The sequence below is a fragment of the Dasypus novemcinctus genome, chromosome 9 (assembly GCF_030445035.2).
Source record: "Dasypus novemcinctus isolate mDasNov1 chromosome 9, mDasNov1.1.hap2, whole genome shotgun sequence".
NCBI lineage: Eukaryota > Metazoa > Chordata > Mammalia > Cingulata > Dasypodidae > Dasypus > Dasypus novemcinctus.
The window spans coordinates 26,236,794-26,525,151 of NC_080681.1; the positions used below are offsets into that span (position 1 = coordinate 26,236,794).

The 288,358-nt window shown below is 37.8% G+C and overlaps 1 protein-coding gene and 1 pseudogene across 4 annotated transcripts; both read left to right on the top strand.

Annotated features, from left to right (window-relative positions):
* Positions 1-62,957: 62,957 nt before the first annotated feature.
* PLPPR5 (phospholipid phosphatase related 5) lies at positions 62,958-194,588 on the top strand. Of its 4 annotated transcripts, none has more exons than XM_071217222.1 (7): positions 62,958-63,450; positions 63,928-64,116; positions 122,863-122,995; positions 126,163-126,413; positions 157,572-157,748; positions 166,386-166,505; positions 191,754-194,588. In XM_071217222.1, the coding sequence occupies exons 2-7, from the start codon at positions 63,928-63,930 to the stop codon at positions 191,784-191,786; spliced, it is 903 nt and encodes a 300-aa protein (XP_071073323.1). In that variant the 5' UTR covers positions 62,958-63,450; the 3' UTR covers positions 191,787-194,588. The 4 variants fall into 4 exon arrangements, with proteins under 4 accessions (XP_071073323.1, XP_071073322.1, XP_023438336.2 ...); XM_071217221.1 differs by having other exon boundaries at positions 63,164-63,450; positions 166,386-166,520; XM_023582568.2 differs by lacking the exon at positions 62,958-63,450 and having other exon boundaries at positions 63,738-64,116; positions 166,386-166,520.
* A 75,806-nt stretch (positions 194,589-270,394) lies between these two features.
* LOC111758688 (26S proteasome non-ATPase regulatory subunit 3 pseudogene) lies at positions 270,395-287,634 on the top strand (annotated as a pseudogene).
* The last annotated feature ends 724 nt before the right edge of the window (positions 287,635-288,358 follow it).

The following is a 288,358-nucleotide window of genomic DNA, read 5'->3' on the forward strand; positions in this document are numbered from 1 at the left end:
CATTTTAAAGTCATGGTATTTTATGTAGACATGGATATTCTGCTGATCCGCATTGAACCTTCCATATAAGGTCATTTTCCAGTTGCATCATCAGTTGGTAGTTGATAGTGGTCCCTCGTTGCCAGGGAGGCTCATCCCCGGGTTGGAGGACTAGGCTTTATGTATCCCCTGGCATCAGTAGGCTATGCCAGGAGCCTGAGCTCCCATCCCTCCTGTCTCCCACCATGAAGCTGAGGAAATGGGGATGACATCAGCTGGAGGGAGGGTGAAACCCACCAGTTTTCTCACAACTTACCAGCCTTTTCCTCCCACTACTCCCTGCAGTGTTCCCCTAGACTTTGGAGTTTCAAAATAGTTGATTCAGACAGTTCCTACCAATTCAAGAGTTGTTTGGGTCCAGGGATTGATTACTGGAAATTCCTATTCTTTCATTTCCTCACGATCCTCTCACATGGGAGGATTTTGGATTCCTTCAAGAGGACATAGTCCCAATTTTCCCAGATTCCTCACCTAACCAGAAAAAACAAAATAGAATAAGCAAAGCAAAAAAAGCCACATAAAAACAAGCATGCATAGGAAGGTTCTGAAAGGTGGTACAGAGAAGGCAGACTGCCTAGTGACCTCACTTGAGGTATGATATCTGAGTCCCTTAGGTTTCCATATTGCCTCCCATATAACCTGTAGGGGAAAGCTTCCAACCCAGGATTGTCAATAGGTACAGGGAAAACCTTTTTTACTTATTTGTTTTTCATTTGGTAATACCCACCTGTAGCAGTTTGGTATTATTTACAAATTCCAAAAATAGATATTGTACTGTTTGTCAACTGGTCTGTTGAGGTTTTGCTTTTACTTGATTAAATTATGATTAGGGCTTTGATTGGGCCAGGTCAGTTAAAATGACAAGGCACAGGAGTTAGTTGGCGTTTCGAGCTGGAGCCCAGGAAGTAAGCATACAGAGAGGCAGAGCAGCTGAGCCTGGAAAGAATCGAGCACTGGGGAGAGAGACAGAGCTGGTTGCTGATAGTCTAAATCTGGCCTTGTGGAGAGAGCAGGGCAGCTGAGCCTGGAAAGAAACAAGCTCTAGGAGAAGAGGAACTCAGGAAGCCTGAATTCTTGGAAAACGTCAGCAGCCAACTTGCTCCAACACATGGCAACAGACTAGAGTAAGGAAAATAACTTATGCTTTATTGCCTGGTAACTATAAGCTTTTACCCCAAATAAATACCCTTTATAAAAACCAATGGATTTCTGGTATTTTGTGTCAGGACCACTTTGGCTGACTAATATACCACTTTACTCTAGCCAAACAGTAATGGAAAATCTTCACCCTGAACCAACCACTTAGTGTGTCAGGCCCCCATTTCCCCTTTACCTGGGGCAGTGGAACTTTGAGGGAAGTTGACCCTACACAAATTCTGTTTGGCAACAATCCAAATTAGAACACAGACAAAAGACATCAAGAGACATTTCACAAAAGAGAATATACAGATGACAAATAAGCACATGAAAAGATATTAATACCATCAGACATTAGGAAAATGCAAATTAAAACCACAACAAGATATCACTATACACCTATAGGAATGGATAAAATAAAATTAAAATAACAACACCAGATGCTGATGAGGATGTTGAGAAATTGAATTACTCACTCATTGCTGGTCAGAATTAAACGGTATAGTCACTCTGGAAAAATGTTTTGCAGTTTGTTATAAAATTAAAGATGCAAACACCATTTGACCCAGCCATTGTACTCATGAGCATTTATTTCTGAGAAATGAAACTTATGTTTACACAAAAATCTGATAATGGACATTGTCCTGGTTTGTCTTTTGTGGACCCCAGAAAATTATGTTCTTACGCTAACCCATTCTTATGCTTGTAAATACAGTGTAGGTAGGACCTTTTGATTAGATTCAGTTAAGGGACCTTTGAGTAGATCACTTGATTAGATCACTTTAGGGCATTTGATTGGATGAAGTCAGTGAGGCATGACCCAGGATGGGTGTCTGTCCTCTTGCTGGGGTCTTACGTAAGTGGACAAATGAAAGGAGAAACACACAAAGAAGAGGAAGGGACACAGAGGAAGGGAGCTCTGCCATTTTGACCCTGCCATGTGAGAGAGAGGCCTCCAGGTTCACCTACAACTGCAGAAAGACAGAGAAGCCCCAAAAGACTCAAGGAGATGAGGCCCAGGAGAAAGATGCCTGATTGCTCACAACTGAGCTTGAGGAGAAAGGAGAGAGAGACCAGCAGACTCACCAGCTTGCCCTACCACATGGCAGGACTCCAGGATCTGCCAGCAAATGGCTTTTCATGAAAAAACATCTTTGATTGTACCTTGATTTGGACATTTCATGGCCTCAGAACTGTAAGATATTCCCCTGATAAAATTTCCCTCTGGTTTTAGACTGTGAAACTTATAAAACAAGTTATCTGCTTCTGAGAGACAAAGGAGGGACAGACACAGGACAAACATTTATATTACCATTGGGAGAACTGGGAAGGAAAACAGGCATCATGGGTCCCAAAGAGTTCCAAAAACCTGCAGGGCATATTCCATTAGATTTCACGGTATGATCATCATCTATAGCATGGGTTTTCGACCTTTTTTGTTCCACAGACCCCTTTGCCAGTCAGGTGAAAACCATGGACCCCTTACTAAGTCCACACTATACTGTGTATTGTTTAATAAATATATCACACCTGCACCAACATGTTCCCACAAGAATAACATTTTTTTAAATTTTTAAGTCAAGCTCATAGACCCCCTGAAATCTTTCCAAAGGAGTCTGTGGACCCCTGGTTTAGAACCCCTGGTCTATAGGATGATGGTTTCTTCTCTTCTGGGCCTCATGGGGCCCAGCCCTTCCACGGGCTTACCCAACAGCCATCTTCTCCATTCTACCCTCATCGAACATCTGGGTGGTGGCCGAGCTCAAAGACTTACCTTCCAATAACACTGGGGTGATGTCCACAATTTCCCCACTCTCTGGGTCACAGTCTCAACTCCCCAATCACAGTGAGGTGGTGGCCACATTCTAATCTCTGTCACAGAGGTCCAACTCCCTCTGAACAGTGGGGTGGCAAACTAACTCTCTCTAATCTCTGAGGAATGTGCCCCACCCTCTCTGCATCCTTTGGCTACTGAACTCTTCCAGAACAACAGGCTGGAAGGCCCACCCTCCTTAAATGCCAGGTTAGTCCTGTGGCAAAACTAACACAGATGTTTATAACAACTTTGACATAGCCAAAACCTGGAAACAACCCAGGTGTTCAACAGGCAAATGGTTACATAAAATCTGGTACATCCTTACCAAGGAATGCTACACAGCAAAAAGGGAGAAGATACATGTGTCAGCTCAGATGAATCTAAGCAATTGTGCTGAGCAAAGAAAGTCACCCCATTAGGTCATATACTGTATTATTTCATTTCTATTACATTCTTGAGAAGACAAAATTGTAGAAGTGGAGGACAATTAGTGGTTGCCAGGGTCAGAGATGGAATCTGGAGGAGGGAAATGGAGTAATATAAAAGAGAAATAGCAGGGATTTGTGTGGTGATGAAATTATTCTGCATCTTGACTGTTCAAATGTCAATATCCTGGTTGTGATATGTACTTGAGTTTTGTTACCATTGGATGTTACCATTGGAGAAAACTGGATAAAGGATACACAACATCTCTCTGCATTATTTCTTATAACTGCATGTGAATATGAAATATGCAAAATAAGTTTAATTTCAAAAAGATAAAGCATTAGATAAAGAATATTTCTTCCAAGGACTTTTCTGGAGTTCTTAAACCAAAGAGAGAACTACTTAAGGGAACAGGGCTCCTGAGAGCATACCAGAAAAAGGTCAAGTGAGAGTTGGCAACATTTAAGGGGTAGAAGATTACATAAGTTATGGTTAAAAATTACATATGTGTTATAAATGAATTGGATATGAGAGGAAACAAAAAATTGTGGTGCCTTCTGAAAAAGAAAAATGCTGAAATATGTAGACACAAAAAGAAAATGACAAAGCAACTTACTGAAATAGAAACTGAAGAAGAAAGAAGAGGAAAGAATGAAGAATGTTTATTACTTTGATTATATGAAATGCATTAGCTTAGGCTTAAAGACAAGGAGAAGTTAGCAAGATTGATAATAAGACATGAATAGAGAGAGGGCATTTCTAGTGAGAGGTACAAATAGTATATGCAAAAGTTCAGGGCTGTGATTGTAGAGTGTAGTTGAGGAACTGCTACTTACTGGACATGATGAAAACTGAACATGAGGTGCTTTTATAAAGGATACAGAGGTTTTCTAGGCCAGGAAAGAATTGCCTTGTAACTCAGGCTAAGGAGGTGGAAGTCTGTCCTGAAAGTGGCTGGGGACTATTGGAGCAATATAAGCCTGCTTTCTCTCCCCTCCCCTCTCTCTTCCTGATTTTTTCTTCATCACTTCTACCTCTACTTCCCTACCTTCCCCTCCCCACTCCCTTCCTCCCTCTCTCCCTTCCTTTCTTCCTTTCAGCCCTTCTCCATTCACCTTATACTCTTCCCTGTTATTCAGCAATACGCTGTACTAAGCATGAAGAATACAGAAATATATAAGATACGGTGTCTGCTCTTAAAGGCTTATAGTCTAATAGAAAAAAATGTACATGAGATTAGCTTACTATATTTAGAGATTCTTTTTTGTTCCATTAGATAAGTAGTGGAAGTAAAATGTATTAAATCACATTCCAGACTTTGTGCCGAACATTCTGCATGTCTTATTTCATTTTATCCTTGCTATTGTCCCACAAAATAAGAAAACCATGTAAAATATATCAGCATTTTATATAAATGCTTTTCATAACTGAAACTCTTTATTAACTCAAATATTTAGAATGCAAAATTATGATTCTTAACTATTATCTTAGTGTCATATATGTTCATAGCAAGTTCAAAAACTAACAGATAAACATGTTTTAGAAGTAGTCTGATGGTTTATAAGTGTTCTCTTAAAATACCATCTAATATTGCCACCAAAATTTAGGAAGGAATAAAAAAATTAAATTATTTAAATAAAAGAAAAGAAAATATGTAAAAAAACAAACCCTCTGTCCCTGAGTCTAGACAACCATCTGTTATGAGAGCTCAAGTGAAGCCCGAAGGGACCCTGAAGTCCCTGGCTCAATGAAATCTTCAGCTTCTGTCTATTTCAAAAATTCTGGAATTCTGTAATCAGATGAAAGTAATTTCTTGCACTATTTTCAAAGGATTAAAATATAATTTTTTGTAAGAATAAATCAGTGTTTTACTCTACATTCTCATTAAAGAAGTTGTGCTCTTCTCCCTGGGGTAATGGTGGCTATGTTTATTTCAGGACCAGTTTCCAACAGAGTAATTTCATTTGTCTTGCCTAAGTTCCCTTAGACTTGAGCTGCTTAAGACATTCTTTCATTCAGTATTTGCATAGTTGGATTGGTCGGTCATATTTACACTGAAGTTTAAACAGTGGGGTAACATGCTCATGTGTGTTCATATACACATATATGTATAAAAATTGAAATGTATTTCTCATATTCACTAATACAGAGCACTAATACTGAGTAGTGGAAATAATTTTGGAATGGGTGGTTCAGATCCCTACGGTCTAGCATAACCTTTGCCTCCAGGCAGCTATTTGGCCCAAAGCAAGTAGCTTCACCTCTGTGGGTCTCTATTTCCTTCTCTAAAACATGATGGAGTTGAAAATAGTAGGTTTCAAATGTGTTCCAAGGTGTCCCGGGAATCATCAGAAGCAGAAAGGGGACACTGTGCTCAATTGACCCCTTACCGAGGTCGGGGTCACTACAGGCTCCTCAGTCCAGAGTCCACTCTTGGCGGATCCCACACAGTGGCTAACAATCCTGTTCAGGCTATTGGCTGTGTCACGGGGGGAGTGGGGTTTTTGCCAGAAAAAAATTTCTAATTTATGAAGAAGACCGTGATAAACTCACACAGAGGATGGACTTCTTCATAAATTAGAAAAAATTAAATCAGTCATGTGTGACTCCTTTTGAGTTAAGCAAATGACTATCAAAGTGATGCTCATGCCAAGTGATGAGGAAAGCAGAATATTTTATACATTTTATGAACTACCAAATTTTGGGGGATTTATTCAGAAACCATTTTGCTATGTATGAAAGGATGAGAAGCCAGATCCTTTACACATTTGTGAGTGTTCCCATGACCTACTTTGGAGACAGGTTTTGGCCAGGGTTGGCTGGTTTCTCAGAAAACCAAATATCATGCAAGTCAGAATGTTTTGTTCAGAAACTCTGAAAGGAGAACCTACTCAAGCTACATTCTAAAAGTTCTAATATAGAATTAAAAAGTCAGCTTTTAATCCTAGCTTCTTTATTTATTTGCAAGCAAAGAAACTGTTTTCATTAACTGAACAAATATTTACAGAGCACCTACCATACACAGGACTGTAAGCTCAGGAAAGCAGGAACCAAGCCTGGCCCCTTCAACCTTGTATCTCTTGCATTTAGAACAGTGTCAGATACAGAGAAAGCTGTATGTAGTCAACTGAATGGGGAATAAATAAATGAATGCATACCTGCTTGTATGATACAAGGCAATTTGATAAGCACTTGTGATGTGGTCTCTGTCCACACTGTCTTTTAGAACAGGTAGGGGCAAGTCCATTGTTGGCTGTTGCCAATAACAAGGACAGGGATTAGATAGTGTGTGTTCTTGTGTGTAGAGGGGAATTAGGTAGGTGCTGAGGTGTGGGGGTGGATACTCATGTCCAGGGTCAAATGTGGAGTACAGATTCTTTAGGAGACATAACAGACACAGGAATGCAATACCGTGAGTTAAGGAAGGCCAGTTATAGGTCAAAATATCCAAAGGAGATGGCTGAGATGAAGAGTAGAGGTCTTCCTATATTCAGGGCAGTTGAATTTTCTTAACGTTACATATCGGGAAAACCTGTATTGTTTCCCTAGATGTGGGTAGTCATTGTCTAATGGTGCCAAAAGGGAAAAATGTACCTGAATTAGTGCAAGTGACCAGAAAGCTGTGAGATTCTGCTTGAAAAGTAGTTACATCTATATGACAGACTCTCAGGAAGTGGGTATAAATGATGTCAAATTCCTTTTTAGCAATATAAGTCTATAGTTCCACTTTTAACAACTTATTTGCTTATGTTTCAGCTTTCAGATTTTGTATAATTATGTTTCCAATTTTAAAAATTTTGAAAACCACTAGGCTATAATCTATTAATCAGCTTCAATATATATTCCAACTCTAATAGAAATTAGAATAGATTCTACTTTCTTTCATTGTTAGTTGTCTATTCCCTATTCAATTTCCAGTCTCAAATTATGCTCAGCAACATTAATAAACTTAATGGAGAGTACATAAAATATCCAAATAATAGGAAAAATATTTCCAATAATACGATGAACTTCATAATGAATCCTAAATTTTAACAACACAAAATTCCTCTTATTATTACATTCTCAGGGAGAAATTAAATATCAAAAGCAAAATTTGATGAAAGTTAATATTTCCTATAATTTTTTTTTTCTGTCTAGTTTAAGCAAGAAGGACATCACTCACATGGAAACTCAGCCCTTTCAGGAGCAGGTTGGTCTTTTCCTATGGGAATAGGTGTTGTCCCTTCAGCCACTTCAAAATTTAATCCAATTTCAATTCACTCAATGCCAACTCACACTGTTGTGGGACATGTCATCAAAGAATCCAAAGAGTCAATAAGATGCATTAGGTGATCTCAGCCACAGCCCTTATATGGACAATTTAGAACAGACATAGACAAACTAATTTCAATCCCCCTGCAGCAATTATCCTCATATGTAATAAAACACAGAGGCACATTGCAATTGCCAGCATTGAACCGTGGCAGGAAAAACAAATAGCTCTGACTTCAGCTTTGCCAGAATGCCTGATAGTCCAGGCTGTTTATTTTGAGTCCTTAAACTATGAACGTAAATTCAATTATCCCATTATGGGGTTAACTGTGACACTGCTTCCCACATGTGAGACATTCTGACATTTTGCAACAATTATAAATTTGTGGTGTGATGGCCTCTCCAGCCTCCAGGTCTTATTTGAAGCTCTCCTCTTTCTCTTTAAGATCATTTCACATAGTTTTATCTATGTATCTCCTTTGAGTCAAATGTTTCTGGCATGCAGATGCGGAGTGAAATGAGAACTCAGCTAGGAGTCCAGCCTCCACTCATCCTTGCGTGCTGGATGCCTTACTTTTTAAAGAGACAACTCTTTAAGCAGAGATTATTGCATTGCATTCTCTACAATGCCAACTTCTATTCTTTTGCTGGATTTCTCCAACCCCAGATATTTTAGCATGCATGCCATTTGTTTGTTTCTTCTTCTGGAATTCTTTGGGCCTACAGAATCCTGTGTCTTGGGAGGATCTTTACTTTGTCTCCACATTTGCCTCAGCTGGAGATTTTCCTTTAAGATTCCTGAACTGAAGTTCTCATTGATTTTTCCAGTGCTTGTGCCATTAGTGGGTTGAGAGAGGATAAATATATCCTTAACATGTGCACTTTGTCCAGTGCCACCTTTCCAGAGCTTTAGAATTGGTAGAACTTGAGTCCCTCACATTCCTTCAATGGCTTCCCAAACATTGCTCATTGTCATCTCTTTTCCTTCATTCCTCCATTTGCCTCCAGTGTTCTATTTCTCTTTGTTGTTTCCCTATTCCTTTCAGCTAGGCCCAGCAGAGCTTTAAAAATTTTAGCCATTTCTTACATTATTCTCTTTGCTTTTCTAAAGCAACAACAAAAATTTTGATTATAACAATTAAAGTTTTTGAGCATTTATGAGGTGCCAAATCTTATGGTAAGAGATTTAGAGGTAAGCATATTTATTTCCCAGTTACAGATAAATATATTTTCTGAGGTTTACAAAGTTCAGATTAAACCAAACGAGAGAAAAAGGGAGAGGAAAGTGACGAATGACTGTCCACACATCAATAGAGCATTTTTATGCTTACTAAATATGCCCAAAGTTCCTTCTCATTTCACCAGTCAATTGAATCTCTCATCCTCCAGTGGAAAAGAGCAAGTGAGTGGGTGGAGATGGTTTTAGGAAGTATTTACTCCAGGATTGGAAAAGGGTAGTGCTTCCTTGTGGTCAGGGGCCCAAACTCCCTAACTGGGTTGACATGGAGATTAAATGATTCAATAGAATTTAGCACTCATTACTAGAATAAATAATTACTGATCCTTCTTCAGGAGTGTTACAAAGTCATCCTCCCCTCTATAGACAATTTAGTTTCCTGGGTGATAAAGCAAACGCGACAAAGATTTATGACCTTTTCATGGGGTGACTTCATGTCTCATGTCCTTGAGGCCAGGAGAAGACCAAAATCAAGGTGTCATCAAGGTGATGCTTTCTCCCAGAAGACTGTGATATTTGTCGTATTTGAGCACTGTCTGCCAGTGATCCTTGATCCTTCATTTTTATGCCACAAGTCAATGGACATGGCAGCCTCTCCTAGCTTCTCTTCTTTGATTCGTTGACTTCCAGCTTCTGACTACTTCCCCTGTGGCTTTCTCTCCATGTGCCTGAATTTCTTTCATTATACTTATATAGGACTAAGATCCATCCTGATTCACCTTAACTGAAGTAACCTCATGAAAAGGCCTACTTGCAATGAATGGATTCACCCCACAGGAAGTTTAAAAACATATTTTTCTGGGGTTCATAGCTCCAAGTCATCACAATAACATTTGAGGAAAGAGGAATAATTGTGTTCTCTAGTACTAGCCAAAATCAAGATTTTCAGCCAAAGATGTGACTACTCACAATTACATTGAAAAGAAAATGTTGATTAATCCACAACTTACTCCTCATACAGTGTGAAATAAAGCACTATGTGTTGATTACTATTTAACTTTGGTGACTATGCTCCTTTTATGCCTTATGATAATGATGCCCAATTATTTATTCACAGTATTGTAGATAAACCTTAAGGATTTCCATTCTAAATTTTTTTTATTGTTTTCTGATTATAAATATAAGGCATGTCACTACAAAAATTCTATACAGTGGAGAAAAAAAAATGAAAATCTCTGGTGATTCCACTTGCTACCAATGATTCTTGTTAGCATTTTGATGAAATACTTTCAGGGGATGTTCTATTCATATAACCACAAATACACGAAAAAGTTAAGGGAGGATTTATTCTACAAGTATGCAGTAATTCATAAGAATGTTTTCCCCCTTAATATATCATTAGCAATAATCAATTTTAGCACACATACACATACACATGAACATTTTTAGTACTTTGAAATAGTCCGTTTTATGACAATACCTTCAACTATATACCCATTGCCTTGTTTGTAGTCATTTAGGTTGATTTCAGTGTTTTGTTATTAGAATATGTGCTAAGATTAATATACTTGTACATAAATTTTTGTGCATGCACATTTGTCCCATTATAATCTAAAAGAACTACAAATATAACCTTTTGTTAGCCTTTTGCAGAAGACATGTGAGATAGAGGGCATATGTTGGGAATCTATTCTTTTTGTGAAGGCAAAGCAAGTCTATGTGAGTTCAATTTCACTGACCTTATAATTAGCAGAAATTCTTGCAAGGGTTTGGAAATAACTTGACCTTTAAAATTAGTTTCCAGTGTCATTAAAAAGTTTTGTATCAGTCTATTCTTTCATAACCATTTCACTTTTTTTTCCATGAAAACTGTGTCTTTAAATACAGAGAATTACAAATAGGATACCATGTATCACGGTTTTTGAAATGCTATTACTCTAATTTCCAAGAACCTTCTGTTGTTTTTCTACATTTTCCTATTACATTGGAAACTCTGTTTATCCTTAGGTTTTCAAATCCCTGTTTAAAACAATGAGGTCAAAGACAGAAATTCTGTCCTGGATTATGTAACAATGAAAAAGATCCTTGTACTTTTTTAAGTGTAGAAATTTCTGCTCCAGGGATAAGGAAGAAGTCTTTAGCTGTGGGACAATGACGTAGAGTCTCAGAGCCCTGCATAAACTCACTGCACCTGACCTTGACTATCTTTTGTAATGGAATCTTTTGAGACTGCCAATTAGAGCCAGAAGGAAAATCTGTAAACCAAGCTAATTTCCCAGCAGAAATAAGTGGAAGAAAAAGAGGTCCAAGTCACCAAACTTTCAATCCTTCTTCACTTCACTGCAAGGTGATGATTTCCCTAACAGTGTTTAATATGACTGGCCTATGAGCCTGAATTATAGTTTTTCCCTTCATTTCTTGATTTTGATCTCATGATTCTAACCTCAACATCCATAATTCAGACTTCTTTCATTTAATAAATATTTATTGAGCATTTATAGTATTCCAGGCTCTCTTGCAGGTTGTGAAGATACATAACTGGACAAAACAGAAAGAAATTGCTGCCCGGCTAATTAATGAATGCATAATTTTTTATTTAGTAAGCCTGATAGGTTGAATTATGTATCCTCCAAAAAGAAATGTTCTTAGGCTTAACTCATTCTTGTGGGTCTGAGCCATTGTAAATAGGACTTTTTGAAGTTGTTGTTTTTTGTTAAGGTGTAGCCCAAATGAATCAAACTGGACCTTAATCCTATTACTGGAGGTTTATGGAGACAAACTCTCATGGAACAGGAAAAGTTGGAAGTCAACAGAACCTGGAAGAGAAAGGAGAGAACATCACCGCATACTTTGCCATGTGAAGAAAAGCAAGGACCCAAGGATCACTGACAGCCAGCCCCAAGACATCACTGTCTTCTAGGAGAAACCATCACCTTGTTGACTCCAAAATTTCAAACTTCTCCTAGCCTCAAAACCATGAGCCATTAAATTCATGGGGTTTAAGCCAACTCATTGTAGGGTATTTTTCTTAGCAGCTGGGAAACTAAGACAATAGGGTATCCTGACCCCTTCTCATAATTGACAGTTTGATTTTTATGTTTGACTCAACATTGACCATCATCACCATGGTCATTGTTAACAAAGAATGACAACCGTTACTTAATTGTGGACTAAATCAGTGTATGTGTTTGTAAAGGAGTCCAAATTCACACAGATGTCCACAGAAAATATAGCTGATTTACAATAACTGAGATGTGTATTTTAAGACAACTTTCCTACCCTCCTCACCAACAATGCTGGGTAACAAGGAAAAATATAACTTGGTTTAATCCAGGAGCTTATTCTGATCTATAATTTAAACTTTTTCTTTAGATGACAGTCATTCAGATACATTCTCCATCTTTCAAATTTCATTTCCTTCTTCCTGCTCCTTTCCAATATAGTCTTTAGTTGCAAGATGGGGAAGTGTGCAGAATCCATGGGCATTAAGAGAAAGGAAGCATCAGATCTAAATACAAGCCCTTGTATCTCCTGGAGTACCATGCTAACATTTTTAGGTGGGGAATTTGTTGCATCATCTTTGGTCTGATTGGGACTTGGAGATTCTCCCTTCCTGACTCAATCTTCATTTACTAGTGCTAAGAGGCGACATCTGTGATTACAAGACCACTTATCCCTGCCAGAGCTCTTTGGAACCTCTGTCAGGTACCACAGCCAAACTCCCCATTCCTCTACATTGCACATCAACCCCATTCTTTAGACATGTGGCACATAGGTGTTAAAAGTACCTTAGGATACTATGTAAAGCTCTCTTTCTGCCTAAAAATCCTAAGAAAAGTATGAGAGGGACCTTCTCTGAGGCTATGTCCTCCTCAAAGTAGACTTGTTGAAACACTTTTTATCCTGGACTCAACATCAGCTGACATGGCTCCCTATTTTATTATTAATGTGTTCTGTTTAGTATAGTATATATGCCAGGCATGGGACACACCCTATGTTTCTAGTTTGCATCATAAATGTCTTTGATTTTCCTTGAGATTTTTTCCTTTTAAGAATTGACCTAGCTTAGTGAGGGACATAGGATCATATGAGCCTAAGTCACAGTTCATAAAACTGAACTTCCTCTATCAAGTAGTCAAAACTTTTTGACTGAGGCTGAGCAACTGATATCCTTTGGCAAGTGAAAAGGAGTCTATATCAGCATTACAGTGTAAGTTTGTGCTCATTCTCTTTATCTTCTGAAGTCATTTAAGATTTTAGAGATGCCCAGTTTACAGTAAGGCATAATAAGCCCCATGAGATTTTAACTTTGCCAGCAAAGTTTCAAAATGTGGTTAACTGACTTGTTATTGCAGTGTAATTTCCTAGGACTGAATCAAGCTTATCAGTCTAATTAGGTTGCATGCCTACTGGGCATGGACTACGAATGCTTTACAAAGTTTTTCTTTAAGATTTAGTACATTGCATGTCTCAATAAATGTCTTTACACTAAATCTCACAAATTGGTACCATACCACTTAAATATTAAAAATATAAAAGCACATGACTTTTGCAACTAATACTTTCCCTTAAATTGAAAATTAGCCTCTGACTTTATGAAAGAGTTTTGGGTCTATTACATAATTTTTTCCCCAAAACAGTGAGAGTGGCTCATGTCTACAGGTAACTTATTCTTTAGATAGATGTTAGGCTATTGAACCCCTATCAGATTCTATAATTCTAGATGTATATAGGTGTGGTGGCTTGGAGTTAGGTATATCAGGAAAACATGTTTTTGAATTTTAACCCATTCCTATGTGTATGAACCCAATTTAAATAGGTCCTTTTGATGCAGTTACTTCAGTTAAGGTGCATGGCCCAATTGAATCAGGATGGATTTGTATTCCTGGAAGGTGAATAGAGAAAACCACAAAGAGAGAAGCTATGGGGAGCAGCCAGAAGCTGGAAGTCAAAGAACCCAGAAAAGAAAGAAGATGCCACATGTGCAATGCTGTGTGGCAGAAAAGCCAAGGACCAAGGATCACCAGCAGGCAGCCCAGAACACCAAAGTCCTCAGGGAGAAAGCATGACCTTGATGACACCTCAAGTCTGGACTTTAAATTACGAGCCAGTAAATTCCCGTTGTTTAAGCCAACACATTTTATCATGTCTGAGCAACTAGGAAACGAAACATTAGGAAGAAATTTTTAAATTATACTATTTACACTCAAACAACAATATCTTTTGAGAACTAAAAGCCAGAAAGACTGATTTATTAGTTTTTTCCACCGTTAACCAGTAGTTCAATACACCATTGTGTTTCTTCACTTGTTCATGAGGCTGACCTGATGTTAACACTGGTCCATGTGAACAAAATGTTTGCGTTTCACTGATAGTTTTTAAGACTTTATCAGATACAGGCCATTATATACCTTGTCATAACTTACAAAATTGTGTGGGAGAGAGTGTAAACTACAACATAAACTATAATCCACGCTTAGTGGCAATGCCTCAAAATGTGTTCACCAATTATAACAAATGTACCACACTAATGAAAGATGTTATTAATGTGGGAAAATGTGGGAGGACTAGAGAGCAGGGGTAATGGGCATCCCCTATATATTTTATGTAACATTTATGTAATCAATGTATCTTTTAAAAAAAACTATAGTAAATATAAAACTTTATCTAAATTAATCTTGCTCTATTGCCCATACCAATTTGTGTAAATAAATATACATTTATATAGGCTTATGAGTTTCCCTTCTCCTAACCAGGGGTTGGGATCTGAACATGATTTTTATGGTATATATGATTCAGTCCTCAACACTATGTAGTCAGAGCTTAAATATATTTCAAGAGAAACTGTCTAATTATATGCCAATGTAATGATACCTTGACTATAAGATTCATGAGGGCACCTCCAAGTCTTTTCCATCTTTGCTTACCACAGGACAACTGGCACTCAGTAGTGTCAAATTTGAATAAAAATACCTGGTTGAAATCTTCTAGTGATCAGGGATATCCTATAATGTGCCCATGAGACACCACTTTGGGAATGGAGAATGATAGCAACTCCAAGAGGCTCTGACCTATGAAGCTTCAAGGGACTCGTAAGCACTTCACTGCAGAGGAAATCCATTTGAGATGAATTTATCAGTGTAAAAGAAAACTTCCCTGCAAATAATACACCTGTATCTCAGTTTAGTCCCTGCAACTTTAGCTACACTGAGAATACTCTATTGGTTTCACAGAACCCAAAAGATCCATAAGTGCCAAACAAGAAAAGCATGAGAGAAAAGCTCAACATCTTACAAAAATTTCATAACATCAGAGAATTGTAGAGTTGAGAAAAACTTAGAAGTCATCCAATCCAAGCTTTTACGAAAAATTGGAAACCTCTCCCCACCCACACATATCATCCAGCCTGAACCCTTCCATTGACAGCAATCATGTACTTTTAATTACATACTTGTGTGATTGTCATCTAAACTATACAGGTCCAGATCTTAGAGAAATGAGTGGACCTGAAGAAAAGAACTGTACACATGGGACATAAGAAATAATTCCAGACATAATGTAATAAAATTTACCTAACAAGGAATAAGACCTAGATCAAAGAGAACATCATGTTTCAAGAGCCAAAATTAATGAAAGAGACAAAACAAGCATACATTGGGGAAATTCAAATTTCAAAAATAATGCATCTTTCAAGCTATATGGGAGACTGCTAATTGATCTCTTGATATCTCTTTTCACCGTCTTTCATGGTAATAGAACATAATAACAGAGCTACCTAAAATAAGGATCCCCCTCTTCATTGTGGTAGACCGAAATATGTATTCCAATTTAAACCTGTATTAACCCTAATCCACATTCCTATGGGTGTGAACCCACTGTAAATAGGGCCTTTTGAACCTGTTATTTAAAATTAAATTGTAACACGACTGAAAGAGGTTGGGTCTTAATCTGGATTACTGGAGACCCTTACAAACAGAAAAAATTCAGATACAGAAAGAGAAAGCCACAAGAAAGGGCAGGAAGCCAGAAATCAGCAGATCCTGGGAGAAAAAGGAGAGTGACACAAGGCAGGGGCACAAGCTACAGAACCCAACGGATCACTAAAATCTAGCGCCAGAATATTATAGACTTTGGGAATAAAGCATAATCTTGCTGACATCTCTATTTAGGACTTCTAGTCCGAAACTGTGAGGCCATAAAGTCCTGTTATTAAAACTAACCCATTGTGTGGCATTTGTCACAGCAGATGGGGAAACTAAGATACCCAGCCTTCCTTGCTTCTCAATGTGGTCTTGTATCCAAGTAGTAGTCTAAGGAAGAACACAGAATTTGTGTAATTTCTGGGTCATGCTCTTAATAAGAAGAGGCATATCTTCCCCCTTGCCCTCTTTTCCCTTCCAAATGGCTGAGATTTGGGCATGATGGTGAGCTTTCTTAACTGTGTATGAGAGCAACATCCTAGAAATAGCCAAGCAACATCCTAGAATTGACCAAGCAACACAATGAAAGGACTTTTCATGATGGATTTCTTATGCTTTGGGGTATTACAAAGGAGACAGACTTCTAATATATTTAAGCTCCTGTTATTTTCAGGTCTTACTTAATACACAGCTTTCTGTGTTGACAAAAATAAATAAATTGGCACATCGCAATTCTCTTCAGGAGTTCCAAGTGACAAGAAAGAGCAGAAGAAAATGTACAAGGTTTTAAAGGGAAAACATTGTGACCAAAGAAGGGTATGTCTAGCTAAGTTATTCATGTGTGGAGCAACAGAAAGATATTCTCAGACATACAGAATGGTAGAAAGTAGGACACTCACAAACCTTCCCTTCAAAAATTTCTCCATACCCTAAAATATCTAAGAAAGAATTCAAATTCTCTGAAGAATGAGAATGTTATTGATTTTTAAAAATATGTATTTTTATTTATTTTTAAAAGATACATAGATCACACAAAATGTTACATTAAAAATATAGGAGGTTCCCAAATACCCCACTCCCCACCCCTCCCCCCCACTTTTCCCACATCAATGACATCTTTCATTGGTGTAGTACATTCATTGCATTTGATGAATACATTTTGGAGCTCTGCTACACAGCATGGATTATAGTTTACACTGTAGTTTACACCCTCTCCAAGTCCATTTGTTATGGATTTTAAAAAGAAATAATAAACATCAAAAGTGAAGTGTATGGGACTCCCTTCTACTTTTGATGTAAATTTTCTGTAATCTAAAATCCTTTAAACCTAAAGTTTATGATATTTTAAAAAAGCAATCATAGAGTTCAGGTTAAGTAATCATTGCAATATGACTATAAAACATAATATGAATGTTGTTATTTAATAAGAATAACATTATAAATATGTTAATTAAAAATAATGTGGGTGCAAATATCTCAGGTTTATGCATAAACTAGGCTGGCAGAAAATAAACAGATGCATAGTTTTGCACTCTAATAGGATGGAGACAGTAGATAGGATGATATTAATAATAATTCTAAAAATATACAATCAAGTATAACCTCTAGTAGAATTATGTCCTTCAAATCCCTCCAAAAATAGAAAAAGCAATGCAAAACAAAGCAAATAATCCATAGACTAAAAGATGGAAAAGGGAAATATTAAAATCATTTAAAATTTGATAGAAATTAGTATATGTATATGTACAATAGGAGGGGGGAGAATAATCATATAAATGGTTCCAACTTATCTTTTAAAAAAAGTAGTATCTGTCAGATTGTTAAAGGAATCCATCTATACGGCACAAAGGTTAGAAGCAAATATTTGGGAAATTATTGTAGGAATTACAAATATAAAAGGAAACATTTCACAATGTTGTAATATCACTGAAAGTAAAGTAACATATAAAACAGATTTAAAAGACCAAAAATTAATTAATTCTAGAAAAGGCAACAATCCACAATGAAGAAATAATAATGAATATTTATATGCCAAAAGAAAAATATTAAAATTTGGAAAATAAATATGTTAAAAATACAAGCTAATTTTGACCAAAACAAAACAAATAGTTGTGAAATAATTGAACAAACATTTCTCAATTCAATAAAATATGCAATTAACAAGAATCAGGATCTGAATACCATTGTTGTAAGTATATTTACATCATATATTACACACTTAAAAATCCCATGACAAATACAATACTCTCATCTCAAAAGCTGATGAAATATTTTCAAAAATTAATGTTAGGTCACAAAGAATATTATTATATCTTTGCCATAATCTAAACAAGTGGAAAATAATAGCAAAAAGGAAAAAATAGGCAATTAAAAAACACTCATTATTTGGAAATTTTTTAAATGTAGGAGAGGAAATGAAAACTATAGTTACAGACTATTCAGAATATAACAAGAAATTCCTATTAAAATTTATGAGATATGACCTAAGCACTGTGACTCCAATCCTAAATGTCATTTTCTACTAAAAGGAAACAGGACTTACTGAAGAAAGCTGATCTGAAGGTTGGATTAGGAAATGTACCATATGTGTTTGGAATATCATCAAAACAAAAAGTAAGAAACTATCAAAATGTATTCGTTCATGTCAAAATGACTTAAGAACCAACACAAAAAAGCTTATATTGACAAAAGATGGATACTTTCAGCAATAATAACAATAGATGAGTTAGACTGAGACACATCAAATATGTTTAAATCTGAGTTCACCAGAATAAGTCTCCCTGCCAAATTCTTTGGACACTTACGAGGGTACCAATTCAATATTTTGAAGAAGTGTAAATAAAGAATATAATCAATCATGTATCTTGCCTTTCCCATAAGAACTATAGCTTAGAATAGCCAAATAATTGATGAGGAAAAGGTTCTTTTTATGGAACCTTTCCATAAATGAAGAAGGAAGGATAAAATCACAATACTACCATCATCCTGCAGTCTATAATGTAAACCAGTTAGGTAACAATCTTCCAAAGATCCTAATATCAAAAAAAGACAATTAACATTGTGTCTCAATGGAAGTACACAACTTCACTTATGACTGAAATTAAATCTGATCAAGTTTCTACCTGACCCTGGAAGGGGAGTATGAATTTATATAGTACCTTCCTAGGTGAGGAAATGATAGTAGATGGGAGGGAGTCAAGGGTCCAGGTGAGGTGCAGGGGTCAATAGAAAACCCTAGAGGTGAAAATGTTTCCTTGTATGGCTAGAGGGTAGTGGGTTAGGGAGATACATTTTCTTGGAATGCTGGAGGAGTGGATGTGCTTTGATCTGGAGGGGGTGGTGCCCTCTATCTCACTTACTCCCATTTCAACCTTTAGGAGAAGTGCAGTGATTTTAGGCACATAGGCTTATGGGGTGGTGGGGCTTATCTTTCCTCAATGCATGTGAGGGGGAACTACTGAGTCACAGCTTGTTAATTATTGCAAACCTAGTGAGGGGGAATCTAACTCTTTGATTATATATGTATATGTTGGGAGACCTGGGTATTGGAGTATATGAGTGGATTCAGGGCATCAGCTTGATCTGGCTACTTCCTGCTGACAAGAGGTGAAGAAAAGTTCCCTTCCGTCATGTCCAGTGGACTGTGGAGATCCCATAGGGGTTGATATTGATTGTCACGTATCAGGAATATGCCATCCACATATTCCCAGATTGTAGATTGTACAGCTTGGTATCGGAATTGAGAGAGGAGCTGTAAGAGACAAGGATCAAAAAGAAGCAGCAGCAATACTATCAGTAATGATGTTCTAATAGATAAAAGAATTGGTTTTAATGGTGAAGAACATAAGAGAGGAATGGATAGCCATGATTGATTCCCATAGTTATTATCTCGGGCTCTTTGAATGATTTCTATGTTTTCTTTCAAGACTTTAAGAATTTTTTTCCAACTGTCCCGTTCTGTTAGTACAAAAATAACAATAGAGATTAAGGAAGTAGAGAAAGGTCCTGAATGTTTTAGGACTCAATATGTGGCCCCCATGTCAATTAAAAAGGTGACTGGCTTACCTCCAACCTTGATGATAACCCTCAGTTTGAACATACTGATGGAGATGTGGGGGACGGGGGGAGGGGCATTCTAACCCAGGACCAATCAGTTCTCTTTTGTCAGTCCAAGAAGATCTAGAAAGGAAGATTTTGGCTCCAGATCTGCAGGGTATGTTGGAGAAACTTTCCTGGAAACAGTGTTTTCAGGAAAGTCTGACTTCCAGTGGCTTTTGGAAGGCCCTGGTGGGGGCCTTGGAACAGGGCAGGAACATGCCCAATGCCCTACCTTTCTGCATTTGAAACAGGGTCCCGGTGGTGGTGGAAGGGATGAAGAGGGATTGAGTTTTCAAGAATCTACCCTAAAGGCAGCAGCAAGGAGGGAGGCTTTAATCTGATCTGCCTTACGCTTTTCCAATTTGGTTTCCTCTTCTCTATTGTTAAAAATCTTGAAGGCCTCTGTAATCACAGATTTCTGAGGGGTTTGAGGGATGTTCTCTAACTTCTGTAGTTTCTTTCTAATATTGGGATAAGATTGAGTGATGAAGTGGGTGTGTAAGTACAGTTGACCAGAATCTGAGTCAGGATCTAAATTAGTATATTTAAGGAGAGACTCAGTTAATCTATTCATGAAGGCAGCTGGATTTTCATCAGGTTTCTGTGAGACTTCTTTAATTTTATCATAATTAACTGCCTTAAAGGCAGCCTTTTTCATGTCTTCTATTATGCATGCTAAGAAATGGGCCATACAAGCAAGTCCGTGGACCATGGCTGGTAATTCCAGGGTGGGTTAGTGGTTGGAACTACAGTGGGGCCTGCTGGATGTCTTTTGGGGTCTTGGGTATGCATGGAATTTGCAAAAGCAGTAGCTGCAGCCCAAATGCATTTTTTTCCTCTGGGGTTGTAGAGGAGGTAATGATACAGTATGTGTCCTGATAGGTGAGGTCATATGAGTGAGTGAGGTGTTGAAATTCTTTAATGTATGTAACAGGCTTTTCAGAGAAAGATCCTAACTGGTCCTCTATCTGGCTTATATCTGAGAGTGAGAAAGGAACATGTACTCTTGACTATTCTTTCACCTCCTGCTATTTACCAGAGGGGTAAGAGAGGAGCTGGCATCTGTGTGGAGTTAGGAACCTGTGTGCTGGCAGAGGTGGAGGGCTGCAATGCAGAAGGAGAGGGAGGTAGTCCCCGTGAATGAGTATGAGGAGGGGAGAAGGGAGGGATAGAGGGCAGCAGTGATGTGAAGGGGGATGGAAGAAGGGATGGAGGGGAAGTACAGAGATAACCCCAGAGGATTATATGGAAGAGGATAAGGGGGGCATGATCTGAGGGATCAAAGTCAGAGTGTTCAGAAGTTTTGGAGGGTAGCAGTGATGAGGAGGAAGATTTCTGAGGATGTCTTGGTGTAAAAGAAGAATTTGGTAAGAAGAGCAGGACTGGCAAAAGGAGGGATGATTGTGAAGATAGATAAAGTCCTAAAGGTAAGGGATCTCTGGCCATCTGCCGTTGCACTGGGTAAAGTTCTCTAAGTCTCAGGGAACTTGGAAATTGAAAGTGCTGTTTTCTGGCCATCAACTTTCACTTTTCCAATTTATATTGCAGCCACACAGAAATCAAATAGAAAATGAGCTTTTTAGGTTCTGGATACAGAATTTTAAAGTTATGAAGGAGACAGCCCAGAGGCATGGGTTTTGGGGAAGCCAAAATTGAATTCCCTACTTTAGATGGCTTGAGCAAGACTAAGGATCTCTACAACAGGGGAGATTCTAAGTGAGACAGTTGTCCCTGAATCAGTCAGAAATCTCCAAGGAAACAGGAAACAGGAAACTGCACTGGCAGCCACATGTCTCTAGATTCAAGGGTTTCTTCCCATGAGGACACAGGCCTTCCATCCACCATGGCCCTCAGGGACAGTGAGGGTCACTGACTTAGTGCTAGGATTTTTTTGGTATGTTGTCCTGGACAATGAAAAAAGGAGAGAGAGAGCAGGATCTTCTGGTGAAGAAATCCTTAACTTACCCAGCTGAGATTCGATGTCTGGTGCTGGATGGGTGTTTGGCTGCAGCAGGGGGAGATTCCTCACCAAACAATCACTCTCAACATGACCCCAGTCCTGGGTTTTCAGCCCCAAATGTTAGAGAAAAGGTCTCACTGGGACGTGGAGACTGATGATTGCAGGCAGAAAGTTGATTGGGAAGTTCTCCCCATGAAGGGGTCTGAAGATTAGACTTTAGCCCATCCCTCAGAAGGGGATTTGAATTTATACAGTACCTTCCTTGCTGGGGAAATGATAGTCAGTGGGAGGGGGTTGAGGGTCCGAGTGAGGTGCAGGAGCCAATAGGAAGCTCTAGAGGTGAAAATTTTCCTTTGTATAGCTAAAGGGTAGTGTGTTAGGGAGTTATGTTTTCTTGGAATGCTGGAGGAGCAGGTGGTGCTTTGATCTGAAGGGGGTGAAGGTCTCTATCTCACTTTACTCCCGTTTCTTTGTTTAACCTTTGGGGGAAGTGCCCTGCTTTCAGGCACATAGGCTTATGGGGAAGGGGGCTTATCTTTCCTCAATGCACGTTGTCACTGTACTGAGTCAGGGAGTACTGAGTCACAACTTGTTAATCACAGCAAACCTAGTGATGGGGAACCTCTAACAGCCTCCTTCCCTGATGCCACCCTTTTATTACCTCCATACAGAACACAAATATCTGGGAGGTAAGATTTTATATGATTTTTTACCATTCTATCAAATTAGATTCCCAAATCAAAATCACCACACAAATAAGCAATAGGAATGATAGACTTTATAATATAAGGAACAAGGAACCTTGAAGTTCAGCTATTTAAACCATAATGTGGAAATCCCTTTATAATAAACTCCATAAGCAACTAGGAAACTATCTAGCCAACTTATGGATATTTACTCAAGACATGGAATCATTTATTTTTCTTTAAATATTCTCCCTAAATTTTAAATTGTCAATAGCTCATGTACCATTATTGGTTAATTTGTTTAAGGATACAGTTTTCATGAAATTTTGAGAAAAATAGTGTCCCTGAGGCTCAATTTCCTCATTGATAATATGAGATAGCAAAACTTACCTCATATTGCTTCTGTGTGGATTAAATAGGATAACAGTGCAAATTTTCAGCATAGTGTTTGATTCATGGAATGTAAACTGCATGTCATAGATTACTCTTAACAAATAAAAAAGGATAAAAAATAATCATTAAACACACATTTCTTTTATGAGTTGTATAGTACCATCCTATTACAGTGGCAATATTGACATTTTAGCAATAATTCTTGTGTGCATTAGCCATGACATTCTTTACAATAATTGCTACTCTTGTGAAGAAATAGTTTAAGTATTTTTTCTCACAGCCTAATGACAAATGAAATAGTGTACTATGCATCTAATAAAAAGAAATGTCAAAGAAATGAAGTTATTAATGATGGTTTATTCATGAATTATTGATTATACTGATTTAGTCATACACTTATAGAATGTGAGGATTTTAAAAATAGAGGGTATCAAGAGCAATCCTGGTCATTTCTTCTTATTCTGTACTAAAGAATATTATTCATTTTTTAAAAGTAGAGTATAAATGTCAATAACCAAAAATAAGTATGTCAAAAAACAACCAAAAAGATGGCAGCAGAGGAAGGAGCTCCTAAGTCAGCTCATGCTACAGGGCAGTTAGTAATCACCCAGAGCTATCTAAAGCCCCTGTTTGAGGGTTTGAGACACCAAAAGACACCACAGAGGCCAGGGCTCAACCTGCTCTGGCAGCAAAAGCCACCTCAGGAGCTTATTCTGTGGCTAGAGTTGGGAGCTCTACTTCCCAAAAACAGGGGAGAAAGAGACCATTGGTCACTGACTTCAGATGTTGATTAGTAAATTCAGCTGGCTAAAATATAACCCTAAGATCAGCTAAAATTTAAACCTGTCCAAGTCAGAAAGAAGCCAGTAGCTGTCATTTTGACGCCACCCTGGCATGAAGGGAAGAGGACTGATTGAAAATCACAGTACTGGTAGGGACTGGCTTCTTTACGTCCAGATCTGAATGCAGCCCTAGCTGAGCTTTAGCGCCACCTCTAGCAGAGAAGAAGCTTGTGGGACCTGCACCGGTCTCTCCAGGTAACTGCAAGTACCTTTGCCCTGGCACACACTGAATGGTCAGAAGTCTAGCAGGGCAACTGTGGTCATTTTGGACCCACACAAGATAGATGACTATGCACACCAGCAGCTCCATCCCCACCCCAGGCAGGGGAGGAAGGGGAGTGAATCTTCATCAATCTCTTCCAGCAACTATAATCTAGACCTGCACAGTTTGGATTATTCCACACAGCTGTGGCTCTGTCCCTATCCCTGGCAGAGGAGAAATGTCAGAGAAGCATCATCACTCCCTGCAGCAATGAGGGAAGCTTGAGTTTTCACAGCTTATAGCACCAACTACATCCTTGGCTCCTACTACACAACCAGCAAGGTAGAAAGGGCAGGAAACCCTAAAGAGAAAAACTGCTCCCAGAATAAATACTCTAGTAAGCCAGATGCCAAGACACCAACGAAAAATTACAATCCACACCAAGAAACAGGAAGCTATGGCCCAGTTAAAGGAACAAGATAAGCCTCTAGATAACATAAAGGAGTTGAGACAACTAATCATAGATGTTCAAACAAATCTCCTTAATAAACTCAATGAGATGGCTAAAGAGATTAAGGATATTAAAAAGATATTGGATGAGCATAAAGAAGAAGCATACATAGAAAATAGCAGATATTGCAGGAATGAAAGATTCAGTAAATGAAATAAAAAATATACCAGTGTCATATAACAAAAAAATATCTGGAGTAGCTATTATTATATCAGATGAAATAGATTTAAGAAGACACCAGTAATGCACAATCTGAGGAAGAAGTCAGAAAACAAATTCCATTTACAATAGTGAATGAAAGAATCAAGTATTTAGGAATAAACTTAACCAAGGATGTAAAGTACTTGTATTCAGAAAACTACAAAGCATTGTTAAAAGAAATTTTTTAAAAATTCTGAATAATTGGATGAACATTCCATGCTCATGGATTGGAAGACTAAATATCATTAAGATGTCAATTCTACCAAAACTGATACACAGATTCCAATAAAAATTCCACTAGCATTTTAAAAATAAATGGAAAACACAATTATCGAACTTATTTGGAAGAGTAAGGGGTCTCAAATAGAAACATCTTAAAAAGGAAAGGAGAAGTCGGAGGACTCTCACTTTTGGACTTTAAATCATGTTACTTAACTACAGTAGTAAAAAAAAAAAAAAAAAAAAAAAAAAAAAGCATGGTACTGGCATAAAGACTGACACATAGAATAGGAAACCAAACTGATGGTTGAGAAACAGACCCTTCCATCTATGGTCAAGTGATTTTTGACAAGTCTGTCAAACCCACCCAGCTCAGGTGGAACAGTCTATTCAACAAATGGTGCTGGGAGAACTAGATATCCATGGCCAAAAGAAAGAGTGGACCCCTATCTCACGCTTTATGCAAAAATGAACTCAAAATGTATCAAAGACCTAAATATAAAAACAAGAACCATAAAACTTCTAGAAGAAAATATAGGAAAACATCTTCAACACCTGGCAGTAGGTGGTAGATTCATAAAGGAGATAAAGAGGACTGAGATGGACTACTGATATTTAATGTACATAGAAGTTTTAATTAACTTTACTATAAAAGTGTGGAAATGTATAGAGTTGATGGTAACACATATAGTCAGTAATAGAAGTGTACACTATGGACCATGGTTGGTGATAATACTCTGATGATATTATCTCATAATCTGTAACAAGTATACCACGGTGTGGTGTGTTGATGGCAGGTGTCGTATGGGAATTCTGCACATGTGCATGAATGTTTTGTAAGGCCACAACTTCTGTAATAAAAGTATATTTTAGAAAAATAATAATAGATAAGTTGGGGGAAAAATACACCAAATGTAAGATATGGACTATAGTTAGTAGTAAGATTTTGATGATATTCTTTCATAAGTTGTAACAAATGTATCACAGCAATGCAAGGTGTTGGTGGTGGGTTGATATATGCGACCCCTGTATGATGTTATGCATGTTTGCTTTGTAAGTTCACAATTTTTACTATACAGTTATTGCTTATGTATGTTCATGTATGAATGATATAACAATAATAATAATAGGATGGGTTGGGGGGAAAATATACCAAATGTAAGATACTTTGGCTAGTAGTAATATTTTGAGGATGCTCTTTCATCACTTGTTAGAAATGTTTCACAACAATGGAAGGATGAGGTATGAGAGCTCTGTATGATGTCATGCATGTTTGTTTTGTAAGTTCACAATTTTCACTATATAGTTATTGTTTATGTATGTTTATGTGTGAGTGATATACTTCAATAAATTTTTAAATGGAAAAAAATAAGTCCTTCCTCTATTAAATCACTTAGGAATATAAATTTTCCAGAAGTTTTGAGTATTTAAGAGGAAAAATCAATTGCCTTTTATATTCTATAATTCCTCTATGAAATGTTGTGAGAGTAGTAGAGTGGGGCAAGGAAAGCTGAACATGGAGATAACATTTGGCTTATGGTAAGAAATTGTATTTTTTCTGTCCTCCAAAATGTCAAATAAAGTATAGGAAACACTTATTTCCAAAAAAGAAGTTAAAAAAAAGTAAAACTTACTGGAATCCATCTTTGGTCACATAGTTGCCTAACCAATCTCATTTTCTCCTGATTCATTTTTTTTAATCTTACGGGAAACTCTAAAAATTGAAGCCTAACCCAGTGAATAAAGATGTTTCTACTTTTGTCAATCTTGGTTAAGTTCTTAAATTTGGTGCAGAATTTTCAAGCCCAGAAAGATGTTTGAATTGTATGTGTATAAGGGATGCATTCAATATGTTATTTTATCAAATCAAAAGTTCAAGGTTTTTTTTCATGTGTTCCATAAGACAACAGACAGTGGGTACCAAAATCTGGCCCCTTCTAATTGGTAGAGCTTTCTTTCCTTTCCTTCCTTTTCACCATCATCCATTCCTGCTGTATTAGTCAGCCAAAGGGGTGCTGTTGCAAAATACCAAAAATGTGTTTGCTTTTATAAAGGGTATTTATTTGGGATAGAAGCTTACAGTCAAAAGGCCATAAAGATTAAGTTACTCCCCTCACCAAAATCTGTTGCCATGTGTTAGAGCAAGGCTGCCAGTTTCTGCGAGCTTTCAGCCTTCCTCTTCCTCCTCAGGCTCTGTGGTCCCAGCTGCTTCAGATCTCAGCTGTAGGCTCACGTAAGACTCATCTCTCTCCCCAGGGCCCGCTTCTTGCTGGACTTTCTCAGATACTCAGGGCTCTGGTCTCTTCAGCTGCAAACTATCAGGCAAACGGTTCAGCTCTCTCCCCAGCACTCCAGTGTCCAAAACTAAGCTCTCTGTGTTCTCCTTCTCCCTGTACTACTTCCCTCTCTTTGAGTGAGCATCTGCTTATTTAGCCCACAAGGGGGGTGGGGGGGGGGGGAAGGGTGGGACTCAAACCGAGTTGCCTAATGATGTGGTCAAATAAAAGCCCCAAACTTGATTTAATAGTGTAAAAGTGAAAACTCTGAATCTTATACAATCTACTATGCCCAGAGGAACAGAGCAGTTTACAAACACAATCCATTACCTATTTTTGGAATTCATAAACAGTACCAAACTGCCACACCTGCCCACTCCATTAAAAATATCCCATATAATTTAATTAGACCTCTCTATTTGACAGTCTGTGATTCCTTACCTCAGAGAAGGCAAGGAGAAAGGGCATATTTATTTAATAAAACAACTTTCCCTTAAAATCTTCCTTTTATTTGGAGAGACCATCTAACATTTTGACCATTCAAGGTCCACCCAAACTCAGGATCCATCTCAAATCCTTCTTTTATCAAGAAACCATCTCAGGGAGCAGATGTAGCTTAAGCGGCTGAGTGCCTGCTTCCCATGTATGATGTCCTGGGTTCAATCTCTGGTACCTCTTAAAAATAAATTCATATTTCTCCACTTGGAATTTTATCTCTGCCTTGTTATCATTTGGGAAAACTCCAATCCTGGTTAGAGTCAATTTTCTGTCTTCATCTCTCCTGTCTCAAGCAACCAAACATGATTAAAGGAAAATGGATAGCCATGGTGACCAATATAATTAAGTTATCAAGCAATTCTACCACATTTCCTCAGTCAATTTGTTAAAGTCTCCTAGGTAAAGATTTCATTCACATTTTACTCCTCTTTTTGGCAGTTCCAATACACCCTCCTACATCCTCACTTTTATTTGATAGTTTTGCTTCTTATTTCATTGAGATAATATGGGCAACCAGAAGAAAGTTCCCACATGCTCTTATTACCAAAGTTCCAGCTTACCTTTTTCGGTATTCATGTAACCAGCCGTCCCTCCTATTCCAATGATGAACTGATGGTGGATCTAGGAACAAACTCTCCCTTTGCACATGAGATCCCATTCATCTCACTTACATGTGAAGGTATGACTCAAGCAATTTCTGTCCTGAATCATTGTTTTTCACTCTCTTATAGGATAATTCTTAACAGTATAAAGCATACTATATTATCTCCCACCTTAAATTAAAGTCTCCCCTCATCCCATAGACCTTGCTAGACTATAAGCTAAATGAGGAAGAAGAACTTTATTTTGTTCATGGCTCTATTCTCAGCATCCAGAGTGATTTCTGTCATGCGACTGCTTTTGATAAATATTTGTAGGATGAATAATAATATGACATCTTTACTTCCATTATGTGATTTGTTATCACTTGTCTGCAGTAAGTATATAGTACACATGTACACTTTTATTCCGTATTCATAATGTATTTTCTTCAGAGCACGCAGTGATGCCTAACACTAAACCTGCATTTTACATGCATTGTCTGTTTTAGTTCTTACAGCAGCTTTGGGGTATGGGTTATATTATCACCATTTTATAGATGCAGATAAAAATCCAAGATGAAGATTACTGATCGTGGTTGCCATTCACAAGCCTCATTCCTGGCTGCCAAACCAGACTCTTCCTATTATTTTGCATGTGAATGTTCTTTTCTAACATCAAGGCCAAATTGTGCTGTTTGCTTAATTAAATTCAGTAGCAGGTTAATTAAATGTATCACATATACACCTTTGAAACTTGGATCTATAGAAATTGCATTTGAATTAACTACTTGACAAGAACTATTTTCCCATTTGCCTTTATTTTCCCCTTCATTCATTAATAAAAACACACAAGTTCCATGAAATAAGGGAGCTGCCTGAAACATCGGTCATGAAACACTGGAAAAATGTTCTGTTTCAGCTCATAAAGACATTGAAATGTCTAAATATTTTTGGAGAGAGTAAGGCTTGATGAAGTATATGAAAACTTGAACTTAAATATTTTATTCATCAATCTAATTTTTTTAAATAACCCAAGCTTTAAAGATTTTTTTCAGATTTAATTTTTTATGCCATTGATTTTCTATTATTTTTTTTAAAGATTTATTTTATTTATGCCCCGCCCCAGTTGTCTGTTCTCTGTGTCCATTTGGTGTGTGTTTTTTTTGTCTGCTTCTGCTGTTGTCAGTGGCATGGGAATCTGTGTCTCTTTTTGTTGCGTGATCTTGCTGCGTCAGCTCTCCGTGTGGGCGGCTCCATTCCTGGGCAGGCTGCACTTTCTTTCCTGCTGGGCGGCTCTCCTTACGGGTGCACTCCTGGCGTGTGGGGCTCTCCTAGCGGGGGACACCCCTGCGTGGCAGGGCACTCCTTGCGCGCATCAGCACTGCGCATGGGCCAGCTCCACACAGGTCAAGGAGGCCCGGGGTTTGAACCACGAACCTCCCATGTGGTAGACCGACGCCCTAACCACTGCACCAAGTTGACTTCCCAATTTTCTATTATCTTCTACCCACACTTTACATCCCTCCCCAGGCCTTTATATTTCTAACTCTTACAGATGTAATATAGGCTAGAACAAAGGAATGAAATTAAAATTAGAAATTTGCCTTACCATATTATTTCTGAAATTTTCTAGTCTTGCCTGCCTTCCTCACTCCTACTTTAGCCACGGTTCAGGATATGATGCTACTAAAGTGCTAGAATGAGTGTGCAAAGACCCAGCCACTGGAAAGTAGCTGGACTTTACAGAGAATCTTGCCTTCGTTGCTGTCCTTCTCTTTGTCTTGCATGTCGTTGTGACCAGTTATACCACCCACCCAGGGCCACAATGCCAGTTTCTCTGGAAACAACCTGGATATCTCTTTTCCCTTGCCCCTCTTCTGCCCAAGATCAAATCTGTCACTGAATCTTTAGATTCTAGCTTCTAAATAACACTCCAATCTATGAACTTCTCTCATATGTCACAACTCTGCTCTGAACATCTGAGTTATGGCAAAAGCTTTCAGACATGTCCTCCTGCTTCTAAAGTGGTACAATTTATTTTAAACATAGATCAGTTCATATTTGCCTCCTATGCAAAACCCCTCACGTGTTTCCATTGCATTTAGAAAAAAAACTCAGTTTCTTCCCTTAAGCTACAAGGGATGATTTAACCTGACTTGTGCCACTCTCTCCCTTACTACCCGTACGTGAAACTTCACTGGATCAATTGAAGACCTTCTCCCATTTGCCTGGAAGACTCTTTTCCACACCCTGCAGGGCTGGCTTCTTTTCACTTTTAGGTTGTTTAGGTAAATGACTCTTTCCCAGAAAGTTCCTCCCTCACAACCCAAAGTAAAATATTTGTTCGCCTTTTATTGTCTTTCATATAGTCCGACTCCTTTTTCTTCGGAGTACATTTTGCATTCAGAATTACGTATTTACGTCTTTATTGTTGGTATCTCTCGTTGGACTGTAAATTTCAAGGGGGCAGAGACAATATCAATGTTGTTCTTTAGTATGCACCCAGGGTCTACTGCAATGCCTGGCATGTGCTAGTTTCTCAATAACTAATGGGTGAATGAATGAATTGTTTGATAAACTTGGCAAGGGTTGAACATTATGTTTTGCTGACATAATGCACTTTCAACTTCAAAATTATTTGGTTCCAGCTATTTTACAAGATGTTTAAGCCTAATAAGCTTAATTATAGAATGCATAAAATATGTTTAGTCCTATTTTTACAATAGAGTTTTACATTTTTTATATTAAGTGTTCACGAAAACATCAATTTTATGAGCAAAGCATTAATTATCAGACTGTCCATAAATGTTGGGCTTCCTTAATTAAAAGTGGCAGCATAACTGACTCAGCACAGCTGGTGCCCTCCTTCTCCCAATGTCTCTCATGAAAGAATCTCCTTCAGTTTATGCCTCTTGTTCCTGTCTCCACAGGGCTAAGATTTATGTACGTTATAGTACTGCTCCAGGAAAAGGACACTGCACCCTGCCCACCTCCACTGCCCTCGAACTCTGGTTAGTCAAATCTGCTCATGCAAACAAGTGATTGAGAGCAACTGGCTCTACCAACTCAGCAGATACATGTGTATCTTTGTTCAGGGCCAAGCAAGTCCCAGATCATCTATACATTTACAGGGCACAACAAATTAAAATTGTGAGGTTTTTTTTTATTTTTAAGGGGAAATCCTTAATATAAAACCTTAAGCTAAAAGCAAAGTTAAAAAATAATCATGAAAAAGAAATAATAGGAAATTTGACAGCACACATGTATATGTAAAGTTATGTTATAATCCACAAAATTCATTAAAGCAGAGATGAGAATATTTAGTTTTCATAAAACATTGAAAACATATAGTCTTACTGCACATTCATTTTTCCAATAGGCTGCTCATTTCTGTGTGAAACATGCAGAAAATAATGAAAGAGTAATGAGTTAAATCTTTTCTGAACTCTTGGTTTATAACATACTTGTCCTAAGCATTTTACATGCATTAAATTATTTAAGCTCCAGAAAATTTCTTTGAGGTAAGTCCTAATATTCACCCTGTTTTACAGATGAAGAAATGGAGACATAGAGATATTAAGTAATTTGTAAAAGGTCACACAGCTAGGAAGTGGCAAAGATGATAGTCTTATCCAGAACCCACACTTTAGAATACTGGTCTATACCACCTCACATAAACAAATCATATTCCAATCCATTCTTAAAGAATCCACAGTTTAGTAAAATGGGAAGACTTGTGCAGAAACAATGTATCCCTTCCTACAATCAATAATATTTATAGTTTCCAAAGCACTTTCACTATATTATGACACTAGGTCACATATATAGTATTTAGCACAGTACCTGGTATATAGTATATTGTCAAAAAATGCTACTCTTCATTGGATCCTCACCTCGATTTTGTGAAGTAGGAAAATATAGGCATCAGGGTAAGGCAAGCCATTTGTGATAATAAATTAGCACTGAAATATTATAATTCAACAAAAATGTATGCCTCACTTTTGCAAAGGGCCATGAGGGCCAACAGGAACTTTCCATCAAGCATGACTCAGAGGGAATAAAATCCTTTACCCTAAGTAGCATTCATAAACCTCAGACTTGTGGTACCCCCATCTCAACACCTGGTGACGGGGAGACGGCTGGAGTGCACTGGCAGAGGCACACCAACTGGGAACCGCCTCAGCTTCATTCCGTGCAAGGCATTTCTGCTCACCTTTTCTTGATCAGAACCAGTTGTATGACCTGAATGCAAATCCAGGGAAAGCGGAAAATGTTGTAACAGTGTAATAACCAGAAAACACTATTTCTGCTAAATTGACACAAGTACTAGTACTGCCATTTGTCAGATCAAAATAACAAGGTAAATTAAAGTGACCTGCTCTGAACCATTCAGATGTAGAATGGGAACTTTAAACAGGCTCTCCATATTTGAAATTTTGGTCATTATGGCAAACACAATTGACAAATAGCTATATTTCTTGAAGAAGAGATTACTTTCATTTGGAGATTTATGGAAAGTCTTCATGGAAGAAGTGATACTTAAATTGGTAGTAAAGCATAAGTGGGATTGTGCATAGACAGATGGAGGAGGGAATATTGGACAATGCTATATAAGCACACTAGTTTAGAACATATACTGAAAACAGAAAATAGCACATTCGGACCAAATCAGGATAATTACTTTAATGGGCGTAAGATTATCATATCTAAGTAAAAAAAAAATCATCTTTGGTTTGAATGATGTAAAATCTTGCTAAATTTGTGGAGACATGAAGACGATTTGTTGTTTCATGGGTTGATCACTTTTTCATCTTTTTTTTTTAACCTAGACATAACCTTGAGTTTTGAAATGTGTTTATGATACCTGAAAAAAGCTCACATAATTTAAAGTTTACTGGTGTTGAAATGCTTCATTTCCTCACTTTCCATTAATGATGAAGTGTTGACATATACTTAAAAAGATATTTTTTAAAAAGACCCTCAATATAGAAAGGCTAAATTGAAAGACAAGAGCTTGCAATAATTTATTTATTCATTCATCTGGCATTTATCTTTTAAGGGTTTGTCCAGGCAAGGTACTAGCTGCAGGTTAGACATGATTGACACAAGTCACTCCCATTCTTTTAACAAGTACAGGTTAGTGCATTCAGAATAGAATTAGAATGAACAGGGATTGCAATAATAAAGCTAAGGTTTAAAGTACTTGTATTGTTCCCCTTTAAAAAATAACTGGAATGTTAAACTAGCAATACAAAAGAAACTGGGTATCTATGTCATTAGACTGGAATAAAAAAAAGGTTTTTTTTTTACTCATACCTGGAAGTATTTAGACTAAGCAAAGCTGAGGATCAGCTTTTTTTTCTCTTTGCTATCTATATTATCCAGAATGAAAGGGAGACTGAAGCAATGGCTGTAGAGTTGGAAAAGAACATAGCAAAATCTCCCTAGGCAAAGTCCTAACAAGATTTAAAATGTTTATTTCTATGAAATATGCTACAAGTGAAATTTTTGAGATGAAGTAGCCAGGAGCTCAGAACACAGTAAAAAATAAGCCTCTTTTCCCTACGTGTGCCTCTTGAAAATTAGGCAAGAGGATTCATTCAAGGACAGATTAGCTAAATAAAACATGACTTGTACCCAGTTAGAGGGCACTTTCACATTTAAATTCTTTGTTCTCCTTGGATACAGAAAGCTGAATCTAACAAAGATTGACTTGCCTTTTCCTTTCTCATTAAGTGAAGGGTGAGATGCAGATCTTTACCATGTCTGGAGGTATTAAGAATGAGTAGACTATGATGATGAAAGGATGACAATATATTATCACAATTTTCCATACAAAGGTGAAAAAACAAACTTATATTAGGATTAAACTTTAAACTTTTTTCTATAGCGTGATACTTGGTGTATTTTTGTATGAACTACAATTTTTATAATTTAAAGCCAACTATACATAGTAGAATGCACTCTAGGATTAAAGAAAGTGCCACTAGTGAATAAGAGTAAATAATCTAAATAATGATAATGTTTTCTGGGGTTTCATTTTTGTGATTTCATTATAGAGGGCAAACCTGTGACATGGGAAAACAAATTATTTCCTGGAGGTAGATTGTGATATAAGGAACCGAGAAGAAGCTGAATAGTTCAAGTAAACCTTGAAGGTTTAATTGGAAGAAGGAGATTAGCAATTTATAAACCAACAAGGGTGTTGGACCTGAGGGACATTTAAAAGAACATTAGAAACTTTGTGCCTACTCTCAGGAAGGGGACCAGGATACAAATCTACCACATGAAGAGCACTGCTATATATTGACTCTAACTTAGAGTCTTAAGAGCTTTCAATATTCATATTATAGAAGTGGGGAGGAGACTCTCATTACTAGGTTAGACAGAAAAGCTTTGGAGAAAAGTGAGACTTGAGTTGAAACTTAAGTGAATGGAAGCAAGAAATTGAAAAGAAGTGAGGAGAGAATTCTAAGGTGGGGGAAAATATGAGCTAAGGTGTGGAAGGAAGAATGGCTTATAAGATGATAAAACTTGGGAGTTGGCATTAGGGAGTAGTGGGGAATCATTTGAAATAATGTGGGAGATGACCAGATAATGACAAAGAATTTTCAGAGTTTATTTGTTTAGAACAGACTCCATTGGGAATTATTTTACTAAAGGTATGATGTGATAAGCTCAGTCTCTTCTGAAGAACAGTCTGGAAGAATTTTAAAGGATGAATAAATGGTGAGATGTGGAATTAGGGAGACCACACATTGCAGTAATTCAAGCATGAGATGATAAAAGATCAGACATACTCTATATTCTGTAACAAACAAAGAATGTCCTTGTTTGACTACTAAAATTAACCTACCCACACAGACACTCCCTAATTCCTTGCATGTGTTGCTTTTCATACTTTCCTCACCCCTTACTTATTTAATTTATAGTCTATCTCTCCCCTCTAATATGTAAACTATTTTGTTTTTGTCTTTTGATTTTTGTTGTTGCTGTTTCCAGAGCCTAGAACCGTGCCTGCCACATAGTAGGTGTTCAGTAACAATGTACTGATGAATGAAACACTAAATATTAAGAGCATTTTAAAGAAGTAATATTATACTTAGTAGCAGATTGAGTGTGAAGAATGGGAAGGAAAAAAACAACGGAAATAATTTTTCCAGGGAACACAGCCTGGAAGATTTTTAAAATAGTGAGAATATTGAGGGAGTTCTTTTTTATCAAACGGTGTGTGTGTGTGGTGGGGAGGGTGGTGTTGGTTTTAGGTTGGAACCATAATAATCTTGAGAAAGCATTTTTTGTCTAGCACTAGGATTCTTGTACCTAGCTGAGTACCTAGTACAAAGTCAGTGCTCCATAAATAATTTGTAAAGAAAACATGGCATGTTGGGTTTGAGGATGAATAGACATATCCTGCTGGGAGTTGGAAATGCAGAGTTGGCTCCCAGGGAAAGAAGAACAGGGAAAGGCCAAAACAGTAAATGTAGATTTGAAAAGCGTCAATTTTGAAGTTGGATTACCTGATGTGGCAGAGCAGTTTTCAGAAGCAGGAAATTAAAAAATGGTTTAATATGTTTGTCCAACTAATTTTGACTAAAAACATTAATTTAGAAGTTAATTTGAAGCAAATTTGCAAATTGGAGATAGAGCATACAAACCCCAAGCCATCAAAGTTAATTTTTTGCATATGTGTCTTTTATTCATTAGGTAAATTTCTAAAAAGTTATGTGCAAATCAAATAAAGGCAAATCCAATTGCACTGACTTACATCAGAAGAGCATGTTTTCTGCATTTCTGATTGATTTTCAATTGACAGTCCTTCATAACACCTCTGCCATTTCTCTGTCCTTCAGATTCTCTGTCAGTTGCTTGATATACTGTCAGCATTTACAATCACCAGGAACTTACTATTTAAAGGATGCTTAATGAATGCTTTCACTATATGAGAAAAATCTTAGTTGGTCATATTGAGTTTCTAAAGTGCACGGAACATGTAACAATAAGTCTCAGAAAAGGTCTAGTGTCAAAAATTTATAATATTTTTTTAACGGAATGTGAAATAATAATTGTTTTAAAACAGAACAAATGCTAATATTCATTAAGGTATAAAAATAAGGTATATCATGTTTTTTTAATCAGTTTGAGAATCTGACTGGCCATTAAAGCTTCTGAATTCAAATTTTCCAGAAGTTGAGACTTGATAGGAAAACCTGGAAATGACATTCATTTTCCTCTGCTTCATTCTCTTCTATCTTAAAACAAACAATATTTTTACTATAGTAATATTTTAGTTGTATGTGCATAGGTATGTCTCCAGCTATTTTATATTATATATATATAAGTGTTTATTATATATATAATAATTATTCAATTTATTATTTTTTCTTAGAAAACCTGTAGTAAATAGTTTGAGGCTACTTGGGCTAACTAAAGAAAATTCTTTTACTCCATCTGCATGCAACCATTAGGGAAACATATAAACTTTGAAAACATTTTGATCCTGACTCACTTAGTTTGAAATTAGTGATCCAAAAATCCAAACTAAGAAGGCAGGGCCTGGAGAATAGGACACCCTGCCTTGTCTTCCCTTTTCGACCCATACAGTATTAATTAAAGCTGTGTAGTCAGCTGTCAATATAGTGTTTCCTCTGCTCTGAAAGCAGTCCAATGTATTGGATTGTTTGGTTGATGTAATTATTTCTCTTTCTTCCTATCTTCTGAGAAAGATAAACTAAAGTATCAGAAACACCGGCTTTGGGATCCAAGTCTTTTCAGGTTAATCTTCTTCAAGGCCAAATGCCCTCACCATCTTCTTCCTCACCCTTCCTAGCTATTGCCTTTCTCACCAGAATTCAAGTTTTATGCCAATGGTCTAAATTTCTTTCCCTGCTAAAAACATAAAGACATAGGCAGAACCAGCGTGATCATCAAACTATGTTTCTATTTGCAACTTTGATCTTTCCTTGGATTAAATAATGATCAGAGACCCTACCCAATTTACAAAAACACCATTGTATAAGACGAACGTACCCTGAGTATTATTGACGACAGAGCTGGTTCCTGACCTCAGGGCAGTCCCTGCCTTTGCTTACGCAGTGACCTCTGCCTGGAATAACCGCACCCCCCTCCTTGTTCCAGGGCTCAGCGCTCCCCACCTTCCTTCAGGGGCCTCTCCTGGTGCCCCCAGGTAGAGCTGCCCCTTCTCCTTTGTACCTCTCGGGGCGCATCCCACGTGGCACCACAACACCAATCTATTCATTTGTGTCTGTTTTGAGGAGAGGAGATGCATCTCACTCATCGCCATCCTCAGCTTGGTGTGGGGAACACAGTGTGCACCCCACGAGTTTTCACAAAAAGAAGGGGCACCTGAGTTCAAAATGCAGCGCACTGGCAGAGCCAGTGGCCCGCGTTGCAAGGTAGGTTTCCAGTTGTGTGGCGGTAACAAAAATCCCTAAAAACCTCCATGCCTTGAAGCAGAAAACGGGTTTATTTTGCTTGCATTGGATTTGTTTGTCATTTTTTAACTTCCCACATCAGTCATGAGCTGTGTTGCTTGTCATCTTTACTCAGGAACTCGGGCTGACATCATTCATCCATGTGGAGGAGAATCCCCACTGTTTCCTTAACAGTTCCACCTGAGCCTGGCACGCTCCACTTCTCCTCAGTTAAACTGGCCAAACCATATCACACATCCATGACTAACCTCAAGGGGACGGGGACATGCAGTCCCATCAGGTACCTGGAAGGAGGAAAATGACAAATCAGAAGAACTCCTACGATTACCTCATCATAAACAGACAAGTGTTAGGCACGTACAACTTATTTGTAATATGCAGTTTCAGTTTATTCTAGTGCAAAAGCATTTTGAAAGAATAAAGCACTATACAAATAACAAGCACTATACATATTCTAGCATATATTTGCTTATTAAAATGGATACTTTGCTAATTATAATGTGGACCATTATTAAAATATCCCTTGATTTTTGTCCCAATACAGAAAGAATTAGTAAGAGCCTCCTGTTTCCTATGCACTAGGTGCATATAAATAAACCGGGCACATAGCCTTTGATCAAGGAAATTACAGCCCAGTAGAAGAGAGTCACTGGTAAATCATTATAACAGATTGCATTAAATATGAGGACAGAAACGAATGCAGTTGCATAGAGCACACCAAAGAGAAATCTCACAAAGCCAGGTAGGGATGGCTTTGCTTTTTCAGAACAAATTGTCCAGAGTAGGTGATCTTGAGATGAGTCTTAAAGACTAAATCAAAGTTACTAGTAGTGAGGGTATCCTGAACACTTGCAACATCATCTTCCAAGGCAAGAGTCCACATGATGGGGAGAAAGTATATGTTCTGTGTGACTGGAGGGCTGGACGTATGGGGGTAGGGGATTTCATACAGCAAAGATAAGTTTAGACAGGTAGGCAGAAGTATGTGTGTCATGCAAAAGAATTTCATCTTTCCCAGCAAATGATGGAACACAGGAAGTTCCCTATTTTAGAAAGAGCCTTCTGTTGGCTAGATGGGGATAGATCTTCATTGCTTCATGTAGTACCTGGCATATAATAGGCACTCAATGAACAATATTAAATGAATGAGAGAGTCAATTGGCATGAAGAGCAAAGGAGAGATTGCCTCACTATCCAGCACATGAAGAAAATTTTCTAAAAATTTGGAATATCATACATTCAAAATATAGGCAATGTTATGGTGAATGCGTCTAAATAAATAATGTCTCAGAAATGAACTATTCATATATTCCATCATTCATTGATTTTTCAAATTCATTAATTCATTTGACATATAATTTTTCTTTGTGAAGTACTATATCGAGTGTCATGAGAAGCAAAGATAACTATCATATAGATTTTTTTTCCTGTAGAACTTTAGAGGCTAAGAGAGACCGATACCCAAATAATTAACACAATGTGGGATGTGGCGAGAAAAACAGACAAACAAAACAGTGCTTACTTTAGGCTTAGGGTTATAAATGATTTCTGGAACAGGTAACATGCAGGCTGGCCCTTGACAGGTGGATTTGCTTTAGACTTTTGGAGATGGGCAAAGTAGAATTAAGTGAGGTGGACAGCAATACCCATTCCATACAAATTGCTAAATTTAGGGTTTTTTTTATTGTTGTTTATTTTAATATGTCAAAATTATGAGTTGGACTAATTTTTAACTAAGCAGCTGATTCAGGCAAAACACTCAATCTGGCAACCATAAACTGATTTTACATATAAATGTGCTACTATTGTACTAATTATTCATGTTTTATTACCTTTTCTGACTTGTGGAACAAATACCGATGTTCTTTTTTATCATGAGTATTTTTATAAAATTAAAATGTAATAATATACCAAATGAGTTTTCAAATGTATCTTCCAGTAAAGTAGTGGTAATAGAAAATGACTAATTTTTAAACTTTTCAGAAAGTTTTACATCTTACAACCCAATCGTGGATAAAATGCTTTCATTTACATTATCTTATTTCGTTAATATATTAACCATTTATTGATTAAATATTATGTTCTGAACAATGTACCGAATTATTAATAATAATATCAGATTGACTAGGTTTTTCATTTGCCAGGTACTGAACTTTACAGGCCTTATCTCATTTAATACTTTACAGGCCTTATCTCATTTAATACTTAAAAATATAATATGAGATGTGTCATTATTCCCATTTCACAAAGGAAGAAATATAAATGTAGACAGCTTAGGTAATTTACCCAATGTCCCTTTAACAATATGTAGGAGTAAAAGAGTCACACCCAGATCTGATTTGTCTTTTCCAAAAGATATGTTAAAAAAATGATACTCTTGATTGCTATTCATACCACTAAGGAAATAGTGAAAAATATAGCTCATCCTTACAGTCAACCCAGGATAACAAACATATTGGGGAAAAAAACCCCACATTATAACATAAGCACTAAGGTAAGGATTGGAAATTCTGAGAGGCAGAACTTCTGTTTTTCACTTATGAAATCCCAATGACTTACCTTGTGTTTGAATGCATAGTGGGTGCTTAGGAAATACTTCTTGAATGAATGAATGAATGAATGAATGAATGAATACAAATAGATGCAAAGAGTGATTATAGCATCAGGAGACATTTTTGCATAAGGAAAAGTTGATAAATTAACTGTCTTTCTCAAGCCAAACATTGAATCAAAATGTTTGAAATGTTTAAGCCAGGCCATCCACTTCTAACTCCCCTCTTTTCCATGGTGCCGCAGTCATCTGCTTTTGCCACTGTTCCTGAAAACTGCCACATCGGCACAAAGACGATACCTGTCATTTACTAGGATGATGATATAACTGAATTGAGGGTTTTGTTTCACAATTGCTGTAAAATTACTACAGCTCCCTATTATATGTACCAGGGAGGCAGTGTGTAGTGATTAAAAATAGGAACTTTTGGGTCAGGTAGAGTAGAATAAAATTTAGGCTATGCCCTTTACTAGCTGTTTGATAACAGGCAAGTTGCTTAATTTCACTAAACTTCAGACTTATAATTTATAAAATGGACATAGTGCCTAGTCCATAGAACTGTGAAGACTGAATGTGAAAAAACAGTGATAAGCACTTTGCACAGCGCTAATGTACATTAGATAGACCAGTAGCACTGGCCATTATTTTATATCACCAGGCATCTGCTTTTAATACTGCTTCTTAAAGGAGCCATGCCCCTTCAACTCCCCCAATTCAGAAGAGTTCTGTTCAAAGCACTTTTCTGAGACTATCCCTTGTGTGCCCTACTTTTCTTTAGCTAGCTTTTTAGCCAGTTCCTGCTAGCCTCAATTGAGAATTGCCTCTTGGGTATGGTTTGGCTGTCACTCCTGGTCTAATTAGGGGAGCCACTTGCTGACCTGCAGCTTCTGTCCCCAGTAGGCCCCCAATTGTGCTTTTCCTGTATCAGTACCTGCCACTGGTGATATAACTGGCCCCCTAGAGGCCAACCTTGTCCTCATTTTACCTTTACTAATTCTCTCTTGATGCTGATGATGAGAGTAATGGGTCATAGTTATCGAGAGTTCTCAATGTCAGTATATCTTGATCTATCTTCTACTTCATAATCATTGTCTCATTTAAACCTCACAACAGGTTTATAAGATAGCTTGGCCATTCTACAGATTAGGAAACTGAGGTTTAGAGAGGCTAAATTGCTCAAAATTGCACAGCCAGGAAAAAAAAACAAAATAAAACTAGAATGTAAAGCTAAGTTTGTTTAATTCAAAAGCTTAGTCTCTGCTCTAGTAGCGCTTACTATGTAGTGGGGGAATTAAGAGGGATAATTGCAGAAAGTAAAATGAGTGACAAGAAAGAGTAAACATAAAAATTATCTGAACACCAAGGAAGGGCCCCAATTCCCACTGGGGTTATCAGGAAAAGGCTTCCAAAAGATATATAATTTCATATGATTAAATATATGAAGGAAGAGAGGGTTTCCAAATATAAGGAGCATTTGTCAAAGTGCAATTTTGGGATCAAGCCTAACGGCTGTGGAAATGTGTGTCTTGTGGGCAGACTGGTAAAAGAAAGCTGAAATCTGAAAGATGACAGTGGTATGGAGAGTATACCCTGAGAAGATAGCATTGCAGTTTCTTATTTAAGCAAGAAAATGGCATAATCTGTTCACATGTTGTGGAATTCATTCTGAAAGCAAGGTGGAGAAAGGATTAGAGAGATACAAATTTTGAGGCACAGCATGTATCAGAGTCCACTGCATGAATACAGGCCAGAAATAATGAGGCTTGAGCTAAGGTGGTGGCAGAAGGCATGGTGAGGATAGAGAGGATTTCTGAGGAAGGAGTTTCAGCCCATTGCATTGGGACCAATTTAAAATGGGCATGAATGAGAGGGATAAAATGAAATAACTTGCATGCCCCCATTCTGGTGTTCAGATGCAAAGCGGTGCTATTAACTGAATTAGAAAATAAGAAGTTAAATTAGATTTGGTGAAGGCAGGGACAACCATGGCTTTAATTTTGAATATGTTGTATTTGAGGTCCCTGTAGGTCATGTAAGGTAAGACACATATCAGGCCATTGGATGTGTGAGCCTGGAAGTCAGGGAATCACTACATTTGCTTCCAAACTGGTTTTCCTGCTTCTGCTTCTGCCCCTTCCCCAACTCTCTGCAGTCCATTCTTGGTAAATTAGATCACGTCACTCCACTGTTTCCCAACAATGGTCTTCCCATCTCACTCAAAGTAAAAACCCAGTTTGGTTGATATGGCCTGGATTGGGGGGGGGGGGGGGCGGGACTTGATATCAGTTACATTGCAAGAGATAGAAAATATTAAGGTGGATTTGTGAAAAGACAGTATATTCCTTAATCAGGTACTGTTTTAATGTCTAGGATAATTTTATATGAAAATAACAGGTAACCATTATTGCTTTTCAGTATTTGCATTTTATGTTCGAAACCTTGCCAATTATGATTCAGTTACTTATAAATCTGGTTAGGCAATAAGCAAATGTATTTTGTACTTGATTTTGTCACTCTTTAACAAAACTATATTGGGGAAGCGGCTGTGTCTCAAGTAGTTGGGTACCCACCTACCACATGGGACGTCCTGGGTTCCCAGTGACCCCTAAAGAAGACAGCAAGCTGATCTAGTGGGCTGGTGCGGCAAGCTGATGCAAGAAGATGATACAGCAAGATGAGGCAGTGAGGTGACACGGTGAAGAGACACAGTGAGGAAACACAATGAGAGACACAACAAGCAGGGAATGGAGGTGGCTCAAGTGATTGGGTGCCTCCCTTCCACATGGAAGTTCCTGCGTTCGGTACACAGTGCCTCCTAAGAAGAAGAGGAACAGAGAGCAGACAGCAAGCATAAACCATGGGGCGGGGGGAGGCAGGGTAGAAATAAATAATAAAATAAACCTTAAAAAATCAACAAAGTAAAAACCCACATCTGGTGCCCTGTTAACTTCTGATTTTACCCCCTACACTCTCACCCTGGTGCAGTCCACTTTAGCCACAAAGACCCCCTTGCTCTTTTACAAACAAGCCAAGCATGCTCTCTTTAGGTTTGCTCTATCTTCGGTCCAGAATGTTCTCCCCCAGCTGTATCTATGGCTGGCTCTCTCACTTCCTACAGATCGTTAGGGGGCCTTCCTTAACATTGTATTTAAAGTATCAACCCCACACAGCAATTCACATCCCCTTTCTCAGCTTTATTTTTTCTTGCTTATACTTATCACTATTTAACATAGTATTTCAGTTTGCCTTGCTGCTGAAAGCAAATACCATAAAATGAGTTGGCTTTTAACAGTGGGGATTTGTTAGCTTACAAGCTTACAGTTTGAAAGCCAGGAAAATGTCTAAATCAAGGCATCATCAGGACAGCGCGTTCTTCCTGAAGACTGGCTGCCAGTGACCCTGGACTCTTCTGTCACATGGCAAGGCACATGGCGGCATCTGCAAGGCTCTCCCTTGTTTCCCGGTTTCCTTGCTTTCCTCTTCTTACTTCCTTGACTTTCTTCTCTCTCTCCATATTTATCTCCACTTATTAAGGACTCCAGTAAGAATATTAAGACCCATACTGGGCCTCGCCTTAAATAAAGTAACGTAACCAAATGTCCTCCTTACAATAGGTTTATACCAATAGGAATGGATTAGCTTTAAAAACATGATTGTCTGGGGGTAAATACAGTATCAAACAACCAAATATATGATATATTTTACTTATATATCTTGTTTATCTGCTAGAATGTAAGGTCCATGAGGGCACAGATTTTGTCTGCTTTGTTCAATACCAGCAAATACTAGATGAGTGTCTGGCATGCAGTAGGTATGAAATTATTATTTGTGAATAAGTGAATGAAAGAAAACACCTGCTCATAGATGCAGAATCCATTCATTCATTCAAAAGTTATTTTCAGAAATTATGCTAACATATACTAAATGCATTGTATAAGTATTGTTCTAAGTTCTGGGAAATAAAAGAGATAATATGTCTGCCAGCAGGGAGCTTACTTCCTATGATAATGAGAGAGATAATTAAATGTATCGGGTTCCCAATGGTGAAAAGCACAGTAGAGAAAATTCAAGTGAGGTAATGGGGATGGATTTAAGCCTAATGGGGATAAGATGTTGGAGCCCCACATGCAAATTAAGGATCATACTAGGTTATGATATAAGAAAACATCAACATTTACGGCATCAGTGTACAAAGAGAAATCCATGAAGATGTCTAAGGAAGAAATCTAAGACAAATAGGGGAAAAGCCAGGAGAATGGTGTCATGGAAGTTAAGGGACCAGAGAATCTCAAGAAGGAAAGAATTATGTCAAATATCTACTTCACAGAGGTCAAGTAATATAAGGGCAAAAATTTGTTTATTAGAATTTGGTATTTAGGTGAATTTACAAAGGTCTATTTCCATGTAGTAGTGAGATTAGAAAAAAGAAGACTGTGAGCTAAAAAGAGAACAGGATATGTAATTGTCAATACAATGGATATGATACATTCTTTTCAAGCTCTGCTTTTTAAAAAAGAAAAGAAAAAAGAATGAAGAAGATGGCTAGAGGTACCCATTAAACACTCTATTAGAACAATTTTGGATACAACCAGTGGCTTGAATACAAGTCTTTCTCTTTCTTATTCTCATTCTCTTCTGTTTCTTGCTCTAGCTCTAGCTCTACCACACACATGCATGCACACACAAAAATGCATGTTAATTTTCATTAATACTGTTAATTTTCAAAGAAAAATGAAGTTCCTAGATGCTTACATATTTATTAATATTTGGGACAGGATTAGTAGTAGGCAAACTGCATTTCAATTTTACTCATAGGTTTAATGGAAACAATAGTAGTAGCTAACATTTATTGAGTACCTACAAAAATATTTTGTAGATATTTTACATAAGTATCCAAGAAAATTGGAAAGACATGCCATGTACTTTAAATTTTTATTTCCTCATTTTTTTTTCCAGATGTAGAAACTTAATCTCAGAGATACTATGTAACTTAATCAAGGTTGTGGGACTTGTAATAGCAGAGCTGAATTCAAACCCTTATCTGTCTAATATCCAGCTTTATAAATCTGCTATACCAGGCGACCTAACCTATACAATGTATTCAGTATATGTTAGTATAATTTGTGGGAAAAAATCCAAATGAACTAATGAATGAAATACAAAAAGAAAGGAAATAATATAAGAGCTAGAATATATGAATGATAACCTGTGAGAAGGAAAAGCTTTCTTGCGACCAAAATTGAAAAAAAAAAGGAAAAAAGATTTCAAAATATGAGTACATAAAAACAAAATAAATTTTAAACAAAGGAAATACTTATAAATTAAGTTACAGACCAAGAGCTAATACCCCACTTTATAAAGAGCTTCTAAAAATAGGGAAGAAAATGCCTCTTATAGCAAACTAGGCTAGAGATATTAAAAAGAAGAGAAATGCATTGTATTAGTAACCTACTGCCAAGTAACAAAATACTCCCAAACTTAGCAGCTTGAAACAATGAACATGTATTATCACATGGGTTCTATAGATCACACATTCTGGTGTGCTTAGCTTGATCCTAGGCTCAGGGTTTCTCACAAGGCAGTTACAAAGGTGTTAAGATTTTATGGGACTGCAGTCATATCAAGGTGTGACAGAAAAGAGTTCTGCTTCTAATTTATTTTGCAACTATTTTATATAAGTATAAAGCAAATTATAAAAAAGTAATATCTGAAACTCAAAAGCAAAGTGAAACAAACAAAGCTAACTGTATTAAGTAGGTAACACAGAATTATTACCCTATAATGTAACCCCAAGGTATATCAAAACATAGGAATTTGACTTTACATCTCTACTGGTAAATACCCTAAAAAGAAACAAGCAGGGGGAGTGGGTGTAGCTCAGTGGTTGAACGCCTGCTTCCCATGTACAAGGTCCTGGGTTCAATCCCCAGTACCTCCTAAAAAAAAAAAGAAACAAACAAGCAAACAAAACTACCCACCCTGAGGGGAGGGGGGGAAACACAAAGAGAAAAACCTTTAAATGTTGCCAGTAATCATATTGATTGAGGAAGTATTGATGTTGTTTTTCTGTTGTTTATATATTGTGTGATAAAGCGGATACATAATGATGTTGGTGTCCTTCTGAAGCAGAAAGTTCCGCGTGGGAGAAAGTAGGTACAGATGTAAGACCAAAGGGGTTAAATACATGCCCTGTATGCCTGACTTTGGAATGGACTGTCATATGAGCTCATGGTGTATTTTCTCTAAAAGAAAAAAAGAAAAATTTTTAGCTCTATTTGCTGAAAAGACCTAGAAACAATGACCAACCTGGTAGGAAAAAAATCAATCCTACTGACCAGATTTTGGTCTTTAAATACCATTTCCCTCCAAAAGGGGCCAAAGTACTTTGCTACATTAGTTGGTTCTAGATGTGGAACAAAACAAAAAAGGAAGATAACAGAACATCTTTGTATACCAGAAGAAAGGAAGCTAACCATGATAATGAAAGTCACATCCAAAGGCTCCAAGGACCAAATATATTTAAATCCAGAAGTTAATAATCACTTTCATATATTAAAATCTCACTGGTCACTTTGTGAGGATCCTAGGAAAACAATTCATTTTTTTTAAAACTAGAAAACAAAGGGGAATAATCTAGCCTCCTCCTCCTGTATAAACTATACTATAGAATGACTGAAGAGGTGATTAGAAGTTTTTCTTTATAGAGGTATTACAACTAATAAAAAAGAAGGGGTGATAAAATTAAAATATCAACATTTTTAAATTCTTAAAGAATGAATAGCTCAAGATAGTAATCATCAATGGTTAATAATATCACTAAATAAAATATCAGAAAACAAAATAAAACAGTTTTTGTATATCTCCTAATGGAAGTGCACACTGACACCCATGAAGAAATCTTGCCAAAAACAAAAATAAAAAAATTAAAAAAAACCCAGAAACAAAAAATAAAGCAAAACAAGATCTACCTTTCAATACATAGAAATACAGGGAATGAAGAAACATGTTAATTGACCCTAAAGGGATGCAATGATCAAAATCTAGGCTAACAGAAACTCTATGGATTAAATGACTTGTTCCTTTAATAAATTGCAAGATTAAAAACTTATACAGAATGAAATTATAAAATATTTAAGCAACATGACAACCAATTGTAAAATTTCAACTGTATTTGGATCATTCTTCTAGAAACTATAAGAAACAAAAATGAAACTATAGGGAAATTTTGAACACTGAGTTGATGTTAAATAATTAATATATTAAATTTGATTATTCTATTTTTATGTTATTTTATAAAGAGTGCTTTTCATTTAGAGGTATATACTTAATTATTTGTGGATGACATGACATGCTAAGAATTTTAAAATGATCTGTGGGATTGAATAGGGAGAGTAAAGAGAAAGCAAGGTTGATTATGAGGTGATAATTATTAAAGATAAGAAATAAGGACAGGAGTATTCATTACACTATTCTCTTTATTTTTGTATATTCTTAAAAATTTCCATAATCTGGTTTTATATCTGGGTTGGGGGTACACAGGTGTTTTTAAAATATTATTTTTGTACTTTTCTGAATGCTTGAAATATTTCATAATTATAATGTAATTAGTACAAGGCCTATGTGCAAAAAACAAACAGTTAGTGGTGACTTTTTTTTGTCAACACATATTGCCAATAACTAACACCCCTCTCTAACTCAACTTATTCTTGCTTTCATGCTAAGAATTTCATCTTCAATTGATACTAACTTGCTGATTCAGGGGTAGGGAGATTGTTGAAATATCTTATTTCTTTTGTTCCTCCATTTCCTATTTTGTAAATGGGAACAAATGAAAACTGATAATGAATAAACTCTTTTTCTGCGCTTCAAGCTCTTTGAAGAAAATCGAAATTGAAATGTACTTATTTTATTTCTCATCAATCTTGCCAAAGACTACATTGCTGTTTGCTTTTTGTTTTGAATATAAAACTCTTATTCCACATTTTGAAATGGTTTCATCTTTCTTATAAAGAAAAGGACCATGGCACATTTCTGATTTTCACTGACAAGTGCTAGACCATGTAAAAAATCTTGTGGGGTTAATTTTGCCTTTTTTCCCATGCTCTGCTGATTCAATGTGCCCCATGACTTAGTTTAGCCTCAAAACATGGCACTGGATCAATCAGAGGGTTTGGCACAACTTTAGTTGTTCTGATATAGGTCTTTAAAGGGGAACCATATTCATAAGATGTTTTAGCTGCTAAAAGGGAAAAATAAAAGTGTTTGAGCCTTTGCTATTTTTTTCCCAAAAGAAAAGGAAGAAAAGAGGTGGCAGCAGAGTTGGAAAGACTCAAGGGACTGCAGGGCATGTGTCCTGGAGGCAGGAATCTTAGTCTGCCTTTCAACTTCTAGATCAAGTCTTGTTCTCATGGGCGATGCAGTCTCCAGCTAGGAAGGCCCAGGTCCCTTCCTGCTGCATACCCTTCTTAAACTCTGCTTTTCAATTGGGTTAGTGTGTTCTATTTTAGTACTCTTCTCACTCACTCCACAATCTAAAAGAGAGACTTTAATGCCAGAGCTAAATTAAAGAAGAAACACTGCTTGTTTTCAGATAAAGTGAGAGTCATCAGTCTTCTTGAGAAAATTATATTTTTATCGATCTACTTTCTCGCTGACTCTTTTCTCTGAACTTCACTTGGTAGAGCATCTCACCAACATCTCCTCTCAGTTCTTACCGGTTGCTATGTCTACATTCACCCTCCAGTCTTAGCGAAGGAAAGATGTCTCTACAAAGGCACACCCCCTTGCCCTTCTCACCTGGACAGCCTCGTCTGTTTCTCCCCAAATCTATCCCCACAAACTGGCTCTTCCTGCTCCTGTCTGTTCCTTTGCTCGTACGTCTATGTGTCCATAAGGATTAACTCAGCAAAGAGGGCAGGGAGAGACACACCAGCAGCACTCCGCATGAGCAAATGCCTCGTGATGGGAAGTGGCATGGTGAGTAGAGTTTTCCCAAAGGCCCATATGGTTAAGGGCAGAGTTAGTGGGAACCTGGTACAGAGTCAGGAAGCTGGAAAGGTAGGTAGGGGGTCCTGCCATGGAGGGCCTTTGGCACCATGTTAAGGAATGTTGTCTTTACTTCGAGACCAAAGGAGCCCACTGAAGTCAACTACAGGGTGCCACAATAGCACTGAAGTTTGAAAAGATCACTTGTACTGTGGGATCATGACCTTTGCCTCCCAAATGCTTGCATACCTCTAGTCCTCCACTTTGTGAACTATTTTACAAACTAATGCCAAATAATTCTCATAATACACTGCTGAAAGCTTGTCAGAAGATCAGATAGAGAAGAGTTAATTAGTTTTAGGATAAATTCCAAACTATTAGATCTATGTGCTAAGGCTTGCTACCATTGGGTCCAGTCTACCTGTCCACAGTAAATTACCCACTTCTCCCCAGTGTCAGCTCTCTCCTCTAACTAAGACAATCTTTCACCTGTCTCCCAAACAATCCAGCCTAACTCTTACCCTATATTTCTTTGCTCAAAACTGGGGTTTTGAAACTCCTGCCCAAAGTTTCCTTTTACTGAAATCCAAACATCTTCAAGGTTCTGCTCAAATCCTACCTTCTCTGTGAAACCTCCACTATTCCAGACAACGGTGTGAGCTCACTTGCCCAAATCCAGTAGTACTTGTGTAATTTTGACAGAACTGAGCGAGAACAGGTCTTACTCAGGCAAATTTCCTTTGTGGGGTACAATTTATTTCTTATTTTAGGCACCAGCATCTTGGCTTAATGTGCCAATTTAGACCTAAATTATGGCCTTCTTAGCAAGATGGATTTTGTTTTGATGCTTCTGCTTTTCCATTATGAATGTGACATTTTTTTCTAAAGAAACTTTTGAAAAATAGAGAAAAGAGAAAGGATAATAAGAGTCTAAGGTAATTATCATTATAATAAAAGTTTCCAGTGTTCATACAAACTCTTTGGTAATACCATTTTTATTTTCTGTGCAAGACATTATCGAGCTACTATTCCATTATTTGTCCACCCTACCCTGTTCCTGGACATTTAGATTTTTCTATTTCTTCATAATGTAAAGAATGTGCTTAAACCCAATTTCTTTTCTTAATTTTCAATTATTTTCTTAGGGTAGATTTAAAAATATGCAGTTACTGTGTCAGGTAGCTAGTTCTTGTTTCACAGCACCTACCAGTTTCCAGTGAGGCTGTAGCACGGCAATGTATACAACTGCTCAGCTCAGCACATTCTCACTAACGTGAATTTTATCACTGCATACGTCTTAGTTTGCTAGGGCTGTTGTAACAAAATACTACAGACCGGGTGGCTTAAAACAAAGAAATGTATTGTTTCACAATTCTGTCGGCCAGAAGTCTGAATCAAGGGCTCATAGGGCCAGTGCATCATCTAAGGTCTGTAGGGTGCTGGCTGTGGCTTGCCAGCCATCGTGGCTTTCCTGTTCTTGCAGCATAACTCCGTCTCTGCCTCTGCCACATGACTGCCTTCTCTGTCTGTCTATGTCCAAATTTCCTCTCCCTGTAAGGATACCAGTGATATTGGCCTAGGTCCCACCCTAATCCAGTTTGACCTCATATTAAGTTAAAACATTTTCAAAAATCCTAATTCCAAATAAGATCACACTCATCAGACTCAGGGTTAGGACTTGAACATATCTTTTTGGAGGACACGATTCAATCCATAACAGCATATGACTCTGGGCATTTCATAGTTGAAAAATAAACAGTATGGTATTGGTGTTTTGATTTGAATATCAATAACTAATGAGGTTTTACATCTGTCCAAATATTGTTTGAGGGAGTAAGTGCTGGGGAAATCACTGAAAAATATGGTACAATAAGCACCAGTAGCTAGAAAGCTTTCTGATCTAAGACTACATTCTTTCATTTACACTACAAATATATACACAGTGTCAGCCATGTGTCAGTCATTATGCTCTACGTCCATTTGGCCATAGAACAGTGGGTCCTAAATTTTGCTGCGTATTGATATTGTCTGGGGATTATTAAAAAATACTAATGCCTGGATCTCACCCCCACCCTACCCCTCATGCCCTGACATCCTTATTTAATTGCTGTGGAGTATAACCAAGTCAGTGATATTTTTTTCAGCCTCCCAGGAATTTCACGGTACAGCAAAGTTTGGGGACTGGCATCAAAGTAAAGGCCTGAGTCCCGGAATCTGGTCAGGGGTGCAGGTGCTCAGGGCTGTATCAAAAAGGCTTTAAAAAAAAACCAAAACAACACAAAACAGTGTTTTGAGAGTCTGACAGACTCTCTGCACTATGTTACTTTAGACAGCGGCTTTGAACAGTTCCGCTTGGGTGACTTCTAAAGGATAAGACTCAGCATTTGGCAGAACAAGGCACTGATGATTAACCAAATAGTTATTTAATATCTCAGTCTGAATCTAAGTTTCCATGTGAGAAGCCTGCAGCCACAGATGCATCAAATGTGACATCCTCAGTATCACTTGTGAATTAGTTGGAGAGAGAGGCGCTCTGCCTGGGAAAACCACTGTTAAAAAAGAACTCAAGCCTTTGGCCCATATGCTGGTAAATTATATATTTATATAGATAGAGCTGTATATGGATGTATATGGAATGTTGTAAATTATACTTAATATTTTGAATATGTGCAATATGCTATTTTAAAAATTGGATAGTGCTTATTTCCCCTCTGAATTGCTCCTTTTCGAGTATCTCTTTCCTAGCAAATATATGTAAAGCGTGTACACAAAGAATTTCATCCATCTCCTTTTGATTTAGTTATCAAAACACACAACATCTGCTAAAACTGAAGCCCATAGTCTTAGAAATTTTTCTTTCACTCTGCTCTCAGCCTGAACATCATTATAACAATTCAAATGGAAATCCTATAGAGATGCAATATTGCCAACAGATTGTACTTCCCCACAAAATTTGAACCCCCAAATTTGATTTATCTGACATATTTGCATTTTAATGGATTTTTCTGAGAGGGTAATCTTTCCATCAAGATGGGCTGCTGTGGTTTTATTTAGTAATTTTGATTTTCTGCCCATTTATGTACTTATTAATGTGCAGTATGAATATTTGCACTATATGCAGGCACATAAGGATTATATTTACTTGTAGTACATGTTTAAGACTTTGAAAGCCTGAGCATTGGGTGACCTTACAGATGTTAATCCTCTAGTTCAATATAGCCCTTTGAGCTAGTCCCCCAGTTTCAAGGTTAATAATAACTAATGCTTGCATGGCACCTGATAGTTTATTGTTCTCTTTTTATATACCTTAAATCATTTTATAACATGCCCTGCAATCTTAAGGAAATCTTCATAAACTTTTGCAGCTACAAGGAAACCACGTGAAGGAGCAGTTCTCCCGCCCCTAGGCTCTGTCGTGTGACACTCTGACGTTCTTTTATGAATTCCCAAAAGAAAAAGATTGTTTTTTAACTAATCCATGCCTGTGGGTATAAGACTCTTTTGATTGGACTAGGTCAGGGAGGTGTGACTCAGGTTAAGTCTCTGCACTCTTGCTGGGCCTGCTATGAATGGAGACAGAGAGAGAGAGACATGTAGGAGAAGGGAGCACTGCCATTTCTTATCCTGCCATTTTTCATCCTGCCATGTGAGGGAGGACAAGAGGATCACTAGCAGCCAAAGCTTAAGCACAAAATCCCCAAGAGGCTGGGCTCATGGAGCAGCTCAAGGCCGAAGAGACAAGCCTTATGCCTGGTTGCCCACAGCTGAGCTCCAGGAGATGGTAGATTCTGAAAGGGAAGGCGGGGCCTGGGCGAGATCAACGGCCATCTTGCTTTGCCACATGGCCGGTCCCCAGGCTCACCAGTAACTGACTTTGGTGAGAAAGCATCTCTGTTGATTTGGACATTTCATTACCTCAGAGCTGTAAGCTTTTACCCTAAATAAAGTTCCCATTATAAAAGCCAATTTGTTTTTGGTGCTTTGCATTGGCAACCCTTTGGCAAACTAAGACAGACAGTAACCTTCAACGAGGCAAGTACGTAAGCCAATGCTGACTAAGACGTTGGTTGTAGGAATGGTGAGTGGCCAGTGAAGGTGGCCAGAGGGTGATCAACTATCTGGTATGATTGGATTGAATTGTAGAACTCTCTCTCTCAACCAGCCCAGCCTCTTTCCAAACTCCATTCACTAGGCTCAATTGCAACAAAGGCATTTTTGCTAATGCCTTTCTTAGTCTTCTAGTTTTCCATGGGGATTGGTACGCTCCTCCTAAATTGGGACAGAGTGCCTATTCCTGCCACCAGGTAGACCAAAATCTTATTAGTATATTGAAGTATTTTCTAAAAATTTTTCATGTTTCAAATTTGTTCTCTTTTTAAATTGACATTTTTGGTATACAGTTTTGTATGTGTATTACATGTTATACATGTAAGATTTGAATAATTGTAACAATTAGAATGCGGAACGATTCCATCACCCTAAAGAACTCCCTTGTGCTGTTCCTTTATAGCCATACCTCCCACCTCTAAATCCCTTGCACACACTGATCTGTCCCGTATTGCATAGATTTGTCTTTTCAACAAAGAAATATAAATGGAATCATATAGTATGTAACCATTTGAAACCAGCTTCTTTCACTCAACATACTTTAGAGGTCCATTCAAGTTATGGAAGGTATTAGTAGTTCATTCCTTTTTATTGCTAAGTAAACCACAGTTTATTTATCTATTCAAATATATCTTTTAATACACAAAATGGTAGTTGTAGAATCAGTACAATGTATTAACAATTGTCAACATTAATGCAATAGAAATGTTTGGGAAGCAGCCAGAATTAGAATCAAACACCAGCTCTGCTATTTAATAATTGTGGACAAGTGAAAAAATTTCTATGAGCCTCAGATTTGGCAAACTGTTGAATAATGATACTTCACATGGTTTTGGTAAGAAGTAAATAAGATTAAAGCATGTAAAGTGTCTGACACATAGTAAGTAGTCAAATGTGTCTGTCTTCCCTTCCGGCTGCCACAAAGTTATAGTAGCTTGGTATGTATTTTTAGAAATTCTTGACCTTCTGATTTTTAGGAGTAGAAACTTATATAATTGACTAATTTTTATAATCGGTTTTGTTAGCATGTGGGAGCTAATCTATTTCACTTTCCTGGTATAGATCTTGGCACAGAGTAAATTCTTAGTAAATATGTTTCTAAACAAATGTAAAAACACTATTTTCATGCTTTCCTAATACCAAGTTATCTTATGGGGTGAGTTCCTAGAGGACAGAAATTTGATAAATTTGCCTTGAACTGTACCAGCAAAGCTGGGAGTTCCATGTAATCTGATGATGATATAAAATGGATGCATATTTTATCTTCTCTCTGTTATGTGGTCAAATCTAGCTGTAGAGAAGGAAGCAACACTTAACCATAAAGGAGGCTTGGGTAGCTGAGACAGTATTGGTAAAGGCTCTGAGGAAACTGATTTCTAAGCACCCTTATCTCACTGGATGCTGGACTCCATTACTTGTCAGTTATTGATTTGTTGCAATTCCTAGAGTGTAACATAGGGCTCCCTTATCAGTATGAGCAAGAAGAAGCAATTAAATTTTGGACTGCAAGATAAAAATACGTGTGTGCTTTGCCCAAACGCCCATATTTTATTCATTTTATACTTGTAACGGAGCAAGTGAGTATGACTGCCCTTCAGATATCAACATTTATAGTATAAAAATCATATTAAGGAAGGTTTTAGTGCAGTTGTACTTCCAAGAAAATCATTAAAGTTATGTGCCATTGATTCAGTTTTAACTCAAGCTTTCTGACTTTTACAATTAAGTAATAAAAATTCACTTGCTCTCAAACTTAAATTTGAAGAGTTCAACTGAAAATCTGTCAGATTGGGAGGCTGTCTCAACATCATAAAAAAACAAGTAAATATAATATATTATTTTTCCAATGTTATAATTTATGAGATTAACACCTGGATATTTCAGCTATAAAATGTATTCCAGAAATGACCCTGTATAGGTTGATACATTTGAAATTGCCAATAATCTACTAAAAATGGCAAATTTCATAAACCTAAAAAACAACAACAAAAACAAAAAACCTCTACTATGCTGACTTGGGAGAGCAATGGGTGGGTATCTTCGATTCTCTCCTAATCTTCCTCTCTGATTCAGTAGCCAAGGCCAAGTGTCAAATGTTAAAGGAATGTGGAGGCACCTACCTCTCAAATTTATCTACAGGATCACTCAGCAATCTTCCATTAACTGGTACTGTAGAATGACAGGTTAGGCTTACATCTGCAGACCCAAGTTCCAATTGAGGCCTCTGTACTGTATGATGTAATGGCACACAAAAGTCTAGTGGTTATCATGTATTTTGCCCATTTCACCCCAAAATCACTTTGCCACATGCCTGAATATGCCATCACCGGCAATTTGTTTCTTTGAGTTATGCAGACTTATATGTGGAATTTATATGTGCAAATAAGCTTGTGGTAGATCCCTTGTAATACAAGTTACCCTGCATAGTTGTGTATGCTATCTCCTTTAAGTCTCTTAATCAATAGCACATACTATTAGGCCTATTATGCAAATGGTGAACAGCCCCACATCTTAGTCCTTGACATTTACCTTTGTATTACTCAAGTAGACATGTAAATAAGCAATTATTTACAATGGAAGAACAACTTGACTAAGAATCAGGAACCTAGATTTAGGACATGCCTGAAATCCTTTCTCATACAAAGTCATGAAGATGTTGTTAAAGATAGAGATATAGATATTCTCAGTATAAAACAACTAAACCACTTGATAGAAACATGACTCTTTTTTGATACAAAATAGAAAAAATGTGATTGGGAATTAGGATATTGGAATTCTCTCCTTATAGAGTAGCTCTGTGACCTCAGAGAGTGAATCATTTTGGGACTTGATTTCTTTCTCTAAGATGAATGGGATTCAACTAGTAGATCACCCCAAGGTAGCTTCCAGCTCTACCTACCACTAGGTGTCTAATAATGGATTTAGGAACAATATTCTTCCTTCATGCTCTGTCCAGTTTCCTGATCATCTGCTTTGAAGGAGGCACTGTGCCATGAATAATGCAAAGATGGGTAAATTACAGTGGTCTCAAGGGTATTATTCCATTAAAATCGACAATTTTCAGAATGCAATTTTTGTGAGGGCATAAAAGCTTCTGGCTTGATTTCCCTACCCAAATTTCATCACACTAGAACGGATTATTTAGCTACTGGGTTTCCCTTCACTACCAATTTACAAATATAAGCAAGGAAAATAATTTTAGTCAATGAAAGAAAATATTGTCTTAATTGCTAAATTGGAAGCTACTAAACAGTGAAAATGTTTACCCTTAAAATATAGTATTCATATAGTGGGTTGCTATCAAATTAAACAAAATCGTTTCAAAGAATGATGAGACAAGAATTTGGAAGAAAAACAGGTCACTGCGCATATTATTTTTGTTTACTCTTCTGATTATCACTCTTTGTTATTAAATTGGGTATTGTTAATTGTATTTCCATTATTACAATCAATGCTTCAGTGTATAACAATGTCTTCAATTTAAAGTAATGATTAAGAATAAAATATTTTAGTTTGTTTTTCAACTCACTGATGCTGACTTGCTTTAACACTTCTTTTGACTCACAAAATTTCCAATAAAAACAGAGGAAACAGGAAAAATAAAACCTTAATTAACTACATAAAACCTCATAAAATGGGGTGTCCTGGGGAACCACAGCTTTTGTTTACAAAAGCTCTCCCCATTTTTGTCAGAACCCTTAAATTAGCAATCAGAGTGTGCTGAATATACTATATTTTTCTTTGAGGATTCGACATAATGGTCATTATTTTGAAGCTCAGTTTTCACTGTTCATTACTGTAGTAGTACAAGATGAAAGAGATTGATTTTTTTAAAGTGCTGATGGAAGGATAAACTCTGGATGATGTTGTAAAACAATGTCTGAAACATGTCTGTTTTCTTGTAACAACAACACTATTTATTTAATGACTACTATATGCCAGGGCAGGCGGAGGTTTTTTATGTACATATCTATGATCCTCACAACTCCCCCCAGGTTAGTGAGGATACTGTCAGTTTAACAATTATCTCCAGTCCACTAAAGGGATATAACAGCATCAGTCTTGGTTTGCCTCTTTTCCAAAAAAAGTGATGTGCAGGATCCTTCACCTAAGACCACTGCACTTAATGAGGCTCGCACTGTGGGTACTGACTGGTTATGAGAAAAACCAGATTTTTATTAATCGAGATTATGAATCTTGATTTGTTTTTGATCCCAATATTTACAGATTCTAAATTAAAAGTTATATATGACAAAAGGGACCATTTCAATTGTCTGATACCTGCCATATATATGGAAAGGGGGTGCTCAACTGCCTGCCTGAGCCACATCTGCTATATTCTTGCTATATTTTTTATTTCAATCATTTACCTACTTTACTGAAGGCCAACCAAAGAAATGCTGATTAACATTCACAATCTGTATCTTTGACAAAGGACCTGCAGCTGTAGTCAGCCTAATTTGCCCCACGTGTTCCAGATCATTGCTAAAGAACCTTCATTCCCCAAATTATTAGCAGGATTTGTGATTTAGTTTAGGACTGTCCTCATTTTTCATAGCACAAACAGTGACTTTTAGGTGTCTCAAGTTGATTTATCAATTAAAAATATAGTTCAGCAGGATTTGATGCAGGCATGTTTCCAAATGGATCAATGAGAGTTTTGCTGATCCAGCAATGGCAGGATGGTTTCTACCGGTGTTGTGAAGAGCAACAGCTACCGTGATCTCTTACTGTCATGAACGGCCTAGGCTCTGTACTACTTGCTGGTCAAGGAGGCAGGGGTATCCTTATTTCAGATACTGTAGAAGCTGAGAAATTAAAATGATTGGCTGAGGTCTCACAATTATGAATCTACAGAGCTAAGACAGGACTCAGGTGTTTAGAGTCCCCAATCCTTGGGCCTAACCATCATACTTCACCGACACACCTCTACACCAATTTCCTAAAATACTGCTTCATGTTATTTTCAGGGAACTTCAGTCTTTGGGAACGTTCCATGATGTTATGGATTCAGGAATACACACTGAACAAAATAACATGTCTTTTCATGTTTAAAACCTGTATACACCCGATATGCATAGATATAGGAACAGCCCTGACAGTGACAGACTTGAGTCTAACCTGAGCTGGAGTTCAGTGCTGAGAAGAAAATCCAGGATCCACTTAGATTACCCATTCCTTCCTCTTGATGATGGCAGTATAAATATGCCTTTCAACATTTCTGTGTATGAAGGTGCATTAACCCAACTCTACAGATGAGCAAACTGAGATTCAGAGAAGCTAAATAATTGCCTGGGGTCACAGAGCATATTCCAATTAATTTATACAAACTTAATATCTTAAAAATTTTACTTTAACATAGGAGTGGTCAATTGATACATTAAAATTTTCTATTCTTTTCCCAACCTTAATATTTTATAAATCATTCTTGTATATGGTCCATCAATTTCCTATCTATACATTAAGTGAACTATAATTATGTTCTCCAATAATATATGAGCTCGGCTTGTGATATCTGTTTTGAAAGTGAAACTTAAAATATTGGAAATGTAAAAGAACAATAAGCTATAATACAGTCACAGAGTAAGGCACTTTTAGATATCTCAGTGGGCCCAGCTAAAGATAAGTACCACTTGTCCAGGTCATAAGCATCTGGCCTTTAAGATAAACAACCCACTCCAGCTGGAACCTCAAAGACAGACACTTAAATTACTACACTAGCCATTTTTCTTCCTGTTTTCTTGAGAAAGCAGACACATCCTAAATTGAGAACTGAAGATCATTCTGTGGGGATGCAGTACTCTGCTGCCAACAGTGAGAAAGAGGTGAAAGGCATAATACCACATGTTTCCATCTCTCTTTAATTTGCCTTTGAGGATGGTATATTTTTGAATTTCTCTGAACATCTTTAACCACAGCATTGCTTAACTAGTTATGCAATTTATTTCTTATTAAAGTTTCAGGGGTGTTCCCTGTATCAAATATTCCAGGAGTTACTAAACTAGCATATTTTCATTCTCCAGATCCAGTCCAATATTGAGCTGCCAAGATAGTGCCTTTTGTTGGACACATTCAATAATTATGAGAAAGAATTACCAGATGTCCTTGTTCTGAAAGTAGCTTCATAGCTTATTCAAAAAACTCTTCCAAATCTAATCTTTCACTAATATATAAATTAATATTTAAAGTTCCTCATTAACAGGAAGTCATCTAACTTTTCACACCCCTGAATCTCTTTAAAGCTCTTCAGTTCAGGTTTAGCATTATGAATACAAGGTTTTTCTTTTTTAAAAAAGAAACTATTGGGAGTGGATGTGGCTCAAGCAGTTGAGCTCCCACCTCCCACCTGGTTGGTCCTGGGTTCAGTTCCCGGTACTCTTGAAAACACAAGAACAAACAAGCAAAACAAATGAAAAAACCAATGCAGGGAAGCCAATGTGGCTCAGTGGTTGAGAGCTGGCTTCCCACACAACCTGTACCTCAAAAAAAAAATCTCTTTTGGAGAGGCTTCCCTAGTTTTTGTCTTATGTGACACCTTCAGAATCTTTCATACCCCTCAAACCCAGATATGCATTTAAGCAATGTTATTTTTCTCTGTTTTTGTACCTGGAATGAGAAAATTTCAGGGAAATGACTAGACTTAACATCTTAGTCAAAACACATGGAAATCAACATTAAATATTCTGTATCTTCTTTGGTCCTTGGAATACTTGGGCATCTCTTTGCCAAAATATTCTGTCCACAAACCAATGAGGGCTATATCCTTCATCCTTAGTAGAAAATCTCAGTCTTGCACTCCGAATAGTCAGGATTTGTTGTGTGGAACCCAATTGTTAACAATCTTGAGGAGCCAAGACCTCCTTTTCCCTTCGGGCAAGTACCACAGATTTTCAAAGTTAAATAGGAAGAATACATTCCTGAATCTAGCCATGCACAAATATTGATTGTTTGGCTGTCCAAGGATTATTTAGGTGATTTTTACCCTTGCTAACAACATAAAAGTCTCCACCCAACTTTTGTACTTTTCTTTTCTGTCTGGGAGAAAAAAGGCTATAAACCATGTAGACAAAGCTCATAACATCCCATGCTGGTCTAGCACTAGTTCTTACTAGAAGACTAGTATTGGGGGCATTAAGTATTGGAATTGGTCAGTGCATCCCTCAAGATTTATCATGGCTTTTGTTTTCAGGTGGAGAAACATGGTAGGGGTAGGAGTGGTTGTAAGTTATGTATAAATATATGTCATAAATATAATAGGAAAGACTGGACCTTTGAAAATAGGATAAGAGAGTTAAAAATTCCACATGTGACCTTGAATTCCACACTTGACACTTGGACCTTGATAAGAGCCAAGATGGGGAGAGTTTGAAGGACAGGACGATGTTTTGTTAAGAAAGACTGATGGCTCTAATACCTTTGAAAGCCCAATAATGTGCTTAAGAATTAAATTAAGAATTTAGGCATGATTCTCAAGGATTAAATATCAGAAGCCCGTTTTTAATCTAGAAACACTCAGAAAGTTGAATTAAGAATTGAGGCATGATTCTTTGCAGTTGAAAAGATTATTTTGGGGGGAAGGGAGGAATTAGCGTAAATGCTTTATAAGTAAATAAAGTGAAGAAACACTAAATAAGCACCTTCTGTGGACTTTACATGTTATCATTTAATCTTGAAAAATAAGTGCAGAGGTAGGAAAAATTAGCTCATTTTGCACCTCAAAAAGCTCAGGCTCAGGAAGGAAAAGTAACCAGCCCAAGGGCACATAAGCTCATGCTCTTTCATCCATTCTGCACCATTTGTATGAATAACCAATCTGCTCAAACATTCATGGAAGGTGAATTTAATGTTAGTTTCCTTATAGTAGGAGTTAAGATTCAGTATTGATTTCACATTCCCACATTGGATGGTTAGGTCAACTATGACTAAGTCAACAATGCTATTTGACTATCAGGACAAGCAATGGGTAAGTGGAGAATTTTGAAGGAAAATAGTATCTTATTTTGTGAGATGGGTAGCATTTGAATAAGATAGGATGTGCACAAATCTACAGAAAAATGTGTAGACCTACAGAAATTTGGGTATGCCTAGAAGCATTTTTGTAAGCAATAAAATGAGGAGGAAATGACTAATGATGGGTGTTGGAATGACCTGGGTTACTGAAGGTAGGTTAGATAAGTTTATATCAAGAAGTTATATATTATAGAATTTAAACACTATTTGGGTGAATTGAGTATAACTGAATCCTCATTTCAACCCTGCAAAGTAGGTTCTACTGCTATCCCACTTTCACTGGTGATGAAACTAAGGCCAGAGTCGCTGTTCTTTCCCTAATATTACACCTTCTGTCAGTGTGTCCATGTAAATTTGCAGGCTATGTTAATCCAGGGGAATAAAGATTGTGATCCCTAGCCCTTGAGTAAATTTTATGTGAAGACACTTTTCCATTGTTCTTAGAGGGGGAAGTTCATTAACTTATTCAACAAATATTTATCAAATGCCCCCAATGTACCAAACATTGCTCATGCTGGGGACAGGGCAGTGCACAGGACAGACAAGACCCCTGCCTTGTTATATATGCAGTACTAGGCACTCGGTACACATTAACAATCCATTACAATGCATGTTAATTTTTAAAATAATGCACATTTTCATTAATTTGCATAAATGGCTTACATTAGGCTCACCTTAATGCAAAATTATTCTTGAAAGTTACCCGTAAAAATTAATATCCCTGCTCACAAATACGAGGTAGGAGAGTTTGGAAGATTTCTATTTAGAACCAAAGGGTGAGTTTAAACACCCTTACAGTTTTACAATAATTTTCTGAATGAAACTTCAAACTATGTATCTTTGCCATATGGTAAAGTCATCCTTGTCCATCTAGGAACAGTGTACTCTCACTGTCCAAAATCGTTTGTTCTATGTATTGTTCAGTCTATTCAGTAAACTGTCTATTCAGCAAGCTCTAAGTAATTAGTAATTATTGACGAACGTTTGCAATAACCAGGAAGATGAAGACTATACAATGCCCATTCTACATTCAAGAAAATCACACTGCCATTATTATCCCATCTCTAAACTACCAATTATTTGCCAAATTTAAATGGTCTTTGTAGCCTAGCAATGTTGTTTTTTCCTGATGTTAAAACTCCCCCGTCTAAAAGTGATCAGGCTACCACCTTTGAATATGAATTAACACTCTAGAAACCTGCTAAGGTAATCCTACATCTTAAGGAGAAGGGCAGGACTCTAGGAATATTTTCAACCCATTGCTTTGTACACAGGCTTCCTTTCTGCTCCCTGAAGTGGCGAGTGTGAGCAGTGTCGGTCTCCGCAAAGGGCCCCCTGAAAGCCTGCTGCCTAAGCTTGCAAGGAAAGATCACTACACGGGATCTTTACATACACATGCGGATCCAAAGCCAGACACACGCCTGTGTACCAGTGTCTGGGTGTATTTTGTACGCATGTGTCTGATCTGGCATGGGTCTCCCTCTCCTTTTCCCTGACCCTTGGGGGAATCCCCGCAGTTCACTGGAACTCAGGAAATAGCTGGATGAGGCAAATCGCATTTTTTTTTCTTCCCGGGAGGCTGGGTCTACGGAATCTGCGATGCCTACTCTCACAAGCAGCTAATGAAGGGAGACTGAGAAGATGAGCAAGAGAATACATGACCAAGGAAGGGACCGATATATAATATGAGGACCCGGAAGCTACAGAGCTATGATTTCTGTGTTTTTACATGCAGAATGCTAGGAAGCCGGCGGGGGGGTGGCTAAGAAAACCCGAATCTAAAATCCTCTGAGATTATTTTGCAAACTGTGCGGGGTTCAGGAGTCCAAGAGCGCGCCGACCCAACGCACCGGCTGAAACTCGCGGCGCTCCATCCAGCACTTTGCGCTCTGCTGGGGCTGGCACTCGGAAGACCCGTCCACGCAACCATTTTCCTAAGCCGAGTGCGCGTTTCTTAAGCCGCCCAGCTGCTGCCTCGCAAGGGACTTTCTAGAAGCTCCATCTCTACCGCCTCGCCTCCTTTTTTTTTTTTTTTTTTTCGGGTTTTACTCCCGCAAGGCGCTCCTCCAGCTGCACGGCATCCGCCCCGCCTACCGAGGGGCACAGGTGCTGCTGTCCAGGCTGCTGCCGCGGCCGGGCCACCGACGCCACCTCCCTCCCGCGGGCCTGGGGGCTTGACCCCGCGCCGCTGCACGGCGGATGGTCTCGTGCCGGGGCGCCGCGGCTGCTGCCCGTCGCCCGGGTCTCCCCGCCCTGCTGCGCGACCCTGCGCCCGGGCGGGCGGCGCTTGCGGCGGGCAGGGGGCGGGGAGGGGAGCAGGGGCTCGTCCGGGGGTAGCCGCCTCCTCCGCAGCCTGCCGGAGCCGCGAAACCCAGACCTGCCGCCGCCTCTTCCACCAGCAGCCTCAGCCCTCCTCCCGCGCCTCGTCTTGCCGCCGCCCCCACCGCCGCGCCCCCGGGGGCCGCCTCGGCCGACCGGGGAGGGGGCCCGCGGCGTCCGCCTCCCGCACGGCTCGGCCGGGCCCGGGAGGCGTGCATGCCCCTGCTGCCGGCCGCGCTCACCAGCAGCATGCTCTATTTCCAGATGGTGATCATGGCAGGGACGGTGATGCTGGCGTACTACTTCGAATACACCGACACATTCACGGTGAATGTGCAGGGCTTCTTCTGCCACGACAGCGCCTACCGCAAGCCCTACCCGGGCCCGGAGGACAGCAGCGCCGTGCCCCCGCTGCTCCTCTACTCGCTGGCCGCCGGGGTGCCCGTGCTCGTGGTAAGCCCGGGGCGCCTGCCCTCGCCTCCGCTCCTCTCTCCTGGAGCCCTCGCCTTCGGGTTTGGGGCCGCGTTTAGGATCCGGGCGCGGCAGCCTTTGCCTTCTAAGTTCCTCCAAGTTGTCGGCAACCTTTTTCCCCAGAGGACATCTTCTAGGGCGCGTGAGGGGTGAACGGAAGGGAAGCCCCCCATCTCTCCCCTCGAGCCACCCCCGCACCCCCTGCGGTGGCTGCAGTGTTGGATGATGGGGAGGGGAGCAGGGAAGAGGGGCTATTAGGAGGTGACGGGCGGCGGGGGAGGGGGGTCGAGGCCGGGGAGGAGGTAAGACATTGGGCTGAATTTTTATTTCATCCCCTCTGTGGCCTGGATCGCTGGCCACCTCCTCTCAGATTGTGACTGGAAGATAAGCAGCAGCCGGCCAGGCAGAGAGGGGGCTCAGTTTCCGGGGTGGGGAAGGGAGTCGCGCTTCCCGAGTTGGGGCGCATGTTCCTATGTTACCACCACCTTCTAAGACTTATAGGACTAAGCTGATGAGGGAACGAATATCCAAAAAAGAAGATGAGATTTTCCAGATGAAGAGGCCCCAACAGTGCTTTGCTGAAAAGCAGGGGCCAGTGCCTAAATTGCAAGAGTGCTTCAGATTTATTTAAAGGAAGCTCTACTGCCTGGGCAGCTTAAATCCTTTTTTTCGTAGAGCCTCGCCGAAAATGTCTGTAGCGATTATGGACTTGTGTGTATGCACAAGTGCATGTGTCCGTGTGAAACTATACACACTCATATTTACACATATACATATATAGGTAGTGGGATAATAATCACATAGTAATTTACACATTGCCAATATGGTGCAAAGTTGTTTGAAGAGAATTGGTGGCGGTTCTTTAGAAAACCTGCTACATTATGATTTCTTAGACATTAGGTTCCTTTCTGTAGTGCTGCCTTCCTCTCTCCTCTCTCTTTCTTTTCCTCTCTCTCTCTCCATCTATATCTGTAAACGATAACAAATAAGAAATTAAAAAATAAAGAGAAAAGGGAACATGCAGTCTTTTCAGTGCCTGAATGTGCAAATTGTAATAATGAATGTTGAAAACATCTTTTGTATCCATTAGATTTAGGTTTTCATCTTTTCTTTAATTTTAGGGAAAATGATTTAATAAAATGAAAAATAATGAAAAATTCCTAACACACACACACACACACACATTGCAATTCCTCAGACTAAAGAACTTCTTGAGAACTTCAAAGTAACTTTGTTTATTACAAGTACTGTGTCTGTAGCATCACAGCTGCAGCACAATGGTTTGAAATGTGTTAGAACTTGCACAAGAAAAAATTAATATTGTGACTTGCTAAAATGTGTCTTAATTCTCAAATCCAGCTTCATATTTGTGTACTTTCCCTTCCATTTGAAAGGCTAAAAGAAAAAAAAATGGCCAGTTTCTTGGGACCTTTTTATTTCTGCAAATGCTCAAGTTTCCAGGCACGTGTTTTCCAGTAGATAAATAGTTCAGAAATTTTTTTCTAAGATTTTTTTAAGAAGGAAAAAAAAAGTCTGTCACGTTCAGGTCACTAGTTTGGTTGCAACCATAATAATGTCTGGAACTCATCATTTGGTAATTATTGTTCTGTGTCTTTTTAAAATGAAATAACACCTCTCAGACCCTAGCCATCCATCCATGATGGCAGGTGCCAGTAAGAGGAGTGAACACATTGGCCCAAAGCTTTCCATTTTTCTCCATTTAGGGGTTGGGATACCTAGGAAGGGAAAAGGAAAGTAGTCTTTGTTGAGCGCTTATTGTTTTATCAGCACTGAATAGTCACAGTCTCATATATTTCTTGGAGAAGTTCTTCTAGGAGATATTATATCAAGTGAACAATTGAGGAAACTAGACTCAGATAAAAATTTAAAAACACCTCAAAACAATAATGTTGGGTGTGATATGTCTGCACATGGAACTGATACCCCAAGGCCATACTACTTCCACTGTTTCCAAGAGCATGTCCTCTGAAGGGAGATGGGAGATAAATGATAGAACAGGGATGGACAATATAAGAGGGTAGATTTTAAAACGGAGCATCCAGCTTGATTTCTGTGTTTTGATTTCCAGTTCCTTACGTACAAGAGAAAGGAATTGGGAGGCAGTCTGAAGAGAGAAGTGTTGGGTTTTGGATAGTCAGTCCCTTTGGAATAAAAGTAAAAATATTAATGATGATAATAATGTTAATACTACCGATCACTAGTTACTACTTTTTTACTAGGCTTTCTGCATACTTTGTACTTATCCAATATCCACATTATCTCTGAAGATAATTATGATTATACTTATCTAACATAGGGTAAACTGAGGCTTAAAGAGATAAAGTAACTTGCCCAAACCTAGGGCTAAAAAATGTTATAACCATAATTTTAACTTAATTCTGTCAAACTCCCAGGCCTATATACTTTTTCTATTATAATAAGCAAGTCCAATTTACTCAGAAATCATTCTCCTGTTAAATGATTCAAGTCTCTTTCTTCATGACTTACATTTCCCAGACAGTAGTGATAAAGATTCTTCATATATTTCTATTAATTTTCTAAACTTGTTTATAATCCTTTACAGTACCTTTGAAAAATAGCTTTCACTACCACAATCTGTGGATTTGTTTCATACTTGCTACTTTTATATATCTGATAATTAAAAGCAATATATCCTTTGAATTTTATCACTTTTATGTGTTGTTGGTTTCAAGCCCAGGTTTGGGTCTGAAAATTTTGGATTCAGATCCAAAATGCACTCTGCTGGCATGTTAAGAGTTGGGAACTCTACTTACTCTGTAACCTCAAACAACTTATTTAAACTTGTTAAGCCTCAATTTCCTAAGTCCCAGGATTTTGAATATTAAATTAGATAAAGTATGAAATGTCATCTTTGGCCCATAGAACTCCATAAGAAGTCACTATGCTGTTATCATTATTATTAAAATAATAATTTAGTAAATGTTTATTGAATTCCTACTGTGTTCCAAGCATCCTGTCAAGCAGAGCAGAGGTTATAAAGGCAACCTCAGAGGTAATTCATATATATATATATTTGGAATAGAGTACATATATGTATGTATTTATTTATAGGTATGTCTTTTGGTGATTCAGGATTCAGAAGAAAACGAGCTCATTTTTGTTTGGAGGGATGGGGAAGGGTTTCCTGGAGGAGATGGTGACATTCGAGCTATGTCTTGAAGGAGAGTCTGAAATGGAGTTTGGGTCAGGGCATCCCAGAAGCATCTGCATGAGCAACTCCATGGAGGAAGAGAATGCAGTTTGCATTGAAAGAGTGCCTGGTTTGGCTTGTTCCTAATAGTGATGTGCAGGGAATACCTGAAGAAGGCTGAGGTTGCGCTGATGAGATCTGAATGCCAGGATGAGGGAATATTCTCAATTCGTTAGCAATTGAGTGAAGCGTCGCATGATTGGTGGTGTTTCTACACATTATTCCAGCGATAGAGTGTAGGACTCCTTTATTATTAAAATATCTATATAAAATCATTTTAATCTCTTTATCCCCAAGTCCATTTTGTGTTGTATGATATTGTTTTAATTGTGGTTCCAGAAAACACCATCAATTTGGCCTTACTTACATAGATAATAGGGTTTATAACTCCAAAAACAGGCACTGTTCGGCCAAAGCAATGCATCCAGCATGGATGGGTAGAAATTTAATTAGTGATAATTGGTTTTGATTGAGGCAAAGAACTGGTGGCGACAATGGTTTCTGTTCCCCAAAGTTGGATGTAATGGGCACTATGAGGTGTTGTTCCTGAGATCTCTGGGCATCACAGATGATGTGAAGGAGATGCAGCTGTATTATCCATCTCCACATAGCCAGAACGAAGACAAAGGAAACCCAAACAAGGTGGCCCCTGACACTAGCAGGCAAGTTGGAGGGTTAAGCAACAGCCCTGTTTCTGTATGTCTGCTTCCTCGAGAAACCCCTTTTAGACCCTCAGATTAAGATTCTAGAGTTGCTTCTGTGACTGCTATGCCAAGGGTGCCAGCATCACTGAATGTGGCTGAGGCGATGAGAATAAGTGACCTCGTATCCAGAGCTCCACGGCATAGAATCAGAGTACCTGAACATATCCCAGAGGCTTCTTCTCCCCTGGACCTGGCCTTGGTACCCACGGTCCTGGAACACTGTCCTGGGAGTGATGCAAGGGATAAGCACCAATATTAGTGTCAAATAAGTCTTATCCTGGCTTCTGGCACTGACTAGCTAGATGACCTTGGGCAAAATTTTCTAATTCATAAACTTTAGATAAAAATGCCTACCTCTTGAAAGGCTTTATGTGTGGAGGTTAAAATCACAGTCTAGAGTCAGAATGCTTGGGTTTGAAGTCCACTTCTGCCATTTTACAGCTGTGTGAACTTGAGCCAGTCATTTCTCTGTGCCTCAGTTTCTTTGACTGTAAAGTGAGGATAATATGAGTACTGCCCTCATAGGATTGAAGGCATGCAAACATCAGAGCGGGAGCCAGCTACCTATGTGTTAGCTATTATTATTCTTCCCAAGGTTGTGGAGACTAATCAAGAAACCCTATTTAAATCATCTAGCAATATACCTTTGTTTATTAGTGAACTCCAAGGCTGACAAAATATTAGAGGTGGGCAGTACCATAGGGACCACCTAGTTTAATCCACTTATCCACAAAAATCAGGGAGTGTAAAGGGTAAAAAAGGTAAACGGTAGCCAGAAACTGGGTCTTAGAATCAAGTCAGTGATCCTACCTTTGACTGCTTCTCCATTTCGTCCAGTAGGCCAGCACAAGCTATTATTTGTCATGTGTATCCTGTGAGCCAGGCACTGAGTTCAGAACACTGAATGCATTACTTCATTTAATCTTCACCGAATGCATTACTTCATTTAATCTTCACCATGAGTACTTTCTTTCTTTAAATGTAGGTGGTATCCTTCGACTCATTTGGCAAATTAGAAATATGAAGTTGAGTGAGATGATGTCCGACACATTAAATTATATAAATTCATTACTATAATTAATTTTCACAATAAACCTGTGAAAGCGATTCAGCCATAAAGAGGCTAGATTCCAATCCAGAGTCACACAGTCATAGCGCCAGTGTTGCCAAGGCCTGCCCTTGTAGTCCTTTTGCTCTCTACTTTCATCCCAACATGTTAGTCTTTAAAGATTTTTAGTCCTAATGATTTAATATCAGTAGAGTCAAAATTCCCTCAAACTTTTATCCTCAATTTCAGGGTTTTTTGTTTGATAGGAAGCTTTGTGTTCCGCTGTAGATAATGGTCTCAATGTGTGGTGTAGGAAATTGTTTTGTTTCCTGTTAAACTTGGAAATGTTATGGGGAGGTGGGTGGCAGCAGAAGGGATTCAGAGATATTTCCGTTGTTCTAGTTTGAAGGCATGTCTCTCGATCTCAGTAGCAAACACTGATGAAGTGCTGCAGTCACCCACATTTATGTGGAACCATCTTCTGGTCTAGGTCTGCAAACCACCACGCGTGGAGAAGTGAAGGTTCCTATGGTTCTAAGGCAGCCTTCTTAAAACGGGACCTCGCATTTGGGTGGTTTGGTGAACCTACCATAAACTGTGTGTAAAGTATTGTATATATTCATTTTTCTAGTAATGGCTTTATCAGGTTGTCAGAGGTGTCCAACATCCCTTAAAAGTAAAGAACTGCTCTTTTGGGGTGTACAGGTCTGTTTAAACTCCTCCTTATGTTTCTGAAGTCCTTGCTTGACTCAGATATTCTCATTGATGTACATTATTTCATATTTCCCCTCCCTCTCTCTATTCTTCGTTGTCTCTCTTCTTCCAGTTATTCCATCTCCTGTGCATACTCATAAGGAGATAGTGATGCTGAGGGAAAAGCAGCTGTCCAGGAATAGGCTTTCTTTCTCCTACCGTCTCCCCTCTGCTCCACTTCCCACTCCTCCTTTCTGCTTGCCCCATCGCTCGCTATCCATGGCTTCTCTGAGCCAGTTACCTTACCTAAAAGTTGTTGATTTATGCATTTCTACATTTCAGAACAGTTGTGAAAATCAAATGGATGAGAATGTACTTTTGAGACAATAAATTAAGCTTCATCCGTATAAGGGAAGCCTAATGCGAGCAGGTTGCGTGGGTTATGCAGGCACTTGGTCCCTGAAAATGGTCAGGGCTATGGCAGCGCTAAAGTTCACACCTTGGCCAGCAAAACACACTTACTCTGTGCTCTGAAAACTAACCAAATAAATAACAGGCCATTTATGTTTCTTTTCTGATTTTTCTGTAGAAAAAAATTGGAATAACCAACAGTATGAAATGGTCTTCTAACTAATTATTACGGAATGTTACTCCAATATTTGATGCTGTTTTTCAAAATATTTCAATAAGCTCTGAGCATTAAGAATCATCCCATTCATTTCTCTAATTCAAAATCAGTAATGTTTCCAGAGATCCCTGTTGATATTGTCTAATATGCATTCATTGTATCTTATGAATTTTTTAAATTTGCACTGTGCCAAAAGATATTATGTGTCAAAGTTTCAAAAGATGACTAATGCATCACTATGTATTAATACTAGGTACAGTGCTAGTAGGCATTTTCTGCCCTTCATGAGTTCAGACAATATATACAAAGGATATCTCCAAGCCTCAGTATTCTTATCTGTAAAATTGAGATAATGATTCTTAATATCTTATAAGAATTAAATTTATCCACACAGTAGGTGCTTAGTAAGTGACAACTGCTCTGATAGCATCAATGCAAATGATTTTTATTGAAAATGCACAATAAAATGATATCATTTTGTTGAATTAATAATGTAAACATTACTTCACATCACCATCACCATCACATTAACCCTGTCAGTGGTATCATATCTGGGAACATTATGCAATTTGCTCCTGTTAGCAAGTAACCACCTGGATATGGTACTCAAGTCCACTGCTCTGTTGGCTACATGTAGTTGCCCACTGATTTGAATTGCAGCATAAATGATAGCATTTCTAGAAGGCAGGGGAGGGATAAAGCATATTGATTATATGTCTAGTGCTCTTTACAGGATATATATACTTGTTAATGCATGGCCTCCAGAACAGCAAAACCTGAAAAGGCGAATTTATGATTTCTGTTCCAAGATAAAACCTCTTTGATTTTTAAAACCAGCGGAGTAGCCAATAGAATACTGTTTTCCCTGCTCAACTTTCCCATTCATGCAGATTGTAAAATCAAATTTCTAATGTCAGAGTTATTATTTTAACCTGTAGTTAGGAAGATCTTTTAACAGAATTTAGAAAAGCATAAGGGATATCATTTTGATGGCAAGAATTTTAAAAATATGTGAAATGGAATTCTGTATTTGGTATTATTTAAACCATTTCTGAGAATGCCAGTTTTCACTCTGCAGGCTGCTTACTTTTTCAGTCTTATTATGACAGATGTAGCTTGCAATCACTGTCAATAAAATCACCATTTTACTGGTAAAAACCAAATTCTAGATTTTTTTCAGATCAGGTATACTTCAAACTCTGAAAGACAGTTTTCGTTTTTTTAGTGGCTATTTCTCTTTTGGAGAACATGGTATTTTAATCCAAATGGGAGTGAAATTGTGTGTGGATATGTGTGTGTGTATGTTTGTGCATATTTATACATATATGTGTGTGTATAGTGTCTGTATATATATCTGTGTGTAACAATTTTCTAATTTGCTATATGAATGCATTTAATTATCCTGTTTCTCACCCCTACAAACTCCTGCCCCCTGCAAAAAAAAAAAATGTATCTTGGTTCATTCTGATATATCCTTCGAGACCTAGTGCCAACTTCTTTGTTCATTAGGTTCTTGGGCTCAGTGGCTGAATTTTTCTGTGATCTCTTAGCCTCTTATACAAATTATGGCATTAAAACAACTTTGTCTTATACTTCATATTGTATTTATTTATTTACTTTTATTCATGTTTCCATTACCAGACTTGAACATCTCAAAGTCAAAGTGTTGAAATCTGAGTCAAGCCAGACAAGTTTGTGATATGAGGTTATAATGAATTCAAGTGGCAGACCAAATTCTACTGAGCACACATTTAATTAATAACCTTTCATTAAATTGGGCAAAACAGTCCATCCAAACTGTCCTGTAAGTTCAGTGAACTCCCAGCTCTCTGTCCTTTTAGGCATTTTAGGAAAATGAAACCGTGCACGGAAGGCTCAATGGAGACAGATCCGGCACAGTCAAGGTGGACTTCTGAGTCCTCAGATTGATGTGATCCATGCAACAAATCCTCCAGACTCATGCCTGGACCCTGGACTCACTGAGAGCAAGCCATGGGTTACTGATACAGGCCTCACCAAATTCTTATGCCTTGTTTATTCAAGAGTGGAAACTGTCTTCCAACTATTTGTCATTCCACAAACCTGAAAATCTTTATTTCACCAGTAAGAGACCATTTTTAACATTCATCATGCTAATTAAAACTCTATCCTTTCATAAATCAGAAAAACAAGTTTTATATCCACAGTACTAATTAAGTTAGTTGTTAATTAAGATACTGGTAGCAGAAAAACTTGTAGCAGTCATTTTCGAGTGGGGTCTTACTGAAAAAATACTAGTGACTCCCCCAAACTATGCATTCTTGATATCATTTTAGCTGACCATTCCTACGATTCGATCTTAAAACTGATACATACGTGATATTACACACAGGCTATACTCAAGTGTTTTAAAGTAAATTTCAGACTTCAGGATTTAGGACCTGGATTTTCTTTCAATATGCTTAAACAGATACTGAAAAATATATCAGCTACTGGATGGATTAATAGTAATAGATAATCATGCAATTGATTACATTTCATTTGTTGCATTGCCATTATCATATGTTATAATCTATTCAAATTTTTATTTCTTGACGGCCTACTTTGTACCTGGCATGCTATGGGATATCTGGATGTTAAGTCACTTGCTCCAAGCCCAAAACCAGGATTAAAGCTCCCCTCTCCCCTTCTCCAAATATTTGAAAGCAGTATCATAAAATAAAAGACTTATGAAAGCACAGGGCAGTTAAGTACAAATGTAGTACTGACATAGCTATGTATTACCAAAATAAGTTGTGCCATATCTTCTCTAAGGCTTTGTGTTGAAATAACTAGAACCTCTATACTGAGTAAATTGTCTTTCTAGTATGATGATCTTTTATTTAGGGTGCTTTCAGTAGAGTCAACAGAAACTGTATTTTTCTATCTCTGTTTCAAATTTAACTTTTACTCACACGGGGTTGCACAGAAGCACTTTTCAAACTGAGAAGCATCTTGTATTTCCGTAGAGCACATCAAAGCAGAATTCTATATTCTCACAGACACCAAAATTGAACAGTCTTGGATTGAGGTAGTGCACCTGGGGTCACATCTTGTAATTTAAAATGTTCTCGTGACATTTCCAGTTGAGAAAATAAAAAAAAACCTACAACAGTATCTTTTGGTTGATGATGTGCCTTTGCATTGTTGGGTTTGCTGAGTTACTGAAATGAATGAGGAGACTTACTCAAAAGTACATGACAACCATGTTGGCTCTTAACAAAGGGGAGCCTTGTTTCCTCCTCTCTTTGACTCATCACATGATTACTTGGGGGGCCCTTTATGTTTGTCCTGGGGCTAAGAGTGGAATACAGATATGGGAATCCAGTAGACACTTTATTCAAGCCACATTATCAGGCTCTTTCTGCTGTTTCATTTTTGGAAAAGATTATGACTCCAATGTGAAAGAGAACCTGCTTCTTTATAGCGGGAACTTTTTAGTCATGAAGGGAATTTAGAGATTATGTAGTTTCATCTCTTAATTTTCAAAGGAAAGCCCAGAGAGATTAAATGGCTAGTCCAAGGCCAAGCAACTACATGAGAAATTATACAAAGAGCTGACATTTATCAGGCACTTGGGAATATATCAGACATTGTTTTAAGTACTTTATACGTACTAACTAATCTTCGCAGGACGGTTATGAGATAGACACCATTATCTCAACTGATAGATGAGGACACCGAGGCACAGAAAGATTAAGCAACTAGCCCATGACCCCACAGCAAAGAGGTGGCAGACCTCAGCAAAATGGCTCCATGTGTGCTCTCAACATGGGTTCTTCTTTGCCATCTCCTGGAGGGGTTATGATCACCTACAATGAATCTCTCTGCATAGCAGTATTAATTGGGAGAGAGAGTAAAGAGTATGTGATTGTTATGATAGTTTTTTTCCTTGTGCTTTGATGTTTTTGACCTAGAAGAATTTACTGAATACTGTATTTATAGTTAACACAATCTGTGATAGTGAAGAAATAGCCACAGCCATGGAAAAAAGAGCATTTAATGGGAAATCATTTGTCTTTATGATGCCTTCTTTTATGTTTCTAACATACCATTTCAGACAAAAAGTAAAACTACATTTGAAACTTACTACACGTAGATAAAATGAAAATCTATTCATTTTTCATGCACAGATTTCAACTTCTTCTAGTGTGATTTTAACATTATAATATTATATATAACTAACATATAGCATATCTGCTTCACCCAAGACATAGTCATATTTAAGCCTTGTCGACTAGTTAGAGCCATGCGACAAACATTCAGTGGTATAAATGTATTTAAAGGAAATATATAGACATTTATATATTTATATTTTGAACTTTTTTTTGGAAGGGACACAGTCTGTTCTTAGGGATACTCTTAAAATGATAGTAAAAAATATTGGTCAAATCCTGTGGTGCCTTTCCTGGGAAGCTGTATTGCCTTGAGAAAGTTGTTCTCTGCTTTGCTGTGCTTTGTATTATTCTGCCTTCTCTTCATTTCCTTCTCTTTGAATATTAGTTTAGACAGCTCCAATCCTACCCATTCTGTAACTCTTTCCATGAAGTTTCTAGTCAGTACCGATCTATCTTTCCTATAAACTCCTTTTTCAATAATAGTCTTTCCCCCTTATCTTATATAATCTCCATAAAAGAGAATAGTAGTCTTGGCTGCCATGTGGGGAGCTGGAAGGGTAGCCTTCCAAAATAAAAGGGACAATGATTCACTGGCTTGACAAGAAGGTGACCTTCCTCTGCTACTTATTAGCTTAAGACCTTGAGAAACTCAAGTAGGTTTTTGTTTTTTTGTTTTTTTTGTTTTGTTGTTGTTTTGGGGTTTTTTGCAGCAATTAGATCTCTGGTTTGGAAGGAGTTGAACTCCAACTGGGACAGGAGACTGACTCACTGCTTTTCCAGGCAGAATTTCCACATATAAAACAATTCTATTGAGGTACTCTAGCTTACAATGAAGTAAGTGTATCTCTCTGAATCTTCTGCTTATTCTCCTGTTCTCTCATCCTTTTGAAGCCATATAGAACAATCTAGATAGTCTCAAAACATTATTCAAAAATGTTTGAAATTATTTTTCAATTCTCTAACTTCTTTTCTTGAGACTTACAATCCTCGTCTTCAGATAGTGTGGATTTGAGGCCCGTTTACCTTGTGACTGCTCACATCTACCTGTACTCCAGGTTTCCTATGTTCTTAAGGTGTGGCAACAGAACTCAATGCTATATTCTAGGTGTGTTCTCACCCCTGGCAAACAGAGCAGGAATTTTACCTATTTTTACATACTATCTGTTCCTTAATGTGTTAGCCTAGGGGTAGATTTAAAGCCACCTTGTAGTCAGTGATCTCATCTGGAAAGGGAGTAGGTTAAACATTTTTTTCAAGCATGCAGAACACACTCTGAGGACATACATTCTCTCCCTCCCATGGTTGCAGCACGTATCACTAAGAGTTATGACATTTTCTTTCCAAATGAGACTGAACTGGGCTTCTCAGTTCTTGAGAAAGAACTCCAGGCAACCTCTTCTAATTGGAGTTGCTGTCTTGGAGGCAGATGATTATTAAGATGCTTCCAATTGTATGTGGCATATGCAAAGTTGGATATCATGTGATTCTGTATTATCGTTAATTACAAACAAATATTTTAGTTCCCAAAAGATTATAAGTTCCATAAACTAGCAGCAACCATGCCTTGTATATCTTTGCCTCATACTGCTTAATATAATGCTTTTCAATTTATAGATATAAGTAATTATATGTGTAATTTTAAAAAATTTAATCAAAATAGAAATGATTAAAATCACTGTATGCATTCTTATTTTTTAAAAACTATTATTGATCTCCTAGGCCTTCCTAGGTAAATGTTATTTATATGATAAAATATATTCAGGTGCATTACTTTTATACAGATATTTAGATTATGAAGTTGAAATTATAGTTCCTAAACTCAGGTCTTTTATGTTTTACTTTATTTCTCAGTCGTCACTGGGATGGCACAATTTTACATTCCCACCAACAATGAATGAGTGTCCCTCTTTCTCCACATCCTCTGCAACACTTGCAATTTTCCTTTTTTTTTTTTTTTAATAATTAGTAGTCATTCTAGTGGGTGTGAAATCATATCTCATTGTGGACTTGATTTGCATTTCCTAATAGCTAATGATGTTGAGCATCTTTCTGTGTGCTTTATGGCTATTTGTATATCTTCTTTGGAGAAATGTTTATTCAATTTTTTTCTCATTTTTAAATTGAGTTGTTTGTCTCTTTATTGTTGAATTGTAGGATTCCTTTATATATTCTGATTATACCCTTGTCAGATATGCAGCTTCCAAATATTTTCTTCCTTTGAGTAAATTGTCCTTCTACTTTGAGGTAAAGTCTTTTGATGTGTGAAAGTTTTTAATTTTGATGAAGTCCCATTTATCCAGATTTTCATTTTTGCTGGTACTTTGGGTGTAAAGTCTAAGAAACCATTACCTAACAAAAGGTCCTGAAGATTCCTTCCTACATTTTCTTCTAGGAGTTTGGTAGTTCTGGCCCTGATATTTAGGTCTTTGATTAATTTTCAGTTCATTTTTGTGTAAGGTGCAAGGTAGAGTTCCTTCTTTTTTTCCAAATGGATTCAGTTTTGCCAGCATTATTTGTTGAAGAGGTTTTCATTTCCTAGTTAAGTGGACTTGGCACCCTTGTCAAAAATCACTTGGCCATAAATGTAAGGGTTGACTCCTGGACTCTAAATTCAATTCCATTTGTCTATATGTCTGTCCTTGAGTCAGTGCCATGCTGGTTTTTTGTTTGTTTTTTGTTTTACGATACTTAGATTACATAAATGTTACATAAAAAGTGTAGAGGATTGATTCCCATATGCTCCACTCCCTACCTCTCCCATACTTTTCCACATTAACAACATCCTTCATTAGTGTCATACATTTGTTATAAATGATGAACACATATTGGAGCATTGCCACTAAATGTGGATAATAGTTTACAATATAGATTAAACTCTCTCCGACATATTTTTGTAAGTTTTGACAAGATATATAATGGCCTGTATCCATCATTCAAGAGAATTCCAATGTCCCCAAAACGCCACCATATTACAACTATTTTTTTAAAGATACTTAAGTTCCCTAAATGTTACATAAAAAATAATGCCCCTCTCCCCACACCTCCCACATTTTCCTACATTAACAACATCTTTGTTATTGCGGTACAGTCATTGTAATTGATTAACAAATTTTGAATCATTGCCACTAAGCATGGATTAAAATTTACATTGTAATTTATACTCTCACCCACCCAATTCTGTAGGTTATGGCAAGATATATAATGACCTGTATCTGTCATTGCAATGTCATTCAGGACAATTCCCAAGTCCTGAAAATGCTCCTGCATTACACCTCTTTTTCCCTCTCCTTGCCCTCAGGGCCAGCAGTGGCCCTTGCCTCCACATCAGTGATATAATTTCTCCCATTGCTAGAATCACAATAAGTCTATAGTGGAATACTAGTAAGTCTACTTTAGTCCTTAACGCATTCTCCAATCCTGAGGATTCTGGGATGGTAATGCCCATTCCACCTCTAATTGAGAGAGGGCTGCGATCCATTCGGGCTGATGCATGGGACTCTCTTGCTTGCAGTTATCGACTCCCTCGGTTCCTTGATAAGGTAGTTGTCCATCATTACCTGTTTTTGGTTTTCCTGAGTGAGACCAATGAACTGGAGAGTAGGCTTTGCAACTCCCTTGAGATCTGGGGCACAGCTGGCACAAGGACAGCCCAAAGATTTAAGTCTCTTGGATGTACACCTAACAACTCTAGTACTAATTATAGGTTCAAATAGAAGAACAGAAGAGTCATGTGTAGGGAAACCACCATAGAGTCCAACTCTGTCACCCTGGAAAGTGTAAATTCCCAAAGTAGCATCCGCTGGCAAGACACCAAACTCCTGAGCTATCTGACCTGACTATAGTGTCTGGATGTCTCCAGAGCCCTCAGGTGCCCTGCTATTTACGGTAGTATCTACTTTGGCAGTCAATGAGGTCCTGCTGAAATGTGCGTAAGTATAACCTCTGGAATGACCTCCTGATTCACTTTAAATTCTCTTAGCCATATAAACTCATTTTTCCCCTTTTGGTCAAGGTCTTTTACCAGTTGCATTGCTAGTTGATGCTTGGTAGTAATCCCTCAGTTCCAGGGAGGTTCATACCTGGGGTTTTAAAATGTAAACCATTGACCATGGTTAGTAACTGTGTTTCAATATTTGTACATGAGCAGTAACAAACTTAGCATCCACACATAAAATGTTATTAATAGGAGAAGGGGGAAAGGGGGGGGATGTTGGGTATATGGGGGTCACCTGTATTCTGTATGTAACTTTTCTGTAACCTAAAACTTCTTTGAAGACAAAATGAAAAAAGTAAGACACTGGGGAAAAAAATGTCACTGTACATATAGGACAACAGATCTTACAGTGATGAAAGGCAAAATATCAAAAAAATTATTTTTTCATTAGTTTCTATTCCAATTTTTTATTACTTAAAAAAATTTTGTATTGTATTTCTTATTTTTAAATCTATCATTATTATTTCATTTTCTCATTAATTGTATTTGGCTATTTTATTGGCTTCATTTTTGAAGATGTTTTGGATCACAGAAGGGTTACAACTGTGGCAGGGGAGGACATTGGTGTGGGATGTCCACGATGGGAGGAACATGGGAGGAAGCTCACCTGGGCATACAAATAAGGCATATAAATGTGTTCAGATGTTCATGGGACATTATCACGGTGGGTGGAGATTCACTCAATAACTGAAGGAATATCAAATTCCTGTCCTGGGGAGCTCTGCCACATTCTCTAATGGAATACCAAGAATCCCCCCAGGCACAGGGACAATAACTAGTGAAGGAGGATGGCCTGTTGACAGGCCCTTGATATTTGTGACTGTGCTTATGCGCCTTTACTCTTGAAGTGGAAACTTAGCCTAGTATTATAGGGTACCTACAAACTTCCTCCTGGGAGCCTCCTTGTTGCTCAAATGTGGCCTCCTCTAAGCAAATTCAGCATATAAATACATTATCTTCCTCCCAGTACCATGCTGTTTTGATTACAGTGGCTTTGTAATAAGTTTAAAGATCAGGAAGTGTGAGTCCAATTATTTCATTTTTTTTCAAGGCGCCTTTGGCTATTTGGTGTACCATACCATTCTGTATAAATTTGATAATTGACCTTCCCATTTCTGCAAAGAAGGCTGTTGGAATTTTGATAAGGATTTCATTGACTCTATAAATTGCTTTGGGTAGAAATAACATTGTAATAATATTTAGTCTTCCAATCCATGAACATAAATGTCCTCCCATTTATTTAGGTCTTCTTTAATTCCTTTTAGCAATGTCTTGTAGTTTTCTATATACAAGTCCTTTACGTCCCTGTTTAGATTTATTCCTTGATATTTGATTATTTTATTTGCTATAAATGGATTTTTAAAATATTTCTTCCTCAGACTGTTCATTACTAGTGTATAGAAACTCTACCAATTTTTGCATATTTTTTGTACCCTTCCACATTGCTGAGTTCATTTATTAGTACCATAGCTTTGTTGTGGATTTTTTCAGGATTTTTTGTACAGGATTGTATCATTTGCAAATAGAGAAAGTTTCTGTTCTTCTTTTCCAATTGGAATGTCTTTTATTTCTTTTTCTTGCCTAATTGCTCTTACTAGAAATTCTAGTACAATGTTGAATAACAGTGGTGACAGTGGCATCCTTGTCTTGTTTCTGATCTTAAAGGGAAAGCTTTCAGTCTTTCACCATCGAGTATGATGTTTAGCTACAGGCTTTTCATATATGCCCTTAATCATGTTAAGGATGTTTCCTTCAATTCCTAGCTTTCTAAGTGCTTTTACCAAGAAGGGGTGCTAGGCTTTGTCAGATGCCTTTTCTGCAACAATTGATATGATCATATATGTGTTTTTTCCTTAGTTCTGTTGATGTGTGTTTTGCTTTTACTGATTTCCTGTGTTTATCCACCCTTGCATTCCTGAGATAAATTCCACTTGATCATGGTGTGTAATTCTTTTAATATGCTGTTGAATTTCATTTGCCAGTGTTTTTTTTGAGGATTTTTGCATCTATATTCATAAATGATATTGGTCTGTAATTTTCTTTTCTTGTAATATCTTTTTCTACCTTTGATACTAGGATGATGATGACCTCATTCAATGCATTAGAAAATGTTCCTTCCCTCTTAAATTTTTGGGAAGAGTTTGAGAAGGATTGGTGAGTGTTCTTGGTCATGGAATGTTTGGTAAAATTCCCATGGTCCTGGGCTTTTCTATGTTGAGAAGTTTTTCATTACTGATTCAATTTCCTTACTAGCTTTGGTTTGTTGACATCTTCTATTTCTTCTTTAGTCAGTGTAGATAGTTTGTGAATTCCTAAGAATTTTTTTTTCCATTTCATCGAGGTTATATAAATCATTGGTGTACAATTATGCATAGTATTGCCTATTTCTGTGGGGCCAGTAGTAATGCCCCTCTTATCATTTCTGATTTTAGTTGTTTGTGTCCACTTCTTTTTCTTTGCCAGGCTAGCTAAGGTTTTGTCCATGTTATTGTTCTTTTCAAATGATCAACTTTTTAAATACTCTCCATTTATTTTATTATTCTTTATTTCATGTATCTCTGCTCTAATATTTGTTATTTTTTTTTTCTCTGCTCATTTTGGGTTTAATTTGCTCTTCTCTTTCTAGATCCTCTAGTTTTGAGGTTAAGTCTCTAATTTAAAATCTTTCTTCTTTTTTTAAAATTTCTCTTCCCCTCCCCTCCCCCAAGTTGTCTGCTCTCTGTGTCCATTTGCTGTGTGTTCTTCTGTGACCATTTCTGTCCTTATCAGTGGCACCGGGAATCTGTGTTTCCTTTTGTTGCGTCATCTTGTTGTGCACATCAGCACTGTGCATGGGCCAGCTCCACACGGGTTAAGGAGGCCTGGAGTTTGAACCACAGACCTCCCATGTGCTAGGCGGGCGCCCTATCCATTGGGCCAAGTCTGCTTCCCTCTTCTTTTTTAATATAAGTATTTAAAGCTATAAATTTCCATCTCAGCACTGCCTTTTGATTGGAGAACTTAAAGCATTTATATTTAAAGTAAATACTAATAATTCAATAGTTTCTTCTGCCATTTTCTCTTTTGTCTTGTAAGTCTTATACCTTTTATGATCCTCAGTATTTCCGTTAATGACTACCTTTTTATTTATGTGTTTTTTGTGTCTGTTGTACCATTTTGAGTCCCTTTCTATTTTCTTCTATTTTTCATGTATTTTCTTTGTGGTTACCATGGGGTTAAATTTAACATACTAAATATATAATGAAATACATTTGATCTGATATTAACTTTTCTTCAATAGCATATACACAGTTTCTTTATCCCTTCCACCCCCCACTTTCTGAAAAATACTTATTACAAATTACAGTTACTCCTTCTACATTATGACTTTCCCTATCACAGATTCAATATATTGTGGATAGGCATAAGAAATTAAACAACCTGGGTGGTTGTGGTGGGTGGGGGCATCTAACCATGATCCTTTCAGGTGCTGGGAGAGGAGGGGAGAAGGAGGCAGAGAGGAAGAGTGTAGAGAGAGGGAGGGAAGGATGTACAGGGGGCAAGGCCTGTGTGGAGTGTATGCAAGACTCAGAGTCTGAGAGATGGTAAAGGGCTCACTCTGTGAGGGGCCAGTTCAAGTAAAACAGTGTGGAGTGGGATAGGAGGGAAGTGGGTGGTAATGAGTCTGGAATCTAAGCCTGAGCCTGGGAAGGCAGAGGAAAAGCCAACTTGGAGGGTGGGAATGGAAAGAGGCCCAGAAAAATTGTACTTTAGAAACATCAGAAATAAGTCTAAGTAAAATGAAAAGGATGGAAAGCTTATGAGGGGGAGGGTGCTTGGTGATTAATCCACCAGTGAAATTAGCCATCCTTGGGCAAGATTTAACAGAAGTGGTCAAAGAGAAAGATCAAGCCTTTACTTTCAGAGAGCTTGGGGAAGTGGAGGAGCTGGGCAAAGTTCCTGGTCCTCCACAGTGAAAGGAAAAATTTAGACTTATCTGGTACAAAGGGAGGGTAAAAATATTTTACATGGATTTTCCACAGGGGAGCTACATACCTAACCCCATGATGTGGAAAGGATAACTGTATACCTTTGTGCATTGTATATCCAAACCATAGATTTATCATTGCTTCTAATGCATTTGCATTTTATAACCTCTTGGGAAGTAATACGTGGAGTTACATACCAAAACATACAATATAATCATACTGAAATTTATAACTAACCATATGGTTACCTTTACTGGAGTTCTTTTTTTTATTTATGGCACGTTGATCCATTTTCTAGTAGTGTCCTTTCTTTCAATCCGAAGAACTCCTTTCAACTTTGCTTGTATGACATATCTAGTGGTAATGAACCTCAGTTTTTGGGTTTTTTTTTCCTAAACCCAGGAATGTCTTAATCTCTCCTTCATTTTTGAAAGAAATCCTTGCCAAATATTAAATTCTTAAATGAAAATTGTATTCTTCCAGCACTTTAAATATTTCATACCACTGCTTTCTTGCCTCCACAGTATCTGATGAGAAATAGGACCTTGGTCATATTGGGATTTCCTTATACATAACTCATTGCTTTTCTCTTGCAGCTTTTGAAACTCCTTTTCCTTATCATTGGAGAATTTAATTACCATATGTCTGGACATGGTTCTGTTTGAGTTTATTCTGGGGTTTTGTTAGGCTTCTTGAATGTCCATATTCATGTCTTTTGATAAATTTGGGAAGTTTTCTTGTATTATGTCTTGAATATTCTGGCTTCCCTACTTCTCTTCTCCTTCTGAGATTTCCATAAGGTGTATATCAGTACACTTAATAGTGTTCCACAAATCTTGTAGCCTTTTTATTTTTTTTTTCTTTCTGCCTCAGCCTGAATAATTTCAATTGGTCTTCAAAATCACTGATTCTTTCTTCTACTACCTCTAATATGCTGTTAAAACTTTCTAGGGAATTTTTCATTTCAGTTATTGTGCTCTTCAAATCCACTATTTCTGTTTTTTTCCTATTGAGACTCTCAAAGATATTCCCATATTTTCATTCATTGTTTTCCTCATATCCTTTAGTTCCTTCATTGTGTTTAATCCCCTTGAGCATATTGAGGATTATTTTTTTAAAGCTCTGTCTCATAAGTCAACATTCTGGTCCTCTTTGTTGATGGTTTCAGGATTTTTGTCTTGTTATTTTGGATGGGCTATCAATTCTTGTATCTTTATTTGTCTTGCAATTTTTGTTACTCACTACACATTTAAAAATTTTTAAGTGTTAACTCTGGGAATTAGTCCCTGACCTATCTGTTCCTTCAATTTATATTCAGCTAGTGATATGACAGATTTTCTTAAATGTCAGGAGCTGATCAAAGCAAGGAAATCATAGCAAAAACGTCTTTCACAGGTTTGGCAAATGACAAAATTTTCCATGGTGTACTCATGCAATTTTTCATTTAATTGTTATATATAATTTAGTCTTAAGAGCATTTACTTTAATTGAAGAATATTTCAGACATATATTATTTTGCTTTGAAAGTTATAACATCATCATATTTTGGCTTTGTAACTACAATTTTATTTTCTCATATTTTTAACTGTATGTAGTGCATATTTTATAGCTTTAAGTTTTCACTTTTTAAGTATTTGTATAGCATGTTTTTTTCATAAAGTATGATATTTTCTATATTTTAATTCACATTTTTCCCAATCAAATTTGTTAATCTATAGAGCAAGTCATCTTCCTTACAACTTCATAAATCAAGCCACCAATACCTTTTACATCTGAAATTTGTATATAAGATAAAATTAGAAAACTTTTTTTATATTGTTCTGATATTGTATCTTTGTAGGTGACAGTGTATCTAAATGAGATGAGTCACAATTTTATCATCACTCAGAATCTCTGAATCACAGAGTGTACATTTTCACTATTAATCATAGATGATGAGTTGAAACATTTGAATTAATACATGGAACTATTTTTGAGAGGAGTTTCCTCAGAATGTGATAAAAATTAATGGTACTTTGGAGAATGACATTAATGAGGAAGGAAAAGATTCAGTGTTGCTTGGGTAGGCATATCATTTACAATTTCAATTAGCTGCAAGAATGAGGAAAATGAAATTAGGAATTTATTACTTATGGATACTTTTCATTGAAATTTTGGATTTCCCAATTAGAATGAAATAACAAGTGCAAATTAGCTTCTCACCTTATCCAATGATTGTAAATGAAATTGTTTACTAACAATAATGTTAAAGAACAATGATCTAGAATTCAGTAATTCATTCCTTCATTTATTCATTGAATAACATTTCCAAATCCTCCAAGGACAAGGTTTGTGTGTGTAATAATAGCTTCTTGATATACAAAGATGGAAAAAAGGATCATTATCCTCAAGGAACTTGAAGTCCTGTATCAGCGAACAGGTGAAATATTCTAAATGCTGACAGAGGTTTGCATAACTGGGTGTGGCAGTAGGCTGAGGAATAGGGGAAGGGGAGGGATGAAAGGGAAGGTTTCTGAGAGGAAATGCTGTTAGCTAGCAGGAAGGCTGGGAAGAGTGTTCCAAGCCAAGAACGTGCACAAAATAAACTCAGAGAAGCTTGGTAGGTTGAAATAACTACAAAACTGCCTGGAATGGAACTATCTGTAGAACAGAAGACATGAGTTAGGAACATAACGTTGTCTAGTGGAAAACAGATTACAGTGATATAGAAATTGAAGTCAGTGTTCCCTTATCAGCTTAAGAATGTAATAAACATTCAACCTCACATTGTATCCATACAGGACATCTAAATCAATGACTCTCACACCTATAATTCTATTTCTGTGACTGATTTTAATTTAATAAACTAAAGGGGAAAATTAGAATATTATTTTAGAATTTTAAGGAATCTAGGGTAATGGTCATCACATGGGTCTTGGCTGCCATACATGTTCCAGAATACATGTGTTTTTCCCACTTTAAAATAATAATTCCACTGTAAAATAAACTTTTCATTAGATGATTACTAAGAAGCTAACTCCTGTGACACATATCACATGATTTTATTTATTTTTTTTAATATTACATTAAAAAATATGAGGTCCCCATATACCCCCACCCCCCTCACCCCATTCCTCCCCCCATAAAAACAATCTCCTCTGTCATCATGATATTTGCAACAAGGACAATGCTAAAAGATCAATATTTACATAATTGCAAAAGTTTATGTTGGGAAGTGCCATTAAAATTTAAATTGGAAAGGACATTTTTATTATTACCACTATACTTCTCTTCTATAATTAGATCATCTTTTCTTACGCAGTCTAAATTGCATAACAGGTGTGTTCATCTATGTAACAAATGTCTTTAATCTAATTATAAATGGAAAATTAAAGTGAAATGTGTGCATTTTTAAATATATGCTGCTCTAGAAATTTGAAGACACGATATTACACTTTTTTCAGAAAGTAATTATGGAAACATATGTGAAATTGAACATGCTATTCCTGGTAGGTAAAACTGATTTTCCAATTTATTGTGTTAAGGATTCAATCCACTTTGTTTTCCTGCAAGATGTACCTTCTAAATTTAATCATCCGATTAAGATTACCATTCATTGAAAATGGTTTCAAAGAGCACATAAGAATGGCTTTTACACAAACAAGCTTTGATTGGATTAATTGGATTCCCATATATTTTCTGATGCTAGTGTGTTGGTGTCTTGATTTCATTCACTTAGAATGGAGACCATAAAGGAATTCAGAAGAGGAAACACATTAAAGTTTGCGAAAGAAGCATGTAAAAGCAGTCACGTTAATGGCATGGCAAGAACAAGCTGTCTGAGCTAAGGCACTAAAATCTTTGGCAACATATAAGCTTGGCAAGCCTGGAAAAGTTGGGCATAGCAAAAAGTCAGGAAAGATTCAGATGGGCAAAATTTTGGTGTTTCTTCAGAAGAAAAGATGGGAGCTAGAGCAACCCTACCCTGAAGCCACAGGTGGGCTTAGTTACAGAGACTGGGGGAACTGGTGGTGCGGTTAGGACCGAGAAGACTAAAGCAAGGATGGCAACTTGGATTGCAGGCAGGCAGGCTTCTGGGAAGCAGCTTTAACAGGGGGTCACTTGGTCATCAGTGACCAGTGCTGAACCGTTGTATCAGAAGAGATGGCAACTTGGAATCTGACCATCCACAGGAAGGGCAGAGCAGGGCAGTATGGAAGAAGCAAAAAGGTACTGAAGTGAAAGAAAGCACACCTGAGTAAGACACTGCAGGCTGGTCAGAATTGGGAAGTCCAGAAAGGGCAAAGGACAGAACAGGGCAGTGACATGAGCCCTGGGCACGGTCTGGAGAACTGGGGCTTGGCAGCCCACATCACAACCACCAGGAGGCTGAGACCAGGAGCCCATCCCAGACAGTAGCAATCAGGGGCTAAAAATTGATTCTGGGTATGGACTTAACAACAGATGTAGTTAATAGAATTAAGAAAATGTTGATATGGAACCATACTTCTGACCTTCCGGTTGCTAGTGCAGAAGCTATGTGCAGAACATTAATTCTGGCATTCACATACTCAATAATAAGGTGATAGCAACAGTAACAACCAAAGATACTGTACATTCAAATACCGCTCTATCACCCATAGTATTGCTCACAGTAATCAATCTTATAAACGATAGAGAGATGATAAAACTGAAGCTCACAAAAATTAGATTTACCCACAGCCATACAACCAAAAACAGTGACAGAATATAAATTAGAATTCATTGCTGGAATTTTAAACCTGTGGGTGTAAAGAAGTTGTTACACTCACTTTGCAGTGAATAAATAAATGAGAACTTCCCTGACTTCAGGGGGTTTACATTCCACTCAAGGATCTAGACACATAGAGAAAAAAAAAACAAAGCTAAAGTTAAAAAAAGAACTCACCCCAGTGCCTAGAAGTGTGCCTGAATTATGGGAGGCACTCAGTTATGTCTGATGTATAAATGAATACTCAGTGAAATGCTATAATAACCTAGTTAACAAAATATTCAGTTTTAACTCAGGCTATAGGAAAGGGATCTCAGAACTTTCAGCTATTCCATGATAGGATGCTTCCTTGAGGAGCAGGTATGTTTGAATTTGGGTGGAAGGAAAAAATGGCTAATATTTATTTAGGCAGATTTGAATCAGACATATCTGGGTTTGGATCTTTGGATCTACCACTTAGTAGTATAATATGGAACCAGCTACTTGACCATGTTGATTCTCAGATTTCTTATAGTAGGTACTTATTGTATAGAAGTTAACATTTTTAGTATGTCAATTTTTTGCCCAATTTATTTATATATATATATATATTTTTTTTTTAAAGAAGTCTTAGTTTACATAAATGTTACATCAAAAATATAGGGGATTCTCATATACCCTACCCCCTTCCCATCCTCCACTTTCCCCCATTAACAACATCTTTGATTGGTGTGGTACATTTGTTACAATTGATGAATACATTTTGAAGCATTGCTGTTAACATGGTCTATAGTTTACATTATAGCTTACATTTTGGACCACACATTTTTATAGGTTTTGACAAAATGCGTAATGGCCTGCATCTGTCATTGCAATGTCATGCAGGACAATTCCAATGTCCCCAAAATGCTGCCATGTTACCCCCATTCTTCTCTTTCCCTCCCCTTAGAAACTCTGGTGGTCACTGCCTTTATATCAATGATATAAGTCCTTCCATTGCTAAATATTAATAACTACTTTAGTTCATAGTTATGTTCCCCACATACGTTTGCTCATTTCTTAATCTTGAGGATTTGGGGATGGTGATGCCACTCTGTTTCTGACTGAAAGGGGTCTTTGATTCCATAGAGCAGATGTTTGGAACTGTCTTGCTTGCAGTTATGGATACTCTGTTTTTTGGAATGGGCATTGTCCATCATTATCCTTTTGTTAGTTGTCTTGGGCAAGTCCAATGAACTGGAAAGTAGGTGTTGCAATTCTGCTGAAATTCAGGGCTCAACCAGTATATAAGAGACTGAAGATTTAAGTCTCTGGGACATATATTTAACAAGCATAGTGATAATTATAGATTCAAATAGAAGGGGCAGAAGAGCCATGTGTAGGGAAATTATAAATGAGTCTAACTGTTAAATTGGGGAGCATATATTCCAAAGTAAGGCCCACTGACAGGGTGCTGAATTCCTGAGATTGTCTTCCCTGTCCAATTTAATTTTCACAAGCTTTGTCATTTTTGTATTATCACCACTCTCTTGCAGAAGAAACTGAGCATTAAAAAAATTTAAGTAATTCACATGAAGTTAAGTAATTTGAAACCAGAACGTTTGCCAACCTTAAAAACCCACTCTTTTTTCTTCACCCTCCAGTGACATACAATAGATACATTCAGGAGGTACCTGGAGATTTTTGAAAAGAAAGCACACACTTAGTCTATTTGATTGTAGTGGCAAGTTTGTAGAAGGAAAAAGAATGATGAGTAAGTGAAGGGGGCTAGAATTTATGTGTAATTGAAACAAGCCTGCATTTGTCAAGGTTCTCTAAGGAAACTGAACTGAAAGGAGGTATCTGTAAATAGTATGAGAGTTTATAAAATGTCTCATGTGACTGTGGGGATGCACAAGTCCAAATTCTAGAAGGCAGGCTGCAACCCAGGGATTCCAATGAAAGTTCCTCCATAAATTCCCCAAGAGATACAGGCTTTTTGAAGTAGAGATGGGAATTCTCTCTCTGAATGCTGAAAGCACTTCTCCTTTTAAGGCCTTCAAACTGATTGGATGAGAGGTCACTCATTGCTGATGGCAGTCTCCTCAGTTGATTGTGAATGTAATCAGCCATATATGCTATCAACTCATTGGTGATTAAAGTCCATGAAATGCCCTTGTGTTATAATTAGTCCAGGACTTGCTTAACCAAACAACTGGATACCATTACCTGGCCAAATTGAAACATGAGCACAACCATCACAGTCCACCACTTGTAAACATGGCAGCCATACACATCACCTTAAACCATATTTAATTTCTAAATAAAAACAATAGCAGACATATATATATATATTCACCTAACAAAACTCAACTATCCTGTGTACAAACAGAAATGTACTAAATCCCACTGGAATAGGGTGTAAGTCTTTGGGTAATATTCACTCTTAAATTTGATGTCTTTGAATACTATGACATGAAACTAATACAATATGTCATATGATAAGGAGAAAAGATAGGGAAGAAAACAAAGATATGTGTTTTATTTACATATACAATCATACTCATAAAAATATTCATGACGGTTACAATCCTTGTTTCTATAACTGGTCATGTTGTAGAAACACTACTCATTTCATGTTCCCTTTACCCTCAGCAAGCACCTCAGCTGGCTATAGTTCTTGACCTGGTGAGGTGACCCAAACCTTCATTCTTGAGGATTCTGGGCTATTGTTAGTCCTGTATGATATAGGTTGTTGCAGTTTTTCATTGACGTTAATCACAGGGCATGGTAGTATTAAGACACATCCAAGGGGATCTCCTGTATCCTGTACAACACTTCTTTACCTCCATTGTTAGTTGCAGCCCTATTTCCCCTTGATAGTCAGGATTAATCACCCTACTCAATACAATAATTCCCTTATTTGCATGTTGATTCAAAGGCACAAGGAGCTCAAAGTGGCCAGGTGACAGTCTTAACTTCCAGTTCAATTGTAATGTTATGTTTCCTCCTTTTGGAACTAAGACCTGTAGACCAGCAGAACTTAAGGATGCAGGGACAGGAAGCAAACCTTTTCCTAGTGGGTCACTAGGGATAATAGTGAGTGGTGCCACTCCCATTTCCACCCCTTGATCCCAAGACCCATGAACCCTGGCTATATGGCCATGAACACCATAAAGTGGACAATGATTTAAAGCATACACAGCCTCCTGGAGAACATTTCCTCAGCCCTGCAAGGTATTGTCACCTAGTTGGTGCCATAATCGAGTCTTTAAAATGCCATTCCACCATTCTATCAATCCAGCTGCTTCAGGATGATGGGGAGCATGTTAAAGACAAGGGAATTCCATGAGCATGTGCCCATTTCCGCACATCATTTGCTGTGAAGAGGATTTCTTGATCAGAAGCAATGTTGTGTGGAATGCCATGGCAGTGGATAAGATATTTGGTAAGTCTTCAGATAGTAGTTTTGGAAGAAGCATTGCATGCAGGGAAGGCAAACCCATATCTAAAGCATTTGCCTATTCTTCTTAGAACAATTGCTTCCCCTTCCAGGAGAGAGTGGTCCGATGTAATCAATCAGTGTGCACATGCATCTCTGGTCATGTCTCCTTCCAAGCAAAATGAACAACCAGGTGCACTGCTTGAAGTTTTATCCACTGGAATATTTTCCCTCACCACTGTCATTCAGGAACATCCCAGAAAGGGGCTGCAGTGCTGCAGCTGTCCACTTTCAGGTGGTACCTGCATATCATGCAGAACCATCTTTAAACCAGGTCTGAGTTTTTCTTCCTCAGTCAGCTGATTGTAAGGAACTCCCCAAGAGTTCATAGCTGTCTCTGGGAAAGGGAAAGTAATGTGGCAGTAGTGGTGGCCATGGGCATTTGGGCCACTTCCTCATATAACTTTTGCCTTCAGGACTGGCTCAAGTCCTATCTTGTATATACCACTTCTACTTTATTATGAAGTGCTGCTGTGTGTGTCCAACTTTATAGTTTATGGGCAAAATCTAGTTCATGGTAGGTAATTTAGGTCTCATGGTGACTTGGTGGCCCACATTTAAGCGTTCAGTCTCTACTAAGGCCCAGTAGCAGGCCAAAAGCTGTTTCTCAAAAGGAGAGTAGTTATCTGCAGAGGATGGTAAGGCTTTGCTCCAAAATCCTGAGTCTGTTTTGTGATTATCCTGTAGGGGCCTGCCAAAGACTCCAGAATTCATCTCTCTTTACCACAGACACTTCCAGCACCATGGTATCTGCTGGATCATATGGCCCAAGTGGAAGTGCAGCTTGCACAACAGCCAGGAGCTGTCACAGACAGAGCCTCCTCTTGTTCTGATCCCCATTCAAAACTAGCACTCAGTAAATGGGCTGGAATGGCACACCCAAATGAGGAATGTGTTGTCTTCAAATTCTGCAAATGCCAACTAAGCATTGTGCCTCTTTTTTGGTCATAGGAGGGGCCAGATGCAACTGCTTTCCTTCACTTTAGAAGAGATATTTTGACATGTCCCACTCTACTGTTCACCTAGAAATTTCACTAGTGGAAGGCCACTGTATTTTTGCTGGATATATATCCCATCCTCTTTCACACAAATGCCTTACCAATAAGTCTAGAGTAGTTGCAAATTCTTGCTCACTAGGTCCAATCAACGTGATAACATCAATATAATGGTTTGATGTCTTGTGGGAGGGAGAGAGGATCCTGTTCCCTGTAGATACTCTTATCACAAAGGCGGTGAGTTGATGTATTCTCTGAGGTGTGACAGTGAAGGTATATTGCTGGGTATGCCAGTTGAAAGCAAACTGTTCCTGATGGTCCTTACTAACAGAAATTGAAGGAAAAAGCATTGTCAGATAAATAGCTACATACCAGGTACTAGAGGATGTGTTGATTTGTTCAAACAATGATACCACATCTGGAACAGTAGCTGCAATTGGAATCATCACCTTGCTAAGTTTATGATAATCCACTGTCATCCCCAAAGATCTGTCTGTTTTCTGCACAGGCCAAATAGGAGAGTTAAATGGGGATGTAGTGGGAATCACCACCCCTGCATCCTGCCAGTCCTTGATGGTGGCATTAATCTCTGCAATCTTCCAGATTTACTATTTGCTAGGTCAGGGCAGTTCTTATAGCTTCTGCTTGGGCTTTCTTTTCATAATAGGTCTCACTACACAAGTTAGGGAACCAATATGGGTATATGCCACTTCCGTGTATGCCTATTTCAATTATGCATTCTGAAACTGGGGAAATAACCATAGAATGGGTCTGAAGACCCACTGGACCCACTGTGAGATGAACCTAAGCTAAAACTCCAGATCATCTGACCTCCATAAGCCCTACTCTGACTGTTTTGGGTCTCCTGGAATTAATGTCACTTCTGGATCTAATAATTCCTGAAGCATCTGATCATTTCCTTTTCCCCAATCCACAGTTACCCTGGTAAAGACCATCGGTCTCTTTGGAGAAGGTTGGGCAGAAGAATAACAGTATAAATTTTTTGCAGTGTATTAGGGTCCTTCATTAAGGGGATCTGGCCTTTCCCTAATTCAAGGGGCTCTGGGTCTATAAACTGTCTCAAGTCTGGGAATTGATTAAGGAGTCATGACTCTCTGTTTCTATAATTCAAGTTAGGGTTTTGTTCACTTGACCTAGAACTCTTCTGCTTACACTGATCAAATAGGAATTTAGTAGACTGCCCATCTATTTTACTTCTAGGTACCCCATGATCTATTAACCAACACCATAGTTCTCTACAACTCTAACTATTTTGATTGCTAATTTGAGTGTGCTTTTCATTGTGGTATTCACATCCACCTTGTCTTTGGTGATTAAGTGCTGCCACTTAGCTTCTGCCTGCTTGGGATCTGATCATCCCCGTAGTGTTTAAGGATCCTAACTCCAATACAGCAGTTCCCTTAGTAATATATGACCTAGAGAGAAGAGCAATGACAGAGCTCTTCAGTGAAGATGGAGTTAGTTTTACAAATTTATTCCTCACAGTCCTGGTGAAAGGTATGTCCTTTGGCCATTCCTGGGCTGGCTGGGCAGATCTTAGATGGTAAATCCATTCTAATATTCAAATCTCTCTAAGCCATTGGATCCCCTCATGTACAGAATACCAGGACAATTCTGGCATGTCTACCTCAGGCAGGGTCAGCATCTTTGGCCCATGTTTCAGCCAGCTACCCAAACAATTAGAGCACTTTCTAACCCCCTGAGTTACAAAATTGAATCCAGAACCTCTCTTTTTCAGTTGGCCCATATCAATAAATTTAGTCTGACCCAACTTTATATTCCTCCCACCATTATCCCACACTCTTAATAACCATTCCCACACACATTCCCTTGATTTCTCTGTATATAAATTGGAAAACAGAAATCTCGTGCAGTTCTTTTGAGGTAAAGCATTCTTCTCATGGATCACACTTTGTACTTCACCTTTGGGGTCTTGTTGTGACTTTAGTTATAGGTCTGGGAGAAATGAGGGGTGGTGGGTTGGATAAGGGGAAGTATTAGAAGTGTCTTGAAAGCAATTACTTCAAGGTATTCCATGCAGATTCATCTGGTGAGAAAGGCTTAGTCTCTTCAGGCGGTGTGTTGGATAACTGACTCCTTGGGGCAGGCTGGAGGTTGGATAGTCATCCCTTCATGGTAGGGAGAAGGTCAGGAGGCTGTCTCCTCAGGGCAGACAATTACAGGTTTATCTGGCAAAGTCACAGCAGAATTTAGAGTTTCAGTGTCCCCACTGTCATCATCAGCAACCCATATGTTGCTGATCCCAATCCTCAGGATTCCACTCCTTTCTAATCAATGCCCTCACTTTAAAGCAGACATTCTGCAAGTTTGAGATTTTAGTTTTTATTGTAACTCTGCTACTTGCACAGTGAGACTCTAGGTCTAGTTTTCAGAGATCTCAAGTCTGTGGTTGTCCAAAACAAGATTTTCTTTCAGGGCACACATAGAAACAGTCACATCATTAATGGACAATTAAATTGCAAATTTGATGCCTTCAACTCAGCCCTTTCTTTTGTAATCATATTCAGTGTATTTAGGAATGGCCAACCAACATTACTGTAAACTCTACAAAACTCTGTTAAGGTGTTAAAAACACTCTCATCTTTATTGCCAACTCATACAATGAACTGTCAGTGACCTCTTGATTATTGGAAACAGAGTCATTAGTGTCTTTGAATCTGATCAGAGTAGAGAGCCAGTTCAAAAATCCCAGAACCAATTCAGAAATCCCGTTTTTAAGATTCTGTTTCTCAAGAACCACTTCCAGTACCAAGCTTTGTTAGTCAGGGTTCTCTAGAGAAACAGAACTGACAGGAGATATTTGTACGTTGTATAAGATTTTATAAAATTGTCTCACACTACTGTGGGGCAGGCTGAAAGCCAAGGATTCTGATGAAGGTCCTTGATGAGTTCCCCAGAAGATGCTGTCTGTCTGAAGTAGAGATGGGAATTCTCTCTTTGAATGCTGAAATCACATCTCCTTTTAAGGCCTTCAAATAATTGGATGACTCATTGCTGATGGCAATGTCTTCAATTGATTGTAGATGTAGTCAGCCATCTATACAATCAACTCACTGATGATTAAAGTCCATGAAAGGTCCTTGTATTACAATTATCCCAGGGCTTGCTTTCTAAACAACAGGGCACCATTACTGGACCAAATTGACACATTAGTCTAACTTGTCACAAAGTCCTAGTTCAACACCAAACCACCATTAGTAGAGAGAGAGAGGATTAAAACATGGGATAAAAATTCCCAATGAAAGTCAGCTGAGATGCCAGCTGAATGTGTATCACTTATAAAGTCAGATGAGATATATCTAAAGATAAAAGATATTTAGCTAGTAAACCAAGATATTATTGAGTTGAAATAAACCACAAGCATAATTTATGTCATATGGGCAGTTTGAACCAGGATAAAAACATCTAAAGTAATAACATTAAGTAGGATGGGAGTGAAAGGAAAACTGGATGTTAGCCCCTTCCCATAGCACTATGTATTTTTTAATACATATATCCTTCTGCAAACTCTGCTTTTCCCAAAGCATTCTCAACTGATACAGCATCCCAGATAAGTAGATTCAGTAAAAATGTAAATGTGAGGACTTATGGATTCTTCTAATGTCACACACAAAAAAGACATCCTGTAATGGGATATGTGGGATGAGTAAAGAATTTTTTAATATATTAAGGTATTGCTGAAGGCATGAATTTTGAGCCACACAGATTGTCTAATTATGGTTATATGTAAGTCTTGGAGAAGTGAAGTAATATTGCCACCAAGGCATGGCTGTGGCATCAGATACACAAATGTCCATTAGCTCTGACATTTGACATTGGTAATAGCATTTATTAGGAAGAAAGCTCCTCAGCTTCTGCATTCACTCTGTGAAGCTTCTTTTCATTTCCATATATCCCCTTTTTAAATTTATTTATTCAGCAATCATTGATCCATTGTCCTTTCTGTTTAAGGAACAGGGCAAAGTTCTGACAATAAAAAGATAAATAAAAGAGTCAAGAATTCATAGTTGAGACAAAGCCATTGAAGACATTAGAGGAATTAAAACTGATTTCTCCTTTCTCCCTTTTCTGACAAAAGTTTGAATCTGTCAAAAGATAGTACAACTTTTGTTTAAACTCCCATCCATGATCATAGTCATACTATGAGAGATAGGTTTGATTGGGTTAAACATGGACATTTTGAAAGAGTTTGCTTTCTTTATATTCCAACATCCCATTTGTTATCTTTGATTACTGGTTTTTAAGACTATTCACAGGTGCACTCCAAAAGCTTCATTTCTATAGAATCTGTATATACTGTATAATATAAGAATGTTCCATAAGAATACCCTTTTCCCTTGCCCCAGGAATTTGGCCAATTCTCTACCAAAGAATAAACCATTCCTCCCAAGCAAATATCAGAAACCAATTTTAGTTTCCCATTTATAAGTAAATTAATTTAAAACATACTGGGAAAAAGGCATTTTCAAATCAGGATGAGGAAATAGATGGGGGGAAGAGATTGTTCACTGAGAAGAATTTATCGAACTTGCTGCATTCAAATAACTTGTGTCTACAAAAGTCTATTTTTTAAGAATCCAGCAAAAAATCACTCTCAAGAAAGAAACCAGGTTAGAAATTCTAAATATACTAGAACACTTCCAGTTAAACATTAACAACATTGTTTTCAAGCAGGAATGTAGAAAATGAAATAAATGAACAAATTTTGTGAGTTGATTCCTCAGTGATCCATTTGTTTTAGTTAAAATATGTAAGAATAATGGATGATAAATTGTTTGTTACAGATTAGGCTTCAGATATGATTGACATGCCTGGATCTGATTCAGGACCTTAACAAAATGTTAGGACAGGTGATTAAGTCCCCCACCCAACATATAAGAGTTTACATATATTTATTTAATCCACCCATTTTAGTATATGCCCACTTGCTTCATATAACGTCCACCCTATGCCATTTTATCCTTTAAAAACCAAGACATTCTAGTAGAGAAGTGAGTTGAAAAGTTTTCTGAAATCTCTCCTCAAATTTAATTTTACATTTCTATATTAGAAAATGAATCCAATGAGCATCCATGGTACACTCAGCTCTCCACTCTGCTCTGGCTCCTTTTAAAATTCAGGACCTGTTGAGACATCTAAAATTATGTTGGGCCAGGGGACATAAAATAGAATCTAAATCAGTGCTGTTCAATAGAAATATGATGTGAGCCAAATTTTAAATTTTCTTTTAACTGTATTAAAAAAATTTAAGAAGTAACAGGACTAAATATAAAGGCAACAACCAGAAAACTCCCTGAAGAAATGTTGGAAAACATCTTCAAGGTCTTGTGGTAGGTGATAGTCTTAAACCTTATACCCAAAGCATGAGCAACAAAAGAAAAATAGATAAACAGGATCTCCTCAAAATTAAACACTTTTGCACCTCAAAGGACTTTGTCAAAAGGGTAAAAAGGCAGCCAACTCCTTGGGAGAAAATATTTGACAATCACATATTTGATAATGATAAAGGTTTAATATTCATGATATATAAAGAGATCATACAACTCAAAAAGAGAAACTACCTGATTAAAAATTGGGCAAAAGACTTGAAAAGACAGCTGTCCGAAGAAGAAATACAAATGGTAAAGAAACACATGAAAAAACGTTTAACATCTCTAGTGATTAGAGAAACGCAAATCAAAACTACAATTCTTTTCACACCTAGTGGTCTGGCTGCCATTAGAAAGCCAGAAAACTGTGAATGTTGGAGTGAATATGAAGAGATAGGAGCGCCTATTCACTGTTGGTGGGAATGTAGAATAGTACAGCCACTAGGGAGGACTGTTTGGCATTTCCTAAGGAAGTTGAATATAGACTTGCCATGGGACCCAGTAATACCATTGCTAGGTATATATCCAGAAGAACTGAGAGCAGAGACATGAACAGACATCTGTACAGGTGTTCATAGCAGCATTATTCACAGTTGCCAGAAGGTGAAAGCAACCTAGGTGGCCATCAACTGATGAAATGGATAAACAAATTGTGGTGTATACACACAATGGAATATTATGCAGCTGTAAGAAGGAATGATGTCATAAAGTGTATGACAACGTGGATGAACTGGGAGGACATTATGTTGAATGAAGCAAGCTAGAAACAAAAGGGTGACTACTGTATGATTACATTATTATGAGCTAAATATATTGCATAAAGTCATTGAGTTAATAATTAGAATATAGGTCACAAGAAAATAGAAGAAGGGTAAAGAATTGAAAGCTGAGGGTTAATCTGTACAGAACTGGTAAAAAAAGGTTGTTCGTAAATCTTTGGAAATGAATAGAAATGGTGAAACCATATCATGGTGTTTGTAACTAGCAGTGCTCATATATGGCTGTTACAGTGCATGAAAGGGAAAGTCTAAGGTCATGTATATTACTAGAAAGAAAGCTAAAAACTGCAACAGGGGACTGTATAAGATAGTAAAACCTCATGTAAAACTAGCCAACTAGTGATGCAGCTGGAAAAAGACCTTGAATGGAAGGGGAAAATATTAGATACAAATGAATTCTTTTGGCTAGGAGATTTCGAAGTGAGTTGTGAGGTTATTCCAGAGGTTAAGCTGATCGAAGTCTCAGCAGGATCTGACCGACTGCCTCAGTAAACAGTGCCTCAAACAGCAGGGCTCCTGAGAGCCCTAGAGACATCTAGACACTATAAGCAGGGCAGACAATCTCAGGAATTCAGCACCCTGTCAGTGGGCCTTTAGAATTTATGCTCCCCAGTGTAGCAGAGTTAAACTCATTTATAATTTCCCTACACATGGCTCTTCTGCCCCTTTTATTTGAACCTATAATTAGCACTATACTTGTTAAATATATGCCCCAGAAATGTAAATCTTAGGTCCATTCATGTGCCTGTTGAGCTCTGAATCTCAGCAGAGTTGCAACACCTGCTCTCCAGCTCATTGGAATCACCCAGGACAACTAATAAGGAGATGATAATGGCCAGCATCTATCCCAAGAACAGAGAGTGTCTGTAACTGCAAGCAAGACAGTTCCATCCATCTGCCCCATGGAATCTAAGACCCCTCTTAATTAGAAACCGAGTAGGCATCACCATCCCAAATCCTCAAGTTTGGGGAATGAACAACGGATTAAAGTAAACATTATCATTCTGTTATAAACTTATTATTATTCTAGCAATGGAAGAATGTTTATCATTGATATAAAGGCAGTGGCCATCAGAAGTTCTGAGGGGATGGAAAGGGAAAAATAGATGTATATGGGGGCATTTTTTTGGACATTGGAACTGTCCTGCATGACCCTGCAATGAAAGATACAAGCCATTATATATTTTGTGATAACCTACAAAATTCTGTGGGACAGAGTATAAAATACAACATAAACTATAGTCCACAGTTAGTAGCAATACTTCAATATGGGTTCATCAATTGTTCATCAACAAATGCACCACACTAATGATGGATGTTGTTAATGTGGGAAAATGTGGGAGGGGAAGTGGTGGGGCAAATGGGAACCCTCTATATTTTTTATGTAACATTTATGTAATCTAAAGCTTCTTTAAAGAAAACCAAAAAGGAGGAGGAGAAGGAGAAGAAAGAAGAAAAAGAATCTCAAGTCAGAGACCTAACCTCACAACTAGATAATCTATAAAAACAGCAAACTAACAGAAAGCAAGATAAGGAAGGAGGTAAAGATTGGAGTAGAGATAAATGAAAAAAGGGATAGAGAATCAGCAACATCAAAAGTTGGTTCTTGAGAAAGTTCAATAAAATTCACAAACCTGGGAAGGAGACATGGCTCAACTGATAGAGCATCTGCCTACCATATGGAGGGTCCAGGGTTCAATACCCAGGTCCTCTTGACCTGTGTGGTAAGCTGGCCCACGTGCAGTGCTGCTGCATGCAAGGAGTGCCATGCCATGCAGGGGCGCCCCTGCGTAGGAGTGCCCCACGTGCAAGGAGTGTGCCCCGCAAGGAGAGCCACCCTGCGTGAAAAAAGTGCTGCCTGCCCAGGAGTGGTGCTGCACATGCACAGAGCTGATGCAGCAAGAAGACACAACAAAAAAGAGACGCAGTTTCCTGGTGCCACCTGATAATGCAAGCAGACGCAGAAGAACATACAGCAAATGGACACAGAGAACGACACAATGGGGGGAAGGGGAGAGAAATAAGTAAAAAAAAAAATCCACAAACCTTTAATTAGACTGACGATAAAAAACTGACAAAAAATTGAAATCAGAACTGAAAAGGGGGGACATGACTTCTGACACAGAAATAAAATGAATCATAAGAAGAAAAAATTTTAAAAAACCACATAAATATGGGTGATATTGCTTATTTAAGACTGTTTTTATAAAATATAAATACAAATATACTACAGAGAAGGAAAAAGAATAGCAGCTATGTATGGCAGGGGAAGCATAGAGAGATTGAGAGGTGATGAGTTTGTTGTTTATCATTTGTTATTATTGGAATAATGAAAGTGTTCTGAGAATGATTGAAGTGATGCCCAAATAAGTGACTACACTGAATAATATTGATTGTACACTTTGGATGGATTTATGCTTTATTAATATATATAGTCAAAATTGAAAAAAAGACAGGCTAGGTTAATTTTAATAATACACTTTATTTTATGTAATTCAATATATCCAAGTCTTATTATTTCAACATATAATCAAAAGGCAAGTTTATTTATAAGGTGCTTTACATTCCTTTTTTGTAACAAGTCTTTGAAATCCAGGGTATATTTTATACCAAAATCTCAATATTTGCTAGCCACCTTTTGAGTGCTCAAGAACCACATATCTAATGACAGCACACATCTAGATTTTTTTCCTGTTAAAGAAACTTACTTGTTTCCTAATCTATTGTTTCTACGATTATAGAGAATACTGTTGAATTGATATGCATCATTTCAATTTGAATTTGAAATGATGTACCTGAATAGATTTTTTTAAAAGAGGTTTTCTTAAATTAAAAAAAAAAGAACTTGGTTTCCTGTAACTGTTCCAAATATGATTTTTATAAAATACACTTCTTCACCAACATTAGGAAATGTAGAAGGATTTGTGGAAATATAAGAAGGTTTGGATGATTAAAGTTGGATAGGTTCATTCACTCATTCATTTATACAACTCTTGCTGACTATTTGTTATGTATAGGCAACTTGCTAGGCATTTGTGAATAAGTGATTAAAGGAAACCCTGAAGGAGCTTACAGTATAATGGGAAAATTGTTTAAGAAAATTTGAAGTATTACCATATGGTGTCCATGACTACCCTCAATGAGACATAACATTTGTTTTTGATGGTGTGGTACAGCTTGCGTCCATATGTACTGATTTTCTGGAATTAGAGAAGTGTTCCTCTCTTCCTTCATTTCCATTAAAAGATGCCAGTTATATTAGTATCTGTGGGTTCTGCTTTCCCTTTGCCAAACAAATATCTCTATCAGGAGGAGCTAATGTCCATATTTGTGCTTTTTTATCAGAGTTTTTGGATTAGGTTGGATAGATATTGGGAGAAGCTAACACTTTACTATCTTGAATTTCACATGGGCCATATTCATATTTGTATTCAAGTATTATGAAAATATCATTATTGGCAATTTTATTCAAACTACAATATTGGTAACACATGCTGCTGCAAAACTTAGAAGGCGTCAGTTAATCTATCTGCATAGACTAGTGCTTCTCACTGCTTCCTGTTCATCCTCAAGTATATGAGTACATCTCATGATCTTTGTTAATGGAGGTGAGCAATGCAAAATCTGTTTTTCTATGATTCCAATTTATGAGCGTTCCCACTGGCCTGGATACTCTTTGCAAAAGACAGGATTGAATACAAAAACACTTTGTCATGCATCAAGTCAAGGTGAGGCAGAGACCCACTCTGTAAACCAGTGGAAAGGATTGAGCCAGGAATCACTACAGTATTGAAACAACTGAGGGAAGTTGGACATAGTGAAGGTATAGAAGGTTAGACCCAGCCAAAGGTGCTTTGGGCATCTGTTCCCGCAGCAGAGCAGGGGCTCTGGAAGGAACAAGTACAGACAAATGATGTGTTCTAGGAAAGAGGCTGCATCAGGAAGGCCCGTGGGGAGGGGTGGTACGTCCCAGTACTTGCACAGAATATAGCTTCCAGGAATCCAAGAGCAGGTGGCAGTGGGGAATATCTGTTGGTAAATAAGAGTAGGACCTTAACCACCTTACATGGCTCAGCCACAGAGTCCAGTGCCTGGGAGATAGACAGGAACAGGGGGTCCAACATTAGAAGGACTGGTGAGCAAAGTGACCAAAACAGAGAATTAGTACCACGGATCAACTAGCAGAAATCAGGTACAAAGCAGAAATTGCATTTCAGGAGCAATGCCTAAATCCTGGTGTCAGATACAGGCCAGAATGTTCAGCCTGCATTAACAGCAAAGGAGACTTGTCTGTGTAAATCTCTCCTGTGTAAGGTTAAAGAATCAGGGAGGGCTGAGTCGCAGTTTTGGGACAAAGGGGAAAGAAATGTATTCAGGTGACCCAGGCTTTGTGAAATGGGTAGGAGTGAGGGTTTAGGGCAGAAGAATGAAGTAGGATGAAACACCTTTGATCTACTTCAAAGTTGCACCTTCTGTTTTCTCGTCTCACCTAATTGATTACAAACCTGTTTTCAGGTCATTTAAGGTCAGTTAGGCTAGTTTGGGGGAATTACTCCATTGATTCAGAAAGGCGAGGCAAAATGAAAAAAAAAAACTGCTTTTAACCCTGTCACTGCCAATGACCTTGTTTAGACATTAAATTCATCTCTTTGCAACACTGAACTTGGCTGATCAAGGCCCGCTTCTTGAAATTCTCTTCTCCCTTGAATTCCATGACATGCTAACTTTCTTCGGTCTCACTTATGCTCTGTGTTCTATGTCAGCTTCTCTTGTATTTTCTTTTCCTCAAATATAGGTGATTTCAAAATTCACCCTTGAGCTTTACTTTCTCTCTGCTTTCCCCCCTCATCACTTGTCTTTGCCCCTTTGTTCCCCACTGCTATAAGTCTGGGTACTGCAACAGCTCCTTGGGCTTTCCACTTCTGCTCGCCAGTCCCTCCTACTTCCAGATTCATTTATCTGAAGCTTCAGTAGGTCTGATCACAACACTCCCCTGTTCAGAAATTTCATGACCTCCCACTGTGAACAAAATTAAACACAAATTTCTTACCTAGATCCCAAATCATTTACGTCATAATCTCGTTGTAATCTTCCATTAGACTGCCATAGCCATTCCAGCCAAACTGAGCCACTGGCCATTTCTCAACGAGATCCTATATTTTTCCTCTTCTGAGATATTATTTATATATATTTTTTGCCTTATAGTTATGGTAGCCATATATCCTGGTGTGCCTGGGTCAGTTCCAGATTATTCCTGTTGTCTTGGCATTGATATTACTAAGCTTCCCACTGTGTGGCCAAAAGTGTTTTGTAGTATGGATAATCAATTATATAGTCACCCTACCTATAAAATTCTTTCCACTCTTTCTTCCCTCAGTCTTTTTTGTCTTTATTTTTTAATGTTACATTCAAAAAATTTGAGGTCTCCATACACCTCCCACCCCCCTCACCCTACTCCCCCCACAACAACAACTTCCCACATCATCATGGGACATTCATTGTACTCAGTGAATTCATCTCTGAGCACCGCCGCACCACACAGTCAGTGGTACACACTATAGTCCACACTCTCCCCCAGTCCACCCAGTGGGCCATGGGAGGACACAATGTCCAGTAACTGTCCCTGCAGTACCACCCAGGACAACTCCAAGTCTGAAAATGCCCCCACATCACATCCCCTCCTCCCACTCCCTACCCCCAGCAGCTACCATGGTGACTCTCTCCACGTCAATGCCACACTTTCTCTGATGAGTAATCACAATAGTTCATGACTAGAATACCAGTAAGTCCTCTCTAATCCATACTCTATTCCTCCATCCTATGGACCCTGGAATGGTTATGTCCAGTCTTATTCCCCCAATCTCCATCATGTTCATCTTTGCCTTTGGTACACACAGCCCTATCCTTTCAAGCCATATGCCATATAAAAAACATCAACTCTCATTAGGCTTTCTTTTCCAAACCCCACCCTACTGTCACCAATGTAATGCACTCCCTCCCTATTCTGAGCCCCATTTACCAGCATGGCTTTGTAGTCATTCATTATTACATATAGTTATTTATATATTTCGTATTTTATCTTTCTATTACTTCACAAGTATGGGTCGTGTTCTTTGATTCAGTTAGATTGTTTTCTGCTTCAAATAACAGAAAACTCTGACTTATCCACTTAAACAATAAGGGAAATTTATTCTGTCACATAATAAGGAGTTCTAAGATAGGATGGCTCCAAAATGACTTGGTTCCAGTACATGAACAACAGATCAAAGATCCAGGTTTCCCTTTCCTTTCTGCTCTGCCATAGTGTATGTTTCTTGGTCTCAGCTGCCAACCTCATGATGGCACAGGGGCCACCAGTGTTCTCGAAATCACATACAAACATGATGATGTCCAGCAGCTGAAGAATATGTTTCTTGCTTAAGAGCAAGAAAATATTTTTCAAAAGCTCCCTTTCTTAGTAGAAGTCTTCTGCTTCCTTGGGCAAAATTGCCTCATGTGCCTAGGCCTATACCAGCCCAGATCAGCAGACAAAACCATCAGGACTTGACAAATCCCTTGAGGTGAAGGACAGGCCTTAGCTCCCCTGAAGATCATGGTCAAATGGAAAAGGTGAAGAAATGAACAAAATCAGGGCTCTGTGATAAAGAGGGATAGTTAACACTGCTTAGGTAAACAGTTGGTCTACTGCACATAAGTTGGGTTCCAATCAATATTTATTAAATAGGGTTTACTTTTATTTCAATATCAATTCATCTGAATATTCTAATGCTGTCATGAATTAGAAAGACTTATGTTAAATAGACTTTAAAAATGATCAGTATTGTATATATTCAGTTCATTTTAATGTTCTTTTTCAAGTTCATACAGAAAGATTATAATTAAGATTTTGAAAGAAAACTTGATTGAGATTGTAATGGCCACTGAAAACTGCTGGCCAGGAAACTGCTCAGAATTGCTCATTAAGTAAAATTGTTTCCTGTTGCTTTTTAAGGGAATGTTTTCCTAAATATTTGAATCTTCCTAGGACTTCAAATATAAATGACAAATTCATCTTTAGTATTAAACTGAAGAATTCTCCTGGTTTCTGCCCACTATAAAATGTGATTAAAAAATAGGTAAAAAATTGTGATTTTGAAACTTCCTGTGGCCCCTGGGGAGCTTAGGAGGAGGAGGCTGGTGACTGAGGATCGTCGTAGTCCCTTGTACCCCTCAGCGATTCTCATTCATTCTTCCTCTCCCGTAACTATTCAGGCCCAGCACCTCCTACAGTCCTCAGCGGGTGAGTCAGAGGCAGAAGCCAGAGAATGGAATTTGGGGCAGTGCTGGTGTTCCTTGCCCAGCGGTTAGTAACTGTAGTCTGCGGGCACTGGTTCAACCCTTCTGAAGTATTGTCACCAGTCGGCAGCTCAGAGGGGCCCAGACGGGGGACCAAAGGAGACCCAGCTCCCTCTCAGTCAACATGAGAAGGAGCCTGCACTTTTGAGGTGAAACTGTTCCCATACCATAAAGGGATCAGAGAGACCCATCCTGTTTCTGAATAAAATAGAAATGAGGAGAGAAGAAAACTGTTTTTAAACCTTCACTGGACATGGCTACTCAGAGTAATGGACCTTGGTTCCAGAGGGCCTGGAACTGGAATTTTATATTCTTATCACATTTTTCCAACTGCTGAGATGTTATAACACCAAATATTTTGGGAGCCCACAATAGGACTCAGAGAATAGCAGTAGAGAGGCAGAATCTAAGATTATGCGTGGTTTGGATATTTGAACAACAGTTCCGAGAGTGAAGGGACTGGATAAGATGAATTTATCTCCAGGTGTAGAAGTCAGGGATTCTTGTCTCGGTGCAGTTTTTTACACAGATTTTCAAATATATGTAAATGCTAATCTGAATCTTGAAGGTAAGGGTGGTGGGAAAAAGCATTGAAACTAAGTGATAGGTAGAAGAGATAGTTAGCTTCAAAATCATACTTTTTTCCCTTAATAAGAATCAATAGAAAGGCTTTCACGTCAGTTCTGTAGGCTTCCACTGTGCTATCCAATGTCTGCAAATAAATATGTAATCATCATTCTTTTGAGATTTACTATGACTTTATAACCTTTATCCAAAGTTTTACCTTTTTTTCTTAACTGAGCTTTCTGTTAATATTGTCTGACATCCTGTTACTTTCTTTACCTCCCACCAAGCAGCCCCATTACAAATAGTTTAAAAAGACATTCTGGTATAAGGGGGGCTGATTCTGAAAATAAGATGTAGTAGGCGGGGGGGACATGTAGAAATTAATATTCCCAGTCCTACAGCACCCTGCCCCTCATACAGCCTCTGTCCTCTACTCTTCTTTGAACAAATATTACTGTATTTTAGAGCATTTTGTTGGCCTTATTACCTGGCTTTCCTTTTAAAAAACAAAAACGAAAACAGATTTCCAAGCTTATGCTTCATACTGAATAGCTAACTGGGGGAGAATTATATGCATAAATGCAAAAGTTCAGATAAGAAAGCTTTAACTTCCAGACTTTTCCTTCTAAAATACAACACGATAACACAATATTAAAATGTAAAGTTTGACACTGAGTGATACAGTAGGTTAATATATATTTTATAAAGTGCTTTGACTCCATTTCTGCAAAAATCTTTGATAATGAATATAATATTAAAATTGGAGCCAGATTGCCTGGTTCTGAATTCCAGTTGTGCCATATTAGCTATGAGAACTTGGGAAAGTTACTCAACCTCTTTGTGCCTGTTTCTTCATCTGTCAATGGGGTAATTACAGTACAATTGATAGGGTGATTTGAGGACTAAATAAAATTAATACAAAGTATTTAGCACAGTATTTGGCCTAAGCTATCACTTTTTGAAATGATAATGGAGGGAATATATTTATGAATTTGTATCATAAGCTGAATTTATGAGCATTTTTGGAGAATAATCAACTGTTTAAAATATATTTCCTATTGGAAGATATTTCCTTAAATTGACATGCTTAGTAAATCATACTGATTCAGAGCTGTTAGGGTTTCACATTTAAACTATAATTATACCCTTTCCTAATATACTTTGAGCAGAAAGCTGGAAAGTTGCACTTTTACCAAACCTAAATGAGACCAGTCTGCAAGATGAGTTTATGTTCCAAGGTTTGTCTCATTCATTTATTTTTGGGTTTCAGTCATGCTTTTCTTTGTACATTCTCATCAAATATTCTTAATGACTTGGTAAAGTATAAGGGTTTCCTATGTAATCAGCATCTACTCTTCCTATGAAGTGTTTTAAAAATAAAATCCTTCAAATGTCTAGTCATTTTTTCAATAAAAATGAATGGCCTTAAAAGACATTTGTTCTGGCAGTCTGTTTAAAGATGGGAGAAACGAAAGCCAAGAAAATTGGAAGAAGATGGCCTCAAGGGAAAGATCTGTATGATGAATTTGAAATTGCAAGGAGTACTCTTTCTATTTTCCCAGTCAGAGCTGTTACTTCAAAAGCCCATTTTCATGTATAGAAGAGCTCAACCCAGAGTATCATGGTTTAGACTATTGAATGCCTAGTCCCTTAATGCGGGTAGGGCACTTGAAGGTGACTACTAATAATTCACCCATTGTACAATGGAAACTTACATTTTGGTACAGAAGAAATCTCAGCCTTACAGCAACACAGATTCTGAACTAGCAAAAAAAGAAGGGTAGACTTACTGTCTGCTACAAGACTGGCTCAGGTACCTTGTTAATTCTCCCCAGATGGAGTCACCACAAGGTAGTCCAGTGGGAAAAAGCCTGGCTCTTCTGTACTGTGGGAAAATAATTTTATTCTTTCTGAGCCATCGATCTGAAAGGTCAGGTAGATTCCAAAATCCCTCACAGGCCACTTTCTGCTGTGTATTAATCTCAAAATAATACTTAAATGCCCTTTTATTTTTCACCTATATCTTCTTTTAGAGTAATTTTCTCTCTCATTGTATGAATTAATTCTTCTTCTCATTTGATTTGAACTTTTTTCTTCTTTTCCTAACAACCAGAGAAGTGTTGAGTGAGTTCATTGTTGCTTTTATAATATCAGCCTCTCACAGCTTTATTTTCTTTTTCTGAAGAACTCTAATTTCTTAACCCCTTATGTAATAGCTATACCAGGTAATTCTTCTGAAATTCTAATTTCTTGTTTCTAAGAAGAAAGAAATTTTTTACTTTCACCTGACTTCTCTAGTGTTCCCAGGGAAAAAGCTCTACCTGATATATAGGATTGTCCTAAGAAAATAGATTTCTAAGATAAGTTAAGTTTGGGAAATACTGGGCAGAAAAGTTAAATTTTCTTTTATTGTCATGCTTATGGCTCATGCAAAAAAATTAATTGGGGAAAACTTCTAAGTGTATAAATTTAGATAAGAAAGCTATAACTGTCATACTTTTTTTCTTAAAATAATAAAAGGGGCAGAAGGGTCATATATAGGGAAACTATAAGTGAGTTTAAAGAAACTTTAGATTATATACATCTTTCATCAAACCTATAAAAGTGTATGGTACACAATATAAGCCATAATGCAAACCATTGACCATACTTAGTAGCAATGCTTCAGTATTTGTACATCAATTGTAACAAATGTACCATCCACATGTAAAATGTTATTCATAAGGAAAAGTGAGTCAGGGAGTCATTTGAGAGATTACACTTACGCACATCTCAGCAGGATCTCATAGACGGCCACAGTAAAAAGTGTCTCAATCAGTGGGTCTCCTGAGGGCTCTAGAGACATCTAGACACTAAAAGAAGGGCAGACAAGCTCAGGAATTCAGTATCCTGTCAGTGGCCATTATTTTGGAATTTATGTTCCTCAGTGTAAGAGAGTTAAAATGGCCTGCATCCATTACTACAAGATCATGTGGGACAATTCTAATGCCCTTTGTTCTATCTATTCCTTGCCCCATGATCTCTAAGCCCCTTCTCTTGTAGAAACAGAGTGGACATCACCATCCCCAAATCCTCAAGATTGGGGAATGAACAATGGACTAAAGTAGACTCATTATTATTCTGTTATAGAGTTATTATTATTCTATTATAAAGTTATTATTATTCTAGCAATGGAAGAACTTGTGTCATTGATAGAAAGGCAGTGACCCCCAGAGGTTTTGAAGCAAAGGAGAGGGAAGAATAGGTGTAACATGGGGACATTTTTGAGACCCTGGAGTTGTCTTGCACAACAGTGACAGATACAGGCCATTACACATCTTGTCAAATCCTATAAAACCTATAAAATCTTGTGGGGCAGAGTGTTAATTATAATGTACACTATAGTCCACGTTTAGTAGCAATGCTTCAACATTGTTCATCAATTGTGCAAAATGTACCACACTAATGAAAGATGTTAATGTGGGAAAGTATGGGGGGAGCATATGAGAATCCCTTATGTTTTTGATGTAAGATATATGTAATCTAAAGTTTCTTTAAAAACAAGAAAAACAAACATTTCATAATAATAATAATAATAATAAAGTGTTATAATGTCAAGTTGAACTCCATAACCAGGCTGCATGGAGTTGAGTCCTGGCCTTACCACTTATTAACTGAATGACCTTTGGTACATCATAGAATCTCTGTGCTTCAGTGTCCTTATCTATAAAATGGAGACAATAAAAATAACTCCATCCTGGGTTCTTGGAAATTATGAATCTTGATATGCTAATATGCATTGTTATTCTCCTGGAGGGATCAGAGTTTGCAGTTTTTTTGGACCAGGAGTCTTTTATCCCTCCACAAAATACCAATTACTGTCCTACTGAACCTAATCTTAGAGGCACTGACATAGGAACATTAAATTATTGTTTGTCTTCAAAGGCTCATTTCGAAAACTCCATCATCCCAAAGTCCGAAAGAGTATTTAAATTTTGTCATGTTGTGATTTTATTGTTGATCAAGAACAGGAGAAATTATTTCTAACATGTATTTTAGAAGAGTTAGAAAACATGCTAAAAAGTATACACTAATTTTTATGAATTATGAATTAGCTCTTCTAAGGAACAACAGACACATTATAACAGTGCTGGCCTATGGCACATTGTGAACATGTAGAAGTTGACCCTATATATTAAAAAAAAAAATTAACACCTAAAAGTACATAAAATGAGTTCGTATTATAGTACTCTTATTTTTTTCTTATAGCTTATGCTCAGCTATAAGCTAAGCAAAGTATAAAAATCATGTGAAGTTTTATTAGCAGCATTTATTTGATCTAGGAAAGAATATTTAATGGTTTTCTCAAGCTTCTTATCATTTTTTAAAAATACACATGTAAGTCTATGCCTGTTATTGAGCAAGACCCCACCTCGTTTTATGTATCTTCATGCTGCCCATCCTAGCATACATTCAGAAAGTCAGGACTTCCACACTTTTCCCCCAAATTATCCAGGTCCAGTATAACCCTATCTATTCCAGACATCCCTGAGTCTGATCTCTTGCCATCCTCTTTACCACAATCACTAATTTACATCACAGATCTGAGTCGGATAGAATCTTGAAGGTCATCCAAGAGTGACCAAAATTTGCATAGTGCTCACTCTGTGACAGGCCTTGTCCTGAGAATTTTTTTTTTTAATTTTTTTATTTTTTATTGACTTTGTAATAATATTACATTAAAAATATATATGTGAGGTCCCATTCAACCCCACCCCCCCACCCCCCCTCTCCCCCCCCCCAACAACACTCGTTCCCATCATCATGACACATCCATTGGATTTGGTAAGTACATCTTTGGGCACCTCTGCACCTCATATACATTGGTTCACATCATGGCCCATACTCTCCTCTATTCCATCATGTAGGCCCTGTGAGGATTTACAATGTCCGGTGATTACCTCTGAAGCACCATCCAGGGCAGCTCCATGTCCCGAAGACGCCTCCACCTCTCATCTCTTCCTGCCTTTCCCCATACCCTTTGTCCATTATGTCCACTTTTCCCAATCCAATGCCACCTCTTCTATGTGGACACTGGATTGGTTGTGTCCATTGCACCTTTATGTCAAGAGGAGGCTCAGATTCCACCTGGATGCTTGTCCTGAGAATTTTATAACAATTAACTTACTTAATTTTGACAACGGCCCCATGATGGAGTTATTTCTGTTTTCTCCATTTGATAGCTAAGAACACTGAGGCAAGGAGAAATGTGACTTTCCTGAGATCATTCCGCTGATAAGTAGTAAGAACAGGACTCCACCCCATGCAGTCCGGTTCTAAAGTTCATACACTCCGAATGGCTTGGAGATACGGGTATCCCTAACCAGTACTTGGAACAAACATCACAGGTGGTACATCTCCACCCCATGTCCTCAGGCCCTGGAGGATTGATATTGCCACACTGCATAGATGGGTTTGAAAAAGACTGGGTAGCTTTTTGCAATAGCATTCCAAAAAAGGACACAACTTTTGTCCCTTTCACACTTGATCCCCACTCAGCACTGACCCCTTATTTCATTCCTTCTTTATTCATTCGCTAGTGTTATTGGCAGATAGATTGTAAGCTTCTTTAATGATCTCCTTCATTTTAGCCACAGTGAGAAGCACAGTGAGCTGAGCCAGGGGATGTGAATGCAGTTCTGAAGTGCTGAGCATTACCTTGGCTGCACCAAGTCTCATTTACATCATCTGGGAAGTGAGGGCTTGGATTTCTTTTTTTTTATTTTAGAACTTATTTAACCTCTCTTTCTATAATCCCATCCTTCACTAGAATGCCTAGAATAGCTCTTTGCACACTGTAAGTACATTATTTGTTCAAAGAATGTCTAAGAATCCCTTCTAAAACATCCCTGATAAATTTAAAACAGATGATAATCAGAAATTTTAGACCCCTTGAAATATCCTATAAAGCTTGGAGGACTTGCTAAAACACAGATGGCAACACCCCCAGAATTTCTGATTCAGTATCTGGAGTTGGACCTAAGAATTTGCATTTCCAGCAAGTTCCCAAGTGATGCTGATTTGGTTAGTTCCGGGACCACATTTGAGAACCACTTCTCATAGAGAAATCTCAAAATAGAAACAGCCTTCCGTTGTTTCTGCCTTGAAAAGTGACTTAGTAAGCGTTTCTCATTCGGTGGATAACAGTTGATGACAGATTCATGTGTTTCGTATAGCCCCCAGTATCTGCATTTTAGCGGGGTTTCTTAAGGATTGCAAACTGAACTCAAAAGAACAAATCCGATTCTCAATCGTATATCCTGCTTCCTAAGCTGCCCCTTGACCTACTGCTTCATTAAAATCATTCTCTCTTTAGGCCCACTGGACTTCTTAGTTGATATATACACAATCTTAACCACTGCTAGTAAGATGTATAGCTTAAGAGTATGAAATCAGGAGATGGATAGTCTTGGGTTCAGATGTTGGTTTCTAGCCTGAGCAGTTTGTGCTTTATTTTCTATATCTCGATTTGAATAATAGTATCTATCTCACAGCAATGTTCTGAAGAATAAATGGGTTGATATATGAAAGCACTTAGTGCTAGAACCTAGTAAATGCCATGTAAGCTAGTCTTTACTATATGTTAAATATTTCTCAATTTTCAGTCTTAGGATATCACTTTTATTATTTCTGTCACAGTGTATGCCACCTCAATTCTTATTATTTTTTGAAATCAACCCACTTAATAATGAATTATTTAAAAAGGGAATTTTATATTCTTACCATAAGTAGAATGCCAATACCACTTTGTCAAAATAAAAACCAGTTTTGACCTGTTACTGTTTTCTGCATGAGACTCTGAGCATATGACTTGCTCTTTCTTTTCTAAAAACAAGGGGATTAGCAAGTTCCAGCTGCTATAACAAATAAACCCCCATGTTTCAGTGATATTACACATTAGAAGTTTATTTTTCAGTCATGGAAGCATGGAAGAATCTAATACAGTTCTGCTGACTGACGCACCCTGGGTCCTTCCATCTTATGGGGCCCAGATCGCTCTTTCTCCTGGTGAGCAGATAGGGGAAGAGATCATAGAGAAAAACATTACTGAATTTTTACCTCTTTGGTCTGAAACTGATGCATGTCGCTTCTCTTAACATGTCTTTGGTAAGAACCAGTCTGTTAGTCCATCTAGAAACAGGTGTGCAGGGAATGTTGGTCCAGGTTAGGTAGCACTTCCCATGGTAACTTTAAAGTATGAAAGCAAGAACACAAAGTGGTAAAATGATAAAATACATGCAGTTATAGCAAGATAAAAACAATAGCTTTTAAACTTTTGGGAGGGATGATGCAATTATTGCATCACCAACTCTGGTGTTTCTTCTAGTTCAATTAATTCTCCACTCTTCTAACCTTGACTCCACTTAGATACTACATTCCAAGAAGTAAGCAACTGTATTACTTAGCAAGAGTCCTGAAATTCATATATTCATAGAAGAGTTCCTCCGTATCATGACATGAAGCTAATGAGAGGGAACTTCTAAAGATATAGCTTAGGGGAAATGGACTTGGCCCAGTGGTTAGGGCGTCCGTCTACCACATGGGAGGTCCGCGGTTCAAACCCCGGGCCTCCTTGACCCGTGTGGAGCTGGCCCATGCGCAGTGCTGATGCACACAAGGAGTGCCCTGCCATGCAGGAGTGTCCTGCCATGCAGGAGTGTCCCCCGCATAGGGGAGCCCCACGCGCAAGGAGTGCACCCGTAAGGAGAGCCGCCCAGCGTGAAAGAAAGTGCAGCCTGCCCAGGAATGGCGCTGCCCACACTTCCCGTGCCACTGACGACAACAGAAGCAGACAAAGAAACAAGACGCAGCAAAAAGACACAGAGAACAGACAACCGGGGGAGGGGCAGGGAATTAAATCAATAAATCTTTAAAATAAAATAAAATAAAATAAAATAAAATAAAATAAAATAAAATAAAAATAAAGATAGCTTAGAACTTGATAGGAAATTAACTCTATACTCCACATGTATCTGTGTGATAACCAAGAATGTACCACATGTGTGATGGGACCTAAATATAAACCCAATATCTTTTATATTTAAAAATATAAATATGTCCCAGCTACACTTTTATGGATTTAAGTTGCCTTTCAGATTACCCAGATAAGATACTATTTCACACATATTTGAAGTATGTGAGACACATACCAAGTCCCATCACATTAATTGTGTGACTCCTACTGCCACATTGTGTCTGAAATGATTTGCTTGTACCAGTTTCAAGCCCATGATGCATGAATATCTTTGAGTCAGCACAAGTTGAAAGGAAATTTCTAATTAGATTTTTATAAATGAAAACATAAAGCTATTTGGAGTTTGACATTTGATAAAAGTCTGCAATGATTTCATCTTCCTAGAAAACTTCTGTATTTTGTCATCAGGTAATACAGATAACAAAGGGATAGCCCCTGGACGTTGAGACATGAGAGCAAAGTTATATGCTCACACCAGAGACATTTATACATTTGTATCTTGGGATTCCTGATTCATACCTGAGGTTTTGTAGGTAGCTATTCATCAACAGGATGGGACTTTTTAACTCACTGCCAAACGGGATGATGGTTAAGAAACAGGCCCTGATATCTGTCTGTGCTCGAAGAATGGATGGAGACTTGGACTGGTGCTGATGGAAGGTGTGGTGTGCCAGTCCAGCTTGTTAGTCAAGGGAGAGTTCAGGGGGCCTCATAAAGCTCAAACCTGAGTCCAGTAATAATGGAGTGGCCCAGCGAGGACATGGGTATATTAAGGAACATGGTAGGCAAGTTTTGAGAGGTCCTTCAGTGGGATGCAGGACCTCCACCTTTCAGTCTGAGATACAGGCTCTCTAGTTGCAGTGACTCAAGGAATGGCAGGGTTGTTCAGCAACAGCCTTCCTGGGTAGGGGGAGCTGGTGCTGATCCTTTGGTTTCAGCTCCTGAGCTTTGGTGGGCATCTCCTCACACTTCTGATCAGACTGAAAGGGAGCATGAATAGACATTATCCTTCCCTGCTGCTTGAGGGCTTCCTATAAGTCTGGGAACAAGACAGGGGCTGAGTCTCTCTTGAAAGAGGAGGTGTGAGTGGGGATGAGGTAAGTGAGCCCTGATGAGGGGAGCTTGGAGGCCGACGCATTGGAAATGAGGTGAGGGTTGACAGTTATGTGCTGTGCCAGCCTACGCCCTCTCTACCAGTAATGAGCCTCTTTTTTTCTTTTTCTTTTATGTCCCAATGAATGAAGAGCTTTTGCAGACATGGGGGAGGAGTGCCTCCTTGTGAAAGGCTGCTCCATGAGAGGCCAGGTGAGCTCCCTCCTCCTCCAGGGGCGTCCTTCCTGCTGCTGTTTTCCTTTCTCTCTCTCCGTAGAGAGCTGGTGCAGACAGGAGCGGGGAGGGGCTGGGCTCCTTCCCAGTCAATCTCAGTTAACAATGTTCATCACCTCAACTCTCTATGGAAACAGCTTTTATTTGTAAGTTCACAGAAGAAAGGGAACCTTATTAAGGAAATCTATGAAGTGACAAAGCTTTTAGCGTCCTAGTCTCTGGCTTCTCTGCCTGTGTACTGTCACAACAACTTTAGGAAGGAAAGCAGGTGGATTCTGCTCTTTATCTAGGGACTTCATTGGATAGCAAATGGAAACAACTGGCAATGACTCCAAATGAGAATCCCCGATTATCCCTTCATGATGATGAGGAAGTGATCAAAATACCAGGTCCTCAAGACCACATAAGGGCCAAGGATATGCAGAGAAGAAATTTCAGTGAAAAGAGAATCAGTAAAAAATAAAGATGAAGCCAGAAAGGGTGGTGTGGAGCTCTTTTTGGTCTTTGTTGAATGATTTCCATGTGTGTAAAAGGATCTGGGAGGTCTTTTTCTATACCTGGAGACAGCAGGAGTTGTAAAGGCCCTTATGAGGTGTTTTGTGTCCCCAAACCTCCCTCTTAAAGCTATAGAAATGCTAGGGAAGGTAGAAGAACTCCAGGGAGTAACCTGAGCCTTGGGAAGTGTGAGTGGAGAGCAGGGGGCTTAACCTGGAAAGCTTGCAAGGAAAAGCAATCCCTAGGCAGAGGCTGTGGCTGAAATAGCTCTGAGCCTGGATTCCGTCTGTCTGTGCTGGTGACTGTGTATTAGTTTGCCAAAGCTCATATCACATATACCATACAATGGGTTGGTTTAAACAATGGGAATTTATTGGTTCATGGTTTTGAGGCCAGAAGTCATCTGAAATCAAGTTATCAGCAAGGCTTGCTTTCTCCTGGAATCTGTCATGGCCTGATGCTTGGCTGCTGCAGTCCTTAGGATCCCTTTGTTTTATCTCAACCTCCATCACATCGTGCTGTCCTCTTTTCTCCCACTATTTGACTTCCAGGTTCTCTTTATAAGGCCTCTAGTAATCAGGATTGAAACCCACCCTGGTACAGTTGGCCACACCTTAACTAAAAATAAAAGGTCTCATTTATGATGGGTTCACACCCACAAGTGAAAAGATGATTAAGAATATGTTTGTGTGCCCCATAAGGAGAGCTGCCCAGCATGAAAGAAAGTGCAGCCTGCCCAGGAATGGTGCCGCACACACGGAGAGTTGACACAACAAGATGATGCAACAAAAAGAAACATAGATTCCCGTGCCGCTGACAACAACAGAAGTGGACAAAGAAGACGCAGCAAATAGACACAGAGAACAGACAACTGGGGTGGGGGCAGGGGAAGGGGAGAGAAATGAATAAATAAATCTTAAAAAAAAAAAGAATATGTTTGTTGGGGTACATAATTCATTTTACCACACTGTGTGCCTCAGAATGTTTAACTTCTCTATCTCTTTCTGGTTAGGTTTTCTTATATACAATGGGACTACTGGATTGGATTTCATTCACGCAAAGGCTCATTCATAGTTATTGCCAGTCAACTGTGTTTTATTACTGGAAATAGATGAAGGCTGGGAATATAATGATGAATATTATACAGTCTTTGCCTCAGAGAAGCTCCCAACTGAATGGTGGAGATAGATGTTACTGATACTTATAAAACCGTATGGAATGTATCATAATGAATGCACAAAATGCTGTTGGAACACACAGAAGGGAGTGATGAATTGTGCTAGGAATAAAGATAAAATTTCAATAGAGTAGCCAGTATTTTAGCCATGTCTCAAGCAGAGAACTATGCCCTGCCTACCAAGCTACACTAATTCAAGAACCAAAACATAAAAGCCTGTGAGTATGGAGAATGAAAATGTTTAGCTTTAACTAGAATATTGCATGACTGGAGGCTATTAGGAGTTGGAGAAGCTGGAAAAGACAGGCTGGGGTTCAGTTGTAAATGATCTCTTATGACAATTCCTCTTACTCTGTAGGCTATGAGGACACACTGAAAATTGTAATTAGGAAGTCTGAATTTCTATAAGATTTGTTTTTACTAGATCAATCTGGCGGTAGACAGTTTGAGGAGAAGAGAAAATGGAGACACAGAGGTGAGTTTTAAGAATGCTGTGATACAGGAAAGAAATAAAGAGACATTGAATTTAAAATGGCCATAGTTAGTGATCGGTGTGCTGCAGTGATGAGGGAGGTTGTTGGTGTGGGAGGAGTGGGGTGGGGGGTGGGGGTATATAGGAACCTCATATTTTTTAGTGTAACATTTTTTTTGTGATATACATATCTTCAAAAAAATACAATTTACAAAAATGATGTGGTAGGGGGTGGGGAGTGGGTTATATGGGAACCTCTTATGTTTTTTCTTTTTTATGTTTTTTAATTTAACATTCCTTGTGATCTATTAACTTTAATTTTACAAAATTTAAAAAAATGGCAGTGGTAATAAAATGGAAGTATTTTAATGTAATTAAGGTATATAATCCACAGAATTTTCCATTTGATGGTGAGACACAAATGAGGGAATTACAAGTGTCAGAGTGATATGGAAGGGTCTGAGAGTTTTAATTTGAGTGTCTAATGGAGTTTCGTTGATTGACTGAGATGGTGACCAACAGGAGGAGGAGAAGGTTTGAGGAGGTCATCATGAATTTCATTTTGGAAGAGAAGATTTTGAGGACTTCAGCAGGCAGACTGAGCGTGTTGGGATATTTAATATGTGGTTGGAGACCTGCAGTTAGGGTTTAGGGGAGAGATATATATTTAGCATTCCTTAGAGTGGCAAGGTTTATTAAACACTTAGGAGGATTGAAGTCCACCAAAGCGTGCTTCTAACAGAAGAGGAGGAAAAGCCAAATATGAAATACATGGGGACATGGTTTAGGTAATTCATTGACTAGAGCCTCTGCCTCCAAAGCAAACTCATCCTCCTTTAGGCCTCTAGCTTGGTTTCCTGGCTGCTATGAAAAACTCCACACAGTGTGTTGGTTTAACTACAGGAATTTACTGGCTTACAGTTTGGAAGGCTAGATTAGAGGTCCAAAATCAAGGTATCAGTGAGGCCGTGCATTCTCCCCAGAGTCAGTAGCTTTTGGTGCCACCTTGCCACAGGCGTTGGGGTTCCTTGGCTTGCATCTCTGCCTGCTCATCACATGGCCATGTCTCGCTCTTCTGTGTCTGGGCTGGTTTTCTGCTGACTTCTACCTTCTGGCCCCTTGGCCCTCTTATGACTTTCTCTCTGACTCCTGTGTTTGAATCTCTTCTGCTTGTGAAGGACTCCAGGAGTACTGATTAAGGCCCACCCTAATGCAGTTGGGCCATACCTTAACTAAAATAAAATCTTCGAAATGTCCTTTTACAAATACTGTCTTCCTGGTAAAGGTTGATTTTAAATCCCCTTCATTTATCTAATGTCTGGCCTTCCTTCAGGGGTAGTCAGGATCACATCCTGTCTTTATGCTATGTTTGTTTGGGTTCTCCTAGAATAACATGTCAAATGAGATTAGGTTAAAAAAAAAGTATCAGGGTAAACATCTGTAAAAGATAAAGGGAGAGGAGGGCAGCCATAGTAGGGGGATTCTTCAGACAATGATGGAGACCTGACCCCTGTGAAGGAGAAGGGGCGTGAAGGAAGACTGGGTAGGAAGAGCCTCAGACTGAAGCTCATTTCTGAGGAAGATGTGGCCAGGCCAATGAGCCATCTTCAAGCCAAAATTGGCAGTTGGAAGTATCCCATGCCTCAGAGGAATGGACTTGCCTTAGTACCCACACCATAGCTACAGCATGGACTTGAAGAAGCCTCCAGGAAATGTGGCCTCAGTGTGGATGCAGTAGTAGAACCAGAGGAGCAGCAGCTGGGGCTATCAGTCTGTAAGGCTGCCACAACCAGAGCTCCAAGTGGCATATTTCATGGCCACCACAGATGCCCTCCCCAAATATAGCAATGACTCTTCCTAAATATCGTTCTGGTACTTATGGTCCAAACCAGTTAAAGAAATCTCAGCATGTGCAACCGTGAAGCATTATTAATTATTTCAGTTTATGTCCACCAAAATAGATTGTGAACTCTTCTTTGAAAGTCAGCACAAGAAGAGTCTTTAACTCAAAGGGCATATAAGTGTTTATCATAATAAAGTTTTATTTTGATTAATTTACTGAAGAGCAAGCAGTGAACATTGGCAGTTTTGACACAGGAAGTTGGGGATGGAAAGAATTAAGAGGGAATATGGTTTGGTTGAAGAGTTCCACAGGTGGCACAGTATATTCATGAGGGAAGGAGAACTATAGCATGCGAATGAAGTGCACATTACCTGCTGGAGCAAAGCACACAGTAGGGCTGAGGAATATACGTTTGATGAGATGAAGCCCAAGTAGGTAGTTACAATATGGTATCCAGAGAATATGGTGGAAAGTGCTAGTCTAGACCAACAACTAATATGAGGAAGATCAGGGAGATGCAGTGGAAGGGAGGTGAAGTAGACATCAGGTCACAGAAATCCCTTTTCTTGAGAACCACCCCCATCCTCAGAGGTAGATTTCATATATCATGACCCTTCCTTCTTAACCTTGGTTAATCAGGCAAGGGGAGACACCTATCCCACACTGAACTTCCTGGGGAATTGGAATTGGACTTTGGTAGCCCTGATCATTTGGAACTATGTCCTTGAACAGAGCCAATATGCACATGGGAGCCAAGGCTCCTGGAGATGGCTGGGGTAACTGTGTCCTCAAGGAAGCAGAGAGAACTGGCTTGCAGAAAGACAAGGATGAGCCAGGCATTCAGAGAGGAGCTGAGCTGAGGGACAGTGTGACTCCAAAGGAGAGAGAATGAGACTGCGAGAGTTGTTACCTGGACTCCTGAGGACTTTCTATTTTTCCATCTAGTCCTTCCTGAACTCCCTGCCCTTAAGTTCTGAGATATTCTAAGATAAATCACCAACCAGAGAATAAATTCCCTCTTGCTTTATCCAGTTTGAGTGGCTTTTTTTGCCTTTTTTTTTCCAGTAGTAACTAAGAAGATCATTTACTAAGACAGTGTTTTGGCAGATAAGCTCAGACACAAACAGGAAATTCAGGAATGTAATGTGCTAACATGCAGGCAAGCAAGAGGTCAGCACTAGAAAAGCAATAGTCTAAGCCCTGGGAAAGTGGCCCAAAAAGGTGGTTCTTAGTCTAGTAGAAAACTGGTAACTAAAAAAGTTATCAAGTGCACAGTTCTGCATTACAGGAACTGGTTATAGACCAGGAGCAAGAGAAAAGAAGTTAGTTATTAGAAGTCAGGCATAAGGCCAGTGACACTAGGACCGTTTGATCTATTGAATTCCCACTGGGCATAGGATTCAGTCATGCTTTTAACAGAATTATTGGTATCTACCACATTCTAAGGAGTTTAGTACCTGAGCAGACTGAGTTTGGGTTCAAGGTGCTGTAGATAGGGTGGAACCAACCGAGTGGCAACCAAGAGGCAACTGCTGTGAAGAAGAGAAGGCTGAGAGGACGGGAATCAGGGTGGGGGCCAGTCAGCTCAGGATGTGGTATGGATGACAGAGTGTTAGAATTTGGAGACTTCATGGACAAAGCAGACCTAGAAGAAGTTGAAACTGAAAACATGGAAGCATCCAGTGGATAATGTCTTTTGAGGACCAGAGGAGAAGAAGTTGGAAGTGAAAAAGTTATTTGGAAAGGGAGGTGTGAAACACACAGCTTGCCTATTTTTCATTTTCTCTTGGGGCCCGGGGGTAGCTGATGTATCTGTGAAAAATTCCTCTTGTGTCTCCTGAAGCTGGTTGAACTTCTTCATCATATACTTTTTCTAGATTACGAAAGCCAAAGTTAAACTTCAGAAGGAATTTGGAAGACTGAAATCGCTAGCCTTTTTTTTTTTTAAAAGAAACTTATATTACATAAATGTTACACAAAAAACATAGGGCATTCCCATATGTCCCACTCCCTAGCCCTCCCACATTTTCCCACATCAACAATATTTTTCATTAATGTGGTATATTTGCCACAATTAATGAACACATCTTGGAGCATTGCCACTAAGCAATGATTAGTGGAAATGTTCTACACATTTTTGCAAGTTATTACAAGATACACAAGAGCCTATATCTGTCATTGCAATGTCATTCAGGATAATTCCCAAGTCCCGAAAATGCCCGCAAATTACACCTATTTTTCCCTCTCCCTCCCTTCAGAACCCCCAGTGGCCACTGCCTCCACATCCATGATAAAAGTTCTTCCATTACTAGAATCATAATTCAATCCTGTCTCACCAGATAGGGTAAGACCAGACGCCTTAAATATAGTTCAGCTCAACATCTTCTGGTTTAACCTTTGATTTCTGACCTACTTGGAAGAAGAAATGTAGTAAGGAAAGGGGGGAAACGGATTAAGAAAAAAAACGATGTCTCATAATTTCTTGCTCACAATGTGGTAAGAATAGTTCAGCACTTAATCTCCTATGACCTCCTCTTCCTCTTTGCTTGCTATTTTGAATATCTTGTAATCAAAGATAGCGCTTTCATGGAGACCCCAAAAACATTTCCCTGGAAATATCAGGGACTCCCTACATAGCATCTTAATTAGTTTTGACAATATGTTCTAAAGCCAATCTAACAATGGCAAGTTAGGACATATACTATGGGCTCCAGTTCCTTTTCTTTTAATCTTGTTTCTAGTGCTGTTGTTCATGGTATTAAGTGGAATCAAAGATGTGAAAATGAGTCAGAAATTTCTGCTTAGTTTCTAAATGGCCTAATGAGGAATAGATTATTTAACTCCCCAAGCCTCCATTTCCTCCTCTGTAAAATGGAATAATAATACTTTTTCTAATATCTTGCTAGGTTACTTTGAGGACCATGTAGGAAACAATTGTAAATGGTCCATACACTGGAAAGTAGCCAGGTCCTTTAATAATTTGGTATAGCAGAACACAGACTCTGTGTCAGATTCTAGATCTTCTCCTTACTAACTCTGTGGTCTTGACAATTCACTTGAGATCTAACTGAGGTTTCTTCACTCATAAAGGGGTATAAATATTTTCCCTCTTTCTTATGGTTTTTAAGAAGATATAATTACACATGTATATTAAAGTATAAAGAATATACAAATGATTGCAATTCCTAATAAAGCCTCAGAATGGAATAATATTTTAGCAAAAGAAAATCTCAAGAACAAACACTTGTGAATTTTTTCTTATTATAAAGATATTAATATACTTTTTAATTAGAATGTCTATATCAGATTCTTTTAAAAACATTTGCATAGAGAATCTGTTATGATTTCTAGGACAGAATCAAATTTAAACAAGACAGCGTCAATTAAATAAAATATGGAATTCAATTATGTACCAAAAATAAGTGAACTCTTCCTTAAAGCTATCAAAGATCCTTTTGTGTATTTCATTTTTCAATGAAAACATCTAGAAAATAAAAATGTCGTAGTATATTTTTATTCATAATTTATCAATTTCATAGTCCGTTGAATTGACAGAAATATGGATTGTATATATTTGGTATACAGTTATAATAATAAGGTCTGATTTAGCAAATATGGCTTATCCATAGAAACTCACCTTTTGCATTTTTTAAAAAATAAAAATATTCTACATTTAAACTCGTTAAATTCTAATATTCTTTAATCTTGTATTTCCTTGCAAGATAATAGTTGGAGAAACTGCTGTGTTTTGCCTACAACTAGCCACAAGGGATTTTGAAAACCAGGAAAAAACTATTTTAACTGGAGACTGTTGCTATATAAACCCACTGGTACGCCGAACTGTCCGATTTCTTGGTATGTGTTCATTAAATCTTTACTACTGTTGAAACATTATTTATGTGTAAGCTAGCCTTTCCAATGACCAGCATTTTAAGTGTATGAAAATATTAGACTTTTTTCCTTTGAAATGTTTCAATTTAATTTCAAAAATAAGCATTAGATATTATTTTCTTTTTAATACCAGAAGACCCCACTTCAGGATGTCATTTCCACATTATTTTAAGGCAAAAAGAACTCTATACTTGGACAGTTAATATTCTTTTAAAAACTACAAATTACCATAAGTAAAATAAAGATTTACTGTCTTTATGAAATTTCCAAAGCAGTGCTTTGTGGGAAAATGATAATTCAAGTGGATTTTTGAACATCATGAGGAATAAGAAAATTAGTTTGGCAAATAGGAGAAATGTTGTATTTGCTAATTAGTATATGTAGCACTCTCTGCACTACTTCTGAGCTACTTTCTATGTAGACAAAAATGTATTGATAATTTTATTGAAGGAAAAAAGCCACTGAAACTTTAACCTTCAAACTCAAATTTTAGCACAAATAAATATTGAATATTGCCAATTTATTGGCAATCACTCCACTTCAATTCACTTCAATAGAAACCTGGCCAAGACAATTTTTTAACTGATGCAATACAATTTAACATCAAACTGTACCAAGATTTATCAGATATAAATAAATATATTTGTATAGACTAAATAACATTTGAGATAAATTCTGCTCAGTATCTAAGATACAGTAACAATACTGTGAGCCTCCAATGTGTTTCTCATATTGGTGGGATCAAGATGCAATCTTTGGAGACATAATGTGTAGATCACCTAATCTCTATATAAACCCATTAAAGACTAACCAAACGTCATCATTTGCAGACTAAAGGTCGTAACATCCTGGACTGTTTTTATATGGCCATTGAGTTATACATCTCCAAAGCCCACATTTATCCTGTTGAAAGGCTAACTTTAATATGAACCCTTAAAAGTTTCAAATGCATCAGTATTATTTCTTCATTTCATTTTTCTTTACATGAGTCATTTAATTACAAAACAAGCAACTAGCAAAATATAACCAGATATAATAGTGTTTGATGAAGTTGAAGTTTTCCCAAATTCTGTTAAATTACAGTGCCTATTTGAGTAAAGTATTTCTTTTTCATTTGTATACATATTTCTTCTAAGAAATATATGGCACAAAGGAAAGTGTGCTTTTAAGTCTCTACATATTTTTAACTTCCTATATGATATTGTATATCATTTGGGAGTCATGATTTTATCTTGTTCCCTTGTTTATCATGAGTTAGGTGTTTCTTCTTTGTTCTAATAAAATGGAAGCATGAAAGCAAAGGATTACTTATAATTGGCATCATTTTTAATACTGACTTTATTTTTGAGGTCAGCAGAGTGGATAAATTTATGGGATCTCACTTTAGTTTCTTATCTTTATAGTCAATGAAAATATTGGCCCTGGGCCTGATACACTGGCATTTTAATTCTGTAGCACATTTGGTGACTTGACAAGTATCAAGAGACATTTCTATATCCTTATCAAATATTTCTATTTTAAGCAGAAAAATCTAATACAGATAAAAAGAATGGTTTACTTCAATAAGATGAGTACATCTTAGCCTAGATTTCAAGGGAATACAAATAACAAAAACTTTAATTTAGTCATTCATGCTTGACCATGATATTTTGGAAAGAGAGGTTATGTACATTATTTTGTTGAGCTCAGTTCTCTTTGATTTCTCTGCTTTTCCCAAATTTCTACTTTTGATGCATTTACTTATATGACTCATGAAATATTGGTTAAGCTGTGAAGAAAGGGCTTTTATTGTTTCTTTTTTAGAATTTTTAGAGAAAGTTACAACTAAGGTCTTGTTCTGTTGCCATTTATACAGGGTATGCAGGTTTGTGTGTGGAATTTCTTTAATCACACATAATATTTTGAAAATTAAAAGGACAACCATGCATTTTGTACTACAAAATTATTTGATCCTCCACAACTTTCCTGGTGATTTCCTTTAAAATAACCAAGAATTATATAAACAGTTTGGAAAGAAACAATCCACAACATATGGCTAAGAGAAAAATATTCAATTATTATAATAGAATTATATGACTTTTTAACGAATCAACTGTCTTGGAAAGTATCATTTTAATATAGTTTTAAAACCATGCTAAAATGTGAGTTTTATTTCACGAAATCATAAAAGAATGGATTTCTTTACATTGGTACATCTTGAAGGTTGGATTTGTAAGTTTAATAGAAAATCCTGTCAAGAATATATTGTGCTTCCCTTAGTAAAAAAGTAAATTTTAGCAATAATGACCTGTGATATATTAAATTTAATGTTTTTGAAATTCAAGTAAATTGGAAAGAAGAAAAATAGGATCTAAGTAGGGAATTTTATTCCTTAATGTAATCAAAGTAAATAAATTTTAATACTGTAAAAATAATTGAAAAATTATCATCTCGTCTTATTGTCTTCAAAACCTCTCTAAATTTGATAAATTAGCTGAGGAAAGCTACTCAATAAAAAAGATAAGATGGGAGGATACTAGGAGCTATTTTATAACTTTAGAAAATGTGCCTCTGAAGGCAAAGTAGGGGTTAATCTGAAACCATTCTGCCTCATCTAAGATTTTCCATAATATTTAAATGAAAATTGATGGCACTGGATTTTACTGCTAACTGGCGCCTCCAGCTTAGTTAATATTTTTCAGGATGGGCTTAAGAGGCATAAATTAAAGGGAGGCAACTGCTTTGCTTTATGTTAGGTAGATTAAAAACATTTTCAAAAACAGGTTAGAAATAAAGATTGCTAACATTAGTTGATCATTATAGACAGTACCCTCTCAGGAGAAATCTGTTCCCATTTTACAAACTGCATTATCAAAACCCAGTCTTAGAATACATTTTCTTCTTTTATCTTATGTCTTATGAACCTGCAATGCATAAAAACATAACCAGTGGTAGCTAGCTCAATTTGGTAAATAATTTTGCACTCCCACCATTCCAGAATGCTCAATAAGGAACTGGCGAGGAGTGAAATGAGGGGAACTGAATAGATGTAGGAATAGAATATTAGATATTTTTAAAATAGTTCCATATTAGCTTATTGTACACTGAAATACACAAAATAAAGAGTTAAAATTGTTTGTTTTCTTCCTTAGGAATTTATACATTTGGACTATTTGCTACAGATATCTTTGTAAATGCTGGACAAGTAGTTACAGGAAACCTGGCTCCACATTTTCTTGCCCTGTGTAAACCCAACTATACAGCACTTGGATGTCAACAGTATACACAGTTCATCAGTGGTGAAGAGGCCTGTACTGGCAACCCAGACCTCATCATGAGAGCAAGGAAAACATTTCCATCCAAAGAAGCAGCTCTCAGTGTCTATGCAGCTATGTATCTGGCAGTAAGTAAGGATTATAAAATAGTCTTCAACTGTATTTGTGTTAATTCTTCAAATGTATAAATTATTTTACCCTGCCATAATGAAAGTCCCCTGTAGCACATTAACAGCTTTCTGGAGGCCATTTAATTTATTTTTAATAATAGCCATTTGTACTGTAAATAAAATTAAGTCACTTGTCTCTCATGAGATTATGTTTGAGTATTTGGGTGTATTAAAAACACAGCCATTAGCATTTTTATTTAAGAATATGTTTGTCTTTAGATTAAATAGGATTTAATGGAAACAAATTTATCCTGTAGCATTCCCCATGAACTTGTAATAGTGTAGGGAATTACCCAGATCTCTTAGCTGTCTATTCAGCCTCTAATATTCCCTGCATTGGGAAAGGGAGGTTGGGGAGGGTAGAAGTACTCTTTTTATAGAAGACTTTTTTGTTTTTGGTGACTATATCATCATAGTATCTTTAGAGGACTATCCAAAAATGAATTTATAAATTGTATTTTCCCCTCTATTCCTGAGCATTTGCATCAGTTTAGTGGCAGCAGACAGGCCCCAAGTGCAGCCCCTCTCTTAGGACTTTTAGGTAGAAGTAAGTGATCAGAGCTGAAGGCACTATTGGTATGCAGGAATAGAAAGAAGGGTGGCGCAGGCAGGCAGTTCCTGACCCCAGCATTCAAATCACCAGCCTGTCTCTCCATCACCAGGATCTGGCTTGCAGCTATGGAGCTGGATTGCAAAAGTGCGCTCTGCAGGCTTTTCCATAAACTCCAGTAAGAAATTGAAAGAATTTAAATGTCTTTTTAGGTCCTCCTTTCCATTGATGCCAATAGATACTTTCTTCTGCATTCAGCTTACTGGCAAGGGATTTGTAGAAACTTGGGATACATTTGAAACCAAATTCAGTAATGTCTAATGACTTGGAAAAACCCAAGACTATATTTACCCCCAAAGAGCTACTTGATAATGGAAATTGAAATGCAGCCATGCCAGTTTATCACTAAAATATATAGATACCTTGTGACACCTCTACTTGAGATTGGAAATAAAGATTACTAAAAGACGAGGAGAATTTAAAAGAGGAAATAAGCCATCGCTTGTAACATTAACAGTAGCAGAATAATTTTGAAGGCCACAAGTTATGCATTTTAACTTGCTTAAAGTTTTTAAGCCAAGTTAATATTATCTTTTATGGCCTGGACTTAAAAAAAAAATTCCATTAGGAAAAATTTTACAGAGTAAAGGACCAAATCCCATCCTAATGATTTTCTCTTCACTGCCTTCTGACTTTTGTAAATTTGCTGTCATAACTCATTGTTTGCCCTTTCACTGCTTCCCAACTTTGTTCCTCTAATTTCCCCTCATCTCTTTCACCCACCAACTTTGCATTCTCCTTCCTATTCTAAGGTACCTATAGGCCTGATGTGAAATCTGCTAATCTATGCATATCTAGCCATGAATTCTTTCCTATTCCCTAAATTGCTTCAATACCTGGTCTACCTGTGTTAGAATGTGAAGACCTCCATCTTAAAATGAAGATTTGAAACTTCAGTGAATCAGAAATCACAAAATACTTTTCACTAATGGCCATCACCTCTAAATCTGATACTTACATTTGTATCTGGGTATGAATTGTAAATGGATTTGCATATACCATGCACTCAAGCCAATGACGTCTGACAAATACCAGATTACTTTCTGACCCCAAATACTTGTTACTTGAATATCTTAGCACTAACAGATGATAGAGTTTGCTGTATAATTAAGATTTTCCAATAGTGGTGAATGTGCTTGTATTGTGAAATACTTGGCTTCTGTATTCCACCCAAGTAGTTCTTTCAAAGGCATTTTTCCCGTGAGGGAACACATTCTCCTTTCATGCACTAGAAGAAGAGTCTTTTTGTCTCGCACCTGGTCTGCTGTTCTCACACACGTCTATATATGGTTTATAATTATAACTTCGGAATTATAAATCATATTTTTCTAGTCTGTAGTAAAGGTTTGGAGATGTTAGTAGTAGTAATAATAATAGCAAACATTTATTGAGCATTTACTATGCGTACGGCACTTTTACTGATTTATTTTATAATTTACTAATTCTTATGTATTTTTCAAATTTATTAATTCTATCATTAGTAATTGAATGTGTGCCAACTTATTTAATCCTCATAACAGCTCTTTAAAGTACTATTATTATACTCATTTTGCAGATGAGCAGCACACTCAGAAAGAAACATCACTTAGAGGCTAGAAAGAACCACAAATTTTACTATTTTTGATGATCCCAGTTCTTCCAAAGAAGGAAAACATTTCATCATAATAGCCAGAACATATGCATGGTCAACTGAATTCTCTCCTCCTGCATAATCTCAGCATCCTGTATAAATTAAAACCAAGGGTGCTGGAGGTAGATTCGTTTAGAGAAAAAAATACCTAAGAATCACTCCAACACTTAGAAAGCTGTCATTAAACAGCAGTTCAGACCGAAAGTCAAGATTTCTACTTGTACTTGCATTGATGGGTACCTATGTCCGTTAACAATAGATTATTTTCTCTGCTAACTGCTTTTGCTCTCTTTCCCCACCACCCCTTTGTGTGTGTGTGCATGTGGGTGGCTGCTATGGCAACTCTGAATATAATTCCTGCTGCAAATGTAGACTTTACAGTCAGGTTTTGCCATTATATTTGAACCTATATACAAATATATTTCTTCCCAGCTTCTCTGAAGATACCTTGGGAAAACTTTATAATAGAAATGTTGGGGTGTTTCAAACTAATACAGTTTCATGAAATGCTTGCCAGAATTTTGATGAGTAAGAAAGTGAGAAAAGCTGTATTCAATATTCTCTGTGGAAATAGGTTTATGGCTGTATTTAGTTAAAGGTATTTTTAAATGTGGTGTAGGTATTATAAACATATGCAAACACATAAATAAAATATGAGTTCTATTATGACATATGCAAATGAGAACTGAGAAAGAGTTTTCTGATGCTTCTCTGTGTGGATTAGAAAATGAAATCAAGGAACTTGACTTTCCCTTCGCATCTGACTTTAATTAAGGCTTTGGGGGTAATTTGATAACACAACATTACTTTGCTTTTCTGAGAACCTTTCAGGAAAAAAAATCCCTATGTCTATTTTTGCAAGTGCTGTTGGTTTCCCAGAAAAAAATTCTGAAGGTTATTTAACCCTCAACTGTCAAATTTCCAATTCATTAGAATAGCTATCTAAATTTAACTTTGTGGTATTTCTCTTCATATAAAATGGATTAAGTATTTCCCAATTAAAGACAAATGAACTTTAAAGTTGAGAATGAAAAATAATGATTGGGGACTTGCCAGTTAACCTCATAAATCCATGTAAAAGGAACATAAAATTATCTCTTTAGACCATTTCCAACTCTGACCTTATATTTTTCTGAAAATGTTAAATAAAATGTTGAGGCACATTTTTTTAACCTTATCTTAACCTTAGCATTGTCTATTGCTGCCTAAAAATCTACTCTAAGCCTCAAGGTAACAACATTTTATTTTTCTCAGGATTCGGTTGGATGGTTTGTGGTTGTTCTACAAATTTGCCCTTGCCTCATTCATGGGGCTACCTCCAGCAGACCGGCTAGGGGATGGGCCCAGCTGGACAGCTGGTATGACTGGGCCTCTTTAATTCTCAAGAAGTCTTTCTTAAAGGTCTTCTTCCCTGAGGGCCTGGGTTTGAGGTCTAGGCTCCTAAATTGATGAGGCATCACCACCGCTGTATTCTTTTTGGTCCCAGCAAGTCACCAGGCCAGCCCAGATTGATGGGGATGCAGAAGACTCCACCTCAAGATGGGAGGCACAGCACAGTCACATTGGAAAGAGCCAATACCAGGTTAGGAGGAATTTGTGGACATGAAGCAATTTACTGCAGTCTTTTCCTGGGATATTAGTGGAAAGCTCTAAAAATTATTTTCCTTCCTCTTCCTTCTCATTTGTGCACAATCATTCATATCATCCTACTCTCACTTCCCACACAGCCAACTTTATAATAAGCTCACACCGTCCCATGTACAGCAACCACTGCTCACAGGCTGCCAGACAAGTACAAAATCAGCACAACCCACTGATGTGTGTGTGTCCTTCCCACCCACTTAGTGACTTTTTACCTAATCCTCCATAGGGGCATACAGCTGGGGTTACAATGCATGCAAATACATGCCAGTTTAGTTGTAGCAGTTGATTTCATAAGCGTGCTCAGAGATTGTTTGGAAGGAAAAGGGATTGGGGGTGGGAAGAAAGAAAAGCTCTGAGCTCCCTTTATGCATTTGTCTTCACTGTGCTGATGAAATCTGGCTGCCATCAGAAAGCCATTCTTCTAAATCTCTGCTCAAGAGTAATTTCACGCTAAAATGCCTTAGGTCCCAGTGCTCTAGATTTCCAATCAGCAAATCTGAATGTTTACTAGGTACCATAGCAAATGTATTTATTGAGGCCCCCATTCATAATGTGACTGCTGTGCTATCCCTGTGACTTGTGGTGATACCACCATCCTATCAGTGGATTGACATTTCTCCATCCAGCCTGCAGCTAAGTGTTATTGGTGGGGGATGGGGGCAGAGACAAAGGACATCTGTGAAGTGTCTTGAGTTCCAGTATTTTCACTACCAGGGACCCTTTTTTTATTTACCCTCTTCCCCTGCCCCCATACTCCTCCATGAACTCCATGTTTTTAAATCTTCTGTTTTTAAATATTATTACTTCCTCATCCCAACTTAGGTCCAGATATTAAACAACTATATTAAAATGACTGGAATGGTAATAAGCAGTTAAGGAAATGTTTAAAGACACTTGGGTACTCTTCCTGCTTACTGTACTTCCTGCTTTACCTTACCTTACCTGGCCTCTGCAAATGACACTTATATTTGGGTATTCTGTTTGCTGACATGTGGCTGTGTAGTGGTATCTGGTTATCCACTCACAATACAGAAATTCCTATGTCTTCAACAACTTAGCAAAACCACTGAGCTACAGGAGATCACCAGTGTTGCCAACTGGCTTGATATATTCCATCCAAAAGCCAAGAGCATTGATGTTTTAGTTATTTTATATGGGCTCATTGTGGGTAAATATGCTATTCTATCTGTTTGTTTTTTTTTGAAATATTGAAAATATGTCATAGAATTCCATGAATATATCTGCATTTCTTAGTTGTCAGGAAACTCCAGCTTGGGTACTCCTGGCAGCATTTCCCACATTATAATAGGCAAACAGAATTTATTACTAAAGGACAACATCAGAAAGTCAGGGTTGTATCATGACTTTCTTTAGCCTGAGGCATTTGTGCCTTCCTGGGTTCTTTCCTCCATAAAAAAAAAAAAAAAAAAAAAAAGAGAAAGGAAATTATATTTGTTGGCTACTTTGCCATAAAAATATGTTAATATTATGCATTAAAACATTTTCATCAACTTAAAATTTCATATTTCCTTTCCTATTTTAAAAGAAATGAAAACATTGGCTGGTTACTTACAAGTATCATGGTACACCAGGTATTGGGCTGTTGTATCTAATGGATAAGTTGACTTTGAGGATAGTGAAAAACAAAGTTATAGATGGAATACAGTTGTTAATGTATCTGGTAATGGCAAAGATTGCCATTGACTGTCAGGGAGGGAAGAGATCATTGTTGGCAAGCGTCATGGGGAAATGCCTCAGAGCTAAGTGGTGCTCAGGATGGGTCTTAACGATGTATATAATTTATATAGGTAAAGAAGAGGCATTACAGATATGGGGGACAGCTGGGAGCAGGGTAGTGGACATGAAACAGCAAATACAATTACAGAAGAGAAGGGAAGTCCTCAAGTGGAAGGTATATGTGGGGAGTTGTGGGCTTTAAGCTTTAGCAAGAGTAAATAAATTAGGAAGACCCTGTAAATTAACCATGACTTGAGGTAATAAGTAATATAGAGCTGAAAAATGACATTTCAAAAGCAGTACTTTAGAATGATTGTATTTAATTCAATTCTATAAGTACTTCTTGGATAGCTAGAATGCATCAGGCCTGTATATATTCCTTCTAGAGTTGTAAGAATAGTCTGTTAAAGAGTTAAGAGAGAATTAAAAAAGGAAAGCAACTATAAGTCAAGGGAGTATTTTAAGGAGATTGTCACAGAATCTCAGGAATGAAATGGTAAAGATTTGAATTCACCTGGTTTCCCTAAGATTGGGAACTCCAGTATGATAAGACCAGAATCAGAAGAAAGGAAATTCATAGTTTCTGAGGATGGAATTAGCTTGGACCCTCTGAGCTGCCAAGAACCTAAGCAGTGGCAGGGTTAGTACAAATTTGAACTGCCAGATAATCCCTAAGCATTTTCTCTGAGTGCACAGGAATAGAAAAGTCAGGTGTAGACCTAGAGCTAGTACTCTGATATCCACCCCAAGGTTAACAGACATCACCAGCTGACGTAGATACTATGGCTAAACGTAACCAAGTCTCCGGGCCCAACTCTAATATTTATTTGGTGCTGCTGCTGAATTTCAACTCCCTCTCCAAGCCAGCTGCTATTTATTGAAAAGTGCCTATTTGCCTAACACCCTACAAGGTCCTTTTAGTACTTACCTCTTTATATGCATCTATCTTCATGGTGGCTGAAATAAAAGTATGACTTTATCCATTTCACGGTCAACAAAACTGAGACTAAGACAGGCTAATTAACTTATCCAAGTCATTTGAATAATGTGCATTAGAGCCAGGAGTGTGGCCTAGGTCAGGGTGACTGCAAAGCCAATATTTGGTCTCTATAATCATACTGTGCCCAGGGAAGAGAAAACAGCCACATTGTGAGTTATCTTCAGAGTGCAGTGCCTTACGCACAGTAGGTGAAGAAAACATACTGTTTGAAGTTAATTGAATGCTGTGTAATAGGAATTAGGAAGGTGGTTTGAAAAAGAATGTACTCAAGTAGTTCTTATCTCATATTTTATTTTCTAGATAACCAAGTAGCTCAAATATTAAAAGTAATATAAGTGGTCTTGATTATTGGATTTTAATTGTGCTTTGATTGTAAGTGAATGCATATTTTATTCCTATGACAATTTTTAATATCCTATGTTCTGCACTTAACTTGAGGTGTTAATTTAATTATGTTTAAAATAACAACTTCTAGGTTAACTTAATATCTTTGCAATGTACAATAATTGGCTACGTAATAGCCCACTAGTTAGCATTGGCAGAGCTTATAATTAATTAGACCTTCATGGTAGGTAATGCCATCTTAATGGTGTCTGACAGAACCCAACTTATAATGGGAGTCATTTCATGTCCTGAGGTCAAGCATTCCATCTCTGCCAGGCCTAATGACATACTCTGGCCTGATTTTCAAAAGACACATAATTCTTTAGTCCAGCTGGCATGGCCTTGCTCCCAGACTCCAGGGCCCTACATTTGATTCTCCCATTGAGGCTTGCCATATGCTCCATACTGTATATTCTTCTGTAACTGGACCTCAAGCACGAAGGGACTTGCTGGATCATGTGGCCTGAGTAGCAGGGCTGCTTATCTCACAGCCTTTACATGCAGCGGAGCCCTTTGTTGTTCCAGGCCCCTCTCAAAGCCAGCAGCTTTTCATGTCACCTGGCATATGGGTCAGAGCAGTATTCCTGGGCATGGAATGTATTACCTTAAGAACTCAACGAGGCTTACGAGGTGCTGTGATCCTTCTTTGTGGTAGGGGACATAAGATGCAGTAGTTTGTCTTTGACTTTGAAGGGAATATCTTAGCCTGCCTCTGACCACTGGATCCTTGTGAACTTTACTGATATCACAGGCCCCTGAATCTTGTAGGGTTTATCTCCTGAGATCTGGATTGCATGTGTCTTACCACAGCCTCCAGTATGCTAGCCACCTCTTGCTTATCCTGCCCAGTCTCTTAGATGTAATGGATCACCATGAAGGTCTGTAAAGGTCCAAACTGTCCAGATCTCTTCAGACTGTGTTATAGCAGAGAACAAGGAAGTTAACTTAGCACTGATACAACCTGTGATGAATGTAGTTGTCTCTTCCATGTGACAACTATTTCTCATCCAATTTCTTGGCGGTGATACCAAAGAACACATTTGACAAATCAATGGTCCCTACTAGTTAAAGACTCAGTAGTCTACAGTCATTCTCCAGGATCCATCCAGACTGGTGACTTAAATGGAACTGTGATAGAAACCATCACTCCTGCATTCCTGAGATCCTAAGGCATGACACTAACTCTTTGCCATCTTCCTTTCCCCTAATGCAATATTAATTTTTGATTTACTATCTTAGAGTGGGAAGTTATAGTTTCAGAAGCTTCCACTTGAACTCATCCAATATGAGGGTTACTCTACCTGTATTGAGTATCTCATTTATTCATTCATAGACTCAGAAAATGACCACTGATGTGTTTTCAGATCTAGTAGGTCCACTGTGACCTAGACTTTGACTTGGATTCCATTATCACATAACCCTCAGATGTTCCCTCTCTAATGGAGCCACCATGGCATTAATTTAGGCCTCCAGGTATCAATGTCAAATCAGACCCTATGTCCAAGGTTTTTCATGGACCAGGCCAGGGTATTCCTTCCATCTAGAGTGACCAACCATCCTGATTGATTTGACTTGGACTGAGGGAGTTTTCATGACATGGGCCTTTCAGTGCTAACATCAGGAAAGCTTTTGTGCAACTACAAGGAATTGGCCACCTTACCCCCACCAGAAATGTTCTTCAGAGTCACAATGGTGAGAGTTTTAGCAGTTGTATTACAACCCGCTGGATGAGCTGTGCCTCATATACATAACCACATGGGATGGTGTCCTCACTTTCTAGCCAGGAGATGAGTGGGCCAGTCCCCAAACTTTTCTTAGACCATTCCTGGTACTAACTCAGTCAGTTAGGGTTATCCAAGAAGAAGCTGAGATAGAATTAGGAATATGGGAGAGTTATTGGAGGGAGGTAAGTAACACTTGTGAAAGATAAAGGAGGAAGAGGCAAGATTGGACAGGAAGAATCTCAGACTATGAAGCAGATTTGGCAAAGTTTCAGCCTATCTTGAGCAAACAAAGACTATTAGAGGAGTCCCACATCGGGCGAAAATGCCCAAGCCCTAGTGCCCCTCCTGTGCTGGAGCATTGGCTGGAGACTCCTGGCCTCTGCTCCAAGGCTGCAAAGAATCCGAAAACACTGCAAAGTGGAGATTATCAGCTAACTGCATTCCATGCTGTGGCTGAATGGCAGGGCTTTTGCTGAAAGGAGATCAGGCCACTGCTTTCATCCAGTTCTAACTCAGAGGATCCAAAAAGCAGAGAAAAGGGTTAATAATGCCAGGTCTTATCCTGTTATCCTCCCTCCATCAAATGTATTTTTATTTTAAGTGTTCTAACATAGAGGAAAATTATAACACTGTAATTTCAGCCATCAAACTCCTGCTAATATGAGAAGATAGTTAGGATGAAGGACGTTTCTTGGCACCCCTTCCATTGTATTATAAAGGAGGCTACCTTCTCTTTATGAACACAGTTTTCTTTGAGCTATTTGTGCCATTTAAAGAAAATCTTGGAAGGGGAACAAAAGACTTCAAACAACAAGTAGAAATCCCTCTATAATAATACAGAAATTTAGAATATAAAAATAATGACTGTCATTATTTTGTCCTTTCTGTGCTAAGCACTCAACATGCAGTATATTTACTGTTTTCTTTCCTTTCAAATACATTTATTGGCATCTTTCTATATAGGGAACTGTTATTAGCTTATGGATAAAGTAGGGATATACGTTTTCCTTGGACATGTGCGAATAAAACACTGTGTCAATAAACCAAAACCAACAACCAAATGAAAATTGGGAGCTATACCATTCCTTCTCAGGAAGAATCTTACAGAAAGATTAATTTACCCTTCCTCATCTTATAAACCAGTTCTAACATGGGCTTTGTGTCCCCAACACACACACATACTTTACTAAACTGCTCCTCAAAAGTCATGTACCTGCAATTCTCAGAAACCCCCTCAGATCCTTTTCTTGCTGGCAATCTCAACAGCTTTGGTACTCTTGCTCATCCCCTCCTGTTTGAACCTTTACCCCTTTCAGAATTTTGAGAATATTACATTCTTCAGATTTCTATCTCTCTCCTTGAGGCCTTTGTTGTAGTGTCAGAAAACCATCTACCAGCATTTATCAAGTTTCAGTTCTTGGCTTTCTTTCCTTCCCTCTGTTCTCTCTCCCAGGAAGTCTCACTTCTGTGTCTTTTCAGGTGAAATCCCAAACTCCTCCACTGGTGTTAAACTCTCCCCTTAGCTCCAGACTTCGTTCCTAACTTGAAGAAATCTATGTTGTGTTCCACCACCAGCTCAAACTCAGTATTTCAAAAACCAAAATCATGATCTTGCCACTGCTGTAAACTGGCTCCAGCTTTTGTGTCTTCAGACCTGATTACTGGCATTCCTACCCTCCCCGTTACCCAAGCCTGAAATCTCTGAGTCATCTTCAACTCCTCCCTCTTCCTCGCCCCCGCATCCAGATGTCTAATTAATTCTGCTGGTTCCACGTTTGAAATACATCTCAAAATCACACTCTTTTCTCCTCCATACTTCCACGGCTAGAATTCAGTCCCTTATACAGTTTGCTCTGACTAGTGAATGAACCTCCCAAATAAGCTTCCACACGTAATTTCCCCCTCACTTCTGTCGCTCTTACACCCATGATACTCCATGGCATGATTTTTAAATTATTCTTTCTTTGTACAGAAGCTTTCCATAGACCGCTCTTGACAATCCCTCCAGGTCACACTCCTACCTGTGGCACACGAGACGCTCCAGGCCCTCCCTGGCTTCATAATGCCCTCTCAAGAACTCAGTTCTCGGTTCATGTGTACTCAGTTCACTCTAGACCCTTACCAGTCACTAAACACGATATTGCTCTGTACCTCTATCCTTTCCCTTTTGCTCTTCTCTCAGCTGACGATGCTCCTGTGCCTCCAAACCCCGTATCTGCCTGGTCAAAATTCTATGCGCCCTTCATGCATCCGTAAGAGAAAGTGAATGTTCAGGGAATGAGCGGGAACCAATGGAAACTAAGCATCCAGAACCATAACCAGAATCAGATCAGGAGAAGAGCGTGGTGAGGATACCACTGCTGTCACCACGGACCCCGGGCACTACTGCTGCCATCATCTTCTTCAGGCTTCCACCAGCACTGCTCTCACCACGCTGCCTGTGGAGGGCTAGTTTCACGTTATCTGCTTCTTTGCATCCCCTGCAGGGGCATCTGATTGGTTGAGAGTGAGTCACAGTGCCAGCAACCAACCAGCCAGAACTTTGAGGAAGGTGATAGCCGGTTCTTCTGGCTTTGATGGTGGGAAAGAGTCTTTGTTTCCCATTTGAGCCTTACTGTGGGGGATTTCCCAATACAAAAAGGAGGTTCCGTTGTTCTGTAATGAGGGGAAAGAAAAGCTTTTACCTTTGCAATCTAAATCAAACTTTACCTGTTTCTTGAAATTTTATCTCATCTTCTTTATTGAAATTAATCTATTTTCAGTGCACCTAGACTATTTGATACCAAAGTAAATCATTTTAATACCCCCTCCCCTATGGGACAAGATTATTTTCAGTAATAGTTATGTGATAACAGGAATAGTCAATTTACTGATTTATTTTAGTTTTAAAGTAAAGTTAAATAAGAACACGTTTTGATTTCAAAGATATTCATATTCAGTATACTATTTCATGTATGAACGAAAATGTGCATTTACTCAACAAAAATATCATACATCACATGTACATGGTTTCATTGTTTTAAATTTTAAACAAATTAAATGCAAAGTAGGCAAGCAGATTGACAGAACTGAATTAACTCAAGTTCTTTTTCTTTATCTTTATTATCATTTTTTTTACTGTTTAGACATAACAATGCCTAGGTTGGAGACACTGTGGTCACAGCATGCTTAAATGATTCAAATCTTTACAAACCTATCCTCCAGATGAATATGTGTAGCTGAATGCATGTGCTGAGGGTACAATATATAGCTAGGAGTTCTCTGAATTAAATTCTATGTAGAATACACCGTTCATTAGAGATTATGAGTAAAATGTGCTAATTTGAAGCTGACATATCTATTAACACTCAGTAGTAACTGCAGCATTTCAATTTAGACCAATGTTCCTTTACTATTGCTTCATAAAAAACCACCCCAACTGTCGCGGCATAAAAGAATACCATTTTACTGACTGTACTCACACATTCTGTGGGCCAGATATTTGGAAGAGGCATGGTACGTGGCTGAACTGTCTCTGCACCATGATATTTTGGGTCTCCACTGGAAGACGCAAAAGCTTGGGGATGACTTAAGGGCTGGGGCATAGAATGACGTGAGGGATTGTTCTTTTACGTGTCCAGCAATTGGACTGGGATGACTCGAAGACTAGCGTTGTCTACACATGAATTTTCCATCATCTTTGCTTCCCTTACAGGATGGTGGCTCCAGGGTAGTCAGATTTCATATAAGACTCCAAGGGTGAGTGTTCTAGTTATGATTTCATGGAGTCAAGTCTGCTACATACTGGGGTTTACAAGCAAGGCACACACCTGTCCAGATTCAGAGAGAAGGAACTGTGACAATTTGACTCTACCTTTTGATGGGGGAGTGGCAAGGGAACAAGGAGGGGAAGGTACTGCTACAGCCATCTTTGGAAAATACAGCCTGCCACAACCAATGAAACATTGTGGGGGAAAGGAATGTTTTTCACTAACATTGCTTAGAATGTCCAGAGCATGGTGATGACAAAGAGCAAACAGACCTTTATTGAGTTTTATTACTGTTTTTAAACTCGATAGTGTTCACCCTTACTGCCTGCAGCTGGGCAGGCTGCTGCCAGCACCCCACAGCTAGTGTGCCTGGTGCATCTTCTGATCTCTGAAGAAACTTGGCAATGTACATTTAACAAGGTTAAAGATTAGCCTTGTTTTATTGTTATTTGTGTATTTCCACCTCCAGTAGATTATAAAAGATCATTTCCCATTGCCCCCTAATAGATCTATAATCTCATTTTACCATGATGTTGGAAAAGGTGCTCAGATTTTAGTCTGTGCCTCCACAAAGCACCAGATAATTTATTTTGAATAAATATATATCTAGTTCCTCAAATAAATTAAACATTTGCATTTTCTATGGAAATGCCATTAGAACCTAGAGAGGTGAGGGGGACACACTTTGGCATTTATCTATGGCCCCCTATGCTCTCCTGCAAATCCACTTTGCCACTTTAACCTCAACTGTGAAAACCTTTGGTTGATCAATCTCATGAGTGAAGATGACTCTGAAGGGAATCCACGCACAGCCTGAGGCTGGGAATGTCCTGGTGCTTACCTATAAGCAATCCTAGCCCCCTAGCTCCCTATGACATGGAGACAGCTGAATTAGATGGAGAGAGAGGCTGGCTGGCAACGTCCCTCTTGCTAGATGAGTTTATGGCTCATGGCCACATCCTAAACATCCTGCTCAACACAACTTTGGGCTCACTGGCAGCTGACCTCAGAATGCTCCTTATGAATTGTAAAAAGCTCTAAAATTGAAGACCGTTTTGACTCCTATTTTCCCTAAAAAGTGTATAGTGTATTTGTATAAGCAGCTGAATAAGTAACGTCCTCTTCCTCTATGTGTCAGTTGCTGGGCCAAGTTTGCATCGACTATCTCATTTATCTTCACTCTCATGTGCTATAGGTATTAATGTTATTCACAAATTAAAGATGAGAAAACTGAAGCTCAGAGAAATTTAATAACTTTCCTGGAGTCACGTAGCTGGGACACGCTGGAGCCAGGATCTGAATCCAGGATGCCTCCCAAGTGTACACTCTGAATTACTCAATTCCATTGCCTCCCCAATGCAGCCAGCAATCTACAGGCGCACACCCCAGGGCGTCTGCCAGTGCAGAATCTCCAGGTCTCTTAACCCTGGCCCCTTGTACTGGATGGCTAAGGACTCTGCAGTTTCCTGGGTTTGGAATTTTGCCTTCTAGCATGGTCCATTGCTTCTCACATGTCCATGGCATAATGCAGTGTTTTAGCACTGTTGGCTTCTAAAAAGTGAGCCAAAAACCACAGCATACTCACTAGATGAGTAGCAGTAGGAAAAAGTCACTATACATAAACCAGGCATATCTTTTATATTTAAATGTTTTCAGTGGTTCCTATGAGCTCATATATGTGTTGCTATTAAGTTTAGCTTACTATGGTGATACTAATTCCGCTGGGTCATTTTTTGTTGTTCTTTAGTGGTTTTTTGTCTTATGATTTTTTTCATTTATTATTTTTTAGTTTTTATTAGAGAAGTTGTAGGTTTACAGAAAAATCTCGCAGGAAATACAGAATTCCCATTTACTACCTTTCCACGGCCTTCCCTTTTATTAACACTTTGCCTTAGGGTGATAACCTTGTTCCAATTGATGAACAATATTATTATAGTTATACCATTCACTGTGATCCATACTTTACATTAGTTTCATTGTATGAGTTCTACCATCCTATGAGATTTTTTAAAACATTTTATTCTAGTACCATACATGCAACCTAAAATTTCCCATTTTGAGCACATTCAAATATATTTCAGTACTGTTCATTACGATTACAATGTTGTGCCACGATCACCACCATCCATTACTAAAACTTTTAATCAATTCAAATAAAACCTCTATATAATTTGAGCATTGACTCCCTATTCCCTAGCCCTACCCTGGTAAATGATATTCTAGTTTCTGACTCCATTAATCTGCTTAGTCGAATTATTTCTTATCAGTGAGATAATAAAATATTTGTCTTTTTGTGTTTGACTTATTTCACTCAACATGTCTTCAGGGTTCATCCATGCTGTTCCATGTGTCAAAACTTCATTCCTTTTCACAGTTGAAAATATTCCACTGTATGGATACACCACATTTTGCTTATCCAGTCATCTGTTGACAGATACCTGGGTTGCTTTAGTACTTTCTCAGTTTTCAAAGCTGGATGGTAACCCCTCTCTGTTTAGTGCCACGGTCCTCCCACTCCCAAGAAGTCACAGCACAGGTTGTGGCTACGGGAAGCCCAGTTCCACATCTCTGTACTTCCATCCTCAAGGATCCCTGTCACATTTGGTCTTCTCAACTCACAGTTTCACGACTCTCTTCAGTTATGAAATTAAAAACAAAAACACTTTCTCCAGGCTGGGAGTGTCTTCCAAGAAGGGATGCCTCTAGGCATGAATGGAATGTGACTTTTCCTGGAATATTTTGGACAGTTAAGCGCCAAAGATGAATGAGCAACTGCTGAGGTCCTAAACAAGCCTTCTTCAAGCCTAGGCATGAGCAAATAGGTCTAGAGGCAAACTTGGCTGCAATGGACAGGACAGTTTAGAAAGCCTGATAGCCCACCATGCAGCTCTTAATATTTGGAAGACAGCTGGATGGATACTCACAATACAAGAGTAAACAATCTGAATTTCTATAAATTCATCTGGAGTCTAATTCTGTAAACCTAAAAAAAAAAAACTACAGCAACAAAAACCTCTCAAAGAAAAGTGCTGTTTGATTTTTGTTTGCATTTTAATAACTCATTCATTGTCAAAACCTGAACTCATTGGGTGAATCAATAAGAGGCTAGTCGTGATTTCTTTTACTATGCATATCTACTGTTTTAAATTTGGAATGTTAATGTGTTTCATTATGGGATATGACCTCAGACCACACTGGGGCTATTATGTAATGAGTAGTCATATGTCTTAGCTTTCTAAAATCTGAAAAAAAATTCTGAAATTTTTCTCAACTCAAGAGTTCAGAGAAGGGATCATAGAACTGTAGCAAAGCAGGCACTGCTGTTTTCTACTTTTGACCTATGAAGAAACCAAGGTTCGAAGAAAATATGTCACTCAACTAATATAATAACTGGAGAGTTAGGACTCAAACTCAGATCTTATTCCATTTGTGGAGCATGACCCACTCACCAGAGCTACGTTAATGTAGATGCTTACTGCATGGTGGAGAGAATAGAGCTGCTGAGATTCGTTTAACACATTCTGCCAAATGTATTAATTTTTCAGACAATCAGTAGATTCCTGGACAGTATAGAGCTTCTTAGAAGTTATTTCCAAAACATGAAAACAACTACACACCTAAATGTACGGCTAAAGTAACTTATAAATTCAAATGATCATAGAGTTAGAATGTTCATTTTGGAATATGCTGTAAATTTTGTTCTGGTTAGATTTTACCCATATAATGTCGACACAGGCACAGTTCTCAAAAGCAGAATGTTCATTAATTCATTAATTCATTCATTGAGTGCATCCTATTTTCCCAACCTTGTGCTAGGGGTTAGGTAGAAAGTAGGGAACAAGACAAATATCATCTCTGTCTTCATGGAGTTATAGCCTAGTGTTTTAATTTAGTTGTTGGAAACTGTTACACATAGAAGTCCTGTCATACATGGAGTTTTGGTACTGAATTCAGCCTTCAAAGGTCTGTAACTCATTATGTACTGAAAATATCTTATTAATAGTGCTATAAAACTACCATGGGTGCAATATTTCTATGAGAAAACACATGCAAACACCCATGCATCCAATTAACAAGTCTTATTAATTCTACTTCCTAAATATTTATTCAGTTTGTCGGTAACTGCAGTCATTACTACAGCCCAGAACCTGATAATTCAACACCTGGAAGTACTTCAGCCAAGTGATACATTAAAACTCAGATCTGCTTCTGTTATTTCCTCAACTCCTTTGAATGGCTTCGCCTTTTCCTTTCAATAACAATCAATCTCCTTAACTTGACACAGAAGGCCTTTTGTAACCTGGCCCCCTGGGAAACTTTCTGGCCTAATTTCCTGCCACTCCCCTTTCTTCCTCATTTCCTCCAGCTCCCGCCCAGACCCACGCCCACAGAGCCTTCTGTCTGACAGTGAGTCATTTCACTTCCTCCTTCGGGCATGCTCCTACCTCTGTTTCTTCTCGAGCCTCGCCCCCTCTCCGAGACTGAGTTAGGGATGCCCTCTGACTTCTGTCCTACATCTTTCGCAGCACTTACCTTGAACATTTACTTGCTTATGTTCCCCATTAGACTGTAACCCCCACTGAAGCAACAGCTCTGCCCAGCTTACCATTGTATCACCAGGGACATAGTGGGACTCCACTGCATATGTAAGTTAATGGCTAAATGAATGAAGGCAAGGACAGAATTGTGGTCACGTGGAGTGAAAATGCGGGAAGAATAATGCAGCTGAGGTCTAGGACTTTCTGCCTGTCTAGCCTCCAGGGGGCACCTCTTGCTCTCCGTTTGGCTTCCTACCTTCCATTCTTTCGCTAGCCTGGTGGAACATGCCTATTTCTCACTACATTTCTCCCACTGTTTGAGGGTTTCTTCCCTCTTCCACAGCCTAGAGCAAGCATCAGGCTTTTAGAGTTTTGTTCTGTGTTTAAAGAATTTTTTCTTTTTTAATTGTCGTCAGGGACTACAAGGACACCTCCTATCCTGCCCTTGTTTCTCATTATTCATAGATACCAAGTGATTATCTGAATTGTATTGAAAATAGTGTGTGCACTAGATCAAATATACACACATATTGAATACATGTGTGTTCATGTTTTGTTTGTTTGGGGTTTTTTCTTTGTTTTTAATCAAGAGGAGCCCATAAATTTTACGCAATTTTCCAGAAGTCCCTTGACCCAAACATGTTTAAAAACTACTGTTCTTTCAGAAGATAAAGTTACAATTAGAGGTTCTGGGTGTATCATGAAGTAAGGCAGCTATTATGTGCATTTCATAATTTCTTCATTATCAGACAAGTATTAGGTCATACAGTGTAGCCATTCAGAGCATGAGCTTTGTAGCCAAACCACTCGAGTTTGAATCTCTGCTTCCTTACCTACGAGCCTTGAGTCCATGGGCAAGCCCTTCTGTATTTTAATTACCTCTTCTGAACAGTATCAATGTCATGAGATTATTTGCATTAAATATATGAGTACATGTAAAGCACTTAGCACAGTCTTTGTCACATAGTAAGCATTTGGTTAATCTTAACATTTATTAGTATTAATTCACTCTTGGGTATGAGCTGTGCACTGTGCTAGGTACTGAGGTTACAGAAAGAAAATAGCATTTCTATCCCTCATCAGTTATCCAAGGAGACAAAAATAAAATAAAAAATATGTATATTGTTTCAATACAAAATGGTCAGTCCTTTCACAATAGTTATGAACAAAGTGCTGGGTAGCAACATGGGAAAGTGATCCATATTAACAGCCGAAATGAGGTTGAAGATGTGATTTGAGGTGCCAGACAGCTCTAAGAAGAGAAGTATCCTTTGACATCTTTGACTCCTTGTACAGACGGGGTGTGGAGTAGAAACTGGTGAGTGTGAGAGAAGAGAGGCCAAGGCAGATCAACCTCTCCACTTTTCCTCCCTCTTCTTGAGGAAGAGTGAAATGGGAGTTAGAGACAGTGTGAATGCAAACCTATACAAAATGTTCTCTAAACACAAAGCTACAGAATGACTGTGAGATCCGTGTGTGCCTGTGTGTGCATGCTGTGTGTATGCCATGTAGCACCCATCTCTTCATCTCATTGTAACAGTACATATATCATTTTTTAGGTATTATATGAGTCTTTTCTTGTTGTTACATAATTTAAGATAGTATCTCAAGAGCTGGCACCTAAGTTCTTAATAATTTTTCTCTGATTCTATATGATATATAGGAACATTATATAAATATAGTATATATTATACAGAAATGTGTTCAGATATACATTTATTAAATCACACCATCATTAATTAGAGTTTCTTTCCTTAACTGAGGGAAGTTTAAGCAATATTTGAGTCCTAAAGATTTAATCACAAATTCAAACAATTTTGAGGACTGGTCAGAGATATTTGAGATATGCTTTCACCATGTTTTAGCCCAAACTTCTTGTTGCTGACATAAACTTAAATTTTGTGTGTGTGTATTTTAATAACTTTACAGATTCTACTATCTTCATGTAACTTTAAGGTAAAGTTAAACTCAGCTAAAATGTTAGTGCATACTTTTTTAGTATTTGAAGACTTCCAAATTTGTCTTCTACATATTAATTTTAGTTCCTTCTTTTCTTGTTAGTGAATTTTAAATCTTGGGGGTAATGGGGTTCTTAAAATCACAGCAATCAAATGTATTTTGCTTGCCTTTAACTCCTCACATGTCACAGAGCTTTCTCTTCCTTGTATCAGAACCAGAAATAAGACAGCAGCCTACCTTTATCTAACGATCATCTCACTTTTTATCTGGTACATGGAAAAAATGTTAAATGGTGAATATATGTGGTTCTTAATTTTAGAAAGGACAGAAAATTTGCAGATAAGAGTGTTTTCCTCTTCTAGGTGATAGATAAAGAAGTGCCCCATGTGCTGCAAATTTATCCGTGTGGTCATAGTAGACAGAAATGGTCTCCATGTGTGTCAGCCGTGGCTGCACTTTAGGGATAAGGTAAACGTGTCAGTGATGAAGGGCCTGTTATTTACAACCAAGCCATCAATCGGCCATTGTGCTAAGGGCAGCTGAGTCACTGAGCATCTTCTGATCTTAACTGCATGTACCAGCTGGTCGTGAACACTGAGGGTGTTGTTCCTTACATCACATTTGTGACTCCCTAGTGCTACCCATTCAAGGACATCAGCTACATGATGAATTCTGTGCTTGTGGTTATGTAATCTTTTGTTAGGTACCCACTGAGCAGAGTTTTAAAGAAAATGGATGTTTATTCTGGATTTTTAAAATATAATATGTTCAAGGACCTTTATACCTAAGCCTCTGACTTCAGCATTTGAATTTATTATTTCTCCCAGCAAATGTATATTCTTGGTCTAAATGTAGAGTTTTAATCATTTAAATTTATTCAAGTCACAAAGCAAACAAAACCTTTCTTGGTGCCACATGACAATAAGGAAACTTATACTCTCTGTGTTAGTACTGTGCTACGTCTATATTTTACATATATTCAGACAACACTCAACAGATATTTATTGAGCAACTACTACAAATCAGGCACTCTGCTAAGTTCTGGGGCTATAACAGGGAAAACAATGGATATGATCTATGACTGACACAGGCATGCATTCTCACCAGTGCATTATGCCTCATGCTAAATCCTACAAAATGAGGATTATTGTCATTTTAATTTTAATGATATAATTAAGACTCAGAGAAATTGGCACAAGTAAATCGTCTCAAATAATAAAACAAATAAGCAGGAGACTGGCATTTTAATCCAGATCATGGAACTCCTGAGGCTGAGCTATTCCTCCTAGTTTACACTAATTATGCAATCTCCTATCTATGTGAATAAAATGCTAATAAAATATAAAATAATGGGTTAAGTTTGATGAAATAAAATTTAAAAGTAGTTCTTAGGGTATTCAGAACCTGAAAAAAAATGGACTAAATGTGATTACATGGCTTTGAAAATTCAAAAGTAATCCATAATATTATCATTTTTACTAGATAACTTGCTATTTGATAGAGTAATATATTGACAGATAAAAGATAAAGATAGATATAGCTCAAAAGATGTAGGCAAATTGTTAATGAAGCATAGGTGGCCTAAGAAAGGTTTTAGGTTCGCTACCCAACTCCAGCCAATATATAAATAAAAATCATAAAATACCAATAAATGTTTAAATAGGTATCATATCTTTGAAATATTTACTGATATATTAAAAAGTTTAAAAAACAGGTGAAACTAAATTTTGAAATGTTTTATTTAAGTCACCATATCGAAAAATTACCATTTAGACATGTATCAATATAAAAATTATTAATATTTTGCATTCTTTTTTAATTTTTTCAAAATCCAGCATATACTTGACACAATATATCTCAAGTCAGATGCTAAGTTTCCATATGAAATACTTGATCCGTATTTAGATTTCATTGATTTTACAGTTGAAAAGATAGATTTGCATACCAAGTTTGTTCCAAGCATACTTGAAAGTTTTCTAGTGCCAGTTTTAAAAGCTAAATTTAAATTAATTAAAAGGAATTTAAATAAAAATTTCAATATATCCATCAAAATAGCCACATTTCAAGTACTTAATGGCCACAATAGCTAGTGGCAGCCATATTGGACAGCACAGCTCTTGTATGTCTCATCCATATTTCCATGCCCTGAGAAGGACAGGTCTCATGTAAAGAGTGGATACCATTCAGAAATGGAGAAAAAGAAGTGTTTAGCTTCAAGTTAAATAATACTAGCTCTGTCAAGAGAGCCCAGGAATTTCTAAATTCCAAAGATTCTTTTACATATTAAAAGCAAAATTCGGAGATCTGAGTATTTTTTATAGGCCCATAATTGAGAGAACTCATGACACAATGTACCACCACCAGCCTAGGGAAGGGCTGAGAGTACTTTGGGCCTAGCAGGTGCAAGGACTGGAGGGGCAGGAAGGCAGATGTGAGCTTTCCACTGAGCACTCTTAGGTTAGAAACCCTGTGAAGACAGCCATTCACCAGATAATGGAAACCCCAGGTTGAGGTGAAAACTGAAAGCTGAATGACTTGTAACTCACTTCTGGTTTGACACTGTGGAAGAACTTAACCCTTCAATGCACCCCTCTGGTGGCAGGTAGTTCAAGGGGCAGAGAAGGTGACTATGAAAGGAGTCAGGGCACCCTTGAGCAGAGCCTGAGAGGGTAAAAACCTGCCCAGGGCTGGAAGGAAGGTGTGGTGGATATTCTGAGGATCTTATTGTTGTGAGAGTCTAGATGGACCAAATCAGCATGATGCCCACAAGAATGTTTGCTGTGGTTGTCCAAAGGGCACCTGTGACCCAGTACAAGGCCCCTGGCAGTGGAGGCCAGCAAAGGCTGAGAGGACATTTTCTTAGACTGTCCTGTGGATGCTCTGAAGTTGCCTCCCAATCTCCACCATAAGGTCATGCAGAACTCCAACTAGACCCTCATGACATTTTGTTAAAAGGGGGAAGGTTGAGAAACTGAAAACAACTGAACATTTGTTCAACATTTCTCCCTCCTCCGTCTCATTCCTATTCAGGCAAGATGGGTGCTCATGATGAAGTTTAGATCAGCTATGAAAAATAAAGTAACTATAGGCTTTATGCAATTTAGCTTGTAGTATATAAAATTTATGACTTCAGTAGACCACCATTTATTGCAGTATTTCTTGCCCTGAAAAGTATGAATAATGTGAACAAACATCTGCCTGGGCAAAAGTCCATGGTCTCTTCACCATCATATTGCCTCCCCACTAGATATCTTTGCATTGCTGTTTGGCAAATTTATGAATGTGGATTTGGGCTTTGGAGGCAACATATTCCTCATTTGGTTGTGCTAGTCTGGTCCATTTTGATTCCAACGGCCTTATTCATTTCATACTTTCTTAACATTCAGTCCAAGCTAGCAGTGTTACTGGTGATATAAAACACTCAACAACCTTCAGGATCTCTTGTATATGTCATGAGAATTCACTCCATTAGACAAGAGGCTCCTCAACAGATCTTTCCTAGATAATCCCATCTCTATTTTTGGCTTTTCCTTAGGTGGCTGAAGGGCAAAGTCCTTAAGCTTCCTAGATGCTTTCTGATTTGTTTGAGGTTATCTGTAAGTCACACTCTTAATATTTTTTAAAGAGTCTTTTGTGTGACTGAACACTCTGATCTTTTGGTCTTTTGGAGATTTTAGCAAAAGGTTATACAAGTACACCCTTGGCTTTTTCTCTACAGCAAGCTTTGCTGACAGTTAATCTCTTAATTTTATCATCTTTTCAAAGTGGATAGGCCAAGAATCTGCCAAACTATCAAGTCCTGGTTCCTTTTTATTTAACAGTACTTCCCTTGATTTATCTCTTTCCTCTCACGTTAAGCAGCAAGGAGAAACTAGGCCATGCCTTCAACATTTTGCCTGGAAATCTCCTTAGCTAATTATCCACATTCATCATTTACAAGTCCTGCTTTCTACCTAACTGCACTTCACAATTCCACTAAGATCTCTGCTACTATATAATATGGATCCCTTTTCTTCCAGTTTCCAATAACAGGATCCTAATTTCTTTCTGAGCCCTCACCAGCAGTGCCATTAACGTCCATCTTCCTATTAACAGTCTCCTCATGACGATTTAGATATTCTGAGGCAATTTATGTTTCATAACCATGTTTCTTCTTTCTGAGTCGCTTCGAGAGGAGTCACAGATTTCCATATATCTACTAATACTCTGTTCTTTGACAATCTAGGCTTTTAATACCAGGCTCCTCAAAATTCTTCCAGCCTCTGCCTGTTGACCAGTTTCAAACCTACTTTCACATTTTCTAGATATTTGTTACAGCAGCAGCCCACTTCCAGGTACCAAAATCTGTTATTTGTTTTCTATTACTACCATAAAAAGCTATTAGTAACTTAGTCTTGTAAAACAATACAAATTTATTAGAGGTCTATAGGTCAGATGTCCAGCACAGGTCCCACTGGGATAAAATCAATGTGTCAGCACAGCTGCTTTCCGTTCTGGAGGCTCAAAGGGAAAATCTATTTCCTTGCCTTTTCTAGAAGCTTCCTATATTCCCTGGCTTATAGTCCCTTCTTCCATCTTCAAAGCCAGCAGCAAGGTATCTTCAAATCTCTCTCTGACTACGAATGAGAAAGATTCTCCATTTCTAAGAAATCACGATTAGATTGGGCCTACCCAAATAATTCAGCATACTCTCCCCCATTTCATGGTGGTTTTAGTTTGCTAGGCTGATGAAAGAAGATACCATGAACTAGATTGGCTTTAAACAATGGGGATTTATGAGCTTACAGTTGAGGCTGGGAGAATGTTCAAATCAAGGCATCATCAAAACAATGCTTTCTTCCTGAAGACTGACTATGGGCGATCCCTATTCCTCTGTCACACAGCAAGGGATACGGTAGCATCTGCTGTTCTCTTCCTTTATTTCTGCTTTTGTTAATTTCAGCTTCATGCTTCTGTGGCTTTCTCTCCCTCGGTCTGAATTTCATAAAGGACTCCCAACGAGAGAATTAAGACCCATACTGGGCCACTCCTTAACTGAAGTAACCTCATTAAAAGCTCTTACTCAAAATAGGCTTACACCCGCAGGACTGGATTAACTCTAAGAACATGATTTTCTGAGGTATATACAGTCCCAAGCCATCATAAATATCCTTACCATTAATCACATTTGCAGTCTCTACCACCATGACAGGTGGCTTAGTCACAGGGTTCCAGGAATTAAGGCAAGGATATCTTCTGGGGGCCACTGTTCTTCCTACTACAGGGGTTTTAGCTCTATAGGAGGCATTGCTCCAGGCAATATGAGACACACAAGAAGGAGGCAGACAATAAGCAAGTAAACAAATGGATATGCAAGGTAATTTCAGATAGTGATAAATAATTTAAAGGCAATGAAAGTCTTCAAAAATGTACTTTTCCCTAAGCATGTCATTCATTCCATAATTACTGAACACATACTATATGAAAACACTGTTCTAAGCATTTGAAATAGAACAGTGAATAAACAGAAGTGATTCCATTCTAACAGAATATTCCAGTGGAAGGGACAGATAAACATATATATATACCCAAATGGAGAACACAATTTTAGTGATAAATGCTGTGAAGAAAATATTCCACCCTTTCTCCCCTGTACCATTTCATTTTTCATCTATTCATTCATTTATTCATTGTATCAGTCAGCAAAGGGGTACTAATGCAAAGTGCCAGAAATCTGTTGGCTTTTATAAAGGGCATTTATTTGGGGTAGAAGCTTACAGTCACAAGGCCATTACAGGTAAGTTATTTCCCTCATCAGAGTCTGTTGCTACATATTGGAGCAAGATGGCTGCCAGTCTCTGCCAGGGTTCAGCCTTCCTTTTTCTCTTAAGACTCTATGGTCCCAGCTCCTTCCCATCTCAGCTGCAGCCTAGCATAAGGCTCATCTTCCTCTCCCCAGGGCTTGTTTCTTTCCAGGCTTTCTTAGCTGTTTAGGGCTCTGGTCTCTGCAGCTGCAAACTTTTAGGCGAATGAATGGCTTGGCTTTCTCCCTGTTGCTCCAGCATCCAAAACTAAATTCTCTATGTTCTCCTTCTCCATGTATTTACTACTTTGTCTTTCACTGAGCATCCATTTATATAGCCCACAGCTGTAGGCTAGCTGTAGGTGGGGACTCAAACCCAGTCACCCTAATGATGTGGTCAAAAAAAGCCCTAATCTTGATTTAATAAAGTAAAAATGAAACCTCTGAGTCTAATATAATCTAATACACCCAGAGGAACAGACCAGTTTACAAACACAATCCAATATCTATTTTTGGAATTCATAATATCAAGCTGCCACATTCATTAAGCCCTTATTGTATGCTTACAATATGTCAAGCAAAGTGCTACATCAGTGTAGGTTTTTGTGATATACAAGACATGGCTTCTACCTTCTCTCTCTACTGAAGGAAACAAATCAAATGAGTAATAACAATGCATTCTTACAATTGTTCTGAGAGGATGAACAAGGTGCTTTGAGAGTGCTTTGCAGGACTGCCTTTGATGCCTCTGTGCCTAGGACACTTCCTCCACTGTTTCTCTTTTGCTTGGGATTCTTGTATCCATCCTTCAGGATTGAATCTTAGATGTCTTGTCTTTGAAGAAATACAGTCTCTGGTGTATGATAGATACTAAGCACACAATCTGTGTATTTTAATTTATTTTCATTTATTTATTGTTTCTCAGCTTACCAAAAAACACATGCTTATTTTAACGAGTAAATTCACAGACAGAATAATATGGATATTTGTGACTGTGTTTTAGTAAAAGCGAGCAAACAAGCAAAATCTCTGTATATGTGTATTGATTCTTGCATATGTTTGAATAACCAAGGAGAAAAGAATAGAAGAATATACACCAGGCTGAAAACAAGGAGCAAATGGTCAGCTTTGGCTTTCTGCATTTTTATGCTAATAGATATTTGTGGAATGAATGAATAAGAAATGCCAACAATGGTTAAAAGGGTTGGCCGTAGGGTAGTGTACATCCACTGACCCTTACAGTCTGAGTGGGTACCATTCTGCTCAAATCACACATCCTCTTGTTTGTGTCTTATTTTAGCAACATTTTGACATCTGGTTAATCTAGATAGTTTCTTAAGTGAATTAAAAACCAAGAAAGCATAAATAATCAATTCCTGTTCTGTATCTAACATGCTTAATAGATTCTTATGCCATAATTTCTTTTTCTGCAAATTAGGAATAATAGACTTTGTGTAAGGATAACACAATTAGACTGGTTAAAAGGCACTACATTCATAAAGTACTGAAGAGTTGCTGAGTACAAGGGAAAACTCTCTAAATTTTCTTTTGTGATATCCATGCCACCTGATTATGCTCTAGAAAATATTTGCATAATAAAGTCTTGCTATATTCTACCTGTAAGTTGAATGTAGTTGAACAAATGTCAACCTTCTCCTATAACTCTCAAAATTTCATTTCCTTTAGTTTTGTCTCTGGATGTTAATTCGGTGTGGCAGATTGAAATTATTTATGAATTCCAAAAAGAGAGATTATGTTTGTAAACTGGTCTTTTCCTCTGGGATCCCCTTTGATTGTATTAGATTCAGCTGAGATGTCTTTGATTAAATTATGTTAAGATTAGGACTTTGATTCGACCATGTCAATAGGGTATAACTCAGTTGAAGTCCCTGCCCCCTTGGTGGGCTATATAAATGGGCACTCACTCAAGAAGACACACAGAGGAAGCCACAGAAGAGGAGAGAACTTGATCATTTTGGTTCTGCCATGTGACAGAAAGGAGAAGGCTCATATGGCTAAAGGCCCCAGAGAGAGCTAAGCCATTCACCTGATAGTTTGCAGCTGAAGAGACCAGAGCCCTGAGCAACTGAGAAGTCTGGGAAAGAAATGAGGCCTCCAGCCTCCAGCTAGGATCAGAAGAAATTGGCCCATGGAGCCTTAAGAGGAGGAGGAAGGCTGAACCTTCAAGAGAATGACAACCATCTTGCTTCAACATGTGGCAATGGACTTTGCTGAGAAAGTACCTCTTAGGGTACCTTGAGTTGGACTCTTTAGGGCCTTGTAACTGTAAGCTTTTACCCCAAATAAATACCCTTTATAATAGCCAAAAGATTTCTGGTACTTTGTATCTGCACCCTTTGGGCTGACTTATACATTGGGGGTCTGGTAGAAGAGGAGCCAATCCCAGGCAGCTCTTAATCTTGAAGCTATCTCATGAGTTTGCATAGCAGCCAATAAGAGACTACCTTTGGGCTCTTTATAAATCATCCTTGAGCCATTAGGGCAACATAGGAATCAACTCAACATTCAAGAGAAACTTAAAAGGATCATGACCCACAAGTTAATATGCACCTACACAACTTGAACAAGTAAGGGCTGGATTGTATCTGAGATGGCCTTTTGGGAAAAAAGGGAAGACAGACATTTTCCAAAGCATTTAGAATCTGTACGGGATTTTCTGCATGTGCCACAGTTACATTGCTCCTACTTCTCCCAAATAATAGAGCATAAATGTAGTCTTACCCCTGTTGAACTACAGTGGCCTTCTTTCTGCTCTCTTTGCTTCCAGCTCTCTTGCATTCACTCATATTCAGCTTATGTCAGTTGCCTATTTCCTCCAGGCAAGAAATCAATGATGAAAGAAGAAATGAAGATTCAGAGTCCCTAAGTGCTTTTTCCCTCCTTCCCATTTACATCTCTCTTTCCTCAAAAGTACCATCCCCTATAGTCAACTTGTGCTTCCTTCCTAATAAACTTTTTCTTGATTCAATAATTTTAATCTGTAAAATGAGAATAGTAATAATGTCTTAGAGCATTGTTCTGAGTATTTAATGAAATAAGAATGCCTAAAACATTGCCTTAACATAGTGAACACACAAATGATAGCTCTATCACACAAATCTATCACACAAATGATTAGCAGTCTTAATATTATTCCATTATCATCACACATTTATTTTGTCTTAATAGGGATAGGATATCTTTAGGGTTCTGACATATGTGAATAAATGCAAAGATAAGAAATCTTTAATCAGCCTTATAGCTGTGTTAAAGAAAATGTCATAAGCAACCTAAATTTCACCCCCTATTCTTATGCACTAGTCATATCAGGAATTACTCTATCAGATGTGTCACTGGAAACCTGAAGTGGCATGATATCCTTGCCTTGATATTCTATATATGTGGGCAGAGCTCTTTAAAATATTCCCTCAGAATGACAAAAGCATCATTTTCTCCTTATAATCCATCTCTAATTTTTCATGACTGAAATTATTATGCTCTTCTGAGCACAGGCTTAGAATGAACAGATACATTCTGAAGGTTCAGCCAAAGGTGGAGTATTAGTCAGCCAAAGGGATGCTGATGTAAAATACCAGAAATCACTTGGTTTCTATAAAGGATATTTATTTGGGGTAGAAGCTTACAGTTACCAGGCCATAAAGTGTAAGTTACTTCCCTTACCAAAGTCTTTTGCCATGTGTTGGAGCAAGACATCTGCCAGGTTCAGGCTTCCTGGGTTCCTCTCTTCCCAGGGCTTGTTTTTCTCTGCGCTCAGCTGCTCTGCTTTCTCCACAAGGTCAGGCGAATGGCTCATCTCTCTTCCTGGGGCCTTTGCTGTGTATAATCGAGCCTTCTGCTTGCTCCTCTGTGTGCTTACTTCCAGGGCTTCAGTATTAAAACTCCAGCTCTTTTTTCTGCCATGTCTTTTCTCTGTGAGTCCCCACCCATCAAAGGGGTGGGGATACAACACCCTACTGACCTGGTCCAATCAAAGCCTTAATCATTATTTAATCAAGTAAAAGGGAAACCTCTGAATCCAATATAATCTTATATGCTTGGAGGGACAGACCAGTTTACAAACATAATCCAATATTTATTTTTGGAATTCATAAACAATATCAAACTGCCACAGATGGAGACAACTCATCTTCTGTTCTCTGCCCCCTCTCCCCCAAAGCATTGGGGCCTGGGATAGATTGCAAAGGGCTAGAACTTGGCTACAGGGAAATCTTATATCACATGAAGTACTGAAATATTCATACAACCTCTTCTGGTAACTAATAAAGCTGCAAACGTTTCCAAGGCAAAAAATAGAAGATAATTACTGAATTTCACAGCAATCTAATATGACTGCTTTGAACTAAAAACATAAATGTTGATTTTAGTTTAGTCTCTAAGGCAAATGCAATTTTTATTCAACTCAGGACAATAGGCATCTAGTTGTACACATTTCTGAGTATTTTTCAGAGTATATAATCACTATCAGCTACTTGGTGACATCAATTCTTAAAATCAGTTCTCTGTATTGTCACAACCATCTCTTTCATAAATACTATACTACAGACTTAAAACAATAACTGACATATCCCACTTGCAGTCAAAAGATTTGCTTACCTAGTAGCACATAGTTTAAATTATGAGTAAAGGCACAATAGAATAAATCAGATTGTGGGAAGGACCATGTTATGTTTAAGCATAGTGACTCACAATTTTCAGATGTGGCATACAGTGCAAGCATCTGATACTATATCTTCCTCATGAGAATGTGAGAACATGCCAGAAATATATGTATCTGTTCATTACTTTTATTTTTTGTATGTTTGTTTATTTGGGGCGGACACATTACCCTCACTGCATTTTAGTTTTTTGGTTGTTATAATTCTGGCTGATAAAATTAGATAAAACAAAGTAATTTCAAAATTTCCAATAACAACATAAAAGCAAATTGCAATAAACTTTAAGAGCTTTCTTCAAAGTAATATGTGGAACCTACCGCGTTGTATTTTTTCTGGTTATATTCACAAGTTCTGATTTTAATAAGTAAGCATCTTCTCAAGCTGATATACAGAAATGATTTAAATCAAATTTTCCCTTTTAATAATATTGTCAAGATTGAGCTAAAAAATGTAAATTCAGATAAAGTAAGTATAGATACAGTAAAAGGAAGGATTAAAGTGGTCACATTTAATATCCGTGCTCAGTGTGATAGCTGATTAATAAAGTTACATAAACATTGTCCTTTGATCAGAAATGGCCATAACAGGTACATAAAATTAAATGACTAGGAACACTTATCATTGTGAAATGGTATAGCTACTGTGGAAGACAGTTTGATGGTTCCTCAGAAAATTCAGTATAGGATTATCATATGATTTGGCAATCCAATTTCTAAGTATATACCTAAAGAATTGAAAGCAGGGACCTGAATAGATATTTGCACACTGATGTTCAGAGTGGCATTATTCACAATTGCCAAAAGATGGAGTAACCCAAGTGTCTATCAGCTGATTAATGGTTAAACAAAATGTGGTATAGACAGATAATGGAATATTATACCACCATAAAAAGGAACGAAGTTCTGATACTTGCGACAACATGGCTGAACCTTGAAGACATCATGTTAAATGAAATAAACCAGACACAAACAGACAGATATTGTATGATTTTTTGACCACAAGCCTATTCATAGAGTCAGAATCTAGAATATAGATTACCAGGGGATGGGATGGAATAAGGAATAAGAAGTTAGCGCTTAAAATATGCAATGTTCCTAATTGGAATGATGGAAATGTTTTGGTAATGGATGTTGGTGATGGCAGCACATATTGTGAACATAATTAATAGCACTCTAATCTCTCTCTGAATGTGTCTAAAATGGGAAATGTTAGGTTGTATGTATGGTAATAGAATACAATTTTTAAAAAATATCCATGAAACTACACTACACAAGCAGTGAGACATAAGATAAACCATGGCCTATAGTTAATAGTACAACTATAAAATTATACTGTTATCAATTGTAAAAAAGTATACCACAACAATGCAAGGTAATAAAAATAGAGTGTTATATGGCAATCCTGGATTTTATACATAAATTGTTCTGTATATCCATAACTTCTCTAATAAAAAAATTAAATGACTACTACTCTTAAATTCTGCCTGTAAGAAACTTCATTTGAAAAAAATCATTAATTATGGTTAATGATTTTAACTATATATGCATATGTTATGGTTAATGATTTTAACTATATATGCATATGTATGTTTATAAACATATTTGTACTTATACATAAAATGCTCTGTCAGCCTATCAAGGAAATACATTCATCAAATGTCATGTTTTTCATTTAATATTTCAGATGTACATTACCAACACAATCAAAGCCAAAGGAACAAGACTTGCCAAACCAGTTCTATGTTTGGGCTTAATGTGTTTGGCCTTCCTTACTGGACTCAACAGAGTAGCAGAATATCGAAATCATTGGTCAGATGTGATAGCAGGCTTTCTGGTTGGAATCTCTATAGCAGTGTTTCTGGTAAGTACAGATTTATTTAGCTATCACTGTATTTTTTATTAGTTCAGTTAAACACCTGTATGAAAACACAAGGGTATATCACTAGACTTGTCTATATCTGGTATATGGAAATGATGATATATATATTAAACCATTTATTTCTTCTTCCTCTCCCATTTGTTCTAAAGTCAGATTTAGGGAGTAAAAACTATGTAAATTCTACAGTTAGCAGTGCTCAACATATTTTCATATAAAATATATGAAACACATATAAAAACACTCAGTATGGAGCAAGCTGATAGAACAGTGTGTCATTGGACACAGGATCAGGGTACAACAGAACCTCTCAGCAAATGATCTCTTTATTCTTCACACAGTATAAAGAGTCCAGAAAGAGCATATAATCTCCTTGCCCCTTACATACTACTAAGAGTCCAAAAGAGTAGGGGAAGAAGTCCCATGACAGCCGCTCTCTGGGGGCAGCCACAACTGTGAGGTCAGGATCAGTATATGGCAGCTCCTGACACTGCAGTGAACACTGGAAAAGAGAGGCAAATCTGTGGTCTTCTGTCCACTTCTGATAATCATCTGGTTTCCAGGCTTAAGGTCTGGCTGGGCTTTTCCATTAGACTTAACATGTGGAATGGCACACAATAGAAAAGGAGGTGGGGGAGTGGAAGGCCTGAGGACGGTCCCTTGGTGTGTGCTTGTGATTTCCCCAGAGTAGGAGGTAGGGGCAGGTGAGGTCTTGGTGATGGCCACCTACCAGGCACCTGTGATTTCCTCAACACTCAGTCCTCCCTCACTTGCTAGTCCTCAAGACTGGGTTGTTTGGAAAGTATTTAAACTTCCTCAGGAAAATTTACATTCAGGAGCAGGTAGAGCACCTCAAAGAATCCCAGTGCCTCACCACCATGGCACTCTCCATGAGCCACCGTGTCCCAGCTCTTTCTAACAAGTGAAACTCACTCACTTCCGAGAGCAACTATTTCACCTCAGCAACTGAAAATGCTGGGAAAATGTCTAAGAAAATGCCATCTCAAATCAATTTTACTTAAAAGTGAAGGGCATACACAGCGACTTCTAGCAAAGTAAGCATGACATCTAATATAAAATCTTTTTGAAATGGTCTTATTAGGTTTGGTTGTTGGAAAATATATTGTAGTCTGGCTTTAGCTAATTAATTAATAACCAGTGAGCAAAAACTTATGTAAACTTTTCTAGCTACGGACAGCTACCAGGTAAAAGTTTGAGCACAATTTATGTACCAGGCTTTTACTAGGCATTTTCAATAGGTTATTTGCTCTTGAATCTCTTATTGGGAAGTAGTGATCATAGAGTCACCTCTGCTCTGTGTTTCTTGTCTTTCTTGGTATCACCCCCTCTGATTCCCGTGGGAGATTTAGGTCCACCTCACTTTCTCCCAGAGATATCCTGTCGCCTCATGAAAACTGGGATTCAGGCTTGGACAAAAACTCTTTTTTGCCCTTGCTGTTACTTAATATAGTTGAAACTGGTTAACATTAACAACAACAGCAACAAAATAAAATAAAAATCACCTTACATAAATCCTAAGAAAATAATCATAAGCAAAGCAAAGAGCATACCAATAGCCAAAATTTCAAAACACTACTGTCAGATATAACAATTTCAGCTCCATTGGTCTAGGACATCTTCACTGGTACCTCATCAGGCTTCCTACCCATCTTCCAGTGGCTGTTACCATTTCCCTTTTATTTGTGGTGACTATCTTGGCTCCTTGCTAGGCCAGGCAGACGTGGCTCAGTGGTTGAGCACTGGCTTCCAATTTATGGGACCCTGTGTTCAATCCCTGGCCCCAGTAGCTCAAAAAAAAAAAAGGGACCCTCATTTCTTCCCAATCACTTACCATTCTGGCAACCATGTGGTGAAGGATGAGTTGAACAGTTGATCCCTTTGGGCTCAAGCTCTTTCTACTGCATATATTCTGAAGATTCCATGATGACCCTTTGAATGAACATTCCCATACACCCAAGAAAATGAACTTTTGAAAACATCATGTGAAAACAATTCCTTAACCATTTAAGAACTAAACACGCATTTGTGCATTCATTTACCACCATGTGAGAGTGTAATTACTACACATATCAGACAGTGTGCTAAGGACAGGGGATGCAGTGAGGCGGAGATGAACATGACCGTGTCTTCTTTGGGAGTTACTATCTGGGGTCAGACAATAAATAAATGTATCCCTCTAATGCTCCTTCCCTCTCTTCCTTCATAAAATAAGCACGTTTTGAGCACCTACAATAATCCAGGCACTAAGCCTGAGAATAACTACATGAAGAAGATAGTGTCCATGTACTTATAAAGATCACAGTCTGGCCTGATGAGATAGACACAAGACTTTTACAGAGGTTCAATGTGATGTCAGGTATGCATACTCAAGGGGTCAACTCTGACAGATTTTAAGGGAAATCAAAAGGGGAAGTGATGGAAGTGACTGTGGCTCAACTAGTTGGGCTCCTGTCTACCATATGGGAGGCCCTGGGTTCGCGTCCTGGGCCCTCCTTGTGAAGGCGGGCTCGTCCGCATGCTTGGGAGAGCTGCCTGGCCCGCAACCACCACGGAGAGCTGACTCAGCAAGGTGTCGCAACAGCAACAAAAAGGGGAGAGACAAGCAGAAACGCAGAAGAGCACGCAGCAAATGGACACGAAAAGAGCAGACAGCAAGCAAGCCGTGAGGGGGGCGGGGAAAATAAAATAAGTAAATACAGACACAGAAGAATGCACAGTGAATGGACACAGAGAGCAGATGGCATGCAAAAAAGCTGCAAGGGGGGTATAATAAAGGGGGGAAGTGATATATAGCTTGGAAAGTTTGTAGAGCAGGTAGGTGTAGACTGGGGTATAAGGAATGAGAGGGGGAGAGCACAGTGCACAGAAGCATCATGAAATGCTTCATAAAATAGGCATGTATTGAGTCCCCAAACTAGGTCAGGCTACCGTGAGTTTGAAACAGATAAACAGCCTGGCTAAATCCCAGCTCCTTCATGTACTCACTGTCAACCATTAAACAATTTTCTTACCTTGCTGAGCCTCACTTTCTTCTTTTTTAAAATAAGGCTAATGACACCCTCCTTAAATAGTCACTGTAAAAATTTATAAACATTAAGCAAAATGCTGCATGTTCAGTAAATCACCACATGAAGGAATGAAATGAATTTTGTACATGATAATTCATTTCTTTTCAATCTCTTTTATACGATGATAAGACTAGGGCTTTGAAAATATGTTTGGTGGAAAATAAGCTTCCAGGTAAAGATAGAGAAGACAAATTATCCAAAACAAGGGAAATAAAATGGCACAAATTGGGCCTCAGTAGACACAAAAAGAAGGGAGACTATCCCATCTTTTGTTTAGGAAATGGAAGGATTTGGAGCCAGATCAGGCAGGAGATAGATGGTGGGGACAAAAAAGGGGAGGGATCAATCTATGGTGACTCCTGAGTTTCTCATTTGGGCAACTAAGTAGAACAATTATTTTGAGCAATGACTCCGGTTCTGGTTTGCAGTATCCTAGGGTGTTTCCAATGATCTTGCAGTGTGTGCAGAATTCTAAAATGAGTCCAGCATAAAATTAATGCTAGCCTACTCCATACTTCTGTGTCTCTGTTAAAGGCTTCCTCATCTCTCAGTCACCCCAACTCAGTGCTGAGCATTTGCCTTTGACTCATTTTCCTAATTCATCCCCCACACACGGTGATTCATCTAGTCCTAGTTTGTTTCCACTACAGAAATACTTCTTCCATGTCTTTTTCCTTTGCCATTCTGACCATAACCTTAGAGATCATTGCTTCTCTCCTCTTTTATACTTATAGGTTCCTAGCTACATCCTCACTTGCAACTCTCCCCCAAATACCCCATATTCTGCCTCTGTACACATGTCATTTACAATATAACTCACTGATAATAACAAAACAAAAGCAAAACCTCTTTCCTACTGCATGAAATCCAGATACTTCCACTGCACCTCTGGGGTCCTTGATAATCTGGCTGCACTCTTCTTGGCCAAGCTCATTTTACCCTTTTCACAGTGTAAATCCTGAACTTTGAATCCAGTCAGTTTCTTTTCTTTCACAAAGTGGCTCTGTCCATCCTACACATTTGCATCAGCCAGGATGCCCTCTTTTCTGTATATTTTAAAGAGCAAAACAGAGATTGTCTTGATGTGTAATCTTACGGAGGCTGAATCTTATGGAGACTATGGACTAAATTTTAGGTGCTAAAATATCTGTTCTGTTTCCAGTTAACTTTTTCAGCCTCAGGTGGTTGATTTTGGTGGCCTTGAACTCCTAGAGAGAACCTACTAATTATACAGAGTTGAAGAACTGGAGTAGGAAGGGAAAGGATTCAAAGGAGCTAAAGGGAAGGCTGGGTGCTGGATTAGGAAGAAGTCTGACTCACTGTGGACATGTGCATCTATGGTCCTGGGTGAGAGATCAGTGGTCCAGTGGTGAGTCTGATCCTCTATGAGTCATGGCACCAATAAACTGCCAAAGAAAAACTGCACTGGACAGGGAGAAACAGGCAAGGATGACTTTATAGCTACCATGGCAAGGGAGAGAGATTAGAACTCAACTCTAAGAAAGGTAGGCAGGTGCTTTGAGTTGTCTATAAGGGTAAGGGAAAAGCAAAAGTCCCAGGAAGCCATCTGGTGAAAGAGGGCAGGGAGAGGTTAGGGCAAGAGTGATAACTTGGAATCGCTATTATCTGAAGTTGTCAAGTTGTCTTCTTTTTCCATTTTTTTTTTTTTTCCGTGCAGTCCCAGCTGTTTCCTCTGTAATCTCACAGCAACAAGGTTAGTTTCAAGGTAGGCGGGGTCAGCAGGGAGCAGATAGGGTGTGTGAAGAGCAAGGCTGGCAGTTTGGTCAAGACAAGAAAAGTGATCTTGGTCAAGATGTAGTTATTATTGTTCTCATTTTGCAGGTAAAAGAAACCGATGTCTAGTTCTATTGAGCAGTTTGTCCACTTTCACAAAATTAGTAAGTGAGAGAGCCCAGGTTTACCCCAAAGCCCAATTGATCCGTGTAACAGGGAGGTTTCACTTGCCCTAAGGGAGAAGGAAAACCAATACAGATGGACCAGATTAATTTATTATCACTATTGGAAAAAGAAAACAAAAATATTTGTCTAGGGGTGGCTCACTAATTTGTAGAAGAGGGCAAATCGATATATGCAGAAGACACTAATGCAGGGATTCTTAATAAGGGGTTCATGAACTTAAATTGAAATTCAAAAAAACATTACTCTTGTGAGGACGTGTTGCTGCGGGTGTGATCTATTTATTAAATAATACACAGTAGGGTGTGGATTTAGTAAGGGGTCCATGGTTTTCACCTGACTGGCAAAGGGGTCTGTGGAACACAGAAGGTTATGAACCCTTCACTAATGTAAATATAGTTTTTCGAAGAATGTAACTTTAAGTTAAATAGACACATCAGAAAATCTGAAAATTTTCAGTCTGGATGCGTGTTCATTCATTATTCATTCAGTGTGGCACTGGGAATACAATGGTGAGCAAAAAGAGTCAGGATCTCTGCTTTCATGGAGCTAACAGCCTTGGAAGAGTGATACTCATCAATCAAAGGATTGCTCTAACGAATGTATAATTTCATACTGAGATAGGTGCACAGTTCCATATGAGCAAAAACAACATATAAAAGCAAAATAAGCTGTGCTAGCTGGGCGGAGGAGTACTTTAGGGAAGGCTTCCATGCTGAAGCCACGTTTAAATGAGATACAATGATGAGTAAGACATGCTATCCAAAAATGGGTGGAGATGAGGAGCATTCCAAACAGGAGGAAGTGAAAGCAAACAGAAGGTGTTTGGGGAACTGAGAGGAGGGGGCTGTGCAGGTGGGCCAGGGTTTGTAATTTATTTTAAGAGAAATGAGAAGCCAAGTCACAAAATGGTTTTCAGGAGGATGCTATTTGCATTTTGCATTTGGAAAAACCATTTTCACATCATTGTAGGAAATAGATTTGAGAGAGACAAGACTGGATGCAGGCAGACTGTTTTGGAAATTATGCAGAAATCCAGGCAAGAGAAGATAGTTGCTTTGTCTTTGATGTTGGTGATGGAAATAGAAGGAAGCAGATATAAGAAAATAAGATATTTAGGAAGTAAAATTGGGCAGATTGAGTGGTGGGTTGAATATAGGAAGTGTAAAGTGTACATAGAAGTTTTCAGGCTTGTGTAATAGAAGAGGGGTGTTGCTCTTCCTTGAGAGGGTCCAGAAAAGAAGGTCAAGTTTTGGAGTGGTGTCAGGAGATGAGCAGATCTTGAATTTAGTTTTGAACATTGCCTGAACTTGCCATACCTTGCCAGTCAAAGAAATGGAGCTAGTTTAGTGGTCTATGATAACCTCTTCACTTTGTAATTGAAAAAACTGAGACTAAGAGAACTAGTCAAGACAGGACAGGAAGATTCAGGCTAAACCAGACTCCTGCTTTTTCGTACCAGTATTTTTACTAATAGGAAAGCAGTTCCATAATTGTGACTAGTATCAGATAAGATATTAAACCTTTGAATACAATTCTAAGGACATATTTTATGGTGACTCCCTTCCATATAATTTAAGTAATAGCAGTAATGAAGAATAACTATTATACTAATAGATGCTACTTAATAAGAATTTACTATGTGTTACACTTTTAAGTATTTTATGTAGGAAGGCTCAGCTACTTCAATGTGTTGTCTTGATCCCCAATTAAGATAAAAGAGAAATCTGATACAACTTTCCAAAGATTGTTACACAATGTAGTAATATAAAAAAATTGTATCAATTTCAGTGACCCATATTAATTTACAAAGAACTTCTCTTCATCTCATGAGTTCCATATATGTGCCTAGTTATTTCATTTCAACAAATTTTATATCAGAAGAAATTTTAACATTTTTTCATCTGACCAGTATTCCAATAATTTATAATAGTTATGAAGAAGAAAATAATGTATATATGTATTTTATGAAATGGGTGTGAAACTGCTTAAGGTTTTTGGTTGCCATTGTTGTTATTGGCTAAAATTCATGGTTATATCTTTTTCATCCAAGAACATGGTTCATTTGACAAACTATAGCCATTGGGCCAAATTTAGCCTACTGACTATTTTTATGAAGAACCTTGCTCATTTGCTTACAAATTACCTGTGGCTGCTTTGTTCTAAAATGGCAGCATTGGCTAGTTGCCACAGAGACCATTTGATTGGAAGAGCCAAAAATATTTATTATCTGGCCATTTACAGAAAGAATTTGCTGACTCTTGGTCTAAAGCAGTCAGTATCTATTTGTTCTTTATAAGGTCATGAAGTTGGCAAAAACACTTGATATTAGTTTATCAAGTACCTATCTCCAAGCTCTTACATCCCTTACGTTAAAGGTCCTGGTGCCAATGGTACAGTTGAGGTATCAAAGTGTCAGCGTTTGAGCCATGCTTCTGCTCTATAGTATAGTTCTTCAGGTAAGTGAAAGGATAATCCATATACTCCAGTTTTCAATGATTTTTTTAAAACATAAAATTTCAATGTATGGGTTATTATTCTGTATATTTGTAAATTTTATTCAAAAACTGGAGAGTAACCAAGATCTAATTGACCTTTGATAATGTTCAATAACGAATTTCACAAAAGAAAAGAAGCTCCAGGAGAGCCTTTGTGAAAATACACAATGTTAATGTATAATTACATATTAAGCATTTATTTTAAAAGTGTGAATGCTTGGTTATAACTGTAAATTCTGAGTTCTGATTTGACATTAGGATATAAAGCCCAGGAAAAGAAAACTCAAGAGTATTTTACCCAGCAGTTAACATTAGCAACTGATTATCTTGTTTAATTCAGTCTCTCTCAAAATGTGATTTGCCTGCATCAGAAGTTTCTGGAATGCATTTTAAAAGTGCCAACTTTAGTAGACAATCCTTCATCTACTAAATCTAAATCTTTAGGGTAGGGCTTAGGAATGTGCATTTTTAACATTGTCAGAACTCTTTTCATGCACACTACTGTTTAAGAACTTCTAGTTTAATTCAAATTCTATCACTTATGAAATATAATCAGTTGAAACAAGGATCAACCCCCTTTCTTTGAGTTATTTCAGTAGTAGCTCCAGTAAGCTATTGTTGAAATGCCAAGTATATATGGGATACAATAATAGACAATAAACTAGGTTAATTAAGGGGAAGATACCAAAGGATTCCAATTGCAGGTTTATTATGAATGTAATGATTTTGAAGCAATGGGAAATAATTAGCATTTAAATTAAATTGTAGGTTAGCCACATCAGGGAAAGGTTAGCTTGCTATGAATTTTTATAAGGCTTTGGTATTGGTATCATTTTTGGATTGATTTGAACATTGACTATGTCTTTTTTAATGAAAATTTTAGAATAATAAAATTGTCCTTTTTATTTAAACAATATATTAATTGGTAAATTTTCTCAAATATATTTGCAGGAATAATTAAAATTTTTATAAGGTAAATCAAGGTAAAGTTATATATATACAATATTTAAGTAATTTTAATACTTTTATTGTTATGATTAGATTTATTAAGCTAATAAGGGTCATAGGCATAGGAAACATGGTTTTGGTCTAAGTGTAATTGTTTTCTGAAATTTTAGGTTGTGTGTGTGGTAAATAATTTCAAAGGAAAACAACCAGAAAATGAGCATATACACATGGATAATCTGGCACAGATGCCAATGATCAGCATTCCTCGAGTAGAAAGTCCTTTGGAAAAGGTAACATCTGTACAGGTGATTCATATTTTAAATTCTAAATGTGATTGTTTTCTAGAGCAAATGACTAATTATACTTGTGTGAATATCTGGAGAGCACCTGTACATTTATTGCTAATTTACTGAAACAATCTCAGAGTCTAACATGGTATTTAGCAAGAATTTAATCACTGAAAAGATATCAAAGAGATTATCTTAGAAAAATGCATATCATATTTAAAATATCTCTTTGTATTCCTCATGCTAAAAGCTGAGGAATATAATCAGTGCTTTGCCATTGCTTCTAAATAAGGAACATTGTGGAATGGTCTCATGCTTACACAAAATAAGATTGTTTTACTTGAGAATAAATGCATTTTTTATAAAATACATTCCATTTCTTTCATGCCCCATTTATATGAGAAAGTGCTTAGTATAATGCCCAGCATATACACAGTTATTTGTTTTATCTCAGTGTACGAAGGTATGACAGCAGGAAAACATCAGTCATGCTCTCCTGATCAGGCAGGCCAGGAGGGTCAGTGGACTGAATGGAGTCAGACCATCTAGCATTTCGAACAACATTTAAGGGCCTCACTGGACATGGCAATGAACACAGCAGTCCTGAGAATATGTGCTAATCCATGCTAACCAAATGCAGAAATATGCTGTGAGTGTAAGCAATGCTGACCAATTTGCTTTTTTTGACAATGATTTCAGGCCAATGTCATTGGCATAGTTAATAGGAATATAGTCATGCTTTTAACAGAAACTTTTCTTGAGACTTGTAAACCAGATAGGGTAATGTTTCCTAAATGATAATGCAATTATATGCATTTGTAACTGGTTAAGTGATTACTCAGGGGGTTTTACTAGTGGCTTTGCCTCCACCCTGTCCAGTTCCACAGTTTGATCAATGTCTTGGAATTCAATTATGTGCTATCCAAGTGTGTAAATGGTGTGAGTCTGTGAGAATAAAAGTTCTTGAGAGTCTGCAGTATGGTATAACTAATAATTAACTATAAAGAAAGGAAATTTTTTGCATTTAGAATTTTTAAAATCATGGGTAAGATAGGGGACACCTTGGTTAATAGCCCAAATGAAAATGGCTTGGAGGTCATAGTTTACTATAATTTATCATGTGCCAATAGCATGATACAGCTGCCAAAAGAGTTCGTATGATCTTAAATCCAGCTTAAGAAAATGATATTCTGAATGGGGGGATTTATGGTTTGTTCTGCTTAGCTCTGGTCAGACAAACTTGAAATACTCTGTGCTGCCCTTGGCAACACATTTCTAAGGTAGACATTGACAAAATAGAATCAACAGCACTCAATAAATGTTTGTTAAATGAATAAATGAATGTATCCATGATGGTGACTGGATTCAAAGTGGATTATAAGTTACTGCTGAAGGAAGGAAAAAATGATACATCTGGAGAAGAAGAAAACTCCTAGAAAAAGCAATGGCTCCTTATAAATATCTGAAGGAATGTCACGTGGAAGAGGAATGAGATTTGTTCTGAGGCATCGCACAGATCACAGTTGGTATGAAAGAAAGGGAAGTGTGGGGGCATAAATAATAGCTGGAAAGAAAGGAAAACTTTTTGAAAATGGAGTGGCTGCCTTAAGAGAGAGTGAAATTTCCTTTTACAGAGGGATTCAAGCAAGACTAAGTAATCACTTATTCATGATTCATAGAGGGAATTCAAACATTCAAGTGCAAACAGAGGTACTAGATGATGATGATGATGATAATGGTTACCATTTAATGACCATTCAGTATGTGTCAAGTACTATGCCATGCTGATCACTTACTTAAATTCCACAGAAACACTTCTATAATGTCAATCCTTAAACAACAATTTTTAAAGCTAGGTATCATACCATGAGAGGCAAAGACCAAGAGCAGTCCACCCACATGCCTTCTTTCCTTCTTCCTTTTAGTAATTGAATTCCCCAGTTTTAGCTATGCCAGTTTCTGACCAGCTGCAGTCTATTTCCCAGGCCCCCTTGTCCTTAGGTTTGACTCAGCCACTAAGTTCAGACTAATGGAAGGCAAGCAGAAGGGATACAGGCACTTTCTGGCTCATCTTTTTGAAGACTCTGCCCAGGACTTTCTCTACCCCTTCTTGCCAAATGGAAAAGGCAATGACTGGAGCAATCCTGCAAGTCACTTTTTAAAAAGGCCAATCCATCCTGCCAGCCTAGGGCCCTGGATGAGCTAAGGAAGCTGAGCCCACATACACACCCTAGACAGTACAAAGAAAGAAACTCCTTTATTCTCTAAACCATTAGATTATTTTAAACTCTTTGCTATAGTGGTTTGGTCAATTCTCTATTACAATAAGTCCCCCCATTTTATAGCTAAAGAAAACAGAACTTTTACGGTTAAGTAATTTGTGAAAGTCCACATTGTTAATAATTGGCAGAGAAAAATTATACCATATATTCAGACATTATATGAGTCAGGGTTCTCCAGAACAGAATTGACAGATTATGAGATTTATTATAGGAATTGGCTCATGCAACCATGGTTATTGGCAAGTGTGAATTCCATAGGGTAGGCCACAAGCTGGAAACTCTGATGAAGGTTTCTATGAATTCCCCAGGAGGAACTGGTTAGCTAAAGTAGTGACAGAAAGTCTTCCTGACTGCTGTAATGATCAGTTCTCCCTTTATAGCCTTCAAGTGATTGAATGAGATGTCTCTCATTGCTGAAGGTAGTCTCCTTTGCTGAGTGTAGGAGTAATCAGCCATAGATGCAATCAGCTGACTAATGATTTAAATCCATGAAATACCCTCACAGTAACAACCTGGACAGTGCTTGCTTGATCAAACAACAGGACACATAACCTAGCCAAGTTGACCTGTGAATTTAGCTATAACAGATCCATACCTATGTGATAAAATATACTTTAAAACAATTAAATAAGAGAATTCACAATTAGGTCTTGTTTAGCTTAAAAAATAAAGATAGAAAGCAGTGGAATTTGGGAAGAACTCAAAACACATTTTGAACGCTAACGGTCAGGGAAACATTAGAGTCTTTTCACTTTATATACTCCGAAAATAACTGACATAATCACAATCTTCTGCTTTATAACATATTTGTTTGCATGAGGATTCTTTTGTAGCTTCCTAGCATTACTAGCGTTTCCAAATATTTCTATATACCATTATATCATTCTATGCATTAAATAATTTTTTTAAAAAATGTCTGGTATTGATATTATGGAAACATTTCTATTTGCTGTGAGTTTTAAAATATTAGACGGAAAAAACAAAAGTATTCTCTTAGAATCTATCAACTGCCAGAGACCCATGTTTATTGACTTCTTTCTTTCATTAATTGTATATTACAAATTGTGTGCTTTGTTTTCAGGCTAGCAGTCAGGGAATAGAATTGATTTGAGTAAGAGTCTCCACATTTCCCATGTGAGGGCACTGGCATCTCACCCTGCTGAGCTTCGCTTTCCTCTCAGCTAATTTCATTCCCAGTCCAAGGCAGGATGATGTCTGCACAGTGCGTGGTCTGCTCCCTGCACTCACACAGACCCATGGGAAGATCACAAATTGAGATGATGGGAATCCAGCTCCCGCTTCCCTTTGGAGCTCTGCTGCTGCACAGACATTTCAACATGCTCATTCGCCAGGAAGTTCCTCGGGGGAAGGCAGTCACTTAAAGCAAACCTGCAATAGCTTTCTCACTTTCTCTTGTTTTTTGTGATGAAGGTATTTCAGGGGTTAAACTTGCATGGCATTTCACGTAGTGTCATCCTGGGAAACTAGTACATGTAAAATTCTTCCTGGTGGTTTGATCTTCATGATTGATGGTTGGAGGATGGCATTAGATCCTTAAAGCGAGTCCCCTGAGAAGAGGGAGGCCCGCTAAGGTGTGGTCTGCAGGCGGGGCCAATAATTTTAGCCTCATTGTGCCTGACTATCATTTTCTGGTTGTCAGTTTTGTGCAGAGAAGGAAAGGGTTTCTTTTAGACGTTATGTACTTATATAAGCTCTCATGTTCAAAGCATATGTTTGATAAACTGTAAACTATGGAGTAATTATAGCATGCAAGCCTTCTTTAATTTTATGCCAGCAGTTTATCCATTAATTATAGGGAGTCTGTCATAGAGTTAATTACCATATTTAATGAGGAAAAGTCCTGAATTTTCTGAAAGCTAAGTAAATTTGAACATTCATTATATTGAATTTTATGAAAAGAATCTGTCATCTGTGGAAACAGGCCCATCATATCTCAATGTCCACTAAATAATCAAGTTACCCTGCATTATAGCTGTCTATGGTATCACATTTTGAAAAGCCTAAATGTATATCAGCGGTGAATTATTGAATCAATTGTGATCCCTTCCTACAGTGGGGTTCAGGACATTAGAAGCAGACTATGTGGGAATTTTTGATAGTTTTTACCTTGGGGAACTTATTAAATGTTTTGAGTCTTTTTTCTTATTCGTAGGAATCTCTACCTCACATGATTGTTTTTTTTTTTTTAAAGATTTATTTATTTATTTAATTTCCCCCCCTCCCCTGGTTGTCTGTTCTTGGTGTCTATTTGTTGCGTCTTGTTTCTTTGTCTGCTTTTTGTTTCTTTGTCCGCTTCTGTTGTCGTCAGCGGCACAGGAAGTGTGGGCGGCACCATTCCTGGGCAGGCTGCACTTTCTTTTCACGCTGGGCGGCTCTCCTCACAGGCGCACTCCTTGCGCATGGGGGCTCCCCCACGCGGGGGACACCCTTGCGTGGCACGGCACTCCTTGCGCGCATCAGCACTGCGCATGGCCAGCTCCACACGGGTCAAGGAGGCCCGGGGTTTGAACCGCAGACCTCCCATATGGTAGACGGACGCCCTAACCGCTGGGCCAAAGTCCGTTTCCCCCTCACATGATTGTTATGGGTGTTAGGAAGCTAATAGCAAAGAACTTACTATAGTGTTTGGCACCTATGAAGCCCTTAGTAATTGTGAAATATAATTATTATTGCTATTTTTTGTAAACATTTTTACTTGGAAATAATTTCAAACTAATAGGACAGCTGCAAAACAAAATCCATATAGAGAACTCCAACAACATCCCCAATAGCCACCCAGATACACCAGTTTTAACGTTTTGCCACATTTGCCATATCCTTATATCCATCTATCTATCAGGCTGTTTTCTAAATATTTGAGGGTAAGTTGCATACAGCATGTTCTTTGGGCACATAATATTTCCAAGAATATATATTAATACTAAGAAAAAGGATATTCACTCATGTAACCATCTTAAGTGCAGTTATCAAGTTCAAGAATTTAAAAATTGATATAAAGCTTACAGTCCATATTTCAATTTTTTCATATGTGACAATACTATCCTTTTGAGCCTTTTCTCCTCCATTATTAGATCCAGTTCAGGATCATGTATTACATTTCATTGTTGTTGCCTCTTTAATTCCTCTTTTTAAAATTGTGGAAACATAGAAACAACTTGAATTTTCCCATCCCAACCACTCACAAACATAATTTTCAGTAGGATTAATCACATTTGCAATGTTGCTCTGCTTTCACCACCATTCATTTCCAGAACTCTACCATCACCCTAAATAGAGACCCTATATCCATTATGCAGTAACATCCTACATCTACAACAATCTCATTTTGTGTGAAACCAACTTAACTTCAATAACATACACAAATGTGTTTCTATACCCCTCCATTCCCTAACTTTATGTGGTTCTTGTCACCAATTACATATTTATACATTAGGAGTCCAAAAACATTGATTTATCATTCCTTTTTATGCATTTGCCATTTAGATCCTGTAGGAAGTAAAAAGTGGAGTACAAACCAAAAATACAATAGTATGGCCTTTATATCTACCCATGTTGTTTACCTTTACCAGAGATCTATCGTTCTTCATTAGACTTTGATCGATTATGTAGTGTCCTTTCCTTTCAGCCTGAAGAATATGCTTATTAAGACTCCCGTGTACATGATGCACTGTTTCCATCTTGCAGCTTTCAAAATTTTCTCTCTATCTTTGGCCTTGGACAGTTTGATTATAATACGTTTTAGTGAAAGTCTGTTTGGTTTTATCCTGTTTGGATTTTGCTAATTTTGTTGGATGTGTATATTTATGTCTTTCTTTAAATTTAAGCAGTTTTCAGCCATTATTTCTTCAAATATTCTCTCTGCCCCCTTCTCTCTTCTTCTTCTTCTGGGACTCCACAATGTACATTGCTAGACAAATGTCTGTTCATGCCATGGTTTTCAGTTCTTCTGGATATATTCCTAGTAGAGGAATTGTTGGATCATTCATATATATATATATATATATATATATATATATATATTCATATATATATTCATATATATATATATAGTAGTTCTATACTTAACTTCCTGAGGAACTGCTGAACTGTCTTCCACAGAGGCTGCACCATTTTACATACCCACCAACAGTGAAGTGATTGAGAATTTCTCTGCATCCTCTCCAGCACTTACTGTTTTCTGTTTTTTAATGGTGGCCAATTCTATGTAGTGTGAGATATCTCATTGTCGTTTTGATTTGCATTTCCCTAATAGCTTGTGATATTGAAATTTTTTTCATATGCTTTTTGGCTATTTGTATTTCCTCTTTGGAGAATGTCTTTTGGCCATTTTTTAAATTAGATTGCTTGCTCTTTTATTGTTGAGTTGTATGATCTCTTTATATAAAATGGAAATCAAACCCTTATCGGATATGTGGTTTCCAAATATTTTCTCCCATTGAGTGAGCTGCCTTTTCCACCTTCTAGATGAAGTCCTTTGAATCATAAAAGTGTTTAAGTTTGAGGAGGTCCCATTTATCCATGTTTTCATTAGTTCGTGCTTTTGGTGTAAAGACTAAGAATCTAGCACCTACCACCAGGTCTTGAAGATATTTTCCTACATTTTCTTCTAGGAGTTTTATGGTTCTAGCTTTTATATTTAGACCTTTGATCCATTTTGAGTTAATTTTTGTGTAGGGTGAGAGATAGGGGTCCTCTTTCTTTCTTTTGCATATGGATATCCAGTTCTCCCAGCACCATTCGTTGAATAGACTGTTCTGCCCCAGCTGGGTAGGTTTGACAGCCTTGTCAAAAATCACTTGGCCATATATGTGAGGGTCCACTTCTGAAACATCAGTTTGGTTCCATTGGTCTATGTGTTTATCTTTACACCAGTATCATGCTGTTTTTACTCCTGTAGCTAGGTAATATGATTTAAAGTCCAGAAGTGAGAGTCTTCCAACTTCACTGTTCCTTTTTAAGACACTTTTGGTCATTCGGGGCCCCTTACCCTACCAAACAAATTTGATAATTGTGTTTTCCATTTCTTTAAAAAATGCTGGTAGAGTTTTTATGGGATTGCATTGAATCTATATGTCAGTTTGGGTAGAATTGACATCTTAATGATATTTAGCCTTCCAATCCATGAATATGGAATGTTCTTCTGTTTATTTAGGTCTTTTTTGTTTTCTTTTGGCAACACATTGTAGTTTTCTGAATATAAGTGCTTTACACTCTCAGCTAAGTTTATTCCTAAATAGCTGATTCATTTAGTCATTATTGTAAATGGAATTTTTTTTCCTGGCTTCCTCCTCAGATTGGTAATTGCTAGTGTATACAAACACTACTGATTTTTGTACATTAATCTTGTATCTTGCCACTCTGGCAAAATCAATTTAGCTCTAGCAGCCTTTTTTTAGTTTTTCAGGCCTTTCTAGGTATAAGATCACATTATTTGTGAATAGCAAAGTTTTTACTTCTTACTTTCCAGTTTGGATGCCTTTTATTTCTTTTTCTTGCCTGATTGCTCTAGCTAGAACCTCTAGCACTATATTCAGCAACATTGATGACAGTGGGCATCCTTGTCTTGTTTCTGATCTCAACAGGATAGCTTTCAGTCTTTCACCATTAAGTACAACATTAGCTGTGTGTTTTTCATATATGGCCTTTATCACATTGACAAAGTTTCCTTCAATTCCTATCTTTTGTAGTAATTTTATCAAGAAAGGATATTCTATTTTGTCAAATGCCTTTTCTGTATCAATTGGTAGGATCATGTGATTTTTATTCTTTGATTTATTAATGGGGGGTATTATGCTTACTGATTTTCTTGTGTTGAACCACCCTTGCATGCCTGGGAAAAACCCAGTTGATCATGATGAATAATGTTGTTGTTTTTGTTTAGCATATTTTGTTGAGGACTTTTGCATCCAAATTCATTAGGGAAATGGGTCTGGAATTTTCTTTTTTGTAATATCTTTTTTTTTTTTTTTTTTTTTAATTTTTTTATTTTTTATTGACTTTGTAATAATATTACATTAAAAATATATATGTGAGGTCCCATTCAACCCCACCCCCCCACCCCCCCTCTCCCCCCCCCCCAACAACACTCGTTCCCATCATCATGACACATCCATTGGATTTGGTAAGTACATCTTTGGGCACCTCTGCACCTCATATACATTGGTTCACATCATGGCCCATACTCTCCTCTATTCCATCATGTAGGCCCTGTGAGGATTTACAATGTCCGGTGATTACCTCTGAAGCACCATCCAGGGCAGCTCCATGTCCCGAAGACGCCTCCACCTCTCATCTCTTCCTGCCTTTCCCCATACCCTTTGTCCATTATGTCCACTTTTCCCAATCCAATGCCACCTCTTCTATGTGGACACTGGATTGGTTGTGTCCATTGCACCTTTATGTCAAGAGGAGGCTCAGATTCCACCTGGATGCTGGATGCAATCCTCCCATTTTCAGTTGTAATCACTCTAGGCTCCATGGTGTGGTGGTTGTCCTTCTTCACCTCCATCTTAGCTGAGTGTGGTAAGTCCAATAAATCAGATTGTAGGTGCTGGAGTCTGTTGAGGCTCAGGATCTGGCTATCACATTGTCAGTCCAGAGATTCAAATCCCCTAAATATATCTTAAACCCCAACATTAACTGCACCTCCAGCACATTAGCATGAAAGTCTTATGAAGGGAGATCCCATCTGAGTCCAGATTCATCACACATAAACACCATTTCCAAAGAGGGGCCATCTGCCCTGGTAGTTAACCCCATCGGCCATGACCATAACTCCCATGGGTCTCTTTAGCCCTCAAAGGAACCAATATCTGGGGGTTGTATCTGCTTTATCTGTCTCTCTGTTTTGTAATATCTTTATCTAACTTTGGTATTAAGGTGATATTGGCTTCATAGAATGAGTTTGGTAGCATTCCTTCTTCGACTTTTTGGAAGAGTTTGAGTATGATTGATACTAAATCTTCTTTGAATGCTTGGTAGAACTCACCTGTGAAATCATCTGCTGCTGATTTTTCATTTTGGGAAGTTGTTTGATGACTGTTTCAATCTCTTTACTTTTGATTGATTTGTTGAGGTCTTCTATTTCTTCTAGGGTCAATGTAGGTGGTTCATATGTTCCTAGCAATATTTCTGTTTCATCTACATTGTCTAGTTTGTTGGCATGCAGTTGTTCATAGTGTCATCTTATGATCTCTCTTAATTCTGTGGGGTCATTAGGAATGTTCCCATCTTCATGATTTTATTTTATTTGCGTCATCTCTCTTTTTTCTTTCATTGTCTTGCTAAGGATTTGACAATTTTTAAAATCTTTACAAGGAACCGACTTTTGGTTTTGTTAATTCTCTTGATTGTTTTTTTATTCTCAATTTCATTTATTTCTGCTCTGATCTTTGTTATTTCATTCCTTCTGCTTGCTTTGGGAATAGTTTGCTGTTCTTTTTCTAATTCCTCCAGGTGTACAGTAAGGTTTTTGATTTTGGTTTTTTCTTCTTTTTTAATGTAAGCATTGAGGGGAAAAATTTCCCCTTCATCATTGCCTTTGCTGCATCCCATAGGTTCTGATACATTGTATATTCATTTTCATTCATCTCAAGATATTTATTGTTTTCTTCTTTGACCCACCCACTGATTGTTTTGTTTAATCTGCACATATTTGTGAATTTTCCCTTTTTCCTCCTGTTGTTGATTTCCAGCTTTATTTCATTATGATCAGAGAAGTGGTTTGTATAATTTCAACACTGTTGAGTTTGTTGAGATCTGCTTTGTGACCCAACATATGGTCCATCCACTTGAAAAGAATGTATAACCTGCTGTTTTGGAGTGCAATGTTCTGCATATGTCTATTAGGTTTAGTCCATTTATCATATTATTCAAACTCTCTGTTTCTTTATTGATCCTCTGGCTATGTTCTAATTAATGCTGAGAGTGGTGTTTTGAAGTCTCCAAATATTATTGTAGAGACATTTATATCTCTCTTCAGTTTTACCAATGTTTGCCTCATGCAATTCAGGGCATTCTGCTTAGGTGCACAAACATTTATGATTGTTATTGCTTCCTGGTGAATAGTCCCTTTTATTAATATAGAATGCCCTTCTTTGTGCCCTTCCTTGTCTCTAATTTGCCTCTAATCCCAGTTTTGCTTTTAAAGTTTATTTCATCCAATAAAAGTATAGCTACTCCAGTTTTTGTTTTGTTTTGTTTTTGTTTATAGCATGCATGGAATATCTTTTTTAAGCTTTTTAATTTCAATCTATTGGTTTCCTGGGGTCTATGGTGAATCTCTTGAGATAGCATAAAGATGGCTTATATTTTCTTACCCATTCTACTAGTCTGTGTCTTTTGATTGGGGAGTTTAATCCATTAACAGTTAATGTTATTACAGTAAAGGCAGTTCTTACTTCACCCATTTTGACACTTGGGTTTTATCTGTCATTTTACTTCCAACACTCTTTTTACAAATTTAGTTACTTTTACTGATATAATCTTCATTTCTAGACTCTCTTCCAAGTCTTGCTCTCCTGTCTTTTCTTTTCAGGCTGTTGCACTCCCTTTAGTATTTCCTACAAAGCCAGTCTCTTGGTTACAAACTTGTTCAGTTCCTGTTTATCTGTGAATATTCTAAACACACCCTCATTTTGAAAGACAGTCTTGCCAGTTATAAGATTTCTGGCTGGCAGTGTTTCTCTTGCAGGATCTTCAATACATCCGGTCACTGCCTTCCTGCCTCCATGGTTTTTGGTGAGAAATCAGCACTTAATCTTACTGGGTATTCCTCCTATGTAATGAATTGCTCTCCTCTTGCTGCTCTCAGAATTCCCACTTTGTTTTTGGCATTTGACATTCTGATTAATACGTGCCCCAGAGAAGGTCTATTTGGATTTTTCAGATGGGAGTCTGATGTGCTTCTTGGACATGGATATCTGTGTCCTTCAGTAGGACATAGTAGAAATTTTCTGCCATTATTTCTTCAAATATTCCTTTTGCCCCCTTACCTTTTCTTCTCCTTCTGGGACATCCATGACACATATGTTTGCATGTCTCTTGCCATCATTTAGTTCCCTGAGACCCTGTTAAATTTTTCCTTTCTTTTCTTTATCTGTTCTTTTGTATGTTCACTTTCAAAGGCCATGTCTTCAAGCTCACCAATCCTTTCTTCTGCCTCCTCAAATATGCTGTTACATGTCTCCAGTGCATTTTAAAATTTTTAAAAATTTATTGAAATATATCACTTATACATAAACATACATAAACAATAAGTGTATAATAGTTGTGAACTTAAAAGTAATTTAATTTATTGTGCCTTTCACTCCCATAAGAGCTGCTATTTTTCTGTGTATGCTTTAAAATTCTTCTTTGGGCTTACCCAGTATCTTAATATCCTTAATCTCTGTAGCCATGTCATTGAATTTATTAAGGAGATTTGTTTGAAAGTCTCAACTCTTAAGAATCATTCCTTTGACTGGGTCTTATCTTCCTAGTTCTTGGTATGGATTGTAATATTTTGTTAGTGTCTTGGCATCTGGCTTGCTAGATGTATTTATTCTTGGTGCAGTTTCTCTCTCTGGGGTTTTTTTTTCCCCCCTTTCTCTCTTGCTGTTGTTTAGTAGGAGCCAAGTATGTAGTTGGTACTGTAAGCTGTGGAGCATGAAGCTGCCCACATTAACCCAGGAACTAATAAAGCTTCTCCCACATTTCTTCTCTGCCAGGGATAGGGACAGAACTGCATCTGTGTGTAGTAATCCAAGTGTGCAGGCCAAGACCATCTGTAGTTGCCTGAAGAGGCTGATGAAGCTTCATGCTCCTTCCTCCTCTGCCTGGGCAGGAATGGAGATGCAGATGTGGGCAGAAAACTAAGCTGTGCAGGTCAAAACTAACCACAATTACACAGGTAGACTGACAAAGCACCGGTCCCCTCCTCCCCTGCTAGGGTTGGGGATGGACTCTCCAGAGTGCCCAGCAGTCTAATCTGTGTGGGCCAAAAGTGTCTGCATATGCCCTGAGAGGCTGAGGAAGTACTGTCTCTTCTGCCCTTTAAGGGGTGAGGATGGAATTACAGGTGCCCAACAAACCAGTCTGTGCAGGCTGAAAGAACCTGCTGTTGCACAGAGAGTCCAAGGAAACAGAGCTCCCCTCCTATCATATTGGGGTGTGGGTATGGAGCCCCAGGTGTCCGACTTTCCAGTGTGTGGGGGCTGAAGGTGCCTCCAGTTGTCCAGAGAGCTGAAGAAACACCATCCCCTTCCCATCCTATGAGGGGTGGGATGAGAATGGAATTGAAGGTGCTCAAAAAACCAGTCCATCAGGGCTGAAAGCACATACAGTTGCCCAGAGAGACCATGGAAACACAAGTCCCCTCCTTTCCTATTGGGGTATGGGGATGGAGCCCCAGGTATTTGACTATTCATTCTGTGCTAGCTGAAATCTCCTGCAGCTGTCCAGGAAGGCTGGTACAAGTCCCTCCAGCTTCTTCCCTCCTGGAATTGGGTCTGGAGCCTAGGCCAGGGCTAAAGTCTGATCTGGGTGGAAAGAAGCCAGTGCCTACTGTCACTGTGATTTTCAGTTAGCCCTGCTTCCCCTCATGCCGGGGGTGGATTTAAAATGGCAGCTACCAATCTCTTTCCAACTTAACAGGTTCAAATTTTAGCTGTTCTTAGGATTATACTTTAGTCAGTCAAATTTACTAATCAATAGCTGAAGTTGGGTCTGACCCTATCTTCCTCTCCCATTTTTGGGAAATGGAGTTTCCAGCCATGGAATAGCTCCTGAGACAGCTTGTGCTGCCAGTGGAGGATGGGCACTGGCATCCATAGCATGGAGTGCTCTACTCACAAATCTTTACTGCAGGTGGGCTGTCTCCTCCTTCCATTCTTTCAATGATGTTGCAGAATGCTCTTCTGGTCCCTGAGCCCCCCCACCGCCCCTTCCCCTCCCCCACCAAGGACCAGCTTTAGAGCTTTAGATAGCTCTGGATGATTACTAACTTCCCTGTAGGATGAACTGACTCTTGGAGCTCCTTACTCTGCTGCCATCTTGCCCCTCCAACCCTTAATGAGATTTTTACATTAGTTCATACTTAGGATACTCTTTTAATGTGATTGATGGATTCAAAATTTTATGCAGATTATCTATGTCAAACATCATACATATGGCAGAAAATACTGTAGTGTAAAATGTTGCATATATTAGTGTCACAGCAACAGCAAAACAATCCTGTGGTTTCTTGCCAAGACAAATATGATTATACATTACTGTGCTTCCTGAGATAAATTCCTTTGAAGTTCCAGAATGCTGTACGTGAACAACTATGGCAATCTGTTTAAAATTCACTTGCAAATCTTTATAATGCTAATCTTTGTTTTACAGAGCTGCTGAACTGTTATATAAATGTTATATAGGACCTTGTCAAAACAACTTTATTCATGATTAGATATTGAATAGCTGGTGGAAGGAAAAATATTCATATTTTAGGCATTTCTCCTTAACCTAAACTTTGAGCACTTACAAAAAATATTTGAAGTAAACCAGTGTTTACAAGATTTAATCTAGTCTCATTTGTTAAATTTGATTTTGCTTAAAAAAGTAAATTGGAAATGTAAATGTTAAAAATTCCAACAGGCACTAACATTTTAGGTTGAAAAACAAGCACATTCTGTTATTACTTGGCCATATGTCATTTTTCCTAATCGTGTTCCCATATAGTCATATTTATTTTACACACTATTTATAAATCATCATATACTATATGAAGAGTAAAAGCCAGTTATTTTTAGTTATCTCACAGACCTTTTATAAAAGCATCTTCCAGTAAATAATTTGAGATATAGACACCAATATTTCCCATCTCATTTGTGCGAATTAAGAGTTGATGCCTACATCTTTAAATTATATGACTTATTCAGTCATTAGTTAATGAAAGAATAAAACAATGACTGATTATAAAATCATTTGCAATGCACACATAATTGGCTATATATGGGAAACTGTTCACACCCATTCATCCCCTTCTTCTTTCAGATCTGTTCCCTTTTGGTTGACGATCCTAGAGACAATATTGAGGCTTTCCAAATCAATCAGGACCACCAGAACATGGAAAGAATTTTTGTAGGCAAAACTTTTAAATTATGTTTGACCAAACTAGGAAAATAAACCAACCCATCACCCCATTAACAGTTTTGCAAAACAAAACAACCAGAGTAAGCTTTGTGTTTTCTTTTAAAGAAGCAATAAACAAGCCGGTAATTTGTATATATTGTTTAAAATTTGAAAATATTTGTAAGCAAAACTAAAATCAATAGGAAGTATGGGAAAATTTTTCTAAAAATATCCTTCAAGGCAACAATGAGTGTGTCTATGTGTGTGTGAATAATAAAGAATCTCTCTATGTGTTCTGTTCTGTAATCTACTTTTTTTTTTTTAGAACTTAGATTCTTTTTTTTTTTTAAGATTTTATTTATTTATTTAATTCCCCCCCTCCCCTGGTTGTCTGTTCTCTGTGTTTATTTGCTGTGTCTTGTTTCTTTGTCCGCTTCTGTTGTCGTCAGCGGCACGGGAAGTGTGTGCGGCGCCATTCCTGGGCAGGCTGCACTTTCTTTGGCGCTGGGTGGCTCTCTTTACGGGGTGCACTCCTTGCGCGTGGGGCTCCCCTACGCAGGGGGACACCCCTGCGTGGCATGGCACTCCTTGCGCACATCAGCACTGCGCATGGGCCAGCTCCACATGGGTCAAGGAGGCCCGGGGTTTGAACCACGGACCTCCCATGTGGTAGATGGATGCCCTAACCACTGGGCCAAGTCCATTTCCCTGTAATCTACTTTTAATCACATAACAATGCAACATGAGTGTCATGCCAGACCAGTAAATTAAATAATTATATCAAGCATAACAGTAACAGCTAATCTTTTCATGAGAACGTAATATGTATCTGATAATATGCTAAGAACTTCAAACATAAACTCACATTTATAGAATGATTTATGGAAATCATCTGAGTATGTGTTATTATTTCCATTTTAAAGGCAAGGAGACCTAGAGAGATTAAGCAGCCTATCCACCTCACACAACTGGTCTGTGTGCTGAAACAATATGAAGCCATATGTTTTGGTTTGCTAAGGCTGCTGATGCATAATTACCAGAAATGTATTGGCTTTTGTAATTGGGATTTATTAGGGTAAAAGCTTACAGTTCTGAGGCTATGAAAATGTCCAAATCAAGGCATCATCTGAGATCCTTTCTCACCAAAAATCAGCTGCTGGTTGGATCCTGGGTTCCTGCCACATGGCAAAGGAAAATGGTGCTTTTCCTCGCTTTGGACCTGCTCCACTGTTTCCAACCTCCGGCCTCTCTCTCAGCCTTTGAGGGATCCTGCAGTCCTGTCTCTCACATGGCAAGGTCAAAATGGCAGCTGTCAGGGGGCAGATGTAGCTCAATTGTTGAGTGCCTGCTTCCCATGTACAGGGTCCTGGGTTCAATCCCCGGTACCTTCTAAAAGAAAAAAAAATGGCAGCTCTCTTTTGTCATGTGTTCCTACTTTTAGTTCTCTGCTTATATAAGACCCCAGCAAGAAGGTGGAGACATAACCACCACACCTCACTGATGTAGTCCAATCAAAGACCCTAAAGTGTTCTAATCAAAAGTGATCCAGTTAAATGTCCAATAACTGAATCTAATCAAAATGTCTCATTTACCCTGCATTTACAAGCACAAGGATAGATTAGCTTAAGAACGTAATTTTCTGGGGTCCACAAAAGATAAACCTGGAAACCCTCTCTGTTTGACTTCAGAGCCCAAGCTCATAACCACTACAATACACTATGTTATACTGTTATACTGGAAAAGTTATAATCCATATAAATTATTTACCATTACCTTTGCTAGGTATGGAGGATTGTTTCCAGTTTCCCACATTTAAACAATACTGAGCATCCCTAAAATATGTATCATTTAATAAATTAATAATCTACTTAAGATAAATTCTTAAAAGGAGAAATGCTGAGACAAACAGGATGAATACTCTTAAGCCTCTTGGTTTGAGTCATACAAACAAATCACCCTTATGTTCCAGTAACAGAATATTGTTCTTCACCAATCACATAGATCCAAATCTTGTTTTAATTTATATTCTTGGATATTCTCCAATAAATTAATTTTATATTTCTTATATTGTGACTTGAAGCAATCAAATTTTGAAGAACTAATTCAATAAAATTTAGACACCCCTTGGCCTTTAGACTTAGTTCATGTCTTAGATATTGGGGTTTTGTTTTTTTGGGTTTTTTTCCGTAGTTGTTAAGGGAAAATTTAAATCCTCTAAAGTTCCTCCTTTTAACATACAGTTTTATGAGTCTTGACAAATACATAGAATAATGTAATCTTCACCATAATCAAGTTATAGAACATTTCTGTCACCTCCAAAAATCTCCTTTTGCCCCTTGTGGGGCCTTCAAGCTCCAACTCCTGGCAAATACTGATTGTTTTCTGGCCCTAGAGTTTTGCTTTTCATAAAATGACATGTACATGAACTCATATAGTATATAGCCATTTGAGTACAACTTCTTTCACTTAGTCTAATGCATTTGAGATTCGTGCATGCCTTTACAAGTGTCAGTAGGTTTTAGTTTTGTCTTTTATTGCTGATTTGTATTCCGCTGTATGGTTATACCACAGTTTGTTTATCCATTCACCAGTTGAAGGACATTTAGATTTTTTCCAGTTTCTAGTAATTATGAATAAAGCTAATATAAACACATGGGTATAGGTTTTTGTGTGAATATATATTTTTTATTTTTATTGGATAAATATCTAGGTATGGGATTGCTGAGTTGTATGGTAAATGTATATTTACCTTTATAAAATTTTCCAAAATAATTTTGTGTCATGGCGTATGGCTTTTATGGTTTTGAACTGTTCTGAAATGATTCTTGATATAACTAAATCCAAATTTTTACTGTCTGGTGTCTTTTCTTAATAGGCAATTTTTAAAAAAGGAGCTATGAACAATTCCTGATTATACAAGAATTCATCCATGTCCTTTGATTTTTTCCTCTGTCATATGCCATTGGTCTGCTTGCTTATCAAATCTAAAGCATTAAATGAGTTAAAGAGAGATGAAATAAAGTAAGGTAGCTTAAAATACTAGTACAAAACAAGGCAGGGTACAATATATGATTGAGATACCTTTCTTCTGAGCAGTTGTTATATATAAAAAGACTTAACTGTAATCAAATTTGTAGTATATGAGACATGTAATAATTATCAAATAAAAGTACTGGTGACAGATTCTCAAGTATCCATGAGCTTACAGTCTGGTGGGAGAGAGATACTTTTTTAAGCAGTTATAGAACAGAGTAATAACAGCTCTGCTAGATGAGTACATTATCTAAGGGGAGATTTGCAGGACTGTTAGAATTTGGCCACGTAAGGAGAGGTGAGAAAAATGTACAAAATAGAGGAACCAGCTTATGCAAAGATTTTGTTTATCAGGCGAGGTAAGAGCACAGGGACAAGAGACTTGATGGTGTTATCGGAGTGTTCAGGTGATCTACCACGGGGTCCAGAATTATGTGGAAAAGAAATTGATTTCAGAAGGCGCCAGGCAGACTAGTGCAGATGGATAAATTGTGGGTTGGGAGATTTCAGAATGGTCAAGGAGCCTTTGTAGTGTGAGGGAGGTGGAAGGGCAGGGGGGAAATGCAGATTTTACATTTCTAACATGGTTGTCGGCTGAGAATCTAGCAGTAAATTGGATTTAGGGAAATTAAGGGATTTAAGCAGAAAGCATGGATAACTATACCCACAAAGTACCACAAAGACATTAGCATTAATAGACATTAGCATTAATTAATAATAGTTTCGTGGCAATAACTTTAGGAAATACTGAGTTAAAGTGAGAGTCCTTGCCCCAGGTCTTCTCAGCACCTTTAGTTTGATAATATGTGTTGCGAAACTCTAAGAGAGGAGGATAATATTCTGTTGTTTGAAAAAGTTTTTTAACACAAAGTATGTTGGGTTTTTGGTTTTTTTTGTAGAATCAGTCAGGATTATTGCTCAATACTGTTTTTACCAATGGACAGGTAGCATTTTAAAGAATGAGGATCTCAGATGGCGGACAATGCTTACTTTGCCAATCGATCTTTCAACATCTTTAGGCAATGGTTCTCAGACTGTTATAAAAGGCACTCAGATTTCTGGGACATATATCCAGAGATTCTGATCCTGTAGACCTTTTGGTTTGGGCCCAGAGACCTGCATTATAGCAGGTACCTCAGGTGATAAGGATTTAGGAGCCAGCACTTTGCCCGACCCAGCTGGGCCTGCTTGGCTTTTGATAGGGTGCTTCTTGATACCGGCTGCACATTAGGATTATCCAGAAAGCACTTAAAAATCCTGATGACCAGGCCATGCCTCAGACCAATTAAATCCAAGTCTCCAGGGTGGCAGGCCAAGCATCAGTGTTTTTTAAAGTTCCCAGGTGATCCAACATCCAGCCAAGGTCAAGAGCCAATGCTCCTATAAATCCAGTGTAGAAAGCTCTAAGCTTCTTTGGCTCCTTAGGGCTTAGAAATATTTCATAAGATCTGTAGCTAATGCTCTAATAAAAGCTGGGTCTGCCTCTGGTTCAATTAAGCTAGCAGAGTACGCTGCCAAGAGATTTCTCCTTTTTCTAGGGAGGAAAGAGTCTCTCAGAAAGTAGCTTTTGGCCCATTTCCTCCTATAGTACAAAAAGGAAATTCCTGAATGGAAACAAGACTCTGAACTAACATAAAACTCTGAACTGAAACAGAACCCACTGCAAAGAAAGATAGTGCTCTAAAAAAGTCTTCTTTCCTGAGAAGGCAAGTCACTACTTTCCTGAGAAGGACACCTATTTGTCACATTTTCACATTTTAACTTATCTTTCCATAACCCTACTTCTTAAAACAAGAACTTGCTTAAGATGAATTTTACAATTAACTTCCCAGCCCGATGTCTGGATTTCTCTAATAATTTCTTCGTAAACACATCTAACTTTGTCTTTACTAAAATACTAACCAACTATGCAATGAATGGATTTTAGAAGGAAAGAACAAACTGAAAAAGGACTGTATTTGTGAATATGACACCCATCTACCCCAGCCTGATAAAATGTATGCAGTACCTTTATAGCATCAGAATTGTTGATTGATTTAGTTACAGGTCCATGATTCCTTATACTAAATCTTTGAAACCTTTTTTTTAGGATTCAAAATATTTTATATTTTAGAAAGAAAATACTATGTCTTTTGTTACATAAACAGGGTCTGGACACAGATATTTCTGCAACAAAGCATACAGTATAAATCACCTCACATTGATTCAGGCTAGGCCTTCGCCACCGAAAGAATTTCCCCCAATCTTATGAAAAAATATTTGTGTTCTAAAAATGCACTTTCATCCATTATAACAAATGTCTCACACCAATGCAAGGCATTGGTGGTAGGGTGATGTATGGGAATCCTATATTTTATGCATGATTGTTCCGTAAAGCCACAGCTTCTCTAATAAGGAAAAAATGTTTTTTAAAAAAATCTAAGCTGATTGTTGACAACCTCCATTAAGGCACAAAAGCTTTTTATAACCATCTTGAAAGAAAGGACAGGAGGGCTATTTAACCTCAGCATTTGGTCTGACCATATAACATAGAACTTTGAATAAGCTAGTAATTTGTCCCCTTAAATAAGTCCATCTTTAAACATTTCAGTACTACATCCATCACATATTGCAGGTGTCCAGAAACCCTCCTATTGAGAATGATCAAGAAGAAATTTCACAGGGAAGGCCCTTCAAAGATTGTCTTGCAAGGCTCTTCAGCTGGATAATGGGATTAAGCCACTGTGAACACCTTCAATTAAGGCAATAAACGTATGTGCGCAAGAGCGCACTTGCGTTGGAGTTGAGTTGCAGAGTGAAAGCAAGTACAGAAAAATGTGTCCTTCTGTGCAGGTTTCTGTTACCACCAAAAAGAATCCAGGAACTCGAGCTTTTTATTTTACTTAACTGTGCTTTCAAATATATTTTTTCTCTGATTTCATTCAGTTATTAATGGGAATTTAGCATTCCTTAACCCAAAAGCCTTTAACAGGGGCCTTTTTGTTGTTGTTTACCTAGAGTGCATTCTGAGCACTTACTTGGTATGCTCTTTAGCATTTCCTCCTAACTTTTCAAAGGGAAATGGTGAAGGCAGTTATTATCAGGTGACAAGGGTTCACCACATTTTCATGGAATAAATATATAAATGCTTATTAACACATTAAAACTGTTTAGTTTCAAATGATATTTTTTTAAAAAAAGAATTACAGGGTGTCGTTTTTCACATGGAAGTGCAGAATAAACTGTAAAATGGATGGAGATTTTCATGTGGAACTTAAAACTCTAAAACTTGACTTGCTATAGATACTAGAATTTACCAAATTTAGAAATCCTCAACTACTTATCAGAAACAAAGAGCTTGTTTCTCCATGAGACCCCTGCACTCAAGGACTCAGTATTTTGTTCACTGGTTTGCTGTGGCCTTGAACGAAGCACTTTCTATCGAATGTTTCTTGCAGCATTCTAATTTTCAACTTGTTGGGTTTAAACTCGGACACCTCCACTATAAGCATCTGTATGTTTAGTTGCTCAAGGTACCAGTATTTGTGCTAAGTTATGTGCCCACTTTCTTCTTGTGACTCTGATTTAAGCTTTCGTGCATGTGTTTTTGGTTTGCCTGCTGCTTGTTTGCACTATCATCTGCAAATCTACAAATAAGGTCTAGTATCACAGATGTAGAACTCAGCCAAATTAAAAAGGGGAGGCCCCTGTCAGGCAGCACCTTTACTTCACAGGGAGTGTATTCCTCAGGCCAGGGGATCTGAAAATATTAAGTGAATTCTGTTGTGTTGTGTTGTGTTTTTGTAGTACAGAGAAAAATGCTAATGGGGAAATGGGCACTATAATAGTTTCCTGCATAGGGATTATGGCATCTATATATTTAAAGTTACTCATTTACTTTGCTAAAGTAATTTTTATATTTTAGAATCATAGAGCCTTATAGATGGGAAGGACTTAAGTAATTATCTTCTCCTTTCTCTAGATGCCTTCAAGGAAAACCAGCCCTAAGCTTGAAGAGAATTAATCTTATTATTTTTCAAAGCTTGCTGAGATAAATAATCCATATCCCTCCTTCTGTGGGATAGATTCATTTGCTTTTAGACAGTAAAGTTAATGAACAGATCATCCGTGTCCACTCTGAATGCTCCTTTCATGTATCAGAATCTATTATTAAATTTCCCCTTAATTTTCTCCACCCTATGCACAGCTTTATGTTTTATTTTCATCTGTTTATTTCTATGCTAATCACGACCACCTTTAAATGTTGAGCCCAGAGCAAGATCCTTCTAATTCCAGTCAAATTGAAAAAATGATCTCAGAGGTTAAGACTTAAGTGTGATGTGAAACTGAAAAAGTGCTAATCTGAAACCAGCAGGGGTTTCTGCAGAGACCTGTGATCTAAAAATATAGTCAGGAAAACAGACTATTACCCTTGTAGTTTAACTTAGCAATGACTTGGTAAAAGGAAAATGTTAATACAGTATGGAATTTACGGGCAGTGAAAGAAAGATCTGGTAGGCTACCAAACATGTTATTTTAAACGCCAAGACTGAATTCCAGTATTTCCCAAGATCTCAATAGCACACTTAGAGCTAGACTTTCAATGCTTCTTTTCCGAGGTAACCTTATATATCTGTTTGGGACAACCCTAATTTAAGCCTGTTGTCCCTCTCTATTATCAGTACTCATTTAGCCCCTCAATATGCCCGAGTTTAGACAATATATTATATGGTTGCCCTACAGTCATTACACACTCTTTGTCACTCTCTCCAGTGTGTGCTTGGACTTCCTTCTGCTTTTGTTTTGCCTTGCATTGATCTCCAGTGATTTGTTTCTCATCATTTCTCTACTTAATTAAGGTCTTTTACTATCTCATTTCTACTTTCCAGGGTGATAGTTGTCCCCTTCACTTAATATCATCTGCAGCAAGTTTAATGAGCCTTTGGACACTTCATTATCTAGGTCAAGGACAAGAAGGCCAACACCTAGGCCAATGACCTTTGGAACACCACCATTTTCTCTCAGTTTTTGTCTTCCTTTCTATCTCTCTACTGCCACTACTTCATCCTTTCTCTTCCCTCTAGTTGCCACTGACTGAATAACCTTCATATATATTTTAACATCTTTCAAGCAATTACTTTGTGCTAAGTCTGGTCCAGAGGTATGACACTCCTGCCCATTTTGTATTGAAACTCTGTGTATCAAATTCTATTTTCTCAGTTCACAGCTTTCAAATCCCATAGGGCCACTGAAAGATGTGCTATTTTTGCAGTTATTATGGTTTTTATTCAATCATGGTGCATTATATATTTCTGACATGTCTGCCTGTCCTAAAGTCATGCTTACACATTGGCAAAGGAAACTCAAGAAAAGATAATGATGATCTACCAAATTTCCCACCATTTTCATTGTGCCTTTTTCTTCCTTCCCCCGGGAAGCTGCAGTTTCTAAACTTTTTTCAGGAGTTAGTGAAAAAGTCAACATGCTCTGCTCACTACTTATCTTACTAATATTTTTTTCCCTAGGTTTAAGTTGGTCAAACCTAGAACATAACGCCCTAAACATTAGTTAATGCTCTCCTTCTATTTGTGGTTTCATATGTTTAAATTCAGTAAAAAATGAATATTAACTTCTTCACATGCATTTTAAATATGTTTTAACTAGTTAAAACACTTTAACTTGTAAAGAGCTACATATACATGGAAGAAATCTCATGGCATGCATGCATTATATGAAATTCTAGCTATGATCTATTTATATTATAGTCAATAGTAAGCCTACTGTGAAAACCATTCAAAACAGGTAATATGATGGCGAATGCTTTTGCAATGTTGCTGTAATTGGTTGGAGTTGTCACTAATGCTACTCATGATTATTAATAATTATATCAATTATACATGTATTAGTCAGCCATAGGGGTGCTGATGCAAAGTACCAGAAATCTCTTGGCTTTTATAAAGGGTATTTATCTGGGGTAGAAGTTTATAGTCATAAAGCCGTAAAGGGTAAGTTACTTCCTCACCAAATGTTGCCACATGTTGGAGCGAGATTGCTTCTGTTCTTTGCCAAGGTTCAGCCTTCCTCTTCCTCCTCAGGCTCCATGGTCCCAGCTTCTTCCAATCTCAGCTGGCATAAGGCTCATCTCTTTTCCCAGGGCTCATCTCTTTCTGGGCTCAGCTACTCTGCTGTCTCCACAAGGCCAGCTGTATACTAGCAGATGGGCTCTCTCTTCCGGACTCCAGCGTCAAAGCTCAGCTCTCTGTGTTCTCCTTCCTTGTGTTCACTTCCCTGTCTTTGACTGAGCATCCATTTATATAGCCCACAGCTGTAGGCTAGCTGTAGACAGGAACTCAAACCAAGTCACCCTAATGATGTGGTCAATTAAAAGCCCTATTCTTGTTTAATACAATAAAAGTAAAACCTCTGAATCTAATACACACAGAGGAACAGACCAGTATACAAACACAATCCAATATCTATTTTTGGAATTCATAAATATTAATAGTATCAAGCTGCCACAATATATAATAATTCAGCAAGCCATGATATGCCCTGTTGAATGCTTACATTCATTATAGTAGTTTGATACGGTTATGAATTCCAAAAACAGATACTGGATTATGCTTATAATCTGGTCTGTATCTAGGCATGATTATGTTATGATTAGGGCTTTGATTGTGTCATGTCATTAGGGCATTGAGACCCCACCTCTTGGTGGGTGGGGACTTACAGATAAAAGGCATGGCAAAGGACAGAGTTGGAGGTTTTTGATTTTCGAGTTTTGATGTTAGAGTTTGATGCTGAAATCTTAAGCTGGAGCCCCAGGAAGTAAGCTCACAGAGGAAACAGAAGCAAGCCCCAGGAAAGGAGGACCTGGGCCAGGAGAAGAACACAGAGAAATAGAGGTGGCTCCTTAGACATGGCAGAAACCCCAGGGAGAGAGACAGAGCCATTCACCTGATCATCTACAGCTGACCTTGTGGAGAGAGGCAAAGTCCAGAGAAGCTCATAGTCTATAGATAACCTTGTAGAGAAAACAGAAGAGCTGAGCCCAAAAGAACCCAGGAAGCCCGAACCCTCACAGACGTCGGCAGCCATCTTGCTCCAACACGAAATTGACTTTGGTGAGGGAAGTAATTTACACTTTATGGCCTGATAACTGTAAGCTCCAACCCCAAATAAATACCCTTTATAAAAACCAACCAATTTCTTGTATTTTGCATCAGCACCCCTTTGGCTGACTAATACATTCATTTTAAAATTAGCCCTTAGACAAGGTTTCTTTGTGCACCATTCTTTTGCTTTTGGGGGACAAAAAAGATTCTGTTAAGAATTATATACTGGAGATAAACAACAGAGATTACAGAGTCTGCTATCTCAATTCATGTACCAAAAAATGAAATGTTTAAGTAGATTTTCGTCAACTAGCAAATGCCATTTCAGTCTGAGCATTTTACCACCTCACTCTACACCATCTGTCTCACAGGGAGTAATTAATCTGAAACTCCAACATGCGGCATTAAAATTCCATTAACACTGAACAGAATATTAACGTGTCTGTCGTTGCCATTTTTATCTCTCCAAATTTCAGTGTTAATTTTGAAAAAGCAGGTGTAACATTTTAGTCTATTTGGTTAATTAAGAATATTGAATAAAGTATATCATTAGCAGCTAAAATTCAGTCCTAATACATAGAACTTGTTTAATGCAGTATGTTTTTTTACAACCTGAACATACGTGGACTAAAGTTTTATATTACTAATGATAATTCGTAAAGGCAATAAATGTTTTATGAAGCCAGTTTTCCAAGACTCTGACTCGTAATTCCTTTTTCTTTTCGCAGAACCATATTACCGCCTTCGCAGAAGTCACATGATATTGAAGCAGATGGTTTTTCACTGCACTGGACATCATCCCTTTCCACCATTCATTCATAACACCCAAAGTTTGTTTGATCACAAAAGAAGTTTATAAAGTTGTCTAATAATTTTTATAATTTTAAAATCAGTGTCAACCTCTCTGTTTCCCCCACTAGACTGTGAGCTCCTCAAGGGCAGGACCGTGTCTTTTTATTCTGTATCCTGGTACCTACAAAATACGCCTAGCACAAAGTAGGTGTTCAATGAAATGTGACCGGGTGAATAAATTAATTCTTAAATAAAATGTTCATTTTAGTTTCTCACAGAATCATTGCAACTGTGTGAAAAGAAACCTAGAAATGAGGTAAAAGAAAACCCTCTATTTTGGGCTAATTAAGCTTTTTAATTTTTCATATATCTATTCAATGTCATATTTAATTTGAAGTGGACATTGAAAGTCATGGGGGTTTTTATTTTTGTTATTCAGCATGACATTTCCATTCTAACAGATTTCAATGTGTGAAATTTCTTTACTTTTAGTAAGTATGTTCTATACTAAAATAATGTTTGCACATTATATTATGCTATATTTCACTTAAAAATACCATTCATACTATACATTCTAAGACTGGTGCTTCTGCTTTTGAAGGGGAAAATGCCAATTTTTACTGTAATAAGTAATGTATCATAATTAAAAATTATTTATTTGGACTTTTTTTCCTGACAATTGTGCTTTAATTGTTGACTTGTAGTTTTTGAATGCAGGCAGATTTAGGACAGTTTAATGAGTAAATGCAACAATAGTACCCATTATTGAACAAAATTTTTCATTGGTAACAGTGTCTCATGGGTAATTAAAGTCTCCATTCTTAGGCTTTTTCTTTTTTTCTGGTTAAGGTTCCACATAATTTAAATGGGAAAGTACCACACCCTGACCCATATTTTAGGTTATGTAAGTGCTAGCAATATGTTTAACATATTTTACTTTGCATCTGTGTCCTACTTTATAGTTTATCAAATACATTCACATTTATTATTTCATTTAATCCTTAAGATAACCTCATGTAAATGTTAAGAGTGTGATTTTGGTTTTACAGATGAGAAAAATGAAGCAAAGACAGGGTAAATAACTTACCAAATTCCATGCAGCTAGGAAGAGTCAGAGCTAAAACTTAAATTCAGGTTTTCTCACCCCAATCTTGCAAATATGCCATAGCTGCCATATGATATGGGGCACTTCGAGGCCTTTCAGGGGTCAGTAGAGTCCTGGGCAAAACTACCTATATTTTAAGAAATGAAAAAATGCCAAAATAGAGTTTCAAAAGCTATGCCATATTTTAAATGTTTACATTTTTTAAAGGAATGCTTTTACGATATACAAATAGGGAATGACCTCTTTAAAATCCTATTTTAAAATAATGCCGAGGGTCTAGATGTGAGACCCTTTGTAAAGCTGCAGCCTGACTCCAACGGCTCTCCTGCCACCCTCTCTCCAAGCCCCAACCCCTCACCCCTCAGGGGAGGCTCCCAGGATAGAACTGGCATTGAGGATGTGGAATCAAGGACGAAAGTCAAGATTATTACCAGGAAGATGAACTGAATGAGAAAGCTCAACAATAACCTTGCAATCTTTAAAGCTACCCTGCCTAGCCGAGGCTTATATGAGCAGTAGTTAATTGACTGAACTGGATCTTTCTAACCTTGACAATATTATAAAGGATAAACTATGGAATTTCAACAGAATTCAGCAGATGAATATAAGCAAAGACTTTGTCTATTACTCCTAAAATAGATGCTGCTTGCCCATTTCCATCACTGTGTGAGTTTGGTCTCCTACTTACAACCAAAAAAACGTTTTTAAATCCCTATTTCTACCAATTTCATACCTCTACAGATAATCAATTCAGTTAAAAATTTAGAAATCTGAAAATGATCGAAATGCCTTGATCCTCTTTAAAGACTTTAAGGTGATAACATCAACAGGGAGTTCACTCTTTGGGAATGGATATGAAGGGGATGATGATGAGGCAAGATTACTAATCAGTCTTCCAGAGTTAAATCAATCTTATCAGTTCTAACTTTGCTTTCCAAGGATCCAAGCAGGAAAAATTTTCCTGTTGGGAACATTGGCTAGATATTTGTATGCTAGTGTTACATCTTTGCACCTTGCTAAACCTGGTCTGAATGTAGGCATTGTAAATTTTTCAGAATCTCAGATTTTACCTAGAATCAGAGTAAGATCATCTGAAATATTTAAAGGTCATTGACCCAAGATTCTGCACTGAATGATCCTGCCATGAAGGGAATTCAGAAGGAAAAAAACACACTTGGATAAGGCAAAAAGCCAGCCAAGAACCTTTAACCTTGATGCTGTTACTGAGAATAATGAAAAACACATTTAAGAAAATAGTAATATATAAATATGTAAATATATAGTCCAGTAAAAACAGGCAAACATATCTTTATGATAAAGACATTTTTTTTATTCTAACTCTTTGGGGCCCAGATCAGTATAAATTGGTCAACCTGAAAATTTCAGTAGTCTACATTTGCATGGCAGAAATTCTGCACATGTTTTATCTGATTCCTAAAATTATTTAAAAGGCTCTTTTATGTTAAAAGAGAGGTGACCCTTCTTTTACAGACTTTGTCTATTCCACTTCTAACTGGGCCTCTCTTTTTCTCAGGACCTATCCTAGCCAAATATCTCAGTTACAGTTACCATACAGTTCCCTTTGTGAAAAAGCAGTAGGGCCAAAAATAACTCTCTGCTGTATATTGTATTTTTCAAATAAAATTTTAAAAATTAAATTGAAAAATTAAGTTTGTTTTTGTTTTTTTTTTTAAGATTTATTTATTTATTTAATTTCCCCCCCCTCCCCTGGTTGTCTGTTCTTGGTGTCTATTTGCTGCGTCTTGTTTCTTTGTCCGCTTCTGTTGTCGTCAGCGGCACGGGAAGTGTGGGCGGTGCCATTCCTGGGCAGGCTGCTCTTTCTTTTCACGCTGGGCGGCTTTCCTCACGGGCGCACTCCTTGCGCGTGGGGCTCCCCCACGCGGGGGACACCCTTGCATGGCACCGCACTCCTTGCGCGCATCAGCGCTGCGCATGGCCAGCTCCACATGGGTCAAGGAGGCCCGGGGTTTGAACCGCAGACCTCCCATGTGGTAGACGGACGCCCTAACCACTGGGCCAAAGTCCGTTTCCTGTTTTTTTTTTTTATGCATGATTCATATATTTGGGGTGGAAGAATTAAAAAATACTTTATTAATGTAAGTCACATTTGTCAGGGTGACAAAAAAGTATTTGGAAATGGAACACAACGGTTTAAAATTAGACCAGTTCCTAGATCAACTAACTAATCTTCCTGGGATCTTACCAACTTCCTTATTTGTATATCACAACCCCTGGAAACTATGTAGCACTCTGGGCAGGTGTAAGATGTGCTACATAATCTGACTCCTGTGTGTGAGCAAGGCGCTGAGGAATGGACATAGAGGATCTTGCTCCTGCTTCCAGGGCACCATTTACTACATTTTAATTTCATGCTTTAAAAAGTTAGCAAATGACTCTATTTACACCTTGCAAGCACTGATCTTCTCGCAATTTGCCAGGCATCATGAGTTTTGTGAGTTTTGCTACTTTTACAGTAGCTGTTAAGGAAATTCCTTCCAGATTTTAAATGAATGAATCCCTTCTCAAAAGAAAAATAAGATTATTCAAGTTCTGTAATCCTGTTCCCTTGACGTCAGATTATAACTGTTTTCATTCTGACAGAGTCTCAGAAAATAGCAAATTACTTACCAAATCCAATGGATGTGTCATGATGATGGGAACGAGTGTTGTTGGGGGGGGGGGAGAGGGGGGGTGGGGGGGTGGGGTTGAATGGGACCTCACATATATATTTTTAATGTAATATTATTACAAAGTCAATAAAAAATAAAAAAATTAAAAAAAAAAATGTAACTATGCTCTCTCCATTCTCCCCCTTGTGAGCTATGGATGAATCACAGTATCTAAATTCTTATCCCTGATTACTATCTTTCAAAGCTGTGGCCTTTCTCACAAAGAACTCCAAATAGGAAAAGAGATGAGTGGATGTACACCTTCAGCGTTCAAATGAAAACTCAAAGTTCAAAACTCACAGATGCCATTCTTAAGAAAGCAGACACTGTGTTCTGACCTATTTACCTTCATATTTTTTTCATTTAGATATGTGTTTCCGTTTTCATTTTCCATGGAAACACTATCACTTGAAGAAAAGGAATATTTTTTCCCATAAGGGAAAAAAAAGGGATTTTTAAATTGATTTTTTTTTAAAAAAAAGGAAAACCTGTCAGATATAATGAGATGCTTTGAGTATCAATCAGGTTTCCCTAGAGGTTTTGTTCTTGATAAAGGCCTTCTAACCTTCATTCGAATGTTCAGCAAATATGGACCAACTGGTTCTGTGGATAGACACTTTGCCATGTGCTGACTAAACAGTGGTTGGAAAAATAGATACTGTCCCTACTCTTCTAGATCGTACAGCTCAGAATTGCTGACATCGATGGCACCCAAACAGATTTGTTTAAAGTTTAAGTGTAGCACTGGCTTGGAGTTAACCTGCTCCCTATTCTCAGGACTCAACAAAGCACATTTTCATAGATTACAATGAAACTGAGGTTAATAAATCAACACTGTCCCTATAAACAACATTGTGTTATTTGGCTATTGCTGAATGTAAAAAAGCCTAAAACTCAGTGACTTTTAGTAATAAGCGGTACTCTCCCTAACAAGGCTCTGTATCAGCTGAGCCACTCTGAGCTGAGCTCCTTTATGCATCTGTGCTCAGGTAAGTGGCTCTGCTGATCTTGGCTAGACTTTCTCACATGCATGGGGTTCATCTGGCTGTAAGCTGGCCTAATGTCTTCACTGGGGACACATGTGCTCTCTTCCATGTGGTCTCCCACCCTCTACCAGGTTAGCCAGGCTACTTCACATAGTGGTCATGGAGATCCACGAGAGAGTAGAAGCATGCTACTACTAAGACTTGTGAGCTGTCTTAATTTGAAAAGACTGCAAATACCACACCTGGTTGGCTTAAACAATAGGAATTCATTGTTTCACAGATTCGGAGGCTTGAAATTCAAAATCAAGGTTCAGCAAGGCCATGCTCTTTTGAAAGTCTGTAGTGTTCTGGTGGCAACTTACCAGCAATATTCTCTTACATGGAAATTCTGTCTGTCTCCTTCTCTGGTTCCTAATTCTGTGTCCAATTTCCTTAGCTTCAGCCATATTGGATTTAAGCCCACCTTCATTCAGTTTGGCCATGCTTTAGTTAATAAGTTATTCAACGATCCTATTCACAAATGGGTTGACTGCCACAGCACGAGAGGTTAGGACTTGGCATGCCTTTTGGGAGGACATGATTTAATCCCCACTGTAGTTCCATTTGTGCAATTGGCCAAAGCAAATCCCAAGGCCAGACCAGATTCAAGGAGGAGCTGCAAAGTCACATTGCAAAGGGATGGACACAAGGATGGGTGGAGAGCAACAACCATTTTTTGCATTGAAGCCATGACAAATTTTATTGCAGCTATATCTTTAAAATGTTCAAGCAGTGTCCCACTGAGTTGAGTTCCTTAACTTGTTGAGTACAAATTTATTCTGATAAGCATGAGATTCCTCCAAATGACAATAGAAAACAAGGTAATTGTATCTGAACAAGAATGGTCATACCACCAAATACCAAGGACACCCCAAAAAATGTTTTTGTGGTAGACTACTAGAGAATTGTTCAACCATTAACAAAGAGCAATGGGAAGCTTGCTGAGGCTTTTGTTTGAAGATAAATTTCCTAGGTCTGCTCCCATAGGCAGCAATAAAGGAAGAGAACATAATTTTACAAGCAAATGAACAAAATTTAGAAAGGAGAAAAAAATCGCAAAAAGGATAGAAAATAGGGTTGAAGCAAAAGAATGAAATCTAAAAATGAATAATTGAAATATAAGACCAGGTTATGATACACTGAGATTATACACACACACACACACACACACACCGATATCACAAACACATATATATGAATGCACATGCTAGCTTTGAACAATTGCGATTTTCACAAATTTCTGTTAACCATGGTTTAGTTAAATAACACCAATCCAACAGTCAGTTCAAATTTTATTTACCACGGTATGAGAATTCTGGGTGATTGCACAAAGTATAAACTTTGCTGGTAGCTCTTCAGCCCATGAATTGCTATGAAAATAACAGAAGAACATCATGATCAGTGACCAATCATGTCACTTCTTTCAGAGACTTTCTGTGATTGTTACTGCACATTTGTTATTCTGTTCATACACAGACAGCAAAGCATGTCATTGTGTGCTTCCTTGTCTCCCAGTGCTAAATTCATATGACTTACAAAAAATGACTAATCAAAAGAGGGAATTGGCCAACAAAGACAGAAGGGCAGCAAAGAAACAAAAAGTGATAATGTTGAAAGTGAATTCAAATGGCACATAGTTGGAGTTATACAAAACACATTGACTGTGCAACTATTGACAATGCCACCATTCAAGAGATTCTAGATACTCAGCCAGAGGAACTTAGTAATAAGTGACCTTATCACATAAATGAGCAAAGTTGTCATGATGAAAAGGATGAGTATATCCCAGAGCAAGTGATTTTGACAAAAATCTTCACACTGGAGGAACTCTTGGAGACATTTCACAACATTGAAAGGGCAAAAGATAAAATGTTGGAAGTTGATCCAAACTTAGGAATATAACAATTTCCCAAAGCATAGGAAAGATACTCTCCATGGATTGTGAGTTATACAACAAGAAGGCAAGCTACATTTGATATATATTTTTGCCAAGAAATAAAACATTTAATTCTTAATGTTTCTAATGTTTTAAATTACATTGTACTAAATAAATATTAATTTTACTTTTTAAAATTCTCCTCTATATTTAAAACAAGCAGTAAAAGTGTACAATGCTTATACAAAGATTTTTAAAGATAACATAATAATTGTAATTTTTCTATTGCTTTTTAAGAGTGCTTTTCATGGTTTCAGCTTACATGGTCATTTTTATGGTTGTGGGGAGAAGGCTGCCTATATATATGTGTGTATATCTCCCCTATTATATATTTAATATATAAAAACTTCCTTTTTAAAATAAATGTTATCTATACTTTATATTAATGCACAGTATTAAGAACTTTGTAGCCTCTTAATTGTTAATTATTGGTTCTCTTTTATTCAGTCACTTATTTTTTTCTAAGTCCAAATTAAGAAGTATTAGTCTTGTCAGTGGATAGAAATGTGTTTATATTAGAGTGCACATCAGCTATTCAGATTGTTCATGGGAAGGAGAAGAAGGGGTACTAAGAACAGTGATTTTTTTCCAGATAACTCGAGCTTGATACTTTAAGCAATCTTTCTAAATCTTTCTAAATCTTTTTACATTGCTCACATTCTGCTTCAGTACATAAATATTTATAATTTAACCCATCCAACCTTTTGAACATGGATCATATTGGGGGGTCTAACAAAGTAACGCTCTTGGGAGTTATGAAGAGCTCTCTAGGGGAGTGTTTATAGGAGATTGCTCCCCTAGTCTAAAGAATTTCAGTTGTGGCTGTTTGAATTTTCCCTCAATCACCTTTTTTTTTTTTTTTTTTTTTTTTTTTTATTTTTTTATTTTTTATTGACTTTGTAATAATATTACATTAAAAATATATATGTGAGGTCCCATTCAACCCCACCCCCCCACCCCCCCTCTCCCCCCCCCCCAACAACACTCGTTCCCATCATCATGACACATCCATTGGATTTGGTAAGTACATCTTTGGGCACCTCTGCACCTCATATACATTGGTTCACATCATGGCCCATACTCTCCTCTATTCCATCATGTAGGCCCTGTGAGGATTTACAATGTCCGGTGATTACCTCTGAAGCACCATCCAGGGCAGCTCCATGTCCCGAAGATGCCTCCACCTCTCATCTCTTCCTGCCTTTCCCCATACCCTTTGTCCATTATGTCCACTTTTCCCAATCCAATGCCACCTCTTCTATGTGGACACTGGATTGGTTGTGTCCATTGCACCTTTATGTCAAGAGGAGGCTCAGATTCCACCTGGATGCTGGATGCAATCCTCCCATTTTCAGTTGTAATCACTCTAGGCTCCATGGTGTGGTGGTTGTCCTTCTTCACCTCCATCTTAGCTGAGTGTGGTAAGTCCAATAAATCAGATTGTAGGTGCTGGAGTCTGTTGAGGCTCAGGATCTGGCTATCACATTGTCAGTCCAGAGATTCAAATCCCCTAAATATATCTTAAACAACAACATTAACTGCACCTCCAGCACATTAGCATGAAAGTCTTATGAAGGGAGATCCCATCTGAGTCCAGATTCATCACACATAAACACCATTTCCAAAGAGGGGCCATCTGCCCTGGTAGTTAACCCCATCAGCCATGACCATAACTCCCATGGGTCTCTTTAGCCCTCAAAGGAACCAATATCTGGGGGTTGTATCTGCTTTATCTGTCTCTCTGACTCTGCTCAGTTGTGCATGAGGGCAAACCTTCTGCCAGCCTCCAGACTCTTTTTTAGAAACTCGTAGCCATATAAACTCATTTCTCCTTTCCATTTCCCCAATCACCTTTTTATAGCTTTCTCTGCCCTCTGCTGTTAATTCTCATTATTTCTTGTCTTGAAAATTCTCTCCTGGCAACCTTCTCACACACTTCCAGTCTGCTATCCATTGCCTTAGAATTACATTTCCTATAGTTATGTCTTATGAACTAAAGGATGCCAAATGGAAAACAAAATAACCATGGTGTTTTATATGTAAAATTAAGTTAATTAGGATGAAGTGGACTCTACTTCAATCTTATGAAATACAATGCTTGGGCTTTATGATAGCCGTTTTTACTGCTAGTGCTACTCTGATTTATTTACTCTGCTTTTTATTTCAGATCGCTCTCTATGGCACAGATTAAAGACACTTGGTCATCAAAAATGGGGCCATGATGATATGTTTGTTGTGGGTAAGTTTATCTTGAAGTAGGGTAAGTTTTTCTCACTGCTAAAAGTTAAGAAGTGGAAAGTGAGATTTCCTGATGTCATATTATAAGTGATTTCATATTAGGGCTTAATTTGCCAAAGCCCAAACAGATGTCAAATAATTGTGTTTGCTCTCTTAGAGAATGATTTTAGTACCTAGTTCAATGTTAATACAGTTTTGTTTTGAACGAAATTTAAACCTTTTGGGTTCTAAACTGTAATGATAGAATTTGAAGCGTTAATGGTATGAAATTTTCAAGTTCCCTTAGCTACCTTGCTTTATTTGTGATTCAGTGCCTTCTGTTATGGTACAAACATTTGTATCTTATACCAGGTAAGTCAAATTATATGAACCTGGTATTCCTCAATGGAAATTCATAAAATAGATGATGACAGCATGTGAGCTTATATCCATACCATTTCAGATGCCTTTATGTTTATTCTGAATACTTGGTCATAATCTTGAAATGACATATGGACATATCAGCTGTGCCAACACCAATTGAAATTCTTACACCATTCACTATAACAATACAGATTTAAAAGAGATAACATTTCTATATTTCACTCACTTTTTTTCCCCATTATTGCTAGCTCTTCTTAATTCAAAAGATTTCCAGGAACATGTGTAAGGCAAGTAATGATGAACTAATTTCTCTTATATCCAGTTTAATCTAGATTTAGGTACTCTGTGTACATCCTGATATAAACTCATGATTTTTATTTTTAAATTCTGCAGATTCATGTTTTTTTTTTCTGGAGTAGAGACCAACCAAGTACTCTGATTCCTCTTTAACTCTTATGGCACTCAGCAATGGTGGAAAAGGCACAGAGAGAACCGAGTTTGAATCTTAGCTTCTTCACTGCCAGCACTGTAATTTTGACCTTGCTATTTAAACCTACTAATCTCTGTATTAATCAGGTTACAGTAGGTTGCTTTACAAGGACAGGCAACCCCCAAATCCTGCTGTAAATACCTAATTACTGGCTCACACTACATATCCATGGAGGGTCAGCTGAAGGCTCTGACCTAGATGATAGCCATTCTAAACTGAGACCTAGGCTGACAAAGGTTACACTGTTTGGAACACAGGCATTAGCTGTGGCAGAGGGAAAAGAGACCAGGGGTTAAGAGTGCCTGGCTGCTCAAGAGCCTGCCCCAAATAGATGCATATTACGTCTGCTCACATTTCATTGGCCAAAGCAAATCACATGGTCATGCCTGAACTCAATTGGACGGGCAAGTGTCCGGAAAGGAACAAACAGAACCAAATATCTGTAAACAGCCCAATGGCCATCTCTCAGAATTAATATGGGCAGACAGTAAAATTAATGTTTATCCAGATCTACTAAGTACAAATAGCTTCTAGATGCTAGTCATATAGCAATGAACAGTACAGGGTCCCCACTCCCAGGGAGCCTTCATTTTATTGGCGAGGTCATCAAAACAAAGGAGAAAATAAATCTGTAATATAAATTTCAGGTAATTATAGGTATTATGAAGAAAAGTGAAGCAGATCAAGAAGACTGAGTCACTGGAATGGGGAGTTAGAGTGAGGGTGCATATTTTAGGAAAATTTATGCAAATTTCCTGGCATAGTCCATAACAAGTATAGTCACCCAATAGATGTTTCTTTTCTTTCCCCCAACACCCTAGATTATTAGTATCAATAACCGAAGACACAAAGTTAATTTTGCAAATAAACTATAAAACATAGGAAAATATATAAAATGCCTGGTTCTGGTTTGGAGGTAATATAATAGATGCATACATATATTTTTGCCGGCAGCATAAATCCCTTTGGAAAGCAATTTGGCAATACATTTCATGAGCCACTAAAACCTTGTCTTGGTCATTTCATTCCCGGGAATCTGTCTCCAAAAGTGATTTAATTTAATAATAGCAAAGATGATTATTGCTGTGTTATTTATGATATAAAAAACAGCCTGAATTTACAGGAAAAGGGGAATGGTTAAATGGATTATGGCTAACCAATTATATATAATATTATGCAGTCATAAAAGCGATAATTATGCAGTTTATGTAGCAACAGGAAAATGTTTATGATATCATTGTAAGTTAAAAAAAAGATGCAAATTGTACCCTGTGATTACTATTATGTAAAAATCATATATGGAAATGGGTAAGATTAACGGAGAACATGAAAATCTGAAATCTAGAATGGCAAATTTGTGATAATTAAAAAAAATTATTTCAGTCATTTCTTTACCTTCAACAAATATTTAACAAGTACTTCCACAGTATTGTTTATGTAATGAATTCAAAATTATAATTAAAAGCACCATGGGGAACAATGGCGTTCCCCTACCCCCGCCACCTTCATGGATGGTAATTGAAATCCTAATACCTGTGTGCTCTAATCTGACTGGAACTTATCATATCTTAATTTATAACTTAACTTAAAATGATTTAAAAAACAGAATTTTTGTTATGGTCTGTGACTTCTATGTTAAATTACTATGCCCTGTGTCTTAAACAAATAACCCTGAGATTTCATGAATGACATAATCAGCTATAATTTATTTCTAAAACATTACACTAAATAGTGTATTTTAAAGTTTAAGATATTTGATATCCAAATTGCTGAAGTTTATAGGGAAAGCATCTGTGCCCTTATTGCTTAAAAATGAATTACGGACTAGGGCTCGTGATTCTCTAATGGGGGTCATTTTGTCCCCCAGGGGACATTTGGCAATGTCTGGAGATATTTCTGTTGTCACTAGTAAGGAGGGGCACTACTGGCATCTAGTGAGTAAGCCAGGAATTCTGCTAAATATTCTACAATATATAGGACAGCCCCCCACAACAAGGAATTATCTGCCCCAGATGTCAATAGTATCAAGGTTGTGAATCCCTCGGCTAGGTATTGAGAAGAAATTGAGCTTGGCAGTAAAGAAACCCAATTTTCAGCTTTATTTCCACTGCCAAAAAGGGTAATTTTTTAGCTAGCTATTTAAATTCACTCCTTCAAGTTCCTTATTTATAAAATGTAGGTAAATAATATTTATCTTAGAGGATGGTTCTGAAAATAAAATGGGAGACATAGTGAAAACACTTTGAGAAACTAAAATGTACCACATAAATACTAAAATTACATATATTTGGAAATCCCTTGAAGTCGATTACACAGATATGAAGAAAGATACAATTATCAAATTGCTTTTGACATTTGTAATTTATCATGTTTCTTTGGTGAATATTAATGAACACCATAACAAAATCATGCCACTTTACTGGCATTTTCCACATAAAATAATCTAGCTTCCTTAACCAATTGTCTGTCTCTGTCCTGTGTTTTGAATTTCTCCAATGTCACTGGCTGCTTGCCCTCAGCTACAAACATGCCCGGGATCCTCCGGTGACTTTTCTTTTACGCAGTTTTTACCTCAAGCTACCACTTCTCCTCTCCCATTTCTCCCTAGTTACTACCAATTTCTCACCTCCCATTCACTCCCCTGACAAATGGCATAAAACCCACCCATTTCTTCATTGCAACCACTCAGAGTAACCTCCATCTCCTTATGGCTTCTCCATGGCTAAAAAGAACAACTTAGAAGCAAGGACATCTCAGTAGCAATGAGCATACCCAGTACCTAGATCTAGTTTCAATACCATTCTCCAATAAAAGGGACAAGAGTTCCTTGGAAAAAATGACTGATTCTAAGACTGGGGCAGGAAATATACTAGATGAACCTGGGGCATCATTTAGTGCCAGAGAGTAAGGAAGTGCTCAAAAACAAAACAAAACACAATGATGAAGACATGTCACAGGGACATAGGAGCCAACTGAAAGAGTATGCAATGACCAAAGATGGAATGATTTGAACAAAGTAAAGTAGTAGTGGATTATAACCCAAAGTATAAAATAAATATTCATGAGTCCATATTGAAATAAATAGGGGAGAATAGGCAAATCTCCTGTAAGTAATTTATACAGATTCTCTGTCCTTAGGGTGATGAAGCATAACTCCCCACTCCTTAAGTATGGGCTACATATAGTGACTTCATTTCAAAGAGTGTAGTATGGAAAGGAAGGAAAAGAGAGTCACTTTACAGAGGAGAAACTTGACAAATACTACCTCAGCCAGATGATTATGATTAAATAGTCATAAATCAAGTTGGTAGGATGTATCCTTCATATGATGTGATGAGAATGGCACTTTATCTCTGTAGTCTTCCTCCCCAAAACCCATATCCCTAGCATAATCATAAGAAAAGCTTCAAGAAAAAAAATCCCAGTTGAGAGACATTCTACAAAACCTGACCAGTAGTCCTCAAAAATGGTGATAGAATCAAAAACAAGCAAAGTCTGAGAAACTGTCACAGCCAGGAGAAGTCAAAGGAGACATGACAACTAAATGTAATGTGGTATTGTGAATGGGCTCCTGGAACATGAAAAGGAACATTGGGTACAAACTCAAGAAATCTGAATAAACTATGGATTTTGGTTCATAAAAAATACTGTTCCATTAATTGTGACAGATGCACCATATCAATCTAAGATGTTGATAATGGGGGAAACTAGGTGGGGTTATGTGTAACTTCTCTGTACAAGCTGCACAACTTCTCTCCAAACCTATAACTATTCTAAAACAAATATTTACAAAATAACAATCATTATAAAAGCAATATCAACTGTTGTTAAAGGTTTTGCCAGTAAAGCTTCTTTTCTACTAAACTACCTAAATGTCACAGACAGAAGATAAATTTAAGTCTACATTTTCTCCTATTCAGGCTTTGGCTTCATCTATTCCCTGCTACCAGTTATTCTTAAATTTGCCAAATATCCATTTGACAGCCTCTCTATGAGTATTATTATAAATATTCATCAAAAACTAGATGACTTTGAAGTATTTAATGAAAAAAGCATCATCCTGGAGGGAAATAAGCCTCACACCTCCTTCATGGAGCAGGGCTTGGTGGACGGGCTACAGTGGGATAGATTTGGCTGAGCTATACGAGGAGGCAGGCTGGTGTCTCCACGGCTGGGTCAAGGTGGAAGGCCAGTTCGGTGGACAAGAATACAATACCCTGAGAGCAGAGAAATGGGGAACAAAAGGTAATCCAGCATGGTTATCTGTCTCAGACTAATACTAAGAAACATGAATTCAAGAGCTACAGAACAATGCAAGACCAACTGCTATTTCAGATCACAACAGGCAGTTGGCATTGAATGAATCTACCAGCAGGTGGCAGCAGTTCAGAAACCACCGAGCTGCTGGGGTATTGGGTTGAGCCTCTGGCATCCTCCCTCCACCTCCTCATCCCACCTCACTGAAGAAAACCCACAGCAACAACAACAAAACACTGGCAAAAGTAAATCTGGACCTCAGTACTGAAATGATCAGGGTATTCATTAGGCTGTTATCATGACACGTATGAAAACATGAGGATCAAGACAAGGATCTGACCACAAAATGGAACGTAAGATTACAATCAGACATTGGGAATTAGGAAAAAACCCAGGCATATTTTTTAATTTATTTAACAAAGACATACATCACTTATGCATCAAGCTATTCTAATGCACTTTAAAAATATTAATTCTTTGGATCCTCAGAAGGAAAGATAATTTCTTACCATCATTTTATCCTCAGTGCTCATGACTGTATATGACTGATAATAGGCCTTTAATAGATATTTTTCTATAGTGGATATGAAATAGTTAAAAGAGCAAATTTCCTGCTCAATGGTGCTATGTTAAGTGATTCATTAAGGATGATAGGAAGTTTGCTGCACAGAAAATGAATTCCAAATAGTAGGGGACAATTTTTCAAGTTATAGTGCACCATAAAAACAAGTAGAATTTTATGGATATAAAGTTGCCAGATTTAGCAAAAAAAATATAGATGTCCAGTTAACTGAATGTCAGACCGACAATGAATAATTGTTAGTGTAAGTATGTCCCGTGAAATATTTGATTGTATTTGTATTAATAGTCAGTTATTATACCACACGTCTTTTTTTCCCTCTTCTCCCTCTTTTGCCAGTATAATCTGGCTATTTCTTCAAGGCCACTCCTACCAGGTACCACATGGTCTTCTGGGTACCGCACCTGCCTGTAGGTGGCTCTGGCGTCCATCAGGCACCTCTCTCATCCTATGGACATCAATGTCACTTTAGCTGAGCACCACCATTCCCTCCTGGCACCACATATTTTCCAGTTACTACAACAGCTTCTGCTAAGGAGTGCCATGTCCACCAGGAGCAACGTCGTCCACTCAGCTTTGCTCCCCCTTCTCTGGGGATCCAGTGTCAAAGCCCTGAAGCCTGTTTTCTATACAGAAACCGTCAGAAAGACTCTTCAGACCTGTTAGATATATGGGCTTTCTCAAATGGACCCCTAGGAACTCTTGTATCCCAGTATCTTAAAGAGTTTTAAGTGAAAGTAATAGCACTTTTACGTTTTACTTCTAGCTTAACCTGTCCTATCACCCAAAACTGACATAATTTCACGAAAGTCACACATAAGTTGGATGTGGGACTGAACTTGGAGATAGATTCTGCTGACATAACCCATTGTGCTCAGAATCCTCTTTCCTCTCCAGTGAAGGAGACTTGTGTTACTGAGCGAAGTATGTCTACCTATTCCTTCTCCCAAGGCAAATTTTCTCCCAGGAAGTTCCATGACCCCCTAGAAGTGACCCCCACAGGTGAATACAGGTCATGTCCAAAACGATCAAATTTAATATACAGCCCAGTGATAGAGAGCCGTTATTCTCCCCCTTTATACATTGAGGAATCTGAGATCAGACATAAATTGCAGAGCTGAAAATTAAACCTCAGTCAAGCTCACTTAGTACACTCTTCCTCATTAGCTTTTATTCTGCTTCTAAAACACGCCAAGGTCTTTCTTGTCTTTACATTTGCTATTTCCACTGCCCTGACAGTGACTATCCCCAGGCTGACTCCTTTTCATTTTTCAGTTTTTATTTCAAATGTCACCTGTCAGAAAGAACATCCCTGACCAGCCTTTCTACAGAAACTTGCACAGTCATTTGTCACTCTCCATGCCAATAACTGGTTTTGTTTGTATCAATGTGCAGCCATCATTTATTTATTTATTTATTTATTTATTCATTCATTCATTCATTCATTCACTTTTCTATTATCTCTCTTCCCTGTACTAGAATTGTACCAAGAAAGCAAAAAAAAACCTTACCATTGCTATATCCTCAGAAGCTGAATAAATATGTTGAAAGAATAACTGAATCTAAAACCCAGGGACTTTGACAGTATCCCAAAACCAAAGCAAGGGATATTTACAAAATTCCACTGCTTTTAGCTGGTGAAAGTATTTTAGAAGGTACTTACACACACAACACATTTTACAAGAAGCATTAACATAGACCAGAAAATCAAGGAGGTAGATTCCAATGTTTAAGAAAAAGGAAAAGGCAATGGGAGCGGTGGCTTTTTTGACCCAAATAAAATTTAGCCACTTGATAATTTTGCCTTAGATAGGACCTGAAGTCTCTTTTCCAGGTGTCAGCCTCTTTGCTGACATTTCTGGAAGCACCTTCCTTCTGGGTCATATGTTCATATTTTATTGGTGTTTTCTATGTTTCAACTTTATTGTAGTTTTTTTTTCTTTCTTTCTTTTCAGCTTGCTGGGATTTGAGCCACCAATCTAGCTCAGCCATATCATCAATAATAATGATTTCCAATTTCCTAATTTGTGAATTGGTGGTGTTTTTTTTTCTTCAAGGTTTTCCTAATCTTATTAACTAATGTATGTTTGATTTGGCCCATTCACTGTATTTGAATAGCATGCTACATATTCTGTACCTGGACTATTGACTGCGCCTCCAGCAGATCTCATAAATTCAGTGCTTCCTCTTTACCAGATTAATTCCTGTCAGTTAAATTTTCTTCTTAAATTACAACAGACCTCCAATTGTCTCTGACCTAAGTTTTGCACCCATTTTTCCAATCCTTTATGCAACTACAGTATGCATATTCTAAAAACCATGGTTTTACCACAATCAGATAAATATTTATAGCCAATTTCCTATTGAATAAACTCTATACATCAAAATATGCAATGTTATCATATCCTAATATACATTTAAAATGACATCTTTTCCCATTCTCCCAAACTAAGCTTTAGTCCTAATTTTGCAGAGATCTCTTGCTTATGTATCTCTCTGGCATTGCAATTTCCACACAACTTAACATTCTTTGCCATCCTATTCTGCTACAAAGACCCAGTTCACTTTTCTGACTCCAACTAAATTTAAATCAGCTCTATTTGATAATTTCCTCAACAACCCCAGGTAGTAGGATGTTCGTGCTTCACCTGTGTTACATATCTTTATTGCAGCATTCGACAAACATATCTTTTTCAATCTGGGTTTTTTTCCCGTTTGTTTAGGATCTTAAGGTGGACAGGAACCAAGTATTGTCCATTTATATAGAACCGCTACTGAAGAACTGAAACTATCAAATATTAGGCAATCAATAAAGTATTTTGGTATAAATAAATGAATCATTTCAAGATTCTTTAGGAATATATAGCAATATATACAGTTGACAAATTAAGACCTAGAACTTGGAAAACACAGACTTGTGTTCAAACTCCAGATCTGACACTTATTGGCTGAGTAATTTTGAGCAAGTCAATTTATCTATCTTAGCTTCAGTTTTCTCTTTGAAATAAACCATTATAAAAATGAATGGAAAATCCAGAGACTAGGAGAAAATATTTAAAACACATATATAAGACAAAGGACTTTTATCCAGAATATAAAAGAGCACTTACAACTCAATAATACAAAGACAAACAAGTCGATAGAAATGACAATAAAATTAAAACAGACATTTCATAAACAAATATATAAAAATGGCAAATAAGTACAAGAAGAGATGTTCAACATTGTAAAACATCAGGGAAATGCAAATTGAAACCAAAGTGAGATACTACAACACACGTTAGAATAACTAAAATTAAAAAAAAAAACAACTGACCATACCATATGTTGTTAATTGTACAGAGTAAGTGAAACTCTTATTAACTATGTTTGAGAAAATAAAAAGGTGCCAACATTTTGTCACACAGTTTGGAAATTTCCTGAATAGTTAAACATGCATTCACTAGATATTTAGCCAATAGAAACAAAAACATTATCCACTCAAAGATTTATAGATGAATGTTCATAGAAGCTTTATTTGTAATAGCCAAAAACTGGATATAACTCCAAGGTCCATCAACAGTTAAATAAATAAATAAATTGTGGTATATCCTTACAATGGAAAATAACTTAGCAAAAAAAAAAAAAAAGAAAGAAAAGAATTACCAATGTACAGAACTACCAAAGATGAATCTCAAGATCATTACGCTGAGTGAAAAAATATTCAAGCAAAAATAGCATATAGTCTATGATTTCATTTATGTAAAATTCCAGAAACTGCAAACAAATTCATAATGACAGAAAGCAAATCTGTAGTTTCATGGCGATTGGCATGAAGGAAAGATACGAATTACAAAGGGGCACAAGAAGACTTGTGAGAATGAATGGATATAGTCATACTTTTCTTGTAGTGATGGTTTCACAAGAGTATACATATGTCTGAACTCTATTTTATATATGTGTAGCTTTTTGTACTTCAATTTTATCACAGAGTCATAAAAAAGTTAACTATCATTGGATGATAAATTTAAAAATAAAACTTGACAGCAGAAATTGTTTTTAAATTACCTTGTAGATCCTTTAATCATCCTCCTCTCCAATAACTCAAGGCAAAGTTTAAAATAGTTGGTTATCTTTTGCTGATCAGAATGAATTAATGACATGAAGTAAAAAAATAAAAATAGGTAAGAATGGACAGGCACAACATCCTCCATACCTGAAGACTTTTAACATGGCACATGCATTGGATTATTTTTCTATGATCGTGATGAATTCTCTACTGACCTCACACAAAACCAACTGAATATAAAATGAGGGTCAGAATGATGTAATGGTTAATGCAACCAGAAAAAAGAAGCAAATCATCCTGTAGAAGAACTGAAGCCCCAAAACTATAGTCTATTCTGTAACCACCAACAGCACATAAAATGGGACTTCACTTTTAATTCCCTGAAAGTGCTGCAGCATGCTTTCCTAAAACTGAAAAATGTATGCCATTTAATATTTTCCCTTAAGGAAAAAATAGTCTATTGAAATATTTTTAAATAATAGAATCAGAATTCTGATTCTATTCATGATGGAGTTACTGGTATTAGACTTACCCTCCTGTGATAAAAAACTATAAAATTAAATAAAATACATATTTGAAAAACTTTTCAAACACTGAACAGTGAACAGCACGAGGTTGTGATTCTTGAAAGAAAGAAAGTTCATGAGATCAATTTCCCATTCATTCTAATTTTCTGTCTGGGGCAGCTTTCCAAACCATTACTCAGAGAATTGAACAAGAAAAGAATAGCTATCTGGATGGGTGGAGGAAACGGGAAGTAGGTAGCAGAAATTTATATTAGATTTTGGGAATTTTAAAGACATCTGAAATTTTGGGGCAGGGCCCTAGAGAGGCCTAGAGAGGACATTTGAGAAATTGACACAGAAATTCCATTTAAGTTGTTGAACAGAGACTTCAGAGGTGTCAAAGTGCTGGGGGTACATTAATATTCCAATCCAGCTGGAACAGATAGTATCTGATGGACAAACTGAATATTCAGTAGCAGACTCAGAACACCTATGCCTTAGATTTACCCTAAGGGTAACCTTAGAGACCACTGAGTAGGAATAAACTACATACTAAGACTAAAAGTAAAAGAGATCAAGTTGATCTGCCACAAATTTAATTGTTGGTCAGAATAAAACTCTCTCTTTGGAGGAAAATGGCATAATCCTGAATCTCTACAACATATCAATCACAATGCCTAGCATACAATTAAATTACTAAATATGCAATGAAGCAGATGGAAATATGGCCACTAGGAAACTCACAAATGATCCAAATGTTGGGATTAGCAATGAAGTATTTAAAATAACTATTATAAATATGATAAAGAATTTGGTGGAAAATATGAACAAAATGTGTGAACAGATGGAGAATTTCAGTAAAAATTTGAAACTCTAGAAAAGAACCAAATGGAAATGTTAGAACTGAAAAAAAACTACATGAAACAGAGTTATTGAAATGCTTAACAACAGATTTGACAAAGCAGAAAAAGGATTAGTAATCACAAAGTTAACTCTGTAGAAATTATCCAATCTGATAAACAAAGAGGAAAAATAAAAGAATGAAAAATACAGGTCGAAAATTCCATGTCTCATGGGGTGTCAAACATTTTAACATACACACAACTAGAATCCAGAAGGAGAGGTTAGAGAAAATGGAGCAAAATAAACAAATATTTGAAAAGATAATGACCAAAAATTTATTTTTCAAATTTGATTAAAAATATTAACCCACAAATCAAAGAAGTTTAGCAAACTCCAAGAGAATGAATAAATATAAAGTCCACACTTAGGCACATTAAAGTGAAATGAAGTTAAGCCAAAGGAAAAAAAAAATCTTAAAACCAGTAAAGGGTGAAAAATATATTATATTCAGGGATAGAACAATAAGATGATGGCTGTCCTTATGAGAAAAAATGGAAGCCAGAAGACATGGTATAATGTCTTTAGCTTTCTGAAAGGAAAATCCTGTTAACCTAGAATTAAACCTGCAGCAAAACTATTTATCCAAAAAAGAAGGCAAAATAAAGACATTTCAACAAATAAAGCTTGGAAAATTCAACACCAGCAAATCCACACTACACAAATACAAAGGAAGTTCTAAGATTGAAGAGAAATGATCCCAAATGAAATCCTGGACCTACAGGAAGTAATGAAGAGCACTGGTAAATATGAAGAAAAGTACGAAAGAATACATTAAATTTTCTAGAATACTGTAAATTGGAAAATCAAAATAACAAATAACAAATAGAACAAACACAAAACAAGAGCAAGATGGTAGGCTTAAGTCCAACCATATCAGCAATTACAAAAAATATAAAAGATTAAATCACTATATTTAAAAGACAGTGATCATCAAACTGGATTTGGGGGGAAAAAAAAAAGACCCAACTAAATGTTGTTGACAAAGGACCCATTTTAAGTACAAGGAAGCATATGTTGAAGTAAAAGGATACAAAATGATATATCACACAAATAGTAATTAACAACAAAATCATAAAAAATACATTTATATCAGACCTCAAAGACAAGGAGTATTAACAAAAATAAAGAATAATTCATAATGATAAAAGTGCCAATTCATCAGGAAGATATAATGACAAAAGGAAAGGAAAAAATAGGTAAATCAACAATCATATTTGGAGACTTTTAACATTTTTCTCTCAGTAATTCCTAGAACAAGTAGACAAATAGTAAGGATACAGTAGACTCAAAAACACTTTAACTAACTTGACCTAATTGAAATTTATAGTGAACTATAGCTAACAACCACAGAAAATGTACTACTTTCAAGTATACATGGAACAGTACTCAAAACAGACCTTACGCTGGGCCATAAAAACAAGTCTTGATTAATTTAAATAATGAGACCATACAGAGAATGCTCTTTAACTACAATGCAATTAAAACTTGAAAGCAAGTTTAGAAATGAAGAATATCCCCTAAGATATAGGAATTGAATAACCCACTTCTAACTAGCCTATGAATCAAGGAATAAATTGAATGAAAATTAGAAGATATTTTGATTCACTCCACTGTGTAAGAATAGACAAGGGGGAAGTACCAAGGGCAGAAAAAGGAAACCAGTTAGATGGTTATTACAATTATCTAGGTGAGAAATGATCCTGGCATGGATGAGTGTGGTGACAGGAATGAGAACTGGTCAGATTATGAATATATTTGAAGATAAATCCAATTGGATTTGCTAATGGGTAAATAAGGGGTTTGAGAGAGAGAAGCCAAAGATTAATCCAAGATTTTGGCCTAAGTGTGCAAAATGGATCTGTCATTCACTGAAATGAGTAAGAATGAAAGAACCAGGTTTGGAGGCAAAATAACATGAGCTGAGTTTTGATCATAACTACTAATTTAAGATGCCTGTTATCCATTTAAGATATGTCCAGTAGACAGATATATGAGTTCATGGAAGAGGTTGGAACTACAGACAAAAATTTTACATATATATTATTTATACCTGCAATAGATTAAATGGTATATTCTTATATACTGAGAGCACTAATGGAGTAAGTAAGAGTGAGCCCTGAGGCACCCCAACATTAAGCCAGCAAAGGAGACTGAAAAGGAATGCCCAATAAGGTAGCAGGACAACCAAGAGAGTGTGGTACTCTGGAAGCCAAGTGAAAGTGTTTCAAGGAGGAGAGACTAATCAAATTTGTCAATTTCTACATGTAGATCAAGTAAGATGATAGCTGTTAATTGTTGAGTTAGAAAATGCAAGTCAACTAGTAACCTGAAGAAGACTGCTGATGAAAAGTACAAGAAATGGGATTTTATAAAGGGGACTTACTTGGGATCAAAGCTTACAGTTCCAAGGGCATGAAAAGTCCAACTCAAGGGACCATAAGAGATGCTTTCTCATCAAAGTCAACTACTACTTGGAAAGCAGAATAGACACCAATTTCTCCAGTTTTCAGCAGCTGTAGGCAAACCTGGTTTGTCTTTTTCCCTGGCCTCCTCTCAGTCTCAGCAGCTCCTCTTTCTTCCCAAATTCAGCTGTGAGCTTTCAGGCATATACTCCTTTCTCCCTGGGCCTCAGTTCTTTGAGCCTCTTGGGGACTTCTCTCTTCACATCTTAGCCGTGGGCAAAAATGTGTTTCCTCCCACATGGCAGGATCAAATACAGTGGCTACTTTTATCTCTGTGTCTGTCTCTCCGTGTCTCTGTTTTTATCAGACCCAGTAAAACATAGGAGACTCAACCTGAGTCACGCCTCACTGACAAAGTCCAAGTGAAACAGTTTCACACCCACAGGAGAGGATTAGTTCACAAACATAACCTTTATCTTTTTGGGATTCACCAATTTCAAACTGCCACAGACCAATGAACTAGTACTATAATCAAGTATGGGGGACTCTGGAAGTCAAGTGAAAGTATTTCAAAGAGGAGAGAATGATCAAATTTGTAAACTTTTACATGCAAATCAAGTAAGATGATAATGGAACTGACTGTTGAGTTAGAAGATGCAAGGCACTTGGCAGCCTGGCATAGACTTGTTTCGGTGGAGCCATGGGGCAAAAACCCAACTGTAGTGAATTCAAGAGAAAACAGACAAAAGAGCAAAATGAATATAGAGACAACTCAACTCTTAGGAGGGGTCTAAGAGAAGAGAAATAGGATAGTAGTAGATGAGGGAATTTGGGTCATGACAGGAATTTTTTAAGATGAAAGAAATTATAGCATTTTTGTATACTAATGATGAAAATCTAATGGAGACAAAATAGCTATCAATTTGGACACCAAAGGAGAGAATTTGTTAAAGTGATATCCTTCAGTGGACAAGAAATGATGGGATCTCTCAAAAAGGAGAGAAGTTGGCCTTATCTCCCAGCACAGACATACTTCTGTAATGGAAGGGAATGCAGAGTACACAGAGATGGCAAGAGCTTGAGAAATTCTCTTCTGATTATTTCACCAGCTGACAATGAAGAAGGTGAAGAGGTATTGGAGGCTGGAATTTTGAAGAGAGAAGAGGTGGTATGAAATAGACATCTAGGAGAATAGGGAAATGAATGGAGCAAGAAATGCAGTATTTATAGTTAAGAAGCATGATGGACCCAATTAAAGTAATTCATTGTGAACTTAAAGTAAGGCCAGGCATTATGGTTGTTTGTTTTTCTCCAGACATTTTCACTGAGCAGATATAGCTGTAAGGTAGGCAGAGGTTTAGATTTAACCATAATTGGGGCTCTACCAAATAAAGGTAAGAAAAATCACAGTGAATTCAAGGAAGCTATTATCATGATAGACCATAGAATTTAAGGAAGGAAGGGAGTACATGAGGGAAAGTTAAAAGCTGGTAGATTCAATTGATTTTAACAGTCAGAGGGTTGATACAATAGAATAGAAGGTGTGAACACAAAAGATAAGAGGTTCTGTGCAGAGACAAGGATGCTTAGGTTTAAAATCATGGAGGGATTTTTGTTATTAGTATTGAGAGTGGGCATGTGTATCTGGGAGTGTGTAGAGGAAATATCAATTGTGGAGAGTAGTTCAAGAAACTAAGATATTAGAGCTTTTTTAAAAAAATAATCTATATGAATATTGAAATCACTCACATTAAGGCAGGAGTTGTGTTGGATAGAGTAAGACAGGGTCTAACACAGAGGTTCTTAACTAGGGGTCCATGAGCTTGAATTGAAATTCAAAAAAAAACAGTATTTTAGTAGGGACAGATGTGTTGATATAGGTGTGATATATTTATTAAATAATATACAGTATAGTGTGGACTTAGTAAGGGGTCCTTGGTTTTCACCTGACTTAACAAAAAAGGTTAAGAACCCCTGGTCTAATATCTTCAAGGAATAAGGGAGAGTTGGTTGGCAGATGTCTTAGTAGATGGCTGCATCTATATGTAATCTGTTGGCATGAGATCAAAACAGTGGGGTAGGGCTTGGAGAACAAAAGAGTAAAGAGAATGGTCTGGAAAGGATAATAGGACCAAGGAGGATTTCTACCTCACCTCCAGTTCCTAAGGTATTGCAATTGCAGGAGGAAAAACAGCCACCCCAGGAGAGTCCCATAGACAAGGCATTGTCCTCAGAAGAAAACCTGATTTCAAACTTGTCCTTCATGGCAGAACAATCTTGGTCATAAGAAATAACCCAGAAGAGAATGGCTGTTGCTAAATTTGCTTTTCTGGCTCCTGAAATGTCTGCTCTATCCTGACACTTCCTTGAGTGCCATAAAAAAGTGTTACTGCTGCTTTTCCGGCAGTCCCAACCAACCCCCAAACTGCTGACAACTTAGAAGATCTCATGTCTGTTGATGACAAAATTAGTTTCCAAGTGATGAGACAAAGGTTCTCTCCCTCCTCTCTCTCTCTCATGACCCCTCCCCCCACTTTCTCCCTCTCTCTGTCTTTTGGAGGTGGTGAGTAAAGAGAAGAGATGATAAGATAGTTCAAAGCACTTTTGGCTATCGTTAGAAAAAGAAAGTAGAAAGACTATACTGCCAAAAATACTAAATATAAAACCAAAGTGTGCAATTTGTCAATACTCTGTAACACACTAAGTGGGATGTGATGGATCCTGAAAGCAGCCAGAAGAAATTTTGAAAGGGGAGCCCTCCAAGCTGGGAAAATGTCAGAAGACTGTTAAAAATGAGAAACTCTCAATGGCTAGATGCCCATCTCTCCTATTACCCTGCACCCATTTCTTCTTTTGGAAGTTAGTTCTTTAGCAGAGGGAAACTAATCTTAGGGGATAAATTATCCCCTTATTAGATTACTAGACTAGAATTACAAATAAGTGAAATAAAGTGAAATTATTTGTAGTAGAAACTTCAGTAAATTTTCTTTCCTAATATAGCTTGAATTAGAGATAAGATCCCTGAGCTTGAAGTCAGAATATTGGAGTTTCAAGCCTGGTTCTGCCACATGACTAATCTCTTACTCATCCTTCTGTTCGCAGCTTTGACACACCCTCCTGAGGGAACTCCTCTTAATCTCTAAGTATCCCTGTTATCCCAGTTATTAGATCCTACCACACTCTGAAATTCCCTTTTGTAGCTCTTTGCAAACTTTTACATTTGTACTTACTTATTTAATGTACATCATTCCCACTGGACTATAAACTTCTTGAAGTCAGGGGCTCCTATGCCCAGTTCCTACAAAGGTGCTAATATATTGAAGGTAACTTTGACAAATGACATAACCACACTGGACTTAAAATTTTCTCCAACCTGTCCTGCTGACTTCACAGAGCCCCAAGATCAACTATGTATAAGGGTGCTTCAAAATCTGTGAAGTGCTTTTTAAATATAAAGGAATTTACACTAATCAGCATCCTGAAATATTCATGTGGTTAATTCACCACTAACTATGACTATTTCTTCTAGGAATAAGTACTTAATTTCTTTAGTATTCTTTAGTTATGTTTCAAATAGTTGGCACCAACTACAACAAACATAGGAATTTGAGAACTTCCTTAAATATTACTAGATTTACTAAGATCTCCTAAAAATTTTAAATTACAAAATTCTGAGAATAAAAGTTACCTCAGAGCTTTCCTAGGGTTCCTCATTGTATGCTTTAAGTACTGTAAACAATGCCAATTTACTAAGCTATTTTATTTGAAGTGAAGCTTATTTTCATCTCACAGGTGAATATATGTGCTTCCAAGGATGAGAACAGATAAGCTATATCCTCAATTTTAATAGGAAGCTAAACATTTTACCCAGAATGACCCAGGATTTCTGACTGGTGGTCTTAGCACCTTAACCAATCATTTATACACCTATTCATCCATTCACCCACCCAATAGGTATTTAGAGAGCAATGTGCTTGATGTTTAGTATAAAAGAAATACAGAGAGAATTGAAGCCATTGTCTGGGTCCTGTAATAGTTTTGCATTGATTTTTATTTTAAGTATTCTAACAATTATGCTGTGACACATAGGAGGTACACTTAATTCAGAATGGTAAACTCAGGAAATGCTTTTAGATAAGAGGACATGTGAGCTGAGATCTAATGAATTAGTAAGAAATCAGCAGGAAAAACAAAAGAAAATAGACTGAATATTTCAGGAAGATGTTGAATACACAAAAGTATGGTGGTAAGATAGAGGTGGGTAAATTTCAGAAGGCTAGTCATTTAAATGGTTAGACCTAGAACTTCTTCAAAAATAAAGTTTAAAAAAGGATGACACTGGGGTAATATATAGAAGAAATTGTAAACATACATAAAAAGATAACAGATCTTAGGGTGATGAAAGGCACAATGCAAGAAAAAAAATTTTGGCTTTGTTTTTGAAATGGTTTTAAATTACAGAAAATTTACAACTATGGTAGGGGAGGATCAATAGTGTGGGGTGTCAGTCATGTGGGGATTTGTGAGGAAAGGTGCACCTGGGGCATGTCTCTATGGAACATGAATGTGTTCATGTGGTTATGGGTGTGGAGACCCACACAATAACCAACAAAATACTAAACTCACATCCTGGGAATTCCTGCTACATTCTCTAGTAGAGTGGCAAGAATTTCTAGAGTACATAGGCAGTGCCTAATAAAAGAAAACAAATGAATACACCAAGCCCTTGATATTAAGAACCTTAATCTTGTAAAATTGAAACTTAGCCTAATAATATGTATTGCCTAAGAGTTACCTTCTGAAAACCTCCTTGTTACTCAAATGTGGTTTCTCTCAAAGCCAAACTCTGCATATAAACTCTCTACCTTGCCCCCAGCATGGGATATGACTCCCAGGGATAAGCCTCCCTGGCACCAAGAGAGTATAACCAACTGCCAACTAGCAATGTATTTGGGAAAAGACTTTGATCAAAAGAGAGAAATATTAAATACAAAAGATTTTTTTATGGTTAAGAAAATTCGAAGTGAGTAAGGAGTTCATTCCAGAGGTTACATTTATGCATGTCACAGGGAGATCTCACTACCTGCTGCAGTAAACAGTGCCTCAAACAGGGGTGCTCCTGAAGACTCTAGAGACATCTGGACACTATAGGTTAGGCACAAAACCCCATGAAATCAGCACCCCATTGATGGGCCTTACTTTGGAATATATGTTAACCTATTTCCCCAGTGTAACAGAGTAGACTCATAACTTTGCTACACATGATTCTACTATCCCTTTTATTTGAGCCTAACATTAGCACTATATCCATTATATATATGTCCCAGAGACTTAAATCTTTGGTCTGTTCATATGCCTTTTTTTAAGATTTACTTTTATTTATTTCTCTCCCCTTCCCCCTCCAGTTGTCTGCTCTCTGTGTTCATTTGCTGTGTGTTCTTCTGTGTCCACTTCTATTCTTGTCAGTGGCACCAGGAATCTGTGTCTCTTTTTGTTGTGTCATCTTGCTGCATCAGCTCTCCATGTGTGCGGCCCCACTCCTGGGTTGGCTGTATTGTTTTTTCACATGGGGTGGCTCTCCTTATGGGGCAAACTTCTTGCATGTGGGGCTTCCCTACACAGAGGATACCCCTGTATGGCACAGCACTCCTTGCCCACATCAGCACTGCACATGGGTAAGCTTCACCACACGGGTCAGGAGGCCCTGGGTTTGAACCCTGGACCTCCCATGTGGTAGGCAGATGCTCTATCCATTGAGCCAAACCTGCTTCCCTGTTCATATGCCATTTGAGCCCTGAATCTCAGCAGAGTTTCAGCCAACACCTACTCTCCAGTTCATCAGACTTGCCCAAAATAACTACAAAATAATGATGATGGACAACACCCATCCCAAAATAACAGAGTATCTACAACTGCAAGAAAGATAGTTCCTTCCATCTGCCCCATAAGATCTAAGCCCCCTCTCAATCTGAAGCAAAGTGTGCATCACAATCCCAAAGTCATCAAGATTGAGAAATGAACATACCTAAGGGAGAATGCATCCATGGACCAAAGTAGACTTATTGTAGTAATGGAAGAACTTGTAACCTGGATATAAAGATAGTGGATACCAGAGTTTCTGAGGGGATGTGGAAGTGGAACATGGGGCATTTTGGGGGCATTGGAATTGTTCTGCATGATACTGCAATGATGGATACAGGCTATTACACATGTTGTCAAAACCTATAAAATTGTATGGTACAAAATGTAAACCATAATGCAAACTATAGACCACAGTTAGTAGCAATGCTTCGACATTTGTTCATCAATGGCAACAAATGTACCATATTAATATTATATAAGATGATATTAATAGGGGGAAATGTAAGAGGGGGAGGGGTGGAATATTAGGAGTCCCCTATATTTTTTATGTAACTTTTTAGTAGTCTAAAACTTCTCTAAAAATAAAAATTTTTAAATGGTTAGAGAAGAGAGTGTGTGTCCTGGGAAAAAGGGATAGAGAGGTCAGGGAAAGGAAGCTGAAGAGTACTTCAAACACCAGATCATGGAAGTCTTTATACATTGGACTTTTTCTTAAATGCCAGTGAAAGCTATAATCTAGCTGTTGATCCATTAAAACCATTTTTTCTTTGTCTCCCAAATTAATAGCCATGAGAGAAAAAGAATTGGAAAATGTCAACTGTGTGCAGACCTCATAATATGTCACCTGTGTGTGGACTTAAAGAGTGTCTTCTACATGCCAGGCAGTGTTGCAGGAGCCTTAAGTTATTAAAAAAAAAATCTAGACAATACGTCAATCAAGACTAATCAGAATTCACTGATTAAGAGTCTCCTCTTCAATGTGTAAAACTAGCCATCCCAAGGTCAATAGAAAATGACACTTTATGGATAGCAGGTCACCTGATCACATACCATTTTAGCTGTAACTAAATCTCTTAAGTATCTGCTAATATTTATTTGTATGGTATTCATGCATCTTGGTTTTTATGGAATAGTAGTATTTTTATTCAATATTTTTATATTCAATAGACAATTTACTAAATGTCTAACTAAAAATGTAAATGTGACTTCCATTGATTTATTTATATTGTAATAAGTGAATAAACAATTAAAAAAGAATTTGTTCAAATGTATGTCAAGAATTATGGTTCCCAAAATTTGGCTCTTGTACCTCTAAATATTCCTATTTAAATGACTGAGGAAAAAACTGGTCTGAGAAAAAAACTCGCAATCCTCTTTTGTCATTTCATCTCAGGAGCCTTATTCCGCTAAATTTATAAAGATCACTTAAACAGCGATATCTCCTTCAGTCTCTCAAGTGATTAACACTCAAGCATACCAAAAAGAACACTGGCTTGTATACACCTATATCAAAGCCAAGCTCAAAGATTGTCCCCAGAGAACTTCTCCTTCTGGTACCCATGCCCTGTATAGTTCCCTAGCACATTAATTCATAGCTAGCCTGGGTAACCAACTGAAAACTGTGGAACTGACATGTGACTTCTAAGGCTAGGTCATAAAGCACTGTGGTTTTCACATTACCTCTTTTGGATTACTCTTTCTAGGGCTTTCTTTCCATTTGGCAAAGAAACTGAAGCTCTGTCAACAGCCAACACCAAGTTGCCTTCCTTGTGAATGAGCCATCTTGGAAGCCAATCCCGCAGCACAGGGAAACCTTCAGATGACTGCAGCCACTGCTGACACCTTGACCAAAGCCAAACTCAAGAACCGGAGCCAGCTCCACCTGGCTAAGCCACCACTGAACCCCTGGCCCACAAAAACTCTGTGAGATAGTAAGTGTCTTAAGCCACAAAGGTTTGGATTAACTTGTTTCAGAGTAATAAATACATCATACAACCCACAACTGATCACTTATAATCTCAGGTAACAAATGATACTAGAAGCAATAGCTCAAGAAGAAACAGGTGCTGAATATTGTAGTAGACACAATAATAGCCTCCCAAAGAATTCCACATCCTAATCCCCAGCACCTATGGATATGTTATCTTACATGACAAAAGGGACCTTGCAGATTAAGTCGATTAAATTAATTATGTTGACATGGTAAAAATTATTCTGGATTATTCGGTTGGACCCAAGACAACCACAAGGGTCCTTGCAGAAGGAAGCAAGAAGGTCAAAGTGAGAAGTAGGAGATGTGACAATGGAAGCTAGAGGTTGCAGAGATGGGAGGAAGGGTCCATGAGCTAAAGAATACAGACTGCCTCCAGAGGCTGCAAATGCTGGAAAACAAATTCTTCCTTGAAACCCTCAAAAGGACCACAGCCCTTTGCAACACCTTAACTTTAGACTTCTGACCTCTAGAATTGTAAGAGGAAAAAAAATTGTCTTAAGCACTAAGTTTGTGGTCATTTTTTACAGCAGCAATAGAAAACCAATACAATAAACTAGTATTGTGGGAAGAAGGGAAAACAGTTTGACTTCCCTAACTCATTTTACAAATGCCTCCCTGAGCCTAGTGTAAAACACATCAAACTTCTATTCTGAAAAAATGCACTCAAAAGACAGCAATACAGCAACATGAAGAGATTCAAATGACTCTCATCACTTAATTAAGAAACACATTTGATGATGCCAAGCCTCAGGCACTTTCACCCAAAATGCGAATATTTTTATGCAAGGGAAGAAATTTTGTTCCCAGCATGAGCTTAGTAAATATTTGTTGATGATGATTTAGAGCAAAATTTACCAAAAGCAGTTTTAGCAATAAAGCAAATGTGGGGCTCTTTGGGTACACATGTTCCCCAAAGTGGATTTCTTGCAATCTGATTTAGGCACTAACTCTTTTTAGTGATAATAGCAAACGTGATACTTAGATAGAACTTCACAAAATGCTTCATATACATGTCTCAGGTGATCCTCAAAATTCCCTTGTGAGGCAGGGAAGACTAGTATGATTTCCAGTTTAATCATGAGACGCCTAAGTTTCAATAAGGTTGATGTCTCAAATTCATCCAGTCAGAAATGACAGAGCCATAATATTAAATCCTTTATTCATTTCCTTATTGCATTAGTCAGCCAAGGGGTACTGATACAAAATACCAGAAATGGGTTGGTTTTTTAAAAGGTATTTATTTGGGGTAGGAACTTACAGATACCAGGCCATAAATAATAAGTTGATTCCCTCACCAAAGTCTATTTGGAGCAAGATGGCTGCCGACATCTGCAAGGGTTCAGGCTTCCTGGGTTCCTATGTTCCTGGGACTTGCTTTTCTCTGGGTTCAAGGTTCCTTCCTGGGGCTTGCTTCTCTTTCCTCTGTGAGATTACTTTCCGGGGCTCCAGCTTAAGTCTTCAGCTTCAAAGTCCAACATCAAAACTCCAACATCAGAAAACCCTCAACTCTGTCCCTTACCATGCCTTTTATCTGTGAGTCCCCACACCCTAATCATAAATCAATTATGCCCAGGCACAGATCATATTACAAGCATAATCCAATATTTCTTTTTGGAATTCATCAATAATATTAAGCTGCTCCACTTATCAACACTATAAATACACATTCCTCTTGGTTTTGTACTGGGCTTTTCCAGTATAAATAAAAGAAACAACGTGTTGTTAGAAAAGTAATTGGATATGATACAATTGTTTATGATTCTAACTTTTTATTTTGACAAATATATGTGGAACACCTCTATGTTCAAGGCCCCAAGCCTACCACCGTGAAAAAGATGTAATCCTTACTCTGAAGAAAGTTCATTGTGTAGTGGAAGAGACCAACAGGTAGATTAGCATTTACCCTCTATACCCGTTGGATCTATGCTAAGAGTAAATACTATGCTCCAGGGTGCACCTGACACTAATCTGGAATTGGAAGAGCTAGGGAGTGCATCCCAGAGGTGGTAACTCAAACTTCTCACTGGAGTTGAGAAATTTAGCTGGGCAAATAGGAGATGGGGATGGGGGAGATGGTCCAGGAAGAAACATGTGCGTGGTATTGAACCATGCCACCTACAAAGACTTGCTCACGTCCTAACCCACACTCCTATGCATGTGGGGTCTTTGAAAATTCTATATAAATAAGGTCAAATTTGAATCAGGGTCTACCTTAATCCAGTATAACTATAGTCCTTGTAAACATAAGAAAATTGGACGTGGAAATAGAAACTACACGAGGAGACAGAAGGAGATGGACCATCATGTGCTGGAGGCCGAGACCAATTGCCAGCAAGCCACCACCAGAATGCCACAGAAAAGGCAGGGCCCGCCAATCCTTGATTTTGGACTTCTAGCTTCCAAACTGTTGAGCTAATAAATTCTTCTTATTTAAGCCAACCAGTTTGTGGTACTGTATTATAGCAACCCTGGCAAACTAAGACAATGTGTAAAGATCTAAAGGCAAAAAAGAATCTGGCACCTTTGAGAGTGCTCAGATAGCTAAGTATGACCTGGGTGTGCAGTGGGAGTGGTGAGAAATGGCAATGGAAAGTTACATCAGAGCCAGATCAGGAAGGCCTTTGGGTGCTGAGAACAGTGTGAAGCACTGATGGGCTTTCAAGGAGAAGAGGTACAAAGCCAGACACATAATTAGGTCAATGAGCACAGGCTTCTCAGCCTGGAGATCCTTTACTGGATTCTGTTACCTGGCTTCTGGGTTCCCAAATATTCAGGTCAGCTATTTGTTTCTACATACCCATTCATTCATGTGCCATCAGAGTCTAAGGAAACTATTTCACAGTTATTCCAGCCTATTTAGAAACTGAAGACTGTTCAGTGAAAAAAGAATTACAATAAAGGGTAGAATTCAAAGAATGTTTCAATACAGTAGAACTATTCCCCAGCGTGCATTGGGGAGCACACTTACTATTCAGGAGATGTTATCCTAATGCCAATAGCAGTGCCGAGTCATTGCTCAAGGAGGCCACCGGACTGGAAGGATTTCTTCACAAATCTTTCTTTTCTCAAGAAATTGCCAGACATATCTGATTTCAGTGTTAATTTGTACACTTCATATTTCAAAGTTCTGCCCCCTGATTCCTTCTAGAAGAACTCTAAAATACACTTCTATTTTCTTACTGCATACATTCCTGCTCAATCCTGTCCAGAAAAACCTTCTTATGAGCATTGCTAGCCTTTCCTCTTCCCAAGATCCCCTTCTTTTACCTTGTATTCACTTGGGGTTTAATATTATTTTCTATACATTAGGCTCATGCACTGGGTAAAAGAGCAGATGTGGTAAGAAAAAATTAAAAGTCATTAGTATACCATTTTGCAAATTGCTTAACTCTAGAAGCATCAGACCTAGGGTGTATAAAGCATTTTAATAATTTAGAAATGCAAAATTAGTGTAAAGCAATGTTATGTTAGCTAACAATTAATTTGCTTGCCATGTTTTTTACTCTGCCATCTAAGGAACAGCCAGAATTAATTCACTAAGTGTCACACAAGTGGCCTAAAAAAAAAATCAATAAAATCAATAGCTTTCCTAACATGCAAACTTCACCTCTAGGTGGGATGAGCTCGTTTATTAAATATGGCTGAATTATTCATTTATTGTATCGGTTCCTAAAAGGGCAGGCATTTATCTTCTTTTAGCTATTTGAAAAGGGGAATAAAATGTTAAAAATAATGTATCAAGGGCATCCATAAAATCCAGGGGGTGTGGTGGACAGCACTTTGAACTAGATACAGATCAGGTCGGGTAACGTGCCACCAGGGTAGGGACTTTATCTCTTTGTGCATTGTCGACTCCCTGTCTCAGTTTCCTAGGACTGGCATAACAAAACATCACAAACAGGATGGCTTAAAATAAGTGCTGGAGGCCGTAAGTCTAAAATAAGTTGGGTGGAATCCTCTCTTGCCTCTTCCTAGTTGCTACTGGTTTTCCAGAAATCCTTAGGCTTCAATCTCTGCCTCAGTTTACTTTAGTGTAAAAAACTACATTTTGAAATTAGACATGTATGACTTTAAACTCTTCCTAACCATGTAACCTTGAGCAAGCTACAAAATCTTCCTGTGCTCACAGACAGAATACATTTCCCATGTTTCCTTGTAGCAGTCTTGTGATGTGTTGTAAAGACGATTGTGATAATGTATAAAATCTCTTAGCACAGTGAATACCACATTACAAGTACTCAGTAAGACATAGTGTTATTGTTACCCATTGAGAATAAAAACACTGTTAGACACTGAGTGGGACTTGAGAAGGTAAGTTTTAAAAATGAACTAGTCAGTTTTCACTTCTTGGTAAATCCACAAGAGAATCTGAAACAATTATAATTAGGAAATGTCAACCAACAGAACAAATAAGCCCCCAAATTTCAGTGGCTAAAACCAACAGAAGTTTGTCTTACTCAAGCCAGAGTCCAATGTGGTCGTTCTTGCCGGGCAGTGATCCAGTGAACGGGGTGTCTTCCTTCTTTTGGCTGTGAATTCCCTGCTTCTCTTCCTCGGCCGTCAGACAGCAGAACAGGAAAGGGAGAAAGTGTGACAGACCTTGGAGAAGGCATAACTACTTCTGTCAAACCCAGGTCCCATTCTGCTGATGAACGTCATGTAGTGTGGATACAAAAGAGCTAGGAAATACAGTAGCTGGCTTGGTAGAACTCTCAGCAAAAACTTCACTCTATGAAAAGGAAGAATAAAATTGGTGGACAGCTGAACCATATCTGTCACAGAGATAAAATGATATACAGTAACAAAATGGAGTAAGGGCAGGATGGGAGAGAAGTACAGATTATAGTCTGGTATAAAAGCAGCCATTCATGAGACTGCAAATTGCGACTGCAGAGTTCTGGACCACTTTAAAGTCCCCTGTCTGTTGTGTAGTTAACAGTAGGAAATCCTACTTGATGGTGGAAGCAAGAGAGCAATAGGGATGAGAGGAAACACTATTAAACCCTATTTCAGGAATGTGGTTAATATTATAAGATCGTAGACTGATATTCCAAAGGAAGAATTTAAATTTACGGATGAAGAGTTTTGACATAATTCTTCTGCTGCTCATCACTGACAGTATGAGGTAATAAATTAGATCGAGCATAATCCCTTGGTGTAACTATTCTTCAATCATAAATGTGGATCATTGTGTGTGACGGGTTTGACTTTAGGAGGGATGATTGAGTTTTCTGACTTTTATTACTTTGTTTGAGAGAAGAGCATTAAAATAAAGTTAGAATTCAGCAGCAGCATTTAGCTTTTGAGAAGACCTTTCCCCAAAATTAGCTAGGTCAGCAGCACTACCATACAATTTGCTATTGTGCAATACGAGATTCCAGATTCCAGGGCTGAGAATGCCATTCATTGAGATGCAATGCATGGTATGTAGATATATAAGAAAACTGCCGGGTTGGGGAAGCATTTTCTAAGAACTAATAAATCTAACCAAATGGCTTATGGCTGGTTCCAGGCAAAGAAAAATAAAAGTTTACAAAGGGAAAAATGCACCAACCAGCATTAATTTATCTGTGAACCAACTGCTCCATATTAAATGGAGTCAATAGAAAATGTTTTGCTAAAGGACTTAGACTAGAATTCGAACTGAAAATAACTCACTGAATTAAATTTAAAAATTACATCCTTATGACAGAAGACCAGAGTTTACTCTTATTTATAAGTAAATTTTTAAATATTCATTCAAACAATGTGCAGTTGTTTCTTTTTAATATCCATAAAATAAGTAATGAAGTCCCAATATGCATACATTTGCTATGACTGAACAGGTTCTCTGCTTGTTCTCTTTAAAATGTCATTTTTGTGAGTAATGTTGGAAAAGAACACCTGTGATTTTATCAGAAAGTATTAAGACTGAGGACAAATGATCCTAGAAGAAGACATGAAATTTCTCTTTGTTACTTTTGCTTTCCAAAACATTCTCTTCCTTAATGGTAGGAACACTTTAGACCCCAAAAAGACATGTTCTTTCCATATGCAAATACCTTCATTGCATTACAATGTCTCAAAAGCCTTAAATCATTTCAGTAAGATACTAAGTAAAAAGACTGATCAAAATTAGTTATAGGTGTGGTCTGTCCTGGGGTACAATTCTCTTCTGGTTATGGACTGTGAAACTTAGAGAACAAGTCATCAGCTTCCCACATACAAAGGAGGGACATTCGTAGGATTTACATTTATATTCCCAAAGGGAGAAATTGGAAGGAAACAGGGGACATGGGTCCCAAACAATTCCAAAATGCTGCAGGCCATACTCCATTAGATTTCAAGGTCTGAGAGTCATCTACAGAACTGTAGTTTGTACTTCCATCAACTTCAGGGTTGATGGAACGGTAGTCCCACCCTTTCCAAGGGCTTATGCGGCAGTCATGCTCTCCCCAAACACTGGGGTGAGGGCTCCAATATCTTCAACATTTGGGGTAACAGCGAAGCATGCAGCACCACCCGTCTCAGTCATTGGGGTGATTACCAGACTCTAGGCTCCACCTTCAACAAACACTGCGGTAGCTCTCTGAAATTCCCCAGGCATCTGTGTACTCTGGAGTGGTTACACACTTCCTGCACAATGGGGTGGAAGGCCTGCCCTCTCCAAGCTCTGGGGCATACTTACTCTTTAAAAGGGTGGGTCCACTCTTTTGACCCTAGAAGATGTCTTTGGTCCAGACCTCATCTTCCATGGTTCTGCTTTTGAAGTCATTTTCCTTCAATAGATCACTTTTCTGTCCCTTTTCAACCAGGCTGGCAGTGGTTCCATTCATACAGATCTCGCAAAAAACTTGTTGGCTTTGGCATGTAGTACATAGGGGCCCAAACCACAAACCCCCCCTGGATAACTGCATTTCCAATCCTGACTTGCACTGAAATGGATATAGTTTCCATATTCAGTTAAATCCTCATATGGAGTACTATTCTCTGTGGATTTGTTTTCTAGAAACTCAGAATTGTCTGACCCTTCAGTTTCTGATTTCTTTGTGCCCAGGAGTTCAGGTCTCAGGTTATTCCTTTACCTCTTTCCTTACATATTTTACGTAAAGCTACAAGGAGTAGCAAGGCTGCACTTTCCACATTTAGTTTGAAAATCTCCTTGGCTAAATATCCAAGCCTTTCACTGTCAAATTCTGTCTGAACACACATCATAGGATTGCCATCCCATAATTTGGCCTGCTTCTAGAGATGATTCATAGAGCTCTCCTACAGAATGTTATAGGAGAACAGTCAAATTGCAGCTGCCTGGGGCAAAGGATTGCTGGAATATACAATGCATTACCTGGGACCATGAAGAACTACTTTCCTAGGGCAGTAGGGAGGGACATTTATATCTCAGGAAACAAGGAAATTCCTAGGGCCATGCATACGTGCTTCAAGCAAGACACAGCGGCAGGAAAAACCAAGGAGTTCCTACATTTTTGCTTCACACTATTTTCTAAATTCACTGTATGGCTAAATCCTGAATGTGAGCACGCACACAGGTCAATCCAAACACTAGGAAAGATATTTAATTTTTATTTTTATTTATTTTTTTGTTAGCTCCTGACATTCAAGGAAATCTCTGTCATTACACTAGCTGGATTCAAGCTTAAGTAACACATGCTCAGTGTTTAAATTCCAGCAATAACACATTAAAATATAAAATTTTCCATATTGCAACAAGATATGACAAAACATACAAAGAAACAGGAAGTGATGACCTATGCACAGGAGAAGATTAAACATTAGAAACCATCAACAATGAGGATCAGGCCTAGAATACACCAGAAAGATTTTATAAAAGTGGTCCTAAATATGCTCAAAGGACTAAAGGAGAACATGGACAAAGAACGAAGGACATTGAGAAAATTATGCATGAAAAGAAGATATCAATAAAGATAGTGAAATTATGAAAAGGGACCAAAAAGAGCCAAAGACTATGGTAACAGAAATTTTTAAAAATCCCCTAGAGGGATTTGAGAGTAGATGGGAGCTGGCAGAGGGAAAAATTAATGCATTTGAACATAAGATAATTGAAATCATTCAGGCTGAGGAGCAGAAAGAAAAAGAGAGGGAAAAAATTAAGAGACCATGAGAAACCTGTCCATCAAGTGTACCAACAAAAGCATTGTGGGTGTCCCAAAAGGAGAGGAAGAAAGGGCAAAGAAAATATTCAAAGAAATAATGGCTGATAACTTACTAAATTTAACAAAGGACATGAATATACACATGCAAATGCTTAATGAACTCCAAACAGAAGAAACTCAAATAGTCACACAACATGGTACAATACAGTCAAACTTTCAAATGCCAGAGAAAGAGAATTCTGAAAGCCAAAAGATAGAAGCAACGCATCACATACAAGGAAACGTCAATAAGGTTGTTTTCTCATTTGAAACCATGGAGGCAATAAGACAGTAGGAGTATCATACTTAACATGCTACAAGGAAAAAAATTGCCAACCATTGGTCGTTCATATATCTTCTTCATGTGAAAGTTCTATTTAAGTCTTTTGTCCATTATCTTCATTAATTTTTTTTGCCTTTATATCACTGACTTTTAAGAGTTCTTGATATAATCTAGATACCAATCCTATGCCGGAAAGTGTGAATATTTTCTCCGAATTTGCACATTTATTTTTCATTTTCATTTTATGATATTAGCTTTACAGAGCAGAAATCTTTAATTTCATTAAAGTTGAATTAGAGGTTTTTATGGCATAAGAAAGCTTTACCTATGACCAACTTGTGAAGAAATTCTCCTATGTATTCTTCTTGAAGTTGTATAGATATGCTCTTATGCTTAGGTTCATATACTTGAATTAATTTTTCTGTATGGTACAAGTCTGGGTCGAAATTAATGTTTTTTTTAAATTTGTGTCTGGTTGTTCCAACATCATTTGTCAAAAAAAAAACTATGCTTCCAGTCTAATGACCTTGTACCTTTATAAATGATCATATATTTGCAAGTCTATTTCTGGAAATTTTAACCTAATACATTTTTTATTTAGTTATTTGGTGCACATTTACTCATTTATTTGATTATTTTACCTTTAAATCAGTTTGACAATGTGTGCTTTACTACCCTTTATGGGAAGTCTTGAAATGAGGTAGCAAAATTTCTCCAACTTTATTCTTTTTCAAGATTCCTTTGGCTATTTTTTTTTAATTTTCACATAAATATTAGAATAAGGTAGTTGATTTGTTCTAAAAAGAAAATCCTGCTGGGATTTTAATTGTTTGGCATTGATTCTATAGATTGATATGGGGATAACTGACAACTTACCCTATTGCCTTCCAATTCATGAATAGGATAGATTTATTATTCTGTTGATTTAAGTTTCCTTTTTTTTTTTTAAGATTTTTTAAAAAAATTTATTTCTCCCCCACCCCTCCAGTTGTCTGCTTTCTGTGTCCATTCACTGTATGTTCTTCTGTGACTGCTTCTATCCTTATCAGCAGCACTGGGAATCTGTGTTCTTTTCTGCTGCATCACCTTGTTGTGTCAGCTCTCTGTGTGGGCGGCGCCATTCTTAGGCAGGCTGCACTTTCTTTCACGCCGGACTGCTCTCCTTACAGGATGCACTCCTCGTGCGTGGGGATCCCCTCCATGGGGGACACCCCTATGTGGCAGGGCACTCCTTGCGCTCATCAGTACTGCGCATGGACCAGCTCCACATGGGTCAAGGAGGGGCAGGGGTTTGAACCTCGGACCTCCCATGTGGTAGGCAGATGCCCTATCCATTGGGCCAAGTCTGCTTCCCAATTTAAGTCTTCTTTAATTTATATCAGCATGTATTATGGCTTTCATTGCAGAAATCTTGAACATTTTTTATTTAATTTTATTCCTAATAACTTAGTCTTTTTATTGCATTATAAGTGATATTGTTCTTTATATGTCATATTCCACTTATGCCAAATATAAAAATCTAATTGATTTTTATATTGGCCTTGTGTTCTTTCACCTTGCTATACTCAATTATCATTTGACAAATATATTATATAATTGAATCCAGTTTTTATAACCAGTCTAACAATATAACAATCTATGTTTATCATAATGTTAACTCTATTTCCATACAATGTAATTATAGACATAATTAAGTTTCTCCTCCTGATATTTGTTTTCTACTTTTTTTTGCTTCTGTTTTTTCTTCTCTTTCTCGTTTCTTGATTTTTTGTTATTGTAGTTTTCAAATTTCATTTTGTTCTATCTCCTCTGTTCACTTTTAAATAATTATACTTATTATTTTTTCAGTGGTTGCTCTAAGAATTAAAATATGCACTCAACATATTACAGTCTATTTTATATATTAATATGTAACATTTCATTTAAAATGTAAGAAACTTACAAGAGTGTAATTTCTTTACATCTCTCCTATCTTTGCTCTGTTATAAACCTATAATATATTAGTATTACTGCTTTACATAGTTAATTGACTATTAAAGAATTGAAGAAAAAAAGAAAATTAGTCTTTATTTACTATTTTTAGTGCTCTTTACTCATTCCTGTGAATCCAAATTTCCATCTGGTATCATTTCATTTCAATCTAAAGAACTTCCTGTAGTATTTGTTGTACTGTGCATCTGTTGGTGACAAATTCTTGTAGCTTTTGTTATTTCCCTTCATTTTTGAAATATGTTTTCCTGGAAATAGACTTATAGGTTGAGAGTTTTGAGGTGTTTGTAATTTTTTTTTTTTTCATCTTTTTAGTGATGTTCTCCCATTTTCTTCTGGCTTCTTTTGTTCCTGATGAAACTTTTCCCCTATTTTTTCCTTTTTACCCTGTGTATATAATGTGCCTTATTTCTTCCAGCTGCTGTTAAAATTTATTTTTGATTTTTAGCAATTTGACATTTACGTATGTAAATGTGACTTTCTTTTTGTATTTATCTTGCCTGGGGCTTGTTTGATTTCCTAATTGTGTAGGTTTCTTTTTAAAATTCAATTTGGAAAAGTTTTGGCTAATGTTTCCTACTTTAAATGTTTTTTTGTTCTATTCTCTCTATTCACTCCTTCAGGATTACAAGTATATTGCATAGTATAATATTATATTATATTGATGTTTTCCCACAGTCTTAGTTCCCTCATTGCTAAAGCAAATACCATACAATGGATTGGCTTAAACAGTGGGAATTTATTACCTAAAGGTTTTGAGATTAGAAGTTCAAATCAAATCATCATCAAGACGATGCTTTCTTCCCAATAACTGGTATTCTGTGGCTGGATGCTGGCGACCTTTGGTCTTTGACTCCTCTATCACATGGCAGTGCACACAGCAGCCTCTCCCAGTATCTCCCTTCTCTTCCAGGTTCTGTTGATGTAGCTTCTTGCTTCCTGTGGTTTCTCTGTCTGTGTCTGAATTTCATTCTCCTGTAAAAATCTTGAGTAAGAGAATTAAGACCCATCCTGGTTGAGCTAGCTCACACCTTAACTGAAGGAACTCCATCAAATGGTCGTCCTTACAATGGGTTCACACCCAAGGGAATGGGTTAATATTAAGAACATGTTTCTCAGAGTACATCACTCCAACCACCACACACAGGGCATTATTTTGTCAATAGTTTTTCTGTCTGTGTTCTGACTTTGTTGATTTCACCTGATCTGTTTCAAGTTCATCGATCTTTTTCTGTGTTTGCTCTTTTATTCTATTGTTAATTCCACTCAATTATTTTTTAAATTCAGATAATGTATTTTTAAGTCCAAAAGATTTTATTTAGTTCATTTAAACAAGCTTGTGTATCTCTCCTTAAGTCTCTTCACTAATTATATCCATTTTTCCTGTAGATTATTTAAGACATTTATCATAAAGTCCTTGCTCAATAAATTCAACATCTTTGGATTTGTGTCAATTGTGTGATGTTTTTCCTAACGATGGTTTATATTTTTCTGTTCTTTTCCAAGGGTACCAATTTTTAAAATTTTATCCTGGACACTGTAGATGGTATTTATAGAGAGTGCGAGTTCTAGTATCTACCTCTGAATAGTATTGAGATTTGCTTGAGCAGGCAGTTAATATTGCCAGATCACCTTGACCTTGTAGAAATCACTTACATTTTGTTAGGGAGGGATCTATTTCAGTTCTGCCTTTATCGTATGATGAAACCCTTAGTTCTGGTCATCTTCTTTCCTTCTAATTCATGGCCCCTCTGGAATTTCTAAGACAATCTCAAGATGTTCAAGTCTTTCAGGAATCCAGGCACAGCTTAACAGGGTACAGCTGGCTAGGGTAGTGTTCTCATCTGAAAGTTCAGCTGGCAATGTAGGGGGAAGTGTACCTTCATTTCCAACCTCACTTAGATGCTTATTGTCAGACATGGATCTTCTGCCACATGGGCCTCTCTATGGCATGCCTCTCTCATGACATGTTTGCTGGCTTCACAGGGCCAGCAATCCAAGAGAGAACAAGAGAAAGACACCCAATACAGAAGCCACAGTCTTCCTATAACATGATTTCAGAAACGATGTCCTATAATTTCTGCTTTATTCTATCTTTAGAATTTCATTAATAAGTCCAAGCCATACACAAGAGGGAGGGGACTACACTAGGCAGTAAATACCAGGAGCCAGGAATCCTTAGGGGTCATCTTAAAGATTGCCTACAACACCATGTAGGCTTTTATGATTAATAAAATATATGGCAGGATTTTCTCATTGAGTACCCTTTCTTAGTTTGTTGGTTTCAGATGTCCTTACCCTCACAATATCCCCTCAGTTTCACAAAACTAGTTTCAGAGAGGTGACATTCAAGACACAGAGAACTTACATAACTTGCCAGCTAAAATTCCAAGTTCTAAGTTATTTATTATATAATAGAAGAAGGAGTAACTCATACTTTTTTTCAGATCTCAGTTTAATCTTCACTTTCTTTAGAAATATTCCCTGATGCTCTTAGACCAAACTTGATGCACGCTCTCGGGAAATATTTAGGACTCCGGTTTGGCTTTATCCTAGAACTTAATACCCTATATTGGAATTGGAATTGTACTTGCCTGTACCCAGATATGATACCTTTACTCGTGGTTGCATGTCTAATTTTTTAGCAATGCTGGGAAGTAGTCACCTCAGGGCCAGAAATGTTGAGTTATAAAAGCCTGAGGGGGCCATCCTGCCTAATTTTTTTAATGTAAAATTAAAAGTAATATTGATGTTTGTTGAGAAAAGATGAAAGATAGCCAATGAAGAAAAAAAAAAGGTAGGACAAAGAAAAACACAACTCTCCTTCGTAATCCCTTGTTACCAGATTTGCTCATTCACTGGCCTAAGATTATTGATTCTAAAATGTATCTCCAAAATAAAATGGCACTAAGAATGCTAAGAACAGGTTGCACATTAGCAGGGCAGTGAATCAATGCACACTGGCCTCTCTTCTCTTACTGGGTATTCCTGCTGGGGTAATTTGAGAAGCCATGACAGGCATTGTTTGACATACCATGAAGGTCATTTTTGACAGTCAGCAGTTAATTTTCTGATTTATAGCACTTGCTTTTTTCTAAATTTGGAGCTGATGATTCTTTTGTATACTTTGGCTTTTCCCTCATTAGCTTCTACAGGATTGCCAAGGAGGATTGTAGAAGTTTTTTGAATGACAACATTTCAGCACTTTTTTTCTGAGCATTGAGGAATATTGTCACTGGGGCTTTTGGAGGATGGATTATTTTCTTGGCAGGTAGTGTGGCCTCCACAGGGCTCATTAGGCTTTCTGTTGGGAAGATCTAAAATGCACAGTTGAATACTGTCATAAAAAAGGGAATCAGTTTGGGTCTAATTCCTAATGGAGCTGCAAACACTACAGCTCCTTTCTGATCTCTGAATTCTAAAGTAGGCTTTTTATAGTTGTCATATTATTGACTGCTCATTCCAGAGCCGTGATTTTCTTTCTAAATCTTTTATGCTCAGAATGTTATTTTGATGCTTAGCAGAACATGAATGAATTTGGTACCTTTATGTACTTAATAATAACATTTCCATCTAACTGGTTGTGTGTGTGTGTGTATGTTTCTCACAAAGAAACTCTTCTTTGTAGGTCCTGGTTTCTTCAAGTTAAGCAGTCGTACTTCTAACTCCATTGTCTTTTCTCCCTCTTCCTTGTGTAAGCACTACATTATAACATCCCTCATCTGATCACTGACAGAAATATTCATGTATAATATTCTGTTGCTGCTGTGGATTAGAGGGGAAATGTCCCGTTTTAAATACAAAGGTGATTTAGAAATTTTCCTGAGAGTGAAAGTTCAGTTCAGTCTCATATTCTGGATGATGACAGGACTACATTATTGCCCGAAGTTAAAGATCTGCCTCTCAAAAAGAAATCAGGTAAAGTGGCTAAATCATGCTTGGGTTGATTCCTCTTAATAACAGGTCAGAACAACGATTTCATATTCTTCTAGGAACATAATACTTCAAGAAAAATTAGTTTCATTCCCCTCATAAAATAAATCATGTATCCACTACTACTCTTTTCTCTGTTGCAAATAAGCAGTTAGGTATGCATTGGACACCATCAATACCTAAGTTCAAGGTTTGCAATCACAGAACATTATTATTTCTCTCTGTGGCCCAAATTGATAAGTATACCATGAGTAATAACATTTTAAAATGAAAGATTTGAAGATAAAGAAACATGGATTAGGGAAGATTTTTTAAATTTTCGAATACTATTTAAGTGTTTACTTGGATTACTACTAGATCTGAATATGATGATTTCTTTTTTCTTTTCATTGGTAACTATTTCTATTTTAGCCCTTTCTAGTCCTGTAGTATATCTGAATAACTATTATCCATAGCTTCTTTTATCTAAAATTGTTTAAAATTAGACTGGCCTGGGCATAATAGCTTGTTGCAACATGGAATGAAAACTATTTGCTTTTGAACAAGTGGGTGAAAGTAGTATGAACTGAATGCCTGTATTAGGAGCACCGTAACTCAAATATATCTACGGCCGTTCTTGTGAAGTAATTTCAGCCTGTGTTCTTACATTTCCAGGATAATCTTTTTGTAATATAATGTTAGGAGACTGTATTGCTGCACCGTTTCACAGAGAAAAAAAATGATGCCACAACAGTCTTGAATATAATTTTGTAAAAGGAAACAGTTATCCACAACCATTTTTGCATGTTAATGTCAAATTTTTGTCTATTTCACCTATATTTTTACATAGTATCTATATTTTACATACATTCCACTTATCATTATACCCTATACTTTCCCTCGTGTGTTTGCATAATCTCCAAAATCATCATTTTCTTGGTGAGTATACCTTTGCCAAAGAGAGGTTTGTTTATTTTGATAGCTACTAAATTTGTGTTTGCTTCTCTTATACTTAAAACAAAGAAAGGGAGAAAGTTAATAGCAATTAGCTACAAATTCACTGATGCAGAGTTGCTGGCATGACGAAGATTTAAGCAGACAGGATTAAAATGCTGAGTTTGATGTGCCGAATATGGATTTTTCTTCCATCAGTACCTGTAACTACAAATGCCACATTCCTGATCTCTCAAGTTCCCTAAAAGTAAATATTGCAATGCAAACACAACTCCTGTGAAGATCAAAAGGTACCTTACTCCCTAAAGTTCCTCTTGAATCTTTAAAAATTCTATGAAAATGTTATGAATAATCATGAATGTTTTAAATTATGACAATACTGACAATGATTTTTGTTAACAACCACAGGAAAAATCTCCAACAAAATAAGGAATAACATTACACATGAATGTACAAATCATCAAGTGAAAAGGCATTTTGAATGATTTAGCATTATTAAAAGTTTATCTATGCAAGTTTATCTAAGCCCTTTAACTAACTTTATTAATATTTCAAAACTAAAATAATGTCTTGTACACAATTCATTATAAACATAATTTTGGCTTTATAAGCCTAGTCCTACTTGGAATAATGGCATCATAAATGTAATAGAGCTATCTAGGAGACAAAATAATATAAAAAATAATATCTATGTAAACCATTTATTCATATGTTCATTTCATGAATATTAATTGAACATTTTTATTGTGTTAGGGTCAATATTACATGCTAAGTTTCCAGCAAAGAATAAAACTATCTAAGACCTTGCCCTCAAGAAGCTTAAATATGCCAAGTGAAATACTTTGGTGATTGAAGCCTGTTAGGAACATTAGCAACCACATTGTTCTTTTATTTATAACATTATTTAGGTGGAAAAATAAAGGAATGCAATAAATATTTAATTTCCTTGTTTTCTTGTATAAAGTGCAGTCCTTCTTACTAGGACCTGTCTGGAAAATTAAACGCTTGAATTGTAAATATATAAGTGGATTATTCTCCTCAGTGGGGTTGGATAATCTTAATTTAACAAGAATCTTAACTCTGTGGTTGTGCTCATCTCCCACTGAGATGTTCATTTCTTTGCCAAAACAGAATGATCAGCTTTAACTATGAGAGCACTACGTGGGTTCTTAGGCAGATGGTGGATGAACTTGCTCTGCAGATATGCGTGTAAGGAGGCTTCTTTACAAATATGCCATGTATATGCTTTGCAATTTAAAAAAATACCAGATATATGTATCAACACTGACGGTCTCCTACTATGATCAAGAAAAGCCCATACTTACTTGAGGTGGGGTAAAAAATACCTTCTCTTTTAGATGTTGGCACCTTTTGCCTTGTGGTCTGAGAATCAGAATAAACCTTTGCTCTCTTTCTCTCTTAGTGTTTAAAAGACACTATTATTTGCAGTGTTTCTTATGACAAATGTGCTCATTTACTTTCAAAGATAGACCCTTATAATCCATCTTCAAAGGATGAACATAATTAATCATTTTGAATATTTTTTTTTTTCTTGCCAGATTAGTAGTTTAAAGAAACAGTCAATCACATGCAAATCTTCCTCCATGCAAAATCACAGGTAGGGGCCCTTTTTATCCACTTAATCCATATTTTAGTTATTTTCCTTTTTGCTGGTGAGTAAAGACATTGAACTATAAATATATTCTAGAGCTGTATTATAAGAGCAGGAAAATGCTGGATAGATCATCTGAAAGACAGGAGATATGCCTGTAGTAACAATGATTTCAAAATTTGCTTTATCCTAGTATCATGCGGTCCTCGGTTTCTTTAATAGGCATTAATTAAAGTATTTATTGAATGTCTAGAGTTTTAGATGGCACTGTGGAATTGAAATGAAGTATGAAACATGGTTCCCACAAAAAGTTCAAATTTTAGCTGAAAGATAAAGAAACCTAGGTAGTGGTACCTAGGGGCCTAATTAAATTCAAACTGTAAGTTTGGCCATTTCAATATTGGTGGGTTGGAAACACCTAATTGGTTGGTGTTTCTTATCTGAGTCTGAAAACTCAGTGCAGAGCAGACCTGCCTGGGGAGGGTGGCTGGAAAACCTATCCTCTAAACTCTCCAATTCCTTTGTAATTACTCTGTACAAACAATAGAAATTCCCATTGGGACTAGTATGATAGTCACCTAACTTATTTCCGCATTGAAACCATCCAGTCCCAGTCTAAATATAATCTCTTCTCCATAATTGCAGCTAAAATAGTCTTTCTAAAATATGTCTGATCCCTTCATACCCCTGCTTAAAAACTTCAGTGAATCCCATTGCTCTCATAATAAAGTCAAAACCATGAGTAGATCTGGCCTTTGCTTACAACTCAGCTCATCCCTGCTCAGCCCCCTTTCATATTCCACACTCCAGGAAAAATGGACTTCTAGCAGTTCTTCCAGTGCATCATGCCCACTGTTGTGCTTGGGCCTTTGGCTTACACAAGCCCTTCCCTCTCCTTAGATACATCCACCTTCAGTTCTCCTCCCATCTGGCTGACTGACTCCAATTAATTCCTCAGGTCTCAGATTAGATTCCTCCTCATTCTGGAAGGATTTCAATTAGACATGCCTTCTACATGTGGTCATAACCCTTGTACTTCCCCCATCGTTATACTTTTCACTACCCTACTAGCTCCTCAGATTTAAAGGAGAAAGGTCCTTGGATACAATGGTGGACAACAAAGGATTTTACACATAAGAAGTGTAGTACATTTTATGAAGGACATGGCAGACATTTGAGGTTTTAGGTGATGAGGGTACTTGGAATTCTGTTCTATAAGAAATTTTTAAAAAATAAAATAAAAGAATTAATCAAAGGTGCTGGGAAATTTAGGCAGTTGAAAAAAATAAAAGAAATAATGGAATGCATGAAGCAGACACATTCAGAGTTGACCAACTGTGTGCTTGCATAAATTTCCCAGACTCTTTTGCAGTTAGGTTCTCACCACATGGTTGGTTCTGGCCAATGGATTGTGAGTGGAAATGATGTGTGTCACTTCCAGGGCAAATCAGTTTGTAGTTGTTCTGCTGCTTCCATCTCTCTTTTCTAATGACAAGTGACTCTGAAGGCCACATGTTCCAGATAGCATAGTTACAAGATGGAGCAAGGCTTTCTGACCCAGATCTGTAGTATGAGAAAGAAATAAACCTTTATTGTTAAATCACTGAAATGTTGGCATTTGTCTGAAGAGGTTGATAGAGTTTATTACTTTGTCTAAAATAGGGAATAATACTGTTGGGGATGGTTAGGCTAATGTGTCAATTCAACCAGGTATTGTGCCTGGTTGTTTGGTCAAGTAAGCACTGGGCTGATTGTAATACAAGGACATTTATGGCCTTTAGTCACCATGACTTTACTGCAGTGGTAAATCATAGATAACTGGTTACAATGACCTCAATCAGGGAGATTGCCATCAGCAAAGAGTGATGCTTTATCCAACCAGTTGAATGCCTTAATAGGGGAAGTGATTCCAATATTGAGTGAGAATTTCCCAGCTCGTCTTTGGACAGCTAACGTCTCCCAAAACTCATCAAGGACCTTCACTGGACTTCCATTGGAGCCCCTGGTTGCAGCCTGCCTATGGAATCTGGACTTGTGCATCACCACAGTCACATGAGAGACTGATAAAAATCTCTTACTACAACAGATATCTTTTGTTGATTCTGTTTACCTAGAGAACCCTGACTAACACAACTCTCAAGTATTTTGAGAACAGTCATGTGAAAGAGGAGCAAGATTTGCTCTAAAAGGCCCTAAGGAACAGAATTAAAACCAGAAGATTAAAGAAAATTCAGAAACTAAAATTTTTATAAAAACCAAAACATTTTCTAGCAATCATAACTATCCAAAGATGAGCCAGGCTTTCTTTAATAATGAGCACTGCTTGTGTTTGATCACCATGGAATGAGTATAGAAGGAACTGGAGCATTTCACAGATGATTGGATTATATTTCTCTGGAGAAGGTGGTAGTTTTAAGAAAAGGAATGAACTCAGGTACCGCTGCCAGAAAAAGCCTGTGATATTGCTTTCTAGTGGCAGCAGAAATACACATATTACACACTTCTGTGGGAAGCAGTTTAGGTCTTGCCTCACCACTAAACCATGCCGTTTGGCTCTTGCCTCACCACTGGCTTTGGTGGTACAGGCCAACTCCCTCAGCTTCCCCAAATCCCTCCAATCATTCATTCACCAGGGCTCATGGCTCCTCACCCTGGCTTCTATAACCAATATCTTTTCTCTGACTCCATTTTTGCCTTTGTACCTGTCTCACTACCTTCTGTGACCTTCTTGCCCATTATTTTGGGTTTTTAGTCATGAACCTCGGTCATAAGAAAATGTGAACTTGCATGCCCAGCCTCAAGCTCAGACTAACTTAGGTGCTACCTGCCAAAAAAAAAAAAAAATATTTATCTTTTGGCAGGAAATGAGATATTTCAATGCTTGTGGTTTGTTCATTTTTTAACTCCTTGGATGCTGCAGTGACAAGGGAAGAACTGTTCTGAGAAAAATTTGAAGAAGTAACCGTGCCTACATAGCAACTCGTTAGGAAGACAAGCTCATTTCTTAGCCATTTGTCAGCTTCCTAGCACAATACACTTTAAAATGGGCTCAATAGGCAACAAAATGACATTCAGTCAATTAGTCAAAATTAATTTATTGTGCACCTAATGGATTCCAGGTATGTACCTGTGCATAAAAAGTAACAAAGTCCCTGCCTCCTTCAATTTTGTATTTGTGTTTTGACACATAGAAAATAAATTGTGAGGAAAATAGATAATAAGCTAGTATTGATAAGTGATGTGAAGGAGATGTGATCATGCTACAGTAGAACCTGATCAAAGTACCTAATTTAGTCTGGGTAGGTTACTAGTGCCCCACCATTTGATTTATGCAAGGAAATTAAAAATTTGACTATTCATATCCTTCTACAATCTAGCTCACAAGCTGCCATATTTCCTCAGACAATTATCACCAAAACCTCAGACATAGTGATATATGTTGTTGGCTCACAAGCAACAAGTACAGGAGTCTGCAAAGGAAGAGAAGATGCAGCACTCCCCTTAAAAGAGAAAAGCTGAATTTTTGCCAATGTAACAGCCAAGATTCAAAATTCAAAAAACTTTCAGAAAAGGAGGGACAAAACAGAGCCATTCAACCATAACAGCTTACACCAAGGCACAGAAAGAGCGCAGATGGACAAGGGATTACTGCCATGTGCCGCCCAAAGCCACCACCGGGCCAGGGCTCACCCGTGTTCAGAGCCGCGTGCAGAACACCCCAGCGCCATACGCTGCAGACAGCCATGTGCATGCCCTGCTGAAAGGCAGGCTGCTTGCTTCTTTACTTTTTAAAGCTGGCATTTAAAATCTCTCCAACAGATGGAAGAAAAGTATGTAATAAAAAAATGACATTTCATTTTACTCTGTTTGTTAAGTCAATTCTATTATCATTCACTGGGAGATCAGTGCTGAATGGTAACCAGAATGTAGCAGCTTACAGCTAATGTAAAGAGTACACAGTTTCTAGGGACCAAATAGATACTAAACAACAGGCAATATTTAATCACAAGTATGTCATTATCTTTGGAGGTTCCAGGGTGAAATAAATGTTAAAGGTAAAGGGATAGAAGTTTATGTTTGGTCACACATACTTTCCAACAGTATCTTATTTGAGTTGAATATTTTCTCTAAGGAAGAAGGGAGGGAGGGGATTTCGACTATGTCAGATAATAGTTTCTGCTTTCATTTTGTTAAAACTCAAGTCTCAGCTCTCCCTTTCTGTTCGTAAATCAGTATTCTCTTTTCTAACACCCTTTCTGCTTCATCCAAAAAGGCAGCTTTTCAGCAGATAATTCTTAGCCAGTCTGTTACTTCCGACTCAGAAATATACCTTCACACATTTATCTCAGATCATTAGATACAAACCTTATTTAAAGCTCTCAATTACATTATTTGATCCCAAAAGTTATAGCAAAATTAGTTGATTTGGCATAATTCTGAGAAGTTATAGGAGAACTGATATTTCCATCACATACAGATTTCTGTTTTGTTGTTGTTGTTGTTGTTGTTGTTTGAGGCACAGGGGCTGAGGATTGAACCCAGGACCTCGTATGTACATAGGCTCACCTGAGTTGGTTTTTTCATTTGTTTGCTTGTTGTTTTTGTTTTAGGAGGCACAGGGAACCAAACACAGGACCTCCCAGGTTGGAAGCAAGCACTTACCTGCTTGAGCTACATCTGTCCCTGAAATTTCTTTTTATTGCTCTATTTCTGTTATTCTCATCGTTTCCCAGCATTTAGTTCTTAGGGTCCTTATCCAATACATCACTGTATTAATGTTGCCAGCACCTTGCCCTCATGCCTGTGCCCTCAAAAGCAGTCACCTGTGGCTTGGTGAGCCGTTCGTGCACTGCCCAGTGGCTTCTTATGTCAAACACCTGCCTTTCTCTCATTCAGGGAAAGTTGAAAGTGCTGTCAGGTTAATGCTTCCAGGAGTTACACTCAACCCGTGAGGGACTGGATTGATTGCCTATTGCCCCAGCTTCCTCTCTTCCTAGTGAGCTAATCCCGAGGTTCTATACAGCCTTCTGGAAAGCACCAGATGGATTGGGTTCTACTTGTCCACAGTGGTAAAGCAGTCATAACACCATCCTCTCTCTCCTAACTCACTTCCTCACTAACTCACATTGCTTGCTGGAATAGCTTCTCAAATAAACTACTTGCACCCAATTCTTTATCTCAGGACCACTTTGAGGAGAAGCCAAACTAAGACCACCACTGACAAAATATAATTCAGAAAGAAACTAATATTTAAACAAACACTTACTTTGTGCCAGTCACTGTCAAATGTTACTATTTAAGAAATATGCTTTAATTGTTTACTCTTGGCAATTCTTCTCTTTCAAATCTCTCCAGAATACGATTTTTCTCCATACTCTGAAGGCAAGAACTGTCTAGTGCAAGAGTAGAACCCAACTGCCCTGGTTCTTATCCAGGATAATGGCCTTAAATTTTCATTTTTAAATTGCTATTTATTTTCTTTTATTATTTATTTTCATAGGCAAAACATGAGAGCCCAGATGATTTGATTTTTTTGCCTGTGATCACAGCACACTTCCAGTGTATGTGGTAGAGAAAACACCACCAGTGTAATCCTTTTAAAAAGTCATTGGAATACACATACACAGGTATGTGCTGGGAAGAGGGGATGGAGTAGTATTGACAATGGATATGATAGACAATGGCTTAATAGTTTCACTATATAAAGCACATACAAATGAATAAAAAGTTAAATATCAAGATTTAAAAATATACAATGAATAGGAATAGGTAACTCACAAACGGCCCATACACAGGAAAGCTTTTTCAACAATAGTAAAGATTGTATTTTCAAAGATAGCTACACAGTTCCATTCTATACGTTCTTCTTACAATGGGACCTTGACACTTCTCCACCAACAGTGTTCAGTGAAGTGAAGCTCTTTGACTTCCGAGGCTAGGTCATGAAAATGCCGTGCACTTCCACCTTGCTTTCTTGGAACGCTCAGTCCTAGAGCCCAGCCACCATGCTCTGAGGAAGTCTAAGCACCCCATGGAGAGACCATGTGAAAAGAAATTAAGGCCTCTAGCCCAAAACTCTGGCTGAGCTCGCCGGCTACAGCCCCCAATGAGTAAGCACCACTGAAGGTGGATCCTACAACCCCCGGGACAAATTCTCTTATTTTACACTGCAGGCAGCAAAGATGAGATATTGCCACAGAGTCCAGCCCAAATTGTGGACCTGTGAACAAAATAAATGGTTGTTGTTATTTCAAGCTACTATGATTTGCAGCAATTTTAAAATATAACAATAGACAGCTGATACATAATTTGTTCCCTGGAAATGGAATCTGTCATAATACAATCCTAAAACATGTAGTATTGGTCTGAGAATGCAGTGGTGGCTGGAAGCTGGAAAAGCCTTGAGAATACTAAGTGAAAGCTAAAGGGCCTCATGGAGAGTATTATCAGATACCTAAAGGCCTCAGAGCTCAAAGTCTATCAGTCAGGACTTAAAAGAAAATAAGAAAAATGCTATTGGAAGCTATGGAATATGGGCCCTTATTATGTATGGCTGAAAACTTAGCAATATTAGTGCCTGCAGCAATGTGATATATATATATATACCTCAGAATGTGATGTTATAGCTAAGGAAATTTCCAGGCAGAATATTGAAATTGCAGTCTGACTTCTTCCAGCCTTTGATAAAATAAGAAAGGAAAGAGCTGAGCTAAAGAACAAATTGTTCAAAATAAAAGTCAGCATTAGCTGGGCTCAAAAATGAAATTATTTTCCATTCCCTGTGTGACAGTTTGAAATTATTATGAATCCAAAAAAAAAAAAGATTATGTTTTTAAACTAATCTAGTTCTGTTGGTGTGATTCCTTTTGATTGAATGAAATTTGGTTGAGGGGCATTTGATTAGATTAATTGATAGAATCACTTTTGGGTTTTTGAGTAGAGTATGTCAGTGGGGCATGATTCATGTTGAGTCTCTTCCCTCTTGTTGGGTCTAATAAAAACAGACACAGAAAATTCCTCACCTTTCAAATATTCTGTGTTTTCCCTGCTGTACCTAGCTGCTATTTCTGGCAATTCTTATACAATTATTTATTGGTTTATTAAGCAGTTTTATTGAAATATATTCACATACCATATGATCTTTCTTGTTTGTCTGTTTTGTTGTTATTATTATTATTGAAATAATGAAAATGCTCTAATAATGATTGAAGTGATGACTATGAAACTATGTGATTATACCAAATACCACTGATTGAACACTTTGGATGAATTATACGGTTTATTAATATGTATCAATAAAATCGATTTGTTTAAAAAAACAACAACAAAGACCCAAAGAGAGACACAGACACAGGAAAAGAAAGCCTCCATATTTGATCCTGCCATGTGAGAGAGGACTAGAGGATTGCACAAAGCCCTCAAGAGGCTGGACTCACAGAGCAGATCAAGAGGAGGCTGCTGAGTCTGGAGGGGAAGGCTGAGACCTTGGCAGAGATCGGTGGCCATCTTGGTTCAGACATACCTGGACAACAGAATGAACAGTAGCTGACTTTGGTGGGAAAGCACCTCTTATGGTGCCTTCCATGGCTTGGCACTGCAAACTTTGACCACAAATAAATCTCCTTTATAAGAGCCAACCTATTTCTGATATTTTGCATCAGTAGCCACTCAGCAAACTAAAACACCCAGTATCTCCAGATGGCCAAGGATTCTCAAATTAAGAAAGTTATCAGGCCAAAGATAAAAACCAGGATAATATCTTTTATTATGATATCAGGAAAATCTAAGACAGTGTCCATAAACATGTTCAGACAGACAAAATGCACTTTATTGATCTTAAGATCATGCTTTGCAGGTTCTCCCTACAAAAACAAGGGCTTGTAAGGATATTAAGTGTTTTGTCATTTAGCTGCCTTTTAGAAGCCTAAGATAGTTAAAGACCAGTCTTAAAGATACTTGTACCTGTGGATGTTGTCTAATGGACAGACCCCAGTAAGATTCACAGAAAATTCCCAAAATTTTTAAGGAAGTTGTTTTGTCACAAGCATTGACATCATTGGTTGAAATGGGCAGAGATAATGCAAATTGAAATTTTGCACCTGTAATACTTCATAGGAAGAAGCAGGCTGAGTAGACTTCTCAATGGAAACCACAGACGTTTTCTTCTAAGGAAGAGCTCAGAGGACATAACCAAGAGCTATGGAGAACAACTCCCATAAAATAGGACTGAGCCCTAAGCAAAGAACTGGCAAATGTGCAACACTGTTTTTCTTGCTGCAATGAATCATTTGTGAGCAGTAATTTTATTACTGCCCCAGAATTCCATATTGGGCGCATGGAGAGGGGTGGAGCATAGAAAATTTTTCTCTTTTAGCTCATTAGTCTTCTGATTGGAAGAAACTTTACTGAAGGAGCTGTACCTGAGTCTCAATTGTTCCTAGATCCAATTTAGATGATGAAATAATGGACTGTGAGCTAATGGGATGATAAACCTTTGGAATATTGGGCAGGGGTGAAGATATTTTGCATATGAGTGGGATATAAGTTATTGTGGCCAGAGGATGAACTGTGGCAGATTGCATTTTGCAAAGATAGCCACCATCAAAACTTCCCATTCTCTTGAGTGGTGACACTCCTTTCATTGAACGATAGAATCTATGTCTCCTCCCATTGGCCTTTGCAACTGCCTCAACCAATAGAGTATGTGGATGTGGCACTGCATAATTTTTAAGGCTGGGTCATAAAAATTCTCATAAAGAAAGAATATGTTCACAGAAGAGAACATATCTTTATGGGTATAGAAAAATAGAAATCAGAGAATGAATTTAGCAGTACTTTTCTAACACTTTATTTTTTCTCTCCTTTTTTTTCTTCTTTATTTGCTTTTAAATGTTACATTAAAAAAATATGAGGTCCCCATATACCTCCCACCCCACCCACCCCACCCCTTCCACATCAACAACCTCTTCCATCATTGTGGCACATCTACTGCACACTTTCTAAAGAAAAGAGACATGAAATCTGACAGACATATTTCTTATTCATTGAAGAGATGGAATCTCTTGGGAAGCAGGGAAGGTTTATAGGGTCTCACCATGATCAGTGATACCACCCCTCAAAACTTATACCTCTTTTTCTCTGATTCCATGCCTACCAAGAACTATTCCTATGGCTGATTAAATAACCCAGGAGACTGCTATTAGGGAGGGATTGGCTTGGATAACAGAAGAATATTACGGTTGCTGGAGAGGAAAATTCCTCAGCATTGATAGCAATATGGTTTCTTTAATGTTTGGTCAGTATGAGTTAGTCTTTATGACCAAAGAACTACGATTATGTCATTGGGTAACTGGACCTCCAAATCTAAGATGCTAGAGTGTGAAAACATTACCTTGAAAACATTACCCAGTTAGAAGAATTTCTGTCTTCCACTACCATCTTTTTATTGAACATTGCTCAGTTTCTAGGCTTCATGAAATGGATTTAGAAAATATATAGTGTTTACAGGTCAGGCCAAGTTGAGACGATAGGTAGGGAGGATACAGACAAAATATACACAATTATGATATTAGAGACCTCAAATGGTGGTTTGAATATTTTCTCCAAAACTTTTGCAATACAAGTAAATTCCTAAGTATGTAAATTGTATTTGTCTTAGTAAATCCATCACCAAAAGCCTGTTACAGATTTATCACTCAAGTCCACTTTTAGTTGGGCATTTCCTGCAGCCTTTGGCAAGTAAAGATAACCTTGAACATCTGCTAGAAAAAAAATAAACAAACAACTAAACCCATATGGTCTGACACCCCTTGAGAAGTTTTAGGATTTAGAAAATAGGACTTAAATCTAATGAACATGTTCCTTTGATTTTTCTTTTATCATTCTCTGTCCTTTTCTCTCTTCTTTGTCGTATTCACCTTCCTTATACTTTATTTAAAAGTATATGCTTTAGTCTATATCCAGATGTTTGACATCTTTAATAGTTCAAATTCATAGCATGGAATCAGATAAGCAGTAGGATAGATGACAGCAGAAAATCATAAACACCATGCTGGTGGGATACATATTTGCTATATTAGCAAATGAGGGACATATCTCTAGTTTCAACTATGTCTTCACCTATGTTCCATAGTGAAAAACTTAAATTCACCACTTGCATCATATTATTTACTTCCCTTGTGCCTGGGAACACCCTTGTACCTCATAGTCTCCCTGATAATGGCCTAGTTCATCCAAATTTCCTTCAGCCATGGAATACCTGGATGTAGTTGCACTATTTAGGACAGCAATTAAAAAAACAAAAACAAAAACAAAACCATCGTAGGTTCACATAACTTGTAATACCTAAGAAAGAAAACAAGACTTCACTTGGGATTGTGAACAAAAATGGGAGCACTGGAACTCTGCTGTGCCTCTATTCTCCCATTCTTGGTGCAAAGCGGAAGGGTCTCATCATCTGGGTCATATTTCCCTTAGAATGGAACTGACTGATGACAAATGTGATGTCAGGGACTGGCTTGATTACAGCCAAGACCTATTCAGGGAAGGTCACAGTGATTAGGCTAGATTCCAGAGAAACCTCGAAACAAGAATATGCATTAGTCTGTGCCCAGTATTCAGATTTTTATAGTAATGTATACTACTATACTCCTTTCCCTCAAAAGAAAGCTATGCTTCTCACTGGCTCCTCTGCCTTAAATTTATTATATTTGCATTTGTTTCTCATTTAATAAATATTTATTGAGCACCTACATTGTGCAGAAACTAGATGCAATGTAGAATTGACATTAGGAGACCCTTGTTCCAGCATTGCTGCTCTAAAACCTGAGACAATTTACTTAATCCTTTCTGGAATATGAAGAAATAAGACTCCATAAAAATAGTATCCTTTCTTACTCTAGATCCAGTGTAATAACAAATATTCAGGAACGTAAATCATTCCACAAAACATTTTGTTTTTATCACTCAGAATACACTTTCTAATTCTTTTTAGGCCTTTAATATTTATGTATTTCTTTATTGTTATCCAGGATAGAATCCACATATTCTACTCTGCCTCATATTCTTTTTTTTTTTTGATCCCCCCCTTGTGACTTTTTGCATGCTGTCTGCTCTCTGTGTCCATTTCACTGTATGTTTTCTGTGTCTGTATTTATTTATTTTTCCCCTCCCCCCTTGTGGTTGCTTGCTCTTTACTCTCTGTGTTCATTCACTGCCAGCTCTTCTATGTTCTTGCTTGTCTCCCTTCTTTTGTTGTGTCACCTTTTTGCTGAGTTAGCTCTCCGCGGGGCCTGTGGGCCAGGCAGTGCTCAGCAGTGTGCGGGAGAGCCCGCCTTCACAAGGAGGCCCTAGGACTCGAACCCAGGGCCTCCCATATGGTAGATGGGAGCTCATCTGATTGAGCCACAGCCGCTTCCCTTCATATTCTTTTTTTTAAACCTTGAAATAGTGTGGTACATTTGTTATAATTCACATTTTTATATGTGTACTATTATGGTTCACTGTGTTATACAGTTACATGTTTTATCTTCTAATTGTTATTCCAATAGCATATATTGAGCTTAAAATTTCACCTTTTAATTACATTCACATATATAATCTAGTGATATTAATCACACTCCCAGTGTTGCACAACCATCACCATCATGCATTTCCAAACAATATAATCAACCTAAATAGAAATTCTGTACAAATTAAGGATTAACTTCTCATTATCTTCTACCAACCCATTCCCTGATAATCTACATTCAAGTTCTAACTCTATTCATTTGTTTATTCTAAGTATTTCATTTCAGTGAAATCATATAATATTTGGCTTTTTGTGCCTGGCTAATTTTACTCAGCATAATATTTTAAAGGTTCATTCATGTTGACATATATCTCAGGACTTCATTCCTTTCTATTCCTGAATAACATCACATTGTATGAATATACCACATTTTGTTTATCCAGCTACAAGTTTACTGACACATGGGTTGCTTCCATCTTTTGGCAATTGTAAATAATGCTGCTATGAACATCAGCGTGCAAATATCTGTTCAAATACCTGATTTCAGTTCTTTCCTGTATGTACCTAGGAGAGGGATGGCTGGACCATATGGTAATTCTATATGTAACATTTCTAAGGAACTTCCAAACTCTCTACACAGTGGCTACACCATTTTAAATTCCAACCAGCAATGCTGTTCCTGTTTCTCCACATTCTCCCAACACTTGTAATTTTCTGTTGTTGTTGTTTTAAATAGTAGCCATTCTGGTGGGTGTGAAATGGTATCTCATTGTGGTTTTGATTTGCATTTCCCTAATACCTAATGATGTTGAGCATCTTTTCATGTGCTTTTTAGCCACTTGTATATTCCCTTTGAAGAAATGTCTTTTCAAGTCTTTTCCCCATTTTTTAATTGGGTTGTTTCTCTTTTCATTGTTGAGTTTTAGGATTTCTTTACATATTCTGGTTATTAAACCCTTCTTGGATATGCAGTTTCCAAATACTTTCTCTCATTGAGTAGGTTAACTTTTCATTTTTGTGGTAAAGTCCTTTGACATACAAAAGTTTTTAATTTGGATGTAGTCCCATTTATCTAGTTTTTATTTTATTGCTTCTGCATTGGGTATAAAGCCTAAGAAAACATTGCATAACACAAGATCCTGAAGATGTTTCATTTCATTTTCTTCTAGGATTTTTGTAGTCCTGGTTCTTATATTTAGGTCTTTGACCCATTTTGAGTTAATTTTTGTATATGTTGTGAGATAGAGGTCCCTTTTCCTTCTTTTACACATGGATATCCAGTTCTCCCACTACCATTTGTTGAAGGGACTATTCTTTCCCAATGGATTGTACTTGGCAGCATTGTTAAAAATCAATTGGCCATGGATATGAGGGTCTATTTCTGAATTCTCAATTCAATTCCATTGGTCTACATAACTGTCCTTGTGCCAGTGTCATGCTGTTGTGATTACTGTAGCTTTGTATTAAACTTTAAAGCCAGGAAGTATGAATCCTCCAACTTTGTTCTTTCTCAATGTTTTCCTCTATTCAGGTCTACTTACCCTTCCAAATAAATTTGAAAATTAGCTTTTCTATTTCTGCAAAGTAGGCTGTTGGAATTTTATTGGAATTGTATTGAATCTGTAAATCTTTTTGGGTAGAATTGACATAGTAACAATATTTAATCTTCTAATTCATAAGCATGGACTGTCCTTCCATTTATTTAGATATTCTTTCTTCTAGTGAAGTATTGTAGTTTCCTATGCATAAGTCCTTTGTATCCTTGGTTGAATTTATTCCTAGATATTTGATTCTTTTAGATGCTACTGTAAGTGGATTTTTTCCCTTGATTTCCCCTCAGATTGTTCATTACTAGTGTATAGAAACACTACCGATTTTCGCTGGTTGATCTTGTGCTTCACCACTTTCCTGAATTTGTTTATTAGCTCCGGTAGCTTTGTTGTAGATTTTTGGGGACTTCTTGTATTATGAGCATGTCATCTGTAAATAGTGAAAGTCTTAGTTTCTTCCTTTCCAATTTAGATGCCTTTAGTTTCTTTTCCTTTTCTACCTCTCTGGTAGAACTTCCAGCACAATGTTGAATGTCAGTGATGATAGTGACCATCCTTGTCTTATTCAAAATCTTAGAGAAAAAGCTTTAAAAATTTTTCACAATTGAGTATGACATTAGCTGTGGATTTTAAATATATGCACTTTATATTTAGGAGAGAGAGAGGAATTGCCCACCCAAGTAAATTCACCAGCATATTAAGAGGCCTGGACATCAGCAAAAAATTACAATGTTGAGGAAGTTTCCTTCTATTACTACCTCTCAAGGTGTTACATCAAGAAAGGATGATGGATTTTGTCCAATGCCTTTCTATGCAAATTGAGACAATCCAAGGATTTTGTTTCCCTTCTTTTTGTTAAGGTGGTATATTATATTAATTGATTTTCTTGTGCATACCTGGAAAAATATCCAGTTGATCATGGTGTATAATTCCTTTAATATGCCTTTGAATTTGATTTGCAATTATTTTGTTGAGGATTTCTGCATCTATATTCAAAAGAGAAATTGGTTTGTAATTTTCTTTTCTTTTAGTATCTTTATCTGGCTTTGATATTGGGGTGATGTTGGTGTCACAAAATGAGTTTGGTAGTGTTCCCTTCTATTCAAGTTTTTGGAAGATTTTGAGCAGGATTGGTATTAATTCTTCTTGGAATGATTGGTAGAATTCAGGTGTGAGGCCACGTGGTCCTGGTTTAATTCCTAATTGAATTATTTTATCTTTTCTAATATTTGGTAATATTTAGAAATAAAAACACTGTTCTGGCCACATTTTCATACCAGTTCAGCTTTATCTGTGTCAGTATATATTTTAAGTCAAAGCATAATAAATTTAAACATACTTAGTATGACATTTACTGTTCTTCCATAAGAGTGTAATCTTAAAAATATTTTATGGAGGGCATTCCAGGAAGATGGCATCAGAGTAAAGGCCTATCTGATAGACCTGCTTTGGGGGTCAGCACACCATGACAATGTAACATAACTCCCAGAAGGTGAGGGAAAGAGAGATGAAGTACCCAAAGCAAAAAAAAAAAGTCAATTATTAATCCCCTATGGTGGCCAGGAAGAGCTCCCTCTCCCAGCCCAAGATTTTAAGGTAGGATAAAACCACTAGCTCACTGCAGCCAATTGAGAGGGAAACAGATGTCTTCCTCCCTGTCAGCTGTTAGTCGGGAAAAGGGAGAAAGCAGGGGGGAGGGGGGGGCTTCTCTTCAGTGAATTCTGCCAGCAGAAATGGCTTTGAATCTCAAATCTTGCCAGACGAAAACACAGGAAAAAGCAGAGATTGAAAGAAACACCTCCATAGAAAGTTGCACTGATGAGTGCCATCTGTTGACTGGTCTGGAAATTGCATGGAGAAAAGCTGCTTTTAGTTTCTCTTAACCCAAGCTCCTGAGAGAAAATCTGCACTCCATTAGTGAGTCCCTGACCTGATTTTGATTACTTATGATGGGCAATTTTATAGACTTAGAATAAGTTGAACCAAAAATCAAAGGAGAGCTGCGAAAAAAAAAAACAATAGGCAAGAGAGAGAAATTGGCCACCAGAGTAAATTCATCAGCATATTCCTATGCCTAGACATCACAAAAATTACAAACCATACTAGGAAACAGGAAGACATGGTCCAGGCAAAGGAACAAAGCAAATATCCAGAGGAGATGCAGGACTTAAGACAAATAATAAACAATCATCACAAAACTCTCGTAAATCAATTCAAAGAATTAAAAGAAAATATGACTAAAGAGATCAAAGGTATTAGAAGACACTAGGTAAGCATAAAGAACAACTTGAGAGCCTGCAAAGAAAAGTAACAGACCTTATGTGAATGAAAGACATGAAAGACAATATTAAAAATTCACTAGAAGAACATAAGAGCAGATTTGAATTGCTTGAAAACAAAATTAGTGGTTTTGAAGACAGTACAACTGAATAGGAAAAGATAGGAGAACAGAAAGAGAAAAGAATGGAAAAAATGGAACAGGATCTCAGGGAATATAATGACAATGTGAAACACACAAACATATGTGTTACTGGTATCCCAGAAGAAGATAATGGAAAAGAGGCAGAAAGAACATTTGAAAAAATAATGACTGAAAATTTCACATTCCTTATGAAAGACATAAACAACAATATCTAAGAAGGACAAAGCACCCCAAACAGAATAAAGCTGAATAGACCCACCTGAGACATGTACTATTCAGAATTACAAATATCAGAGATAAAGAGAGGATTCTGAAAGCAGCAAGAGAAAAGCAAAGCATCATATACAAGGGAACCTCCATAAGATTCAGTGCCAATCTTTCATCAGAAACCATGGAGGTGAAGAGAAAGTGGTATGATGTATTTAAGGGACTGAAAGAGAAAAACTGCCAGCCAAGAATTCTATATCCAGCAAAATTGTCCTTCAAAAATGAGGGTGAGCGCAAAGTCTTCACAGGCAAAAACAGATAGGATATATTACCAAAGACCAGAATTACAAGAGGTATTAAAGGGAGTGCTGAAGCCTGGAAGGAAAAAACAAGGGCAAGAGATGTGAGGAAGAGTGTAGAAATAAAAATTAAGACGGGTATATGAAAGAGTAAAAAGACCAACAATAGTAAAATTCACAAACAAGACATTCTTAAATAATCAGTGGGTCAAAGAATAAATTGCAAGAAAATTCAGAAAATACCTTGAGACAAATGAAAATGAGAATAAAACATAGCAAAACCTATGGGACAACTCAAAGGCAGTGTTGAGATGGAAATGTAGCCCCAATGCTTTTATTTATAAAGAAGAAAGAGCTAAAATTGATGATCTAACTGGGAGGACCTAGAAAAAGAACAGCAAACTAATCTCAAATCAAGCTGAAACCAAGGAAAGAAATAGTAAAGATTAGAACAGAATAGTAAAGATTAGAGCAGAAATAAATGAAATCAGGAACAAAAGAAAAATAGAAAGAATCAACAAAACCAAAAGGTGGTTCTTTGAGAAGATTAACAAAATCAACACACCCTTAGCTAGACTGACAAAGAAAAGAAAAAGAGAAGATGCAAATAAATAAAATCAGAAATGAGATAGGGGACTTTACACTGACCCCATAGAAATAAGGGAAACCATAAGAGGATACTATGGAAAACTGTATGCCAAAAAACTAGACAATGGAGATGAGATAGACAAATTCCTAGAAACATACAAACCACCTACACTGACCTAGAATTACAAAGAAGACCCCAACAAACCAATCACAAGTGAAGAAATTGAAACAGTCATCAAAAACCTTCCAAAGATGGAAAGCCCAGGACCAAATTGCTTCACAGGTGAATTTTACCAATCATTCAAAGATGATTTAACACCAATCTTGCTCAAGCTCTTCCAAAAAATTGAATAGGAATGTATACTACTGAACTCATTCAATGAAGTCAACATCACCCTAATACCAAAACACATTAAGATACTACGAAAAAAGAAAATTATAGGCCAATATTTCTAATGAATATTGATGCAAAAATCCCCAACAAAATACTTGCAAACTGAATCCAAAAGCATATTAAAAATTTATGTACCACGATCAAGTAGGTTTTATCCCAGGTATGTAAGGGTGGTTCAACACAAGAAAATCAATTAGTATAATAAACCACATTGATAAATTGAAGCAGAAAATCGAATGATCCTCTCAAATGATGCAGAAAAGGCATTTGGCAAAATACAGCAAACTCTTTTGATAAAAACACCAAAAATAAGAATAAAAGAAAGCTTTCTCAATATGGTAAAGTACATATATGAAAAACCTACAGCTAGCATTGTACTCAATGGTGAAAGACAGTTTCCTGCCAAGATCAGAAAGAAGACCAAGATGCCTACTGTTACCAATTTGTGCTAGAAGTTCTAGCTAGAGCAATTAAGCTAGATAGATAGAAAGCATGAAAATAGTAAAGGAAGAAGTAAAACTTGCACTACACCTATAAAATCCTGAAAAATCCACTGCAAAGCTAATAGAACTAATAAACAAATTCGGTCAAGTAGCGGGATACAAGATTAATATGCAAAAATCAATAGCATTTCTATACACTACTGATGTGCAATCTGAACAGGAAATCAGAAAAAACATTCCATTTACAAGGGCAACTAAAAAAAAATCAAATATTTAGGAATAAACTTACCCAAGTACAGAAGGACCTGTATTCAGAAAACTACAAAATCTTGTTAAGAAGACTTAAATAAATGAAAGGACATTCTGTGTTTCCAGGATTGGAAAACTAAATATCATTAAGATGTCAATTCTACCCAAAGTGATACACAGATTCAAAGCAATCCCAATAAAAGTCCCAAAAGCCTTTTTGCAGAAATGGAAAAGCCAATTGTCAAATTTATTTGGAAGGCTAAGGGGCCCCAAATAGCCAAAAATATCTTTAAAAAGAAGAACAAAGTTGGAGGACTCTCACTTTAAAAGCATATTACTTACCTAAAGTGATAAAAACAGCATGGTATTGACATAAAGACAGGCAGATTGACCAATGGAACTGAATCAAGACCTCAGAAATAGATCATTACATCTTAAGTCAAGTGATTTTTGACAAGGCTGTCAAGCCCTCCCAGCTGGGGCAGAACAGTCTATTTGGCAAATGGTACTGGGATAACAGGATATCCATATCTAAGAGAAAGAAAGGGGACCCCTATCTCACACCTTATACAAAAATTAACTCAAAATTAATCAAGGACCTAAATATAAAAGCGATAACCTTAAAACTCCTAGAAGAAAATGTAGGAAAACATCTTCAAGATCTAGTGGTAGCCGAGCACAGTGGCACACTCCTGTAGTCCTAGCTACTCCGGAGGCTGAGGCAGGAGGATAGCTTGACCCAGGAGTTCTGGGCTGCAGTGCACTATGCCGATCGGGTGTCCACACTAAGTTCAGCTGAATATGATGACTTCCCTGGAGCAGGGGACCACCAGGTTGCCTAAGGAGGGGTGAGCTGGCCCAGGTCAGAAACAGAGCAGGTCAAAACTCCCTGTGCTGATTAGTAGTGGGATGGCTCCTGTGAATAGCCACAGCACTCCAGCCTGGGCAACACAGCGAGACCCCGTCACTTTTGCCCCTGTGCGGTCACCCCTAGGGCTGAAGTGTGGTTTGCTGGCCCGGAGGGGGAGCGGCCGCGGTAGGCCTAATTCCAAGCTGCTGCCCCCATCATAGGGTGGCTGGTCAGACTCACCGCCACCCCTGAAGGGAGCTCGGCATGGGCACAGAGTGCCCTCGGGTCTCCCCTTCTCGGCAGCCATGCTTCCGCGGCCGCCCCTCCTCCCGGATAGCGCCACATGATGCCTTATGAGGCAACACCCTTCTTCTTTCTCCCTGCGCAGGCGCAAGGCGGAAGATTCCAGTCTGCCTTTTCCCCTCCACCCGACAGCAGCAACAGCCAGGCGCAAGGCAGGGAAACTCAAGTCTGCCCTCTACCCCAGCAACAGCAGCCACCAATCCCTAAACCCTGCCCCTTCCCCCAGCAACAGCAACAGCCAATCCCTAACCACCACCCCTCCCCCTTCCAGTACCTCCCACTGACCTTTCTCCCCAGTAACTGCTTGTGGCAGCCAATCAGAACATGGCATAACTTCGACCAATCAGCCTTCCCCAGCCCCTATAAAACTGTAGCCACTTCCTCAATAAAATTGGACCTGCGTGTTTACCTCGTCTCCGCGGTAGTTCTTCTGCCGTGTGCCCTCCAGTCCTGAGAGCCCCCGACAAGGGCCTGGCCTCCCTTGTCCCCAGTTCGTCGCCTGCTTCTCCGGGCGACCCCTTCGTTGCCGGCTTCGCCGGGCGATCCCGTCAGCCGAACCGCGCAACCCCTGTGAGACCGACCCCTCGTCTGCTGCCGAACCGATCCCTCGTCCCAAGCCGGACCAACCCCTCATCCCAAGCCGGACCGACCCCTCGTCCCAAGCTGGACCGACCCCTCGTCCGCAGCCAGACCCCACCGCCACCGACAGAGCAAGCTGCAGCACCCCTGTCAAGCTCTGAATTAAACACTTTACTTCCAAATGTATTTAAAAAAAGATCTGTGGTAGGCAGTAGTTTCTTAAACCTTATACCCAAAGTACAAGCAACAAAATAAAAAATAGATAAATGGGACCTCCTCAAAATTAAATACTTTTGTATCTGAAAGGATTATGTCAAAAAGGTGAAAATGCAGCCAACTCAATGGGAGAAAATATTTGGCAATCATCATATTCAATAGGGTTTAATATCCATGATAGATAAAGATGATACAACTTACCAATAAAAAGACAAATTACCAATTTAAAAATGGGCAAAATACTTGAAATTGTCTAAAGAAGAAACACAAATGGCAAAGAAGCATATGGAAAAATGTTCAGCATCACTAGGGATCAGGGAAATGAAAATCAAAACTAAAATGAAATCATTTCACACCTATTAGGTTGGCCACTATCAAAAAGTTGGAAAACTGTAAATGTTAGAGAGGATGTGGAGAGATAGAAACACTTATTTACTGTTGGTGGGAATGTAGAATGGTACAACCACTGTAGAGGACTGTTTGACAGTTCCTAAGGAAACTGAATATAGACTTGCCATGTGACCTGGCAATACCATTACTAAGTTTATACCCAGAAGAAGTGAGAGCAGAGACATGAACAGACATGTACACACCAATGTTCATAGCAGTGTTATTCAAAGCTGCAAAAGTTAGAAACAACTCAGGTGTCCATCAATTGATGAATGGATAAATAAACTGTGGTGTATACACATGATGGAGTATTATGCAGTGGTAATATGAAATGAAACTGTGAAGCATTTGACAACATGGATGAACCTGGAGGATATTATATTGAGTGAAGCAAGTCAGACACAAAAGGACAAATAATGTATGATTGTGCTATTATGTATAAAATATATTATGTAAACTCATAAATTAATAATTAGAATATAGGTCACCAGAAAAATAGAATAAAGGTAAAAAATGGAAAGCTCAGAGTTAATCTTTGCAGAATTGGTAAAAAAGGTTGTTTGTAAATCTTTGGAAATGAATAGAAATGGTGAAAGCACATCATAGTGTTTGTAATTAGTGGAGCTATGATATAGATATGACAGTGGTTGAAAGGCTAAGTCTAAGGTCATGTATATTATAGAAAGAGAGCTAAAAAATACAACATGGGACAGTATAACAGTGAAGCCTCATGTAAATTATGAAAATGGGTGATATTGCATATATAAGACAGTTTTTTAAAGTATAAATGTAAATAAACTAGAGAAAATGAAACAGAATAGCAGCTATGTACAGCAGGGGAAGCATGGGAGATTGAGAGGTGATGAGATTGTTTATTGTATAATTATTATTGTTATAATGAAAATGCTCTTGAAATGAAGAGTGCACAACTATGTGATCATACTGAATACCATTGATTGTACACTTTGGGTGGATTTATGCTTTATTAATATGTATTAATAAAATGCATATTAATGGGAACTTTATGGAAATTTCCCATTTACAGGTTAACAACTAATTTTCTTTCCTTAACTCCCCAGGTAAGACAAGTATCAACCTAAAGACATATCTAAATAATTGCCATTCATATTTTAAGATTCTTATAACATGTTACAAACTCCATGAGAACTATCATTACCTCATTACCCAAATGGTAAAATGAAAACAATTCCTTTTTTTTCCCTGTACAATCATATTACCAACTCTAAGCTCTTATCAGAGTATCCATAATATTCATTACATTTTACTAATTTCCTATGGCTTTTGTAAACACGAAGGTCTGTAAAAGTAGGGACCATTTCTTACTCACCTCTGTTTTTTCACCAAGGCAATAACATAGCTGACATCAATAAATATTTTTAAAAGAAATGGAAATGGAGAATGAAACAGAGGCATAGCAGAAAACTAATTATCTTTATTCTATAATCTATATTCTATATCTGGCCAAACTTAAGCAGTGTTGATCTAGAACTTCAGCTTACAATGAATATGAACAACTATGTGAGTTTCTAGAATGATACCAGAAAATAACCATGATAAATACTGGATCATTTCTAAGGTGACTCAGAGATATGTACTCACTCTGGGTTAATTTATGGTTATTTTTTAACCTGAACAACTGCCTGTTCTGACTACCTTCCAATAACTGAAATTCCCAACAGAACATCTGATTTCAATTGAAATATTAAGGTAAAAAAGGTCATTAAAAAGTTAATAAATAATAGTTAAGCACCTATTATGTGCCAGGATTAGTGGTAGGCAATGAGCAATAATGAAGAAAATGAGGATCATATGCCTCACCCTCAGACTCTTAGGTGTGACCCAAAATCGATCCCTAAATGAGCAGATTGAGAAAGTGCACATTTCCTCTTAGCCCAAGAGCAACTCTTAAAAATTAAGGTTTAACCGGACAGGTGTAACTCAAAGAAATCTTGGAGTGGTCAAACAAGGGTAGGAATCAAATACTTGTAATTCAAGATATCAAATTGTAGTTTATTTGCAAAAAAAAAACAAAAACAAAAAATGAAACCACAACTCTTTACTGTTATCAAAGCAACAAAAATTACCCTTTAAATTTCAACTAATGCAAAAAGTTCTGTAGAATGGATTACAAATCATGCTGTATTTTCTCATCAAATAGTTTCCAGGCATTATATGTAAAAAAAAAAGAGGGGGGGGGGGAGTCCTTAGAATATCATACACCACTAGAAAATGATGTCCTTTAACACACAAAACTCTTCAAAGAACAAGTAGCCTCACTTTACTGAGAAGGACTTAAAAGTGAGCCCCTTTATTTTGCAACTTTAAGTCTGGCATGGAATGGAATTTTCTTCTGAGTTTTGAAAGATTTGCCTGTGTCCTAGTACATGTGCTTAAGAACCAGAAAGCATGTGTACAAAAAAATTGGAAAAATAATGTTAAAAATAATTTAATATTTCAAAAATCCTCAGTGTTATCAGCAGCACCTTGATGGACTTTGCCACTATAATGATTACTATCATTTTTACTTTGAATTACTGCATTAAGGGCTTTCAGATCTCAGTCAGACCCTGGTTATTAAAGGAAGTGAAAAGCCTCAGTTTCCAAATCTGTAAAGGGAATATTTGGACTCATTTTGGATTGGGTATCCAGCCTACTCCATCTCCTCCAAAATAACTCCCTCCTACCCAGTATTAATCCATAGAGAACTATTTTCCAACCCCCTTGGGAAAATGGCAGCAGAAGAATCTTAAAAACAGTAACCTTCCTCAAAAGTACATGAAATTGTTACACAGTTACATTAACTGGGCAAGTGTTGAATCAAGAAAATGCATCTTCAAAAAACATGGGAACTCTTGCCTTGCTGGTCCCTCCCTCACTCCTTCCACATTGCAGGATAGAGCCAGCTTGTGAGTCCAATGTGGGTCCTTGGCCCTGTTCCAGAGAAGCAGAGTGGTCCCTGTGTGCATACTGAGGTCCGTGTATGTCAGTGTGAATCTATCAGGTGGGAATCTGAGAGGTAGAAAATGGACAAGGGCTCCCACTCCCAGAATTTGTCCTGAGGGCAAAGAAGCCACTTTCAGACAGCTGAGACAATGTAAAAAGCAATTGGACAGTGTGAGGAGCAATTGAGTTGAAGTGTCCTTGGGCAAAGGATTACCTACATTAAATCACTCAAGAAAACAACCAGGAAAGGGAGTGGGCTATTTTAAAGGGAGTAGATAGAATGTTCACTTGACCTCCTGCAAATGGTAAAAGGGAAATTCCTAAGGCCTCTAGCAAGCATGAGCCCAGGAAAAGACGCAGACTGCACAGCTCTGGCTCCACTCATGCTCAGATAAGACCCTGCACTTCCCATTACACTTGAGCTAGTTTTCCTGATAAGGGGGTTAACTCTGTAGGAGCTCACTAGCTAAAGCTGAGCCAATTTGTAAGTAAAAGAGGCATTTTATCATGGTTTATATTGTTTAGCTCCTGGCATTCAATGAAATATCTATCCTATCACTAGCTAAACACAAACTTAACAGACATCTCAGGGAATAAATGCCAGAGTTAGCACTTAAAAATATTAAAATGTACAGTGTGCAACAAAGGATTACAAGACAAAGAGAGGAATGATCATCCATACAAAGCAACAACATAAAAATCCAGGAACTTTCACCAGAGAAGTCCAAATTTTGAATTACCAAACAAAGACTTTGGAGTAATGATCCTTAGTATGCTCAAGGAAATAAAGGAAAACATGGAGAAAGAACCAAAGGATATGAAGAAAACAATGAATGAACAATGTGAGAATCTCTTAAGCAATACTGGTGTTGAAAGACACAACAACTGAAATTAAAAATTCCCTAGGTAGTTTCAACAGCAGATTAGAGGTGACCAAAAAAAAAAAAAAAAAAAAAATCAGTGATATTGAAGACAAGACAACATAAAAGATTCAGGCTTAGGAGCAGAAAGAAAAAAGAATAAACAGAGTCTAAGAGACCTGTAAGACATCATCAAGCATATTAATTAATGCATAATGGGAGTTCTAGAAGAAGAAAGTGAGAAAGGGCACAAGGAATAGTCAAAAAAATTATGACAGAAAATTTCCCAAACTTAATGAAAAATATGAATATATTCAACATTCAAGAATTCCAAGGAACCACCAAACAAAGAAACTCAAAGAAAATCATGCCCAGATGCACAGTAATCAAATTGCCCAAAGCCAAGGATAAGGAGCAAGTTCCAAAAGCTGCAAGAGAAAAGCAGTGAGTTATACACAAGGGAATCCTAATAAGATTAAGCACGAATTTCTCATCAGAAACTGTGAAAGTATGAAGGCAGTGGTACAAAATATTCAAACTGCTGAAAGAAAACAATTGTCAAACAAGAATTTTATATCTGGCAATACTTTCCTTCAAAAACAAGGGAAAGACTAAGACATTTCCAGATAAAAGTCAAGGGAGGTCATCACCACTAGAATTGCCCTACAAGCAATGCTAAATGGAGTACTTCAGACTGAGAGGAAAGGACACTAGACAGTTGATCCAAACATGATAAAGAAAAAAAGACCTCTGGTAAAAGTAACCATATGGGCAATTATAAATACCAGTACTATTGTATTTTTTGTTATGTAATTCCACTTTTACTTCTTACAAGCACTAAAATGCAACTGCATAAAAAGTAACAATAATTTGATGGTTTTGGATGTAAAATGTACAAAAATTTAATTTGTAACAAGTACCAAAAAAGTGGAGTGATGGAGGATTATAGGAACAGAATATCTTCATACCACTGAATATAAGTTGATATTAAATCAAGTATGATTGTAAAAGATTTTGGATGTTAAATTTTAAAACCATTGTGATAACAATGAAAATACATGAAAAATATGTTCAGAAAGAAATTAGAAGGGATTCAAAATGATACAGTACATAAAGAAACAAATAAATTTGGAAGTAGGTATTAACAGAAGAATTAAGGATCAAAAAGTACATGATTTACAAAGACAAAATAGCAAAATGGCAAAAGAAAATACTGCCTTATCAGTAGTGACTTTAAACGTAAATGGATTAAACTCTCTATCAAAGGCAAAAATAGCATGATCCAACTATATGCTGTTTACAAGAAAGTCATCTTAAATTCAAAGACTTACATAGGTTGAAATGTAAGGACGTGAAAATGTACCATGCAAGTAGTAAACAAAAGAGAGCTGGGGTAGTTACACTAATATCAGATAAAAAAGACTTTAAGTCAAAAACTGTTACAAGTGATAAAGAAGGTCATTATATACTGATAAAGAGGTCAATTGTACAGAAAGACATAACAGTTATAAATATCTATGTACCCAACAGTAGAGCCCCAATATATATGAAGGAACTATTGACAGATTTGAATGGAGAAACAGACCCTTCTACATTAATAGTAGGATATTTCAAGGTACCACCCTCATAATGGATAGAACATCTAGAAAGAAGATCAGTAAGGAAATTGAAGACTTGGATGATATTCTAAACCAGCTAGACCTAACAGACATATAAACGACACTTCACCCAAAAGCAGCAGAATACACATTCTAATCTATTGTGCATGGAACATTCTCTATGATAGATGATATGTTGAATTACAAAGCAATTCTCAATAAATTCCAAAATATTGAAACCGTGCAATGTATCTTTCTCTGACCACAATGGAATAAAGTTAGATATCAATAACAGAGGGAGAATGGATAATTCACAAATATGTAAAAATTAAACAATGTCTCTTAAACAACTAATTGGTCAAAGAAGAAATCACATGGGAAATTAGGGGATATCTTTAGGTGATTTAAAATAAAAATACAACATAACAAAATATATTGGATGCAGTGAAGGCAGTGCTAAGAATGAAATTTATACTCATAAATACTTACATTGTAAAAGAAGAAAGACCTCAAATCAGAAACCTAACATCACAATACTAAAGAATTTAGGAAAAAAAGAGCAAACTAAATCCAAAGGAAGCAGAAGGAAGAAAATAACAAAGAGTAGAGATAAATGAAATAAAAAATGTTTTAAAAAATCAACAAAACCAAAAGTTGATTCCTTGATATGATCAATACAATTGATAAACCAAAATCTGAGTGAGGACACAAATAAATAAAACCAGAAATGAAAAGTGAGACATTACTACCAACCCCACAGAAATGAAAAGGACTATAAGAGGATACTACTAGGAACAACTGTATACCAACAAATTAGATAACCTAGATGAAATGGACACATTCTTAGAAACATAAACTACTTACACTGACTCAAGAAGAAATAGATTTCAACAAACTATTAACGAGTAAAGAGATTGAATCAGTAATCAAAAATCTCCCAATAAAGGAAAACCTGGGGCTAGATGGATTCACAAATGCATTTTACTAAGCATTTCGGAAAAATTAATGCCAGCCCTCCTCAAACTCTTCAAAGAAATGAAGACAAGGGAATACTCCCTAATTCATTCCATGAGACCAACACCACCCCTCATAACAAAACCAGATGAAGATATTGTATTAGTCACCCATGGGGGTGCTGATGCAAAATACCAGAAGCCTGTTGGCTTTTATCAAGGATATTTATTTAGGGTAGGAGCTCACAGAGACCAGGCTATATAAAGCATAGGTTATTTCCCTCACCAAAGTCTATTTCCATGTAATGGAGCAAGATGCCTGCCAACATCTGCCAGAGTTCAGGCTTCCTGGTTTCCTCTCTTCCCAGGGCTTGCTTCTCTTTCCTCTGTGTGCTTACTTACTGGGGCTTAAGACTTCAGCATCAAATTCTGAAATCAAACTCCAACATTAAAAACCCTCCCACTCTGTCCTTTGACATGTCTTTTATCGGTGAGTTCCCACCCACCAAGGGGCGGGGACTCAGCAGCCTACTGGCACAAGTAATCAAGAAAACTGAATCCAATATAATCCAATATAATCTAACATGCCCAGAGGAAAAGACCAGTTTACAAACCTAATCCAATATTTCTTTTTGGAACTCATCAATAACATCAAACTGCTACAGATACCATCAGAAATGACAGATGAATATCACCTATAAATATAGAAGCAAATTCCTCTATAAAATACTAGTAAACCAGATTCCTCAAGAAGCTAAGTTTAGAATTGCCATATGATTCAGCAATCCCACTACTAGTTAAATACCAAGAAGAACTGAAAACAGGGACTCAAACAGAAATTTGTATGCCAATGTACCTAATGGCATTATTCACAATTGCCAAAAGATAGAAGCAACCCAAGTGTCCATCAACCAAGACCAAATAAATAAAATGTGACATACACATATGATGAAATATTATTCAGGTGTAAAAAGAAAATGAAGTCCTTATGCATCTGACAACCTAGATGAATCTTGAGGACATCATGCTGAGTGAAATAAACTAGACACAAAAAGCTAAATATTGTATGATCTCACTGATATGAACTAATTATAATAAGCAAACTCATAGAGTTGGAATCTAGAATATAGGTTACCAGGGGATAGAGTGGAGTTAGAGAATGGGGAGCTGATGCTTAATTTGTGCAGAATTTCTATGTAGGTTGACTATAATTATTTGGAAATGGTTCATGGTGATGGTGGCATATTATCATGAATGTAATTAACAGCACTGAGTGCCCATATGTTCACTACCATATGAGTGTGAATATGGTAGAAAGGGGAAGTTTTGGGTCATATATGTGACTAGAAGGAAATTAGAAGACATAACATGGGACTGAATAATACACTGAACCCTGCTGTGTAAAGTTGACTGTGGTTAATAGTACAAATAAGAATATTCTTTCATGAATTATAACAAATATATGGTACTTTTACAAGGTGTTAATAATAGGATGATATATGGGAAAATACACCTACTATAGATTGTGGACTATAGTTAATAGTGGTATTATAAGATTCTTTCATCAATTGTAGCAAAGGCACCACACTAATGAAAAACGTCAACAATAGGGGGTAAATGCAAACATTGTATTTTTACATGAATTTTCTGTAAACTTACAACTTCCTAAATAAAAATTATATAATAATTTTATTAATACTAGCAAACCAAATCCAACAGCACATAAGAAGGATTATACACCATGATCAAGTGGGATTTATCCATGGTATAAAAGGTTGGTTCAACATAAGAAAATCAATTAATTTAATATACCACATTAACTCAGTGAAGGAAACAAACAATCACATGATCATCTCAAATGATACAAAGAAAGGCATTTTACAAAATCTGGCTCCCCTTCTTGACAAAGTACTTAGAACCCTGGGTATAAAAGGAAACTTCCACAACATTATAAAGGGCATATTTGAAAAGCACATAGCCAGTATCCTACTGAATTGTGAAAGACTGAAAGTTTTCCTTGCAAAATCAGAAACAAGATAAGAATGCCCATTGTCACCACTGTTATTCAATATTGTCCTGGAAGTTCTTGCCAGTTGGACAAGAAAAAGAAATAAAAGGCATCCAGGGGAGCAGATATGGCTCAAGCAGTTGAGTGCCTGCTTCCCACATGGCACGTCCTGGGTTCAGTTTCCTGGTGCCTCTTAAAAACAAAACACAATAAGCAACAAGCTAACAAATGAGAAAAACCAACTCAGGGAAGTGGGTGTGGCTCAGTGATTAAACACTGATTCCCCACACACCAGGTCCAAGGTTCAATCCCCAGCCCCTGGTACCTCAAAAAAAGGCATCCGAATTGGAAAGAAAGAAGTAAAATTTTCTCTATTTGCAGATGATATGACCGTATATACAGAAAGTCCTGGAAAATCCACAACAAAGCTCCTAATGTTAATAAATAGATTCATAATGTGGCAAGGTGCAGGAGCAACATCCCAAAATCAGTAGTGTTTCTATACACTAGCAACAAACAATTGCGAAAAAAAATCATGAAAAGGAAAAGGAATGCTTTGGCCTTGAGCCTGATGACGTATTTGAGAGTTAATGCTCTGTTCAATGGCAAATTCGTTAAATGAATTTGAGAATTATAAAGGCTTGAATTATTTGGGAACATGAATCAAGAGTGAAGGACTCTACCACACACATATACTCATACACATAATGAAAAAGAAAAAGAGAGAAAGAAGAAAGAATGTGATATGCCAATCCAACACTTACATCTGAATTTCAGTTCTTTCTGGTTATGTCAACTGTTTTACATTCAGTCTATCCTAGAAATGAGTGAAAAATGCAGGTTAAAAATAAAATAAGTTTTTATATATGAATGAGAGATCACATATAAGTCCCTTATAATTAAGTTCCTTAAATCTTTATTAAGAAATAGCTACATCATCTATGAAGCCCTTAAAAAAATTATGGGATTCTTATGTACCTGAAATTGTAAAATTTTCAAGTGAAAATGAAGTGAAGCTTTGCTTAACAAAAGAGAGAAGCTCATGAATGACCTAAAAAATGTTATCTTAGCATTTTGCTTTATGATAATATGATATTCTCTCATTTAAGAGGACCCTATCTGAAAACTCTGGCTATGATCTGGATTAAAAGTGTTATTCTGCATATGTGTGTGTGTATTCATATGTATTCACCCACAGTTTTTAAAAGAAAGGAAGTGTCATTTAAAGCATATGCACTTTCCAACCTCCTCTTCTTGATAGGATCAACTAACTATAATAAGCAGAATAACAAAAATCTGTGCAAGGGAAGAGAGGAGATGGGAAGTCTTAGTCTAAAAAAGTAAGAGATGTATTATCAAATTCCAGTGTATGGAACTTATTTGAATCCAGATTCAAATAAACCATATGCATACTTTACAAGATTACACACACATGCATACACATACAAACACAACTATATCTGCCAACTATATAAATATATAAAACTATATATTTATGTAAAAGCTCTATATATTACATATATAAACAATTCATGAAATATAAACATGACTGGATTTTGATGATAGTAAGGAATTATTTCTATTTTAGTGTTACAATGCTATATTTTTAAAGGAATCTTATTTTCTAAGGATACATGATGAACTATTTACAGATAAAATGATTGCATTTGCTTCAAAATTAAACAGAGGCATGGAAGAATAGGTAGGAGTATAGGTGAAATAAGATTAGTCATTAGTTGACAACTGTTGTAATTGGGTGATGAGTACTTCAAGGTTTATTACACTATTCTACTTTTTGTATTTGTTATATTTTTCAGTAATAAAAAGTTGAAATAAACTTAAAATTATATAGAGAGTAAAATTAAGTCCAAATAAATATATGATGGGAAACAGATGTGGCTTAACCAATTGGGCTCCCATCTACCATACAGGAGGTATCCAGGTGAGGGCAAGCTGGCCCACATGGAGTGCCAGCCCTAGCAAGAGTGTGGCCCTGTGCAGGGGTGGCGCCCTGCATGGGAAAGTCACCCGTGCGGGAAAACCAACCCACACAGGAGTGCTGGCCAACGTGGAGAGCTGGCACAGCAAGATGACACAATAAGAGACACAGAGGAGAGAAAATAAGCAGATGTAGCAGAACCGGGAGATGCTCTAGCACAAGAGAATAATCGCTGCTCTCCCACTCCGGAAGGTCCCAGGATTGGTTGTGGAGCCACCTAATGAGAATACAAGCAGACACAGAAGAACACACAGCGAATGGACACTGAGATCAGACAATGGGGGGAATAGAAGGGGGGGGAGAAGTAAATAAAAATAAATCTTAAAAAATAAAATAAATAATCGTATGATGATCCTTGAAAAACATAAATCAAATTAGGTCATTCCCCAAGACAAGTCCTTTCAGTTTAAATACCTTCTCAGTGACTATACTTTAAAATTCAAATCCTTTAGCCAAACTTACAAGGCCCTAGAGTATGTGGCCCTAAAATTTTCTCTTTCTATTCTCCCCTGTTTTGAGACATTCCAACTATTTTCTGTCCCATAAGATATCAAGCTCGTTCCTGCCTGTGGGCCTTTGTTCCAGCCCTTTCTTCTGCTCTTGGTCTTTTTATGATGGGTCCTTCTTAACCTTCATGTCTTAGCTCAAGGGTCACCTTCTCAGAGAGGCAGTCCTTCACCACCCGACAGGCTTTAGCTCTCCACCCACGTCACTCTGTGACTCCGTACAAGCACACAATGTGAGGTACCCAAAACTTAATTAATAATAACAAACAAAATAAAATTTCAGCCTGCAATCACAACCCTATTAAAAAAAAAACAGACAAAAGGATATTCACCAAAAATAAGTATGTTGGGGATGATTTAAGATAACATTTATGAAATATGCCATAAGCAAAATGTGCTTTGTGGAGCCCTGGGAAGCATTCCAAGAGAAAGGCAGTCAACCTGCTGTGCAACTAGACAGAGATGCAGGAGGCCAGGGGTGCTCCTCGGAACAGGTATCAAGAAACTGGACCAAGAAGACTGACCATGCAAAAACGAACTCCAAACCAAAAGTAACAGGGGAAGACCCTCTGAACTTCAAGGCATTGATCTGCACTCAAGCTGCCTCTAACATGGGTAACTCCACATAACTTATCTGAGGATGAGAAACAGGAAGGATTTATTTATTTTATGATGATTACTATTTTCTAGTCCAGACTCTAGAGCAGCAAGAGGATAGAAAACAGATGAATAAGAGGGTCTAGTTTATTCTTAAAGGTACACCATTTTAATGATGTATCAGCATACTGCCAACCTTGTCACTTAATTTCCCCTTTGCTTTATCCAGAGTTAAATATCAGCCTCCACGTTGCTAAACACCTTCGGTGGTATATTTCTTTGTAAACTTTAGAATAAAAGCAAAGGCAACTTATTTCACTCCACAACAGAATAACTTGAATCCTCATCTAGAGCTATACCTAGATATACAGACAAGTTAGGTTAACTAATAATTTCATGCAGAAACAAATATTTAAAATTTTCTATCCAACAATTATTTATTGAAGAAAGGCAAAGTAGACTTATACATCTTTAGTTACATTTCAGATAATTCAGTCATATGCATATAATATAATGTAACATTTTAACGTAATTTGGAATCTTTCTTCTTTCATACTTTGTCCTCCCTCATAGTTTACATGTATGCATATTGAAGTAAGTTATCAAGATATGTCACAAAGTCCTCCTTAAAATATCACTGAAATCTTTATTTCCTGTCCTTTATGTCAGCAAAATATTTTCACCTTCTCAGTTCTTTCTCTCTTTTTAGTTTCTTTTTGCCATTTTCAAAATCAGAGAACACCTTGGCAGGTATAACACTATAGCATGCATATTAAAGACTTAAAGTGTAAGGGAAAAGTCTCCGGTTCTCACTAAGCAGCTCTATCACATGCATTTTCCAACTTCGACTCTAACTGCTGACTTCAGACAACTTTCAACTGACTGTTCTCAGAGTTGTCACCTTTTGGAAAAATTCTCAATAGAGATCCATCAGTCAGGCAAGGAGTGCTTTGTTTCATTTTAATTTTAACTTTTAACCTGCACTCCAATTTGGCAAAAGCCAAACTATGAAAGAATCTAGCTGCAATAGGATGTGTATGTAAAAACCTGGATTAAATATCACCATGTCTCCATGGTACTGCAGTTGCTTTAGAGTCTTTTATACATTGCTGCCCAGGCACCTTCTGCTTGGCCCAGACCTTCACCTACCCACAGGGTCCAGCGATTTCCTTACTAGCCCAACCTTACTTTCATGTTTGACTTTCTCCAGAATCTTAAGCAATGCATTTAGCCATTGTTGTCTTTTGCCCATTAGCAATGAAAATACACAATCATCAGTGATCACTTACAAGGGGTAATGTTTTAGTTTGCTAAAGGCTGCGGGAAGTTGCAGAGTGGGTGTAGCTCAGCAGTTTTTTGTTGTTGTTGTTTTTTAAAGATTTATTTATTTATTTATTTATTTATTTTTCTCCCCTTCCCCCTACCCCCCCCGAGTTGTCTGCTCTCTGTGTCCATTCGTTGTGTGTTCTTCTGTGACCGCGTCTATCCTTAGCAGCAGCACCAGAAATCTGTGTTTCTTTTCATTGTGTCATCTTGCTGTGTCAGCTCTCCGTGTGGGCAGTGCCATTCCTGGGCAGGCTACACTTTCTTTCGCGCTGGGCGGCTCTCCTTACGGGGCACACTTCTTGTGTGTGGGGCTCCCCTTCGTGGGGGACACCCCTGCGTGGCACGGCACTCCTCGCATGCATCAGCACTGCGCATGGGCCAGCTCCACACGGGTCAAGGAGGCCCAGGGTTCGAACTGCAGACCTCCAATGTGGTAGACAGACAGCCCTAACCATTGGGTCAAGTCTGCTTCCTGCTCAGCAGTTGATTAGCTACTTAGCACATATGCAGTCCTGGGTTCAATCCCCGGTACCTCCTTAAAAAACAAAAAAAGGTGACAGAAGCAATATACAGAAATGGGTTGACTTTTTCAATGGGAGGTTATTGGCTTGCAAGCCTATAGTTCTGAGACTGACAAAAGTGTCCAAAGCAAGGCATCAGGAGGCTATGCTCTCCCCCCAAAGCTGGCTTTCGGCAATCCTGGACTCCTCTTTCTGCTGCCTGAAGTCAGCAGTTAGAGTTGAAATTGGAAAATGCATGTGATAGGGAAGTCCAGGGAAGGCACATGGAGGTGTCCGCCTTCTCCTCTAGACTCCACTGCTTTCAGCTACTGGCTGCTCCATCTACCGCCTTTCCTCTCAGCTTCTGTGGGTTCCTTTCTGAGCTTCTGTGTCTCTCCCTATTCATCCTATTTCTAAAGGACTCCAGTAAGAGGATTAAGATCCACCCAGGGTCACACCCTACTGCAGCAACCTAATCAAAAGAAGGTCCCAACTATAACTGGTTTATACCCACAGGAACAGAGTAGATCTAGGACATGATCTTTTCTGGGGTAACTGAAAACCTCAAACTAACACAGGTAGCAACTTATATTCCCATACTTAATGAGTGGTAGATTTGTAGGTTGGATCTAGTGGCATAGAGACAGGGAAATGAGAATGGACAATGGAAAAAGGGTCTGTGCCAAAGGATGGGAGAGGGGGGATATATTTAGGTAAAAGTTTGGAACCTACCTTCTGATAAGGCAGGTTCAAGGTCCTAGAAGCAAGTGAAATTGGATTATCAGGACTTCTCTGGCCCAGCAACCCCACCTTTCCCCAGAAGCCTGGCTTATTTATTGACAGTCTACCATGTGCCTGATACTATGCTTCCCTGCTGAAGCTTATTTAAAAACACAATCCCATAAATTAGATAGTTTTATTCCCATTTTAAGGATTTTAAGTTCTTTCTCAAATATTAAGATCTAGTTTGGTTTCAAAGCTGGGTATATTTAGCTTAAAAAAATGAGGCATCTAAGAATAAAGTAAAGAAGAACATACCTTTTGATCCAAGAGTCTGCAATCTTAAAATGACTGAGATTCATTTATCACCAGAATCACACTTGTAAGTAGGTGGAGTGTGAGTTCAAAGCAAATGGGAAAAACCACTTGTCAGAAAAACAAAAACCTCCTATGATCAGGGATTCTTGAAATGTCTTTAATAGAAAACATTGACAAAAAAGCATAAAAGCTTTTTGAAAAATGAAATAAGCGCTGGGATGAAGGAATGATAATACTAGCAAACCTTTACTGAGTAACTTACCATCACCCAATAATACTTTGCTGAACACAATTACATTTCATTTGAAATACCAGCAACAACCCTGTCATTCAGGTACTATTGTTTTCTTCATTAAAAGATCACGGAAGCAGATGTGGCTCAAGTGATTGGGCTCCCATCTGCCATATGGGAGGTCCAGAACTCAATTCCGGGGACCTGCTGGCGAAGGCAAGCTGGCCCACATGGAGAGCTGATCCGAGTGGAGAGATGGTCCATGCAGGAGTGCTGGCCCTCAGAAGAGGGCTGGCCCATGCAGGGGTACTGGCCTGCGGAGGAGTGCTTGCCTGCTCAGCAAGCTGCCTGAGCGGAGATTTGGCACAGCAAGATGATGCAACAAAAAGAGGCACAGAGGAGAGACAACAAGAAATGCAGCAGATCAGAAAGCTGAGGTGGCTCAAGAGACCGAGCACCTCTCTCCTACTCCAGAAGGTCCCAGGATTGGTTCCCAGTACTGCCTAAAGAGAAGACAAGCAGACACAGAAGAACACACAGAGAATGGACACAGAGAGAAGACAAGGTGGGCGTGGAGGGAGAAATAAACAAATCTTTAATCAAAAAAAAAAGAACATGAACTGGGAGGGAATTCAGCTCAAGCAGTTGAGCACCTGCTTCCCACGTGGGAGTCCTGGGTTTCATTTTCAAACAGATGAAAAAACCAACTCAGGGGAGCCAATGTGGCTCGGTGGTTGAGTGCTGGCTTCCCACATACAAGGTCATGAGTTCAATCCCCCACCCCAGTTCCTCAAAAAAGAAAAAGAATAAAACAATCATGAAACTGAGGTTTAAAGAGATTAAATAATTTGCCCAGGGTCACAGAGTATAACAGTGACTATAATCAGTGTCAGACCAAAAGTCTAACCTTGTGACTAAAGAGTCCATGCTTCAAGCAACTGTGCTACGTGACTTCTAGAGGCAGAACTGATGACTGTAGCACAGGTGACTTAATTCGTCATCTAGCTGAGCTGAAACCAAGCTCTTCCAAAGAGGATTCCCACAAGAAAGTGAACACCTGAGGGGCTCGATGATACTCTTGAAAATAAGTAATATTTATGAGTGTGTTAACTCTATACCAGACATTCAACTAGGTGCTTTACCTGGGTTCTTTTATTTCTTGCTCACAACAATCTCTAATGCTAGCTATTAGTATTATCCTACTTTTAAAGATAAGGAAGCTGAACCAGGATTTAAACCCTGGCAGTGCGACTCCAGGAAACGATATACTCTCGACTACCATACTGCCAAATCATACCTTTAGGGGCTGGGAGCATTAATCCCATTTTTCATAATAGTAACTCCTTAGTATCCAAATACCTCAAATCTCCTGCCCTTGCAATTGACCTAAGCTTCGGTGAAGGTGAGCAGAGCGGAGGAAGTAGCTTCGAGCTCCTCCTAGTGGGTAGAGTAGCCAATGACACTTAGTGAAGAGTTTTAAATATTACAAATCATTTCAAGCCAAGGAACACTGCTTGTGGGTTTGTCCAAAGTCCTGGTAGGCATTAAACACCTGCAGTCAAACCCATCCCAAGCCTTGGAAGCCTCACTAAATGTCTCATATCTGATATACACCAGGCTCCTTTAGCAAAAGGGGAACAGCATCGTGCAGATTAAAATGATAGATTTGCCCCCAAATTAGTTAGGCAGATGTGGAGAAGAGACACCAGGAATTTTGTTTTTCAGTTTCTTCCTTGCATTCCACTACAATAAATATCAATGCTTGTTATCCCAGTTAATTACACAGTTCTCCAGCACCAAGGAAACTCCATTTTCCTTTCATTTCTGACACACTGCATTTAGTTGCAACCCCTCTAACGACCTGCTTCCTCCTCTTTTAAAAACAGAGCACTACAGCCATTCAGCTGGTAATTCAAAACTGAAAGTGATCCCATCTCCAGCCCCTTTTCTTTTTAGGGTTAATTTTTAAGGCATACTCTAATTACAGGCTTTTACAATCTTTAAAAAGTAGCTATTTTAAGACCTGTTTATAAGACCACAATCTGAAACATCAGTCAAAGGCAGCTTGAACTGATTGCATCCCTCTCTGGAACAGAACATCTAGCAGCAGAACATCCATTTGTAGCTGGTCCATCTGCCCTGTAATTAAGATTGCTTTGCAGCCTTGCTTCAATCGTATTTCTGCAGAGAACAGCTGAGATCCCCTAGAGAAGATGTCAGAGTATGTGCTACTAGAATTGCATCCAATTTGTTGGCTAACATTATCAGAGGCAATTTAGTGCAGAATTTAAATCACCAGAAATGGTGATATGGCAACATATATCCACAGTACCTTTTATACAGTCGCTAAAGACTGTCTTGCTCTCCCCAGGTGCCACTTGAAAATCCCCTTCGTAATGCCCATTCAAAGCTCAGCAAAGGAAACATATTGCTGTTGAATGAAGAGCAAAAAGCAAAAGACTCATTATGTACATCAGCTCTGTACCTGCACTTAAAAGCTGTAGAAACCAACCTTTCTAAATCACAAGTAATTTTTAAACATAAGTTCATTTTTGAATCATTACTGACATGAACAGATGACGTAATATGTATTTTAAAAACAAGAAATCAACTTTAGGGATCAGGTGGATCAAGGTGAGAATAGCATGGCCTGAAAGACTTGCTGCTTCCTCTCTGATTAAAGTAATAAACTAAAAATACGAACATCGTTATCAGGGGGAAATCTTGAAAAACACATTTTCTCCTAAAGCAAGTTCTAGGAAAACAAAAGCAGCAAGGATTTTCAGAGGCAGGTACATTTAGATTATGACCTCATAAGTTTTCATGTTTTTTTTTTTTTCCTCCAGAAGTACAGTTATTAACATGAATGTCTAGCAAAGACTAGAGAATGCTGATACTCGCTAAGAACCTACTAGGTGCAAAACACTTGCTATAAAGTACATAAAAGATTTGGCACCAACTGCTTACCCCTCCCTGTCTACTTTTTAAAAAATTATTCTGATTCTACCCAATTTCCTTTTTTTTTTTTTTGAGGTTCAAGGGTGAGGATTGAACCAGGATGTCGCCTGTGGGAAGCCAGCTCTCATCCACTGAGCCACACTGTGGCACCAACCCCCACCCACCGGTGAACTAGTTCCCTCATTTGTTTGCCTGTTGCCTGTTGTTTGTTTTTAAGGAAACACCTGGAACCGAACCGGGATCATCCCAAGTGGGAAGTGGGCGCTGACCCGTTTGAGCCCCAGCCACTCCCCTAGCAAAGTTTCTCTCTCAGGCGTGGTGCTTTTGGTCCTTCCCTAGCTGACTGCCTTCTGCAAAGACAAAGCCTTCCAGCCTTGAGGTTTGGAGTCAGTCCTCGGAGCAGTGCGATGCTACCGAGAGAGAAGCAGGTTAAACGGATGGATGCTGCCAGAGTGTGACATGCACACATGTTCACACCAACGCACACACTCCAGATCCGATGACATCACCCTCAAAACCCTCCCTTAGAACATTCAGATAAATCAGTCTATTGAGCTCCCTCTCTTGAAAAATATTTCAGAATCCAGGTCCATCCAAATGTGCTTCATTTTCTCCCAATTGTAGAACCTGTGAATGAGCATGATTTCAAGTCAGTAGAGGCATACACAATTTATAAGATTTTTTTTAAAAACCTTTCCAAACAACATTTGTTAAGGTTACAGCAAGTAATAAAAATGCAGAGAGCATCTTGCAGAAAGGCTTTGGGGACCCCCTACTGGTTTAGCCAGAGGAAACCAATCCCACTGGTTTACTTAGCAACAGCTGTGGGATCCAGATTACAAATTCCTCCCAAGGCAGTATGAATATAAGTTGAAATATTCATCTCCCTTCCCCATACAAGTTTGCTGATGCACTGCTGTCTCAATATTTCTATAAATGAAAACAACCCACCCCCAGAGCAGAACAAGTTGAATCTTGAATTCTTGGGAAATAAAATATACAATGATCAGAAGGCACATGGGCAAAGATTTTCTTTTGGAATCTCAAAACCAGTTAGCAGTTGGTAGCAAAAAATGAACACAGAAATGAAATCAAATTCTATCACTCTTTTAGGTTCTCGAATCTCAAAAAGGAAATATATTTGAGGTCAGATTAATAGTTTCCTTTGGGGAGCCATCTCCAGTGAAATGCAGGCACATTATTACATAACTTAGAAGAACATCTCATGTGTTAACAAATAGCACCATAGAATTGATGAAAATACCCAGACTAAACTATATAAAAGCCAAAATCAACGCAGCTAGAAAATGCCCAAGGTACATGGAAAACTCCAAGCTCCTGGCTTTACCTGAGATTGTGGTAAGACTAAAGTGCAGTTTAAAAAAGAGTAAATCATCCATATTTTTATTCTAATTCCAGGTCAACAAGTATTGGGCTTACACTGCATTCTTGATATTGTACTGGCTGCCAGGAACACAAAACTGAAAGACACAGGCACTGCCCTCAGGAAGTACCAGCCTAAGGGGGTGATACACATGTAATAACACAATTACCCAAAGATAGTTCATTCCATAATACAGGAATTTATTAAGAGCTGAATACCGCTGAAAAATAAAGAGCAAATGGGAAGAATATTCTTATACAAGATCTCAGAAATGGTTTTGTTTGTTTGTTCACTTGCTTGTTCAGAGGTACAAGAGCTCAGGATTGAACCCAGGACCTCATATGTGGGAAGCTGGCACTCAACCACTGAGCCACGTCAGCTCCCTGAAGGATCATTTTGAGCATTGGTCATGAAGAATATGACTCTGACAAAAAGTCTGCATACAGTAAGGACATCAAAGAGGTGTGAAAAGGGATCTAAGTTATTAGTGTGTTGACCACATATTTGTAACCATAAATAAACAATCATCCTAGCTGCCATCTTTGCATGTAATAATTCCTACCATTTTGTAGACAATGCACTTTAACACGAACCTTCACAACAGTTCTATCAAATAGGCAGGGGATGGGAAAACTGAGGCACCAATTTTTTACCCCAGATTTAGAAGTATTTTTTTTCTTTTTATATATACATGTATATTTTTAAACTTTTTCCTTATTTTTAAAGGAGCTTTACATTACATAACTGCTACATCAAAAATATAGATTCCCATATACCCTACACTCTCCCTGTCCTACACTTTCCCCCATTAACAACATCTTTCATTAGTGTGATACATTTGTTACATTTGATGAATTTACTGAAGCATTGTTACTAAGCATGGTCTATAGTTTACATTATGTTTTACATTCTGCACCACATAATTTCATAGGTTTGAGAAAACGTATAATAGCTTGTATCCATCACTGTAATGTCATGCAGAACAATTTCAATGTCTCAGAAATGTCCTATGTTACACCTATTATTCCCTCTCCCTCCCCTCAGAACCTCTGGTGACCACATCTTTATAACAATATTACAAATTCTTCTACCACTAGAATAATAATAAGTCTACTTTAGTCCACAGTTGCATTATCCCCTTATGTTTGTTCATTCCTATATCTTGAGGATTTGGCGATGGTGATACCCACTCTGCTTCTGATTGAGAGGGGGTTTAGATCCCATGGGGCAGATGGATGGAACTATCTTGTTTGTAGTTGCAGGTATTTTCTGCCCTTTGGGATGGGTGTTGTCCATCAGCATGCATTTGTTAGGTGTCCTTGGTGAGTCTGATGAATTGTAAAGTAGGTGTTGGCTGTAATTCTGCTGAACAGCTGGAAGTTTTAAGTCTCTGGGACACATATTTTATGAGTATAGTGCTAATTATGAATTCAAATAGATGGGGCAGAAAAAACTCGTTTAGGGAAATTCTAAATGAGTCTAACTCTGATACACTGGGGAAGATGGGATAGCATACATTCCAAGGTAAGGCCCACTCACTCTGTGCCAATTTCCTGGGGTTGTCTGCCCTGCATACAGTGTCCAGATGTCTCTAGAGCCCTCAGGAGAACCCCTAATTATTAGAGACGTTGTGAATTTACAAATCAATCATGCACAATGTGCAGAATTCCCATACACTATCCCTCCACTAACATCTTACACCCATTTATCATTAATTCCATTCAGTGCATTTTTCATCTCACACATTTTGGTTTTCATTTCTAGAAATTCACTTTTTTATTTTTTATATATTCCATACCTATCCTTAAACTACTGAACATGTGGAATAAGGTTAAAATAACTATTAATGTCTTAATTTGTTAATTCTAACATCTTTCAAATGATTGAAAATTTCCCCTCATTATAAGTCTACTACTTTGCCTGTTTGATAATTCTTAATTGAGTTTCAGACATTGTGAAATTTACTTGGATATTTTTTTATTCCTATAAATATTCTTGAGTTTTGTCCTAGATCACAGTTAATTTGCTTGGATACTGTTTGATCTTGCATGTAAGATTTGTTAAATGAGACTGGAAAAGTGCTTCAGACTAATTATTTCCCACTACTTCTGAAAACACTTTGGTGTATTCTTCCCAATGCCCCATGAATCATGAGGTTTCCAGTCTGGGTCGGGGGAAAAGGTGCTACTTCCAGCCCTTAGTTAGTGCCTGGCACCACCACCTCTATTCCACTCAGGTAGTTCTTGCCTGGTCTTGGACAGTCTCCTCAAAGTACTGATCAAACCTGTGCTAAAGATGCATGTGAGGGGAACCTGCTGCTGATCTCTGAAGTTCAGTTCATTTTCTGTAAAGGTCTCTCCTCTCCAATTTTCTGTCTAGCAAACTCTAGCCATCCTTTCGTTCCCAGATTTTCAGCTCTGTATTTTCTACCCCAGAAGTCAGCCAGCCAAGTTCTGCCTAGTCTTCACCTCCCTATGCTATGGCCTGGAAACTATCTCAAAGCAAAAACAGAGGGAAATTATCGGACTCATTTCCGCATCTTGCAGGGGTCAATGTATCGCGTTGCCTAATGGCTAGTATCTCAATAACTTACTTCATGTGGCTGGTTAACTTTTGAAATTTTTGATGCTGGGTAATAATTCTGTTCCCCGTGACTCCATCTTGGTTGGAAGAGAATGCCCCTAATGTATTCCTTTTGATTCTAAATGACAATTTGTGAGCTTCAGTATTCTGAAAGATGAATAAGGTATTCCCACAACAACTCTTATTTCCATACAATCAAGGAAACTAAAATATTCCTTTGTGAAATAACTCATACAAAAATGCACAACACAGAAGGCTTCAATCAGAATTGCTTTTGTTGTTGCTGATGTTCTTTAATGGGTATTGCTTTTAGTAAATATTTTTGCACTTAATTCTTTTCAAAATTGCTTTATAAAATTAATATTTTTCATACTATTCTTGAATAGTCATATTTGTTAAAGTGCTCTGTATTAATTTTGATTTTCTTTTTTTTGAAAGATTTATTTATTTATTTCTCTCCCCTTCCCCCCGCCCCCACCCTGGTTGTCTGTTCTCTGTGTCAATTGCTGTGTGTTCTTTGTCTGCTTCTGTTGTTGTCAGCGTCATGGGAATCTGTGTTTCTTTTGGTTGCGTCATCTAGTTGTGTCAGCTCTCCGTGTGTTCGGCACCATTCCTGGGCAGGCTGCACTTTCTTTCGCGCTGGATGGCTCTCCTTATGGGGTGCACTCCTTGCGTGTGGGGGTCCCCTATGCAGGGGACACCCCTGTGTGGCAGGGCACTCCTTGCGCGCATCAGCACTGCACATGGGCCAGCTCCACACGGGTCAAGGAGGCCCTGGGTTTGAACGGCGGACCTCCCATGTGGTAGATGGACGCCCTAACCACTGGGCCAAGTCCACCGCCCTAATTTCGATTTTCATTGCCAACTTAATGTTCTTCTAATAGATTACAGAGATACATCTAGAAATGACTGAATTCTATTTTTTCTTAAAATTCAGGATATTTTAATGTAAACTTAATTTTGGAAAAATATACATGTAACATATGTGAGTAAAGATAATGAAACAATAGGAATAATTCATAATAAAGAAAACAGAAATTTTGGGTGATAAAACATACCATATTTATAGAATTTTATAACATTTGCTTAGAACTGTGACTACAGCTAAAATAACTTTAACTGTTTTGCCTGAATTGACTGCTCAACTGCTCAGTTGTTTCAAACTCTTTGGCAATTCAGTTAAATTGGCTGGACCATTATATGGTATGAAATTGACAGGTTGTTTCACTGAACTGACTCACCAAGTCAATAAAAAACTGTTGAAATTGTTGTTTACGGAGCTATAACTCTAATCTGGGAATAATAGTTTCATATTGGGTGCTATGAGTTATGAAAAACACTAAGAATACATTTGTGGATCCTTTCTCTTTTGTAATGTGACATCAAAGAATTTTGAAGTTACAACAGTTTTAAAGCTTCTTATATCTAAGGTGTCTCAATTACTTGAGGATCGTTGTACTTGCAGATCATCCCTGACATACATTGCATGCACAATAGTAACCATGTGAGGAAATCACAACTAGAACTTAGAATTCTACCATTTGTATCACGAACACATCACACATTAACTAAATTAAGCATAAGGTAATCAGAATATTTACCAATGACCACTGCAAAGTTGAGGTAGAAACTGCAAATGACATCCAATAAATAAATTGATTTGAATATTCAGTCTGGATTTACAAATTATATCTTGGCACTTCTTATCCTTGAAATGTCAGTATGTATTACAATACCCATAGACCTGCTTAAAACTTCTTGTTGATAGCAAAAATGGAGTTGTGTTTTTTTTTCTTTGAATGTTATTTTGGGGATTAAGAGACTTAGATGAAGCCTAACTTTGAAGAAGAGCATGCTTTCTTTGAAGTCTTTTGTTGCTTTTTTTTTTTTAAGTTAAATCAAACAGTCTTCAAAGAGAATAAAGAAGGAAACCTATTGTTTTTAATCAGCAAGAACATTTTTGTTTGGTTTGGTTTGAGACAGGAGCATGGTCAAGAAACATGTTGGAATTTTCTGTATTTAGGAGATGCTGCTTAACTGTAAGCCAACGTTCAGAAAAGTAGGAATCAATGCAGTTTTTTAAGTATTCTAAGTTTCCTAATAAATGCTCTGTCCCTTTTGTACACACTTATGCATCTGAAGGCTAAATCCACAAAATAAAATCAAACAAGGGAAGTAATAATTTGTTAAAGTGAAACAGTGATGTTGTTACTAATTCATAGTCCATATATCAGATAAAGTGGGAGTGTTGGTAATGGGTAAATAACGTATATCCTGTGCAGATGAACTCAAGTTAGTAGACAAAAGAATTTGCTTTGGTCACAGTTACCTATGAATATGGGTTTTAAAATAAACAAAGCCTTCACTTAGAATTTTGTTATGTTTTAGAATCATCATTGCCTTAATGCTTAAGCATCTATTTCAGTCCTCCTAATAAATGAGAAATGCATGTTTGTTTATGACTTTGTGTAATATAAATGCATTGATCCATGGCTTAAAAATAAAACAAAAAACACACTTTGTTTCTGTGACATATTTGTTAATCCAGTCAATAGTTACTTGGAGAAAAATGGAGCATGTAACAGAGTTCCTCATGTATAAGAACTGTTATCCCCCAAAACCTTAGTTGCCTAAATTGCTCTAATACTATTTGTAAAAACTGAAATTCAGTGATTAAATAAATGAAAAATTCTACCATTAAAATAAACAAACAAAAAATGGCATTGAGAGTCACACCATTCCTTTCTTAGTTTCTCTCCTATCTGGGGATGTTTTTCTTAAGAAAGAAACCATACAGGTTGGACCAAGCATTAAAAAGGAAATATCATGCTCTAAGATGGGGGCTGGGATAAAGATAAAAGTAAACTACTACTTAAATATGATGACTTATAGACCCTGTGACAGTTTGAAGTTTTTGTGAATCCCAGAAAAGATCATGTTCTTATAACATCCATTCCTGTGGGTGTGGGGCCCTCTGATGGCATTAGATTCAGTTAAGGGAACTTTGATCAGATTACTTTGGGGCTTTGATTGGACTATGTCAGTGAGGCTTGACACAGGTTGGGTCTCTGCCCTCTTTCTAGGGGTTTATAAAAACTGGGAACTGGAGGCATGAAACAGACAAAGAAAGGAAGCCATGATTTTGACCCTGCCATGTGAGAGAGAGGATGACCTGCAGCCACAGAAAGGCAAAGAAGCCCTGAGCAGCTAAAAGAGGTCCCAGAGGCACTAAATCAGCAGAGCCCAGAGGCATGAAAAGAGGCCCCCTAGAGGCTAGGCCCACAGAAGCTCAAAGCTGAAGAGATGGCCCACAGCTGAGCTCTGAGAGAACATGAAGGCAGAGACACAGATGGAGAGCCACCATTTTGCTTTACCACGTGCAGGAGCCTAGGATCCAAAAAGCAGCCAAACTTTGGTGAGAAAGTATCTCTGGCGATGCCTTGATTTAGACATTTTCAAGGCCTTGGAACTGTAAGCTTCTACCCTAATAAAGCCCCACTATAAAAGTGAACACATTTCTGGTAATTTTGCATCAGCAGCCTTAGCAAACTAAAACACTGACAGCTAGCTAGTACATTCCCTAATTCACAGATATTCTTGGAAATGAAGTGACTTCATACAGAGATAACATGAAAACCCATCCAGAGAGATATATTATTAGTAGCTCTCAAAGTCTTACCTGGTAGATCAGTGAATTTGTCAAAACTTTATTTCTTACTCTCTGCAGTTCAACAGGATTTCTAAAGGTGAGAGAAACGTGGTTATGAGGGGCTCTCGTTCTTTTCTTCCCTCCACATGGTGGTATTGACATGTCCTCCCTTTCCCATGGGATTTTGCTAGGAGAACCCTACCCCCTCCTCAACACTGCAGATCCCAATGCTACAGGGAGATGCAAAGTGGGTTAAGCTTGTTAAAAACAAACAAAAACCTGGAGGTTCTTAGACTAGGGAAGGCAGCTTTAGGACATCGGTTAAGAGCACAGGCTTTAGAGTAAATCAGACTTAAGTGTAAATCGAACTGATAGTTGTGAAATTACTTTCCTAATCTGAAAAAAAAGTGTAATAATTATTTCAATCTCACTACATTGAATAAGAACTAATCACATGTAAAGTATTTTATCCGGTACCTGTCAAAAAATGTCATCCATTGTTATATATAATAAAACAAGATTGCCCATCCATTATGATTCTTTTCCTGGAAGAGAACTATACTCTATATCCCTCTTATTTTACTCTATAATCACAATGGGGAATAAAAAGATATTTTTAAAGCTTAAAAATTAATGAGACAACCACAGAAGAAGTTGTCATGCACCAAGCGTGAAGTAATATAAACATATCATATCAGAATCAATATCATATTGTTACCCAAGTTCTCTTTCAGATTTTTCTGGGGTAACAGGCTTTTCAAAGGATTGTGGGCTGGGAACAATAGCAAGAGAGTTTCAAAGTCAGTGTGGTGATGATAATAGCAAACCCTAAGCATCTGCATTGGGTCTGATGGTCTTCTCCATCACTTTGACCCTGTTTTTACCCTGTTTTTTCTCTCTGGTTCTAGTACAGAGAGCAGAGTGTCTCTCTTCTCTCTTTTCTAGAACCAGGGGCAATGTATGTTGAATAGAATTGGTATGGACATGTTCAAATCCTGACACCATTTCTGTGGATGTAAACCCATGTGTAAATGGGCTCTTTAAAGATGGTATTCATTAAGGTGAGGCCAAAGTGAATCAGAGTGAGCCTTAATTCAAAATGACTGGAATCCTTATAAGCAGAAGAAACTTGGATGCAATAGGAGACAGATGGGAAGGAAGATGGCCATGTGACAGAGACAGAGATTGATTATGGACTGCCAATCAGCCACCTCCAGAATGCTATAGACTTCAGAGGGACCATGGCCTGCTGACACCTTGATTTGAGACTTCTAGCCTCCAAAACTGAGACAAGAAATTCCGGTTGCTTAAGCAAACCAGTCTATGGTATTCAATACAGCAGTCCTGGCAAATACAAATAAGCGTATAAATTATTTTCCTCTTTTTAAAGATCTTATATTGAATGGATAAAATTTTAGTGAATGAAGGTAAGGAAGATGGATACAAATTTATTCTCTCTGAGCTTCGTTGAGACATGCTGCAAAACCAATGGCGCTCAGCCTTCAGGAGTGTTCTTTACTGCACTGTGAGTCTCTCTTTTATTGCTGTGCCACATGGGACACCAAACACAATTAGCCTTTCAGTTAGGCTTTGCATTCTGATCTGCTAACAACTGGGTGTCAGATATCTCAGTTCATAACCACCCACTCACACACTCACAACAAGATTGTAGATTCGATTCTTTGTTATCTACTTTTATGAAAGATTTCTGAAAGCTAAAGGGAATAAATTAACTGCCAAATCTGTAATAAAGTTTTTGCCCCTATGTAATTGTTAATGATATTTCCATGGCTGTATAGCAATCCCTGGCAAGGACAAAACCATTCACATTATCCTGAAGGGAGGACACCAGCATTTACAAAACCATATTTTTGGTTCTTGGAACTGAAACAAAATATATGTAGTCACATTCACTTTAGACTACATATTTTAACAGTATCTAATAGTAAGCTGTAAATAACTATAAGAAGTATACCTTTTCCAAATTAATGTAAACACAAACCAGGAAGGCAGAATCAAATATAATCATCTTATTTACATTTCTCAGGTTTTAATGATGCTCTCCCCTAAGTGGCATTTTAAGGTTAACATTCTTGACATTATATTTACTTGAGATAATTTGGCTGGTGGCCAAGATGTCTATCTTTTGCACCAATAATTCCAAAATGTATGAGAGTGGCTGGCACAAAGAGATACTCATTAGACATTTGTTTAATTTTCAATCAAATAGTACTTAGCTCAGAGGCGCTCCGCCACATGCGGCCTGAGCCCGCGCTGCTGCGCAGGCCCGGGCTCTTGCCTGGTGCCCGGGGCGAGGGTTCCTGCAGGGGCCCTGCCTGGGTCTGCAGCTGAGGCTGAGTCGTGGGGCGCGGTGAAGCAGGAGGGCTCGGCCAGGTGGCGCAGCGCTGATCAGGCAGTCTAAAGCGGAAGCCCCTCTACAACCCTTCCCGGGCATCTTTGTGGCAAGAGCTACAAAGAGGCACGGAAAACCTCCGATGAAGCCCTGAACGTCGCGCAGAGCGTTAGATCGGGCCCAGGTCTGCGAGCTCCTGGACAGGCTGGATGCGGCGCGCAGCTCCCTGCAGGCTCGGCGCTGCACGGCCCTTTCCGCATGATGCAGACGGAACCTCCTGCTACGTACCCTGCAGCTCCTACAACTAGCTGAGACCTTGGTGTCCAAGTCCGGGCTCCTCCAGTAGGCCAACAGCGAGTGGGCACGGGGCCCCCACTACGCAGGGCCGAGCAAGCCGTCCCAGTGGAGTGCTCGGAGGCCTGGAGAACAATGGCCAAGGCCCTCGGCAAGGCCCTTCAGGCTGCAGTTCCGTCAACCCTCCCTCCAGCGCATGCCCTACCTCCTTCCCGCCCAAGTGCTCAGGACAGAAAACCTAGCCAAGTGCAGCCGGGTCCTGGGGCAGTCTGGGAGAAGTTTCAAGCAGATGGAACCCACACCCTCATCACCCGACTGTGGTGCATTGTAGTTAAGACAGGTGTGCGCATGACCCGCTTCTCCTATTCCTCGATCTCCCCGGCTGCGGGAGCCCAGGAGCTGCAGCTGCACAGCCCTGCGAATGGAGAGTTCAGTGTTGCCGTCCCGTTGCTGCCACTGAAGCCAGCATCAACCAAGAGAAGGGCTGTGTGCAGTCCAAGGAGGTGATTGATGCTATTCCACCCGAGAACCCCACCTAGCCTTCTACCAGTGCAACTCCTTCTACCTAGACATCCACAACATGGCTGTCAAGGCCCTGAAGTTTCCTCCCAAACAGCACAATAAGGACTTGAAGTCTACAGTGGAGCCGTGTGAGCAACAGCAGCAAGACTTGGAGTTTACTAAGGAGGGAGCAGAAGATGATGACAGCTTCCCGTGAGCTGGGGGCTGGGGAGGGGTGAGCCCAGTGGGGTGCTGGCTCTTTATCTTTTCCCCATGGGGGCCTCTTGGCCAGGGAATGGCCCCATCTTCCCACACCTGACTCATAGACTGCAGATGTTCACAGGGTGAGGGGTACAGGGAGCCAGCTCCCATACCAGCCCTCCCTGCCTTTGACTTGGCACGCGGTGGGCAGGCAGGCAAGCAGGTAGACTGCCTCCCAGAGCAGGCTCCTGGCGAATGATACGGGCAGCAGGATGGGAGAGAAGAACCCTCTGCCTTCCTCTAGGGCAGGGGCCTGCAACCTCCTTTGTTCCAGGAGCCCTTTGCCAGTCAGGTGAAAACCACGGACCCCTTACTAAGTCCACACTATACAGGTATCATTTAATAAATAGATCACACCTGCACCAACACGTCCCCAGAAGAATAATGTTGTTTTGAACATCTGTTCAAGCTCACAGACCCCTTGTTAAGAACCCTTGCTCTAGCCAGCGGGACCTGGATTGGGACATGTGTTGGGTTGTTTGTTGAAGCTGCGATTATGATTTTTAAACAACAAAAAGTTCTCTAAAAATAGTACATAAAGCAGAAACTGTCTCAAATGGAAATTAATGTATATTTTAAATAAAAATAAAAGCTACAATGTTCGGAGTAGCCTTGATGCGTCAGCCTGCCTCACATACCTGGTATCTTTCCAAAGATATACATGGCAATGTATTTTAATG

Excerpts from the sequence above, each read along its gene's own strand:
- PLPPR5 (XM_023582568.2), top strand. The coding sequence starts at position 63,880 with ATGCCCCTGCTGCCGGCCGCGCTCACCAGCAGCATGCTCTATTTCCAG. Across the intron at positions 122,996-126,162 it reads CCGAACTGTCCGATTTCTTG|GAATTTATACATTTGGACTA; the intron begins GTATGTGTTCAT and ends TTTCTTCCTTAG. Across the intron at positions 166,521-191,753 it reads AAAAGGTAACATCTGTACAG|AACCATATTACCGCCTTCGC; the intron begins GTGATTCATATT and ends TTCTTTTCGCAG.